We start from the raw sequence: 272288 nt of genomic DNA, 5'->3' as shown, positions 1-272288 counted from the left end.
CTGAGTAATTTTTACTGAAGTAATTTAGCCTGAATACCTTGCTCAAACATACTACATACTGTGGGATTCAGATCTGTGATCTTGGAGTCCAGACATGGTGGCTCGAACCACTACGCCACCTGCTGCTTTGCATTTTGTGATGTAACTCAAGATTCATTTCCCTGAACTACAAATATGATGCCTTTTTTCTTATTAACTGGCAGAAAGGAAATGACAAACACAGGGAAGAGGTTCATTATTCTTTCCCTTCAGGTTTCAGATCTGTAATTCTAATCTTCCTTGACCTCCGTTTTGTCACCTTTATCTAGCAAAAAGGAAGACAGGTCCCTTCTTAGCCCTTGCCAATGTAATCTTTGTGAAAACCTGCAGTCCATGATTACTCAATTATTTTTGTAAGAGATTAGCCCATTATTTCATTTTCCCCTTTGGCCATCGTTTGTGATAACCTTGGTAATTTTGTAATTATGAAACAATGCCAGCCTTTAAATTATAAGCGCAGTTATAACAATAGGGCGGGAGTTTAGGCTTAAAGGGCGGGGAGATTAGAGAGAAGGTCTCCCCAGTTTTAATTAATTATGCCAAACAAATAGTTCAATGGCATTTAATGGTTGGGAGGGATTAAGATGGACTGTTACCTCTCAATGGGGTGGAGTGTTTTAGCAGAAAGAATACCATCTGCGGTATGTTGCTTTGCTCGTTTGAAAGCAGAAATAAAGTTAGGTCTCTTCGGGTTTAGTCCAGAGAGAGCTCTAAATCTGACACATAGTGAAGTACAATTAAAAAGAAAAGTATTTCTTTCAAGGCAGGGTGAATGGGGAATTCTTATGGGATTGTTTTTTGGAGTTTATTAACCAAAAGCGTAAAATTGGCTTCCATGTTTTGCTTTTAATGTTGACAAAGGTATCTTACACATTCGTGGTTTTCAGATGTCTTGTGAAGCCATGATGGAGATTAAGCAGTATGGGAATAAGTACTCATACAAATAAAATTGTTCTGTTATACCCTATATGATCCATGACTCATAAACCAGAGGGTTATTCAAGTTGACCATGCAAGAAGTTTTCAATCTGCAACACTGTTCTGCAGCTGCAGCTACTGAATTCTGGTCACATCATGTGATCATTAGTTGTAATGGCATCTTGTCCTCTTGAATATAATGCACAAACTGTATTTCTTTAAGATGTACATTGCTTTGGATAAAGCATCTGCTAAATGAATAAATGTAAATGAATATAAAAAATTGCAAATTTCATTGAGAAACACAACACTGCACTATCCAAATGATTTTGTGGACCCCAGCATTGAGAAGGTGCCCAGTGAGAACTATCATGGCATGAACTGGAGGTTCTGAGCTGAGGTTTACAAATAAACAACTTTACACTTGGCTTTACCCAGTAAAAACAAAAAAGAAGAAAAAATAGATCTATGCGATGAAATTTAAGTTTCTTCCCACATTTGGCATAGTAGGTTTCAAAAGTAAATATTGCCAAGCTTGTTTTTATGTCTTATGAAGACTCAAATCTTTCCTGTGTTAATGGGTTGTGCCATTCCTTGAATAATGTGCCAAATGTAGTCTGTTATACAATAGGTCCACATAGTTCCAGATACTGAGGTAGAAATTGACCCAGTTATACACACAATATAAATACGAGTATCATTATATCTAACAACATCTCATGATTTAGGGATCAAAACAGGGAATACCAGAATGGCAGTTAAGTTTTCCTAGAATATACATTATCGTGAGTATAATGCAGTTTACTTGTTTATCAGAATTTACAAGTCAAAAAGTGATTAATGTATCACCAAGTAGTACTCTTTTGTTTACCATGTGTTCAAGCAAAAGAATGTAGAATCTGTGGAGATGGAGGTACAGCAGGTCAAGTAGTTCCTGAGCTGCTTGGTGGGTTTGCATGTTCTCTTTGTGTTTACACCTCATAGACATGCACAGGAAAAGGCAATGGTGATGGTAAATAACTTTTGTTCCCTCCTGTACCCAGAAATCCAAGTGGGTTGTTTTGAGTTGGATTTGACTTCATAGTGCTTCCTTCTATCCACAGAATTTATAAGACAAGGATTATTACCAGTGAAGCTGCAGGTTCTGTTTTCATATTTTTACCTCAAGAAAGTTTAGAACACCCTAATAAAATGTAGAGAAATTGACTTCTTGAAAGTTTGCTTCACAAATACAATTTTTAGAATTCTTCAAAATGCAAGTACTGTACCTTGTTTTCATTCTGCTGTGTAAGCAGAACACATAGAACTCTGTGAAGTAGCTTCTTTATACATTTCCAAGAGCCGACTCCAACACTTCATAGGAAATTAAATCCTGTGAATATGAACTATGAAAAGAACTGTATTTAAAGAATTCAAACTTGTGTGTATGGGAGTATGCGTGTGCTGGCATCATTAGCATTGGTGTAGACAACCAGAGTACCAGTAGAGGGCAATCTAACACAGGAACTACTAGGTGGACACTGGTGGACAGGGCCCCCTATGTGGCAATTAAGATCATCAGTGTCTATACAGAGGGTGGCCTGAAGGGCCAATTTGATGTGCATTAATAATGCATTCATCACACACACATAGTCCCCTAACCATCGAATGTGTAATCTATCCGTCCCTGTGCCTCTATCGATTGAGCAAAATGGTCCAAAGAGACAGAAAGGAAGGGGGACAAAAAAGAAAAGATGAAATCTAAATGAAATATTCCTCTCTTTCAAAAGGAATAGTGTAATTTATACCCCAAGCTACTCTGTCCCCCACAAAGTGCTGGCCAATCTCTTGGCAGATGTAATGACCACTGCACTGCAGGGAAAGAACGTTAAGGGGTCACTCAAGGTTGCAGTGGAAGGATGGCAGTACAGGTAATTGGCTGGCTAATGAGTTGCATGGGCAGGCCTTACGCCGAGGAGGGCGTGCAAGGGGTGGGTCAAGCACCGGGTTGAATCTGGTGCCAGGCTCTTCTTTCCTGTGCCTCCTACAAGCCTCATTCTACATTTAGAGCGCAGTCACTATTCTTGCAAATGGATGGCACATGTACTGTATGTACATAGGCAGGCATAAATGAAACAAATGTGTGCTCTCACATGTGCCCAGCAGTTTTCATTTTAAGGGGATTCACAAGATGAGTTTGCATAATTACCTAATGTGATAAATTCTTCCCCAGTGTTCCTTGTGTGACTGTGCCTTTTTGTTTTTCTCTTTCTGGGGGTATCTTTAAACTCCCAGGGTCTCCAACAGTCTTCCTAAACTTAATCCTCATCCCAACACTGGAATTTCATTGTGGTCTTACTGCTGCTGATTCAACCAGCCAGTTGTTTTTGTTCATGGAACCATTGATAAATCGCTTGTATTTAATGTTTAAAATTCTTTGAAGTTTAAGCAGAATTAACATTTTTCATGCTGGGTATGTCATTTATGCTTTTTAACAGAATATGTAACCTTTAGGTTATGTAACTTGCTGAAAGCCCACATGATTTGTCATAACATTGTGTGTATATAAATATATATATAGTCTCAGGTGCTTTTCTCAATATACAGTACAGCTATAGGTATACACAGTCATAGCTAAACAATAATATGATTATGCTCTGAGGTTTGCTTGCTTACCTAATAATAATTTGTAATTATCCATCAAAAAACAATGAGTTTGGAAATACAAAGTGTTTTATCTTTTTTTTTTTGGTACAGGAAGGCTGAAAAGATCCATAGAATGGGTTAACTTAACAAGGTTAGCATTCAAGTCACATCGAAGTGAATAGTGTTAACTGCATAAGACAAAGGCTGATTTTTGGTTGTTTTCAGTTGAATTTCATTCCTAAATGCCACTGTACTTTGAATTAACCCGGTTCACTGGATTTCAATGTGACTTTTGAACAGGTCGTTTTCTTTTCACTTTGTTTGAAAATACATGAGTAAAAATAATTTTTTCTTACTGATGATTGTTTCTTCTTAGCGTAACTAGCAAATGATGAAGCACAAAAGTTTGCCATCACAGTATTGATGTAAGTTGCTGTCAGTTTCTTCAGGTTCCTTGAGGGGGTGCTGTTCATCCTCTTCTTCCTCCCTCTACAATTGTTCCTGTTACACCCATTCTTTTGCACAACTAGACTGTTAAAAAGTCTCTTGTTTTATTGTGGGTACAGGTCTTGGCTCTTACACATCCTCATAAAAATAATGCATAAATGAGTGAAATCTTTATCATCGAGGTCATTCTGATTCAACATTGGCTAATCATATTTAACAGGACCATCACTGAGAAGGCCCAAGAGTCCACTTTTGTAATGTCTTAACTGTGATTTACAAATACACTCTAGACTGTAAGTATCAAAAATGTGCTTTTCTATTTTAATATGGGCTTTATATTTGTTTTATCCCTAATATTAATTGTTTTGATATTATTTTATATCCGGTTTGCTGTTCTGTTTAAAAGACAGGTAATTGTACTAATATTAGTTGCTGTAAAAAATGCTTTTCTGAGCATAAAATTGATTTGTCATGCACGTCATCTGTTTGTTTCTAATATCACATAAGCAATCATGCACACGTGAAAGATGAAAGCACTTCTTTAAGCTATGATTCACACGAATTTGTATGCAATATGACTTTTTCTGATCATTGCATTATTTGTTTTGTTCCTTTGCAATGGAAGTTGCTTTTAAAAAAAGTTAAGGCTGCTTTGAAAAAAGTGACACAAAATGTGAGCTTATCTGTAACATTTTGCTGTTGGCTAGTGAAGTAGAATGTGATTCATTCGCAACAAGACAAATGCTCATATACTTTCCTCCCTTGCTTGTATGAAAGCCTACATGAACCTGAGATAATTAGTCAGCCAGGTTCATAATGCAGTATAAGAATAACTGAGTTGATAAAGACAGAGCAGAGTGCATTACCTGGACTCACTAATGCCTTAATGCGGTACACGTAGGTTATGGTGGGAGTGCACTTTTGCTACATGGAAAATGCATGGAATAAATCAGGGTCCATTTCCATAATTCACTGCTAATGGGACCATTTTGTGTCAGTAATTGTCATCCACTGGGGTGCTTTCATCCCACTAGTTTGCATTCTCTCAATGGCAGGGGGTTTGTCTGAAACATCTACAACGTGTCCCGTCTGTGCCAAATCAAAGTGGAACCAGGGAAGAGAGTAGAAACGAGGGGTTTTCGGGGTGTGTTTGGAGGGACGGTAGAGTTAATATTCACTAGAGATTGCCGTTGAGCACACAGTCTGCCCAGAGAGTTTGTGACATGTCTGAGCAACCAGCAGGGGGCATGAAACAAGATGGAAAAATGACTAACGATCAAAGCTTGGATGAGCTCCTGCAGTCTCTGTGAGGCTAACAAAAGCTGTTGCAAAACATTTCAGTTGACTGACAGCAACTTTTTCCAAACTGTCAGTTACTCACTTTTGATACTGCCTGCTACTTTAAGCACATCAGGTTCACGGAATCCGATGTAACCCCAGTTAGCTGATTTAGTTAATGGAATGAAGTAACCCCACATAGATATTGACTGCTACTGACACCTGAATCAACTATGGAATTTCAAGAACTAGAAAACACTGCAAGGTGTATGGATAAAACTACAAAGACAGTAACGATACATGGTATACACATTTACATCTGTGTAATATTAGCCATACTGGTTTAAAATATACCATAATTTTGATTCATATTCTACTGCTTAATTAAATAGTTGTCATGAATCACCGCATGCTTTCCCGATGAGTTTTGCTTTGATTTAACCTGCATGTCATTAAGATATGAAGCTACACAAGTGATACCAGATAAAAATGGCTTTAAACTAAAAGAGAAGCATGAAGAAGCAAAACAGTCTTAACATCAAAGTTACCATGTTTTCAGGGTAAGGCATTTAGCCACTGCTTGCTTTGGAAGGGGTTGCCAGTGGACAAGTCTGCAGATGTGGTGATGCAAGGCGCTTAATCTGTGTAGCAACCGGAAGAGTCCTCAATGTGACAGGAGGCACAAGGTTGCACACTTTGCCTTTGGAGGGGCTTGTAGGCACATTGATTTCTCATTAAGCTGACAAGCTCGCTTTTGCTTCCCGGTGAGCCATCATTTGATGTATTTCACTGCTAAGCAATTAATCAAGAGAAGGGATGTTGCAGCTCAATGATGGTCTAAAGTAGCTAATTGAAATGGAACCATCTCGGAAAAGAGCGGTTGTGTGCAAAGCTGAGCATGTTTAGTTGTTTAACATTTTCCTCTGCGTTTTCCCTTTTTACACCTGAAAAATGTAAAATTTGGTTCTACATTTATTTTTGTGTTATGTCCTTCATTTGTCATTGTCACTCTGTTCCAAGTTTATCAACTGAGCCGACACACTAATGGGATGTGTGCGCTTCAGAGGAGCTCTGCCAAGCCAAATTATCCACCTTCTCTCACTGTTACCACCACAGGAGGGAACTCGGCTTTTTCTACACCTCTGGCCAGCATGACGGCCGCGTAAGTACTGTATAATATGCATCTGCACATGCTTTCTGCATTGAAATCCCCCAATGCAGAAGAAAAATAAACTACGGTGATAATGAAATGCCCCATGTCACAGAGCAATTTTTTGAGGCTGGCTTGAGAGGGATATTATTTAGGCTTAATATCTTTGACAAACACGAAATTATTTATGACTGTTTTCCCTAACACTCCTCTGTTTAGTAACTGTTTGGCCTCCATTCGCATTAAAGGCCTGTCTTGTCTAATGGTTTATTCAGTGAAATCAGCATTGGCAGAATTACAGTCATACATATTTAATAGTCGCTATTGTTAATGCCAAACTGAAAAAAGATGGCTGACCCTTCTGATAAGGCCTGAAATGATCTGTGTTGAACTGCATAAAGTCACACAAGGGCTGTTGTTGCAGAGCTTACTGGTGTTGTTAGCCACTGAAAGGCCATTTTAAATGAAAGAAACATGGAAGTCATCTCTACTTAATACACTGCACAATCAGCTTACTCGCAGGATGTAAGTGGATTTAAAAAGCACCAACAGTTCAAGGTTGACCGGGGGAAGCAAAGAGAGTGTCATTTGAAATTTCCTCAAAATCGAATCAAGATTCACTTCAATCAAGCGCAGTTGTACCAAGAGGTTTTAATTTGGTTACATGCAGTTAGTGAAAGTTTGCAATGCTCCAGCACTCTGTGTTTCCATGGAGACCTTGTGAAGCGGCACATGCAGTAAGTGAGTTGCTATTGAGGTTTGCTCTCCCAGAGCCCCCCTTCAAAGGGAAGGCTATGCTACAGGTGTGTATGGAACGCAACTGAAAGAGCTGAAAACATTCCATGTACAATCAGGTTATATTTTCATGGCTTTGTTAGGTGTTTTTTGAACTTCTCTTTTTCTGTCCTTGCCTTGCTGTAATTATTCTGTTCCCGCTGGATGTTTTTTTCAAATCTTGGGAAGGCACGGAGATGAGTTTTCTCAAAGGGTGTTTCTAATGAAAAGTTTTTTTTTTTTTTTTTTTAACTTAAAATGCTCCCACTTTCTGCAGAGCACATCTTTGAAGCCTCAGGATCCAGGCTGCAGGCATAAGCAGGTGTTCCTGTGACGTCTGCTGCATGTTTAATTCTGTAACTCTCATTCTGGTGAGACGACACCATAGAAACTGCACGAATCACTGTATTCTTTATACTGATGTCCCACTACCAGACAACCACGGTGAAGGAGGTGACACTAAAATAGTCATGTGTGATCTGGCCCAATGCACATCAACTCTTGCAAACATAAATGTGTGAAGCCTAGAAAAATACTAGGATATTTAATAATAATCAGGAATATTTTGCAAGATCAAGAGACTAATAGCTGCAGAGGTTTGAAATTACAGTGTAAGAGTTTGCATTTCATGTCATTAAATAAGTGGAAATATAGGTCTGTTATTCTGTTATTTTTATCATACCACTACCAGTGTGCACAACATTTTAGTGCAAATTTATCCTTGTTTATCATTATTATTATTATTATTATTATTATTATTATTATTATTATTTTCAGAAAAGTACCAAGGAGTACTTCTGATTTTTCTTATGCGTCATTAAATTCTAAAAAAAAAATCAATATGGCACAGTAAAGGTGCACAGTATCTTCCAGAATCTGCATCTCAGTAATTCAGACTATAATTGTTACAGCTGAATGTATTTTATAATTGCAGCTAATTGGGTGGCAACAAAAACACTTTGGAATTTATAGCTGTTGACTCGGCCCAGAGAACAAGTGGTAAAACAATGGCAGCATTAGCACTTTCTTGACACTGGAAACCAAAACCATGACACAGACAGTTCTTGTTTCCGTGGCACCAGGCCTTCTTGTCCCACCTTCACAAGTTGGCAATTATGGCTAACAGCAGTGCAGGAGACCCAGGGCTGTCTGGGGGCTACCGATTCAATTCCAAAGACGTCCCATATAAACTCCTACCTGTGAAGGCTATAGAGAGCGTAGTAGTTAATGACACATACCTGTGAACTGAAATTTCCCTGTTCAAGTCCAAGGAGGAGCTTTGCTGTTTCACTCTTGATCAATTGATTTAACTTGCAATGTTCCTTAGAAATAACTAACAGTGTAAACAGTTAATGCTCTGTGTTTCTTTGGATAATACAGGTGGTCTAGACAACAAATAATAATAAAAGCTTTGTGCTCATACTGTTCTCCAAGAGCAGGTGGGTTATACTCACACTAACCTGGGGCACTGTGTCATCTGCAAGGTCAAATGAAATGAGAACTGCTTCTTCCTGGGTTGTAGGTAATGGCATGCAGATAGGCCTGCAGCGCTAATGTCACACATGCTACTGTGTGCAATTTCTTTGAGCCTCGAGATGTATATGTGCCGTGATCAAGGCTGCCACACCATTTTTTTATTCTCCGAAGCTGCTTAAAATACAGCTGGAAATAAAATGTGCAATCTGCTTTCCTTATAAAACTTTCTGTGGTGATGCTAATGAGGATGATAACAATAGCAGTATTGCTTCTTTTCTACTTAAACACCTGAAATGATCCTTTGCGAGAATCATTGTTCTGTGAGAGGGCTTCTAGCTTGGAATCGATAAAAGGTTGTCAAAATGATGGCAAAAATATTGCCCAGGTCACTCAATGTAATGATCGATGGCAGCGAGGTGTTGAAACTCGTCAGAGGTAAGGGAAATCTTTACGATGGTTAATGCAGTTTTAAATCAGTGTCTGGGATGAGAAAAGGCTTTCCAACAAAGCCCTGTCCTTCACTCCTCTGTGGAAAACCACATTTTCTAGAAATAAGGAAAAGGTCTTCAGTATCACAGCAGATTTGCATGTTCAGTCACTTACTGAAAGTAAACTAGTGCAAAGGCTATTCAAAATGAAAACCTGTTGTTTTAGTCTGTCTTAGGCTAGCAAACACAATTGGATTAAAGATCACTCTCAAAATATTAGGCATTTTAAAGAGATTAAGACAAATCCAATAATGTGTACTTTATGAAATGAATGTAATCTTCACAAACACCTAAAAATACATAGTTCAAATTAATCAGCTTCATAGCACTATGGAATTCAAAAATGTACTTGTATCTTGAAAAAATATTTCTGTTAAACTTTACTATATGTGGATATATTTTTTGACAGAAAAAACAGCTGTTCAGTGTCTGTTCAAGTGTATCTTGTAAGCAGTAGCTCTATTTTTTGGTTATGACCTATCCCAATGAGTTATAAGTATTAGAAATAATTCAGTGCAATGCGGGCAAAAGGTGAAACTGTTTTCCTCTAGTTGCTCACATGAGGATGATACCTGGGTTCTTAGAGCTGAGAGCAATAAGCTGCGTTGCGTCTGGCTCGGTCAGAGGGGTCGATGAATGATTTGTGTCGTGGAGCCTGGATCGATGTTAAGCGCATAAACGTGACTTTCAGAGCACGGAGCCTTGTTCAAATCGAGTTTTGTCGGGGATAACTTGCTTCCTGGAGGAGTTTGTGGCTTGCTCAGCCTTGTTGATTTGCAGCATTATTGGTGGAAATGTGAAGAGGTTAGCCCACTGAGGGAGTAATGCATCATCATGCGACCAACGTGGTTTTCCCTGCATTCCAGGCTTCAGGAACACCTTGACAATGAGTCTTCATCCTGGAGGAGAACATCAGCTCTGCCACTCTCAACTTGGTAGATTCCTCTGCTGAGAGACTCCTGTCACGGGACCCTGACTTAGTTTCCATGGGGACCCAGAGCAGGCGGCATACTGAGAGGTAAACATATTGCGTGATGGAGAGGCAGTTGTCACTGTCTCCTGAGCATTTGCCACAGCCAGAGGTCGTTCCCCCTGTTTCAAAATGTCCAAACACATCTATGTCTTCTGCTCAAGCAGAGGGGAAGGATATATCCCCCAATCTTGGTAGGCCTCATGTAAGTTCTGAAATGAAAGGGATAAAAGCAGTGACATTTTGAGGGGTGGGACCTGGATGATAGAGAAAAGGAGAGCTGCAGCTATGCACTTCTGAGACTAGCACTTGCTTATACAAATTGCTAATGTTTGAGTTTGGAGTTGGTAGAAAACATTGTAAGAAAAATAGGGCCCTTCTATAAAGTTTCATCAGTGAAACCAGGTGCTACAGCTCACATAGTAAAAAATGTTTACCTCTTTGTACAGTGGAGTTCCTTGGTGTGTCCTGCAATGTTTGCTCAAGGTCACAAATGCCTAATTTTTACTATTTTGGCATGGCATTCTTGAGCGTTTTTCAGTGCCACTGTATTTAACCTGCTGCACAGAAAGAAGTGGACAACAGATGAAAGAAGAGTGACATGCTTGGCAGGCAGCAATAAATTAGGCCCACATATGTTTCGGAGGCTGCAGTGGATCCTTAAAATACTACTGGGTTCTATAACAATCAAATTAAAATACATAAGAAATTTTCTAGTATTATACCAAATCTGAAATAAAGATGTTATATGTAATAAAGAGTTCTGAAGTCTTTAATATTGTTATCGGTGGCAGCTGACAGCGTAGTGGTTAGAGCTGCTGCCTTTGGATCTGAAAGTTGCTGAATATCACCTACTGCTATAGTACCCTTGATCAAGGTACTTAACCCAAATTTCTCCCGTAAAAAATATGGAGCAATGATGGAACAGAAACTCAGGCTTTCAGTAACATCTTTCAGTAATGTTAGGTGTGCTCTCCCATCATTGCTCGAAAATATTACATACATCAGGGAGTTTCAAACAGCCAAGCCCTTTATTCTTTATTTCACTATAAGTTTAGCCTGTCTTTTGTTCTTCAAGTAAAAATTAGCTAGCTGGCTGTATACATGGGTAAATAGTTGCAAGTAGCTTAGCGTTGTAAGTTGTTTGGGAGAAAAGCAAAAGCTAAATGAATAAATGTAAAACCAGGAAAATCAACAAGTTAGCGTAACTGTCTTTCCAAATGATAGGCCTAACGAACACTAGACGGGAGACTGTCTTCCTTTCCACTGTGTGTTTTTGGGTGTGTCTACTTGTGCGTGGTTACGCTGACTGCAAACTTAGATCATTGAAGTGTGACAGTTATAATGTAGAGCTGATAATACCCCTATGATTAGCCCTGTTCTCCAGACCAACAACAGGCACAAACAAAAGACTTGAGCAGAAATTAACAGTCCTGTGAAAAACATTTACTGAAATGTTAAATTACCCAGAGTCCTCATAATTCATTTTATTGACACCAACCCAGCAAGGGCTGAGATGGCTGAGATGATTTTGTTTGCAATATTTAGAGACAATGGGTGACAGATGTTTTGTTAAATATTGTAAGGGATTCTAAACATGAGTGTGAGCTGTATGTAGAATAATGAAAATACAATAAAATGATCCAGGGACACTAATAGGAAGAGGGAGGAAAAACAATTAACCTTAATAACATGTCTAGTTATAATTTTATTCACACCCTAACAGACCAGTCAATAACTATACACTTACTCATAAAGGCTCATGAATTTATTATTATTTCAATAAGCAATGAGGAGAATATTAGTAGATCTAGCAATCAGTGTGCAACATTTCCTTTTCAGCAGCCTGAAGCGATGGTTTGCTAATTCTAATTCTGTGTCCTTGCGGCATCATGTCGCCGGCAAGATTTCACTCAGAAATGCTTCAATATTCATTTGTTGACTTTGCTGAAGAAATATTTGCTGCTTGGAACCTAATTGAATTTGATGTCAAACACTACACTGTAATGTATGCTCATTAGCTTTTATTTGCAATATTCATAAGGTTGTGTGCTCATGCAGGTATAGCTTACCCTCCAAGTGACTTTGACATGCTGGTCTGACGACAAAGATTGTGATAAATCACTTGGACCACATGATCCTCATCCGTTCCTTTGGTACGAAATATAGGGTGTTTTGCTTATATTGATTGTCTCATTAGGCTTATTAAGCATCTTGGCCTTCAGGCTCTAGTAGGCACAAATGTGACCTTGACTCTGTGGTCTACAAGCCCCAGCATCCATGCCCTGTTGTGAATCTGTGGAAACTTGATAAAAGTTGTTCCATTCAAATCAATGGAGATTGGCTATTATATAAGCTCAGGCAGGCTGGGCAATCAATACTTAATTCAACCCTCAAAAGCAGATATCGTCGAACAGCCCCAAAGATCCGTATACATGGGAAAAAAGGATAACCCTTTTGGCTCCTTCGTAGTTCTTATATGCTGGAACATTTTTTGGAAGGAGGGCAAATGGCCACAATTAATGGCACTCAATGCAGCAAAGCCCTGGGCAAACAATCTGATTCTAAAGATTTAATTGAGTCTCCGAGGACTATGATGCCTTGCAATTTATTTATTTATTTCTGTTTTGAAATGTAAACACTAGATAAAAAAGCAGAAGGGAGTCATTTTTCTTATCTGGGAGCATAGCTTTTTAGAAGTGCTTAGGTGTCCATATTTTTTGGTCTAAATGTTCTGATGAATTTTGAATATTGACGCGGTGTAGATTGATAAGCAATATCCTTTGCATTGCTGATCTCCCTATATCTTGCATTGTCTACATGTCTCATGCCACAATCTGGCTCACAGTTTGAAAGGTAGTGAAGGGCATTCACGGTTTCACAAAGCACAAAACCTGGATATGAATTTAGGTGAATTGCTTCATTAATGGCTGACAGAAATGGAGAGTGATTTTATCCATCCATGGTCACTCCTCACCTGAGTTTAGCACTCGCCTCTCTGTATTTAAATGCCTATAAAATGGCAAATCAACCTGTGAAAACGCAGACAAGGTCCTGCAGCACTACACTTAAGTTTAAAAACCAGTGATAAATGGGAGCATGATTGCTGAAATCACCTCTTCTATTACTGTCCTGGGAAAGCGTAGTCTTGCATTTCATTGATCGGCTGACAATTAAGAATTGTGACATTCATTTTCTGGAAGATTATAGAGCCATCAGCATGTGTCCTCAATTGACAATAAAAAACTCCACTAAGTGAAGGGAGGGTATGAATGGTGCACTACTGTCTAGGTAAATGTGAAATTTCTGCTGGGGACAGTCTACTGAGAACCTGTCCATGAAGCTGAACCACATGCTTCGGGCAACAATGGATCACTAATAGAAGCAAGTCTGTCCTCTCGACTGACATCTGTAAGCTACAACATTAACTGAGCCTGGATTTTTCAAATTACATTTCATTCCCAAAGAGCAATCTGCAACCTGACAAGGAAGGCTGCTTAGATTTTTCTTCTTCGAAAAGTTTCCTTACTGTCCATCTATGGTAATTGCCAGGTGAAGGAGAGCATATCTGAGTTCTGAGTGGATGTGCAGTGACAGGAGGGAAGGATTGTGCTGCACATGGAGAAGAATGCATGCATTCTCCACCTTTCATTTGTTCACTTGACTGTGGCAGGATCCAGTCACTTCAACTCTATTCTGTTGTTCTGTTGTTCTCAGATCTGTCATCACATCTGGAGAAAAGAAGGGCTTTACAGGGCACACATTCAACATCCCATTTGTTGTAGTGATTAACAGGGTGACTCACACACTGTTTTGGGAGCTGTCGAGAGTGGGTGAACTGGGAGAGACAGGTGATGTTTCTTCCTGGTGCCATATGGAAACCTTCTCCAGTAAGTTGGCATGGTTGCAGCAATGACACATTAAAAAATTTTAGGTGTAGGACATAGTTGCAATGCAGTAACATGAGACAGTAAAGATAGACAGTATTGTTATTGATAATGTGTGGATGGTGTTAATGAAATGAAGAGCAGCAACAGTATTGGCAGTAGTCCTGGATGAGTCACTTTTTTTTTTACCTGAAAAACAACTGCTATATGATTTCTTTCTGTTCTGTTTGTCCATCAGGGTTTGTCAGAAGTGAAACGTTAAGAGTCTGAACAATTGTTTGAACAGCAGCTGTTCTGCATGCATTTTGTACAACCTCAGTGACCCATCTGATACTGTTGTGGATTTATTGCATTTGAGCAACAAAAAAATTAAGACATTAAATATCATTGCAGGAAAACACAGTGTAATGAACGTAAGAAACACATTTTCCTCTGAAACACACAATGTGCAAATGAAGTCTTTCAAAAAGTATTTGTAGTGTTCATCAAGTTTTACACTAATTAGCACTAATTATTGCTGTGATGTTTTCCTTCTGAAAAACGCAATGTTTCCTAGCAAAGTGGTCACACTTGCTCATTTACATTTCTTTATATGTCCCTTACTGGGCATTTTTCGTCGTCATCATCACCATCAGTTCACTAACTAAATATTATGTGTATTCCTTAAAAACTTAGGATGTCCACACCCTTGACCTGCTAGCAAAGTTATACAACATTTTACACAGAATATCAAGTAATACCTGTACATTAAACATTCTTTTTTATCACTGCAGACACATTTTTTTTCCTTTCTTCTTTCAACACCACTTTTTTTGTAAACCCAAGTGTGTTATTTGAAAACTACTTATTTCATGGTGTTAATTATATGAAGGTATAGTACAGTGCTGCTATAGAGATTGTAGAATTCTGACATTATTGTAAGATACACATTTTTGAGCTGTGAATATTAAGTGGCAGATGGTAAAAATACCATTGCTAGTGTTAGGCTGTGAAATTACTAGGCAGTTTAACAATTTTCACTATTATATGACCAACACGGTGGTGTTAAGAACACAGGTTTGTTCACAAATCCTGCACTGTTTATTTTTTGTTGTCGCTGTATGTCATATATAACCAGGGTAAAGCTGGTAAAAGTCAGCATCTCTTGGGTTTTGAAGGCTTTTTATGTAATGAGAAAGATCTAAGCCTCAACAAATAGCAATATCATCTTGCTTTTGGGATTCGAGTAAATTGCATCTCCGTGTAAGTATACAAGGCAAGAAATATTCCACAGGGAGGTCAAGCCATGGTTGATGTGTTATGACAGGTGAACATCAGGTTTAATTAACTTTTTTATTTACCAAGAGTAAAGGTGAGGATTTATGTCTCAATTATTGAGGCAGAACCTTGCAGAGCGAATTATGCTATGCAACTTCAGGGAATACAACTTCCAAAAGGTGTTTTGCAGCATGAACATCCAACAAATGAAGTATAAAATTGTATCTTGGAAGCCTGTTGGGATGGCTGTTGAAACAACAGTATGGCCAAGGTGTCGCAACACAGTATTATAACTTTTTATCCGCAGCTAAAATACACTTTGTCAGTACAGAAGTGAGACAGATGCTGCAAAGAAGCATTATTTCTGTCAAACTGTATTTCTAAAGTTTAATGGACAAGAAACCAAAGAAATAGATGATATTTCTCTTGCTTTCCCCAAACTCATTTGAAGTTTGCTGTATTTTAAAGTGAAATTTCCACAAACTTTTAGCTTTGCTTGCTACAGTGGACCCTTTGTCACATAAACAAAAAATGTTTCTATATTGTTTTTAAAGCAAAAGCTTGTAATTTATTTTTGTCAGATGCAGAATGCAGAGGAGACATTTATCTTCAGAAGAGGAGGAGAACTGTCTCCAACAGTTCTCTAAAAGTAATGCTTTACTCTGGTTCATATGGCAAGATTTATTAATGAAACCAGGGTGAAGAAATATCATTTAAAACTCTGTTGGTTACATAAACAGAAAAGGAATGGCCTAGCATAGCCTTCGATATCTATTGGATTTCCTTGCTACATGGGTATGCTGACAAAAAATCTAATTTTAATTGGTGCAGCCTATATGTGGCATTATTTGTTTATTCTTTAATGTAGATCTCCACTGAATGTTTGTCTGGCATGGTTCTGGGCAAGTTCTCTACTGTTTAATGGTTTGAATTTATAATGAATATTTGGCTGAATATTTGTAAAGTCACCTTTTTTAGTGTCGTCACTGAGTTAGTTTAAAATCCCACAACCCAAGTTCTCATCACTAAAAATATTAGAAGCTAAAACGATTAATTTGGTGACTGATTTAATATAGAATGGGAGTCTGATTTGTTGCTGTGAAATACTGCTGAACATCACATTGTTTCTCTGAAAAACATGTTGCTTTTTAGTTTCTGTGTTCCATTCACAATAAATGAACATTTCACAATACACCCTCCCTTTGCTCACACCACCCTAAATAAATGGAGACATTCCCTCACAGCATGCACTTTCCTGTAGAAAATAATCTGTCATCTAGTAAGAAATGAATTATAGGCACATGAGAAATTACACGTCAGCCCATGACTTTCTCGACTCTTGTATTGTTGGAAGCTTTTTTTTTAGTTACTCAGGCCAAATATGAGATTGTTACTAGTGCAGTGGCATCAGCGAGACACTTAAACTTAGTAAAATCTCTAAAATCCCTGTCCACCAAGGAAGCCTGAATGGTTCTAAAGTTCAATTTACATGTCTGCTGTCTCCATGTGTGCACTTTGATATTTAGCAGCTGACATACTGTATTTAAATTAATATCATCTAAAATACTTTCTTGTACTGTTTTCGTTTTACCCATTTTTAACTCGGGAATCCATTTAATTGATTGAATTGATTTATGAGTCGTAAGAATTTAACGAACCTACAGGTAAAAACTGAGGAGAAGCAGACTGCACTGAGACAATAATTGATCATTAGCTCTCCATATTGTAAATGCAGAAAGCTAGAGCTTGTCTCCCATAATGGATGAGTTAAATTGCAGCCACAAAAAAAAAAAAATCTAATCAAAAAAGCTATAACTGGGAGGTTTTAGGCAACATGATATTAAATACTAGATGAGCGGCTTTCAGGCTTGTGTTTCATGCATGAGTTCACATGGGGCAAGGCTCAACTGTTAGAGTAAATTTAGAAAATGTTGAACCCCTGCTCAACTTTTACATAAGAGGGGGAACGGTTTAATACCCATCTACCGGCAGTGAGTCTTGTCCCTAAAAATATGGTGGTCTCCTCTAAACAGCAAGGTCAGAAGGTTATTTCTTGGAGAACATTCTTGCACGCTGTAGGTTGATGTTTCCAGTGCTCTGACATATCTGCAAAGATGAACTCACCTGGCTGGGAACTAAAAACCATTTTTCCCATCTTCCCATCTCTTCTCAGCCCAGCGTTCCCTGACATGAATACAGGAATAGGGGATTGGGGTATCATTGGGGGGGTCACACAATATTACTTTGTTATCTTTGCATTTGTATAGATCCATTCCCAACCTGTTTACTCATGTTTACTTAACATAACAACGTACTGACATACAAGTCATATTATTAATAACAGCAGTGATACACAGTTAAAAACAAGCTAAACAAAAGCATTAACATAACAGACTGAATCTTTAGATCCATTTGGTCTCTGATTCACTTTAGTGTTTCTTTTTTCTAAAAAGCCAATTTCACATGCAGCTATTTTAAACTTCATAATTACTGGAAGCCAGGATCTGCCAAGGTCTGGGTTCTGCAGTGCCAACCAGCACTTGACACCTTCATTTCTCCTTCAAGATAAATTGTATGCTCTTAGGGCTTCTTTAAGAAGCTCGTAATGCCTTCATTGGAGTACTTCGCTGTCCTAAAATGCATTCCATGGCTGTGCTCGGTGTCATATCGGAGACCTGCTGATGTATACAGTCACCTGAACCTCCACCTGAGCCATCGTTAGGGAAGGACATTAGAGTACATGAGGGCAGCGCCCAACCAGTGTGTGCTCTCTTGCTCTCTCGGTCTCTCTCTCTTTCTCTGTCTCTCTCTGTCCTCACGACTAAAATCTTTCACTCGCCAATAGGAGAGGGTCTGTTTCCCAGGAAACCCATCTCGCTCCTTTATTTAGGCGAGATGGGTCTAGAGATATCCTTAAATTGAAACTGCCTTTCACTCTCTAATGAGCATTGACAGTGCCTAATAAAACACTCACTGCCCCAGGCAGCCGTTCTGACAACTGTTAAATATGTGAATGGAGAAGGGCATGGCGTAAGTGAAAGACTGGCAATACCTTGAGATAGACATCTTTATACTGTTTTTATGAGTGTAATGAGAATGATTCTGAAGTGAAGGACCAAGAATTGTCTTCCAAATAATATTCCAGCAAAATTCTGATGAATTCAATAGAACTGAAATGTATCCACACAACTCAGATTCCCATGCAGCCTCCCTAGCTAACAGAAAATCCTGTACAATAAATTTAACCTTGGCATAAGTGTGAATGAAGGGATTGGTCCATTGTGAAATTTGAAATCCCTTGACCACATATGTGGTGATACTTAATATTCTCTCCATCCTCACCACTCTGTGAAATGGGCGTTCACACTCAAACGTTCTTGAGCAGTTGCCGTGGGCCCCATCATCGAGGATGGGGAGCAGTTGCCTCCTGCTCAGAGGTGTGAAAAATGATTTGTCATGCAGCTGAATGAGAGAGCAAGCATTTTTTAATGGCATGGCAGCTTTTTTTACATGTGCAACTGACTCATAGATAAATGTATTGATGAGCCATTCATCAGCCTGGTGGTAAAAACAAAATGCATGGAAAGTTCATCTCAGCTAGCATCCAAATTAAGGTTTCTTCTAATGGGAGAAGTTAGAAATTGAACTCTGTTAATATGTATAAAAAACTGATAGGAAAGTCTAAAGTTTATTAATTTAATTTGTCAATTTGTTTATTTACAGTTCTTAATTTGCATTAGAGTTTGCAAAGCAGTTAATTTACATCCGTAGTTTCAGGGTGTCACGCCCACACCCTCGAGCCGATGCGGAACACCTGGGACGCGGCACAGACTGGGACATAAAAGGATGCGTCAGACCGCCAGCTGATGCGGAACCTTGTTCAGCCTTGTTGTTAGCGATCTCCTAGCCTCTTGCTCCCTGACTCCTTCCCCGCTCCCGTCCCTTGCTCCTACGTTCCTGTACCTTCCTATGACCATTGACCTTTTGCTTGACGTTTGTACTGACCTTGCCTTTTGGATTCTCATTGTAACGACGTTCGCGCCTCGAAGACCAATTGCTTGTACCTTGACCTCCGCTCTTGGATTTCCCTGAATAAACCACGTATTCCGCTCTGCACTTGGGTCCGCCGCTTCCTTCCGGAACCAACCATGACACAGGGCAGATACAGCCAACAAATTACAAGATATATATTTATCCCAGACATACAGAATGGTAAACAGATACTCTTACAAGTGAAATAAACAATAAAAAGAAGCATATCCACTTCTCAGAATAAATATCTAAGCGTGATTGAGAGAATTTTTAATTGAGCATAATACATGTATTTTGTTTTTTAATGGGGGGGCGTCGTGGCGCAGTGGGTTGGACCGGGTCCTGCTCTCTGGTGGGTCTGGGGTTTGAATCCTGCTTGGGGTGCCTTGCGACAGACTGGCGTCTCATCCTGGGTGCGTCCCCTCACCCTCCAGCCTTACACCCTGAGCTGCCGGGTTAGGCTCCGGTTCCCTGTGACCCCGTATGGGACAAGCGGTTCAGAAAGTGTGTGTGTGTGTGTGTGTGTGTGTGTGTGTGTGTGTGTGTGTGTGTGTGTGTTTTTTTCAATGACTGAGGACAGGGTTGACGGGGAAAATTAAACGACACCTGGATCCCTTGTTAATGTTTGAAAAAAGGCTTCCTCCTGCAGTCCTTAATGAATTACCTTTTTTTATTCTAGAGAGAGCAGACTGAATCAGTGACCAGGTTGATTTAATATCTTACGTAAATGTCAGTGCTCTGGAAAAAACTGTTTGTGTAAATGTGCTGCATGCAAAAAGGTAATATTTATCTACAAATCAGTTTTAGTCTTTCATTAAATGTAAAGTAATTTAGGAAAGCAAGCTACTGCAGGATCATTCCTAGTTTTACTTAGCATCCCGTGTTCCTGTATCTACAGAGTTTGTTACTTGTAAAATAATTTTTTTTCAAGTCCACTTTAATTGCAGTGAAGGTATATGATAGATTTGAAATTGTTGAATCCTGAGAAAGGACAGGGAAGACAACAACATGTTGAGTTGCATGTCTAATGGCAGCACTGGACATTGGAGAACAAATACACAGGCTTTTCTCCCACTGGGATGTTGGCTGAGTACGTTACCATAGATCAATTAATAATCTCCTTCTTGCTGTATTTGGCATTATATTAACGTAAACTGTGCAATCCGAAGATGAGCGCTTCATGTTTCTAATGGAGTTGACAAGATGACTCCCATTACAATTATTAGCACACATGTTGGCAATGCCACAAAATGAGGAATTTCTTCTCCATTGTGAACTGTTTGCGAGATAGACAAGAGAAGCTGTTCATTAAACTGTCCTCCACACAGGTGCTTTATGGCCCACAGTGCTGTCTTTCTACATTATAAGTAAACAGCTTCCAGCCTCTTTGACACACACTGAGATACTCCCACCTGCATGTGTTACAGTGTTTTCTGAAAATAGTCAGGAGAAGATGAGGAGTACAAGAGGGAACTTGTGCAACACATGCGGTCATGAATGCCCTTTTAATTCAGTCCATGAAAAGGACAGCGAGATGGTGTCTTGTAAAACCCGTCGTAAGAGTGGAGGCCTTGACCACACAGACAAGAAGGCCCAATAGATGGTCCCAGAGCATACATTCAAGTCATTAATGGCTGACTTTTCTGAGAGCGCTTTACGTGCACTTTGCGAAACAAATAGCTTGCCGAAGCCAACATGGTAATAAAATAGTAGGTTACCGGGATTAGGTAAAAAAAATCTAAATACTCGGAAGACTCACGTGATTTAAAGTTCAAAGAATGGAAGATAAAATTTAAGGGTGAAGATATACTGATGTGCCTGTGATGCAGATGCTAAATAATCATGGTTAAATACCTTGAAAGATGTGGTATTTCAGAAGAATGTAACCTTAAGTCTAGTTCCTCAGACATCGGTCTACCTGCTACCTGCTTCACACTTCATGTGACTTGATGGAACAGCTGGTTTTGTTCTGTGTGCATAAGTCTGTCTCAGCAGTTCCTTGTGAAAAAATTGGGCTCGTTGTTAGTAGAGTAATTGAATTTGTGCAGTAACACAAGGGATTTAGTTTTCTCTCCCAGCTGAGAACGACCTTGTTCCAGGTACCTTATAAACTGTCGTTTGACGTAGAGGTGTAAGAGAGGTGTGCCTCCTGCTTTCTGGTATGGTCAGGAACTTGATGGCATCATTGCCAGCCCCTCTGGTTGCTAATGTTCTAAGACAAAATAAACAGATAAATATTTTCTTTAAAGTGTGATGTTGTTAAGCCTTCGTGTGTTTAAGGATGATATGATGCCTAAAATGGAAGCAAGAGTTTAACAAAGGAAAAATGGGAATAGGGAGATTCAAAGTAAAACAGAACACAAACAGAGCAGAAACAAGCAGAAACTTTTTTCCTACATTACAAGTACCAGCCTTTTCTTTTTAAGATACAGATATTGACACCCACTTAATCACTAAAGGTCCTAAATAACAAAATTGAATTCTTCTTTTGCTGAAATGTAGTATATTTACACACACAGATACACACACACACACACACACACACGCACACTGCCTACAACCGCTTGTCCCAGCAGGGTCGCAGCGAGCCGGAAGCTAACCCGACAATACAGGGCGCAAGGCTGGAGGGGGAGGGGACACACCCAGGACAGGATGCCAGTCCATTGCAAGGCACCCCAAACAGGACTCAAACCCCAGACCCACTACAGAGCAGGCCACAGCAAACCTGCTGTGCCACCGCACCCCCATAGTATGTTTAGTTTCTCCTAAACGTGCAGTGAAAGTATTTGTCACGTGTCCATGAAGTCAGTAGGAAAGGGCCGATGTTGCAGGAGCTCGTGCTGTTTGCTCTGCCAGATTGGTTTGACCTCACTGACAGAGGTGTGAGTGGATTCCCTTTGTTCACAGCCCATCGCCCAGTTCTCTCTCTGATTATGAAGCAGAAATACCACCGCGTGAGTGAACGCCGGCATCCTGCCGAGAGAAAAGTCAGATTCACCCGTTCTGCTACATTGTCTCTGACATTTACTTCGTGCCACCGTGTTTTCACTTCGCTGAGTGCTGAATACCTGTCCTGTACCCATGAATCATATGCTGAACAGCTGTATGGCTGCTGCTCAGAACACTCACTTATTACTTGGGTCCAAAAACACAGCTATATATTTTAGTATTGATAATTGTAATAATGGTGGGGGGTGCGGTCGCGCAGCGGGTTTGGCCTGTACCTGCTCTCTGGTGGGTCTGGGGTTCCAGTCCTGCTTGGGGTGCCTTGCGACGGACTGAGGTCCCGTCCTGGGTGTGTCCCCTCCCCCTCCAGCCCTATGCCCTGTATTGCCGGATTTGGCTCCAGCTCGCTGCAACCCCGCTCAGGACAAGCGATTTCAGACAATATGTGTGTGTGTGTGTGTGTGTGTGTGTGTGTGTGTGTGTGTAATTGTCATAATGATATTCATTACCTCATAGATGGAGGTGTGCCTGCTCAGGTCCCAGGAGAAAACCTGCTTTGTTGCCGTTGAGCACAGTGTGTCACCCCAATTGCCTTAGTAAAAGAGGAGCAACTGTTAGTGACTTAAAATGACTCCCTTTACAAAGGAAATTGTAGTGTGCACTTTTTGTCAGCTAAATCTGTGTCAGTGTGGCAACAAGCAGAAAAGATTATTCCATCATTACAGAAAATGAAAAATCTCCCAGCATGCATCAGTCAGAGTAATTAGAAGGGCTGTATCAAAGACCTGACCTTTGTATTACTGCTGCCAACATGAGCATGATTCTCTGAAACACTGGAAATCTGTGTTGACAGTTCACACTTTCAGTGACCACATGATTCCATTGTCCTGCGGGCTTAACATTAGTAACATTTGTAGTATTTTTTTATGCTCATTAATGAGACGTGAGCAGTAGAAAGTAGAATAATGTGTCCTCAGGACAGATTATTCCTTGGAGTATTTTATGATGCTGTTGTAGTGGAATCCACCACAGTATGATTAATGGTGTAGAGTAGCGGTAGCATTACTGAGTCTTCTGCAGGTGAGGATCTTTCTAGTTGGAAGGACTCAATAAATGTAATCCTGGGGTGGTATCCATACAACTACTCTGGTTGTCCAACTCACACACAATCTCTTATGGATTTTACGAATAGTACCTGACCCCCCCTCCCCATCCGTATACCACGGCAAAGAGAGCATCATGCTGAAGGGGTCACAACAGTAGGTGAACAGTCTGCGAAGAGCCAGAAGGTTGGGGTGGTTGGGTGTGGGGGTTTACTGCAAGAGTGCATTATGGGGTTACCAAAAAGATGATGGGGCACAGCTGGGAGCTGAATTTGTAGATAATACCCTTTACTGTCTCATCAGAAGGAAGAGGTGAGCTGCACTCCTACATCTGAGTCTGGATTGAGGCTTGAGATGGGAAGCCCAAATGGAAGCGGCTGATTGGCTGCAGATACTTGCTGGGAAGGGTACCAATAGAGTTGGCATTACTGAGGACTTACCACGGGGTCTAGAGAAACCCAGTGACAGTGAAACCAAAATGGTCCCCCTGCTGATATTGCTCCTCAATCCCCCCTGATTAGGTATGAAAAGAACAGACAAGCAAGACCATGCTGTATATTTTTATACTTGGCTGTTATTACAAATTTGATTACTTCAGGACCACAGCTACCTTGTCAGGCACTGTTAGAGCAGCTTTTCTGTATTTCAACAGAAAGACACTACTTATTTGTCCTTTTAGTTGAATATCTGAAAGCTACTTTTCCGATGTGTTCATAGAGATAACGGGTGTAGTTGAAATCACATTAAACAGTTGGTCTTTTCTTAGAAGGACAAAATGTCACAACCCACTCTGCTCATTGTAAGTAGTAGCTATATGGTTGTTAGATGCAATTACTCTGAAAGGATTGAGCAGGGAAGAAAGGCACCGATTGCCATTTGCTCGTCTGTAGCAGCAGGCCTGAGTTACGCCCTGAGATGCATGTGCCTGCCCCCCACTGGTGCTGGACATATTTCTGAAGATGGATGTACGACAGCATTCCGTTTCACTCACGCCTGCCTGTGGTTTTCAAAAAGGCATGAAGTGCTTTACGACAGCTGGCGGCAAGCTTCCCGATAAAAACATAACTCAGACCCAAATTGCATCCGTGGGGACTTGCACCATGACTGCAGAGTGGTTGATTTGCAGTTCTGCGTGAGAATTACAACACGCCTGGGAGCTGTGGTCTACAAGCCACTGTCAGTCATACAGAGAGGAGTGTCCTCATCCTGTGGCCCTAATGGATTCGCACAGCACGATGGGGGTGACTGCTGTACGTTGCTACTCGGTATGTCTTGTATGGCCGTGGTACTAAAGGTTTCAGAACACACTCAGTTCCATTGCTGGGTCTCCTGACAGCCGGTTTTTCACTTATTAGTCCACAATTATTAATACCAAATACCATTTTGATTGGTCTGGATTTTCATTTATCCCATCTGTGACAACTGGTCCAGGTCGATGACGTTCGGTCCAACACGATGAACTGAGACCCTGTCTGGAAATTGCACTAAGTCGCTGTGCGAGAGAGACTGAGATGCACTGCATTGTAGGAATCACGTAATCCAGGCTTTCAGTTGTGTTCTGGCACTCTTCTGTCTTGCTTGCGCACACACAGGTTTCTCTCTCCATCCTCTGTTTTCCACCATTGTGCTTTAATTTTCTATTCATTTACTTAAATGTGATTAACAGGTTTTGTCTTCCTCAAGCCAGTCCACGCACAGTAGCATCATAAGCTAACTTTATGAAATCATTGTTTTATCTATGGGGGCGCGGTGGTGCAGTGGGTTGGACCGGGTCCTGCTCTCCAGTGGGTCTGGGGTTCAAGTCCCGCTTGGGGTGCCTTGCGATGGATTGGCGTCCCGTCCTGGGTGTGTCCCCCCCCCTCCGGCCCTATGCCCTGTGTTGCCGGGTAGACTCCGGCTCCCCGCAACCCTGTGTGGGGTGAGCGGTTCAGAGAATGTGTGTGTGTGTGTGTGTTTTATCTATAATATTTCTTTTGTTATTCATTCTGTTCAACATGTTGAACACCTTCTTCTGTGCAACATTGTACATCATCTATGGTGATTTTGGGGTGAAACTGGGATGGGATTGGAACGAATTGGAATTTTTCACTTAGCAAATGATGGAGTAAGAAACGTAATGACCTGGATTTTTGATATTCACTGCATTTTTAGGAATGAATTAAGACTGGATAACAGAGAGAAGTTTATATTTAATTAGTTTGTATTTAATTTCCATTTTTTGAGGAGGCATAGGTACAATCCCATAAAGTAGTTTAAAACTCACAGGCAGCCAAAACTGAGTTATTGGGAGCTCTCTTGAAATAGTGTTTCTATTTTACCCTTTTTCCTTTCCTGTCGTATTGTACCCTTTACAAGGCCCTATCAGAGAAAAGAACAAAGACTGATGAAGATCATAAAGTGAAATGCACAGTTTGCCTCCAGTGTAAACAATAAAATGCATCATATTTGTAGAACTTGCCTTTAATTGTGAGTTACATGTAGGATTTGTTGTCTTTAGGTTTCTTTAGAACTCAATTATCAGATGACAGAATGGTGAAAGTTGCCAGCTGTGACTCCAGTGTGAACCTGGCAAACAGCTCAGGCTGTGGGGAGATAGCTGTCAATCAGGCAGCTAAAGAAACCACTGACTCACTGCATGTCTCCTCCCTTCACGTTGTTAAACACAACGCAACGGGGTTTGAGGTGCTAATTGGTCTGCTGTAGCTTTAAACACCCACACGTTTTCATAGGCACAAGCTCCATCCCTGCTCCACGCGTTTACTTATTTATGGATTTGTTTGTTTGTTTAAGTGAATCACAGCGGTTGGCCGCTCTTCAAAGGGAAGATTTGGAAAGAGGAATTGAACCAAATCAGGAACCCAGTGCTTCAACACAGGAAGTGACTCGCCTTCTACAAGGCAGCGTCAGCATTTAGCGTTTGAATGGACACGGACGGTGTCAGAACCAACGTGGTTTATGTTCCAAGTTCCATTCACAGAACATGAGCGCTGTTCGTCACAAGCACACATCACGTTTTTCTACCAGCAGAGGAGCTCAAGCTACGGTGTACCATTATTGTGTTTTTGCTAGACTGATACTCTCTTAGAGTTGGAATTTTACCAAGACTTAACCCAATAAGGACTTAATTTGTAATTTTTGAGATGTAAAACCCAAGAATGAATGTCCATGCAGTTTTTGTACAATGTACGCATAAGTGCACAATTTTTGGAGTCATGTTTCCAACCTAGAGGAGGACTTCATCCCATGCATTGCTCTCCCTTGGACTGACCTTGGTGTCCAGTGGGGTATTAGAAACAGTGTCAAGTGGGCAACTGTTGTCGGGTACTACTCAGGTCATTTAAACAAGGGAATGCAGTGCCCTGTGACTGCAGAATAGTGGAGTGGTTAACACACTGGCTTTATGACCAGAACATTGCAGATTCACATCCTACTGCAGCTGTTGTACCCTGATGCACAGGGTTGAGTTTGTTTGATATGTTTTTTATTTAAGGAAAGGATAAAATCTGAAACATATGTGAACTTGAGTGATCAATCCATATGAGAAAATATGAGTATGAGATGATCAACAGCTAGAAGGTCTGTTAACATTAATACTTGGTGTGCGACAACACACTTTAATTCCCGCTGTGCTTTTTCAGAAAGTTCCAGCTGTCTTCTAGCAGAGGAGAGGAGAAGGCAAGTTTCCAGAGGCTGAGCAGCTCCCATCTGCGTAGTAATGCCTTTGTAATGAAGGTTTCCCAGGGGAACCACAGGGGTCACACTGAGCCCCTCACTTCCCCCAAAGAATCTTTTTTTATTTTTCTTCCATTCCTATGTCAAGATCTCAATGGAGATGAACTTTAATCAAGACAGCTATAGGTCCGCTTAGTCATCTGTTTAATGGGATGCAGACAGGACGAACAGTGCGTCTGCTCTCCGTCTGAGCAGAATTGCCATTGCATTACCGCAGGTGCAAATTACATTTGTGCGCAAATGTCAGACACACCTAAACTTCAACTGCACCTTGATTAAAAAGAAATAATGCTGAGAACTCAGCCCCATTATAGATAGTGTAGATCACTGAACTCCCACCAAAATCCAGTCAGCAGTCTGTAATGGTAAATAATGCAGACCCCTGTTGTGTGCGCATCAAATGAAAGGAGGTTTTCTGTCTCCCTCTTGTCAGGGGGCAAATCTGCAATTACTCTGCCTGATGGAGTGCAAATTGTGAAAATGTTGAAAGGCGTATATGAGGTTTCGCTTGGGTGTGAGTCTTACGTAGGACGAAAACAACAGGCAGGTCTGGTTGTGCTTGTCTGCGGAATAAGCCTTTATCTAAAGAATAAGCCCCTGCATTGTTGTATGCCGTATGTTTTATTTGGGAAGAGGTCTGGGTCCGCCGAGATCTGGACAAGTGGACTTTTCTTAAACATGGTGTGTATTTAACATGAGAACTACACTGGTCTGAATTATAGAAAAGTGACAAACGAAAAAGCTCCATTAGTTCTCTGCACAATTGCAACAAACAAAACATTGGGGTTGAAAACAGCAATTCCACTAGATACAATTTCAGTGAAGGGTAACTGGTATAATTTACCCTGCATCATTTCAGAGGACTTTTGGTCATTTAACAATCCCTCATGAGCAATTCATAGATCCTTCCAAGTGAACTGGAATCCCGTTCATGGTGTATCCTGACTCACGTAGTGGCCAGTGTTTGCCAGATAGGTTCCCGACCACCGCGACCTTGATCTGGCGAAGAGGTTAAGGACAGTGAATGAGAGAGTGGGTGAGATTCATGCAAGGCTGTGGGTGTGAACATGAGCCATTCGTTCCACTGCCCCACTAGTCTTCCTCTGCAACTCAATGAAACACATCATTTAACTTCTTCTAGCTGATATCTCATGCAAATACACACGCACACACACACACACACACACACACACATTTTCCGAACCGCTTGTCCCATACGGGGTCGCGGGGAACCGGAGCCTAACCCGGCAACAAAGGGCGTAAGGCTGGAGGGGGAGGGGACACACCCAGGACGGGACGCCAGTCCGTCGCAAGGCACCCCAAGCGGGACTCGAACCCCAGACCCACTGGAGAGCAGGACCCAGTCCAACCCACTGCACCACCACACCCCCGTTCTCATGCAAATATACTTAAAAAAATATATATATATTTTTTTTTTAACATGGCGTAGTGTAACCCATTGTACTCCTGGAACTGCTTTTTATCTCATTAAGAGGGCTGAAAATTCTTCATTGTACCTTTGGTAGCCTGTTGCAGTCAGACAGAGCACAGCAGGTTTATGGGATTGCATTGTGGCGCTTATGAGGAGCACATTCATGGACAAAGGCCCTGCTTTGCACCAGATGCTGTAATGACGATCCGACGCTTTGTGTATCCTGTCAAACAGAACGCTTGGCACCAGATAAAACGGAATGTGGAATCAGCCGGGAAAGACACGCACACACTCTGCATCAGCCAGGCCTTTGATATGAGCCATTTGCAGTTGTCCACTGGGAATGTGGTAAAAAGGAAGCTTCCCCCACACTGCTCTCCACCTCATCCTCCTCAGACCAGCAGTCCGCGAGGGATGCGCTGTAGCTGCCAGGTGCCCATGTGAGGGACGAGCCAGGGATTGGTTCGGAGACTGAGACGGATGAGTGGCTGCAGGTAAGACGTCCAGGATCCTGGCTAAATGCCCAACCCTGTTTCTAAGAGTTATCAGCAAGGTACATTCATACCATACCCTCTGAAAAGAATGCACATTATGATCTGATGCTTTGTAATTGTTTACATAGAGCCACACATGCACATAGAAGAGCGGGCAGCATGGTGGCACAGCGAGGAGTGCTGCTGTCTCACAACACCTGAGTGGTGCGAGAGAACGTTGATTTGATCCCTTCTCAGTCTGTGTGGAGTTTGCATGTTCTCCCCGTGTCTATGTGGGTTTCCTCCCACAGTCCAAAGACATGCTGTTCAGGTTCACCCATAGTGTGTGTGAGTGACAGAGAGAGTGTGTTCCACTGATTTATGGATGAGTGACCCAGTGTAAGTAGTGTATCTAGCAGTGTAAGTCACCTTGGCGAATAAGGTGTGTGCGCTAGTAACACCACGTAGTATCCGTTGTAAGTTGCTTTTGTCACGTTCTCCGCATCTGGCACATCCGCGACACCTGCCGTTCCCTGATGGGAACGACTATAAAGAGGGAAGCCGAGGAAGCCCAGATGCGGAACCTTGTTTTGCCTCCTAGTTTCCCTGCGAACCGTACTGCTGAGAGACCCATTCCGAATTTGACCCTTTGCCTGTTTCTTCCTGACCACGTTCTTTGCCTAGCCCTTTCTACGACATTTGCTGATCGCCTGACCCTCGCCTGCCCTGACCATGTTCTTTGCCTAGCCCTTTCTACGACGTTTGCTGATCGCCTGACCCTCGCCTGCCCCACGACTATGATTATGGATTCTGATTTGGCTTCCGTGCACGTCGATCCGAACTCTCTGCACTTGAGTCCGTCCGCGCTACGCGCAACCGTGACAGAAGATTCCGCCTGCTACCAGGACTCAGCAGAGTATGCGCACCTGCGTGCAGCGCTCACCAAGCAAGGCGAGTTTTTGGGAACGCATTCCCAGTCATTGCAGCGCATACAAGAAAAGGTCGACGGATTAATCCAGGTCCTCCAAACCGCAGGTATTCTCAACCCCGCCTTCCAGGGTGCACCCGCGACTCCTGCGGAGCCTGTCCCGCCCACACCCCCCGAGGCTTCGGGGACGGTCACAAGGATCGCGACCCCAGAGAGGTATGACGGTTCGCCCGATCAATGTCAGGACTTTCTGATGCAGTGCGAGTTGGTTTTTGAATGTTCTCCGCGCATGTATCAGACGGACGCAGCAAAGATCGCTTTTGTCCTGTCGTTATGAACCGGTCCAGCCCGGGCGTGGGCTTCCGCTGGGTGGCGCACTCGCCCCAGAACTACCTATGACATTTTCCATGAAAAGTTCGAAGCGGTTTTTGACCACCCGCACGCGGGACGCGCAGCGGGTAATTATCTCATGCGTCTCACCCAGGGGAGTAGAAGCGTGGCTGAGTACGCTCTTGAGTTCAGACCCCTTGCGGCCAAGAGTGGCTGGAACTCCCCTGCCCTCCTCACCTGCTTCTTCGAAGGGCTGAATCCCCAGATCCAGGACGAGCTCACATATAGGGGTGAGGAGGGGGACTTCGACCAGTTTGTGGAGACAGCCATCGCCATCGACAATCTTGGCCGAAGTCGCCAACCCCTGGGGACCAGCCCAGCGGAAGACCGGCTCAAGAAAGAGGAAAGGAGACGGCGCCAGGTGGGGAGACTGTGTCTCTATTGTGGGTCCCTGGAGCATCTCCGTGCGGCGTGCCCCGAGCGACCACCTCAGGGGACCTCCGCAGAAACGAAGCCGAGCCCAGGGGAGCACCGGGGACAGCTACGTCTGCCGGTGAGTCTTTCCTGGGGGGCCAGCCGGGTGCAGACGAACGCCCTCATAGATTCCGGAGCCGCGGGCTGTTTCATGGATGTTGGCTTTGCCCAAGCGCACCATGTCCCTATTAAAACATGTGAGGTCACCCTGAGTGTGAAAGCCCTGGATGGTCAACCCTTGGGTGATGGGGTGGTTGATTCCCGGACGGCACCTCTCGTGCTCGAAACTAGCGCGTGTCACCACGAGAAACTCACCTTCTTTCTGATCCGAGCTCCAGACACCCCTGTCATTTTAGGTTACCCCTGGTTGGCACGACATGACCCCGTCTTTCGGTGGAGTACCAAGGAGCTGGTTTCTTGGGGAGGATCCTGTCGCGCATCCTGCCTCACGCTTCCTTGCCGGGCCACGTCGGTGGAAGGGGTAGAGGGCCTTCCCCCGCCGGTCATACCCCCGGACTATGAGGATCTACGAGAGGTCTTCAGCAAGGTCCGCGCCGCCGAACTGCCCCCTCACCGGTCCTGGGACTGTGCTATCGACCTCTTGCCAGGTACCACACCACCTCGGGGCTGGGTGTATCCCCTGTCGTTACCTGAACAACGGGCCATGCAGGAGTACATCAGGGAGGCCCTCGAAGTGGGCCTGATCCTGCCATCAACATCACCAGCCGCGGCGGGGTTCTTCTTTATCAGTAAGAAGGACGGGGGACTGAGGCCGTGCATAGATTACCGAGGGTTGAACGCCATAACAGTCAAGTACCCGCACCCCTTACCGTTGATTACCTCGGCGCTGGAGGGGATCCATGGATCAACCTGGTTCTCAAAATTAGACCTCCGCAGTGCATATAACCTCATCCGGATCCGTGAGGGGGATGAATGGAAGATGGCCTTCTCCACTTCACTAGGTCACTACGAGTACAGGGTCATGCCTTTTGGCCTAGCTAATGCCCCCTCAGTTTTCCAAGCCTTTCTCAACCATGTGTTGGGCGATTTCCTGCATCACTGTGTCATCGTCTACCTAGACGATATACTTATCTATTCGAAGACCCGAGAGCAGCATATCCCACAGGTCCGGGCGGTCCTCAGGCGACTCCTGCAACATCGATTGTATGTGAAGGCAGAGAAGTGAGTTCCACCAACGCCAAATCTCCTTCCTGGGCTACATCCTGAGCCAGGAGGGAGTTTCCATGGACCCCAGGAAGGTGGGTGCAGTGACCTCCTGGCCTCGACCTACCATGGTAAGGGCGCTCCAGCGTTTCCTTGGGTTCGCCAATTTCTATCGGCGGTTCATACGTAATTTTAGCACAGTCGCCGCACCCCTTACCGCGTTAACTGCAAGCAAGGACCGAAGACTCCCTTGGGGGGCGGAGGCGGAAAAGGCTTTCCAGGAGTTAAAAACACGGTTCACCTCTGCCCCAGTGCTGAAACAGCGGGACCCTTCCTTGCCGTTTGTGGTGGAGGTCGACGCCTCCTCGGTAGGGGTGGGTGCAGTCCTGTCGCAGCGGCAAGGGGACCCTCCCAAGTTGTATCCCTGTGCCTTCTTCTCCAGGAAGATGACCCCTGCCGAACGGAATTATGACATTGGGAACCGGGAACTCCTTGCTATCAAGCTCGCGCTTGAGGAGTGGCGTCACTGGCTAGAGGGTGCAGTCAATCCCTTCGTGGTACTCACAGACCACCGAAATCTGGAGTACCTAGAGACCGCAAAACGGTTGAACTCCCGCCAGGCCCGATGGGCCCTGTTCTTCACTCGTTTCCGCTTTACTGTTTCCAATCGACCAGGTTCCAAGAATGGGAAGGCGGATGCTTTATCGCGGGTTCATGACCCAGAACCACTGCCCCCCAACCCAGAGGAGATCCTACCCCAGGGATGCGTGGTGGTCCCAGTCCAGTGGCAACTCCTCCAGGACATCCAAGAAGCCCAGGACAGCGAGCCAGAACCGCCCGGGAGGCCAACTGATCGTGCGTATGTCCCCAGTTCCTTCCGCGGAACGGTGCTGAAATGGGCCCATGAGGCTCCGGAGGCCGGGCATCCCGGGATCCGACGTACCTTCTCCCTGGTCCAAGGACGGTTCTGGTGGCCTTCACTGTCCGATGACGTCAGGGACTTCGTCCAGGCCTGTGCCACCTGCGCTCAGACCAGGACTGTCCCCGAAAAGGCAGCGGGTCTCCTACAACCCTTGCCTACGCCGACCCGACCCTGGACCCATGTGGCGCTGGATTTCCTAGTGGACCTACCGGTCTCAGAGGGTAAGACCGTGATCCTCTCCGTCATAGATCGTTTCTCCAAGGCTTGCAAACTGGTGCCTACCGCTCTCGAGGTATCGGAGATTCTGTTCGAACAAGTATTTAGACTCTACGGACTCCCCGAAGACATTGTGTCCGATAGAGGGCCCCAGTTCACCTCTCGGGTATGGAAGGCCTTTTGGGGCCGGCTCGGAGTAACGGTCAGCCTTACATCGGGATACCACCCGCAAGCCAACGGCCATGTAGAACGCTTGCAACAGGATTTTGCACGGTTTCTCCGAGCCTACTGCTCCCAAAAACCCCATCACTGGGCACGCTACCTGGCCTGGGCAGAGTATGCCCACAACTCTGCGCCTCATACATCCACAGGTATGTCGCCCTTTCAGTGTGTGCTAGGCTACCAACCTGTCCTGTTTCCTAGCGAGACCTCTCCAAGTCCTGTCCAGGCTGTGGAGACATGGCACCACGAGAGCATCCGCGTCTGGAGGACGGTCCGGGCCCACCTGCTCCGCAGTGGGGAACGCCACAAATGTCAGGCGGACTGACACCGGCGCACCCTTTCGTTCTTGTCCGGACAAAGAGTTTGGCTCTCCACCCGAGACCTTCACCTGAAGACCCCCTCCAAGAAACTCGGGTCCCGCTACATCGGCCCCTTCAAGGTAGTACGTCGTGTTACGCCGGTTACTTACCGCCTTCAATTGCCTCCTGACCTCCGAGTGCACCCAACGTTCCATGCACCCATCAGCCACCGGTAGAAACCACGCCACCGTCGACACTACCCCTCGCAGGGGACGATGTCTACACAGTCCGAGCCCTGCTGAACTCTTGCCGACGGAGAAGTCGACTGCAATATCTGGTGGATTGGGAGGGGTACGGTCCGGAGGAGCGTTCCTGGGTGGCTGCTTCGGACATCCTGGACCCCGACCTGGTGGCCGCTTTCCATAGGGACCATCCCGAGTGCCCGGCTCCGCGCCCCTGGGGGCGTCCCCCTTCCCGGCCCAGGGCGTCCGGAGCCGCCCGTGGAGGGGGGGGTACTGTCACGTTCTCCGCATCTGGCACATCCGCGACACCTGCCGTTCCCTGATGGGAACGACTATAAAGAGGGAAGCCGAGGAAGCCCAGATGCGGAACCTTGTTTTGCCTCCTAGTTTCCCTGCGAACCGTATTACTGAGAGACCCATTCCGAATTTGACCCTTTGCCTGTTTCTTCCTGACCACGTTCTTTGCCTAGCCCTTTCCACGACATTTGCTGATCGCCTGACCCTCGCCTGCCCCACGATTACGATTATGGATTCTGATTCGGCTTCCGTGCACGTCGATCCGAACTCTCTGCACTTGAGTCCGTCTGCGCTACGCGCAACCGTGACAGCTTTAGAGAAAAGTGTCTGCTAAGTGAATAAATGTAAGAGTGAGTAAAGGTAAATGTATTCATTTATACTGACACAAATTTCTGCAAAAATACTCTTTAATTGCAGTGAGATCATATATTAATTACATTAAATTAAAAAATGTTAAGAATTCATTAGCTGAGACAGAAAAAACTGTAAATATGTGATATTACATTGTAATTACACGATAAGAGGAATGCTGTTTTTTTTTTCTCTTAAACCAGCTGTGCATTCAAGTCAGACAAGCTGACCACATAATTGTAACCTCTCAGAATTCCAAGAAAGAAATGAACACTAAATGAGTACAGACCAAATTAACCTAATTTACTCCCACCGCTGATAACAAGTGAGAAAGTCAGATCTCTGTGAAGGAAACAGATGATTTATAACCCTCTTGTAGCTCCCGTCTCCTTCCCCTATCCATGAAGGAGTGAACAACTTGTCAGCAAAATAATAAGGTGGCTCTGCATGGATGCTGTAGATAGCAGGAAGGCATGTCATCAACGCAGTGGGGGAAATCTGGAAGTGTTTGTGTCACTGGTCAGTATAGGTTCACCGTTGTATGTATCTATGGTAGAGAGACTGTTACGCCCTCCACCACACTCCAGCTGAACGCATCCGATCTGAATCAGCTGAGTTGAGTATAAAGGACACCACACCACTGCTCACAGGTTGCGGAATCTCAATGAAACAACTGTCCCCTTGTGTTCACAACTTGACTCATTCTACTCCTCATCTCATGTTTGCTACCACTTCACCCTCACCCTTCTTTCTTGCCCCTGCTCCAGACACCCTCGGTTTTGACCACTGCTTTAAACTTTCACGACGAACAAGGATTTACGCCAAGAATGACGTTTACTGCTCGATTACTTGAAGCACACCTGACCCCGACCACGATTCCCGTTTCTGGCGCTTCGGTTTATGACCCACAATCCCACACTTGGATCCACTTGTCTCCTGGTTAAGTGGTCGCAACAGAGACACTTGAAAGGGGGTCCTTGAGGTGTTTCTGTATTTTATTATATTTCAAAACTTTTCTCAAAATGAGTAATTTTGTCTGTTTTTTTTAACTCTGTTAATTTAAACCATCATCATGCGTCTAAATGATCTAGCTGTGCTTCAAGCTTAGGGGAATGTGATACCTGTCTCTCTACTGCATCAGTGTAGTAGGTATCCTAAGCTTTAGGAACAATGTTTTTGCCTAGAATTATGAGCAAAGGTGAAGATTCATGGCCCAAGGTTCAAAGTAACTGATCTACTTGTAATATTCATAATTTAACTATTCAAAACACTAGATAGAGAAACTCTGCCAATGAATGTGTGTCCACAATAATCAGGAAATTGTGCCAGGAATAGGAGGATGAGGGACTTAGAAATACAAGCCTTGGAAGATTAACATGACTTGTAAAACCGTGTGTCATTTATATGTCCTTTTGAAATTACCATGTGGCTGTAATACACAAATTTATTTTGTGCTTTATTATGTAACCCCAGGGTCACATTTTCAAAGCAGGCATTTTGATTATATGTTGTCATATGGATATATAACTGTGATCCTATAATAGACAAGGCCAACAAGCTCTGAGAGTTAATACAATAAACTATACAAGAGTTACTGCATCTGCTTCGCATGACAATTAACTAAGAACTGACTTGCAATGGCTTCTAGCCAATTAAAATTTTCCTTAAAGGTTTAATGAGTAGCAGTAAATTTTAGATCCATCTTTTTGACACGTTTTAATTAGTTATAATTACACACAGAATGACCTGTTTCCTGTCTCAGTGATTTACAATTAAAGTCTCATGATTTATGGGCATTGAAATATAGAGCGTCAGAGCAAATACTTGATCAAGAATAGATTTAGAAATTATTATATATTTTATGTACATAGTTTTGTACAGTACAAATACCCATTATACCTATGCCTGTCTTTTATCCCCGGTCAGAAGAGGCATACTGCATAAAGTGGTTAGTCTCCTCAGCCAGCAAGAATTTCACCTGTCTGTAAAAACGAACAGCTCTAGTGAGAAGTTTATCAGATAAAGTTAGAATAACTTTTTAGCTTCTGCAACTGAACACATATGTATGACTACTAAGAAGAACAGCCCTTTGGCTGAAGAATAAACAGCAAACAATTGTCTACTTTGAGCAGCCGAGGCATAACTAAGGGGAAATGTTAAAATACACAAAAAAAAGCAAAAGAGCTGTCAAACACTGCTGTCCCCTGCTGACTGTCTGCCCTACTACCTGTGGTATTCCCTTTTTCCACAAACAGTCTATTTTCCAAATATATTCTGACAGTTCCTATTGTTTGTTGGTATTCTTCCTGTAAATACGCTGTTATTTTCTGGCCGTGAAAATAATTGTCTACATTTCTGAACCAATAGCCATGGCATCACTTATCCTAGACAGCAGTTTACAATGCTTCTGTGGGCAACTTCATATTTCCTAACTTCTAAAAAAGCTCTTATAATACAGTGTTCACTAGTTTTGTAGAATTTTCAGTTCAGTGAACTTTGGAGAAGTTTTGTCATTTTTTTAAACACATTTCAAGTAGTCTGAGACTGTGCCTCTCACTTTGATTTCATAACATATTCATCCTGAAAACCACCCTTATTCTTAGAGCAACATTTCCGACTTAATAAATGAAATTGTGTCAGCGACAAAATGACTTTCTGGGGGGTGGTGTCAGAAATATCCGGCTGCCAGTAGGATTTTCTGCTCAGTCGAGCTGCTATTACTTATATCTGGGGAGACGCTTTGTGTAATCGGCTGCCGAATCCCACTTCCTGACCAGTATGCAAAATACACCCAGAATGTAATTAGAGTCCTCTTCTCAATCTCCAGGGGAGTAACGCTGACACAGGTAAAATGACTCTGCAAAAAAAAAAAAAAGACTTTAGCTAAAAACTCTCAGCTACTCCTATCTGAGGCCAGGCCCCATATTCATACCTCCTTTGCTGCCCCCCCCCAAGCCAGTGCCATGCAGGCAGTCAGGTCCACTGCAGCAAACTCAGTGAGAGTCCATCAGCTCAGTGGCAGATGATGGATGCTCATCCCTGTCTTCCATGTTTCTGCAGTTTTGAGAGAAGCAGTGGAGGAGGGACTGCCATTCCAGGATAGAGTTGCCATCGATCCGCTGTGTACGATGCCACCTGTTCTGGCTTCAACTTTGCGTCTCACTTGATGTGGATACCCCACAGGAGCCCTTCAGCACAGCACCGAAGGGGTACAGTTCAGACATGGCCTGGTTATGGTATTCACAAGCTGAAAATGACCCTAACAGTACAGAAGAATATTGTACTGACAGAGAAGTGGTTGAAATAAACATCAGTTATTTAAAATTGAGAGAATGTTGAACTAGATAGCATGGATCGTCTACCAAGAGTCACTCCCACCTTTCTCTACCCTGGAATTCTGAGAATGCTTGTTTATATTTACGCATTTAGCTGATGGTTTCTCCAGTGCGACTTGCAATGTTAAACTACATACAATTATTTACCCGTTTAAACAGCTGGGTAAATTTTACCAGAGCAATTTTAGGGTAAGTGCCTTGCTCAAGGGTAGTACAGCAATAGGTGTGATTCAAACATGCTGCACCCCACAACCTCACTCCAAACGCAAGCACCTGGCCATAATCAGCAGGGTAGGGTATAAAGGGTGCCACTCTATCACTTCCAGGTAGCGGAATCTCTTTGAGACAACTGCCCCCCCTTACGTTCTCAACCGCCCACTTCGCCTTCCTTGACCTTCGCCTTGCATCTTCCTTTCTCGTTCCCCTGCCTAACTCCTCGTCCCCAAGTCCTGATTCCCATGGCTTTGACCGTCGCCTCGCCTCTTCAGCTATGACCTCGGATCATCTTTTGGTACAACAGCCACGCCTTGATCCTGGAATCTTGCCTGTCCCTGACCACGAGACTGGCTTCACCCCTTCACTGTTATAATAAACTATCCCCCGTTTGGGTCTTAAACTCCTGTGTCCTGCCTGCATGTGTCACACATGCAGCCATTGGAACCAAAGATGGCAGTTGTAGCCACTATGCTGCCAGCTGCCCCCAACCTGGCCTGGATTCTCATGAGGCCAAAGCCACTCTAGTACTGGTCAGTCTTGATACTGTTAGTCTTCACACTCGGAATAGGGAAATTAAATTCAACCCTCCTCCAGTTACAGCTCAGGCATACATAAAAAGTTGTTGAAAAGCCATAAATTGGCTGCTGCCACACTGATAATACTGTACAGCTGATGGGAAGGCGGGAGAGAGCAGAAATCCAAGGTGTGTGTTGTTCTGTCTGCCCACGGGGATGACATTGCTTCTGTTCTGTTTTTTTGACTCCCACCCTCCCTGGAACTCCATTATGTCAGCACTTCAAGGGTCAGCATGAAGATGAAGAGCCAAGTTATTGTTTTTTCCTCTCTCAGACTGTCAGCCATCTAAGCCACATGCACTTCTTGGCAGCAGATAAAATTGTACTGTGATAGGAAAAAATAAAAATCTACAATGTACTGCAAAAAGGGAGATGGTAGCAGTTTCCAGTTTCAGATGAGGGTCAGAAAACAATTTATTTTCCCTTTGGGTCATGACTGATTGGAGCAAAAACTTTCGGTGTGTTTATGCGTGAGCAAATGTTTCTATATGTGAGTGTTCATGTGTACCTCTGTTCGAATGTAATACTTTTAATGTAGTGGTGTAGCGTAGACATTAATCTGAACTCATATTTCTTGTTTTGATTCATTTAGGTTTTTTTCTGTTAGCAAAGAGAAGGAAGTATTGGCTCTCTGAAACTGCCATCATATTTATCTGTCCCTCCCGTTTACCAGTGTGTGGAGTGTATGTTGAATAGCGATCAGAGCACAGAGCACCAAGTGTGAAACAGTCCTGAAGAGTAACCCTCGAGCCGAGGCATGACGAAGCCTGATGAGTCCACAAATGAGAGTTTAGAGAAGACGAACGACTGTGGTAACGTTAACTTAGTCGCAATGAAAGGAAGACTTGTAACTTAAGCGGCCGCCCTTGACCTGCTAAGTGGGCAGGCTGGACCTCACTGGGCTTCACTGACAGGTTGTATTAAGCAACTGCCCTGTAGTCCTGCAGCTCTATGTTAACCCCATTCGTAGTGGGTTCTTGAGCAATTCTTCTCCAGCTCACAAGGACTGTCATGGCTTTCTCCCTTTAGCGGTATATACCATGATGCCTTGATAATGACAAGTCATAAACAGATTGACTGCCCTTGGTCTGCTTCAAGGGCATTCCCCCTTGATGCTATTGGTGGGCCCCATTGTGGAGCATGGTTGTGTGTGACCAGATGAGTCTGAAAACTTTCACCAAAAGGCTTGTGTAGGAGGCTGCATTTGAAAGGATGTGCATCAGCAACAGACCAGAAAGGAAATGATAAGCCCCACAGAGAGGTGAGCCAACAGAGGAAGCAGGTGGGGCTGCTGACCTCAGGGACATGATACACGGGCTGGGGATAGCCCAAGAGAAAAGTCTCACTAAGCCAGTGCATCAGGCAAACATGGACCACCAGATAGCTAAAATTAAAGCTAGACGAGGACAAGTCCCCTGGCCTAACTAGGAGACCTTTCTTCTCAAACACCTGCCCTCACTTTCCAACACGTGGCATTTTTAGGAATTCAACACAGGGTCCTCGCAGTATAGCGCACATCGGATAGGAAACTAAATGTCATTTACACCAGAGAGCTGATCTGCTGTTCATCTGGGTGCCTCTTGTGTTCTTTGCAGTGCAGGGCTAGCCACTTTACACAGCACTTAACATTCCAGGAAGATGAAATAAATTACAAATGAAAAGCACAAAAAATGCAATGTCAAGAACTTCACTGATAAAATGTGTCACTGTACTGTTACACAATTAAATGTTTAATTATAGTTTTGCAATGTGCTTATTTGCTATGTCCTCACAGCAGGATACATGGGGCCTTGAAATTTCCATTGCTTTGTAAGTGACGTTACAGAGCCTTGTAACTCTTGATGGAGCGCTCTCTTCCTGTCACATGACCGATGGGGCATGTTGGAGCACCGCTGTCCATCCCGAGGCGCTCTCTATTAGCCATCTCCGCATGACATTTGCATCCCTCTGTTACCCCTTGAGATGTAAGTCCGTCTTCATGTGATGTCACACCTGAACCCCCCCTCACTCCCCCAGTCGCTGCGCGATCCAACCTCTGACCTGCCCAAATGACGCTGATCCTAATATAGATATTGTTTTATTCCAGTGATGCACTTGTCAAGTGTACTCTGCCTTCAGGCATTCCTTTCTACAGAAGAGGAAGCAATTGAAATTCAAAAGCCTTCTGTCTAAAAAAAAAGAAGAGAAAAAGGCATGAAGCGAGCATGTAATTGTAAAAAATGCCCAGCGGGGGTACTGTCACTGAAGGGGAGATTGGGCCAGACATTTAGTTATTCCTTTTTGCTACAGTTTTCACCCTGAAAATGGGAAAGTCATAGCGCAGGAATGTTCCGTTCCCATCGATGAAGAAACAGGCATAGTGCCATCAGGTCACACAAGTCCCCTAGGGTGTCCTTTCTAGAGTGCAATGTGGATGGTCATCGTAGGGCAGTCTGTCTGTTGGAGCAACATTAAGGCTTCTGATGTGTACTTGTAACTTGCTGCTCCAGTACTCCGGAATATCTTTACTGGAGTACTCCTCAGTCAGCTCCTTAACCTGAATTGCTCCAGTCAAACATCCAATGGGGCTAGTAGCTTAAAATCAGTGCGTTTCTCACCACCCACTTTTATGAGAAGATTCAGGCGCACAAGTCACAAGTGAAATAGCCAGAGAGTTTAATATTGGACCGCTGCTTGACAGAGGAATTTGCCATTTATTGGTCAGTTTGCCCGAACCTGCAGGAGGTCATTATTTTAAGACCCCGGTCTGAGGTACGGTCCATCTACTCCATTTGCCGTATGACAAGGTACAGCAATATCTGCCGGAGAGCAGCGTGACACAGTGACCGTGCTGTAACGGGTCTCAAGCTCCCTCATATACCGTGGAGATGTATGGCTGAACTCTGGGGAGCCTGAAGAACATTGGTCATTTACAGTAAATTTGAGCCAACTTTATGAGTTTTTAGTATGGGATTTTTTATAGGCAGTAAAGATGAAATTGCCTCAGGTTGCTATTGTACTTCACATGACCTCCGAGTGGGTGTTGATCCCTCTTCAGTGGTCAAAGTGCGACTCTGCCCATTTATTAACTTTAACAACATTATATAATTCCATCCATAATGAGTTATAGTGAAGGCAAGGCAGAGAAGAAAATGTGTGACATAACAAATGACTGATCAATGTGCCCAGAGAGTGAACTAGAAATGAGGGTTGTGGTTTAATTGATTCCAGTTGGAAAGACAGAGAACTCCTGAGGGTTCAAGTGTGTCGAGGATATAGAAGCTTTGCATGTTTTTCTTATGTTAAATTTAATTTTCTCTGCTATTTCAGCATATCATACACCTGGCAAGATCAGTTGACAGTTTGAGTCCTTCAGCCCTCTTTATTTCCATCATGACATGTTCAGTCTTGTGTTCCATTTCACCTTCTTTCTACAACAAAGAGGCAGTATGTGGCATATTGGTTGAAACTTCGGCCCTTTGAGTCAGAGGTCACAGGTTGAATCCTATCTTTAGCAGGATGCTTTTGCTTTAGCAGACTTAAGCAAGGTACTTGCCTTAAATTGTTGTAGTGGAAGTTACCCAGCTCTGTAAGTGAGTAAAACATTGTAAGTTGCTTTGGAGAAAAGTATCTGCAAAATCAATAAATATCATTAGCCATATTTCCTTAGCAAATGACCTAAGGACCCCACCACAGCTCTGTGTCCCTGCTTTTTTGCCTCCGACCTCCACCAGCTCACCCTGTAGTCTGCCTAAGGCCACCTGTCACACTGCACTTCACCCCACGCTGAATGCAGCAGTGAGGCCAACACACAACACGTTATCTCGTTCCAGTCTTGAGCCGGTTATGTGGCACCAGTTGCATGATTCTGCTCAGCTGTGTTTGGAGCCTGGACTCTTCTCACTGTCATACATGCATTGTCAGGGTAGAACCTATCCTGGGAGCAAAGGGTGCGAGGCTATCACACACACTAAGAACAACTGAGAGTTGCCAGTCCACCTGAAACAGCCTTTGGACTGTGGGGGAAACATGAGAGAACGTGCAAACTGTCCACAGTCCGATCAACATTCAGATGTGTATCTGAACCCACAATCCTGGAGCTATGTCACAGGAGAACTACCTACAGTAAATATCGTACAGAACTCTGCACTTGAAGGTTACTCAACAATATTCTTGATTCTTGTGACACATTGGAGGTTTTGATCAAATAGTGCTGTCCAGACTGTCCAGCAACCTGTGATCTGCAGAACCTTCCACGAATGTGATTTAATTTGCATATTTATTGCAGTTTGGCTTATTATACGTCATTCAACGACAAGAGTTACCCGAAAGAAAGAGACGACACTGTCATTGCCTTTTCACATGGCGTTTTTACTGTGCCCAGTTGCATATTCTGAACATGGAGTCCCTCACAAATATTATTATGGATGCTTTACGTCACACAAGGTATGCTTGTTTTGTATGTGTTGGTTTAAAGAGGTAGCTTTACTCCCAGCATGCCTCTGGGCCAGCAACTTACCCAGACTGAGTCATGACCTCATCCTGTTTGTAAATGGCCATAAGATAGGCCCCAACTAGTTGCTTTTTTTTTTTGAGACAAAACTTTTACCGCAAACACTGCCATGTTCCTCCCAGCCATGCTTCCATTGCGCTTATTTTTAAAACTAAAGGCTAAAATCAGTGCAGCAGGTATTTTTGTTACTTCTGATACTTATTTTTGTTACCACCAAATTTAAAGAGAATGGCTGGTGGCAGAAGCCGAATGCACAGGAAACAGAAAGCTCCCACACACTTTGTAAAGCACTTTTTATTCATGTTCAGGACCATCGTTCAATTCACTGCAGTTGTTCCGTCTTCAGGACAATTTTCACGTGATTTTACAAGTGCTGCTGCTCGCAGGCCATGCACAGTTGGGTCTATATTAGTACATTTATGAATTTAGCCAAAGCTTTTCTCTAAAGCGATTTAAAATGTTGAGCTACTTACAAGTATATATCCGTTTATAGAGCTGGGCAATTGTTACCGGAGCAAATTAGGGTAAAAACTCTGATAAACAGTACTGTAGCAGAAGGTGAGATTAAAACCCAAGTCCGAAGGCACTGGTTGTGACTACAGCGCTTCCCATTACCCCTGTTCTGTAAGACTCAACTCGTCTCACTGCCTCATTTGTGGTGCTCCAGTGTTCACATTCCATTTCTTTTTGCAGACCATGGTGAACATTTATGCAAATCCAACATGTGAGCTATGTCTGTCTCACAGTGCCTGGGTGGTGCGAGAGAACGTGGGTTTGATCCCTGCTCAGTCTGTGTGGAGTTTGCGTGTTCTCCCTGTATCTGCATGGGTTTTCTCCCGGTGCTCCTGTTTCCTCCCACAGTCCAAAGACATGTTGTTCAGGTTCCCCCACAGTGTGTGAATGACAGAGAGATTGTGTTTCACTGATGTATGGATGAGTGACCCATTATAAGTAGTGTATCTAGCGCTGTAAGTCACCTTGGTGAATAAGGTTTGTGGGCTAGTAACCCTACATAGTATCCATTGTAAGTTGCTTTGGAGGAAAGTGTCTGCTAAGTGAATAAATGTAAATGTAAATGTGTTGCCAAAGCAAGATGAGTCAGCATCTCATTACTTGGATTGTTCTAGACGTCAGAGATTTTCAGCTGGAAAAAAGCTGCGAAAATTATTGTAGATTGTAGCTCATGCCTCACAAAAGAAGTGCTCGATTGCGGTAATAAATGGGTCACAGCTCACATGAGACAGTGTCAGCGCTGTGCCTTGAACTCTTGGGGATCACCTTGAGAATCGTCTCCGTCGATATTTGATTAAAGGCAGCAGGCTGACACGGACTGCCTTCTCGCTCGCAGGGACAATTTGAAGGTTTAAGGGCATTGATTGAAGCCCTGTCTGAAAGAAAACAAGTCGGCAGATATTTCTTTCGATTGCAGGCCGCCCTGTAAGTTGTTCTCGCCCAGGCGCCCCAACTCAGGTTGCGTGGGCCACGCTTATCGCCGTGCCGACAGGCTGCGTGGAATCGATTGAGACCGCACTATGGTTTCGCTTGCATCCTTCAGCTGCTTTGGTGAAGCACTCAGGAATCCAGCGGTTATTACTTACCCTCCTTAGGTTGAGGGCTGAGGGGGCCGTGCGTCCAAAACACTGACCATTAGGTGCCTTAAAGGGGAACATGCTGCGAAATTCCACTTTTTTCTCTCAACGTGTTACACGAGAATTGAATATTCTGTCTTTTAATTTCTTTTTAATGTAATGGAAGCACTTCACAACAAACGCATTTTTCAGTGCAGTGTTGCAGTTCTGTGAAATTGTTACATTTACATTGACATTTATTCATTTGGCTGATGCTTTTTTCCAAAGTGATGTACATCTCTGAGAACAGCACAACAGCTCATTACACCAGCAGAAGGAGAGTTCTGGAGGCAAACACCTGATTCCTGAGTACAGTCATTTTATATTGTACCACTGTATGAATCGGTGTACATTACACTAGCTGCATATAGGTTTTTTTAAATATTAAACAGATAACATAATACATTTTAGTGAGCACATGAGATCAGGTGAGAAGTGATTCCAAAAGAGATGAGTTTTGAGCTCCTGTTCAATGTTGAGAGAGATTCAGCAGTTCTGAGCGAGAGAGGGAGGTCGTTCCACCACACTGGAGGCAGAACCAAGAGCCTCTGGGTTTTTGATTTTGGACCTACATAAATGGGGAAAAATATAGAGGATGTTTTAGAATAAATCTATCAGTTCAGTCTTGTTAATGGCAACCAGTCATACTTGTGTGAGTTTTTTACTTTTTCGTCATTTGCAATATCACCATTTCTAATATCGTAGAACCTTTCATTTCCTTTATTATTTCATAATTGAGCCCTGTTAACTGCTGCAGTGTGACACCTAAAATTGCATTGATTAATAGCTTTTTCCTGTTGATGTTTAAAAGTCAGCACCTCTGGGGGTGCATGCATTATTAAAATGACCTCCTTCTATTCAAGCAGACATCATTTCATGAAAAATTGTGAACCTTCTTTGTAAAATGCTTATGTATTCATATATCAAGTTCCATTTCCACTTCAAAGAATTTGTATAATGAACAAAGATTTTGCTTTGGGTCTTCTCCTGATGATATGGGGATAAAATCAAAGTCTTATGCATATTTTTCCACGCAGTTTAACTCAAATACAAGCCATTATTCTAAGTCGATACCCTTAATATAGCCTAATGCAGAGGTCCATTAAAAATGGTTAGATCAGATATCGATTTTGTTGTTTTCATTTACATGCTGGTCAGGGATGAGGGGTCATGAATAAAACACACATAAAAGATGTGACATTACATTCTCCCCGGACATTGCACGATATGTAATATTTCTAATGCACCATGCTGTACTGTAAGTCGATACAGAACAGTAAGTGAGCAGTGCTGACTTGTAGATCTGACCTGAAACTGGCTGTGATCAGAGCAGGAAACTTGTACCTTAAGTTGCATTTTGCTGACAAAAAAGAACAGCAGAGAAATTCAGCTGACAGCCTCGTCACTCAAAGTCATCAGTCATCCCTGGCCAGTGAAGGTGAAGAGGCATGTTTGAAACTCCCTCCCCAAGCTGCCTCGCTCCTCCACCTCTCTCCACAGATCCCTTGAGGGGGCACACTGGGATTATGCAGAGCCATTGCCTTACAGCCAAAGGAAATGGGTTCAAACCCCCACCTGCTGCAGCACCCTTGATCAAGGTACTTATTGTGAATTAAAGTATTACAAATTACCCAGCTGTATAAATGGGTAAATCAGTGCAAGTAGCTCAGCGTAAAAACCTAACGCTGTGAAGTTGCTTTGGAGAGAAGTGTCAGATGAAATGAGAAAATAAATAATAATGATTAACTGGGTAAGTGCATCATGAATTGTTTTGAAAACAGTTTTCCCCGTATTACTTTCTTAGCCGTCAAACTGCTCAGAGGCCCTGATGGGTGGAGAAGGGAGAGGCGCTGTTCGGATGGACCCATTCCCGAGCTGATGCCAAACCGTGACGCAGCCCACGCATCAAATGCGCTTCGTTGCAGGATGGGCAGCATTTATATTCTTTGTGTGGAGTCTTTTCAGCATGAGGCGGGGCGACAGCGCACGGTGATGGGGGTCAGTCAATTTCACACGGTCGGCTCTGTTGTAATGGCTCCCATTGGCGGAGCAGCCTGTTGTGCGACAGCCATTTTCCGTGGACGACATTAAGGAAACCTGGGGGCTGACAAGGTTAATGGTACTGCGGACGCCGTTAGTTGCTTCACGCTGCCAAACTTACGCTCTGCCACCCTTGCTGAGGGTCGTCCAGAGAATTCTTGGCTTTAATGTTGTTATTTCTCCAGGGAAAAAAAAAAAAAAACGCGTGCATTGCATCATGAGCCTAGTGGAAGGTGCCACAGCAGGCTGCTGACTGGCTCTACTTAAAGCATTTTGATTTCAGTGTAACAAGCTGATATGATTACTAGTGAATGAGGACTGCTAATGGTGTCGTGTCAGCAGGATCATCTGCCTGTGTCCTATGTTACATTAGAATTCATCTTCAGCATAAGATGATTTTGTACATAAACGTTTGTGTATCTCAAAAGAAAAGAATTAGTAGTAAGGTGATCAGGAATCATTGATATTCTGAGTTTTATGCAGCTCCTCGTGTGATGAACGTCGGTTCATGTGGTGGAAACTAGCAAACTAACTGTACTTAAGAATCACACGTCTGCAACTATGTCTCTTTCTCCTATTGTAATGAACACATTGTGTTTTCTGTGAGATGTACATTGCTTTGGAGAAAAGTATCTGCTAAATGAACAAATGTACATGTAAATACACAATACTTTCAAGTAGCACTCTGTAGAATATATGTTTGTGTGTATATATGTGTGTATGTACGTTCAATCTTACAAATCACCTATAGTAAGCATATACTCTTTTTCATAGGTGGATGTCGTAAGGAAGCGCTATCCTGAGGTTATCCTCCTTAGTTATGAATTTGCAACCCCAGGTTATAAGGTTGTGTCCTTAACCGCAATATTACCTGCTGCCCCAGGAGCTGGATGGAAAAGCTCATTGAAAGAGGATATCGCATGCCTTCCATATTATGTGAAAAGCATAACGTGAAGGCACAGGCGCCTGTTCTGTTTGCTCTGAATGGAGCTGACAGTGGCAAATTGATTATTCCAATCTTCATGAAGCGAAAGTCGTGCACGGCCGTCGACGGCAGAACAAACTACTTCATCATCGGCTCTTCGGAGTCATATTTTATGGCGTCTTCAGCAACACAAACATAGCGACAAATCACCTGCTCAAAGTGGGAATATGACCTACAGCGCTGCACCAGCAGGCATCATCTCGTGTGCTGGCAGTGTAGTCGGGCTGCAGCTCGACGGGATTTGATTTATAATGTTTCAATGGGGCCTTTTTAAAACGCATTTTAGAGAACCGCTAGCAGTTGTTTGAGTGGATGCACAAGAGTAAACAGTCTTGTCATGTATTCATTTTTTTTAAACAGAAAGGGATAATTATAATTATTCCACTCCGTTGTATTCAGAGTAACAAGAGACGTCCATTGGGTGCGTCACAGCAATGTTATAGTACAGCCCCAGCGTCTCAATTATTATTATTCTGACGCTGTTCGAATGCTTTTATAAAAGAAAAATGCACTTCTGTCCGTTCATTCATCTGACTGTTATGTTGGAGGTGTTTGCACAAAACACGTAGCTCAAGGGTACCTCTCACTGTGGGGTCATCTGGTGGTGAAAACGTGTGAACATCAGCGTGAACAATGGGAGTCCATCGTTGGGACTGGAACTGTGTTTGTCCTTCACCTCGCTCTCATATCCTGGGCTTGTTTGACCACCAAGCCGCTGAGGTTCTGTAAGCAGGTGAAAAGGTTAAACTCAGCAAAGGAGACTCCGATGACCGCTGTGAGCATCAGAACCAAAGAAGCAGACGGATGTGTTTTTGTAGGCAGCCAGGGAGCAGCTCTCTCCTCTTTTCTGGGAGGTCTTGCAGAAGTCCTCATGAAAAAGATCACGGACATCGGTCACCTTCTGTTGCTTTGGCTTCCAGTTGAACTGAATCAGAAATCATTGCACATGTGACAAAGCCACGGCGCACAGTAGTGCTGCTGCAGTGCATGTAGCTGCTACAGCTTGCCGGAGTCGTCGTGTGCGCTGTGAAACATGGTAGTCCTTGTCAGATTTTACACTGACCTGCTAATTCACGTCAAACGCTCACTCTTAGTGTCTTATCTTTCTTTTGCATGATACACTTGCCATGGAAAGAGGATAAACTAATGTAAATATTTTTTTTTCCTTGTTTTATGAATTCTGAGAAGAAACATACAAGCAGTCCCCGGGTTACGAACGTCCGACTTACGTACAACTCGTAGTTACGACCCACCCCCTTACTGACCAGAACTTAATTTTTTTTCTCACCCTTAAACAACAATCAAATAAAAACTTAATAATTAAGCTAAAAATTTGAGTTACATAGACCGATTCGTATAGGGGGCGTCGTGGTGCAGGGGGTTTGGCTGGGTCTTGCTCTCTGGCAGGTCTGGGGTTCGAGTCCCACTTGGGGTGCCTTGTGATGGACTGGCATCCTGTCCTGGGTGTGTCCCCTCCCCCTCCAGCCTTATGCCCTGTGTTGCCAGGTTAGGCTCTGGTTTGCTGCGACCCCGCTTGGGATGAGCGGTTTCAGCCATCAAAACACTGAGCATCTACAGCGGTTCGCTTGTGCGTGAGCCCGAGGCAGGACAGACTTGGTTCTTTTCAGCCGAACCACGTTGCTGTTAACAGTGTTTTGTGTGTTACTGTATTTGGCTTTAATTTTTTGTTTTTATCTTCCTAACCATGGCACCAAAGCGTAAATGTGATGCAAGTGATGGTGATGGATCAAAGAAAAGTGAAAAGATCACGATTCAAACTAAATTGGAAATAATAAAGTGATCGGAAAAGGGTGAAACGCCAACAAACAGTGGAAAAGCGAACATTAAAGTTTCTTTAATGTTTTGTATGCGCACACACACAAACACTCTCTCTCTCTATTATAAATACTGTGGTTACATTTATTATTATTATTACATACACACACACACACGCAGTGTCAACAACTGCTTGTCCTGAGTGGGATCGCAGCGAACTGCAGCCAAGCCTGGCTACACAGGGCGCAAGGCTGGAGGGGGAGGGGACACACCCAGGACAGGAAGCCAGTCCATCACAAGGCACCTCAAGCAGGATTCAAACCCCAGACCCACCACAGAGCAGGCCCCAGGCAAACCTGCTGCGCAACCCTCTACATCATTACATTGCATTATTATTATTATTATTATTATTATTATTATTACTGTATTGTTATATTAAAGATGTTTTAGTGTGTCTGGAAGTGTTTCTTTAATGTTTTTATGCAATGAAAGGTACACGATTTACGATATAATAAGACAAACATTTGACTTACTGACGTTAGATACTCACTGTACCTAACTGTTACGACTTCTATCAAAATCCAACTTAAAGACAGACTGAGGACATGGAACCCGTTCGTAACCCAGGGACTGCCTGTACTGAAAGGAAGGAACATTTAGCTCATCTCTTCTCAGAAATTCATGTGCTCATTTTTTTCTTTTTTAAATATTCAAATTGATTTTTTTTCAGAAACTGAATGGATTTTCTCTGTTTTTCTGCAGACGGACAGGGGTGAGGACAGTAGGTGTTGACAACATGTGAGAGTTCGCAGCCTCACGTGCGAATGGGAGCGTGTTGTAAGCCCAGTGCGCATGTCCTGTGGCGGCTGGCGTTCAGGCAGCTGGTGGGTGGACAGCAACGCACATTTGAGCTTTTCTGCAACAGGCTTTTTTAAAACCCTAACACAATATGCCCTCCCCTCCCTCGCCTCTCGTGCCGTTACCGTGGAGCTATGCTGTTGCGTTACGCGCGCATGTTGCTCCAGGAAGTCTTGCCAGGATGGTAGTGGAACACCTGACCAAAAGGTCCAAGGTGTGTCACTTTCCTGGGACTCTGATTTTGAGCTCTTGAGAGAAGCTCTTAACCTGGGCGGCTTTATGAATCGTTCAGCTCGACAAATGAATCAAGTGTGAAACTGTAGGCTGCGCGTCGTTTTAATAGAGCAAACACTCTTCAGCATTGACAATAATAAACAATCACTGCGCTGCACGTGTTCCTCTGACAGGCCTGCCGAACCTCCAGGAGCGTAATCATGAGGACGGAGTGAGACAGCACTGGATCGCAACTAAATCATTTCACATTTCAAAGTAGTTTTGGATGTGGGCGAGACATGGCCGGCGAACAGCTGATGATGCCATGGAACAGTCTCGCACACAGATGGTGAGCTCATGTAAAACGTCGCTCCATTCCAAACGCTAAACTTACATATGAGAACTCTCTGCAGATCGTGCCAGTCTTCTGGGGCCAAGCTCCTGCAAGCCTTCGTGCCCATCTATACTCTCGCCCACACAGAAGAAACACTTTGGCACGGAAAGGAAATTGTATGGATAACTGTTTGCATGTCTCACAATAGAAGACATTATTTCAGAGTTCGAGCAAGGTGTGTGTGTATCTACATTGAAACGTATGTACTATAGGCCTCACAGAATGTCTCCATGCTGCAGATCGTGATTTTTCCAGCAACATAAGTCCAAGAAATACATCCAAATTCCTGCTTTTCCTGGGTCTCAGGAGGGCACGGAAACTTTTTCAAACCAGGGCATCCCTAATGTTTCACCGAGTTCAGCACTGCATTTCCTCCTTGCTACTTGTTTTCCAGTGGCATCACGGTGCTGCCACTGTTCTCATCACTGGGTGCTGGGTGACGCTGTTAAAAAACAAAACCTCATTTTCTTTTTTAAACGCTGCCGATCTAATTCATCTTCCACAAATTCCACCTTTGCCTGTGCTGAACCTAACGAAATTCAACTTCTTCGCTGCCGGTGATAGATGATGCGGGGTCTCCGTAGGAGATCACACTGCAATAATGTGGAACGCTACGCTTGCGGACGCTACATAACGACACATATTACGTCCCGCAGGTCTTGCTGGATGTACAGTGACCGATCACATTTGGCACACATCTGTGAAACGATGGTAAAAGAGGGAAAATAACAAACTGCAGTCGAGATTTATGTTCTGGGTTCACTTCATAGCACCATCAGCTCCTTTTTTCCTCCAGGTTGAGGAGTCACCACAGACGAGCATTTGACACAGTTTTGTTTTAATTCAGTCGTAAACTCAGTATTGACTCACATTCATTTATTTAGCTGATGATTGCTTCCAAAGCAGCTTACAACAGTTTACCTGTTTATACACCTAGGTTACTTTTACTTGAGTAATTCAGGGTGAGTGTCATGCTTCAGAGTATTGTGGCAGGAGGGGGATTTGAACCAGCAGCCTCCAATTTCAGAGGCAGTGGCTGCAACCCCAGTACCACATGCTGCCCAACTTAATTATATTTGTGAACTTTTTGGGGTGTATATATCTACAGCATTTCGCTTTAGTGTGCACGTTGTGGTGATTACAGATGTTCAAATAATTTATAGCACCATCTATTGGTAATATTTAGAACTGAAGTCGAGGCCAGGAAAGGATACTAAGTACAGTACAGTATAATGCAGTACAGTACAGTACGCTGTGTCCCTTGGGGACAGTAGCTAAAAATAAACCGCTGACACATGTTGGAAGAATGAGTACATATTTTATTTCTGAAAGTACACTCATATTTTAAGGTACATTCATACTGCATTTTTCTTCCCGAGTTTGCTAGACAAGTTTTCCTGACAATATTTTGCCATTTCTGCAAAGCTCAGAGGCTGAATTTCCGAATGTAGGCATGCATGTTTTTTCCCTCATTAATCTTATATTCTGTCATTCTGTCGTCTTATTAAAAAGAAAACACTTCAAAGGCCATCTGCAGTGTTTCAGCCCAGATCAACAGTAAGCCCATCATAACAAATCAAAGTCAAGTGTGATCACCTTTTCTTCTCCATGAAGCTACGTGTGTAGCTTAAAGATGCAGCACAGAAATGCTGAGTAACGTGTTTTTGCTGGAAAAGCATCACTACACGGTCTTAGGAAAACTGCGAGAGTTTCTGCGTATCCAACATGAACTGGTTCACAGTAGATGTAACCCTCAGCATTGATTTTTCGCTCATGACTCTATTGTTTTACACCACCGTCATGGTATACATGTCCATGTGTAGCCCGGCAGCGTAACATGTTCAGTATTGCTGAAAACTAAGCATACTTTTAAGTATTGTTATTAAACCATGTCACATTTAATGAATGCAGTCTTTGAGGCACTTAAAAAGATGCACTGAGATGATAAAAATGCAGACCAGAATATTCCAAAATACAGAAGAGCATTCGTTAAAAGTGAATTACAGTACATGATGCATGAAGTGATTTGCCATTTTCTTGCTTTGCCTCTCCCCGAGAAACTGTTTAACGACACATGCTATAATATGTCAAATATACGGCCTTTGTGAAGCGCTTCTTATCAAGCAATATAGAGCCCATCTGTTTAATTGCACTACTTAACCACATAGCCAGAAATGGATATCACGTTTTCAGACATTCATATCTTTCTTTGGTTGTAGCTGATGTCGTTATCTAAAATGATTTATGTAGCTGCAAGTTGGCGCTTTATTCATTTGCAGTGAGGATCCAATAAATTCATCCAAAAATCTAGAAACTGAAGAGCATCCTTTTTCTTGTTAAGTAATGGTTCCTTACCCCTAAATACCCCGTGCTTTACTGTTACTGTCAGAGAAGCACGCACTGCTGCCCGACATTGGCTTCATCACTGAGGACACTGCTGCAGTAATTGGTTAACCAATGTGTGCGTGCTTGTGTTTGGTCACTGTTTCCCACTGGTTTGTGCTCAGAGTTTTTGAACAGCGCTGTCTGTCAGTGGTTCACCAACAGTGGGTGTGTCCCAGTGCTGCTTGTCATTGGTTGATCGACTGGGGTGTGGCCCAGTGTTGTTCATGATTGGTTGGTCATCATTGGGGTGTGTCACAGTGATATCTGTCATTGGTTGATTGACAATGGCACTTGTGCCAGCACCATCTGTCACTGATCAATGTACCATGGTAATGGAATTTGTCGGAGAAGAGAAATCTTTCTGAGGTTTTTGTCAGAAGTGACTTAGGGATTCTTTGTTCTGACTTTCCGGAACAGATGTCATTGTTTCTTTGCTATTTCCGTACATTAGAATGTCTGAAATGTCCAAACATGCAATTGGATATTTTTTTATTATTATTTCACACTTTACACAATGTTCACATGAACTAACAACATTTGTTTGGAGGATTTCCTTCATAAAATTATTATTATTATTATTATTATTATTATTACGTTGTATTATCCTACATCCTTAGAAAAATACAGCAACTCGATCACCTGAATGACACAGAATGGCATTCAGTGACATCACTGCTTTTTATTTTACTTTCTTTCTACTTTCCTAGAGGTAGTAATACTGTTAGGGTTACACACTGCAGTAGCTCTGTGGTGACTCCTCGTGCGTGTTTCCCATCACTGGCCGCTCACCGAGAACCACTTGTTCGTCCCGTTCACTTTTGTCCTCTTCCCCGGCAGAGCCCCGCGTTCACGAGCTGCACCGCGCGGCTTTCCTGCCGCGAGCGCGAGAGCCTGCGGGTTGTTGAGTCGGTCACACGTGCTTCGCAACGTCCGAAACGCGGGATCGTGCGGGGGGGGGGGAGGGGGCTGGGTTGCCTGGGCAGGGGGGCGGCGGAGAACGCGCGCGCGCGCGCGCGTCCGAGAAAGAGGGGAGGAGGATGACGCCTCCTTCCGCGCGTGGCAATGCACTCGAGGAGGGTCTCTCGTGCTCCCGAGTCGCTCCGCGAGAGCCCCCCGTGCGCGAGTCGCTGGGGATAGAGGGGTGCGAGCTGCTGCGCTGCGGGGCCGATGCGTGACTTCCGGCCGGACCGTCGTCGGGGCGTCGGTGGAGAGAGCGGGAGTCGCGCGACTGCAGCCGGAGCGCGACATGCCTGTGAGCCGTGGCTGTGAGTATCTCCTGCTCGCGCTGCCCGTCCCGCGACCCTCCGCGAGAAGAGCGTGAATGATGAGTGAGGGCGATCGTGGTCGTGGTCGCGCCCGCTGTGCCTCTCATAGTCGTCCTAGAGCATCGGATCTTTCGGCATCTTCTCCTCCTCCCGCTGTGGCCGGGCAGTCAGTGTGTCTCCGCTCCGTCCGTCCGTCCGTCCGCCTGCCCGCCGCGTCTCTCCTCTTGCGTTTCAGTGCGTCTCGCGTGTAGCTCAGCTCTCGCTGCGTTTCCTCAGTTCATCCTCCTGACTGTCCTCCCGTCTTCGGCCGCGTGCTGCTGCGATGACATCGGGAGCATGTGGATTCTCGGAACACCTGTGTGCGTGTCTGTGTCTGTGTGAGTGAAAGAAAGAGCTCTGCCGGGAGGCGCGTTCGTGATTTTTTTTTAAATTTATTTATTTATTTATTTATTTATTTATGTTGGTTTGTTTTCCTGTCCAGGTGAAAGTTTGCCAGGAGTTCTCGTGGAAGGCAGCTCGCGTGCCTCGTGCAGCAATTCGTGAGGAATTAAAACGCGTGGGAAGGAGGAAAAAGGGGGGATAAAAGGAAAGGGAAAAAAAACCCACGGGTGTTCATCGGAACCCCTGCGCTCCGGTCCACGATGAAACGGCGCCAGAAGCGCGTGCTGCAGATGGCCTTCCTCTTCACCGTGGCCCTCGTGTTCCTTCCCAACGTGGGTCTGTGGTCCCTCTACAAGGAGAGACACCTGATGAAGACGCAGGACGCGGCCCAGGTACGTGTCCAGGGCAAGAGCTCTCAAACTGCTTCTTTCTTTGCCACTTGGCTGCAAAAGCCACAGTCTACTTCTGCGAAGCGCATATGCTGCAGAGGATGGAGCGCGAACCAAAGTCTGAATGGTGCGAAACCCACATTGATTCGGGTGCTTGTCTGCGGTTCTCGGGTCACCCTTTGTACTCTGGTGTTTTCTTCACATTAGTTCTTGTTTTTATTCCCCACAAGTGGCATTGTCTCTCATTTCCGTGGGATATGTTGCTGTCTTAATAAATCAGAGTCTTTCACTCTGCCTGCTGTATTAGAGACGGAGCACAGTAATACACAGAGCTGCACAGCATATGTACAGAATTAATGTTACATTCCTGTGTTCCTGTCACCAACCTGTCACTGCGCTACACTGAAATATAGCTACTATGGCAGCAATCGACTGTCAGGCATTATTTCTCCAATACATGGATATGACCCGGTGCATTGTCTTATTTTTGATAGGCATATTGCAATATGATGACTACATCTTTAGTCTTTTGACAGGTTAACAGTGCACAGGACTGACTGGCAATATAGTGCATCGTACAAAACCCAGCAAAGCCTAGTAAATCAGTTTATATGAATCATGCATTAACTCTACGGTTATTGCCCAGTGATGCAAAACCCAGTGATTAAGGATATCATTACATGTTTTACTTTCCCTGTCCAAACAGTGTAAATTTCCAAGAGCCCTCCTGAACCAAGTTATCGGTAACAGCAATTTCAAATTGATCACTTGAGGTCAACAGCCATTTTTTGTCAGTCACACAAATAAAAGAAAGGGAATATTGAGTGTCACAGTAGTTATATGTCATTTTGCTTATGTTGGAACTGACTTTGAAAGTCAGGTGGTCTGTTTCGGTAGATCATTACTTGTTCTGTTATTTCTGTTCCAGTGGAGACTGATAGAAGAGTTAAGACTGAGTTTTCTTCCACTTTGCTAATAAGCTTTCCTCTGGTATGCAAGTAGAAAGTAAAATAATTTTGCACACTTCTCCTTGCAGAACGCAGGCTTGTTGGAATCCTATTTTAGGGTTTAGCGTTGGATTCGGTTCATGCTCCAGTTGTAGCGGACGGCAGTGTGTGCCGTCCCTCTGCGTACAGACTGGACATTCCTAGGAAAGGTGACACGAGATGGACATCAGTCGCCAGTCCAGGTGGTGCAAAGCACACGCTGCACCTGAGCACGATTGTAAAAAACTGTAAGTCCTGTGTCTCTAAATGGGTTTCAGAGTGCTGCAAATCACGTCTCAGGACATCTAGAGAACCAGCTATGGTTTTCCACCATCACCAGGATCTCACTTATTGGAACACCTGTAATATCAGGAGACGTGTTATATCTGCTTCAGGAACACGGATGCCAACAGTACTGGAAGCGTAAGTGAAAAATGTGCAGCGGTGCATTAGTTATGCTTGCAGAATAGCATTGTGGCTGCATAGCACTGAACCACAGGTACCAGGCTATACTTTGAAAAATTCTCGAAAGCTTTTATCAAATTGCTGGAGCGTGGTGTCTGGGCAGAGTCGAGCTTGACAGGCGAAGGCATTTATCTTTCATGCAAAGAGGTCAGTGAAGAGACCCTAATGATGGAATACAGCTTTTAAAATGATAAATGGTATGAGTGGTCACAGTTCTTGTTATTCCCGCTCAGTCCTCTTGATCAGTTACTCTGTGTTCCTTCCCTGCCTCCCCTCATGTGAACATTTATGTGGCGCTGATGTGAGAGCGGGTAGCAGATCCACAGAGAAGCGAACACCAAGGGTACAAGTTAAAGGCACGCGTTTGGGAATCCGCTCATCCTGGCATCATCCCAGCCTGGCAAAAGTCAAAACAGCTTCTAGAACATCCCTGTCCTTCTCCATGGGACTCGCAAGCTTTGTGGTCGTAGGTGTGCGCGCGACGACTCTTCGCAGTATGAAGTTATCCAGCCGTTTTGTTGCCACGGCGCTCGGAGTATGTTTACCTTTCTGTACAATACGGCGGTAATTTATCCATCGCAGCTCTGGCTCATTGACCCTGCGTCCTGTTCCCAGTGTCCTACTGTTGTGTTTCTCTCCGGTTCTGCTCACGGACCGTTTCTAGAGACTTTCCTCATTATGTTTTGCGAGGTTACGGGATCATCGGAGACAATAGCTTTAATTATTCTTTTGTTTGTTTTTATGGGTCTGCACAGGTTTGGGGTGTGTGTGTGTGTGTGTGTGTGTGTGTGTGTGTGTGTGTGTGTACGTACGTACGTGTATTCTGCACTGCTACGGTTTCGTAGGAAAGGTTTAGTGGGAAAAGCACATGCAATTGATATGAAACATTTATAAAGCATAAACATGAGATTTTTCCGAGCAGAAACCACTCTACTCTTGCAGATGGAAGTACGAGTATCCTTTCTTTATATGGTCTAATAACCTTTCACTTGATTCATGGCTTTAGCAGCTCATTAATCAAATTAGTTTAAACTAATAAGACTTTTATGATTGTTGTAAATGTAGCCCTTTTGGCAGAGGGAAGAAGGAAACTACATATCTTCCTGGATCTGGTGCTGTATTTGAATGGCAATGAAACATTAATGTATGCAATGCAAGCATATTTATGGCCTTCATGAATATGTATTTAAATATTCTCAAACGGAACTGTTGGCATGAATATATTAAAGAGAGAGAGGAGACCTTCAACGGAGCTATAGGACCACCACAGGAAGGGCTGCCTGCTGCTCCGCACTGACCAAATGCACAGAGTGCGCAGCGGACCTGCAGCCCGAGTGGCTCCGAAACGGTCACACGCCAATCCCTCGGTGACAAGGAGACGGCACCGAAATCCGTGTTGCGATGGGCTTCGGGCCCCGCCGAGCCTGGTTGTGAATTGTTGAAATACACTTTGGGTGACAACATCGCTGTGTGAAACAAAAGTACAATATTGTCTTTGGTAATGAGAGAATTTGCGATGCCTCATCCCAGCCAGTGACCGCGATAGGCCGTCACTCAGTAGTTGTACCACAGCGAGCGGCTCGATAGGGCGTCCCGCAGCGGCTGTACCACGGTGAGCAGCTTTGCCAGCTTCCGCTGCAGGGTTCTTGTCTCGATTCCCAGTAATTGTTCCGCCTCCCTTTCTTGTGGATAATTGCATGGGTCTGCTCATTGTTACCTTATCGCTGCAGGTCCTGTGAGCACCACGGCCCATTTGTGCTGTGCTCTCAGCGCTCTGTCCTCCCCCCACCCCCCCGCGCCAGGCGACCATCGACCACCCTCGGCCGGCGTGGCGAACCGCCCGGCCCTGTCCCCGAAACGCCGCGTGATCGCACCCTGGCTTCGTCCTTGCCAGACGCCGACAGCGGCCTGTGGAGATCAGCAGATGGCCCATCGTCCCGAAAAATGTGCTCGGCTGCCAACGGTTTCATTTCGCCTCGCAGGCTATAGAGGTGGGACACTAAAGGGGCCGTCGGGCACCACGCTGAGCTTGACAGCCAGGCTGCGGCTCGATGGCACTTAGCGGTGTCGTGTGTTCCAAATTATTCAGCCTGGAAGCCGCTCGGGTCAGAAGCTGACGTATCCTTCGCGCTGAGGTCGCGCTGTGCGCGTGGCGAGCGATGTTACAAACAGGCCGCCGAGGTAGCTGTGCGAAAGTCTCGAGTGGAAATGTTTCCATCAGTGATGAGTCCTTGAGGCTTTAACCGAGCAACACTTTTGCTGTATATGTGATGCATCGCAGACTTGGAGCGATCAAAAAAGAAAGGCTCTGTCTCCGGTAGAAGAGGAATAGAACCATCTTGGATGACATTAAGCCCCGTGAAGTCACATGTACCGTAGCAGCAGGTAGCGTGACAGTTTAGGGCTTAATTTGCAGGGCCCTGCGGCTGTACCCTTGCGATAGGCACATGAGCTGAATTGGCCCACTGAAAATATTCCCGTCAAAAGGTAACATTCTGAGTCGTTTTGGAGCTAAGCACCAGAATTATATTACAAGTCCTTTCCTCCAGGCGTCGGTTTTGTCCATTAAAGGATCAGAGTATTTAACCTGGGATTGTAGTCGTGGGCGCTTGCGACCCCCTCGCAGGAGTGCATTTGGAACAAGCAGCCGTCCCAGCACAGCACCAAGACGCAAAGAGTTACCGCAGTTTCAGGTGCGAGCGTCACTCCCCGGCGTGTCGGCTCCGCTGATGGCTCTGATTTCATCTGTTTGCTCGAGTCTTTTTTCGTTTCTCTTCAGATCTCGGGCAGGATCAAGGAGACGGCTCACGCGGGCTACCCTCCGTTCCGCGCTTCTGCGGCCGTGTCTTTGTGGCCGTTGGAGTGGATGCGGTCCAGGTGAAGACGCCCGGCCGGGCAAAGGCGCGATGGCGAGACGGCCGCCCCGTCCATCGTAGGGTCCGGGAGTCTCCAGAAGTCTCAGATCACAGTTACGCCACCTGGTCGCGTGTGGTTCCCTACATGCGTCCTCGGTTTTCCTTTTATACTTTTTTTCCACTTCCATCAAATGAAAATCAGATGTTCGCAGCAGGAGCCCTGGAAACTGGCTTGGTCATATCTCCTCATGAGCAGCAGCAAAAAAAAAAGAAGAAAAAAAAACATCAAGAAGAACGAAAACACAGACGGGCCTGCATTTTGAGAGCAGCAGGGGGGGTTTCTGCTTCAGCACTTCAAAAGATGCAGGTCCTCTTTGAGCAGTCCTGCCTCTCTCCTGGTGTTTTCGGGACCCGATTCACTGTTCTTCTGGGCAGAAAATCCGAAGGGTTACCCAAGCTTTCAGATCGGCGCAGATTGGGGTTTTGCAGTAAGAGAAATGAAAGGTAATGAAAACACATGGCATGTAGCAATGTGCTGAGCAAACTCTCAAACTTTGTGCACTGTTTTTTTTTTTTTTTTAAAATTCGGGCTATAAAGAGCTTCAGAAGACGCGTTTCCTCGCCGTGTTACACAGACACCAAGCATAAATGACAGGGATCGCAGGGAAATAGCAGGGCGCGGAGGGTTTGTTCTCACTCGAGCTCATTTCTGGGGGCTGGAGGCTGAGGGAGGTTTGAGGAATCTCAAGGAACTCCAATTGTGGCCACATTGGAGAACGCGGTAAAACTGCACCTCCTAAGTGCGCACCTTTTCTAAAGGCATCAGCTATAGTAAGTGATGTGCTCTGGTTTTGTAGATATGAAACCAGTTTTTTTTTTTAATTATTTTTCAGCTTCTTTCACAAGCATTATTCTCATCTAATATCTTTTCTCCCATCTGAACTTTACTGGGAGGAAACCGACATTTCCGTGAAATTGGAACACATGAGAAAGTGTTTTTGTTTTCATTTGCCGGAAAAGACAGCGCAGGCAGGCAGGCAGGCAAGCAGAGTAATTGCGACGCGCCCGCGTGTCGTGCAGCAGCAATACATCATTGTTGTAGATATTTAAGACCGAGGATGCGGGAATCAATGAACGAAGCACCATATTATTCGAAGCAAATTACAGTGCAGAAGTGAACAGAATTTCCCTCTCGCAGAGCAGAAGGAATCGGCTGTCAGTGAGGTCCACGGAGAGAGGGGCGGGTAAAGAAGCTATTTCCTCAATGGGTCTTGTTGGACATGTCACTAGGTGTAAAGGGGCTATTTTGTGAGACAACTTAGTTTGACACAAGGGTGAGCTTCAATTCTTCCCTGTAATAGGTTTTGGGCGCGTAACAATTGCATAGCGGCTGTGTCATTTGCTAAAAAATAGCTATTTTATAACTCAAGTACTTGTTCCATCGCAGGTAAATTTCCCTTTTTACAGCCGAGGCCCATTTCAATATTTCTCCTCGCAAGGCGTCAGCTGAGACTTGCGCGCGATGCTGTAATTAGACACGGCGTTCCTTGTAGCGGGTCTCCAAAAAAAAACACTTTCAATCAATGTAAACAGTTTGTTTATGACACAAATTAGGCCTGTTTTGTAATCATGACTCGTTATCAACTCAGAGCAATCACTGAAGCGCATTCTGTCGCGAGCATAAATCCATTCGTGTCTTCTGCGTGTCACCAGCAGTAAGCGCTCGCCACGGCATGGCCTTCGCTTCGTCCCCGTACAAAGACACACGCGTCCTCCTATGGGGAGCAACGTCTCGACTTGATTTACTTGCGTGTCACACCGAAAGGGCCGGGATGGACGACTTGGACGGCTCGGCTTGTCCCGCGGGACGAAAATGCTTCCGGAACCGTTGTGTCCCCGTTTCCTTTTTATTAACGCCGCTGCTACTGAGGTGACGGCAGTAAAGTGTCAGATAGGTGACGGCAGTACATGGGAGGAAACTGTGCTGGCGATTGGTCCACACGACGTACTGAGATAAGCCCTTATAACAAGGGCTACCTCGCCGTCGCCAGCCTTTGTGGCCCCGTTTTCACTCCTGTTGACACGCTGACGGTTTGGGAACATCCCTGAAGCCTTGAATGGCTGTGACCGACACATCTGAAGCCACAGAGAGGTCTTATGATGGCCTCGGACAACTGTTGAGGACTGCAGTCTTTCAGGCTTTTTTCACTTCAGTCCCCGTATACAATTGCTTGTCCAAGCAGTCCATCCATCCTCTTTCGGTGCTGTGTCCTGGTGCCTCAACTTAAAAGGAAATGATGTAGGGTAGCGAACACCTTGGACAGAGTGTCCATCCATTGCAGGACACTCTCACAGTCACAGTCAGAGTTACGTTTGACTAGGCCAAGAAAAGCCCAAGCGCCAGCAGAAAGACAGCAGTATGTACATCTGTTCCGTCTTCTTTTCTCGTACATTTACTATACGTTTCCTCCATCTATGCATTGTGCATCTGATAAAAACATGAAGTGCACAGCACAAAGAATATGAAATGTGAAATGAAATCAGAGCTGCTCCAATCCCCCCCCCCCCCCCCCCCCCACAACCACACACACCTCCCACGCACCATACAGACGTATCAGTAGCTGTTGCAGACTTATCTGCTTTGTGTCAACCTGAAATGCTTATCTGATAGATGAAGTCTGGTTCATTGTCAGGAGCATGATTATCCACCATGTATGTAATAACCTCTGGGTAGGACTCGATGGGTGGGTCCCATTGATTGACTTTGAAGACATCGAACTTGTATCCAACAATGTCACTTGTCGCGATTAGTCCAAAGTAGTACCGTCTGAAATTCTGCCCATGAGAACCATTAATTTTCCTTGAGTGCGTGGTGTCACTAAAGTTCCTATTGTTGCAGATACATTTGTTTAGAAGATAGGGTCAGTTTGGCAATGAATGAGGCTTTTTATGATGCAATTTATACTTCAGTCTTTTTAAAATGAGGTTGTAGCAGATGAGGGCAAAACACGTCCATTTGGTTTATTTGTTTGCGTGCGTGGAATATGGTGCGGTAAGAGCGGTAGCCCGTGAGCACTGACCGATAGAAGTCCCTGCTCCAAACTGCTGTCACTTGAAGTTACTCAAAACAAAGTGGCAGCCACGTCAAACACTATCAGTAGGCTCTAGGATCACGGCTTCCCTTCCGGTTTCGATGGCTGGTCCATCGGCTGTTGTCATGGATATGAACTGGTTCGCTCTTCGCCTTTTGACAACCTCCTCATGTTAAAGACAACTGGAGCGACTGGACAGCGGCCGAAGCTCGAGGTGGCCGCACTAAATGCCTTTCAAGAACCTATTAGATGCTTTAAAGTGCAGCAGTTGGGTAGCAGTCTGTCCACAGAGCGTGCAGTCATGGTCATGTGACGTGTGCAGTCACGTGGACCGTACGCTTTCACCTGTATATGAGCTTCCCTTAGTTGATTGATGCAGACGTAGGACACGGTACACTAAAGCTGTTCAGTCACTCAGTTTATCCTTTGTGCATTATTACTTTCCACTTCTGTTTGGTGTACCGGTGTGTGGTATCCTTCGCATAACACAAGAATAAGAGACACATACTGTTTTTGCGTTTACATTTATTCATTTAGGTGATGCTTTTCTTCAAAGCAACTTACAATATTAAGGTTACAGTTATTTGCCCCTTTAAGCAGATGGGGAATTTCACTGGAGCAATTTAGGGTAAGTACCTTGCTCAAGGGTACTACAGCTGGAGGTGGGGATTGAACCTGTGACCGTGGAATCCAAAGCCAGCAGCTGTAACGACTACACCACCAGCGTACGAGCTCCAGCGTGTTGATGATCCCAAGACTGCGTCACCTGAAGTTTTACTGCAACAGAAATGCAGCCAGTGCCCATTAGTGAAGTGAGAATGAGTTTATTGATCTCCCGCACTGTTAGATAGCTCACACTGTATTATTTCTGTAAAGGTCACATGATTTGCTTTAGCCAAGTGCACATGCACTGATTAAAAGTTGCAGTAAACAAGTGTAGCTGACCCTCTCATAAGGAGAACTCCTTGATGGTCATTAGGACATTTGTGAGCCATTTAGTGTATTATCTCATTTAATTAGAAGTCCCCAGAACATTTGGGTGCAGTAATGAGAAAATAAACTGAGGCTGACGGAGATGAATGAGTTTCCCTGTCTTGTCAATGGATCATTATTCACAGTCCTCCTTTTTTTTCTCCTCCATTTTTTTTTTTTTACTTTGTCTCTAAAAAAAGAGTTGGCGAGAAAGAGGATCAGTTTGATTGAGCTGAAGGATATTTGTTTTCCCGTGAGTTTGTCTAATAATGAGGAGGTTTGAGGCCGTAGCGCTGAACTCGCTATCTGTGTGGAGATCTGCGTGAAAATCCATTTAGCTCCCCTGCACTCTCTGTGTTAGGTCCTTTCCCCGTTGAGGGGACGCTGCTCGTTCATTCGGGTGAGCGATGACTTCTCTAAAACTTTGAGAATGCTGAGATTTTTGTGAGTGTGGGAGAAAAAAGAATGCCTTTGAACTCCAATTATGTTTATGTTTGTGTGTGTTACATATCCAGAGTCACGCAGGAGCCCCATTACAACCCCTGAGCAGGTTTCCAGCCTTGAACCGTATGGCCCCATTTTACGGCCATAGATGTAAAGCCTCCAGTACGTCCAGGGGTTGCCCCCTTTGGGAACGTGACTGAAAAGCCTGACTTCTTCAAGGGTTTCCTTTAACCTTCTCAACACCAAGAGTAGCTACTTTGGATCTCCTGAGCTCCATGCTTTTTCATCAAGTGCGAGCAGCACGGCTCTCTGTAGTAACTTGGTTTCAGCCTCCTCTCTCTGTGCTCCATCATTTCAGTCTTTCGTCTGGAGTCATTCAGAAGGAGATTTTCCAGGGAGCTTGAGACCTCCTCAGCTGGCTCTCTCTGCCTTGAGAAGAGGCTTTGAGGTGCTCATCACAGCACAATGCTTGGTATGGATGTCACTAGCGCTGAGCCAGCGCACATCGTACGCTGACTGGCATGGCCTTCCTGCACAAAGTGTGAGACCAAGCTGACGGGTAAATACCCAGGAGAAATTATTCTAAAATCAAGTTTTGACAGTGAATTGGCAAGCGCTGTGCTGGCGTGATGGAAATGAAACTTCACGCTGCAGAATCCATCCATGTGTCAGACAGGTTTTCGGAGGAAAAAAGCATCTCTGTGAACACATTAATAAACCCTGAAACACACAAGGTTGTTTTCGAAACGGGCGACTTAATTGAAAACACGGCAAACAAAGACGCAAACCACCACCCTCGTTGACAAGAGGCCTTTGCGTCTGCTATATAGGCCATTAAAAGACAGGCTTCTTTATTCTCCACCTCATCAGCCTCTGCTTTGGGGTTATTTATGGCATCTTGTCTGTTCCTACCGCTGGCCCCTAATTACAGTTTGCTATTAAGATTAATGTGGGACTTCGTCCGCCCGCATCTGCCAGGTTTGCCTCTGATGGATGGGGGTAGAGGGTAGGCGGCTTTCGAGATCCTGCAGGCAAGCGGACGGATTGATCAGCACAGAGGGAGGAACAACAGCTCCACTTTCTGTTTACCACCAGGGTCTCACACCCCAGAAGGGTGCAGGGCAGCTAGGAACAGCCTGTTGTTCTGCTCTGCCATTCTTTGGCCTCCTCAGTCTTTCTCTTTGGACCTTTTCCATTGCCACACTGCTGCTGTGTACTAAAAGGCAGCTTTTTTCACCCTTTTTTAATAGAGGGGTCATTTTACTGGAGCAGTTTTATACTAAGTAATTTGCTCAAATCGGGAATGCAGTGGTGCAGCGGATTTGGCCAGGTCCTGCTCTCTGGTGGGTCTGGGGTTCGAGTCACACTTGGGGTGCCTTGCGACAGACTGGCATCCTGTCCAGGGTGTCCCCCCTCCAGCCTTACACCCTGTGTTGCCAGGTTAGATTCTGGCTTACCACAACCCTGCTTGGGGTTAGCAGCTTCAGGTAATGTGTGTGTGTGTGTGTGTGTGTGTGTAATTTGCTCAAGGGTACTACAGCAGGCGGTGAGACTCAAACCTGTTACTACTGGGTCCAAAGACAACAGTGCTTACCACTACACCACCAGCTATATTATTGTCTGTCTGTCTCTCCATCACACATAACTGAGTGGACTGGATCTCTCCCTCCTGCTTTAGATATCGATCTTCACGTGTTTCTCCTTTGTGAAGGTGGAATTTAATTGGACGCAGTCGAAGGCGTCGTGACTCTGCCACTGGATTTGGATCTCTGCACAACCGTTTCCATTCCATTTTTGTGCCGTTTCAATCGGCTGTTGGAAGCAGGAAGCCAAGGCAACGCGGGCGCGCTGTCCTCAACAGCTACTTGAGGCAGGAGGACGCAGACCCCGTCTTCACTGGTGCGGGGGTCTCCTTGCGGCGAGAGCCGGTGGAATAGCTCCAGGGCAGGCCTTCCGGTTTAGCCGCCTGTAGCGCTCATATCGACACGCTGTTTTCACCTGTGTGTGTGCCCAGAATCATGACTACATCTGATATTAATTGAAACCCCCCATCACCACGGCTCCCCCGCTACGCGAGAATCCTTTTGTTATCACGCATTTCCTCGCATTGGGCGCACAGTCAGCAGAGTAAACGCGGTATGGGTCGGAACACCCGGGTCTGTGAATATCATTCAGTGCTACGTGCGCCGCACCCCATCCTTAGAGACGGGGGGGGGGGGGTGAGGGGGAACGAAGCGCTTTTCAGGTGTCGGTTAAGGTGCCGTATCCGATGAGAACACCTGTCCGTTGTTCCAGGGCATCCTGTTCAGCTTCGATTTGAGTCAATCGACAGACAGCGCCTGTTGCTGATAAACAGCCTGTGTCTATATACCTACAGCTAGTGTGTCCAGCCTAGTGTGTCACTCATGGTTTTACATTTATTGCTCTTCCTCCTGTTTTTCTCTTTGATATTGTTACTGTAAAAGGCCGCTAGTTCGTATTTAGCAATGCGGTACAGACACACACACACGTCCATCCAGCACAGGCGGATGGATCAATAGGTAAGTGTCTGTATGCTGTACACACGTATTCTTTACGCACCTGCATTTGCATACTGCTGCAGTGTGAACTTGAGCACTGTTTACAACACGGAGAGCTCAGCAAATTCCGTTTTCACCTTCTGCCGTTTGGTAAACAATGGAGCCACTGAGGACATGGACCGACCGTGATGGGTGTCCAGTCGTAGAGCTCCATCCCGGGCCCGGGGACTCTTCGGCCACTTTCCGGGAGGTAGGAGCCGCTGGTCTGAGTGCCAGCGCTTATCAACAACCGACACCATTAGTTCCCCAGCAACAGCACTGGTTTATATTTATCTGACATTGTTGTCCAAAGCGATTTATAGTGTTAATCTACCTACGCTTATTTAGCCATTTATACAGCTGGGTAATGTTACTGCAGTAGCTTAGGGTAAGTACCTCTGTCTAGGGTACAACAGCCAGAGGTGAGATTCAAGCCTGGAACCTTTGGGTCTAAAGACAGCAGCTCTAACCAGTATGCTACTAGCTGTGGGGTTTCTCACTCTGTGTGGTGAGCATGTCACCGCAGACGCGGCGGAAAACGCACGCACGCACGCACGCACGCAGGCTGACGCATTGATTTCGGGATCCGAACTGAAAATGTTCCACGTGGTTCTGAGAACCGCCCCCACACATCGCTTCGTCCCAGGTGGGTACATAAAAAACAGACCCTTGCCCTGCCATACTTGCTTTAGCTCTCTTCCAGGTGAGGCCTCCTCACAAGTACGTTAACTTGGGCTGCGTTAAAATTTACCTTCCTCACGCAGGGATCACGTGTGTAATTACCGCGCAGCAGCACTGTTATTTTTGTACCTTCTCAGCTGTTGACAAAATGTGAGCAAACAGATGGCTTTTGACAAACATTTTTAATTTCTCATTTTGCCCAGCAGATACACAGACTGCGCTTTTCCGTGTTTACAGTCAACGTGCAACATGACTAATGCGCACGCCGACAACAAGGAGATCGACGCCTTCTTACGGGCAAAACGGTGTTTGGGGTTTCCACGCTGCCATTTTCAGCGACTGGGCAGCTCATATGAGGCAGGTCCAGTGCAGTAGTACTAGTGTTGTTTACGGCTGTGTTTTAAATTCCTACGGTAAAGCGTCCCAGAGAGCTGTTGTGGGCTCTCACAGGTATTATGTCTCATGACTTTCCAGCAAAGCGCACAGCTGAATAGTCACTACAAGTGTACTTTCACTCGTTGTGAGTGACACACAGCAGTAAGAAGCAGCACTCAGGTTCCAGTTCCTTAAGCCCACGGTGAATCGGGGTCCGTGGCCGATAAACCGACGTCGTCTCCCTTTGCTCGGGACAGCTGGTAGCGTAGCGGACGGAGCTGCTGCCTTTGTGCCAAAAGGTTGCTGTTTCAAATCCCGCCTCTAAGCAGTAGTATCCTTGCACAAGGTTCTAAATTGTTCCAGTGGAATTGCCTTGCTGTGTAAATGGGTGAATGATTGTTAGCGACTTAACACAGTAAGTTGTTTTGGAGAAAAGCATCAGCTAAACCAGTAAATATAAACAGCTGAGGTTTTTGTGCTAGAGTGACAGGTTCTGATCACTCCTCTGTGGGCCAGAGGGAGACGCGCTATGGCTGCAGTCGCCAGGACGGAAATCTAAGACTGAGGGAGGAAGGGGCACAAGGGGTCCTCTTTCCCACACCCCTCTGATGGCTTCTCTCGTCTCCAGGCTCCACCCCCCCGCGACTCTGACCGCCAGGCCGGCGCACGCCACGCACCAGGCTGCGTCTCCACCGCATGATGTCACTGGCGGCGCCTGTATCTGCCAGGCGTGACCCAGATTTGGTCCGCCGCTCCCGTTTCTCCTCACGTGCCGTCCGCAGCGGCTCTCGGGCGGTTGTTCTTCCTAATGTCTCGCGGCATCTGCGCTCCCCTGAGCACGGGCTCATTTACTTTAAAAATGCCTCCTCTAAACAGAGAGCGACTCAAATAGATAGCAGAGCTGAGCGCTTCCTCACTGCACACTCATATTAATCAGTCCACATTAGGGTCTTTAGTGTGCTTAAGTGTAATAATTGCCCTGTGTATTTATTTGTTGTCAAATTAGGCTGCTCCTAAGCGGCTGGGAGAGCCGAGACGTCCCGCTCCTTTAATTAGCCGCCGAGTTTGTGATCTTCAGCAGGCTCCTCGGCGAAGGACGGCATCCGCAAAACAATCTCACTTCATCGTTTGAAGCGGGCCGCCGGCCGGGAGGAGATGCCGAATGTCCCTCGCAGGCCACGCGCAACACAATGTGAGCTCATAAACCACGGGGGGCACAGGAGCGGCAGCATCTCCGGCTGAAATATGACATCGTTGAAGGACCGGTGCTTTTCACCGAACAGCGACACGGTGATTCATGGAGACGGCCGGCAACTGAGTGTCAGACCCTCGATTTTTGTTAATGTTCAACGTTATTTTACTAGATAGCTTTGGAGGGTTGCTGTTGGATCGAGACCAGAGAGTAATTTAACCCTCTAGTGGAACGTCCTGCTGCCTGATTTGGATCGCAACCTGCGTTCCTATAGGTTCTGTTCATGCATTTCACCGCGATCGCGCCCTGCGCACCGGCCTTGACTGACTCAACCACGGATGTGCGGACACCTCTTTACCAGCGGCTGCGCTCCAATAACCCACGGGCTGAACTAGCGCAGGTCAACTGAGCGCACCAACTCCCCCCTCCCCACCCCCAAATTTAAAAACAGCTACTATACCTCTGCAGCACTTATGTGATTAGCGCTTCCACCAGTACGGATAAATAGGAACGTTGGTTTTGTGGATGACACCAGGAGTCACGGGCAGCACAGTGTGCTTCAACAAAAGAATTTCCTTTTGAGAATTATGAAATGAATAATTAAGCATGTGCTCTCTGCCATCGTGCTGGGAAAGTAATGTGGCTCTGTAAATGTCGAGCTTATTGATCAACAGACGGCATTTTAATTAATATTGTTTACTTGCAGCATGTTTAGAGATGGTCGCCTCTGAATGAAATTAGAATAGAGACGGGAGCAAAATGGGGTGCGGTGCAGCGCGAGGTGGAGAGGGGGCCGAGGCTGGGGGAGGCAGTTCCAGCTCTGGTGCTGCGTCCTCTCTCGTGTTTGTCTAACGCTCTTGTGAGATGCGACGCCTCTTCTCATTCAGGCCTCGTGGAGGAAAGATCCCCAATTAGGGATAATAATTTGTAAATAAGCCCAGCAGAAGAGGTGCCACAGCTAGACAGACGTGGGTGCGGTCGCAATACGGAGCTCGACGCCATCAGAGGCGACCGACGCGAAATCCTTCTCAGCGTTTTCCAGTTGCCCTTGAATCGAGTGCTCTGATGTCTCTGGTAAAGCACTCTTACACATGTAAAAAGAAATGTGGGGATGGCAATTCTGCAGGGGATTTCATTCATGCTGACTTATTTAGAAAAAGAAGTAATAACCTTGAAAGCGAAAAATAAAACCCCGGATTTTTTTTTGTACCGAAAGGCCGAGCGAAGTGCCATTAATCACCGAGGACGTGCGGCTTCGAGCATTGTTAGTTCCTCAGCGCGGTTTATTAGAGGAGATAACGGACGACGGACGAGAGGTGTGCGATGCGCCGTCTTCCTCGGGCGCTGTTGCTCTGAAGGGCAGCGAAAGGCCCGGCGCATGGACAGCGCCCCCTAGGGGGAGTAGGAGCCCTCATCGGGGGCCACATTTCACGGAGAGAAGAAACGATTTACTAGGCAGCTACAGAATGTAACATGACGCATGCAGGCACGGTGTGCGCTGAGACACTGCACCGTGACACCAAAGGGGCCCATTGGCTTGGAAACGGTCGCTCCGCCGCATTTCCTCTTGGATCCAACGTCAGCAACATTTACGCATTTTTTTGTCTGTTTTTCGTTTTCTGTTCATTTCAGCTTTGCTCGGACCTCCGAGCGCTCTAAGTAGCCATGACACGTTCATACGCTCGGAAGTCACAATTAAGGGCGAGTCCCACATTGATCTGATTGAATCGGAACTCTTATCGGCGACGATGTCGGGCCGCCTCACGTTCCTCGCGCGGCACCGTTATTTTCCCGAACAAATCGCTTTCCACAATCTATTTTTACATCCTAAACTTTTCATATTCTGACAGTCGTCTGCGTTTGTCAAGCAGATTAAACTTGCCTTTCAGGACCGAATAGACGTCTTCTCTGATTATCACTCTGGTGAGATGACGAATTTGATAATTAAATCCTAGGCAGATGTTCGTGTTTGGGAATAAAGTGTCGGTCCCTTCCTATGTCTTTATCTACACCGAAGAACAAAAGACCCGACACATATGTTCACCCACACCTGCAGCTTCCCATGGAAACGAGTAAAATATGGTCTCCTATTGCTCATGGAGTTTCATCTTGAATCTGTTCAATTAAAAGAGAAACATTTCCCCCCTTTTTTGTCATTCGCCTGTTTCCATGCCCAGGTTGTATTTTTGTGCTTTACTAAAGGTCATCAGCCAAGTTTGCTTTGCCTCTCGGCGCTAACGCTCTCTGCCGGACCTTTCCGCTGTCTGCTCTCTGAGTTTAGGTCAGTATGAAGTTGTCCAGGTGACTTAATGTCTGTCGCGTCGCTCTCGCTGTGTGTCAGGGTCAAAACTCCTGATGGTTCACAGAGTGCGTTACGGTCTGACTTTTGTGTTCCTCTGTTTGTACTGCTGTGTGATGGCTCATGTCTGACAGACCTAGAGGGTATTTCTCATGAAGAGAGAGCACACGGCATGTGGCCCAACGTTCAGAGACCCAGACTCCTGACTGTTGAGCCCCTGTTCAAAGGAGTTTAACCTATTTTAGCATAGGAGAAATCATCAGTCAAAAAGGTTATTTGTAACGCTTCAACATCATGATTTTTGCTGAACTATGAATGATTGTTATTATTATGAATAATTTAAAAACAGCTGAACTCATAAAACAATGAAATGAGGGACTTGAAAATGCTATAAGTTGTGCACCTTGGCGCATTGACTTGCGAGCTGAGAGGCTGGAGTGCGGAGCTTCGGGGACGAGAGGCTGCGTTGAGGGGCTTTGGCCACACCGCAGTCTTTGAAGCATCAGCGGAGCGAGAGGCGTTCAGTGCACTTTGTTGACAGTGTCAGTAGTGGAGAGGTGGGTATTCAGTGTACTTCTGAGACAAAGATGTCTCTTGGAAACCCGCCTTTGATCGGTGTTTAATAACCCTCATCTGACAGGAACAAAGCCGGCACGTCCCTCGCGTTGCAGCTTCGCCATTGCATCATCTCCCCACTCTTCGACAGGAATCTTTTCCTCATTAACGCTGCACTTGTTTGTTTTTGTTTTGCTTGTGGGCGGAACGCGAGGGTGCTGGTTGCCGACATCCATGTGCAACAGCTGCATCTAGGTGAGGTGAGAGACACCCTCACCTGTCCCCGGGAACACGTGGAAACAGGTAGCAAGGTGTAAGGAGAACACATCTCTGCATGGAGAGAAACCCGGAATTGAAATGCCGGGCTGTGGTCAGACCGTATCTGTTCTCAGGCTAATCCCACACCTTAACTCCTCAACATCGTGGGACCCGGAAAGCCTTGGCGCAAGTAGCGGTCAGAAATCAGTGTTGTGGATATGAATATTAGACTTAAATTGATCTGCAGTGGATCGGTGTCCCAACCAGAGTGTACAGTACTCCTAGTCTGGCACCCAGGGATTCCGGGATAGGCTCCAGGCCACTGCAACCCTGATAACAATAAGTGGTTTATATCTGTTCATTTAGCTGTCACTTTTCTACATAACAACTTACAATGTTAAGGTTACAGTTATTACAAGCTTGCAATTATTTACCCATTTATACAGCTGGATAATTTTTACTGGAGGAATTTAGGGGAAGGTCCTTACTCAAGGGTACTGGATCTGGAGGTGGGAGGGGGGAACCCGTGATTTTTGGGTATATATACAGTAGTTGTAACCACTACGCTACCAGCTGTGGTTAAGCACAGTAACTCACTGACTGCATTTGTTATGTCCTTGACTTCTGAAACACTTGTGCTTCTGCCACTTTTAGCTGGTTCAGGATTTCCTCCAGGAAGTCAGCATATGATCTGCATTTAGATGCTCAACTTTTTCAGTTTGTTTCCTGTGACATCTTAGCGAAGGGCCTGATCTTTCGCTGTGGTCACCGTGAGGTCAATGTGAACCACAGTCAGGTGTGTGGGGTTTGGTGCTTTTTTCTCTGCGGTGATGTTAGGGAATTATGGCAAAGTTTCATATGTGACTAGATCCACAGCATTAGAATATTTAACACACACACACACACACACACACACACACACACACACACACACACACACACACACACACACACACACACACTTACTTACTTACTTTCAGAACCGCTTGTCCCATACGGGGTCACAGGGAACCGGAGCCTAACCCGGCAACACAGGGCGTAAGGCCGGAGGGGGAGGGGACACACCCAGGACGGGACGCCAGTCCGTCACAAGGCACCCCAAGCAGGACTCGAACCCCAGACCCACCGGAGAACAGGACCGTGGCCCAACCCACTGCGCCACCGCACCCCCAGAATATTTAACAATTAGGTCATTTGAAAGTACTGTTTGTAAGTAAAAATGTCCTTCTTTTGATTCATATATTAAGGGATTGGAAAAAATAGTGTGCAAACTAATTAGCTTTTAGCTTTAATAAATCAAAGGATTTATTGAATGTTTTTTTTGGAAGGGGAAATTCAACAATTGCTCAGCTTCACGGCTGTTCACAGAAGTGCTGCTGTACTGGGCTGTTACCAGATTCATTGTTTTTACACACAGTAAGAGTCCATTGTGATTCTCTCCAAATGTACCAGTTTACACACCTGGGAATTGCCCTGGTTAAGGTAAGGGCCTTGCTTGGGCACCCTGCAACAAGGGTCTTCCTCAGACTCAAACCAGTGGCCTTCACGTAAGAGGCCTGGTCTTCAGCTCCTCTGCTGTTACGCAGTGTCACCATTTTAAACAATTCATTTCTTTATACTGGCCTGAGACTGAGACTGCACATGCGCTCATGTTCATAGCCTTACTCTTGCCATGGCATGGCGATGCACAAGGGTTCCATAGGGCAGATCAGCCCTGGAAGCAGTGACGAGTACATGGATGCCATCAATAAGCAAACAGACCTCGTAGCAGACAGATGCTGGTGGAATCTCAGTTTGTACCCCCCCCTTCTCTCATAATCTGCCACTGATTGTGCGACTGCGGCAAAATGAAGGAACCGTGGGCCACAAAGCACCACACACATGCAACTCTAGGCGATGTGTTCAGCCGCAAGGCAAAGGTCTTTCCATTCTTTTGTATTTCTTCAAAGAAATGTATTAAGAAATTTTTAAAACTGCAGTGAAGAAGAGAAGCTGCAGCCAAGTTCCTTGGGACTTTCTGCTGCGCTCAAGTAGTCTGGACCCAGCAAAGGGTCTGTGAGGCATTTAGCACTAATAAGCAGGTGCTTCAAAAAGCAGATGAGACAGGAATCCAGGAGAACAACAATTGAAGTTTTAATTTCGGCAGAAAGGTCTTCAGTGGATCCCTCTGGAGGGAAATGAATGGATTTCGAAGGAGGAATTAAGCTTAAAAGCTTGCAAATTAATCAAATTACAGGCACATTGCGACCGGCGGTAATATTAGGGGGAGCACAGGAGCCGGGCTGACTCAAGGTGCGCAGCGCTTACAGCAGTCAGGTGTTTAATTTATCTCCTTGTGGAGTCAGGGTCTGGGCGCGAGGGCTTGCACTCTGTCGCCTGTGGGGGGGTTGACTCGGAAATCGGTCTCTGCAGCACACCTCGACCGACACGGCCCCTGCAGGAATCCCACAAACCCTTCAAACACACACACACACAGCAGAGCCTGGTGTAGCTGTGCCTCTACCCCCAGAGGAAGTCCACTACCCTGCCACCACCACCTCCATGCCCTGCCGCACCCACTGAGCCTGCCTCAGTCTCAGCATAGATTATTGTATGCAAATCCTTGCATGAAACGTGCATTTTGAGCCGTTCTCACATTTACATAGGGCTTTTGACAACAGCAGGCAAACAGGAAGCAGAAAACACGTCTGTTTGTAGCCTTCTGTCTGCTAGTGATGTTAGGATCGATAGATGTCAGGCATCGCTTTGCTTCTTGTGGTCCTCATTAATATTTACTAACTTCTTCCGTAGGGTGGCCCCAAACACGCTGGGCCTCACACCCAACTGTGTCACTTCACTCGGTCGTGAGCTCACAGTTAAGAGTGTCACATTGGCAGGCCTGGGCACTGCTGCTTCAGATGAATGTGCCGCACACACTCCAGGTGGCTTTGTCTTGCACCCACGTTCGCCGATTCGTCCTCCACAGCCATAAGCAGAGTGCTGGCTGAAGATGTCCTCTCGCTCAGGGAGAGACGCCGCTCCAGGAAATACAGTACGCTTGTGTGTAAACATTAAAATGATTTTTTTGTTACTGTGTTTGGACATTTGTTACTTAACAGTGTGTTTAAACGAGGGGAAGTGTGTTTCCTGATCGGTGCGTGAGGTGCGTTAAACAGCTGTGTGTTGTCTCAGGCGTGAAATGTAAGCAGGACTCGGGGGGAGGAAGCGTTCGCAGCTCAGAGGGCGGACGCGATAAGGGCACCATCGCACATTTTTCAGCTTGTTGTCGACTGGCAGTGCCGTGCCTGACTTGCCACCCGTGCCGCGAAATGTGTCCGCGTGGGCGGTTGTGTTCGGCGCAAGCGCACCTTCGTTAGCTGGCCTACCATTCGCGCGCCAGCGGGAATGCAGATTCAGAGCGGGGCTTGTGACCACAAGGCTCGAGTTGAGATCCACAGGGGGGTCCCGCTGTTTTCTCCTGCTAACAGGAAGGCGTCAGAGCCGAACCGAAGTGGAAAACGTCCCGATATGTAATGGGTTTGCTCCTCCACGCACTCTCAACAATATTTTTTCCGACACCAAATAAAACATTTCATAGTGTCGTATCCCGGGTCCACATTCTACGCGTCTACTTCTTTGTGTCTGTCCGAAGAAAATCTCCCCTCTGAATCACCACTGCTGAGGGGATGAAGCTGAGGGAATGGACCTTAAGCAGGGCATGCTGGGTAGATTTAGGCTCGGTAATACACTGACAGGGATGGCTGCCGCAGTGGCTTTGCCGCACTTTGATAAACAAACATCTCTGGAGGCGAAATGAAATGCTGAGAAAATCTACTGGTGCCTGTGCTGACACGGGGAGCCTTGGCAGGGGTCCGTGTTGACTGAGGGGCCCGAACTGGGCCAAGAACGCTCTGGCTCCAGAATATTCGCAGCTGGCTCGATGGAGACGCCGGACAGAAGTGTGCTTTTCTGGAATCGACGGGAACCCGACTCGGGCGCGTCGCCCACGCGGGTGTCATGGCGTCCTCTCGCTTGAAGCCAGGTCAACGCCGGCATCTCCATGGCTGCATGAGAATTGTTCCGGGTTCCGTTCTAGAAGCAACTTTTAACATCCCGATTTGACTGACTTCACTTTTTTTTTGTTTGTTTGTTTGTTGTTTCAATATGCTTAAGGAATGAGAAATTAGCATAAGTCTGCTGTGCACTCTGAGCTATGACAGCTGCTGTGGAAACTGCTTGGGTTCATTAGCCTGAATTTGTATGTCTCTGGGCCATGTTTGTGTGTGTTTCCATGAGCATTTGTGTGTGTGTGTGTGTGTGTGTGTGTGTGTGTGTGTGTGTGTGTGTGTATGTTATATGGTGGGTGGCTGGGGTTAAACCTATTTTAAACAAAAAGACCACGATGCCTCCGCACGTTCTGCAGCCGGAACAAAAACAGCACTATTGCTAAGAGGCACCGCTGCCGCTAAGGCAAGCTGGCCTCCGTTAGCGTCCAAGGGGAGCTTCAACCTACTTGTGTCGCCAAGGCAGTTCTACTCGTCATCAGAGCACATTTTACACCAGCATCATAGTGCCCTTCTCATCTTAAGTGACATCTGTACAACTGCTTTACATATTAGCCTGACACTGAAGAGAACAGACTGTTAGCCCTCCAAGGACTGTGAATATGTTTTACGATCTTTGGAACCACATGTTCTACCTTAAGGACTGTACTGTTGTGGCAACATGTGATGTGAACGACTCCCTACTTTTGTCTCCCCAAATACAAATCCTGAGAATTGTCGAGGTCGGCCCATACCGTGCACACGGTACTCGTGATGCCACTTGTCCCGAGCGGCGTATCATCGCTGCGTATAAAACTGAGAGCAGAATACTGAGGTTTTTGTGTCTCGCAACAGTGGTGTGTTATGCTTTGAATCACCTTAATAATATGGAGATGCTATGAAGAGCTTGGCTGAGTAACACTGTAGATACTAAATGTCAGAATCACTCTATTATCCATGTTTATGAGTCAGAGTTGAGCACTAGGGGGAACAGAGCAGGATTTTTTATTACAAGAATTAGTAGTTTTCTCTTAAATGACACTTATTACATTCCCTGCATGTTGCACAAGGAAACAAAAAGAGTAAATGAATGAAGATCTGAAAACCGCTGGTTTGTACAAACACATAGCAAACTCACCGTTTGTTTTTAACTCCAGGCCCTACAAACGCTGAAGCCAAAGGTTTTGAATGATACAAAGTCATGTTCGTGTTTATTCATGTGATCAGTATTTATAATAAATAGTTAATGAGACAGTCAGCTTTAGGTGGGGCACTTTTTTTTCAATTTTTTTCATAATTCTGCTTTCATATTTAGCTGATTTTGCTATTATTGCTCTATTTCAGTATTTCTGACTGGCAAAAATGCTACCTAGTTACATGTTTACTTTTTACAGGTCCAATATTTATAGTATTGATTATAGAGGCAACTGGAAATTGTATCTCGTTGGACCAGTATCAGTAGGAATGGAACAGAACTTGGACAGGTTGAAGATCTGCTCATGACAGCACACTTCTTGACTTTTTAGCTTTGCCATTTAAAATGGAAGAAAAAAAATTCAAAGGCATCCAGTCTTTGTGGAGGAGGGTTGTATTTCATTGGGCACAAACAGGACTCCTTTCCCAAGTCATATTTTCAGAGATTTTGACAAGGTTTTATGCTTCCTCTGCAATGGGCTGGTATACCGATATTTTCAGGATAGGCTCTAAGCTGCCGTGGCCCTTCGTTGGGCAGGTGGTTATTGATAACGGAATGATGAAACACATCCTCCTCTCAGACTCCTTCTAAATAATGTAAGTAAATAAAATGTTTGCCCTGGGAAGTTAATTGGACCAACCAGAGGTATAGTGCAAAGGACAGAAGTGTTAAAGATCAATATTACTTCTTGATTAGGAAATGTATTTTTCATTATTTTGCTTGTGCATGAGCAGAAGAGCATGTCAAAGAGTCCCTGTGGTTCTTTCAAGGGCTGCTCTACTGCCAGTGAGGATCCCAACAGAAGTTGTTTGGTTTTGCATTGCCAGACTTATATAGAGTTGGGCCTGCAGAAGAAGCACTGCATCAGGAGTGAGGGAGGGATGGAAGGAAATAGAGAGGGAAGGAGAGATAGAGAGAGAGAGAGAAATCAAGTAACTTATCCCTTGAATTGGTCATTATGACTGGTCTTGAGATGACATGCTGGAGGAAAAGCAAAAAGTCAGAGGAGGACTGAGTTCATTTCAAGATCCCATCGATGAGACAGCCCAACAGACCAGCTCTTCCAGTTCTCACAACAAAGCCATCTGTGGCATTGGACCTGTTCTGCTCAGCGGTCCCAACTACATCTTTGGTTCTCCTGCTTACCTGCCTTACCTTCGCAGTGTCTTGTGCCTGGCTGGGCTGGACTGCCATGCTGTATCGGCTTTGTTTTCCCGTCGCTCTTGCTTCCTGTCTTCAAAAGTCTGTAAGAAGATGTCCTGAAATACTGGATATGTTCTGCTTCACCTTGGACTCCATCCATCCATCCATCTTCCTCCGCTTATCCGGGACCGGGTCGCGGGGGCAGTAGTCCAAGCAGAGCCCCCCAGACTTCCCTCTCTCCGCACACCTCCTCCAGCTCCTCTGGGGGAACCCCAAGGCGTTCCCAGGCCTACTGAGAGACATAGTCTCTCCAACGTGTCCTGGGTCTGCCCCGAGGCCTCCTCCCAGTGGGACATGCCCGGAACACCTCCCCAGGGAGGCGTCCAGGAGGCATCCGGAACAGGTGTCCGAGCCACCTCAACTGGCTCCTCTCGATGCGGAGGAGCAGCGGCTCTACTCCGAGCTCCTCCCGGGTGACTGTGCTCTTCACCCTATCCCTAAGGGTGCGCCCAGCCACTCCGCGGAGGAAACTCATTTCTGCCGCTTGTATCCGGAAAGAATCCTCTCATTCTTTCGGTCATGATCCAAAGTTCATGATCATAGGTGAGGGTAGGAACGTAGATCGACCAGTAAATTGAGAGCTTCACCTTATGACTCAGCTCCTTCTTCACCACAACAGACCGGTACAATGACCGCATTACTGCAGACGCCACACCGATCCGTCTGTCAACCTGGGACTCTTGGGTGGAAAAGGTCAGAGCCATAGCCTAATTCAACATGAGATGTCCTGTAGTGCCCTGCAGTGGTGCCTGTTGGAGAAGACCACCCTACTGTTGACCAGGCCCCCATCAATTCTGCCTGTAAGAACTCAGCACAGGAAAGGTGCTGTCTGGTAAAGCAAGCTGGGGAACCTAAAGGGCTCAAAGACACCATCTCTCTCTGGCCTCCGAACACTTTGTCTGCATTATGGCACACCTTGCTCACACTAGACCCATTAGGGGATATTTTTGGGGTTCTGCTCAACATGGTGTTTCATTTGTCCAAATGCAGTGTGCTTGTCCCGGTGAACCTCCCACTTCTCCCTGCGCTTGACTCGAGTCGAATGGTCATTACGCTTCATACACCAGCTTTTCCTGCCCTGCTCAAGGCACGGCCTGCACCGGATCCACATACCAAATTGCTGTTGATTATTGTGTTTGTCCTCCCCTCACGCCAGTGAAAAAAGACTCTGCGAATGCGTACAAACCCCCACCTGACAGACAGATGGTTTGTACGCAGGGTTCACCATGGATGCTCAAACATGGCAAATGTGGAAGCACATAATGCCGTGAAAGCCTGCAGGCTAATTGGATTATTGCTATAATTATCGTACTCTGTAGCAGTGGTTCACAAAATGAGGTCTGCAGCCCAGTGGTGGTCCGTGGTGCCTTTCTAGTGGCTCTCAAGCCGTTAGAAGGCAGTTACAGAGGCAACAACCTTATGTGTTGCATCTAGATGTAGAGGTTGTGCCTGAATAAAAGTACTTTCATCATTGGGTGTTTTGTCATCTGTCTCGATTGATTTTGTGAATTTATGTTGTTTGTTTTAATATTTTTGAGGGTTGAAGTCGTTTTTAATGTTTTTGAGTGTCTTTGGAGGACACGTGGTCATACAGTGGCTTGTTCAAGTCCTGGGAGCTTCTTGGTTTTACGAAGTCTGCTTGGATAAGTCTGCAGTACTTTTCTTTTTTAAGATTTGAAAGATTTACTTCAACTATAGAAAAGTAGCTCCAAAGTTTTGACCCTCATCGTATGTGAATATATCCTCTCCTCTGTCCAGTAACAATATATGAACTGCTGTATATTGTATAATATTCTCTCTTCTGGTTACCTGGCTTGAAGAAAGGACTCTGTTTCCCTCCAGGTGTCTGTCAGTGTGTTAGTTTACGCTGTTACACATGAGTGTTTCCATTGGGAATTTCCACATGAATTCATTACTCCGGCATGAATACATGTGACAGTATTTACACTCGACTTGGTTACAGAAAATCATCTGTATTTGACTGTACAGGACGGTTCCGAGGCCATCTGAGGTCAACCAGAGTTCTTTAAAATTAAAAATGATGTGACTATAAAACAATTGATGGAGACATATGAAGACACAGAGGGAAGAGCGATCAATGTCCACTTCTTAAGGAATATTTGTCATCGGCACCCCGTAGTTAATTAACGCTGGAATAAATTGGAAAACGATTGTCGAAGTCCGTGTATTTAGGAGGCAGTGTAAATATATCCCAAGATGAAAGAACGACCAGAGTCCACAGGGTGAAAACAAAGTGACTGGTTTATTGGTGTTTTCGGTATAGTGAACAGTCGCGAGTGAAGTTGTTTTGTTGCGATCAGACGATTTTGATGTAGCAGCCAGTTTGAATGAAGCCAAAGACACCAGTACCTGGGATGAAGAGGATTAAGTTGTCAGAGTTACTTGATGATGGTCTGACACTCATTTCTGCAGCTTTGCCATAAAGTTTTTGCACGATCATGACTCACTGTGGGTTAGAAAATTGAAAAGTATTTTTCTTGGAATGAATGTCTGTGGGCCTTGATTGTTCCCACTCCCATCTTCATATACGTAATGTGCTTTATTCATTTTAAAGACTCCAAATAGTGTGAGAGTTTACAATACGTGTGTAGGCCTCTGTTGCTATGGGGTGTGTGTGTGTGTGTGCGCGTGCGCGTACGTGTATGGAGTGTTAACGTCACCTAGGGAAAAGGTGTTTTTGTACTCCATAATATGACTGTACTCAGCACCTCCACTTAAGCCCACCTCTTATTTATAGACACATAGTGCATTATTAAATGCCTTCCTCAGTATTATGACAGCAGTGCCTTTTGACACGCTGATGACGGGAACCCTGTTTGCCCCCTCCTCTCTCTCCCAGGGCTATCCTTTGGGCCTAAGCGACGGACCCCTGTACACCTGGACCGACGGCCTGCGGAGGCGGGACTGGCACGACAACGAGAGCATCCGCAGGGACGAGCTGCGCATCGGTACGACATCTCAGCTGCGAACGAAACATCGCGTGACACGCCAGCCAGGAATGCGCCGGGCTCTTTCCGACACTTTGGAAATTCGACTTTAAAAGAACACCGTGCTTTTTCAATGACACCCTTTACTTTTATACATTCCTCTGCAGTGGTGTGATGTTCTGGAAAGTTGCCACAGCAGTGAATTTTACACGTCTAAGAGCCCTCTAAGGATTTTCCTGATCAATTTGAATTTAGTGTCTATTAGTAAGCCTTTTACACGGAATATCTACTTTCAGAGGTATTGCTTGCACAGAGGCAGCTGAGAAAAACTGCACACGGAGGCAAAGTTTAAATACGTTATTATGGGGTACTTCTGGCAAGTATTACTTATTCATAGCCAAATTATGATAATTTATTAGGATTTCATTTAAGGTGCTCATTCATTAGGAAAGGTCACTGACAGACAGCGACAGGCTAATAGTCTCCATACATCTGGCGGAAAAAAGGTTTAAGGAAGTTGTTATTGGGCCAAAATGAAACCGGTTCCTGCACACTCGGGGTATATGTTTTAGATAGAAACGCAGGGTGCAGAGGAAACATGGTATATGCTGTACGGATTACCGTATGAATCCTCCGCCTCTGTGTCGCTCCGGTTACCTTAGCAACTCCATTTGAAACCTGCTTTAGCTCCACTTCCGTCAGCTTCCTATGTGAGCCCTTTAGGCTGAACCGCTGTGACATTTGAGCCCATCGTATTGTGAAGGATCTTTCGGCACATCTCGGTTCACAGTGCGAGCGGCACCTCATTAGCCAGGCAGTCGCTCAAGTGGAAATGGAGGGAAAGGAGCCAAGGGCCAATTTGCACCGACGCTACATGTGTAACTATGTACGTACATTGATACGCTGAAATCAATATCACTATCGGTAGGTGAGAGGGGCACACCTTCAGCAGAAGAACTGAGCAAAGAATGTAAGACCTCGATAGTGTGTGAAATGAGAGTCATCCGTGAAGGCACCATCACATCAGGGTTGGAGTGAAAGTGCTGCAGGAGCTCAGCAGGCAAAGGAGGGTGGTGTGTCACCCCCTGATCGCCACCGCAGTGGAAGCGTTACCGCATCGCGAGATCCAAACCGCAGATGAGCTGTTGTGCTCTCGCCGTGCCTGAATATTTTCTCAATCATAATTTGGTATTATTATTAGTTCTTGTGTTTGTCCCAGTATTAATTCTTTTTTTCCTGCCTGCACTGGAGTAGCACAGGGCTGGGTAATTACTGTAGGGTGGGAATAAACAGCTTTGGCGGAGTCACTGGCAAGGAGACAGGAAACGCACTGCACGAGCCATGGGGAATTAATCAGCTTGCTTATTAATAATAATAATACTAATAATGATGATAATGATAATAAAACCGAAGAGGGAGATTTTTGGCACATCGTTCAGTTAGCACGCACATTGCGTGGGCCCTCCAAGGGCTCGACAAGCGGAAGCCCCGTTTTATTCACAGGTGACACAAGTCAGTGTGCGTCTGTTCCCTCCGCACCCCTCGGTGCCTCTGCCATCCACATGCTGTGCCCAGGATCTGTAGCTGCTTCCTGTAACCCTTTCGCTGTTCCACTGTGGAGGAGAAGGAAGGAAAGAAGGAAGGATTTGGCGCTATTGCTCCGTATCTCTCTCTGTTGTCCTTCGGCGTTGGTCATATTCCAGCTTCATTTTAAACCGTACCAGAAAGGAGGCGCCCTGTTTAGAAAGTCACGGTTTTCACGGGGATCGTCGCGCGATTCCAACAAACGCTGTCACAGAGAATTAACCGTGCGTTTGTGAAGGACGGCCTGTTTCCACGGATAACCGCAGTCACGGTGCGCGTTTGTTTTCGCGCTGATAAGTGCATTGCGAGCTGCGTAGCAGGACGGTTATTTTTATTGCGACGCCGCGCCGTGTGTTTCTCTCCAACGCGCCTCTAATTCACTGCAGCATTTATTATTTGGCAACAAATGGGTGACGAAAACAAAGATCTGCTCCCGTTCCGTTGCTCTTTTCGGCGCCTGCCGCATTTGCCGAGCTAATTAAAGTGGACAAGGGGAAAACGGTGCATTTCGTCGGACGCTCAGTCGCGTTTGTAGGGCCCTGAACGCCAAGGTGATGGCGCCCACCATGAGCTTCGAGCTGTAGATGTCATGACCCGCCCGTCGCATGGAAAACCGCTGCTCAGCTCTCGCTGGCTGCGAGTTCCCGGACCCCCGGGGGGAGGATTTACGGTGGGCTGGTAGCTGAGGGACGACGGGTTCCCAGAGCGAGCAGCCCTCACCAGCAGGGGACGCTCGCTCCGAAACTCCTCAGTTTCACTCCTTCGCCCTTTTGTGGTGTCGCCACTCTGACCTGTCTGTCCCCCCAGGGAAGGTGTGTGTGCGTAACAGCATCGTGTCCCCCGGCAGGCAAGGGCGAGCGGGGCAAGCCGTACCCGCTGGCCGAAGACGAGTGCGACGACTCCGTGTACAAGGAGAACGGCTTCAACATCTACGTGAGCAACAACATCGCCTTGGACCGCTCGCTGCCGGACATCCGCCACCCCCTGTGAGTTCACACACGAAAAAACACACACGCACAAAGCCCAGACCACATGAACCGAAACACACAAAACACTCGCTTCCGTGTGTGGCACAATGGCACAGCGAGTAGTACTGCTGTCTCAGTGCCTTGGTGGTGCGAGAGGATGTGGGTTTGATCTCCGCTCAGTCTGTGTGGAGTTTACATGTTCTCTTCATGTCTCTGTGGGTTTCCTCCCACCCTCCAAAGACATGCTGTTCAGGTTCACCCATAGTGTGTGAGTGACAAAGAGAGAGTGTGTTCCACTGATGTATGGATGAGTGACCCAGTGTAAGTAGAGTATCTAGCAGTGTAAGTCACTGCAGTGAATAAGGTGTGTGGACTGATAACACTACATGGAGTTAATTGGAAGTTGCTTTGGAGAAAAGCATCTGATAAATAAATAAATGTAAAAGACAAAACAGAAATAAGGACACTGATGTGTGTATACATGGATGGCAAATTGAGATGCAGCAACACACACAGAGCAGAATGATCAGATGAAGATCTGGGTGAGATGGTGCGATGGACTTGTCCTACACAGAGTGCGCAAGTAAAGTTGTCTTCTATACAAGCTTGCACTTGGCAGCAAGGTGTGTTCAGCAGTGAGGAAAGCGAAGGGTTCGTGTGTTTTTTGTAGAAACGAAGGCGTGTTCACGGTTAGGGATATTATAAAGCGGCCCTTTCACGGATTGCTGCCTAATTATTGTGGCCCGAGACAGCTGTGGAGCGCGAGAGCTGAGAGCAGCACGCCATGAGGTCCTCGCAGGAGGACGCCTTCACTCCATGGGTCACAGCAACCGGCGGCGCTGCGGAAACGCTTGCCCTCTTTCTCCCAGGCTGTCGGTAACAAAAAGAACTCCGGGGAGACTCGTAGCGCTCACTTCACGTGGAGCCAGACATGCAAGACGGGACTCGGATCATGCGTTCGACAGTCAAAAAACAAGACTCTCCCCGGCACCGTAGCGCCACACAGAAGGCCCTTTGGTTGGATCTTTGAAAATATTTAGAGTACTTATTTCCATTAATTCCTACTTGTCCAATGCCTTTGACGAAGGCGGCTTTCAGTGTGAGATACACTACACCAAGCTGCGTTCAATGTCAGTCTCTCACACGCACACAGAGCTGTCGATCTAAAGCCAACAGAAAATCTGAAACGTGTATTTGGACTGTGGCAGAAAACCAAAGCATCCAGAGAAACACATACAAACATGGGCAGAGCATCCACACAAAGACATAGCCCATTCCATTCCAGGACTGGAACCTGTGTTTGAACCCACAGCCCTTCAGCTGTGAGGCACCAGCGCTTCCTGCTGTGCCCCATAACAAGGAAGGTTTTTACCATGGCTAGCAGAGTAATACCTGTATGTTTTCTGAGACAGCTGGTGTGTTAGAAAGAGCAGACTGATGGGAGTGTGGGGTTGGTTCTGTGTCAAACAGTGTTCTGCTGCAGACACTGTTCACTGCACTCTGTTGTGAGACAGGTACTTTGAGTATACCCTGTTCTGTACACTGCTCCATGGTACTCTGCACTGCTCTTTACTGCTAATGTGGACAATTAGAGCCACCATAAGTCTGCTTTAGCACAGACCAATGATGTTACTGCAACAGTGCCACAAGACACACACCCCCACCCACATGGTACAAGCACAGGTAAGAGAAACACTGACTTAACACTGTCACATAGCTCCTCTTCAGGGCATCACCTTTCATTACTTTCTTTTCCAGCACCTGGCCAAAGGGTGGTGAGAGTGTAGGAGTAAACACTGGGGGGGTGTTCAGTGGATCACCAAGCTGCTTCAGGTGTTAGCATAGCCCACACATCATTTGAGAACAAATCCTGGCCTTTATTACTTAGAGCTGAGCATTTACTCCTTTACATTACTCTGTTAATGTAACTACAGTTATTTACCATTTATATAGTGTAATTTTACTGGAGTAGATTAGTACCTTACTAAAGGGTCCTACAGCCAGAGGTGGGATTTGAACCTGTGACCTTTAGGCCCAAAGACAGCAACACTGACCACTACGCTACCAGCTGCCCCTTTTTGAGCGCAAAACTTGACGTGGCACCGGCGTGCCGTGGCTCCGTGGCGCACGAGCCTGTTTGACACCGTCACACAATTACTATGCAAATGGACGTCTATTTTTCCTCTCGTCTGTTTCCCGCTGGTGAATTATGCTGCAGGAGAATGTGTGGGTCCGACATCTCTTTTACGGCCTGGCGAACCTCCAGCTCAGAAGAACACACGCACACACACACACACACACGGATGTGGTAACTGTGCCTTTTTTTACCTTTATTTTCTTCTGTAAATAAAACATAAATACAGGAAGGCTTTCAAAAAATAATTGTTCTAAAGAGAGCGATAAATTAGGACGACCTGTCAAATTTGTCATCGAGGCGAACAATGTAAAGTCAGGTGAGGCTGTGAGCTCCTCGTCATTGTCGTCCATTTTCATTGGCGTCACAGCGCAATTAACACGCACGTGTTTTTACCGTGATTTACCGTGAGTGCAAAAGGTGCACTGGTGCTTCGAACGCTGACGACTGACATATGTTAGGGCTCCGTGTGCAGCGTGATGAACAGGGTGGCTCCGCTGGCACGCGGGAAGATGCCGTGACATGTTTGGCAGCAGGCTGTCCCTTCAAAGGACAAAGGGGGCAGGGCAGCACACTGCACGACCATCATAAATCATCACCCTGCAAATGCGTTCTGTATATTCAGTCCGTTGTTCATACTCATAACCCTTTCCCCATTAACCTGTAGCGCAGCCGTTCTCTCCCGAGCGCACGTATCGCACCTAGTCGTCTTTCACACGCCGCCGTGAAGGCATCTCCTTCCTCCAGCTGCGACTCCCTCGCTGCTCCGGTCCAACTGTCCTCCTCCTTGTCCTCAGCTGCAGGCACAAGCTCTACCTGGAGAAGCTGCCCAACACCAGCATCATCATTCCCTTCCACAACGAGGGCTGGTCCTCCCTGCTGAGGACCATACACAGCATCGCCAACCGCACCCCCGACCGCCTCGTTGCCGAGATCATCCTGGTGGACGACTTCAGCGACCGAGGTAGGTGTCCGTGCCCCCTCCCTCCCCCTCCTCCTCAGCTCAACGGCTTGCTTTGTGTCTGAAACACGGGCCATTTATTCCCTTCTGCACTGCGGGGGCGATGCTTGGCAGGTGGAGTGAGGGGGAGGGGGAGAGGGAGGGGGAGAGGGTCGCACGGCCTCCTCCCCACTCCTTTTAGATGCTTCTCACCTGTGCCGCTCGAGGTGCTCCGTGATCCAGCATTGGGCTCGCTCCCCCGTGGCCTCCTGCGGAACACCGTCCTGCCATGTTACGCTTGGGGTGGGAGCGCGCGCCGGAGCGTGTCGGTCAATGAGCGGCAGCGCTCGACCGATCCACGGGCCCTCGACCCCCTCCCCGCTAAACCCGACCTGCCAGAGCTGTTGTAAAACGCATCACTTTTGTACTGCGTTGTGATTAGCGACCGGTCTTTCTCCGAAACCCCTTCTCCCAAACTTGGCTGCAGACCAGCTCCATGCATTTTGGGAATTCTGGGAAGGGGATCGCAGGGCACCGCGTGGCCTCACTGCCGTTTCGCGGGAGGTCGGGAAGCACCGTGAGCCGAGCGCTAGTGAAGAACTACCGGGCGCTAAGGAAGCGGTCGGAACCTGGTGCCGGAGCGCGAGAGAGAGGTGCGGAGGTGCGCACCCCGCGTCGGCAGTGCCTTGTCAGCACGGGCCGCCAGATGGTCACAGCTGTCGCAGTTTGTTCCGAAGCGCGCGTGTCTGTGTGTGTTCCATTTTTTCGGCATGTGGTGCCAGAGCCTCTGGCTGCCTTTCCTAGAAGGCTTGTGGATCTTGTGCTCTATTTTTAAACGAGGAGTCAGTGGGTCACCTGGGCCACAGCTGCAGTGGACAGCAGGGCTGCGGGGGCATCTGAGAACTTCTCCGTTTGGTTGAAAGTGACCCCCTGTGGACACAATCGGCACATTCGGTACCTGGGGGGTATTGAAACGTCTCGTGCCCGTCGTGCCTCACGCCGGAGAGACCGTTGCGTGCAGCCGAACAGAACCTCGGCTTCATCTCTCCTTAGTGCCTTAAGACTGCGGTTCATAGCAGGTGATGCTCAGCGGTTCTTCCTTCAGTTACTCTGCTAGATGGTAAAAGTACCATGACGATGTTCCCGTTCACCAGTAGAGCTGTGCTTTGTCCTGCATTACTGCTCGGTCACTTCTCTACCGCGCTGTGGCTTTTCCAGCACAGACAAAGAGCTTCTTCTCCGAATGTCCCCGGTACAAGTCGGTTTCCCGTATTCTTTGGATCCCTTTGTTTAGAGTAAAACAGAGTGAGTTCTGGCAAGTGTGGCAGCATGCGCACCCCGGACTGCGTGCGAAGACATCGGTGAGCTGGAGGTCACGTAGACGCCGGCCCCTGGAGGAGTGTGGCGCTGTGCAGAGACACGCTGCTTTTTTACCACCTCGCGTGTGATTCACACCGGTGGGCCGCAATTACACTGTTTTCACATCCTTCTGACTTTATTTCAGTAAAGCCGTGGGTTACTGTTGTCATTTAATTCCACTTACTCAAAGAATGGTGTACGATCGTGCTTCGCGTGCGGCCTGTGTCATCTCGGCTGTTTTTCTGCTTTGTTCATTTCAGCGCAGTGAAAAATCGACATGCTGCCTGGTTCAAATATAAGAGCTGTTTTAGAGATTATATTCTCAGTTATTTGCAACGGTGGTCCCTGGACGTGCTATAAAAGTGAAATGTGCTATTAGAGCCATGAGCTGCAGAATTAAAGAGGAGGACGCATGAGGCGTTTGGGGAAAACAGCAGCACAAAATACGTCAATGGTTTGCTCAGGGAGCCTGGACGAGGGCCCCGAACCCGGAGCTTTTCCGCTCTCACCTCCCTCAGACAGGTCCGTTCGGCACGACATCCATCTATTCCTCACCTCCTCCCCAGGCGGATTATGCACGACGGCTCTCATTACCTAAGAGTGCCGGTGGAGGCAGATTGACGGGACAATATTTCTCATTGAGGAGAAGCAGCGAAAGCTCCAAAATGCAATGCAAAGGCGAGACGTGTGAGCAAGAGTTTGAGGTGGGCTTCATATCGGAGGAGGGATTATTGGATCGGCTCTTCGCAAGGAATCCTCATTAAATGGAATAACCATGAAGTGAATTATATTTACTCGCTCCGATAAATATGCTAATGGAACTTTATTTTTATCCGTATGTAAATGTGATTAGAGGCTATTTCCTGCATGTATGCTGCATGTTTGCACCCACGGTAAGAACAGGGTAGAGAAGAGCAGTGAGAGGACACCATATGGAGAGTGACGGCTGAAGGCGAGTCACAGCTCGGTGCTTCATGGCATCTTGGATGGTTTCCTTACACCTTCTGCACGGTTTACACCTATCAGCAGAATACTTTTCTTTTAAAATGACATTGTAAAAATGCAGTGGAAAAACTCCGTAGGTCATTACCTTGGTGTCAAAGTTCACAGCGCTGCTCACGCACTTTTTGGTCGTAGTGAATCTGTCTGGCTAGGAAACCTGAAGCGAGCGAGACGCCATGTGCGGGAAACGCATGTTCAGGCCTAGGCGTTCAGACCAGTAGTGAAGTTGTGCTGTACGTGCCCCCCCCCATCCCTTCCCCTCACCCGATGCAGCCCGATTTGACCTGGTCGAAGCCCCCCTGTGGCTCCAGCCCGACGCCTTCGCCCATAACCCTCGGCTCCTACCGAGCGCCAGTCAGCCAGCAGCACTTTGCCCCCTGTGGCTCCGACAAGCCGTTCGCTGACACCCTCTCTCTCCTCGCACCCCTGCCGTGCCCCCCACTGCAGTCCCCATAATGAGCTTTGAGCAGGCCTTCCTTCAGCTGGATGTGCCGTGTCGTGCGGTGCCCCCGAAATGAAACCCGCTCTGCATATTTTAACACCTTGCAGATGCCCTGGTCCTGGGGCTCGAACCCAGCGCTCGTGCAGCCCAGACCAAACCCAATAGGCAGCGGAAGGAGAATCTGAGCAGGAAGTGCCTGGTGAGGCACGACTGTAGTGGGCGCAATCACCTTTGGGCTGCAATACACCAGGGTTGGTGCTCAGAGAGAAACTGGTAAATCAGTGTTTTTCTGCACTTTGGTCACCCTGTGTGCTTTCCTTGCTTTTCTTATTAATACTTGCATTGCTGGGAAATGCGGGCAAATGGCTGATTCCCAGGATTCAGCAGCAAACGCGAGCGGCTTTAAGCCACGACTTTAAACGAACAAACACAACGAGAAGTAGATCGGAAAAAATAAAGAGAACGTAACATAGAAAAGGTCTTTTAATATGTCATCATGTGCCACGCAGCACAGAACAGGTTTATGTACTGTGGTGCAGCCAAGAGCACTGTGGTAAGACGGTGCGGAAATCGTGGAAGAGCGCGTGTAAGTGTGCGTCTTCATCGAGGTCTCCGGTTGTGCCTGCGGGACTAAGTAGAGTGAACTGTACTTTGGACCTTTTAAATTGTGCGTTCGTAACCAGGGATCGAAGGGCTGCGCTAAATCTTCTGCAGTGACTAGGGTGGCTGGAGCACTAATGGAAATGACGGCGGACGAGAAATCCATCACTTAACCACCTGTGTGCTGCAGGAGGACTTGAGACCTAATGAAGCCGGAGATCAGGATTAAGTGTCGATGATCCGTTTCTTCCGTTCGTCACACCTGCTTCCTGTGCCTTTTTTAGCCGAGCTTAATTCCGGGTCACAGACACAGCAAAACCAATTTTTCACTTGCAGATACAGTTTGTTTCTTTGTGTGTGTGTGTGTGTGGCTGTGTGTGTGGCTGTGTGCGCCAATCACCTGCCAGTCTTGCTGCCCTTGAATCTCCAAGCTCCGCTTTGCCTGCCTGTTTTCCGCGTGATGTGTGATTAATAACCTGAGTGTAACCATCAGGCGCATCTGCAGCCGTGCTGTAAATCACATTAAGGTACCGCGCTTCGGATGCACGTGGCCGGGTCTGCCGGGGCTGCCAGAGCCATCATCGCGTGCACAAAGACTCGCGGCGGCTCAGCGGCAGCTTAAGCCGCTATTCAGCAAGAGGCTTTATGGAGGCAGTATTAAAAACAGTAGATAACTAATTAAATTAGAAGTGAAGTAAAAACGATGGTTTTGTGCGTTCAGCGGAACGTCGGAAAGCGTTGAACGGAGGAATCTCGACCGAAGTGCGACACACGGCCGTTGCAGATGCGCTCTTGGTTCTTCCGGGAAACATACTGCCACGCAGCACACCCCGTCACGCCCCGCAGGGACGCTTTCCAGTCCCGTGCGAAGAATTGCCACTGACTTTATCCTCCGCATTCAGGGAGCAGGGATTCGCCCGCATTTGACCGGCCGCGACGGTTCGCATTTAGAGGCGCGCCGCCGACTCGCCGTCCCGCCCGCTAATGAAGCCGTCTCGGCGGGCGCGTTTCCGCCGCTCTCGGGCACCGGCTGCAGATAGGATTGATTAGAGCTGGCAAAAGAGACAGTGATGTACTCTTTGTCACCGCTGCCGTCGTCGGGGGAACTCAAAGCAAAATCAATCCCACCCCCAGCCCCTCGCACCCCTCACCCAGCCCTCAAAGGGCTCCCGTCCGCCGGCCTGTCAATAGTGGAAAGAGCCTGACCTTTCTATTAAACCTTCGCCGGCCTCCTTTCCACAGCCTGTCAAGCAGACTTCACTTATCACCTGTGAAAGCGCTCTCCCGTGATTGCCAGCGCCCACCCTCCCCCCACCCGCCCTTCGCCCCCCTGCTCCTGCTGTCTCCCGCAGCAACCGAGCCTGCCGAACCCTTGGCGCATGCCTCTTTGACCAGTGTGTGAGAAACTTCCGGACAGGCTGTCGCAGGTTCAAGTCCCGCCTTACCAAAGGCTCAATGCAAAGGGCAATAGAGGACCGTTGGGCTTGTCGCTCTCGTTTTTTCTGCCCTGCCTATGGTCAGTGAATTTCTCTCGTCCTCGTACCTTTCTTTTCCGCGTCCGTGTGGTGCACAGGGGTGCCACGCACTCAGGCTGAAGGAACGCATATATATTTGAAACAATTATGAGGATGACCTCAGACAAAAACATTAACATAAAATGGTTTATTTAAATCTTTTTTCCCTGTCGTTCCTGCCGGATTCTCAACTTCTAAGTGACTGTTTGACATGCGCCGTCGTCCACGAGGGACGTTCTCGGAAGACAGGGTGTCGAGGTCATCGGCAATGGAGATGAGAAGTTCGTGTCCCGCAGATCTGCGGAGCTGCCTGGTTTTCGCTCCCTGAGCCGAGCGACTACGTCAAGGGTGTTATTTGAATGATAATTAAAACGCCTCGTCTCTCCCTCGTTTTTAATTACTTGTTAATTGAAAGGAGTGTAAAGCGTGCCAGAGCGGAGCCTGCAGGTAGCCATCGGTCCTCTTCCTCCAACCCACTTGGAAACACAGATGGTCATGTGGCTACGCTGAAGTGGGCAACTGCAAGGACAAGAACACACTCTTGTGCGCTGCATACAGACACACACACACAGAGTACACATATACATTCACGTATGCACAACGGCATAAAAAAGGTACATAAATAAAGTCTGATTCGGCACAAGCACAGTGTACTTTTGCACAAAAACGCGGCCAAACGCTCCAAAAATCACACTCCCCACACACCTGCACGCGCACACAAGCAGAGGCCCATGTGCCAGTTCGCTGCGGTGCCAGTTATCCTCATTAAAGCCCATCCCACGGCGCTCCTCCAGCACATCATCCGTGTGAGACGTGCGCCGATGAGCGTGTGCCATTGGCAGCCTGAGCCCAGTTCCCCGGGGAACGAGAGTTTATCTCCCCCTTCCAGCTTGACCACCCCATGCATCAAAGCCCCCCCGCTCTGCGTTGCGCGCCGCCGTCAGCACGGCGCACGGACCCTCGGGTTGACCGTCACGCTCCAAAGGACCTCCCTCTGGCCTCAGTCACGCCGGATTGGCGGCTAAGATCGGGGGACCTTCCGCCGGCCCTTTTGCTTTGTGCCGCTCCTTCGCTGTGTCGAGTGGATTGATATTCTTATGTGAAAGTGATTAGTCAACACAGACACTTGCTTGGAACTGCGTGTTACTGTGTCCCCGACCAAGGTTCATACCTGAGCGGTTCGGTGGGCTTCGCTTCAGTCTGTCCACGACACTGCGGAGGATCCATCGAGGACTCATCCGCATGAAGCCAGCCTTCACGGTGTCAATCTCGCCGCCCTTCTATGTTCCCCCATTTTGACCGTGGCAGAACTCCCCCGTCTACGCTCATGTCCACAGACATCTGCGCTACTGCTCATCCCCGCGTCTGGGCGTCACATGTCAGTCAGATCACAGCAGACTACCATGATTTCAGACCCTTAACTCGAGCCCCGAGGAACATTCCTCTACATGTCCATCTTCCGTCCCCAGGCAGTCCAAAGGTCTCGTGACTATTCTTCCGTTGTTGAATGCTTTCAAGAACATCCTGCGTTATGTCCTCCAAATGAGTTTTTTATCTTCTAGTCGCTCGTTGTTTTTTGCCTCACGATCCGTCTGGCTTTTTGGGTTTCAAGCAGGAGGTGTCAGAAAAGTTACCTCAGGGGTAACTGGCTTGTGGCAGCCAAGTGTTCATAGCGATGTCGCTTTTCCATCCTCGACGTTGGCTCTTCCTATCATTGTGAAGCAGAATTTATCGAGTGCTGGAATGTTCATCCACTTTAGTCCGTCGTGAGACAGGTTAGTTTTACCCTACTGACGATGTGTTGCTGCAATAGTAATTTTCCGCAAGGAGGAAGAGCCAAAAACGACAGCTCTTTCCAGGACATTATGCAGTTGTGAGAGTGCATTGAAAAAGGCTTTTTTTTTTACTGATCATTTTTTACCAGGATATTATGCAGAAGTGTGATTAACTCAAAATCGCCCTCCAGAAGAGCACAGAGCCACCAGGACTGTGGTATTTGAGAACTTTAGTGTGATCTGGTTGGCTGACTCTCGGAGAACTGTGCCTTCAACAGCTTCGTTGGCTTTATGGCTCTGAGAAAAGCCACGTTGGAGTGTTTGCAGCGATACTGCGAGAATCTGTTAATGTTTTTTAACTTAAACGTGGCATTCGGAGGTGCAAAAATGAAAAAGTGGCAGGCTTTTCTGGATTTTATCAGTTTAATAGGAGTTTCATAGTATTATTGCTAGGATGCCGACGACGATCGAGTGCCCGCAGGTACTAGGAGACTTAGCTCTCCAGGTGGTACAGGAGGAATTTGGTCATCCGATCTCAAGGTGTGTTTTGTGTAAAATACATTTAGCTAATGAAGACTCCAACCTTTACTGTCTGACTTAGTGCACATGGCCACTTGATCCATGAGAAGATGCACCGCACATATGTCAAATATCCCATGGCAGTGGATCGATACGGTTCTTCCTTCACCCTCCTGTGGGGAAAATACACGTGCACAAATATTTTAGCTTGTCTAGGGAGATTTGTTTTTTGTTTTACCGGCTGCATTTCAAAATCGATATCTGACCACTTGCAGCTCCTCCAGCTTCTCAGGTTTGCATTAAGTCATTCCTTGATCAGAGGGGCTTGCTTTTATTTATGAAGTTGAACACTTCCTAGGACCAGAACCAGAATAAATCCCTTGTTGCCCATAAATTACCAGGGCCTCTGCAATATGCTTTGATTGTCCCGAGAGCCAGGCTCTCTGACCAGCCAGGAGGGTTTGGAGGAGGCCTCTGCTTTGACAGGAAGAACACACACAAGATTTAATGAGGCTCGGTACAATTTATAGCAGTCATTTACTCCAGCCATTTTCGAGTGCTGCACTTGTTCAGTTTGTGGGCTCAAATAAATTCTAGTGTAAATTAATTTTTGTCACTCTCTCTTTTGTCTGCTGATGGTAACTGAACTAGAGGTAGGAGCATGTTGGCGCTTGTAGATACACCGCGATGCTGAATTTCGTTGAGTCCGTCGGTCACTTGTTCGGTCCACAGGACTAGTTTAGCATAACTCGATAATTATTGCCTTGACTAACTACTGCAATCCACCGGCTTTGATTGCTGTTTATTGTGATGTGTTGTGACCATCACCAGTGTGTGGTGGTGGAGATATTCTCAGGCCACAACCTGTGAACTCTTAATTTTTGTAGGTTTCTGCGAACTACTTACCATGAATTGTTTACACAGTTTTACTCTGGGGAAAACAGCGTAAATTGCTCTGCACACAGGTGCTTGCTAAGCACATTGGCACTAAGTACGATGGTGTAAGAGTACGAGGGGATCTCAGACGCCAGTTGAGTTTTGAAACTGTGTTTTGTTCACAAGGCCTCTCAACATGGGCACTACATGGACTCAACATGAGCCGCCCAACGCAAATATGCGGCATGTAATTTGTTGTCAAAATCATCAACAGCTAATGAAACAGATACCATGATCATGTACCATGCTGGCGTGACGCTGGAGAAACATGCTTTGATCAGCCTTAGTAATCTCAATTATTCATCGCAATAAACGGCAGCGTTGGCAGTTTTGAAAAAAAGGCCGCTTGCGCTTCACCGTTGCCATGTGTTCCAGTGCGGTAAAATTCACCGTGATTGTTTTTGCAGACTCCACAGCTCTCTGTGAAGCAGTGAGGCCGAACTCGTGATCTCTTCGGCTAAAGCAATGGGACACTTTTAATGAGGACCCGTAGCCGATACCGTGGGGTGAGTCATGCACTACGGCTCCATTCATTCTGCAACGGGGCTCCGGCGATCAGATAGCGCCACGCAACCAGACTCAGACTCCGAGGAACCGTGCCGGTGCCACTGTAGAAACCTCCTGGGGAGATACATCTGTTTTATCTCGGAACGAGGATCAATTATGTGAAACGACGACAAGCTGGAAGGAGCCCTTCCGCAATTATCATATCGCTCCTGCGTATCGATTCCCTTGAACGAACAGCTCCAACACAAAAAGCACCTTTTATCTCTCACCCAGGCTCTTCTTTATCTGGTGAGGAACTGGTAGAAATTGTTCACAATTCAGAACAATTGTGCAGCTGTTCAATTCACCACTTTATTGTTCCTGGAAAATAGAATGGCTTTTTACTTGAGGAAGCGACATGCCAAAGTGCCCGAGTGCTAATTTCCAATTATAGATGTTCTCTACGAACACAATGGCTCGGATCGGTGCAGTGTCCCCATGGAGGAAGTTCTCCGGCAACCTTCCACCGGGGGTCCAGCAGCAGAGCATCTGCAGGTGTCCCACGTTCAGGTGGGCATATTCAGCAGCATGCACTTGAAGGAATTACCGACTGAGGAATACAAAGCCTTGAGGCAGTTCACCTGTTGCCCATCGTCCTTCCACAGTGGAGGGGACAGGTGAACATCGCATTTCCACAGAAACTGCACAAACACATACAAACAAGGCAGCGCAGGCGTGTGTTTGGAACTGCAGCTTAATTTTGAGGCCCGATAAACAAAAGCTGTTGCGTGAGTGAAGAAAAGGGAAAAACTGCTCTTCCGTTTGTTGTTTTTCGTCATGGAAACGCACATTGTCAGCGGGCGTCTTGCGTTGCACTTGATCCCAGGAGCGGGAGTGTGCATCTTGCTGCCTCATGAGGACGGAGCTCAGTCACACGATCGGTGGTTCTGTGACGAAGATCTGATTGCAGGCAGCATCTGCCTTGTCCTAAAACAAGAGCACAATGGTCCATCGGCAGGGAGTGGACAGGCCTGCTTAGCGATACCCCAAAGCGCCTCAAGCAGCAGGGACGGTCAGCTTCGCTCCTTGTACACAGCGCATAATCGCTCCTGTGACTCCTCCACCTGCGTCAAGATAGTCCGACGTAGTTCAGCGTAGTCCATCTACCTCCCTCAGAGCCGATGCAGCCCTGCTCATTTGTCTGTGTGGGTTTTGTTCTCGTTTCGGAATCTCGGAAAGCAGCGGAGGATGTAGATGTGCTGCGTTTCATCCTGAGGCATGTGCAGGGCTCGAGGCTTGGGGGTTTTCATACATGCCATCAAAGGTTATTTTTTTAATTTCTCAAATCCTGTAACCCGTCGGCCTTTTATTTAAGGTAAGAAACTCCCTCTTCGCCTCTGCGGCTGAGGGCAAAGTGGTTATTTTTGGGGTTTTGTAACCTTACAATGATGTGAAACAGTAGCCGGAATAAAGACTAATAGACATAGTTCTCAACATGTAGCCAGGATCACAAACATACAAGAGTTTTAAAAGTATAAAATGTTACACTACAACGAAAAAAGGGAACGCTCTTGTCATTGTCTTTCCGAAAATGCAAGTTGATCTAACTTTGCTCTCTCCTCTCATCATTTATTTATGATGTATGTATTCCGCCTCTCCTATAGCTATCTCTGAGGGCTCGAGTGAAAATGAAATATCAGCCCTGCTACATGCAATCGCCTGCGTGTTCCGTGGACTCTCTCTCTCCGATGAGGATCGTGCCGAATATTGTGTTGTTTTTTTTTTCCTGCATTAGTAAATGTCTCCATTAGAGCAGCTTGAATGAATTATAAATAAGGAATTGTTGCTCGGCGCAGTACAAACATAATATCTTTGAGAATATCAGAAGAGATGACATCGAATGACTTTCCTTAGTAACACTGAGAAAGGAGATTTGTTTGAGTCCACAGAATCTGTCTTGTCTACAGGAGCAAAGTATCGTTGCCGTGATTTTTCGTGCGTCTTATAACTTTGGCAGTCGTGTGACTGGAGTGACTCCGAAGCAGCGGACAGACAAATTAGGGCAGCAAAGGTGCTCTGTTGGGTCCGCTCTTATTTCTTCGAGTACCTATAATGTCAGAATAAAGTGTCTAATTATGTCTCGGTTGACTTGCAGAAAAGACGAGCGCAGAAAAGCACAGTAATACAGGTTTATGTATGATTTATACAGAGAATTAGTTTCCAAATCCTATAAAATAGGAAATAAAGGAGCTTTAACAAGGGTTCTTGAGCAATGGAGGAGGCAGTAGTGTCCTTTACACCAATCTAAATGAGCAAAGATGTAAATGAGCTCACAAAGGGCAGGTTGAAAGCAATCAGGTTGTAATATGTGAATAAAGCACCTCTTTCTCAATCTGGACATTTGTAAGACACACATATACACACACATGGATTGGTGTGTGTGTAGATGGGGGATGTGGACAAACCGATGTGTGGAGTCACCGAGTCTCTCTGACCCTTCCGTGGGAATCTGGCACCACCCTTTGAAGAAACCCTTGTTTTGTGGCCCTTTCCAAGCCTAGCGAGCAGAAGGAAGTTGTAAGACAGTCCTCACCACGAGAGGAGAATGATGCATCATTGAAATGGTACCTTGTAACCATGTCTGAACTGTGCCTTCTCACAACATGAAGGGACCCGGGCCATTGCCAGAAAATGCAGCTTTTCGAGATGGAAAGAGGTCCTTTGGGTTCCAACACATGAACGGTGACCTGAAAGAGGTGTGACTCCACTACCCAGAAGCCCCCTGCTTGTGCTCCTTACTCCACCGCATCCATGTATGGTAATGGCCAAGCCTGGGCCATGGGAGGTTTGTACCTAGCAACTCTGCACACAACTGGTGCAGTGTCTATCCCTGTGGAGATGGCTTCTGAACCATACATGGCAACGTGAGACCCAACAGCTCAACTACCATCGTACACCTCACTTTTAAATGTACGCAGGTCTCGGTGGTTTGTTTGCAGGCCTTTCGACGGGCCATCATAAGCACAGACCTTAACGCAAACTGTGCATGAGAAGATGAGTCCCAAAGAGATACCTTTGTATTTCAGATGCCAGTTGAGGTGATTTAGATGTCCATGTTATAAAAAAGTGTGTAAGTGTGTGTGTGTGTGTGTGTGTGTGTGTGTGTGTGTGTGTGTGTCATACAGAACTTCTCTCGACTTTCCTTTAATTACCCACCACCTGTAGATTGTCGGTTATTTCAGATTTATTCATGAACATGTTTGTGCTTTTTTTGTCTCTCAGAGGATAAATTAACATGTTTATTTATACAAAACTGCGTTTGAGTAACATCACAGCGATTCAGAAAATGAAACACTCACTGGGTTGTTTCTTTTGAAGATAAGCTGTCCAGATCTCAACGTGCGCTTCTGTGAAAAGGACACAGTTCTCCGAGACTTTATTTTTGTGCCAAACTGCTGTGGCAGTTACCATTCCAGTCTTGTATGTAAAATGAATTTATCTGTTAAAAGGAAAAGCATATAATTCCAAATAACAAGGAGGTGGTAATATGCCTGTAGCAAACACACAAATAAAAATGCTAATTACTTTGACAAGCAACGGTATGGAAGCTGAGCGACGTGGCATCCAATTAAAAGAGAATTCTTTGTTTGGTAGGAAAGCATATTTTTTTGCAAGCGAAATCTCTTGCTCATTATTGGAAGAATTAGCCTGGCAAGTGTTTAAATAAGGTGCTGTAAGCATCGCGAGGGTTGGCTGAATCCGCGTAGACAAGCATCATAATGCAGCGTCCATCGTGTGTTCTTTCACGTGCACTTGGGCGTCGGGTGAAGGAGTGCTACCAGGGCCACCGCCGCCCCTGAACTTGTCTACTTATCACATCCCTTTTGTGGCGAAGACCCAGGAGTGGAAACGACACAGTGTATGCTGTGTGTAGACAATATGCTATAGAGACCTTGCGGTGATAACATCATGGCACATGCAGGGGTTCCTCGGCAAGGCGGTGATGGGAAGGGAAAAGAGATGAGATGAGCTTTAATGTGGGATTTGCAGCCCCGAAGCTCCCCATCAGCGGTGCCCAGGGGACACCCCACCCTACCCCTCCAGGGTTTGGAACACCCCCTCCCCACCTTCCACTGCTTATCTTTTCCAGGATTCATGCGGTGAGCAGTGGTACACGCCCTTCCCGCTGATGTTGCCTCCAAGCCTCGGTCATCTCACCTCAAAGTTTTCCCTGCGGTGGGAAAACTTGTGCTTTGGGGGAAGAGGGTGGGTGGGTGAGTTGTCTCCTTGACGAGTGAACGCAGTCGAACATTTAGAAAGCATGCTTTGTACTTGAGGTTTCCTACATGCGATCACAGCGGTCGAAGCGCATCTCCCTTCTGCGAAATTACAGGGCTGCTGTTTGGGGGCCGGGGGGGTCCCGCTATGAATCTCACACAAACCTGTTTTTTTGTCTTAACGTGGGGAAGGATGTGCCGCCCCTTCCACCAGACATCTGCGAATGATGCACACCACTTATACTATCCGACACATGTAATATTTGCTGGAACTTGGGCACGCTGCCTCCGAATTTGATTTCTCTCTCCCTCCCTCAACCTGCTCTCTCTCTCTTTCTGGCTGTTTCTCTCTCGCTCTTTCTCCTGCTCTCTCTTTCTGTTTCTCTCCCTTTTTCTCTCTTTCTCTCTCCCTCTCACTCTTTCTGTCTGTTTCTCTCGCATTCTCTCTGTCTCTTTCTCTCTCTCCCTGGCTGAATTTCTACTCGAAGATGTTTGGCCAACAAGGAAGAGCGTTTGCTTCAATTCGCTTTGGAAGCAGATCTCCGTCCGTTCCAATGCACATTTTCCTGTTTCTCGCTCACTTTAAAGTAGGCCTCGGAATTGCCCTTTCTAATTATCTGCTGGATGACGATCGACAATGATTACGCTAATGGTGGTCATCATTAGCATAAGGCATGCACATATTAGGCGATGAGGCCACAACCGCACACTTCTCCATCACGGCACCACGTGCACAGAACACATGGTAAGCGCTCGTTTTCACCTCGGGGAAAGAAATGCTAATGAGCAGCCCCGAATTTCGCCCCAACGTACTCGTCTATGTGCTGTTGCACTGTCACCTGCTGCTTTTAGCTGCACGGTCGAAGCCGGTAGCAGGGACCGCCTGACCCAACCCTTAATATTGGCCCCAGAGAGCTGGCTCGAACCTCAGAGGATGAACTGCGCACCAGCACCCTTTGCAGTCCAGGTGCTGGCAGCTCAGTGTCTCAGCAAGTTTTTCTGGATCATCGGTGGTACCGCTGACATCTGCCAGGGAACGGGGCGCCTGGAGGAGTGTGAGAACGAGCACCGGGGGTCCATAAACTGTCTGATTTGCGGTGATTCAACCGGCTGTGGTGGCGGAGGGCAGACTGAATTTTTTTCCCTCTCTTCTCCTTTTTCTGGTCATCGTACCTCTAAGGACACACTGTTTTTCTGGTGACTTTTCGCTCCCCAAACTCCTCCAAACTTGCCATTGCTGAGGCATTAGACTCGCAGCTGGAGATCCATGTTTGGAATACGAGTCTTGTTCTTTCGCAGCCGACTGTATTTCACCTTGTTCTTCTGAAGTCCATGTCGCTCCCTGCTCTAGGCACCAGCCTGCGTGTGAGGCTCGCTCTTCTGAGAGTCGAGTCAGCGAAAATATTTGCGCTCGCCTCGTCGATGATGAGACCGGCTTGATCTCATTACGGAGATGATGGCCTAAATCTAGATTGCTGCATTGCAAAAGCTGCACATTTTTCCACCTGGCGTTGTGAAATATACATGTCCTACCAGGTTTAATGTGGCATCGCTAATGCGACACGAAGCCAGATGGCATTTAACAGAGCTGGCCGGAGGAACGGCAGAGCCCCCCCACTTCCAACCCCAAGCTGCCCCCCTCCCATCCCAGCCCGTCGTATTTAATAGCAGACAGGCTTCGTGACAGTTCAAATTAGTCGTCTCGGATGTTGAAAGTTTTATACGGGCTCTGCTTCGGAGTCAGGCGTCTCATGGATCATCTTGGGCAAATGCAGCAGGAAATGAGGTCATGGCTGGGGAAGGGGAACCTCCATCTGCACTGCCGGGGGGTGAAAGTGGAGAAAAATAAGGTGAAGCACACGCGCAAAATGAATTTCATCAAAGCTTTGGCGTGGAACTGAATGTAAAAGCGAACGTAAGTGCAATATTGGCATTTACGAGGAGTCTTTGCTGCTGTTCAGCATTTCTGTACATGGGTGCAAAAGGAGAGCTTGATCGATAGCTCCAGTTTTTTTTTATTAAAACCGACGATAGCTCCACCACAGCCGTACTTCCTTGTTCATTATTTAAACATACCTCATTTAAGGTCTGACGGCCTCAGTTAAATTGGGGCTGTTTGATTTCAAAGCGATGTGTCGAGAGGCTCGAGGCTACTTTTAAATGAGACTTTCGATATATACCTCAAGAGGTCAGAAGGAGTCACGTGATCACGCAGCCGAACATACACCTCTCCGGCCTCCTCCTGCACAGTGGACACCACTGCCGTCTACATGTTTCTCTCCTTACGCAGGAGAGGGGAGGATTTGTACACGTGACCAGCAGGCTGGTGGTGCAAGATGGTTCTTGCTGTAGGATGTGTGGAGCAACAGTAGAGCTCTGCAAATGTATTCAAGTCTCTTCTAGATATTAGTGTGTGCCACACTACATAATAATCAAGTTGTGTTTCATGGTAGCGGCGCGCAAGGTCCACGTGGGCACAGCTAGGAAGTAAAGGGCCTGGCTGGACATCGTCTGGAGGCTGGTTTGGTGAGCAGCTCCATGGATGCTGTTCCTCATATTCTTCGCCGCACGAGTCCTAATGGCAGCCGAGGTTTATGGAAGGCCTCGAACACATATCGCGACTCACGGTTCATATCCCACTGCGCCCCTGAGTTCCATCCGGGGACTGGGTCCTCTAGCCCCTCAGCTTCGCTGAAGCAGCCAAGAGCACCTGCTCTCTGCCTCGGGGAATCCGGTGATTGATGGACGCGCTCGGCTGGCGATTATTCCGTCGAGTGATGGAGGACGGAGGCTCCGGGTATCTGCGTGATCACTGCGCACAGTCCTTCAAGCACAGCAAGGTCACACTTACAGTTTGCCCGAAAACAAAAGGGACCCTTTGGCTTCTCCCTCACCTTCCGGCTCTGTCGCTCTCCCTCTTCGCGCCGCCCATCCTCAGGGCTCCGTACTCTTTAATTCCTCAAAAGAACTATGGGTATTAAGACAAATCATAGGGAAGCTGCGGTTATGCGGGAAGCCCTCCATCAATGTCAGCAATTTCTGCAGTCTTCTTGTGGTGAAAGCGTAGCTGTTCACCTTGAGCCCAGCCCACTGGAATGCTGGGAGCCACGGTAATGGTAATGTCCTCTCTTGCTTCCTTCATGCAAACGGAATATAGAACCATCTGTAAATTTGCTGAATTGCTGCCATGAGAAGGGCTCCATAATAAATATGTTTGTCTGACTCTGGGCCCTTAGAATACAAAGTCAGTGTGACATCAGAGTGTGACTGCGAAGGTATTATGTGAAGATGAAGACTTTCAATTAATTAAAAGGTGTTTAGCTTCCAAAACCGCATGTATTGACACTACAATATACTGTATAAAATGCTGCCCGCTCCTAAGCGAGCTTTTAATTCATTTTTCCCCCATGAGAGTATTTATAATGACAACGCACCGGTATTTATTTAAAATCCTGCAGGCAGACGGCATCTGGGTGACAGCGTTAACTCGGCCAGCCAGCCACTGGGTTTGATTAGATGAGTGTTCCCGCCTTGGCACCGGGAGAGAATTTCACCATTGTCATTTCGATTTCTCCCATTACTATCATTCACAAATAATTCTTCTCGACTACCTGCGTTGCCATGGCAGTGCATTATTCAGAGACTATATGCATTTTAGGGTCTAATAATAAGTCTCATGGTTTCTGACATGCGGAGCAATTAAAAGTGGTGCAGGGTGATTTTCAATACTTTAATCTTGAATTCATCTCGTGAGTTGCCTTTTGTTTCAATGATGCATTCAGTGTGCAACAATGTGCGGGATTAACCAAGACGATTCTTACATGTAAATGTGCTTGTAGGTTCATATAGGAGGAGCTCATTGGTAATACGTTGTGACGTGCAAGTTTATTTGTTTGCTCGAATTATTTAATTTCGTTAACGGGCGCACTGCAGAGCAGCTGCAATAGGCAGAATTAGCAGTATGTGGTCTGTGGCAGGAAGAGGTCAGACTGATAGCTGTCGCAGCGAAACAGAAAAATGAAATGAAAAGAAACGAGTCCCATTTAAAAGAAACATGTCGTGCGCTGCAGTTTGTTTGCGCGAGTGAGCTGTGCACGAAAAACAGATGCCGCTGTTTTGATGTCACATTGCTCTTAGCCATGTTTTAAGCCTGTTTGTAAATGTACGGTGATTTGTGCAGTTCCCTGTTTTTTGCAGGCAGCTAATTCCAGCAACACGACGCTCTCGGTGAGAAAGCTGTTTAACCGAATCTGCATTTGTCTAAAGGGAACCACATGGCTGTAATCTCATCGACACTCACAGGGGGCACCGTCACGTACAGTACACCCCTTGTGTGTCTGAAGGGATCTTCACTCCATGCGTTAATCTTGGGAACTTACATTTACTCATTTATCTGACACTTTTCTCCAAAGCAACAATGTTACTGGAGGGGTATGTGGTGCATTTGGCCTGTGTGGTGGTCTGGGGTTCAAGCCCCACAGCAGGCTGGTGTCCCATTCAGGGTGGGTCCTGGTGGGTCCCCTCCCAGTCCTGTAGGCTCCAGCTTGCTGTAACCCCACTAGAGCAAGCAGTTGTACAAATTGCATTGTAAGCAATGTTAATGTACCTACAATTATTTTTGCAGCTGGGTAATTTATTTTTTTTTTTTTTTTTTTTTTAACTGGAGCAGTTTTTAGGGTTAGTTCCTTGCTCAAGGGTAGTGCAACTAGCAGTGAAATTTGAACCTGTGACCTTGGCATCCAAAGGCAGTAGCTCTAACCACTACACTACCAGCCATCCCCATCCTATACCTCAGTGCTACTCCCATACCCATACTCCTGTTATCCTGCCTATCTCCCATATACACTAACGGTGACCCTTGTTGCCTATTTCTTTTTTCTGTTTTCTGAACTCATCAGGACTTTTGGACTGGAATGGAGGCCTCAGTCAACACTTTCCTTTTCAAATTAATTTTCTGGCAAAGTTGATATGACTCGCCTCGCTGTCCTCGCTTACGAAGTGCGTACTGCAGACACATCTCGCGTGGTTCTTGTGAAGCGCAGGTACCAGCCTGAGTTGCACTGCCAGCGTGGCTGTGTTCCGGGGTCTGCTCCCCTTCCCTGCCCGTCTAACTTGCAGCATATGCTCATTAATCGAGGAACGAGGGAGGCAGGAGCAGGGCTGAAGGAGAATGAGAATGAGCTGCTCTCCCTCTCCTCTAAACCTGCACACCTCCCCCCGGGCTGGAGCAGCACGGTGGAAGTGGGGGTCCAGGCCCCTCTGGAGGGCTGTGCACCCACAATGGGCTCATCCAGCTGTGCTTCTCTAAAGGGGCTGGAACAAAAAAGAAAACCGTAAATGTGGTAAATGTGTGTAAATACAGTTTCTTTGTTTGCACTGCAGCTCTTATTTTCTGGCCCCTACTTCTCAGAAGACTGAGCTGAACTGTGACTCAGGGTTTTAATTTTTCCTCCAGCTCATTTTGTAAAGGCGTTCTAACTGTAGGAGCTGTATGTTGAGAGGATAAAAGCACAATACATAATTAACCCCCGGCAACGATCACCTGTCTCCCTCATTCTCTCGATTCTGTCGACTCACGTGTCGCCTGGCATTGAGGGTTATTTAATACATATCGCATTTTCTCCTTAAAGAGTTGTGCATTTTTTCAGGCCTTCCAGTTATCACGTTTGGTGCCGACGAAAGCGTGGTTCTGTCCTCTGATTTATAGAGGTAAATTATAGAGGCTCTTCGTAGTGCTGGTGAACGCTGTTGTTTGTCATTTACGCTGGATTAGCAATTCTTGTTTTTTCTTATTCACGCAGCATTATGAGTCTGGCAGACAGTGACATTTATTGTGAACAAAAGTTAAATACACACACACACATTTTCAGAACCGCTTGTCCCTTACGGGGTCACGGGGAACCGGAGCCTACCCGGCAACACAGGGCGTAAGGCCGGAGGGGGAAGGGGACACACCCAGGACGGGACGCCAGTCCGTCACAAGGCACCCCAAGCGGGATTCGAACCCCAGACCCACCGGAGAGCAGGACTGCGGTCCAACCCACTGCGCCACCGCACCCCCTCAAAAGTTAAATATATTTTTATTTATTAATTTATTTTCGAAACCTGCCCCGGAGTTTTGGCAGTCAAGAATTTCCCAGCTGGAACCAAGGGAATCATAGTGTCGTTTATCTTTTTATTTATTTATTTTTTTTTACCCCTCTCATCAAGAGATTGGAGTTGACTGTGGATTTAGCTGCTTGCATCTTGAGTCTAATTGAATTTTGATTGCCTTCAAGTTCATAGTGTCAGGATTAGTAATGGGTGAAACACTAGATATCAAGAGGGAGTTTGCAAGAAATTAACCTCTTATCTTCAGTTGCACTAAGCGATGATAATACCATGGGGAAATGGTACAGAGGGCAACGCGCCGCGCGCTCAGGAAATTCACACGTGTGTGTTTGTAGTGTGCTTTACCAGCACGTCAGAAACCGCAAGCGGTGCAAACAGATGTAGCTGGACAGCGGTGTCTTTCTCTGCTCGGAGATCGTCTTCCTCTGCACCAGAAAGCTGAAAAGACGCATTTGAGTTGCTTCCCGGTTGCTTTCGCTTGACGCGATGCACTCGGCTTATGTAACTCCCCTTTGTACCGAAGCGCTTTATGTTAAGTACCTTTTCCGAGGGTTCAACAGAAATTCCGCTTACCGAGCGCTGCAGATCTGCGGTCACAAGTCCAGGTGTTTAATGTGGTCACGCCGGGCTCCAGGGCCATCTTTTCGTCCACTTTTTACGCCTTTAGGCCCCCACGTGGGGGATTCTGTTCATGTCGCCGTTTTCTGGTGTCCTGCAGGTATTTCAGTGGCTTCCCCTTCTGTGTCAGTGAAACACCCCCAAACACCCTCCCCCGCCCAGCTAATACGCCATGTAATGTGTAATGCCGTCGGCGAGCGAGTGGGGTAAATCCGCAAGCCCATTGCCGCTTTCACGGACGGTCGCTCGCTGCCACAGCCACCCTAATCACGGAGCATGTAAGATATGCAAAGCTGGGATACAACCCTTTGACACACAATCTCTCTGTATTAAGTGCAGAAGGGGGTGTGTGCAAAACATGGCAGGTGTTTGGTAGGCAAAGTAAATAATTAAATGGATGAATAAGTAAGAGCAAGTTGGATATAAACACCAGGAAGGATTATCTGTGTGTCTGAGTGTGTGTCTGCATGCGGGATGGTGTGACATTTATGTTGCCTTTGCTTTCATTCTTGGGAATCGTTGTTATTTCAAACAGATGCGCGAGATCCCTTTGTGCGTCTCACCTCGGATGGTGGCGTTTCGCCGGGAGATCATTCGCCATGGTAACAGTTGCTGAGAAATGACCGGTGGGAGGTGAGCTAAAGGGCAGCAATTAAAATTTACACAAGGATTACCCAGCAAGGTGCGTATTACATGGCTTTGCCCCGGAGACCACGGCCACAGGCAGGAATTACTGTACGTCTGCGACGGCCCTCCTGCAGCGTGTCGGTGACATCATGCATTTCCGCAAACAAAACATGACTGTTTTTTGCAGAGAATCTAAGGGCACTTACATCTGACAGTTTAAGGCATTTATGAGGTGCCACTGTCACAGTGCAATAACTCACGGCAGCAGAAATGGGTCACGCATGCCTTCATAGGTTTATTAGATGAATTCAGCCAACACATGTCTGTGCCTCACGGCTCTCTCCTTGGGCCCGACGATATTTCTACAAACAACTTACGAAGGTGATGAGAAACACAGGATATTTTCCCTCTTTGAAAACATGAACAGCACTTAAGCTCCACACCTCATTTATTACAAGATGTGCAAGGCTGCAGCTGTATTTTTTCTAATTATTTAATGTGAAGCACATAGAAAATGTGTATGAAAAAGATTATTTTAGTCATACTGGGCTTTGAGGCAGAGCCACTCATGTGCCTAACAAAGATATGTCCTATTGAGCATGATTTGCCTTGTTACCGTGCAAGAGAATCAAAATTAAAAAGAGCATTTAGGTAGGTAATGCATACTAATAAAACTTAACTGTCTCTCCACACTCCTGAGTGCTCTACTCTGAGATATGGTTTCCATGGCAGCCTCCCCTGAAGTCAGACTTCAGCAGCGGGCGCAGAGCAGGCAACCCTGAGCATCCTTTGTTTGGAGGTTGGTGTTTACATTTTGCATGCCGTACCTCTCAGCTTTATTTAAGCGACGGTGCTGGCTGCAAACGAGAGCTGTTCTGCACTTCCTCTCCTGCGAAGCGGGCTCGGCAGTACAGCGGTCGCCAGAGAACCTGCTGGCAGGAGAAGTTGCGGATCAAGAGGGGGTCGGTCGGGCAGCCGGAGCGGGTAGTTAGGGCAAAGCCAGCTTGTGATCGCTGGAGCGTCGAGGAAAAGGGGGCGGCGACCCTTCCGGTCTTTACTGCCGCTCGTGGGATCGGTGGCTGGTGTCGGCCCTCGGGATGTCACTCGTGTGGATTCGATAAGGACCGTTCTACAGCGAGGGCCATTAATTCGACTGGTTAATTCGTCTTAAAAGCCTGCTTATCACAGCAAGGATTTATCACCCCCGTCACCCACCGAGCCCCGCCCACCACTCAGATTTTCCAGCGTGATTGATAGGTGATTAAAGGCTGTTGATTAATAGCCAAATTTCTTTTGCTGAGTAACTGAGAAGAAAACTGTGCTGTGAAGGACAATGCTCTCTAGAACAACATTTCTCTTTTCCCTCCCTCTAGACCTGTAGGATGAGGGACGAGAAGCTGGAAGGGCTGCAGGAAAGCAGTGAGATGTCACAGGTGCTCATTCGCTGTTGTGCGTCCCCACTGTAGTGTTTAAATAGCATACCAAATAGTGCATATCTTGCGAGGTGATTGCTTTGCAAATATTTAGTCTCTAAAGGGACATTTACATACAGGTCTGCTGAAATATGCATGTCTGTCTGCCTGGGGATTCACCGAAATGACACATTTAGAGGGTTACATTACTGTACCGTGTTCCTCGTTCTGTAATACACAAATGAGCTGTTGTTAATTTGCCTTCCCATCTTGGCAGCGGCTCATGACGAATGATGTTTTATGATTTTGTACTTTTGTTCTTGGCCGAGTGTAGCGTTCATGATTTTGATTATTGTTTTTTTGTGCGGGAAAAATACAGTTTTGCAATTATGAAAAGGTTTCAAATTCGAGACCTGTGAGGTCAGTCGAAGGGGGGTTGGAGGGTTAGCTCTTCTCAGAACATCAGCCTGCACGTTTTTTTTAAACACTGGGCCTGAATCAACACTCCCAGTTCGAGCCAAGCGAAACGCTGAGCGGAGAGAAACCACAGCATGTCACTTTTTTTGCCACTGTCAACCTTTCCGCTGGGGAAGAGTCGGCGTTCGATCTGTGGTGCGGAGCAATTTAGCAGAGCTGAGGCCAGCCAGGCCACCAGTGGGCTGGAAAAAGCAGTTAACTGCTGAATGATGGAGCTGAGCTAGAAAGGAAAAGGAGAAAGAGGAAGAGAGGAAACGGAGAGAGCGCTGAAAACAATGCCAGGGGCTGCTCAGCGCCGCCGGGGCCCCTCTGAAATTTCCCTCCTTGGTAATTAGGTGGCTGGGTCAACCAGCGCTGGGGATTGTATCGCCCACGGGGTCACACTGATCCTCAAGGCCAAGGAGCGTATGTATTTGTGTGTCTGTGTGTGTGTGTGTGTGTGTTTCGATCCGATAGGTCGTGACAGGAGAGCCACAACATCGGGTCATGCAGCTTTTTCAACATTCGTTCTTCTTTTTCTTCCCGTCGCTGCTTTCTGTTGGGTCATCCCGACACCTTGCTGGTTCTGATCACAGAGAGCATCCATACAACAGAGGTACGCTTCTTTTTCCACACTAGACATGGTGTTCAACCAGGGCAAAGGAGAACCTGGGGGCTCGGAGCTCAGAAATTCACACACAGAAAGACGCGGTTAGTCAAAAACAAATATGGACTCAGACAGATGGAGACATATGCACACACACGCACGCACGCACGCACGCACGCACGCACACACACTGACTCATACAGATAATGCAATGTGATCATTACTTTATATTAGTGGAGTGTGAGGTCAGTGCTGCTGGGCTGTTGTGATTTGAGGAGACCATGATAATGGATGAAATAAGGATCGCGAGCGTGTCTACGCACTCATTCTCCCCTCTTGCGGGTTGTGGGACAGCATAACATCCATCTGACAGTAGGTGCATGGCTCATTTTCCGCCGAGGACGAGTAGCTCTCCACGCTGACTCCCCCGTCAGCCCGGGGTTGCAGAGAACACCGATCCAGGTGGCTGCATTTCCCAGAAGCCCCGCACCACCCCCGCTGCATCCGCAGCCATCACCCCACGCACACAAGGACCCGCAAGGTCGCCCACAGATACGCTGTCAACAGGCGGTCCTTCCCACGTGTCAATCGCCCTGCCAGTTCCAGGGATCTAGACAAATGTCAGAGAGGAGCCATCGCCGGAATCCGAACGCATCTCGAAACCTTCGTTCGGGATCTTGACTCACGGAGAAGGAAGCACTAACAAAAAATAAATGACTTCAAATATGAGGTCAACAGCACCAATCTTTTAGCACCTGATGGTTATCTCCAAATCTCATTACCACAGAGACGGAGACAGAATGCTTCCACTCCTTGGCCAGCTGCCGCCGCACGGTACCACACCGGCCAATAATCAGAGGTTTCTGGGGCACCATCTGTTCACGAGCCAATCGCGGCACTTGTTTTTTTACCCAACTTATGCGGGAAAGTTTTCCGAGGGCCATGCATCACAAGCAGCGGCTGAAAATTACAGTGTTAATCGCGGCAGGGTAACTGCGTCCGCGCACTGCATAATTTGGTTAATCGTCAGAGCCAAATGATGTATCGCGTGTGCAAGTCAGCTCCATATGTTTACATGTGTCTGGGTGGCAGGTGGTTGCCTTTGTAAATGTCAGTAGCGTGCGCATTTTGGATAATTAGATTGTGATGCACTTTGTTTTGCTGCTGAGTTAAAACTGTAGGCTTAGCACATTTCACAGTACTTAATAAGCTTTGAGGTGTTCAGCTCCGTATTGCAGCTAAAATGTGTTTTTCAGTGTGGTTCTCAGCAATTTTGAATGATGAATCTTTATTGATTTATCAGAATCCTTAAAAAACCTTTTAGCCACAGTAAAACACATTTATTAATGCAGGATGTGTAAGCTGTGATTCTGTGGAAAGTTATGTTATATTACCTCTTTTTCATCTGTTTTCAAGAGCGGAGCTTAAAAAACGAAAAAAAATGCGGCGTAACAGTTTTAATAACCTCGTTGTGGTTTAGTGTGTTAAAATCAATAATTATTCATGTAGGAAAAGGCCTTTGTGACTTTTTTCCTCTAGCGATATTGACTCCTAGCTAATTGCACCCAAGCACGTAACTTTTTTGTACTTTTCTCTTTATCCATCAGAATCGGTGCTTCCCTCCGGATGTCCCGTGTCTCATTGTCTCGGCTACAAGGGGGGTCTCCTCTACCCGTTTCATTTAGGAGCTGGTGAAGTGAACAAATGCACACGGGTCCTGAGGAGATGTTTCTTCGTCCCTTACAGACACTGATCAAAACCAGCTTTGGGAATTAATGTGGCTTGTTTTCAGTGTGATGCATCAGTGGTTGTTCCTGCGTGTTTTTCGCTCTTATATTTACCTTGAGAAATACACTGCACTCACCGAGTGACCGCAAACCGGCCCGCTGCCCCTTCTCACCTTCTCACTGTAAGCCTCTTGTTTCAAGCAGGACTTTTGAATATGAATGTTTCAGTAGTGTGAGTGACAGAGAGAGTGTGTTCCACTATGTATGGATGAGTGACCCAGTGTAAGTAGTATATCTAGCGGTGTAAGTCACCGCGGTGAATAAGGTGTGGGGTCTGATAACACTACACAGAGTTTGTTGGAAATGTGATGAAACCTGAGTACTTCGGAGTGGTTTTTGGCGTTGATGTCAAGCATATTGATGTTATGTACGTGTGTATTTACTTCTTCAGCTGTCTAGCTGATGCAAAGTTTAGGTGACGTCCACACGTAAGTGTCAGCGCTTGTTTTCAGCAGTGTTTCCAAGTGTGCCGCGTGCCGCTCGTGAGACGGCTTCGAAGCATTTGGGCTGCCGTTAAGCATCTATACTGAGCTCATCCTCAACGCTAGCAGCCACCGCTGGCTTCTCTTACGGTCACTTGTGAAATAATGAGGTAAGTGTGTGTCATGCCATCGTTCGCATATCAGTCGCGGAACTGGAGACGCTGTATCCGTACCTAGGAGGACATAATCGAAGTGACCCGCATTCCTTGTACGGGGCGCCCGGCCTGAGCGCGAGCGCGCAGCGTGCCGGAGGAAGGGATGTGCCTACAGCTGCTCGCTCTTGAGGGGAAGGAAGGAAGCGGCTGCGCAATCGCAGCTGTTTGATTTGCATTACCCTCGCTAGTGCGGAGGCGCCTTTTGTGCTGGGGAGCTACTTTCGCTGCTCACCTCTCCGCAGACTCCTCTCCTGCCGAGGCCCCCCCTTGAGATTAAATATGTACATCCTCGAGGATCTGAGGGGAGCTGGAAAGCAGTGTGGAGAATGAACAAAAATAGACAGGGAGGCAGAATGCAAAACAGGGGCCCTGCGGGGTATCGCTTGGAACGCAGCTACATGGTAACTAGATTTACTCATGGTAATTAGGCTTCTGACTCGCTGGGAACGACAGCTTCTCCAAGAGATGCAAAAGCCCGCGAGATGGTGTCAGTTCCTTCGAGCTGTAATCCTGCAGAAGCGGAGAGGCCGTTTCCAAATTTGAGCGGGAGCGGCGGAGTTTTCCGTCGCGCGCCGGGGTCTCGCAGACGGAGGAAGGGCGTGCGTCGGGGCCCGTGTGTGTCGGCTGCCGTTGGCAAAGCCCTCCCGCGTCCCCGCGCTGAAGAGAGAGTCATCCTCTTGTCTGTGTTTGTGAGGAGTGCTAGAACCCCGCTGTCCTAACAAGGGCATTTTTGTCCAGTCTTCCCTGTCAGATCTAACCAGGGGTGTTTGACAACCCGTGCTTTTTCCGAGCTCAAAGAGACAAACGGGATCTGAGGGAAATGGGCGAGCGAGGAAGCTGCTCCGGCTTAAATGTGCTTTTTCTCGCTGTGCGACACTGCTGCGTGACACATCTGCCTTCCGCTCGTCGGATGCTGTCGAACATCCCAATAACGTTTTAATTTCATGAATGTTGCGCGTGCAACATCACACCAGATTTTCTAAAATAAAACCACATATCTGTTTCCCTAGAAACTGTTGCAATGCACCGTTTCGCATGAATGTACCGCAGTGTTTGTACTCAGTCGCTAAAAGAAATCATTACTCTTTCCTCCTTGCAACAAACAGCAGCTATTGTGTATCCTCAAATAATTGATTAAACTTCCAAGGCTCCCAAGATACCAGTTGTAATTTAGCTACATAATACCAGCACAGTGAAAGAAAATCATGCGTGTTTGTTAAGGAATAATGTTGGAGTCTGAATCCGATGGAGAAAACATTGAGAATGACCCACAGGGATATCGTGTTCTTGTTCCACAAAACCGTAGACTTCATTGTCAGTCTTTAATGGCGGGGAAAGGGCGAATTCGCGTGCAACGAAGAAAAAACAAAACAAATCGGAGATCCTAATGGCGGTTTTCAAATTTAATGGCTTCTAAATTAAAATGTAAAGGGAAGCAATTTGGTGTTGCGTTGCATTTCTTATGGCGGCAGGGTGAGGTTTGAAATGCGTGTTTCATAGTTACGTAGAGTTGTCAGTCCCCGGCGAATGGTGTTGCAACAAAATATTTCAAGTGAAGTAAGCAGGCGGCAGCTGGGCGCCAGTCAGGCGCCTCGGAATCCTTTCATTTGCGCAAGTCTTGTTTAGCCCCGGAAAGAATACGTTTTCATCTGGCAACAGGATGCCCGAGATCAACAAAAGCCAAACGTGCGTGATGGAGCGCATCTCAGTCACCCATAAATCCTGTTTAGAGAGCGAACGTGTCTGTCGCCTGTGTAAATATTTATTGTTTGATAGATTGCTCTCATTAATGCGAGTCGCCTGCCGCCCCTGAGTAACGGCCTTTGATGCCGTTTCGCCGTGTTGTTTAATCACAAGAAGCGCAAAGCGTTTGCCTACATGTCCCATGGTAATAGAGCCCAAATTGATGTTTTAACACCGGGAGGAATGCCGGGGTGTGCGAAAGCCGCGGGAGAGACACCCCTTCCCTTCTGGAACCCCTTCCCCTTCTGGAAGAGGGAAGATCAAACGGCAAGCGTGACGGGACTCCATTTATTGAGTCCAGCGGCTCTGCCCGGAGGGGCGCCTTTCCTCCTGTGGCCACGGATCGCTAACGCTTCCCGTTACTGGGATGAAAATGAGCTGGGGGGCTCAAGGTCCTGGGGCAGCGGGGACAGGGGCACTGGAGCGAAGGCTTGACGGGGATCTTATTGTCACCGGTGCAGTCGCAGTTCATCTTTGAGCCAATAACTTGAGTGAGCACTCGAGTTCTCGAGAAGCCGTTAAACTATGTGCCGACATCCCAGAGCTCCTGCGAGACGCATGTACCCTCTCCCTCACACACACACACACACACACACACACACAGAGGCAGCTCATGCACATTTAGCTCCATTTGAGGCTTCTAGAGCTGTAAATAGCGGAGTCAGTAAAGCTGTCATTTCCTGGGAAACCACTTAGATTGAGTCCCTCGGATGTGGCGTCCGCCGCAGAGCTCATTAACAAGGCGGCTGCGTTGGGGAGGGAACATCTCATTCGGGCTTCGTTCAGTGAGGCTGCACTTTGGCCTAGCGCCGCTTTCCGTGACCTTGGAATGAACTAGGATTGCCAGAGCCAAGAAGTGTCGCGGCAGTCGGACTGCCACTCTCAGATGCAGAGCGAGTCGTTTCCAGCTAGCGTGAGGTGTCTGTGTGCGTAGTGGGTTCCGAGTCGGTGTGGCCCAGGCTTTCTGGGACTTCAGTTCCTGCTAAGCAGCTCAGTTCCGCACGGCTGCACACCCGTGCACCAGGTACCGGGCCATCCTGCCGCATTCCGGTGCCTTAGCCGCTGCCGTAAGGACAACAAAGGAGGCGGCTGTGATGTCGAGAAGATGGCACGAGGAGCACTGTAGACACACGCTAGGTTATCATGCACAGCGCATACGTACTGCATACTTTCTAGAGGTCATTTCAAAAACACCTGAGTACACTCTGCGCATAAGAAGCTCACAATCATTTGTTGACTTTTTTTTGCTCTTCTATACATTTTGAGGCCACCACTAAATAAAGTAAGGAAAAGAGAGAATACTGGATGTATTGGAAGTGCGAGAGGTATATAAAGTATTCAACAGTCGGCTCCGCGAAGCATATAACGTCCTACTTTGAGGAGAGAACGCCAACTGTATGCTGGAATTCCAGGCCTTTGGCTTGTCTTTCATCTTCTTTGCTGTCATAGACAAAGACGTGGCTAGACACCCTGACAAACACACACTGGCACACTCGCGCACACACAAACGCCGAGGGTACCGGTCCCCAGACATCTCGGCGCAATACAGATGGGCTGGAGCCGGCCTCTGGAGAGTTGGAGGAACGAGCTCCAATTCCAAGGAAGTGGGTAAAGGAGTGCCAAAGAGAGGCACAGAACCCAGAAGAAATGTTATGCATATTCTTTCACTCCTCGGAAATCCTCGAGGGGCCCACGCCCCCCCCCTCCCACCCGCGTCCCCAGAGCGCGTTCTGCATCCCTCCGGAAAACGGCACCGCGCTGCCTCTGAGCAAATTAGCCAAGCGCCATGACCGTCCATCCACCTATACTGGGGGACGGGGGTCCGCGGGGTGACAGGAGACGGATGTGTGTGCCACTAACACGTCACCAAGTCGCGAGCCTTCGGGTCCCATGCGAGCGGCAAATTAAATTCCCGTTTCACCCAAGATTGTCACGATGTATGTGTGTTATGTACAAACACAAGCTGTGCAGAGAAATCCTTGAGAATCCCTTCATCAGAATGACCTCGAAACTACTCCGAGGAGAAAGGTCGCAGTACTTTACCATGTCTTTACCGTTAACATATTCATACCAACTCCTACAAGTTAGAGGTCCATCACTGTACTGTCTCCTTTGAAGTGAAAAAGAAAAATGGTCCTTGGTTTTTCTCAAAGATTTTGTGATGTGTTTGTTTGGTACCCGTGTGATCGATGACGTTGGCGTGTGCTGATGATGAACTCTCGTGGGCCCCTTCCCTGGAAAAAGAAGGTGAATTCTCCGAGGTTCATTACATGCGTTCGGCTTTGACGGCCTCTATGCCAGAAACCAGTCGGATGATGAGACGAAGCCAAGGGCCGCGTGGGAAACAGAAGGGAAGTTGATTTAACAAGTGCCCTCATTTGCCGATGCGTGGACGGAGACATGCTGCAGCACCCAAATTGCTTTTGCCTTCAGCTTTATATCAGTAAATCGCATCACAATATTTGGTCGTTGGCCCAAAACAAAAAAAAATTAGCGCGCACCCTTTTTCCTGCAGCATCTTGTCTGATCCGCTTGCGGTGATTTCGTACCGCAAACAGAAGTGCGGTAAAGAACGGAGACAACAGCAGCACAATCTGTTCGTGCGTCGAGAGAATTACCCCCGCTGCGTCTACCGGGTGTCACCCTGCAAGGCGCACCTTCCGTTTACTGCGTAACAGGGCGCGTCCGCACGCGAGTGAACACCTGTCCCCTTTATGACAAAAGACAGACGTTAAGATAGGAATTGGGTCTCCTCCTCGGAGCGAGCGTCCTCTCGAAAACAGCTTGGTGCGGACGAGCTCCGTTCGCCATCAGTAATGGAAGCTCGTTCGTCAGAATCGCAGGTGCCGCATCTCCTCTTCCCGCTCTCAGATGGAATTGGTTTTTTTCACCGGAGGCCTCGGTGCCGAGTGCCAGACGCCCACCGGGATGCCGGCGCTTTAATATCGCGCGGCTCCCTTAATAAGCCGAAGCAGCAGCTGTTCGTCTACCTGACGTGAGCGGCGTGGAAGGGCAAGCAGCACAACGGAAACGGATAACCTCGTTCGTTGGCCCTTCGCCGCCGCCTCAGATTCCCCGCATCTCTTCCCTGCTGTCTCTCCGGGACGTCTATCGCCCTCCATGAGAAGGCTCCTGAATTGTTTTGCGGCAGATGTTATTTGCAGTTACTGTAATGCGGAAGTCTGTGGCTCCCGGGGGCCCGTGTCAAATACTTCGCTGGGCTCCCAGCGCCGAGCCCCACGGTGTCCACATAATCCCCTTTTATTTCCCAGTATGCTCCATGTCACATTCACTCAAATTAAATGTCACATGTCATACATTTGCCTCATTTTAGTCTTTCTGCAGAAAGCTTCGGCCTACAGGGTAAGAGTGTGTTTGTGTTTTGCCGCAACCCATCGTAAATCAGTTCATGTTCTTGAACAAACAATATTCTGCAGTGTCCTTCTGTAAGGACAGTATGGTCAGAAGACTAGGTGGGAGGATTAAATTATGGCCAACCCTCCTTTTGCTGTTTACTCCTCGGTGATTATTACCTTCGGTCTTTGTCCGTCATTGACACGTTGCGCGTATGTGCTGCACTTGGTGATCTTTGTGTTCCAGATCCCCCGGGAGGCCGCGCAACAGCCGCTATTAAAGGAATAGAAATGAGGCCTTCAGAGGAATCGTCTTGCGAACCGGCTGCGCTCGACAACGCGGTGCAGCTTCCTGTTTCTGCCTAGCAGATCGTTACTTATTCATTGGAAAGGCGTCCTTGTCCAGGGTGACCTCAAGGAGGCACAGTAACGCAAGCAAAATACAGAGGAACATTCACGTCGAACGGTGTAACGTGGAAGGTCAGCGAGCGCAGGCGGAGGAGATGTTCTCCACAGCTGGTTCGCAGCTCACTTGTGCTAGTGCTCACCTTTAGCTGACACTTACAGCGTCGGTCTGCCTACGGTTATTTACTCATTTACGCAGCTGAGTAAATTGTACTGGAGCAATGCAGGGTGGGTACCTTGATCAAGGGTGCTACACCAGCAGGAGACATCTGAACCCACTGCTTCTGAGGTCAAAGCGCACAGCTCTAACCACTGCGCTCTCTGCTGCCCATCAGCGCAGTGATTCCCTGCTTTAGAAAAAAAAAAAAAACACTTGAGACATAAGATATAATTCGTAGCTCATCCGAGAGTGCCGGGCAGAAGCCCGGATGTGGGGAAGGAGAGGAACGCGATCGGCGCAGAGGAGGAGGACGGCTGTACGCCAAGGGTGCGCTGTGGAGTATGAACAGGACAAACGCAGTGGGAATTTACTGTGCTTTTAATTCCGCCGTGAAACACGTTTGAAATCACAGCAGCGACAGAAGAAACGTCTCTGCACGAGTGAAGCCGTTGTGAAATATTTAAGCCATTGACAGATTTCAGAGCCCATTACTTTCGCACTTCATTGTGGATTGCCATAATAGAATTTACACACTGCAGCAGCGACTGGTAAATGGTGTCTTCAAGCTTGAGCGGACAAGTTAGACAAGTACTCTTCGCCAGTCATAAGTCATTTAGTGATTGAGCTGACATCCGCATTGCTCCGTTGTGTTCACGGGGAAGCGCCTGTTTGTCCCCTTTACAGCAGAACAACGGCGCGTATGTTTTATTTATAAAGAGTTTATACAAATTTTATCAGACGTTTGGCGCTGCGAGACAACTGGTATCCATCCTCTTTTGAACCGCGACGCTCTCTATCGATTGTGTGGCCGCACTAAGCCGGAGCGGGAACGTGACGTGTCCTTTCAGGCTCGTCGAGATTGCAGGGCTGCGCTCCGAAGGATTACATTTATAAAAAGTTCATTTTCCGTCTTTGCGGAATGCCATGCCCGTGTTATTGCACGTTTGGCGGGATGCAATTAAATAGTTTCAAGTCACAGAGACGAGAGTGCATCGAAGAGTGCGGCCTCAGCTTCCGTCGCTTTGCGCTGAAAATGCATATTAAACGATGCGAGGCTTGTTAAAATGCATGCGGTTTCCGTTGCCTGGACATTTCATTTTTTATTATTGTTATTGTTATTATCATTCCGTTCACACTAAAGGTTACTGCTCGGATCACGCTGATGTCTGCTTTCGCGAAAAGCCTACAGGCTTTCCATCTAGATTTATTGCGCTGATGGAAATAATTTGTCTGCGTTGATTTACACACTTCCGTTGGCAAGCTTCGCCCGGCAGAATTATGTTTTTTTTGCAATGATGATCAGAAGCTCAGAGGCGTTTGCTCGACGTGTGGGAAGGAAGCATCGCAAAATTTCCTCTGTTAAAATGGAAGGAATGCTTCAGACCTGCGTGATGTTTCACTTTTCTCCTAGCGAATCTGTTCAGTGCTCTGATTGGACTGGGAGGCAGTAAATTCCCTACACGAGTCCACGGGGTGGCGTGGTGATTAAGGACACATTTTTGCAAGGGCTGGTAGTGTAGTGGTGAGAGCTGCTCCCTTTAGCCCTAAAGGGTGCCGGTTCAAATCCTGGCTGTGGTACCCTTGAGCAAGGTGCTTACCTAAAATTCAGTAAAAATCACTCCAGCTTTATAAACAAGTGAAAATGGAGAGTTGCAAGTTGCTTTGGAGGAAAGTGTCCGATTAATGTAACGTGATGTTTCAGTGAAGCTGTGTTTTGTCTTTGATAAAAGTGTCAGCGAAGCAACAATGTAATGTGAAAAACATGGGGCGGAAGGGAAGAAACTGACTGTACGTGTCCGCGTGTCTCCGGAGCGACGTCTCAGGGTGGGGCTGTGGTCCACGGTGAACAATGCAAATATACGAAAGGCAGGCCCACGCACGCATCGACCGCCGCTGCGCACGCGTAGCTGACGGTGTAGCCAGCAGAGCACCGGACGGTACGGTGAGAATGTTTCACGGTGTTGAATAAATGAATTTTCATGTTGCTCCGCATGTCATTATGGCTGGCCTTAGCACAGCCGTGTCAATAATTGATCAGTGTTCCAGCTGACCCGCTGCCCTTCTTTTGTGTGACTTCAGCGCTTTCTCACGCATCGGCATCCAGGAGCTACTTAGTTATGCAGCTTTATTTAACTGCCAATTGTTTGCTTACTTGCGGATTCCCCCCCCCCCCACACACACACACACAGTCATGTAGATTATAAAAGATTCACAGCGTTATCGTTACGGGTGCTTCAAATCAGACTAAGTAAATCTCGACAAGTGATCGCATCACACGGGCCACATTAAGTATCTGAAAGAGGTACTTTTACTATATAAAAAACACAACTAAATAATAAATGTTACTAAATAAAATTTGAATATGTTGAGAGGATGCCTGCAGTGGCCCAGCTGGGTTCGTGTGCATGTGTGTGTTCATGCGCCCCTGTTTTTGAATCTGTGTAAAGAGCGTGCCCAAGGAAAACAGGGAATGGAACCGTATTGAGAAACATTGTGTCATTAATGGTGTTCCTAGATGTGTCGTGTGTTCCGTGTGGTGTCTCCAAAGGGGAGATGGGTCCCTGAACCACCCGCACCCCATTCGCACGTAACCCTCGGAGGGACACACTCTTGACGAGGAGACGCCATGGCAAAGTCACCCGTTTCCCATCTCCATGAGTCCCGTTGGGTTTGGAAAGTCCACCCTGAGTCGTCCCTCAGGCTGTTGTTACCAGCAACGTGATAGTGAAGGGTGTGTCTGTCCGTGTGTGTGTGTGCGTGTGCGTGTCTGCGCGTGAGATGTGTTTTTCTACAGGCTGATGCAGTGTTTAGCGGTGAAAAGTTCACAAGCAAGGACGCAGAGCTCTTTGGTATCTAGGCTGCCCTTGTCTGATTTATTCATCTCCCCTCCCTGCGCTCGAGCTCTACTTTAGCGCACGGCTCACAAAGGAAATGCGCCGAAAGAGACGACGGCTCCGGAACATAAGACAGCATGTCTAATCAGTGCAAAATTTTTAAATGCATTATTATTTAAATCATCCTTTTGCCTCACAGGAAAAGTAATCTGTAAACTTGTGAGAAACGACTCGAGATTGTAATCGCTGTTACACTGATGAAAAGCAGCAATTTTGCAGAGTTCTCTCATACCTTATTGATCAGCGCTGCTAAACTTTCTTTCTGTTCCAGTGCCGCGTTCGCTAGGGGTCGACCGGCAGGCCCCCCCAAACGGCAAAAGGTGGCATCCTTCATAGGGGGGATCGCACGCCACCCCTCCACGTCGTGCCCTGAAAAAAAGGTGTCGCTTTCCGCATAAAGGTTGCGCCGCAAACCCTGAGAAAGGAGTCCGGGCAGCGCTTCCCAAGTATAAAAGGAAGCTCCCCCTGAGCCGCACCGTGGAACATTCCTGAAGAAAACACAGGCCAACAAAAAAAGTGCACAGGGTGCCAGGGGTGGGAAACCAAATCCTTTTTTGAAGCCGCAGGCCGTACGGGGAACGAACAAAACCCTTCCGCATGGGGTTCAGCGGGAAACGGGTTGTGACTCACACATTCTGGGGCTGCCTGGGGTGTCGAACGGTAGCACACCTCTCCACTGAGTGCTGTCTTTATTGTTAGTTCTATTAATAGCAATCATACTGTCATCATTGATCACACATTTATATAGTATCTGTCCAGCGTCCCGGGCCTTACGGAGAAGTGCTGAGATTCCCTGACTTTGCATATGCTGTAACTCTTTCCTCTCCGGCTGCCGTGAATTAGCAGGGTAAAAGGTACCGTAGTGGTTAGAGCCTTCAACTTGCCCTTAAAAGTCCTGGCTCCTGCTGTAGTACCCTTGAGCAAGGTATTTATCCTGAACTGATACAGAAAAAATTACCCTGCTGTGTCAACGGGTAAATCACTGTAAGTAGGTTAGTGTACAAATCTGCCTTGGAGAAAAGAGTCAGGTATAGTACAAAAATAAATAGTCATTTCCCGGGCGGACTGGGGGCTCCGCCAGTGGGCATGTGGACCTATTGCAGGTAGAGGACTCATTTCAGAAGACTGACTTTCTACACAGGTAACACGGGTGTGACAGATGTAGACGGGACAGGTGTGGTATGAGGGATGCTATCAGTTGGTCTCTACTACTGTTTACTGTATGGCGTCTCCTGCCCCCACTTCGCTCCCAGCACCTTGTAGATGTTAACCATGATGCACTTTGTGTACATTATTATTATTAATGCTTCTTCCCAACACAGCTGATCTTGGGGAGAAAAGTATTTGAAAAGCCGTTTTAGATTAAAGCATCCGCCAAACAAATAACTCGCGTCTACACACAGTCTGACACGTGCAAGTATGTAGGAAACATCCGTGATGGCGCTTCACACGAAAGCAAAGATGCACCAATTCACCCAGCAGAATCACGTCACGAGCCAATTTGGGCCTATTTGAAGGAATAAAGTTGCGGAGGCTAAATCGACGTGAGATCTGAACACGGGGGCCGAACACGTTCAGCGAGTTGTTCTCTGCTGGAAGCCATCCACTGCTAAGTGTGTGATAAATATCATTTGAAGCTGCAGTAATGGCGAGATATGATTCACAGTGGGGGCTTAATCCAGCCAACGCAGCATCAAACGCATCCCATCTGCAGTGTGGAATTACATCCAGGGTCAGGGGTTAATTAGAGGGAAGAATGCTCCGATTTAATTTGTCTCGTGCGGAAATGGAAACCTTTTATGGTGTGTGACTTGCCTTCAGGTAGCGCAGCAAGATGCGTGACTCTCCGTGTTGAGAAAGTCGGCACCTCTTTTCCACAGAAGCTCGCACAAGTGCTAGTGGGTCATTTGGGGTCTCGTTACCACGCTCGGCACCCCACGTGGTCTCAAAGTCGCGAGGGGGCCCCCGGGTGCCGATGACGGAGTCGAGGAGATGGTGGTTCACACAGCGAGTTCACGTCACCACTGGGCTTCGACCGCAGAACCGCTAACGCTTCTCCGGTCGTGGACAGGTGTTTACTCGCTGTCAGTTGATCCACCAGCATGACCATCGGTAAGGGCAGGAAACACCCCAGTGTGGGCCCCCTCGCACCTCCCTCACCTGACACCCAGCGCTACTGGGGCCTTCCGCTCCATTCATTTTCTATAAATGTAGCAAGACTCATAGGCTAAACAAAGGGGAGCGGGTGGAGGGAGGGGGGCCCTTTCCAGGGTTCGGTCAACGTTTAGCTTCCTCCCCTAATACTTGTCTGTAACTCCATGGAGTAACACTGCCAACACTTTTGTGGTGTGTTTGCTGTATCATGGTTGTGATCTGTGTGAAATTTTTCTGCATTTTATTTGTTCTTAAGCTTTTCATTGCCTTAAGCTGAGCTGTACTATATACCACGCTATACAGTATACACCCTACATACGTACTATATCTACCCATTATACCACCCTATACAGATACTATATACACCCTATATACCGCACTGTAACTTGCTTTTACATAAGGGTGCCAGATGATAGATACACAGGCTACACAGGACAGTAACCTTCACAAGTCCTTGTTTGTGGCAGCATTACTGACAAGATGAAGAACAAATACAATTTCAGATTTTTTTATTTATCTCAATGCACGGGATACAACTGATATCCATCCATCAAATAAAGAGAGAAGAATGGCCGCACGGCGACCCGCAACGTTGCGGAACCCAGGTCCGTCCCCCAGCGCCAGACCTCTTTTCCATTTCCCAAATTTTGCTTTGGTCTAAAAATCTGCCAGGGCTGTGAGCGCCTGGCGATCAATCATGTTGGTGAGGGGGGCGCCCCCCAGGGGCGTTTCCTGATGGGGGGCGTGGAACAGTGGATAGAAAACAATCCATTTCCTACCACCCGCACGCTCCTTACTCCAAGACTGCTCCGCTGTGAACCGCATTGGGTCATTGCTTGTTCCCCCGTCACCATGTACTCATCTCACTTGCTCGCCGCACGAACCCTTAACAATGACACACACACGCACACATCCAGCAGCACTGCGCTCGCCTTAATGGAAATAAAAGCGAGTAATTGCCAGCACTCATGTTTTGAATCCCGCGCATACGCTCCAGTAGGTGTGTTAGTCAGCCAATTACGATGTCCTCGCTGCGCTATGTCTGGCTGCTCTTGTTCCAGGGCCCCGATCCGTTTCAACTGAAACACCCTTACATCGCAGCACAAAGAACCAACGGGCTCTCCGTGCTTTTAATGGTTACGTGCGTCACCTTACGTATTAAGACACCTTGTTTCTAAACTTGTTACTACAGCACTTTGTAATCACATGAAAGCAATGATGCCCCGAGTCACACTTACATAGATGCGGCGACGAAGGCATCTGAGATAATTATGCTCCTCTCAAAAGAAAACCCTCCTTAAACGAAATAACAGAAACCATGTTATTACGCATAGTTATTTCCACGGTTTTCAGGACACTGGAACACAAATAGCCCGAATTAAATCTGCCGAAAGCAAAGGCAGAAATAAAACAGGAGGCCGTAATGGTACTCGGGGAAAGTGGTGTGGATAACAAACATTTTCTCCCCAAACGGCAATTAATACAATTAGCCGTCTGGCTACACTGTGTGCATCATTAGGACCACTAAACACTGGCAAACAAGAGAAAGCATCGCTTGCCGAACTTTATTCCCTTCCATCGTGATGTCGTGCACGAGCATGGGGTTTGCAGCAAAAGAGATCTTCAGTCTCATGTTCTTATCGTCTGGTTTGAAGGCAAGTCTCAGTCTGGGGAGGAAACCAGAGCACCTTTTGTTAAATACATGTCAGCAAGTGCAATACATTTATCATTGTATATGCCATGGAAATATAAATTCATTGTACCCTCTTGTCCAAGGCAGCGGCACAGTGGGGAGGAGCCATCCCAGAAGGAGAGGGCATGAGACGGGGTACATCATGAATGGGACACAAGTCTATCACACAGCAGTCACAATCTCACACACACAAACTGCAGTTTAGAGTCACTCATTCTCCTGAAACACATTTTTCAATTGTGTGAAGAAACCAGGGCACCTGGAAGACTCCCACACGAACACAGCGGGAACACGCGAACTCCACACAAACTGAGCCGGATTTGAACCCGTGTCCAAAGCCACAGCTCAGGAGAGGCGAGGCACCGGTGTTACCCGCTGCACCACCGTGCTGCCTCCCTGAAAAACATATTAAATATATTTTTTTGAATAAAAGTAGAAATGCTGCAAAATATCAACACGAATGTGATCTCGCACTTTGAAAAGAAAGGTTTGCAAGCACAGACACGCATGTGTATGAATACACGGGCACAGCGGTCAGGACATCTGTATTCAGCCAAGTTTAATTTTACAGAAGATTACACAGTCTGAGAGCTTGTGTAATGTAGCGGGAAGAGTCTGGAGGCCCGTCGTGACCCGAGCGCTTGTTCCAGGGCGTCCTCGTGAAGCGGATGAGAGGGCTCCAGTAAAACCGTTATACGGCAAGCTGCTGCACCCTGGCAGGGCCTCGGAGGCTCGCAAGAATCCGGCCCAGCTCCTTTCGCCGCTACGAAATCCGCGTTGATGAGGGAACCCGGCAGACCTTGACACGCTTGTGATAGTGGCATTGCGCGGGGCGATTTAATGGCGCCTGTTACCAGCTTTGTTTTGAAAAGTTTAATTTTATGTGCCGCTGGCTGCCCACCCGGCAGATGAGTCAGGCAGCAGGAAGGTAATAAAGCTATTCTCCCCGCGGTTGTGGCCGTTACCCACGATGCATTGCACACCTGCTGCGAAGCCACCGTCTCTGGGGGACCGTGCAGAGCAAAGCAGGGTGTTCCCATCAGCAGCCTGCTGAGCGTTTTGATGACATCACATGGTGGGTGATTCAGTGCGACCTAAATTTGTGGCAGGAGTGCGATAACTGTGCGCCATGCGGCGGTTCTCCGGGCCAGTCGTTAACTCGGGCTGTTTTCGTACGACAGTTTTGAGATGTGCTACACAAAGAAGGTCACTTCGTAGCGAACCGCAACAGCGAATGGTGAGAGCTTTCGTCTTTGCGGGGCACCGATCCAACCGTCTCCCCGTGGCCCGTGAAAACCATCCGAGTCGCGCGCAAGAAACGGTCACCGACCCCGCGGTGGATCAAGGTTAGCCGTCGCTTACGGCAGGAGGAAACAGGTGTGCAGCATAACGAGCGAGGTGCGAATCTTAAGCGCAGAGTCTCCGGCCGACCGGCAGGCGGCGCAGCCCCAAGGTACAGTACATCCGCAATTAAATGAGAATTCCCTCACTCCTTCTTAAACACACATGTTCATGTATTCATCTTTTTTTTTGTGTTCGGTAACCAGATGCAGAGTGTCGGTTTGTTTCGGGGGGGGGTGCGTATGTGGCCGTCGCAGTGAATCTAGATATTTCCGGCGCTTACCTTTCTGTCTGGTTTCAACCCATTGTGCTCTGTATGTTCCTCCTCCGTGCGCCAGGTGCCAGTCCCCTGTGGGGGTGTCAGGTCTGATGGCCCGTGTTTGGCTGCAGAGGCATGCGGCATGGCCTCAGATTGGGGAGAAGAGCTGGAGGGGGAGTTAGTTTATCTGGAGGTTGCACCACAGTCGCCGTGAAGGAGAGCATGGCGTGGACTGCCTCCCTCGCACGGCGCGTCCCTTCCTGTCCTGCCGTGACGTCTGAAGCCTCGACCTTTACAATGACAATCCCCCCGTGTGCCGTAAGAGAGGAGCATTCTGGGTTTTTTAATGACTTCCCCTGCAGTTTCGACCCACACGCCCATAGAGGGAGCCCTGTGAAGCAGCCCCGTTGCTCCTGTGTTAACGAGGTGGCGGTTGCCTCGGCGACATTCTGCTGTACCGCAGCGACACACACAGTAGATGGGTTCACTCGCCCACGTGATCAGACTTAGACAGATGAGCGCGTGGCCTTCAGGCCTTCAGCCGCAGAAAAATCAGGAGCGTCTCGACTCGCTCAGTACTGTGTAACTCACTGTGCCCTGGTTCATAAACTTATACCCTTCATTTCTCTCCCCCATTATGTTAGAACTGATATTTTCAAGGTTTTCATCACTTTTGTTCCTCCGTGATGAAGATCACTTGCATGTGATTGCTCAGCATCTGAGGAGATAGGTCCACGTGTGTGAAACTAGTTTAAAATCCAGTGAAATAGGTAGATATGTTTTGACACCAAAACCTTGCACTGCACAAGTGATCAGTAATGATGGATGAATTGATCAGTCAGATGGATTGATGGATATTTTGGTCAATCAGTCGGATGGATGAATGAATCATTGATCAGTTGGTTTGATGGATGGATGGATGGATGGATGGATATTTCTTCAACAAGGATCTGACATGGAGGTTGAGGACATGAATCATAAGTAAGAAATGAGAAGCGATGAAACACAACTTCAGGAGAACTTTGAAAGCTGCAGATCACACTCACTATTAAGTCTGCAAAGAGAAAGCATACTGCTGAAAAAAATGTGGCAAATTTCAGTATTAAACTGGAATAAAACTAATTTGGAATGATTTGAAATTTTGGGCATTTTTCAGTTGTGCTCTTTAAAGTGTAAAATATATTGAAAGTGGATTAACATATCTATCTGCATGTTTCAGAGTGCTATAAATTCAGCTTCAGAATGAAATGAAGGGCAGCTCAGTGGCTTATCTGGGCAGTTCTGCTGTTAATGGAAGGAGGAGTCCGGTGTCATGGCATCAGAGAGCGAGCTAGTGGCCGTCACATGGCCCCTGCCTTTTTTGAGGCATCTCAGTGAACTGCAGATGAGAGCTTGACCAGAACAGGCTCTTCCTCTTCCCACCTCATGTACTTTGTGGACCCGTTCCCCAAATCATGCGCACAAAAGCTAATGGGTGCTGTCACTCATCACGGATGAGCTGAAGGCTAACACGGGTGGTCTCACGTCAACAGATCTGCTTTTTCCGTTCCCTTCTGCTGCCATCTTAGACAGATTTTCGGATGACGGCGGCCCTTTGCCCTCCAGTTCAAGAGACCTCCCCGAAACGCGGCCTCAACTGGCGGCACTCTGCGAGTGGGGCGACTGAGGCCAAGCAGATGGTGAAACAGTGAAGCACGTGGAGGAGCGACCAGCTCTCACAGTCACTCGTACAGAACCCGGCAGCCTCCAGATTGCGCACACAGTAAGCAGTGCACACACCCTGGGGCTAATGCTGGTCGCTGCTGTGTGGTACACTAGCAAACAGGAGTCAGTCTACCTGTTGGTACAGGAATATCACAAAGGAGGATTCCTGTCCTGAATGGCACTATCAGATCTATAATATTAAAACCTGAAAACTAAAGGGTGATTTTTTTAAAAAAAGTTACATCATCATTCAAACTCCATTATTATATTGACTGGTATAAATGATATTAGTAGCTTAATCCAGTGCAAGGTCACGATGGTCTGGAGCCTAATCCAGAAGCACAGGGTGCAAGGCAGGCACACCTTGAATGGGATGCCAGACCATTGTAGGGCAAACACACACACACACACACCGAGAACGATTCGGAATCACCAATTCAGTTGCAACACATCTCTTGACCATGGGAAGAAACCAGAGTACCCAGACAAAACCTCACGCAAACACCGGGGGTGCATGTAGACTCCCCTCAGACTGGTCTGCATTTGATCCCACTCGATCGGAACCCACAGTACAGGAGCAATGAGGCACCAGCGCTACCCGCTGTGCCACCATGCTGCCTTGCAGAGAAATATGTTACCCTGAGAACATATGCAGCATCAGAGCTGTTCCAGGTGTCTTTCTGGAGACGGGCGAATAAGCCTGCATCCCCCATGGAGCATGTTTGCCCCTGGGTGGACATAATTGGGCGTGACATCAGCATTGTTGTGCGCACATTCCCAATCAGTTCCTATTGTCAGCACTTCATTAGTTTTCCTCCCTAAAACAACTGTATTAAATGACTGCGTGAGCCCATCCGATTTTCCGATGCCACTAATTAAAGCCCTTGTTATCTCACGCACGGGAAAACGGGCGCCCGTCGCTTGCCGTTGCGTCGCCGGATTTCCACGGCCCCGCACCGACCCCACAATCACGACACGACTCTCTATCCACTAATTAAGGAGATCTTGTTTCCCAGCAGACAAGGGACGCTCCGCTCATTGCCGTTCCTGCCGCGGGGAAGCTCCCCAAATCCGCGCCCTTGAATCACAATGAGCAGACGCACTTGCAGCCCGTTTTGATTGCGAATGAATGACAGTGGCGGAGATCGGCTCTGGCAGCGGCGGTGATTGAAGAGGCGAACCGGACAGTGGCTGTTAGTGAACAACACGTCTCCTAAACGCTCTTTAGGGCGAAGCTCACAGGAACAGGACACACCACGTGCTGTGCATCTGAGATGCTCGTTGAGTCCAAGTTTCCTTCAAGCCATTTCTGTGCCACGTGTGAGCAAGTTCTGGAAAGCCCAACCACACGTTGTTGGTGCTGGAAGGAAACGTCAGTGAAACGTGATGAAACACCTTACATGGGTGGCTAAGCACAATGCTAATACATCGTAGGACAATACACTGTGGCATTTGGAACACATGTAAACGTCGAGGATTCGCAGCAGAGAATTGCTTTTGGAAGTAGAACTGGTTTTCCTTTTGGATGATTATGGTTTTTGTTCTTCTTCTTGAAATTATTGAATGCTTGGCAGCGGCTTTTATTCCAAGACACTTGTGAAATGAGTTAGAGTTTTAAATGGTTGGGTGAGCAGAGTGCAGCTGCAGCCTTGGGTTGCATCGCGGTTATGCGGTTTACCTGCGGAATCTGGTACTCAGCTGTTGGTCTTTGATGGTCTCAGCTTTGGCGTTCAATGTCTGCGCTCGCTTCTGGACGGTGTCACCCCCTGCTGTCACAGTAAGACAACGAAAGCCACGTTCCACTGAGTCACCTCAAAAATGTGTGTGTGTCAGCACCACCGCTGTACAATCGTGTGTACGTTTGGTTCTCCTTCTCCATGCGAGTGTGTCTGATGAGCTGCTCTCGAAAAGCTTGCGACAACAAGTTCGCATAAAAGCAGTGTTGTCTTGTAAGTACGTGTGTAGAATACAACGTTGGCCTTCGGTGCGCCTTAACTTCGTAATCTTGGGATTGCCTTCCTCACTGTTCATCTAACAAAGCATTTCCGCATTCCCTTTTTTTTTACATTTACATGTCCGAGAATCTCCTAAAAACATGAATCCATGTTTGTTACTGTGCCAAATGTACAGGTGTGTTGGAAAAGCTGGTTTCCATGGTCTTTATTTGGGAACTCTTAGGCTGGGTGAGGTGTCTGCGAGAAGGGTAAGAAGATAGTGTTAGATAGGGCTTACATAAGGGGAGTCATGGCAACTAGGTGTTTGTTAGCAATAACTAGGTGTGTGTGTTAGGGTGGTATAGGACTTGATGTGTGTGCAATGGTGTTTCACATATCCCGTTCTGTAAGTGTGTGTCATGTTCTATATACTGTACGTGTGTGTCCGCTGTCTTCCCAGAAATTAGAATGCAGAGATGTGATTAATCATGTTTGAAAATATGAGCTCAAGTATTCCATTAAATGCACATCCACAAGAAGCTGTTTAATGTATCAAGTGTCTGTATGTCAGCGCAATAGTATAAACACAGAACTGGGATGATGGCAGCGCTGAGATCAGCGGTTGTTCACGGTAAAGGACGTTGCTGGTAGACACGGTTGCGCAGCACATCCCTTGAAGGTGGATTGGAGGTGATTAATCTTACCTGGGGGTGTTCTCTTGGAGACACGTGGGGGATGCGGCCTTTTGGCCAATCACAGCTGATTAACCAGACTAATTAAATGGCTTTCACTCTTAATTAAAGCAACATAATTAATGCTCCATCAGTGGGAAGACGGTGTCCTGTACCCTTTGGGCATGTCTAACAGAAGAGATGTGCACCCACCGATACGGTACGCTGAGGGGGGTACAGGTGTAACGTCATAAACTCAGCATGGCATACCAGAGATCACTCCACACCGTCCTTGACTCCGCATCCTCCAGGTACAGAGGGGGTCATTAACGTCTCAGAGGATCGGCCTTGATTAATGGTTGCTTCTCCCAGACGACGGGCGAGGTCAACCATGAGGAGTAATTATGAAAGCAGAGAAAGCCCCCAGTTTTGTCACTCCCGGTAGGGCGCTGTCGCTCCGCACGCATTTCGTCCCAGCTCTCAGATAGGGTTGATGAACCCTCTCAGAACCATCCTCACTGCAGGACCTGGAGAGCAGCAAAATGCAACAGGCTGCATGTGGGGGAAGACAGCTGGGTATCTGAGGAAAGGCTCTCTCATCACCTGCTGGATGCTTGGACTGCAGGGGGCTCACAACAGGCCCATTCGTGTGTCCATCAAGGTGGTCCACAGTCTGTGGTGAGGTTTCCACTTTCAAGTAACAAACTTTCATTGATACAAACTTTTTAAAAAGTATTTCGTTTTTATTTTTTCCAGGAATGATGCCTGCCAGAACAATTCAAATTGCACACCAAGGCATCAGCCGGTGCGCTGACATCTGGAGATTGCAAATTAGCCCCGGTTTAAGTTTTTTGAAAGAGTGGAGAAGGTGAAAAGAAGAAAACGTAATGTGAACAAGCTGTAGATTGAGGGGGTCTCAGAGTTACATACGGCCCACGGTTTCATCTAATTTAAGCCTCAAATAATTTGTAAAATGATCAGTATATTCTATATTTACCATAAGTACTATGTTTTATAGTACTTACTATAAGTACTACCAGTTTTGAGTTGTCACTGAAACGCCACCTTTCACTCGTCCTCCACCTCCATGTAATGCCTTTGCGTCCAGGTGGATTCTCAGTTGTCTGTGTTTCAAGGTAAATAACATACTACCTATATACAGTATATATTTTTTTTTTCAAATTTCTCATAGTTATGATTTTATTTCTTCTTTTTATGCTTGTGTTTGAGCACCAGTTTGAGTTGCGCACCAACTCCCTGCCGTAGCTCTTGGCCAGGGTTCTTTATTGGGCCTTCTTATTTACACCCTGTCGGATATACTCTTGCCGAGAGACTCAGACCACCTTAAACACCAACTGTTGTGTTCTCACTGATTTAGGTATGTGCACGAGCCATCCCGGCTCACGAGAGGGAGGCGCTGTCTTCCCCTTTGCTGTCCACAATCTGCTGAATGGGAGAGTCAGTCTGTTGTGCAACTCTGTTCACGTTTAAGAACGGGTTGTTGGCATTACATTTTCTCATTTAGGTGACACTTTTCTTCAGATCAACTTAGTGTTAAGCTACTTACAAGTATGTACCTATTATACAGCTGGGTAATTTTAAGTTAAGTTTCAAGTTTCTTGTCATAGATCCAAGTACCATGTACATGTATCATGAAAATTTTCCTGAATGCTTCTCCACAGACTATAGGGAAGGACAATAGAAATACTGCACAAACAAAACAGTGTCAATGACAGTAAATAACAGTAGCAGCAATGACAATAAATAATGGTAACAGTAGTAATAATAATGCCCCTTGCCAGTCAGAGAATGAGTAATTCAGGGTAAGTACCTTGCCCAAGGGTACTATAGTAGCAGGTGAGGTTTGAACCAGCAACCTTTGGATGCAAAGGCAGTAACTCAAACCACTCGCCCGCTTGTCCACAAAAGAAGGTTTGACCAACAGAGATACACATACAGACACCCGATTTTCTCACTTACTCCAGTACCACTCTTTTAGCCCACATCAATTACACGGGTATCTGTATATAAAAATCTATGTAAATAATAAAAATGTTTATAAAAATAAATCGAATTGTATAGAACCGATGACAAACCCTTCACCTGCTCTGCTTCACACTCAACTTGCAAACCTTTTGAGTAATGGACCAACACGCAGTCCCAGTTAAGTTTGTAAGTCAGGCAGCAGCTGTGCTATAGGTTGGTTGCATTGTTCCTTAACTTAGAAAACCGACTTTGGAAAGAAGAGCGCTATACAGGTGGTCCCCGATTTCCGATGATTTTTTGTGTTGACTTCACGATGATGAGCTGGCAATAGACATTCAGTAGAAAGCATATTTTGAATTTTCATTTTTTTACCGGGCAAGCGATACTCAGAGCAATACTTTCTCGATGCTGGGCAGCAGCAGTGATCCGGATCTCCCATTCTGTCACGTAGAGGTGTGTATTAAATGCATTTTCGACTTACGATATTTTCAAGTTATAATGGGTTTCGGGGAACGTAACCCCATCGTAAATCGGGGACCACCTGTGCGTGTCAGAATTCTGCCATCTTAAAGACTGCTCTTCAGCTCTTGTTGAGCACTTCCCTAATTGGACCCCACTTGGACCTTCGCGAAAACTAGAAAGGCCTTGCTCTCACACGTCCACGTTACTCATCGCGGCTTCCATTCTGCCTTCGTTTTAACAAGGCTCTTCTTCTTTGCGTGAATGAGAAGAGTAGCGTAACAGACACGAGTGCTGTTCGTGGCCGATATTCTCCACTGTGATTTTGGCGTCACGGTTGGCAAGCGCTATGAGAGGTGCCCCTCCGCCACCTTCCCACACCTGTTCTCCGCTATTCTCTGATCCCCGTCGAGCGGGCGGCATCGCCCCTGCGCTGGCAGCAACCCACCCCTAATTGTCTGCATCATGGCCCCTTCCTCAGAGCATTGCTCTGCATGACAGATGCTGCCGTTATAACAGAAAGCTGTCATTGATCGCGGAAAGCAATTACCAGGACACATCAATCCCACGGGCAGCCAGTTGACTATTTGTCCACGGGTAATTAACGATTGCCCGCTAATAGCAAGGCGTGTGATGGCAGGGAAATTAATCCAGGACGGTGTGTCGAAGATTTAAGGGCTCCTGGAACGCTTCTGAGCGTCAACTCCTTTCTCTACTTTTAATTAGCGAAGCCGAACAGATTGTTCAGGTCCAGATTTATACGAGGTAATCTAACAATCTTTATTCAGTTGATCAAGTCCCGAACCACGGTGGTGGATGTGGTCAGATGAACCACAGACGGTCCCTGCCATTCTCTGCCATCGGATGCCGCAGCACAGTTTGCTAAGTGTTCATTGTGGGGAAAAAGGGTCTTTTCTGGTGTTGTTTACAAGGAAAGTGTAAGTTTTCTGAATACGTGATGGTGGAACAAATTCGAGGGATCTTAATGACAGCCTGGTCTTCTTCAGAAATCCCCTACAGGCTACAGTAAGGACCAAGCCCACTTGTGGGAAACAGGGTCCAGAATCCCAAAAACAAACAGTCTACAACCCAGAGACACGTTTGTAGGTCTTGGCGCAGCCGCTCGGATCTTTTTTTCAGCTCTTCTTCTCCGCTCTCATTCTAGTAGACAGATTTCAACAGGGAAACCTTGCTTCGCTCTACAGCCGCAATAAAAATCAATATATTAAATTAGTATTTGCCAGTTTTACCTTATTGTCTCCGTTTTTATTACAGCGGATCATGTTTTGTTGTCTTTTCGGTTCAGTTTCCTCACAGCCCCAAAAAAAAAGTGTTCTGTGCGTCTGAAGAGATCGTGTGAATATAAAACCCTTTTTAGGTCTTGGTCTGTGTATTCTTATTATAAATCAAACACAGAATTGTCTTTGTTTGAATAAACCAACAAAGAGGTTGCTCAGACACATCAATCACCACCTTATCCAGTTGTTATTTTTATTTTCTTTTCCTCGCCCACAAGTGTATTGGCTCTTTTTATCCCTCCGGGGCTTTGGGCTCGGGGCTTTTTCAGTACAGGCTCCATCCATGTAATCGAATGTCACGAGGAATCAAGATCTGCAAACTGATAAAGTGCAATGATTGCACTATGAATAGTTCTATAATGGTTCAGCGCGGTAAATATATTCCCGTGTTTGAGTGCATAATCTCCTGCCAGGGCCGGCAAAAGAGCCGCGGCTGATTCAATTTGGACCGCGAGCTTTTAAAGCCTGCATATTGCGTGCCTTTGTGTGCAGTAATGAGTGTTGAGAATTCACAAGTTTGTGTGAAATGAGCTTACTCTCAGTCGGAGAGCGAGGGATGGGGACAGCATATACATTCCCGCAAAAAAAACAAAAGTGTCTCGGAAATAGCTGCGATCGCATTGTTATATTTGCTTTGTTGGAGCTAATTCCAGCAGTATGACACGTAAACGGGTAAAATACCGGTTGAATAAAACACTTTCTGGAACAAGACAGATAAATAGCCTCACTGTGTCATTTCAGTTCAGCGGCTTCGCTTTTCGCCGAGATCTGTCGGTTCCTTGGATCATCGCTCATTGCCAGGCAATAGTTTGTTGCCAGGTGAAGGTATAATTAGTGCGCAGATGGTAATTCGCACCTGACAGGCTGCCTTTGCAAAAAAATATGCTGAGCAACTCGACAACAGACAGAAAGGTCTCTCGTGGCCCGGCTCTTTAAAGGTGACCCCCGACCGTTGGGGGCACGGTACGGCGACGCCGATTGGCCGCTTCCGCCCAAACCGTCCACAAAAAAAATGGGGGGAAAATTAAGATCGACGGGGTCTGTCGCTCTCCAGAGAAGAAGTAAATCGTCATCGATTCTTAACATTCCGGGGCTCAGTTGTCCCTATTGATTACACTTAAGAATTCATGTTTGGTGCCCCTGATTGCTGCCCTCCCATGACAGCAACCGGCACTTGAGTCGCAGGAGCGGTGCCGGTTCGCAGAGACGTCAAGGCCTTCCTTCCGAAAGCCTGCTTCTTCACGCGGCGAGGCGGTTAACGCCCCGGACCCCTGCTGTCAACGTTCCGCGCGCATCGCTGCAACCCCCTCGGTCGCGGACCTGTGACTGAAAATAAGAGCCGTTTGATTGTTTAAGTTTGACCAGCCAAAGCTCGGAGGAGTTTCAAGTGAACCGGTTTGAGAAATGCACAAAAGCATCGTCTCAAGCGCACAGCCGCCCGTGTCTTGTTTCGTTCGGCTGTATAATGAGGCAACGGAGCAGAGCCGGTTCCACCGCGTCGGCCAGATCAGAGGAGGGATTTCTTTAGTCCTCCGTGGCTCGTAGATCCGGGGTGCAAATCGCAGCGCCGGCGCAGGCAGTCTTTTTATATCCCAGCTACCGGTCCGCTGTCTGCGGCCGAGCACAATCGCATGTTAGCTCATGAGCACAAAGCCTGCAGTCTGTCGGGTGTTCCACGTGACCGATAGACATCTGGGCTTTTCTGAGAGATGTCGGCCGCCGGTGCTGTTTTGACCAAAATAGACGTATATTATAGCTTGTGCAGCATATAATTTGCACGTAGATTCAGCTTAGAGTGCAGCTCTACCCATTTATACAGCAGGATGGTTTAATGAAGAAGCTCGGGCGCATTTTGGTCATAGAGGTCCTGATGTCTCCCTACCGAGACGCCATGGTGTGTCTCTGCGAGGTGCACCCTTTCACACGGAAGCCCGGCTCTTGAAGCACAATGCGAGCAGCCGCTCTGGTTAGAGGAGATGTGCTCTTTTTTTTATTAACGCATCAACTTGTTTCTGAGTCAAGCTTACTTTGTTATTGCCCCAACCGCCAACCCACAGCCCCATGCAGTGAATGTTTAGATCTAACCAAGAACACCAACCATTTCGCTCCACGATTAATAATTTATTGAATATTTTGTGATATGTATATTTTTTTGAGTCAAGTCTCCTCTTGATGTTTTAATGAGCTGTACTTTTTCTCACTAATCCCACTTCCAAGGCTGGGAATTGGCTTCAAAATATTTCTAACTGGCTAAGAAGAACAGATTTGTTCTTTAAGATCTGTATCTCATGCTTTGTGTGATTTATCCTGGTATGCTGCTGCCATTTTGCCTCGGATCAACAATTATTTTCACAGGCTGAGAATCTGTAGTCCCACCACGTGAAGTTGACTGCAGTTCGGCAAAACGCGGATCTTAGCGATCACTTTTTTCTTCCTTTGAAAACAAAGAGGATGGGACATGTTCGGCGGGATACAGACAACACGAGTAAACACATCTCTTTCTTTGGAAATTCCTCTACTACCACGTAGTCCAAGACTGATGCAACATGACGTTAATAATAACATAATCTAATTCCCTGCGCAGCGCACACTGAGAATGTATTCCTCGATGAGGAACCCGAGACTGTCATTATAACACCCATTCATAATAACTGTTCCACATTAAACCAGCTTTCTGTGGAATAATACGAGGAATAATCTTGTGTTCGCAGAAGGTAATCAAAGAATAAATGTCAAAGCAGAAATAACTGCAAACAGTCTGAAATATCTGTTGGCTGGAATCTGTAAAAATTACCGGAATATTATTGAGTACAGGCAACGTTTCTCAAAACACAGTCCCATTATCCAAATGTATATAATGTAGAATTATATATGCAAAATGTAATTACATTAATTCATTAGTGTCCCTTGAAACCATAACCAGAAATAATCTATCTGAAGGGAAAATGTATCCGTGCAGGAACCTGTCGGTGCCTCCGGTTTCTCTAGACCAGAGAATAGTTGCTTTTTCACTCTGTTGACTTGGATCTGTTGATTGATTTTGTTTAAGACCATTGTCTGTTTCTGTCTTCTCAGGGGAGCATCTCTGTGTCGGTTTCCCTCCGTAGCGGATAGCCCGGCTTTCATAGCCGTCGTTCTCGAGATCTTACGCTACACAGGTCCGTGGGCCCCTTCATCTCCGCCTGGCGGCTCGGGGACGGGTCTCAGTCCGAACGCGACAACGTGACGAGGCAGAATCACGGCGCAGCCCACCGAGAGACCGCGGGCAAAGCGAAAATTAGTAAAGTCGGCAGACAAGTCCTTCCTACAGCCCCCTGCTCGTACATAATACCATAGCAGGGGCTTTGTGACACAACAGAGGCTTGAGTAGTGTAAGCATGTCAGCGGTCAACAGTTTTATTAATAGCAGCCAATGTGTTTTGGACTGCGGTAAATCACACTGCAACCTGCACCAATGTCAGCTTCAGTTTATGAAGGGTAAAACTGCATTTCTGCCTTATCCCGAGGGCAACAGAAATGAGATTCTAAGCTATTAAATTAAAAGTATTGATGTCTTGGAGTGTTTTTTTTTTTTTGCCATGGCTCGTACTTGTGTTATACAAGCAGAACACCTGCCCTTGTCTGACATAATGTCTGTCTGCTGGCAGTACACAGCTCAAGGGCTTTCCATGTGACCTGCTGAATGGGGACCAGTGCCTCAATAAACATCATGGTACTTTCCCTCTGGGCCACAAAGAGCCACTCTCCACGATCGTTGTGTAACCTTGGATACACATGCTTGCGCAATCATTACCGCAGCTCCATGGTCTAATCCCCGTAGCCAGACCTCGACACGAACTGTGAACGGATTTTTTTGTGCGTGGAAGCTCCGTCGTGTTCGTTCCCCCGAAGAGGGCCGCGGTCCTCCGCGAGGCCGTAAAGCCGTCAGCAGGAATGAGTTAGTGGTGCATGCGGGCTCTTTAAGTTGCCGTAAAGCAGCGCAGTTCGGACAGCATCCTGTGTGCTTTCCATCACTCGCCCTTTCTAAAAAAAACTAAGCCCTTATGAGTGACTGCAGCAACTCGACCCCTCCACTTTTGGCCCCCCCAGTAAGATGCCCAGGGAGTACTTTTGCGTAAAGGAGCCCCTGAATCCCTCCTTTCCTCCAATGCCACAATGGAAGTATTTCCCAACGGGGGTACGGTGGTCAAGGCACCAGAACTGTGACTGAAAAGTTGTCATTTCATGTCCTAGTGCTGTGACCAATATTCTATTACTGAACAAGGTACCTTGAATAGATTAAGCAGAAATATTCTTTCCTATGAATGGATAGTGTATGAAAAATTATAAATCACTCCACGGCAAAATTGTGATCTCAAGGGTTTATATACGAGGTTATAATTTTGTTTAAATAAGTGTCATTTCTTTAATATGTAGTGTTTTGTCTTTCCCTGCTTCTCCTGGTACTTCCATCAATGGAGTTTGGTTTCTGCGGTAATATTTTTTGATGGAGAAGGTACCGAGAGTGTCGGAATAGGGCTGCGTTAGCAGTTTTCCTCTTCAAAGGAAACTCTGTTTTTGTACATCAGGGAAGTGGATGAAGGAGCTGTTTATCTGTAGAACTTTACACACTGAACACTGCTGGTTACAGAGGAAATGTTTGCCCATAGGATGGTATACATCCTTTACATTTCAATTTGATTAAATTAACTTCTTGCTGTTGTTGAGCACCTTTAGAGCAAGGCAAACTGGCAGCAAAAAGTAAAACCACCTCTATAATGAAAAGCTGTTTTTCATCTGTGCTGCAAACACTTACAATACAATAAAATTCAATGCACACATTAAGCCTTTATTTACCATAATCTTGTTGTGCAGTCAGTCAACTCATCACAGACCTTCACGCATTGTAGACAAACAGATCACATTCCTCTCGCCTGCTCTGGAGTCACACAAACCTCATTCTTTTTGCTGTACGATTCAGTCCGAAGGCACTTGCGCCATATGGACCGAGTGCGGTCCTACAGCGGATCGCACCACTGTCGGGATTGGAGCAAGTACGGCGAAGACCTCCCATGGATTCTGAACCATTCTATTAGCAGTGGCATGAGGGCATAATTCATGGAAAGTCGGGTGGAGGAGGGACAGATGTTGAAGATTCCTCTTAGTCGTAGAGCAGGACTGTCGGCCGTGCGGACATCACTGCTTCCGCCAAATCCGAGACATCAGTTAGCCACTTGCGCTAAATGCATCCCCGTTTCTCAGCAGTGAATAGCTTCGCACGGTGCCAAAATCTCGGCTTTGACGATAGGATTAATTTGAGGATCCTGTCAACAGCTAAAAATAGACCCATCTCGTGCTATTTGTCCTCTAGGGGACTCAAATGATGCTTTTAGACTGCAAGCTTTATGGGTGCATTGATCGACCATTAGATTTCTGCCCTCTCACATTGTTTTTTAATTATGTCATAATTGCTCATAAAACAGGTTTGCTGCCCACAGGTGGCAGACGCAACCCCGCTAGGACTGGAAATAGGGTTTCCGCTTGCGTTCTTGTCCAACGTGAACCGTGGGAGGGACCGGGTGCTGCGTTGCCGAGGACTTTGCTCTCAAGGGGTCTGTTTGGCAGAAATCCTCTCAGACGAAGGATTGCATTTTTGCTGGGTTACATTGTAGAACCAGGGGAAGGTGGTGGGGAGGGCAATGGGGAGTTTCCAACATGTCTCTTCCTGCTGATCTCCTTCCAGCAGAGTCCGACAAGGACTGGCACCCGAACAAAAGTACGCCGTCTGCTCTGGACAGCGGAGACACTTCTCAGATGGCGAAGGTCACATGTTGATCACCTGGCGTTCTTGTGGCTCTGGCTCGGTGCCCGGCGATGACCTGTATCCACCTGTTTTGTGCTGCACTTGGCACGCTCTCACCCTGACAAATGGTGAAGAACTTCACAGTTTTGTGAACTTTCTAATTCTTTTGTTTATTTCATTTTATCGGTTGGCCACAGGATGCTTCTCGCTAGAACTTCAGGTGCAGTTGCGTGGAGTGTGTTGACCAGTATGTTTTCAGGACTGAAGAAGCCTCCGGGAAACTGCTGCGCTTGAACTCGGTTAACGGGGCGTGTGCCTAAATTTTAAAAATGTTACATTATTACATATTACATTTTTACAGTTCAAATAATCAAGTTTCACTTGCAAAGGGGTGGGGAATTGAATGAACAACAAAGCGGAGATTCGAGGCTCATCGCTTACGCGGCTGGCCTCGTCCCATTTTGCTTAGACCTGACTCAAAGCCAGGCTAAATAATCGCAGGGAAAAAAGTAGGTTTAAAAAGCCATGCAGAAGAAAAATGTCTCTGTGTGGTGAGAAGCCGTCTGCCCGGACTGTACGTGAGGACACTGCAGGAACATATATATTCCTCCCCATCACCACCCGAGACTTCTCCTGGACTATCTCCAAAGAAGCATATTCTGCTAGATCTATTCCCATTAATCATATTTTTACTGCTTAAAATAAAACTCCAGGCATTAATGTTTCCTAGCGGTGACACATCTCCTGTGTTTCACAGGTGTAGTAAAAATAACATTCGTGGAACATTTTTTTTTTCCTCCCCCTTTCTTGATTTTGCCAGTCTGCCTCACTATGTGGTTTTAAAACCATGTCGATCAACAGTGTTTCTCCAACGGCTTGCTTTTTTCGATAATTAGTTCTCACACTTAATACAGGTGTAACCACACGAGAGACAATGTAAATGTTTTGAACTCAGATGCCTGTGTTTGCTATAGCGTTTCATCCTCAGGCAGACAACTACAAACAGACAGTTAGTAGGATGAATGGTACTTGTTAATGGGCTTCATTTTAACAGCAGTCCTGAGTTGAGTTCAGTCTTCTGTGACATTTCTATTGACGAACAATTCTACATTTTTAAAATTAAAAATCTTAAAGCCACTCTTACAAATGGCTTTTTTTATTCGCTGATCTGTGAGCAAGCCAGGGCCTGAGATGCATCCTCCAACGGGTATTTTTTCTTTGTAGACGCTAGCAGTTTTTTCTCATTATTTTTGAGATTGTGAATGCGTTTTCCATCTACTTGTGCGTCGCTCCAGCAGCAGAAGGAAGCCAAAATCGGGATGACACGATGAATATCTCCCCTTTAATATTTGAACAGTGCCGAAAAGGTCAGGCTCCTCGGATGCGGGCTGCGCGTGCGGGGAAACGTCCCCCGCCGCATCGGCCGTGTTTAAAGCCACCTTTTCGCAATCTGACGGGACTGTGGGAGATCGAGAGAGTTCTTCCAGCTTTGCTCTCCGTGTGTCTGTTTTTGCTTGTTCCGCACCGCATGTGCTGCTGCTCCCGATCTGCACGTTACCACCACAGCAAAGCTTATATTACTCATTGATAGGTTTTTAACTTATGAACTGCCTTTTCGGAAGGTTGATATGCGAGAGAGAGGTATTTCTAAAACATGTCTTAATATTGTATGTCTTCATACTTCAAAAGTGTTGCTTTCTTTCGTTTGTCGTCACTTTCAATACTTTAATCACAGCACTGTCCAAGTGCAAAACAAGGATTTGTGCCGGTAACTACAATGTTGTCTCAGTTAGGCTGCGGTCCGTTTGTTTCACTGTACCGTCCTCTAACTCCAAAACTAAACACGTATGCATAGTCGAGATTTATGAGGACTGCATAGCCTGTTCTGTTTCGATCCTTGCTCCGTTCATGTGTCATGCTTGGATGTAAGCGGTGCTCCAGGAAAAGAACATTTGAATGTTCACACTCGAATGCGATTGTGCTGCTGTGCAAGGGCTCTGCAAAGGGATTTCATTAGCAATGGCTCACTTTCTGTTCATGTAGTTTAAATTTGGGGTTCTCTTCCATATGTATCTTCGTGCCTGGAGCACCTTTAGTCACAAAAGTTGGGGAGGGGTACTGAAACGGCTGAACAGTGAAATGACTGGGGGTGGGTAAATGAAATAGTCACCTTTACACAGAATGCAGAGAGTGTGCAATTGAAAAAAAAAAAAACTAAAAAACCCTTTAAAAAAGAAAAAAAAAGTGCACGGTGCACCTTTCAACCCAAACGGTTAACTCACTTATTAGAACAATCCATGCTACTCCTACTTTTAACATTTTGGTACATTGTTATTGGGGGGTGCAGTGGCACAGTGGGTTGGACCAGGTCCTCCTCTCCAGTGGGTCTGGGGTTTGAGTCCCTCTTGGGGTGCCTTGCGGCGGACTGGCGTCCCATCCTGGGTGTGTCCCCTCCCCCTCCGGCCTTACGCCCTGTGTTACCGGGTTAGGCTCCGGTTCCCCGCGACCCCGTATGGGACAAGCGGTTCAGAAGGTGTGTGTGTGTACATTGTTATTAAAAAGAGTCGTCTTCTTGTAATATACAATTTGAAGTTCTTATTGTACGCTGCTGTTAATTCTCTTGAGGAATATAAAATAAAGGGTAGTTGTGAGGTCCCATGGCTGCGGTGGACAGGAGCTCTTCAAATGTCTGTCGTAGACATGAAATTATTCCTCAGTTTTATATGTCCTGACACTTCAAGTGTTGTGTTTTCTTTCACTCCTAGTGTTCTCTGTGGCTGCAGAGCTTCTAAGCATGTTTAAATGCTGCAGTGGTAGCATCCTCTGCATGCAGAAATGTTATAATAGATTTTCCACAAATAAAAATGGTCTTCATAGGCTCTCTTCAGGGCCCGCAAATGATTTTCACTTATGGGCATAGATAATTTAACAGCAATGTCGTCAGCTACTTTAACTGTCAGCCTGATGGTGGGGGAAAAATATTATAAATGCCTGGTATTTTCGCAGAAATTACCCGCAAAGTGCTCTTATTTTTATTCCTTTTCTTCACAAGTAATCTTAACATCTTTCACTTTGTGCTTGGGATCGATTTAGGTTCTCTGATGACAATCATGACGGAGAGGGAATTCATTGAAACTGTACGTCCCAGATTACTTTTAGCGCAGCAATAAAGAGAAAACGAACTATTAACTGGCCATACTGGACTCTGGGCTTTCACGGTATTTAATATTTAATGGAAAAAATACATCAAAAGTTGTTTGAATTATTGTCTTAAGTGTGCACTATAAAAAGAATTAATTAGAATAAATTAAAACAAGCCTCAGATCTGATAATCTTTTAAAAATGTTTACTTATGACACTTTTTTAAAAAAGTGTTTTTGTGTGGTTTTTTCACATTAACATTCTGCTGTTTAAATGACTCGCCGCTTGATTGCTGGTCATTAAACAGGAAAATCTATTGCTTGTAAAAGTCTTTTAACGGATGCTGTGTCATTATTTAATTATTACATGGTAAATGTGTACTGCGCTGTTCTAAGAAGACATACAGACCGATTCTGTAATAAAATGACTTGTCATTATAGCTTCCTTGATAATTCCCCTGAAGGTGAAGTGGAAGATGATTAAATATTGGCTGCATACTGTAGAATATATGTAATTCCCACAAGTGCGTGTGTCAGAGTGAGGATACTGAAGTGTGACATGAAATAAATGAGTTTTGAGGATTGCATGGGTGTTATGACTCTTTTTGAGCAGCACTCTGTTGTCTGACAGACAGAAGAAACGACTTTGACTTCATCCTCATCTGCGGCTGTACCGCTACATCAATGCTGAGGTCGTGCAGATTAAAACTTGCGCGTGCGGTCGGATCTGTCGCGATCGGCACGTGGCCAAAGAAAGTGCCGACGATGTGCTCGCGCGGGCATCTCAGCACACTTCTGAAGGTCCCTCTTTTAAGTGACCTGAAGTATGGTTCACCGGAGGTGAATTACCTGTAGCTTCTGGCCTTATTCTGGGCTTTCGGTGCCGCGATCGATTTAAATCGCCAAGGACCTCTCTCTCAGCACAAACAACGTGTGCTTATTGTGTGTGTGTGTGTCTCAGTTTTGAAGTTTTTGCACCTCTCCCATTCTTTTCCTGCTGGTTTCTTCTCTTCATTCATCTCCCATTGAGCCACATGAGATTAGCGGCTGGGGCGGCACAGGAACTGCCAGTGTCGTTTTTCCTGTGATCTCCAGATCTGTCTCTGCAGCGACGCCTTCGCTGAATTCCAAACCACGAATCTAAACAGGCGCAGACATAAATGGAGGGTGACACCGTAGTTAGGACGCGTGCGGCTGTCTGCTCTGTCTGCACTCATTTCATCCTTCACTGAGGTATGTTTGTGTTTTTTTTTTTTTTTGCCAATACCGTGGTGACAGATGTGATGTGGCCTGGGTCAGACAGAGCTTTTCTTATGCAGGGGATGATGGGACAAGAAGCGGTCCGTTCAAAGGCCACCGCGCACCCTGATCCTGGGAAGTCGGGCTCTCCTGCACCACTTGAAAGTCGTAGCGAAGGATTTTCCCGAATTTGAAAGAACCTCTGAAGCCGGCAGGGGTATATTTCTAATCTCTTTCACCTGACTTTGGCTCTTGTGAGCGTCTCTATCTCAAAGCTGCTCCCAGTCTGTCTGCGGGAGATAGTGCTTTCTGTCCCCACCCTAATGGCTGTCACTAAAATGACGCGATCCAACAACAAACGCATATTTATGACTGACATGTGTCCTTCAGCTCATCTTTTAATGTTACACGCCATGTGTCAAACCATACTTCTTACATGTCCATTTGTTACGACAGATTGTGGACCATTTTCTGAGACCCGGAATATTCAGCGTTACGATAATATTCGTTTTAGTTAATTGCGATATAACTTGAGAGTGTGGGGTCAGATTTCTTTTAAAGAGCATTTACAATGTTAGCACAGACATGCACAAGGAGAGGTAAACATCAACAAATATCGGTTGTCCTTGGCTAATACGAACACCTTTGTTGCGTTAATTACAGTAAGAAACATACCTTCCTGTGAAAGATTTCTTCAGGGATCATTATTTTTGACAATGACTGAAAGCATCTGTAATTTTCCACTGGAAAAATTTTCATTCGGTTGAAATTCTAATAAGTCCCTTCCTTGGGAAAATTCTATTTATCTGATGATTGTTATACTTCGGAAATTTGAACAGATGAGTGTAGCAGAAGTTGTGTAGCCTCAGCTTTTACACTGACACAGTCTCACTAGTTCCTCCTCTCTCATTAATTCAACCCCTGTATGTCCACCTCCGTCATTCACTGAGCTCTATTAATTCCACCTGTTGCACTGACACATCTCCTGTATCTCTCTTTGGGGCAGCAGGGGGCGTAGTGGTTAGAGTTGCTGCCCTTACTTACTCTGAATTAATACAGTAAAATTTACCTAACCACATAAATAGGAAAATAGTTCTAATTAGCTTAACATTCTAAGTCCATCTGGAGAAAACTCAGGTCAGTAAATAAATGTAAAATAAATAAATGCCTCCTGTGGAGATCACAAGTGCTGTCAGCGCTGGCTCAAAGAGCGCTTTAAACTCACCTCTTGGTCGTAAGTAATACTTAAGAGGCTATTTACATGGTGACTGATTGGAGAAGTGAGGTCTTAAGGAATAAATGAATTTGGATTAAAATTAAGGAACTTTTCATTTTTATTTAACCAGCAAGTTTGGTGTTTAACTAAAGATTAGAAATGTACTGTTAGGTTTAATGATAGTACAAAAAAATGCAATCAAAAAGATGAATTTTATGGCAACTTTGGCTGTGGTCCTGCTTTGTTTTCAGATTAGCTGGAGGCGAGAGAGAGACCATGGTAGTGCACATTGCTTTTATTATATTGTCTTGAAAGTGTTCAATACGCCAAAAAGCTTTTCAAAAAGTGTTTAGCCCAATTCATTTGCATCCTTAACTTTTTTGGTCTTGTTATGCCTACCTCATCTCCCCTTTGTCTCTCCTCTTTCTAACACAGGATATATTGTTTGGGGCTCAAGTTACCCTCTGTGTGAGTTTTTGTCAGCGTGAAGATGGTCTCTTTTCCCCGACTTCCCTTAAGTACTGTGGCTGTTTGTGTGTAACGTACCCTAGATGGTTCAGTCGCTGTCAAGCACCATCAATGGAACAGCACTTGATTTCCCAGAACTTTGAGGATTTGTGTCTGCAATTAATAATGGTGAAAGAGTCCTGGAAAAGCACATCAGGTACAAACAGGTCAGAAAAAATAGCGGTACAGTGCAGTGTTCCTGCAGCACTATGGTTAAACCGCTTACCTCTGCAGCCACAGTTAGAATGAATCATTTTCCTGTTTATTCTGTCAGTTCATTCAAATGAAGCCTAATTAAACCCAATGAGTCATTACAGGTTTTTTCCTTTTCCCAGGGTCCTTTGGTTGTTGTGCATCAACAGAAATTGGTGCAATGCTTGTAAAGCTGTTGGCTCTGATTGGCGAGGACAGGGCTGTGATGCGGCAACCGCGGAACTTGACTTGTAACCAAACGCTTCTCGGTTCACGTCCCAGGAATCGCTGTGGCACTGTTTGAGAAAGGTACTTAACCAGTTTCACATTAATTTTAAAAAAATCTCTTACCGTGAACAGATTTTAAAAATGTGAAACATTATGAGCGACGTCAATACCGATGAGTGTAATTTTTATTATACTGTATGTACACTTATCCTGTGAATCCCTGTAAGAACTTTGTCTTTAAAGGAATAAAGAGGTTGTTCCTCTGCGACCAGCCGGCAGCCAGCGTTGGTTGTGCAGGAACGATCATAAAGGAACAGTCTGTGAAGGAAAAGGCCTCAGGGGATCCGCCACCGAGACATCAGAGCTGGGGACGCGGTTGGCCTCTGGCGCGAGCCGCCCCGTCCAGGGCACACACAATACCTGCCTTTTCACTAACTGTTTATTTGTTGCTTTCAGTTTGCCGTGGGGCTTTCTTAAGGTCTGGCATGAATCGGACACATGATTTATCGCCTCGTTTAATCCAGCACACAGAGGACACGGCCGTATGTATTTTCCCTCCAAAATTCCAGACGCACGTGTTTTTTTTTTTTTTCTGTTGTTGTTGTTTGTTTAGTTTTTTTGGCCTCAAACTTTTTCCCAGTGACAGAGATCGATCTCTCGTGCTCTGCGCTCTGGCGGACACTTTCTATCTGTCCACGCACACCCAGAGGCCTGTCACATCCGGAAGACTCCAGCTGTCACTCCCGCCAGACCTGCATGTTCGTGTCGACTGGCCGCTACATGTATATAAAAGAGAGGATCCGCTTCTCGAAAAAGGCCCAGGCGAAGCACACAGAATTGCGAGTGCAAGAGCAGCGGCTTCCAGTGACAGAACGCACTGGGTCTCCAGCACCACAAATTTTGATGCGGGCCCCATCATGGAGATGTTTCACCAGAGGCAAATCAATGGAGGAACGCGATGTTGTTTAGTGCTAATAGCTGCAAGCGGTGACATATTTAATTCAGTCTCCTGCTGCCATTTTTATTTTTGTGCTTTGATATGGCACCGCTTCAGCTGCTACTGTTTGCATTACATTATTTTGCTGTATGGTGGCTTACAGGGCTCTTTGATCCAAAGCAATTCCCAGAGCTTGCAGTTTAGCACTTATCCTTTTAGAGTGCCGGGTGTTATTTTTCTGAAGGAGTTCAGGTGATGTGCTTTTCTTAAAGGGCCAAAAGCAGGGGCCCCACTGCATTCTCGGCTTTAACCGTGTTCCTGGCTACTGTCCTTGCAATAAGAGCTGTGCTAAAGGAATGGCAGTTTACTGTGCTCGTGCGAAGATGACCGTCACACAGGTTTGGAAGGGAGACGAATGTAGGAGAATGCATCGTTTCCAGACTCCAGCTCGGAGCTCTTACTGCAGGGAGCTCGAGACGCCCAGTTTGGCAGTGCAACTTTGGGATGGACACTCACCGCCCATTATCACCCCATGTGTGATGTCACATGCGGAGCTTGTCATCCCGCACTAATCCCTATCACATTACCCCTTTCTTTCTACCTCCCAGGACCGCAGTAATGTCTTTCTGCGACCCCTGACCTTTGCAGGTTCCCCCAGGACTAGAAGAGGATTTTTACTCAGCTGGCTCCATGATCAGTGGTAATCCTGGGTAGCCTAGAGTTAATGTGGTCGAGATGGTCGGGGACAAATGGCTACACCGTGTGCAGGGGAGCGATAGGGTCCCTGCAGGTATTAGAGGCTGGATTAGGGTGCTTTGGGTCCTGGAACAGAGTACGTGAAACTCGCAGGAATGAGCCAACTCTGCGTGCAAAGATAAGTTTCCGTTGCATTGAAAGACCTGCGCTGCCTCGCCGCTCGCACGCTGGAGCTTTTTGAATTTTCTCCGTACGCTCTACAGAATGGAAAAGTGCAGATAAAAAGAGAACTTATTCTCTGTTTTCTTGCGTACTCATAAATATATCTCTTCCTGCGATGTTTTTGGCTTTTTATTTGTCCATTGGCTTTTCCGATGCTTCCCGCAAGAAACTCCGGTCACCTCTTGATGTCCCCTGCATGGGCTATTTTAATATTCCGGAAGCAGAGGCCAATTTGACAATTCAATTAACCGTTAACTACGGGGAAATCTTAAGGGACATTAAACATTAATGCACTCAGATTGGCCCGAGAGAGACGGGAACAGCGCAGTACTAGATTAACTCATTGCCGGCGACAATTCCTCTCAGTCATGCTGGAGACAAAGGCCTGAAAATTAGCTCAGGTTTCACTGGAAGCAAAGATACCGATTGATTTCCTTTTCTCCGCAGATGTCGTAATCCAGCCTGTGTTACGTCGCCCATATCCGCGGCGGTAATTTGCGCGCACCGAAGTTGCCAGGGTAGGATTGAGACCTTAGCGGGTGCTGGCGCGCAGATCCTGCTGCACGAGTTAACTATGTGTTTTTTTTTTTTTTTTGAAGAACATCTGAAGGCCCCACTGGAGCGCTACTTGAAAGCTTTTCCAAAGGTGAGGATCGTCAGGACGAGGAAGCGGGAGGGCCTCATCCGCACACGCCTCCTGGGAGCACGCATGGCCCGAGGGGAGGTGCTCACCTTCCTGGACTCGCACTGTGAGGCCAACGTCAACTGGCTGCCCCCTCTGCTCGGTAAGCGCGGCCGCCGGTGAGCCTTCGCCCTGCGCTCTTGTTATGTGCAAAACGCGTGTGTGTTTGCGTGCGAGGAATTGTGGCTTTGTGCCACGCAATGGGCTGACGGCTAACCTGAGGTGTGCCCGGTCTGCAGAGGCACTTGGATGGTTTGCGGATGGAAACTCACCTGCGCAGATAAGCGTCAACTCTCAGTCTTGCATCAGTTTGGCTCTGATTTCTCCCACATGTCCCTAACTGATCCTTGTCGCGTGCTGCTCTGCGGCATCAGGGTTCTTCGCTACGACATGGTCCGGCGAGCATTGCCTCCCCTCAGCGTGGGGATCGTGGCTGGTCAGGGCAGGGGAGGCGACTCGGAAACCTAAAGCAACGCTCGCACGACGCCCTCCTTGTTTTTCGCAGGCCTGAAAAATTAGCCCCGGTAAGGTGTCTAATTGGCCAGAGTATGTCGTGTTTCGAAGCAAGACTCTCATTTTCATTTATTTTTCTGGAGGGACACGCATAAATCCTGCACAGATCTGCGGCGCATTCGGGACGGACCAGAACATCTCCCAGGAGGAATCGGTCAGCTGCTCGAGCTGCTCCCAGGCGCGCGCTCATTTCACAATTTCGTACGGCCGTGCGCCGTGGAGACGAAGAGAGCGACTCTCCGCTCCTCTCCAGTGAACCGCAGCCTTGCGCTCGTCCCCAGCAGAACAGAAAACACCGAACCGAAACAAGAAAAGAAAAACAGGGGAAATTAGCATTTTCCTGCAGGGGTACAATTACAAGCCCAGCAAGTTTCGGCGTTGCATTAAAATCCTCAGCGATTCCGATCTCCGTTTTTCCCTTCTAGCCGTACACCTCATGCAGGCAAATTTGTGTGATCTATTAAAGCCATTTCTGAACGTAATGGTCTCTTAGGTGGTTCCATTTCCACTAGATTTAGTGTGCTGTTTTGCATTTTGATTTTGCATGAAATTACCCCGTCTGCCTTTTGTTTTTAGCGCAGTCGAGTCGACGCAAGGGGCTGCCGTAGGTACGCCAGCTTGGGCTACTTAGCACCAGTGCAGGAAATGGGGGAAAAAAACAATAGACGTTCTGCTCCAGTAAGCACGGCTCATGAATATTTTGGTGCCTCGGCCGCACAAACACTGTTTAAAATCAACAGTCTCCGGATATCGGTGAGAGCCGCGAGAACTCCTTCGGCTCCGGGCTCTTGCGTTTGGGCCGCATTAGAGCAGGATGCCCAAGGCACCGGGTGCGACAACCAAATTCCACGGGTTCAAATCCACAGGTTTAAATCTACCTTCATGCAAACCACTTGGGTCAGACCTTCCTTTGCAGAAATCCAGATCTAAATGACATGGAGCCAGCGAGTGTGTGTTTACAGCGTGTGTTTGTCTAGCGCTGTAAGTCACCGTGGTGTCAGCTGAACACGACGCAGTGTTCATCGGCAGCCCCTTTGGAGAAATGTGTGTGCTAAACAAATGAATGCAATGAACTCATGTGCCATGTCTTCATCTCCAGTTGGGGAAGCACCTCTGTTAAAGCGTCTACAGACAGGGCAGCTGGTAAGACGCTGGATCCCAGAAAGAGAGCATCCTCTCCTTGCTCCAGCATAATGTCCTCCTTCCTGGGGGGCCCATAGCTCCCCGCTGACTGTCGGCTCCCCTGCTCCCTCCAGCGCAGCTTGAATTGATTCTGTCTGAAAAGTGTCATATACTGCCTGCTCTTCAGCGCTGCCCTCTTCTCTCTCCCCCTCCTGGTCTCCGGCTGAATCAGGAGCGATACCCGCCCAGCCACCCTCTCCATGTCTCTGAGGTCCAGCAGGCAAATCGTGCAAAAGAGGAGGGGGAGGAGGGGGGTGGGAAGAGGTGACAGATCTGGGACAGCTTAGCGGCACTGAGTGACAAAGACACAGACGGTGGGGGTTTGATCAGCCCCGATGGGGCAAACCTACTTTGAAGCGCTGTAATCGTTCCTAATGGCTGACCAGCTGCACTGGGTCCACTTCCTGAGCACAGCTGCCTTTCGGCATGCGGAAAAGAGGGGGTGCGGTAGGTTCTTGAGACGCTCTCGTGAATATTAACGTGTGTTCCACCCCCATCCCCCCATCCATTCAGACCAGATTGCCCAGAACCCCAGGACCATCGTGTGCCCCATGATCGACGTCATCGACCACAACCACTTTGGCTACGAGGCCCAGGCGGGCGACGCCATGCGCGGGGCCTTCGACTGGGAGATGTACTACAAGCGCATCCCCATCCCACCGGAGCTGCAGGGCCCAGACCCCAGTGAGCCCTACCCGTGAGTACCCCACGATGCGATCGGCAACGAGAGCTCCTTGTCCACTCCCCTTTAGCGGCCACTTAGCTCAGGCTCATCTGCGAGCGCCGTCCCGCTCGCTTTGTCGACGCAGAATACTAAACATCACGTCTCACACCTGCTCTTATTTATCTCATTTGCATTTTCGCTGTGAATTTGCCACCTTGCCCTGGATTTTCATCCTGAGTGTTTGCGCGTTAGGAAAGCTGGCGCCACCCGGCACCATCGCTCCGCACATCACAGGTTAACGCGAGATGAGGCTCGTCCTGCCGACCGGCCACCCGTCGACACCGTCTTCCCACAATGCCAAGCCTTCCGTCAGAGGCCGTGACTTTTTCCCGAAGCCATTCAGGACACGTACACAATGAGCGCGATGCCTCTTCACTGCCCACTCCGTTTCCCTAATAGTGACAGTTTTTTCTCTTTTTTTTGTCTGCGGGTCGGAGAGGAGAAATCACCACAGTCACAGGGGACCGCTTTACAAAATCAATAGAGAGAGCCATTTTCCTCATGCGGCATGATACCCACTGCGTCCGGAAGGACATTTTTCATCGAGGCAGCATCTCTGTGGAAGATGAGGAATAATTAGGGGACCGCTTAGATTTAAAGGACCAGCGCCTGCCCTGGTTTCCCCGGGATCTTTCTGTTCCGTCCTCACAACCCCTGTAGTGAATCACTGTGGTTGTGAGCGTGAAGAGGGGGGTCAGTGAGTCAGTGCTCTGGTCGGCGCATCTCTGGCCAGACCACGTTTACGCGGCACAGACGCACTCCCTGTGCTCAGCCCACCATATCGTCGTCCTCCACCCGGTGCTCGAGTAGCACCACCGCACCTGGCCAGGTGACCAGGTGACCGAGGGCTGCCCCCCTTCCCTAAAACCCTGCAGTATGACCTCCGGTGAGCACACATCGCCCGTAAGCCAGGTGTCCGCAGCACTGAAGGGTGCATGAGCTTTTCGCTGGCAGGCTTCTGACGGCAAGATCCACTACCTCGAATTTTGATCTTTAAACATGCTAGAAATTCTAGTTGCGTGTGCCGCGGGCTCCAGATGATGGTGTGAAATTAAGGCACTTGTGAGGAAACTGCCCATGCAGACGAGTCGAACAAGGTGTTTCGGCGCGGCGCTTACCACGCTACCTGCCTACGTTATTATACGTGGAATGCGTCGGGTAAAGAAGCCTTAATATAGATCTCAGTGCGTGTTACGAGATGAAAGGGGCTCCTCTGTTTGGATCAGAGCTCATTTGTGGAACGACTTCTTCTTTGGGAAGGGGCAGGGCTTCGCAGGAGCACCGGAGGGGGGCGAGGGGGCTAATGAAATGGAGACCACGAGGGCTGAGGAAGAACACACTCCGCTACAGGCGGGAGGCCCTAATGAAATCGCTCTCCCAGGTCCATCTGCATCGCCGTGGAGATGCCAAACATGCTGAGCCGCTGCCAGGGCCATCGCCGAGTTCACATCGCCCCCTGCTGGTCAAAAGTCAGCAACCCCTCGAGGAGAAGGACTCGGAGCGACAAGCAGAGAGAGGGTTCAGTCTAAATCCGCTTCTTATTTGTCTTGCATTCGTCTGGGAACAATCCGTGCAGGGGTTACAGCATCGGTTTGTTGTTTTTTTAATGCTAATCCTCATTTTTTAACTCGTAATTTGTACGCTTTCATGTTACTCTTGCCCTTCGGTTCACTTTACAGCATCACGAGAACACCCACTGATGTGAGTTTCTCCCCAGGCGGCGGTATAATGCCAAATGATGATAAACGTCGACCTGGGAGACAAGGCGCTCCAAACGGGAGAGCGATTCTCCTTTATTCCCTGCCGTTTGCGTGGGGTTCCCAGTTGGAGCCAGGCCTCGAGCTCATTAATGCGGCATCCTCTATCGATTGTTCCAGTGCGTCGGTTTGCTAGCAGCACAGCCGCTTCTTTCCGTGTCCAAATAACTGAGTGTGAAAACCTTGAACTGAACCTGCCTATGATAATAATGTAATAACAAAGCGAATTAGAAAGAATGTTTTTGAGAAGTTCAAAAAATGGTTTCTTTAAGTAACAGAGATGCATTTCATTTAGGGCAACATTTTGCAGCTTTTCGTGCCCTGCTGTTGCTACCATTTCCCTCGATTACGTGGAAGTCCACCGCTGTTTAGTCCTGAGGGTTTTCATCACCACACCGTCTGCTTTTCCAGTGCGTTCCCAGGCGCTGCAGCCAGGCCGCTCTCCTCAACATTTACTTTACATTTATTCATTTAACAGACGCTTTTCTCCAAAGCAACTTCCAGTAAACACTATGTTGTAGCATCAGATGTGGGAGGAAACCAGAGCATCCAGCGGAAACCCACACGGACGCAAGGAAAACAGGCAAACTCTACACAGACTGAGTAGGGATTGAACCCATGTCCTCTGGCACCACCCAGACACTGGGAGACAGCAAGAGTACTCGATATGCCACCGCGGACAATGTAAATGTTGCGACAAAGCACAAAGAAGTAATAGAACCCGGGCGCAATGATCCGCGTGGACAAGGGAGGCTGGAGCCACGGTCCTCTGTGGGCCAAGTTAATGAGCCGCTTTTTCATGCGCCCACATGTTTCTCAGAGAGAACAGATGTACGGCACAGGCAGTAAAGGCCGACACAGACATGTAGACAAACTGCGAAGCGCTCAGCTGAGGACGAATGCGGACGACCGGAGTTTGTGGTCGGACTCGAGGGGGAAACGGTGTTAGTCTGCAGAAATCATCCGTCAGCCGTTTATTGTCTTTACTAGAGTTCTCCGTTAGCCTGCAGCATTAAGCAGAGTATCAAGAAGTGCGTCATGAAGCGGACACGCATTGCACAGCGCCGTCTGGGATCTGCTGTCAAACTGTATCCATGGGCTGAACCGCAGCCGTCTACCGACGACGGGAGGAGTCTCGCCGTGGCCTGGCGTGTTGTGTGTGCCCATGATGTCTTCAAGCTTTGTTCTCAAAAGTCTGCCCTGGTGTGTCCCAGTGACAGTGACGTCACTGAGGTCGAGTGGCATAGCCCCTACGAGTTAAGGTATTTGCTCGTTAAATGCATTTTGCTTGTTTTGTTATTATCATTAACAGCAGCAGAGACTTTGTCTGAACCACATATCCCACACGGGGTCGCGGGGAGCCGGAGCCTAACCCGGCAACACAGGGCGTAAGGCCGGAGGGGGAGGGGACACACCCAGGACGGGACGCCAGTCCGTCGCAAGGCACCCCAAGCGGGACTCGAACCCCAGGCCCACTAGAGAGCAGGACCCGGTCCAGCCCGCTGCGCCACCACGCCCCCCACAGTGGAGACATCATTATTAATATTATAGTTTACAGTTGTTAAATCCTTTGGCAGTACAAGTGTGTCAAAGTTTGTCATGTTAATAAAGTACGTTAAAATTAAATCGAAAATTGAGCAGACAGAGAGACAGATGGAGAGGGAGACTAAGAGACAGAGAGACAAAGAGACACAGAAAGAGACAAAGAGAGAGAGGGAGACAGAGCTCATTCCAGAGCGCGCTGCAGGCTCTGTGGACAGACTGGCCCGGTTGTGCGGCTCAGCGACTCGGAACAGAACCATTTGTCTCAACGGGGTCCAGCCGGAGACCCGGGTGTTCTCCGGGCACCTGCCTCGACGCCCCAGCCGGCTCCGGCTCGGCGCAGCCGCATCGATGCCGGCGTTAATTAAACAACTGATGCGCGGACCGCGGGCCGCTTGTAAAATATCCTATTCGGTTTGCTCGGTCCTTTGAGCGGGACGTAACGCGTACGGCGCCGGCACTGCCGAGGTAATCATTTCCAATCTCCTCCGTCTCCTGAGCCGCTTCTCACACGCTCCGCGGTTCTCTGCTCTGGGATGACGGCCCATTTGTCGGACCGCCTCGAGTTTCCTTGAGAGACGGGCGCCGGCCGACGAAATGAATTATTTCATTCTTGGTGTGTCATTTCAGACGGCCTTTCTCTGGAGGTCGCCTGCCGACTTCCCCGCAAATACACGTGAACGAGCGGAGTCCCTGCACCGCTGCGGAAATAATGAACACTGTGGGGTGCGGCGTGTCTCTGGCGCCTCTTGCTATTGCCTGGCCGGAGCGCGATGAACATCACATCCCACAGTTGCGGTTTCACACCAGCAATGAGGAGACGTAATGGATCCACCGCCCCCAATACCTCGTACCGGGACCCGATTGCTACGCCCCAGCCGGACTGCCGCACCACTCCACCTCTGCCCCCTCTGGGTCCCGCTCACGAAATTGAATGAAAATTCAAAGGCTCCCAGTTCTGGCCCCAGTGTAGTGGACTGAGCTCCCTTTCTCACTCAGAACTGCTGAATCCATCTCAGCATTTAAGGAGAATCGCAAAAAAACGCCTCTTTCACACTCACGTCTCTCCCGATCTCCCATCTGCTCCACTAAACATCCACACACATGCTTTCTGAACCGCTCGTCGCATACGGGGTCGCGGGGAACCGGAGCCCAACCCGGCAACTCAGGGCGCAAGGCTGGAGGGAGCACACCCGGGACAGGATGCCAGTCTGTCGCAAGGCACCCCAAGTGGAACTCGAACCCCAGACCCACCGGAGAGCAGGACCCGGTCCAACCCGCTGCGCCACCGCACCCCCTTACTAAACATCCATATTATGTGTAAAAACTCTCCCTATCAATCCTAGAAACAGCTATTCCTGTATGTGTGGTTTTAGAAAGCAGCGCTATGGAGTGACTCTGCTTTCAGAATCGTCTCTCCACCTCTGTCTCTCAGTCTCCTGCTGAAATATCCTTTCGTTTACTCTGAGCTGTGCGTCGCTTTCGAAGGAGGCGTTGGCCAAAGTAGAAACTGTGATCGCGGTGTTCGCTCGTACCGCTGGTACACTTGAGCCGGCCATCCAGGGCCAGAAGGCTACGTTCTCCTACGCGGAGAAATTTTGGAAACGATGATGTAAATAGTCGCGGAGGACGGGGACGAGCCCCGGGAGCGGGTGCACGTCACAGCCGGCGAAGCGTGTTTAGCGCAAGGCTGAGCCCGCCCGCCGCGTCGATACCGTGAGCCACAAATCCATTGCTAAACCGCTGGCTAATTACAGCCATCGGTTCTCATCCGAGACCAATTTGTTGTTTCGGGGCTTATTTATCCGCCGCCCCAGAACGCCCTGCAGGGGATGCGGAGCGACGTGCCTGGGTCAGCGCATTAACCGGCATTTGTCCTTGTGTGAGCGTGTGCGTGCGGCGCAGTGTGTCCGTGCGTGTGCGTCTGGGGGTGGGTCTGCGAGTCACCATCTCGCCAGCGAAGAGCTGCCTCCCCCTATTACCTTCCTTAATTGAGTCAGCAGCTATATTTCAGCGCTTTATTAGATCGGAGGGAAGCAGGCCAGAGAGGATTACCGCAGAGCAAATTGATTTTGTTGCCCTCTGCTCTTCCCGTTTGCTGTCCTTTTCCAGCATGATTACCCTGGGCTTCGGGGGTGGGCCGGGGGTGGGCCGGGGGGGGGTCCACCGGACACCGCAGCCCATCGAGCTCCCTGCCCCTCGTCGCGGCGCCAGCTACTCCGGGGCGCGACTCGGCCCTCGCTCGCCGATCTCCGACCTTCCTGTTGTCTTCATCCCAAGGAGAGGGGCTCGGGTTTCACCGGTTTCTTTTACTGGTTCGCGGGGAGCCCTGTCTCAGCTTCCCGGGGGGAGTGCGAGTTAGTCATCGCCCGGATGAGTGAGCCCAAGGAGCTCCCCGCATCGCTTGTGGGCTGTACCCACGCGGGGCTCGCCGGGAGGCGTTCGCAGCCTCTCTTCCTTCGTTAAAAAGCGCCGATTTCATTCCGCGCTCTTGTTAATTAATAGATTCCAAGAAGGGGGCAAACCGCAGGGCTTGGAGAGCTCAGTTAGAGACCCTGGAGTGACGCGCTGAGCCTCGTGCTTTGCCTCAATCGCTTAAGCGGGAAATTCTCGACAGAAAAAATGTGCTGGAAAACTGCAGCCCCCTCCAACAAAAAATGTAAGTTATGTTGCTTTGGGTGAAAGCATCTGGCGAGTAACTATAAATAAATGTAAATAAAAAATGCCCTAATGAGACATTATTCCTTTATCCATACCGTAACATCTCCGTTTGTCCACCTCCCTTTTTGTCCCCGTTGATACATGCTCTCGTGGCGTGATGAATAAAACACCCCTGTGCTCCGAGGATGTCGCCGTAAATGTGACGTCCAAATATATCACGCTTGCGCTAATGGAACGAGTCCATGAGGCGAATAAACGAGCGCTGCGGCCCGGGTTTGCGCCTCCCGCGGCTCTAATTGGGTTGAAGGATGGGACGCGTCGCACCCGAACACGACTCCGGCAGCTGGGAAAATGGCCCGACTCTCGGTCCCGCTTTCTGGCCCGTGCCTCCCGGGCGCCCGGCCGAGCCGTCCTGGGGTCACCGAGCTCTTCAAACGGCCCCGAACTTTCAGCGTGAGCTGGGCTGGAGCGCAGCAATCTTTCACGCTGCTCTAATGGAGACTTTCAGTACAAAGGCGCTATATAGTCTGTGCTATTTTTACCTTCAGTCATTTACCTGCTGCTTTTCTCCAAAATGACTTAATGTCATTCTGCTTACAATTATTTACCCATTTATATAGCTGGGTAATTTTACGGTAATTACCTTGCTCAAGGTGAGATTCAAACCTGCGACCTTTGGGCAGCAGCCTTAACCACTATGCTAGCAGCTGTCCCTGCCAGGTGCTATATGAACATGACACTGTGTGTAATGTGTGTGGGAAAAAGGAGGTGCTGGTGGTATATGGAGCAGAAACGTGTCGATGGAGTACAATACGTGGACTGTAAGTGAGGACGGCGGGAGTCGTCATGGAGACGGGCAGCACCACCTCTGTCAGCTCTGTCTCCCCCCCAATGGTGCCGGTTGATGTGAAAACCCAAACTGGTAGCTCACGTTCCGTAGTGCTGAGGGCTCTGGGTTTGGGCACAAGAGGTCAGTGCACTGCTCAGAGCTACAGGAAGTCCAGGTCCAGGTTGTCCCCCCAGTCCGTTTCAGTGGATGTGCCTGCGGTCAGTACATTCACACGTCTCCCACGACCCCCCCCCCCTCCCCCCGCCAGACTCTTAGCAGCTCGGCCGCAGTTACTGTCTGGTTCTCACCGGCATGATCTTCGTTTGTGAGACAGACTAAGCTGGACACAATCCAGCAGCGCAGACAAATGGAGAAATAACGCTGGACTCTAACTAGATATAAGTGCACGGAGAACAGGTTTATCGGAGTTTGGGCCGAAGTAAATATATAAACATTGCGGATGTGCTCGTTATAATTCCCACTGAGGTCCTTGTCCTTTGCTTCCTGATGAGACCGCATGTGGCGCCATTTAAAGGTGAAAGCGAAGAGAATCGGAGCGGCACGGAGCCCAGCTGCGGGCGAGAGGGGATCCGTTGGGGTTTGACCAGGCCTCGGTAGCGCCTCGCACGGCCATTGCCCATTAAAGGGGCCTTGGATTCACGGGCCTAGGAAGACACAGTGCTGTCGAAAAGCATCTCCTTCCATGTTGGGAGCATATTCCTTCGTTTTTTAACATGACTGCGGTTGGAAAAGGAAGAGAGGAGGTACGGTGAAAACCGCGGTAACGTACCATCTGATAACGGGAAATCGGATGTAACGCCGTTGGCTCCTGTCCTCGTTAATGTCATTCGTATTATTATTATTCTGTTTTTATTATTTGTAGTTATGTTATATTTCTCACATGCACATTTTGTTTGTAATAGTTTAATTCTTATTAGTCTAATTTCCACACAGTGAGAAGTGCTGTTTTCTATTAACCCCTTAATGAATTACACCGCTGAATGTTTTGGACCCACTTATGGCGGAGTTTCGCTGTCAATACTGTATAGTTGTGTGTGTGTGTGTGTGTGTGTGTGTGTGTGTGTGTTTCCGCATACCAATTCTGTGATCTTCCCTCACCTGCAATGACAGCACTTAAAGCATTTCACTTTTGAAAAAAAGCATGTTGAGGAACCCCCTCTTTGGGTTCAAAGACTCCAGCATGGCAGGACTCGAAACTGGTGTCACCTTCTCGCTCATCTTCTCCTTCCAGAAGACGGAGCCTTTGATATGTTATTCATAACAAGTAACTGATCGCATAAACAATCTAAACAGAGTTCAAAGCGCCCGATGATTTCAACACAGCGCTTCTGCCAGTTCATCCGTGACCCCTGATGCCGAAAGACTCTCGGCACTTTTATTTCCGCATGATGGGGGCATGCGACCGAGGTGCGTCCATGGGGGGCGTCTCCCGCTGTGGCTCTGCGGCTCAACGCTGAGCTCCGACCCCATCCTCCACCCAACCGCAGGTCACCGGTGATGGCGGGAGGCCTCTTTGCTGTCAACCGGGAGTGGTTCTGGGAGCTGGGCGGCTACGACACAGGGCTGGAGATCTGGGGAGGAGAGCAGTACGAGATCTCCTTCAAGGTGAGTGGACCTGCCTTGTCCTCAAGCCACCTGCGCCGTCACCGTTACTGAGCCGGTGGGCGATGGACTGGAGCGTACACCCTTGCTGACATTCGACGAGTTTAACCGCATCATTTCTCCCGTTCTTTCCATTCGCTTTACTTCACAGGGCTTTTCTGTGTTTGACTTCTTTCTCCTGGCTTTCAGTTTGGTGGCTTTGGCACAATTCTCCTGTTGGATGTTGGCGTACAGTTGTCTGCTAGAGCCAGTGGCGCTCGGGTTAAGCTTCATTTCAGAATTAATTAGATTGGCCGGCGCTTCGATCGGCCCGATCTCGGGGCCGATTCTTTTTATTACCTGGATAAATCCGAGGCGATGGATGTGAAGAAGGTGTCTGTTTATTGTGTCTGGCAATCCTGCCACCCCCTCCAGTTTCATTACATTCCCCCTCTGTCATTGCGCCCGCGATTGAAGCATGTGGCGTTCGGTGTCGCTCAGCTGCCATGGCAACAACAGAAACAGTCCTCAACACTAATTGCCTCCGTCCGGATGGCTATTTTTCTTTTTTTTTTCACTTTTAGTCAGTTGTCTTTTTTCTTAAGGGATCATACTGATATCTCAGTAGATCTGATTCCACTTATGGATTTTTGGATCCACGAAAATATGGAGATGATAATATTAAAGACAAGAGGAGGCCTTTTCATCCATCCTGCCCCTCGTTATGGTTAGATGTGTGTAATCAATGCAGATTCTATCGTTCGTTTGTGCTGCCCACTGTTGTCTGGTACCTTGACATCACTGTTCCATCAGATGGCGGCTGGAGGCGGAGCCAAGGCGTGCTTCCGCGAGCCCGCTCCACAGGAGGCTCCGCCCTGAGCTCAGCGTCGTCGGCTGGACTCTGCTGCTTGGAGCTCGCTAGGGGACAGCACCGAGCGATCGTACACTCGGCCCGTCGCTCATACATCAGCTGGAGTCCATCAGCATCTCCGCCTGCTGCATCCAGGACCTCAGAGGGTTCTTGCGTTCGATTCGGACTTTTATTCCCTCCGTTCTCAATAACACCCCATCCTGGAAAAACCGCAGAGGAGAGCAGGTCACGCAGCAGTCTGCGGCAGACATCAGAAAGGGTGTGGGCGACGGGAGCAGCATCCTGGGCTCACTGAGCGCCAATGAGAAGTTTGTCTGAGCCTGCTAGCGTGGAGCGTGACGGAGCGGCGCAGTCTTCGGGTTAACAGTCACGGTGATGAGTTAAAAGCAGCCGAGTTGTTAACAGCAGGTCCAGAGACTAATGTGTCTCGCTGTCGGTGGCACACCCCCCTTCGGCCCCCGCTCATTAGCGGCATATAACCTGTAGAAGCCAAACCCGGGAGAGCTCCGCTGGTATGGCACCCATCTGGTGAGAGAGGAGAAGTAGTGTGTCAACGGGCCAGCAGGGAGTGTAGCGGTGAACACGACCACCACATGCATCATTTGCTACTGCGTGTAACTGTCTGCAGGCATGTAGGACAGGGCTGTACACGGGTTGTGTCATTGCTCATGGAGTCTGCACACTTCGGATTGGGGTTTTGTCATTGTCTTTCTACATTCAAAGGTAAAAAATGGCCTTTAAAAATGACACTAGTAGAGTTCTGATGGTCCTCAAGGCATGACCATTGTGGTTCGAAGATCTTGACTTCGCAAGCAGTTTTATTTCATTTTATTTCTTTGCCCTTAGAGGCATTTCTATGTCATATTTGGGTCCAAACCATGTTCCAAACTTGTTCGCTAAGCATGGGTTCGATTGACTTGTTTTCACTGATTTCTTTTCTCTTTACTGTTGTGTTTTATTGCATTGAACGTTGAGTTAATGCATGAACATTATGCATCACTTGCATGGATGTTTTGTTTGTGGATGTTTGTCTGGACAGTATGTAACCGGAGCAAGTAGACGGTATTATACAGTAATTAATGAAGGGAAAGTTCCTCGTGTTACGAAAACTGACTGAACTGTGTGTGTTTTTATAGGATTTTGTAGTATTTTACCATAAATGGATATCAGTTTCGGGGCTCAGGAATGTATAAAAAAAAATTTTTACAGTAGGAACTAAATTATGAGAATTGAACTTGTGGAGGGTTTTTCACGTTACCTTTGTAAGGAGAAGACTGTTGTCTGTAAGGGAAATTTATGACAATTGTGCTGCTGTGTGATAAATGTAGCACTACAGTTATTATGGCGGCTATATAGTAACGGTCGGAGAGGCTCTATCACTCTCAGGGCTCCCGTATCATTACTGGCCCTGCGATTGCTATCGTGACAGACGGCTGTGAATGTACCCCCCAGGTGTGGATGTGCGGAGGCAGCATGTACGACGTGCCGTGTTCCCGCGTGGGCCACATCTACAGGAAGTACGTCCCCTACAAGGTGCCCTCCGGGACGAGCCTGGCCAGAGTGAGTGTTTGCCGCGGGGGGGCAAGGGGGAGGCGCAGGCTGTCCCGCTCCGACAAGGAGAGCCACGCGCGTTCGAAAACAAACACTGCGAGACCCGCACAGGGATCTCTTTGCTCTCATTTTCACGCTCCACTTTCAAAGCTGAAAAGTTAAAAAACAATTGAGTGCAAAAGTAGGTTAAATAAATATCAGTGTTATTTTTGGCGAGCTCGCGCCGGGGGCTGGGCGCCACGTTCGCAGAAGCGCTCGTTCGACGCGGGTTCCGCCATGTCCGAAATGTGTCTCCCTGTCCCGCCCTGCCCCCGCGCCACCTCACACCCCGACTTGCCGCTGCAGAACCTGAAGCGGGTTGCGGAGACCTGGATGGACGAGTTCGCCGAGTTCATCTACCAGCGGCGACCCGAGTACCGGCACCTCTCCACGGGGGACCTGAGCGCTCAGAAGGCCCTGCGCAAGCGCCTCAAGTGCAAGGACTTCAAGTGGTACATGAGCACCGTGGCCTGGGACCTGCCCAAGTACTACCCCCCCGTGGAGCCCCCTCCCGCAGCGTGGGGAGAGGTGAGGTGTCCTGGCTGGGCGGGTGGGCTTCGTCCCAGGGGCAGCCCTTTGGCCGCAGGGGGTTGTCCCTGAAGGTAACGGGCAGGTGGGACCGCAGGGCAGCAATTACCATTCAGCTTGGTATTGAGGAAAGCGCCGCGAAGCGGTGCCACGATCTCTGATGCGTAATGCGGAGCCTCGGCGCGGGGGAATTTAATGCAGATTACAGAGCGCCTCGCTGAAGCACCGCAGAACAGGATTAGGGCGGAAAGGCAATATTGCCCGTTCGGAAAGGTGAGCAGAACCGCGGCCGGATGAGCGCTGACATTTTGCCGAATGCGAGTCGGGATGTCAGAGAGGCGTTGCGCACGTTGCCCCCGTACGCCGTTAGTGGCATTTCGCGCTTATTAATCCCTTTTAGCGGCCCTCTGCCTTCCATCTGCCTGCGCTCTTCTCGTTCCGTCCTTTCCTTTCCTTCTCCGCTCCCAGCGATTCTCATTCTGTGGCTCCAGCACAAACAGTAAGGACAGCGACGTTGTTTACGCTGTCCCTCCCTGCGCGCAGGTATGTCTGCATCATCCTCCAGAGCCGTGCCTGTCGGGTACCGCGCTTCTGCACGGCTCTTACACGCCGTCGCTTTAATTGTGTCACGCCGCCAGAGGCCCGCATGTCGCTCGCGATAAGAGCAGGTGCCAAACAAGCGCGTGGCAACGTGACGGTTCGTCAGCGGGGGAGTCGGAGAACACACCTGGACGGGCGAGAGCTGAACGGGACCTGTGCTGCAGCTGTTCCCCCCCCATCGTCCACCGGTTCTTGTCCTCCATCCTGGTTCGCCGCAGAAACGGAGAAAATTTGTCCCGCATGAACCGGTGCCTCTTCCACCCGAACACCTGGCCGAGACAGCGGAGCGGAATCTCACGTGGCACCATATTTATTGCACCGCAGCTCGTCTGCAGCACGCAGAGCCGGCATTCATAAGAACAATAGAGGCGTCGCGGTGCGAGCCATCTATTTATAGGGGCCCCGTTCTGCAAGGCTGAGAGCCACAAGCATGCAGTACCCACTTATCACGTCTGTTTGCATTCAGAGACAAAATTGATAGTCAAAGTGGAATGGAGAGTGTATATCTTAAAGCTCCGCCGGGGGGAAATTTATGCACGGTAAATTTGTCTCTCTTCCTGGCCAATGATTGTAATTTCACTGTCAGGCTGACAGCTTCATATCTTGACTTCCTCTCTCCCGGCCCGTCACCCTGTCACCGGACCTGATGTATGCGACAATAAAGAGTCCCTCATCGGGCATTCAGCGGAGGAGCGGTCCGGCGGGGGGGGCGGCGCCAGGGACGCCGGGTACAAGTACATAAATAAGGCCTCGGCACGTCCCGGCAGTCTCGCTCACCCTTTTATTCCCGGTCGGCCTTTCGCATTCCAAGCGGAGCCGAGTGACTCCGTTCCCGCCCTGACCCTCCGCGGTCTCCCTCTCTGGGGGCATCTTAACAGTAAACGCTCAGTGCAGAGACTCTTATTTGTCTTCTGTACCTCCAGATCATACGATGCTGGTAGCGCGGTCAGCGTGCGCATGGGTTCGGAGATGAATCCTGTTTGCTCTGCATCGAGCTGGAACAAACACTCACTTGGTTTATTGCGCTCGCCTCCCTGTCTGGATCCTACACGGCTCAGTTTTATTTTGTTGCCTCTTTCCTGGAGGAAGGAAAAGCTGAAAATGTAAAGTAGAACCGCGCCCTGTGTTTTGGCCTTTTAAAGGAGGCAAATTCAGGCAACGCGACAACGGAGCAGCAGCTCGCAGTGTCAGGGAGCCCTGGGAAAATGTCCATCGCTTGTCCTCGATATGTCCTCAGCCATGGGCGGCGGCGAGAGCAGCGGGGCCTGCGCGGTTGCGGCCATAATGCGCGCAGTTTTAAATGCGGTTCTGCTCAGGCAGACGCGGGCAGAAGATCTGGACTGAATTAAAACAAAGGCGACGCGCCGACGCCTCGTTTTCTTTTCGTCGTATCCTTCGTGCTCCTACGACAGGAAGGTGTTTTGCGCGGCAGCGATACGAGCCAAGTTTTATTTCGGAGGCAGGCGTTGAATTACTGATGAGGAACAGCGCTTTGTAAGGCAGCACACGCCAGGTATTGGCCGTTTCCTGCCAGAAGCTGCAGTCGAAGGCCGAGGTTAATTGTGCCGAAACCAAGACCGTAATTAACGGCACTTTAATTGAGGCGTCACCTGGATATTTCACGTTTTAAATTTTAGAGCTGGTGGCGTCTCGCAGCATTAGGATTCAGCACCAGAGGTAACCGTGCCTGATGGAGGATGAGAGACGGTGAGGGGGAGCCGCGGCGCGCGGGCGGGAACGTTTCCCCACGGGGTCGCGACCCCGAGAACGGGTGCTGACCTCGGGCTCGAAGCCGAGGCCTCCCGGTGTGCCGGCCCGCCGCGGACGGAATGCATGATCGGCGCCCTCCTGCCGAGCCTCGCGCTGACGGACCCCGCGCTCGGAGCGAAGGCCTCGTGCGTTATTGAGCGCCGTGACCGCGGCCGAGCGGAGGCAACGGCTCGAACGCAGCCGGTCAGATCAAGAGGGCGGCCGAGCGCTCATCCGCCACCGACAGGAGGAAAATCGGAGGAGTTCCAGCAGCACAGAACAGTGACCGTGGTTTGACCGAGTCTCCACGCGTGTGCCACCCGTTTGTGTGCAGATCAGGAACGGTGCGTCGGGCCTCTGTGTCGACAGCAAACACGGCGCCACGGGGACCGAGCTGCGGCTGGACACCTGTCTGAAGGAGGGCGCCGAGAGAACGTGGGCACACGAGCAGGTACCTCCGCTTCCGAGCGCGACCTCCCGCGCGGGCAGTGAGCGCCATGCGATTCCACAAAATAAGTTTCATTCCATTCGATTCCATCAGTATTTATGAATCCGTTTTTTTCGAGGCTCCATCTCATTCGCTAACAGTGCCACGTTCGGTTCGCTCGGGGACAGAATGTGTTCAGCATTAAACCGTGTTTCCTTCACTGTTACAACTTCAGCTTCAAACTGCAAGCGCCAGATGAGCTAAGTAGCAGTACTCAGTACTCACTGTTACCCAGTACTCAGCATTTAGAGGCGTGCTAAGAGTAGAGCTCTGATGAGTTTAGCTGGTAGCCTACGTGTGTTTATCTTTAGCTGGAACATTGCGGTAATGTCAGTCTATAGATGGAGTAGTGTGTGTTCAGTGTTCTCTGGTAACCTCAGTACTTTACTGTGAGAACTTGTAGAAACACGTACAGTAGAAAACCGCGACTCAGCGTGTCACACGACTGTTCAACAGTGGAGCGCAGAGCACCGAACCGACAGTTGACTTCCTTCTGGTTCCTCATCGGCTCGCGGTTCGCGGTATTTTCCCTACACTGGACTTTTACTACTTTACTAGTGGATTAGCACCTGTTATTGGGACTGTGGTATAACGCTCGATTATACTGCGTCACGGACGACGGCCCCAGCGGTTCCTTTGTTTTGCAGCACAAAATGTTATTGTTAATTGTCTTGGCGGCAGCGTTTATGGCCAAAAACGTCATTGGCCGTAGTTATAGTGTGTTATAACAGGCAGAACTGACCAACTTTATTCAAATTTCGCATTTTTGCAGGTTTTAAACTAACTGCTGGTTTGCCAGGGATCTGGTGCGTTTAAAATCAGCCGCAGAGCACAAGAATGGAGATATACCGCTTTTCCCATAACTATCGGTCGCTTAGCATCACGACCCGCAGCCTTTTGCGTTCGAGTGCGTTTCAGTGTGACTCCACCAGGAGGCGCCACTCAGCGGACCTGCAGAGTCTTGCTCTCTCACGTGCACCGGACACCCAGCTTGGCCTGCGGCAGCGGCGCGGGAAACGCGGCCTCTCAAACCGAAGCACGTCGGCAGGGTCAGCGGTAGCTCAAGGTGCGTTTTGGCTCTCTCTGGCCACCAGATCTTCACGTTCGGCTGGAGAGAGGACATCCGCCCGGGAGATCCGCTGCACACCAGGAAGTTCTGCTTCGACGCCATCTCCCAGAGCAGCGCCGTGACGCTCTTTGACTGCCACGGCATGAAGGGCAACCAGTACTGGAGCTACAGGAGGGTAAGGGGCAGCACCCAGGACCCCACCTTGAGGAACAGGAGCAGCCAATCACATGACAGGAACACGGCCTTTGCCGCCCCGTGACTTGGGCTCGGCCAATCACAGGAGTCCCACATGCCTGTGTATCCCAGAGGGGGCGAGCGCAACCAGGCGCACATGTCCTGGGGCATTACGAATATTTACAGCTCCTTTGTGGCCCCTTCTCCCACATCACAATGCTGTGTTTCATTCTGTGTCAACGGTTCGAGTGCCAAAAGCCCCTCCCACACCACGTAGCGCAAGGAGCTTCGCAGAGGCCCTTCACACTGCCAGGTCCATGGGGAGTCGCTGTGCGATAAGGCTGCGGGGGGATTAGTGTGTTGTTGCCGCTGCAGTGACCGTGTTTTCCATTTCCCCGGGCTGCAGGATCAGTCCCTGTACCACCTGGTGAGCGGCAGCTGCATGGACTGCAGTCCCCGCGATAAGAGGATTTTCACGAGCAGGTGTGACCCTGAGTCGGAGACGCAGCGCTGGCTCTTCCAGCACGTCAACGCCACCGTCCTGGACAAGTTCAACAGCTCCTAGGGTTGGCCCATGCTGCAGAGCACCGGCGGAGCCCTGGGCCCTGGGCCCTTTCCTCGGACTCCCAGCAACGCGGAGGGAACCGAGCCGGAGAGGCTCGAGCGAAGGCCGGCAAACGGGGCGATGCACGCCGCACGACTGGATCGACATGCCTTGCTGGTCAAGGGGAACCGAGCAGCAACTCGAGCGCTTTCTTCTGGGTTGCCGGCGGGTCAGAGTGCGGGATCCGACCCTTCGACTGTCCTCTGGAGAGGACGTGAGCTGCCACGGGTGAAGGAATACAGCAGGAGCGTAGCTAACTTAGAGCCCTTGTGATTTATTCTACTCTTCAGCGACTTGCCTCTGAGCCCCCCAGCTGCACTTTTATATTGCCATTTATTTATCTATTTACTTGTACATTTATTTATTTAAATTATTTTAATTTTAGTCCTTTTTAAGAAATTACTTGTAGGACAACATTCATTGTGAGGTTCAGTAAAAGGGTTGGCTGAAAATGGGAAGGAAACATTTATTTCTTAATTTACACATAAATTTACACAGAATGAACAATGTTTTATAATTTTATTTTTTCTTAAGCAAAAAAAAAAAATGTCACATGAATTAAACGTACTGTAATACACGGGGAGCCGTGGTTTATTTCAGCATGCCTACGGGAGTCGAACCAACTTTCTTTCGAGGCTCAGAAAGAAATCTTTGCACTCGGAGCTCCATCATTTACTGTCGGAAGGAACTGATGAATAAATATTTCGCTCCTTTAGAACCGCAGAATCCGCGCGGCTTCACGCCCCCTCTCGGTCGGGTTTGTGTACTGCAGGGGTGCAAAATAGAGCGACTTCACTGAAGGTTTTTTCCCCAAAAATGTGGGAAAATATCAAACAAACATCACCTAATCATAGCCTAGACTGATTTTAACACTCACGATATGGATCAACATCCACAGTGCGGGTCTCCGACTGCTCTGACACATGAACCAAAATGTTACCCATGTCTAAACACCAAAGGTGTCTCCTTGGAGACGTGGAGTCACAAATAACGTTACAGCAGATTTTAAGTTAACTTTTTTCTGCTCGTCTGTCAGCGGTTTCACTATGGATATATGGATATGAAGTATTGATCCTAAATTCCATTTCAACGTTCCTCTCGTAATTGTGACATATCAACACTAGATGGAAGCATTAACAAAGTTTCGGGTCCTTTCCTTGGACTGCTGGCTCTGTTTAGGGTTGCGGGGGTTCGGAGCCTACCCAGGAAGCCTGGGGGGAGGGGTGCACCCTGGACGGGACACCAGTCCATCGCATCATTGGAATAACACTCACAGTGAACCTTTCTGCATGTCTCAGTAACAGTGACACTGTCCCTCATGTAAAAAAATGCAAATGAGACAGGATCTAGTTTTTAAGTATGAGTATTATAAGGTGTTAAACAATTACTCGATGTGATTATTCTCAGTGTGGACCATGTGCGCGGTATCAGCTGTGCTGTCGTGGGTGCTGTTTGCTCACGGTGGTCCCTCCTCACCCAGGTCCTTCTTGGGTCACTGCGCCCATGAGGGCGTGTGGGAGCCGGGCAGCGGCCGAGGTCCATGCGTCTCATGGCGGGACAATGTGGACAGCTTGACAAGTGTGGTTTTGAGGGCCAGCTGCCCATGCCGAGATTCAACAAGGGCCGCGTTAACTAACGCCCAAGACACACCTGGAAAGTCAACAAAGCTTTAAGATGCAGGATCCTTTAACTTTGTCCACAGTTCTGGTCTCTAGCACGGCCATACCATGGTATACACACACACACACACACACACACACACACACACACACACACACACACACAAAACACCTGTTGTGGAAACTGAAAGAGATAAAAAGAAGGGGCGGGGCTTTCACTGAATTCTGGTTTGGTTTTTAATTTCATGTTTAACACAGAGCAGCAGGTGGCGTAGCGGTTAGCGCCACCACGTCGCGTTTGAGGGACCTGGGTTTGAATCCCACCCCCTGCTGCAGTACCCTAGATCAAGGTACTTTCCCTGAACTGATACAGTAAAAGTTACCCTGCTGTGTGACTGTAGTAGATGAGGGTACAGCGAACACTGTGGGTCACTTTGGAGAAAAGTTGCGTCCGGCGATTAAATTCCCTTTTCTCTCAGATCATGTTAAAAAAAAACATGAAAACGTCCCGATTCTGATGTATCCGAGCGGGTATCAATCGAATGTACCAGAAGAGCAGGCGGTAAACTGGCCGTCATCAGCAGGGTGACGGGTGGATGAGCGGCGCTGAAACACGTGGACCGGCGCTGCTCTGTACCGTACTTTCACACTCCATCCCCCCCCCTCCACCCCCCTTTTACCTCGATCAGAAAACCGCGTTTTACACCGTTTCGCAGCGACTCGGAAGGGCGCAACCCGGTACTTTTGAAGGAACCTTTAGCCGGCTTACCAGCTGTGAGGCAGTTCCACGTTTGACGGTGTAAAACGTGGTAAAAGAGTCGGCGGCGACTCGGGGTTTTGCGGCTCTTGCGCAATTTAGAGGCGTCATCGCAGCCTGTGAATGAAGGAGCGGCGAGACACGTCCTGCGAGTTCTTCTCCACCTCCGTCCACATCCACACCCCCATCTTCACCTCGACCTCCAGCTGCCATCGCACCGGAGCGCTCCGGAGGAAGGAGAGGGGTTCGAGGCGCTGCGCACGGACGGACGGGTTGGGGAAAGGTTGGGGACGGGTTCGGACGGGCGCTACAGCGGATCATTGGAACGGAACGAACGGAACGGGACGGGTCCCTGAACGGTCCCCTGGGGAACACCGCGCACAATGCGCCTCAAGGTGGGCTTCATCCTGCGCAGCCTGCTGGTCATCGGCACCTTCCTGGGCCTCGTGGTGATCTGGTCCTCCCTGTCCCCGTCCCCGAACGAGGAAAGACCCTTCGCTCAGGTGGTACGTACCCTGTCCTGTCCTGTCCGACTCGCGTGACGCTGTTCGAGGCGCGACGCCTCCCCAGCTCCGGTACTAAAGACGAAGTGGCCCCGATCAGATGCCCGCTGGTCGTCAAGGAGACGGACGGGCCAGTAAGACGCCAAATGTGTACCAGTCGCGGGAAAAAAGCTGCGAACGAAAGTTGATGTGATGGGTTGAGGAGCTGAGGCGGTGCGAACACCTGATGGTTCTGCTGAACTGCAGGGATGTAAAGCAGAGAAAAACGCAGTAAATTTTGCCCCCCTTGGCTTGTTTCCGCCCTGAGCTGTCAGCTGCTCCGATGAACTCCTTTTCATTGTGTGGATCATTTAGACCCAAGAGCACAAGAAACACATGGGGACATTAAATGTGTTTTATTTGTAAACCTGTCACTCACACATTCTGCCAGTTGGAAAGAACCCCCACTTGACAATGTGTGGCTCTTTTCACAAATATATTACAGATATTTGTTCACCCTGAGGACCAGTGCTGTAATGTCACTACAGGTGGGAGGGGGATAGAGTGGTCAGAGTCACTGTCTTTGGGTCCAAAGGCCATGGGTTTGATTCCCACCTCCAGCTGTAGTAGCCTTGAGCGCAAAGTACCTACCCTAAACTACTGCAGTATAATTACCCAGGTGTGCAAATAGGTAAATAACTGTAAGTCACTTTGGAGAAAAGCATCAGCGAGATGAATGAACGTAAACTGATGATGGTACACAGCAACACCAACCTGCTTTTGCTCCTGTGAGCTGAATCAGAACTTTTAAACCCAAATGAAATGTTTTTAATTTAATTGCAGCTTGGATGTAAATTATACTGAATTACTGACGAAAGTGTCATTCATCCAATTTCCCAGTAACAGAACGGCTGTGGGTTTAGAGCAGCTGCGGTTGGCAGTAGTTTAATTAGGCTTTAATGACATGCTAGTTTGGCTGAGACATTTTTCTTTACTCTTTCATGGGTAAATAAGCGCGCAGTCACTCGCGGACGTTTATGTGCTCGTTTGTGTGCGATTCCATGCTGCGTTTGTTAAGTCGTCGCTCGCGTCCTTTGCAGAGAGGCAGGGATGCCGACGAGCCGCCGAAGGTCGAGAACGGCGCCGAGGGACGCCTCAAGCCCGTCGTCCCGTGGCCCCGCGTGGAAGGCGTGGAGGTGAACCTGGACGCCGTCCGGCGCAAGGACAAGGCCCAGGATAACGGTCCCCTGGGCGGCGCACCCAAGGAGCAGAACGCCATACAGCAGCAGTACGTCACGTTCAGACCGCACACGCACCGCTACTCGGACCCCGTCCTGAAGCGTGGGGTGCTGGGAAATTTCGAGGCCAAGGAGCCGGAGCCTCCCGGCGTCCCCGACGGACCTGGGGAGGGGGCCAAACCCTTCGTCCCGGGGCCCGAGTACAAGGAGGCGGTCCAAGCCAGCATCAAGGAGTTCGGCTTCAACATGGTGGCGAGCGACATGATCTCCCTGGACCGCAGCATTAACGATCTGCGCCACCAAGAGTGAGTGTCCCTACCCTGTAGTCCCCCGTCCTCCCCACCGGAGACACCTTCCTGTCTTCGGAGCTTAGCTTATCCCGCTGCGGCGCACTGCGGCTGAGGGGCCACGCTTTGACACACCTCTGTGTGACGTGCGTCACAAAGTAACACAGACAATGCAGATCAGCTGAACACCAAATTGTCCTAAAGCGGAATCACTGCTTCGGCTCGTGGCCCAGTTTGGCGTGGTTCAGTTGCGCGTAAATGCCGAGAAACCAGCCGTTCCAGTTGTGAGAGCTGTTCCCGTCGGCAGGAAATTGTGCAACTGTGTCTCCTCACTTCTTGCGTGGCGGCTTTGCCTGCAGGAGCCGCGGAGCAAAGTAGTTAAGGCACCTGCTCCGAGAGCCTGTAAGACACGCGTGGATGCGGCTCTTCTGTGCGGTCACAGTGTCTTTGACGGTCGATCGCTTGACATTCCCGAGTCGTGCTGTGCAGTGGAAACGTGCCTGTCTTCATTTGTGTCTCGCTTGGACATCACAGTGCGTCCAGGTGTCTGGAGCAAGGCGCCAGGTGACACTCTGTGTGTGTGGGGGGGGGGGCAGCGTGCGGGACCCTGCACTGAACTGCCCCCATCAGAGGGATACAGGACAGATGCTCTCAGGCCTTTGATAGATGCAGGATTTCACACAGATCTGGTCCTTAATAATTAGCAGCAGCCTGGCGGGGGGGAGGTGTGTCTGGCGTGCGACCGCTCTTCAGCTTTCAGCAACAAGAATAAAAAGTCTCATTTCCATGGATTGAGTCAGTCTGCGTATCGTATAAGAAAACTACATCTCTTTCTTAAGTAACAGACATCCTGCTCGCTCAGGGATCGTCGGTCAGGACCACTTTGTCCTCCACAGTGCTGTCCGCTGACATGAGGTCCCCGGTTTGAAGCGGGCCCTTTGGCCACGTGGCCCGTCTCCAGGCCCGAGGAACGCCAGGCTGGCAGTGCGGGCGTGGAAATTCCACGGAACTCGTTTTTTTGTTTGACGTTGTGGGTGTGGATGGGAGACGGAATGGGGATGTGGCGAAAGGACGTTGGCCGGCCGCGGAGCACGAGGGCACGGGAGCGTGCCTTGAGCTAACAACACGCCGGCGCGCCGCGGAGAGGCACGGACACGACTTTGGCCGCACTGCTGCTCCACATCAGAAGGTGGCGATATAGATCCACGGTGGTCCGAGGGCCGAGCTCGGCGCAGCTTTCGGTTTAGCTTCTGCCACTGCTTTCATGAAACATAAATCAGCTCGTGAAAGTGGAAGAGGGGCGAGAGCGGGCGGAGGATCAATCGCTCATGTGCCTTGGATCCTCGAGCCCTGGGTGCGAAATACAACACAGTTAACAGTTAACCAAACACAGAGCAAACAGCTCTCTATAAGAACCGGTTTGGTGCCTTGGGAGTTCACCACCACCCACCTTCCTGGTTCATAGACAGCGATGATGCAGAGAAATGATAAAAAATTAGACCAGATGAACCTGAAAGGCCGGATAGTGTGAATTGAGGGTTCTGAAATGCTGGGACAGGGTTGGGCACCAGCAGGTAGAGTGGGGCAGGGAGGCCTTGCTGCGTCAGGTACGGCGGGATGGGCTCACGGAGAGCCGGGGAGAGATGCAGAATCAGGTTCGAGCTGCTGGGGAGAGCAGAGGCTCCATTGATGCGTTAAAAGTCGTCACACTTGGGCCCGACGTAATGTTTGCAAAATATATCCTTTGTTTGCTAAATAATAAGACCTGTGCACTTCAACAGAAAAGTAATGAGGCCATGAGGGAAACAGTTCATTGGCCGGATCTATGCATCTCATTAATTTATCAGACACGTACACTGATTTATCCATTCACAGAGCTGGGTAATTTTTAGCATATCAGTTCAGAATAAATACCTTGATTCCAGATGCTACAGCAGGAGATGGGATTGAAACCTACAACCTAGGTCCAAAGGCAGCAGCAGTGCTAACCATTATGCCACCTGCTGTCCCATCCACAAGACAAATAAATTCTGTCAGAAAAAACTAACATGGACCCCCCCCCCCCCCCCCCCCCCCCTTTACTAGGTGCAAGTATTGGCATTACGATGAGAACCTGCTGACCTCCAGCATCATTATCGTATTCCACAACGAAGGCTGGTCCACACTGATGAGGACGGTGCACAGCGTCATCAAGAGGACACCCAGGAAGTACCTGGCCGAAATCGTCATGATCGATGACTTCAGTAATAAAGGTAGCGTGTGCTTGTAGGTGTGCGGAAGCGTGGCTCATGTGCGTGTTGTGAGTCAGCGCGTCGGACATCTCTGCTCCACAGAGCACCTGAAGGAACGTTTGGAGGAGTACATCAAGAGGTGGAACGGCCTGGTGAAGCTCTTCCGCAACAAGAGGAGAGAGGGTCTCATCCAGGCCAGAAGCATCGGGGCCCACAAAGCCACCTTGGGCCAGGTCTGTGTGTGTGTGTGTGTGTGTGTGTGTGTGTGTGTGTGAAGGTGATGGTCTCGGTCGCTGGAATACTGAGCTGTCTGACATGTGCTCCACAGGTACTGATCTACCTGGACGCCCACTGCGAGGTCGGACCGAATTGGTACGCCCCCCTGGTGGCTCCCATATCCAAGGACAGGTAAAGCGCAAGCTGCAAATGTGGAGTATGCTCTCCACGGGCAAATCGAACTACAGTTTGTGATGTTGATACCATTGTATGGAAAAGCGGTTAAGGTTCCCCCCTCTAATCCAGAGGCAACGAGACTGATACTTTTTTGCCATGAACCTCTCCTGAGATCAAAAAGTGTGTAGAAGGGACAGTAATGACAAGGGAAGTGATGATTTCTGTTTGGAGAACAGTTGATGTGACGCGCGCTAAAGAACGGTGCTCTTCTGTGTTTGTCCAATGTTGCAGAACCGTGTGCACAGTTCCTTTGATAGATTACATAGACGGCAATGTGTATACCATAGAGCCGCAACAGGGGGGCGATGAGGACGGCTTTGCCCGAGGTGCCTGGGACTGGAGTATGTTGTGGAAGAGAGTGCCTTTAAACGACCAGGAGAAGGCTAAGAGGGCGCATAGGACTGAACCCTATCGGTAAATGTCTAATACCCCCCTTGTAGGGCCCCACTAAGACACTCTTTGTTTCTTCCTTTCTGTTTTTTTCCTGTTTGTTTGTCACGTACGTTTTTTGGTGTTCTATCTGTGTGTGTGTGTGTGTGTGTGTGTGTGTGTGTGTGTGTGTACATGACACATGGATCGCCCATCAACTTCCTGCCCCCACACACTAACGACACCAGAACGGTGTGTACAGTGCCGCTCATTGACTCCATCAACGGTCGGACGTACACCATCGAACCGCAGGGTGGGGGCGACTCGGACGGCTTTGCCCGAGGAGCGTGGGACTGGAGCATGCTGTGGAAGCGGATCCCCCTCACAGACAGGGAGAAGCAGCGGCGCCAAACCAAAACAGAGCCATATCGGTAATTCGCCAGCAGCCACAAGGGCGGCGGCCTGATTTCGACTGACCCCAGTAGGAGCGCGTCCACTTTTGCAGTGTGACTTCCAGACCTGTGATGAATGTCCTTGTTGCGTCATGTCAGCAGCCTGGTGTTTCGGGGAAGGGCAGAGTGGGGAGGTCCCCACTGCCCCTGCCTGACACCACCATCTTCTTCAATCCCATGAGGTCACTGAGAGTTGACCCGCACTGTCTGTGTGTGAACTGAACTGTGTGTCGCCGTCTTTGGACACGTCCTCCCTGTACCCCCCAGTCCTGGGTCCGAAAGTGTGTGGAGGTGTGTTCTGAGCCCCGCATGTCTTGTAGATCTCCTGCCATGGCTGGGGGGCTCTTTGCCATAGAGAGAGACTTCTTCTTCGAGCTCGGCCTCTACGACCCCGGCCTGCAGATTTGGGGAGGAGAGAACTTTGAGATTTCCTACAAGGTGGGCGGCGTCCGCCATTCAGTCCCAGTCAAGATAAGCCTGACTGCGGGGGGGCTGTTTTTGTAATGTAAATTAAACAGAAGACTTTTGTTGCATTTCAGGTGAGTAAAAAAACTTATATTCCATTTGAAAAAGGAAAATTTGTTGTGTATATCTGTGCATAGGGACAGCTGGTAGCATAGTGCTTAGAGCTGCTCTCTTTGGACCCAAAAGTCACAGGTTTGAATCCCACCTCCAGCTGTAGTACCCTTGAACAAGGTATTTAGCCTAAGTTGCTCCAGTAAAATTACCCAACTATAAAAAGTAAGTTATTTTTTGAAACGACAAATTGTATAAAACCTCCATATGACTCTGGTGAAAAGGCAGTGAAGTTATGATATTCTGCAAAATGATACTGCGTGACTGATTAGATGATTTTCTTTAAGTACAGAAATTGAACTTTTACTTCCCTGTCCTCTGAGAGTAACAAACGCATCATTTGAATGTTTTGCAGCTCTGTGTGTGTGTGTGTGTGTGTGTGTGTGTGTGTGTATTGGCAATCTCTGACTCTCCATGTGTGAAACAGTAAATGCTAGCTGTAGAATCTGATTGGCTGTTTGTATGAACTGTGTGGAATCTGATCGACTGTTTTTGTGTAAACTGATTGGCTGTTTTTATGTAGACGCTGATGTTCTTATAGACTCTGATTGGTTGCGTGTATGGATCATGTGGAACTTGATTGGCTGTGAAGACTGGCTCTGTGTGTATGCGCTCCTGATGTTTGGATGGTCTCTGACTAGGTGTGCAGTATCCGATATTTATGCAGACGCTCACTGCCGGACTGCGAGGTTCCATTCTGCCCGTAACAGCTTGTTTAACCCCTTACGCACCAGTCGACATGCGCCCCCCTCCTTTCTGTGTCACACAGATCTGGCAGTGCGGGGGCCAGCTGCTTTTCGTACCCTGTTCCCGTGTCGGACACATCTACCGTTTGCACGGCTGGCAAGGGAACCCGCCACCGGCCCACGTGGGCTCGTCCCCCACACTGAAGGTCGGTGCCCCCGGCGTCCTTGGAGTCCATGCTCTACGTCCATTCTCCTGCATTCCTACCCGGTTAAACCAGTCATTTCAAATTCCCACATTCGCGTCACTCATTTCGTGATGAGCTGCACACCTTTCTTCCAGCAGGCTCAGCACCAAATATGGATTCAAGTGTAACATCATTTTTCATTGTTAATCAAAGTGTATTACAGGGGCTGACATTAAGGTCGCCTTCTGATTGAGGCACTTTGAAGGACGTCGTTTTTCAGATTCTGCTTCACACAGCAAAAAAAGTGCTAAGACTCAGTCAGTTCCTGTCTCCCACCCCCCATCAGAACTACGTGCGCGTCGTGGAGGTCTGGTGGGACGAGTACAAAGATTACTTCTACGCGAGCCGTCCGGAGACGCAGACGCTGGCCTATGGAGACATCGGCGAACTCAAGAAGTTTCGTGAGGAGCACCGGTGCAAGAGCTTTAAGTGGTTCATGGAGGAGATCGCCTATGACATACCATGGCACTACCCACTGCCTGCCAAGAACCTGGTCTGGGGAGAGGTACAGTACCATACTGTACCATACCGTACCGCATGCCTGCCTGTACCCAGTAGTGTAAGGATTTGCAGTCATAACTAGAAGGTTCCCTGTCTAGTGCTGGCTGACCAAATGGTAATGATGGTAAAAAATATATAGTCACTGAAAATGTGAAACTCTTCTTTGATCTCATGAACAAAATAACATTAACATAAAAGTGTCAGTCGTGATCGAAACCGTGATTTTTCTCATGCAGATTCGAGGATATGAAACCAATCACTGCATCGACAGCATGGGTCACACCAACGGAGGGAACGTGGAGACCGGACCTTGCCACAGAATGGGAGGAAACCAGGTGCGTTCCTAAGGAAACCTCCTCATCGTTCCATTGCGGAGATCTTCTGTGTTTTCGTGTCCAAGCGGTCAGTTTCCAGGATTCAAGCGTGTGACTCAATTCCGATGGTCACTGTGGATCGTCGGTCTTTCAGCTTTTCAGGATCAACGAAGCCAACCAGCTCATGCAGTATGACCAGTGTCTGACCAAAGCGGCCGACAGCTCGTCCATCTTCGTAACGCACTGCAAGCAGAACGAGATGATGGAATGGAAATACTTTAAGGTCATCTGTCATGCTTTTCCCTATCAAAACCGATAATAGGTACAGGTCACATTGACAATATATACAAGGCCAAGGAGGGCTACGGGCTAAGCATTCTGGGATGGTATGGTCTTCTGACCTGTTGAAAATGCAGTTTTATTTCATCGGTTGTTGTGACATCTTCAGTTCTGAGAGTGTATGAGGAGAAGTGAGTAACCTTTCAACATCCACAGTGGAGTAGCACTCAACTGTTACATTTACGTTTATTTACTTACCGGATGCTTTTCTCCAAAGTGACTTCCAGTGAACTCTGTGTAGTGTTATCAGCCCACACACCTTATTCACTGAGGTAACTTACACTGTTAGATACACACTACTTACAATGGGGTCACTCGCCCATGCATCGGTACTATATAGTACCATACAGTAGCATTACTGTATAGTAGCATGTTGCCTGCTGAAGTCATTAATTAATGCAGTTTTCAATCTCGGACAGGAGCTCTACCGGTTCGCGCACCTTCCAACCGGCAAGTGTCTGGATCGGTCCGACGTCCTGCACAAGGTGTTCATCTCTCCGTGCGACAAGAACAAGAGCACACAGAAGTGGGAGATGAACATTCTGGCTGCTGTGTAGAAGAGCAGGACACATGGAGCACAAGACCCTGTCCCCTTTTGGAGGCAACAGCAGCTGTAACTGGACACATATACAGGTCAAATTTTGGGGTTCTGATCAGGGGTCTAAAACAATTATGAGGGTAACTGCAGGAAGCAGGGAAGAGACAGTTCTTCATGATCAGAAGCCCACAGCCACTTCATGTGAAGAGCAATACCACGTGACCAGTTCCCCTTCCCAGCCTTCCTTAGTATAGGTTTGAGTTTTATGTAAAGAGTTCATGATTATTTAAATGTTTACTTTCTCCATACAGTCTGACACTGGACATTAAGGCCTTAAGCTTAAAGATTGCTATGTGTTGCTGTATTTTGGGGTTTTGTAAGTGTATATATAGAGAAGCATGAAATGCATTTTTTAAATATTCCTTGGTTTGGGGGACAATAAAGAATGCTTTTAATATAAAAAGCATCTTTTGAGTACATTTATCTACAGTGTCAATTGACATAAAAACTCCCTTCTTGGAACACCAGTGCTACCAAATAATTGAAATAAAGCACATAATATACAAAAATTTTTATTATAAAAATGTTGCATCTACACACAGAACAAAAAAAAGTCAAGCTCCGAGTTAAGTAAAAATAAAAATCAAACTTTTGATACTACATAACATTGTTTCCTTATACTTAAAACGGCAGCGGGAACATAAAAGAACCACCACTGTTCAAAAACGTAAAGCAGTGCTTTGAGGACCAGCTACTAAAATTTACAAAACAGCACATGAACCCAATATGTATTACAGCTATACACATTTCTGTACATGTTCTGAAAACCCAAATGCTAAACAATACATTGCATTTTAAAGTTCACATTGTTTTGTAAATACTGCTCAAGTTTCCAGGCCTAATCGTCCTCATCATCGTCATCATCCTCCTCTTCCTCATCATCTTCCTCCTCCTCATCATCGTCATCATCCATCGGCTCAGCCTTCTTGGCCCCAGCTGGCCGACCGGGGCCCCCCTTCTTGCCGGCGTCCCCCGACTTGGCACGGTACGCAGCCACATCCTGCGGGCGAAGACATCGCATCAGTGGGCGTCACCGTCAGCTGTGCGTTCAAAACACGGCGGCAGGTCGGGACGTACCTTCTCATACTTCTCCTTCAGCTTCGCCGCCTTCTGTTCGTAGGGCGCCTTTTCCTTGGCGCTCTGCTTGGCCCACATCTCGCCCAGCTTTTTCGCGATGTCTCCGATGGAGATGCCCGGGTTATCGTTCTTCACCTTGGGACGGTGCTCGGAGCAGAAGACGAAGAACGCGGACCTGCATCATACAACAAGGTGGGGGCAGAAGACAAAGTTTGACACCCTGCCCGTCCACATTCCACCATTCTTGGCTCTGCGGGGCAGGCGCAGTACTCACGGCGGACGCTTGGGGGCGTTGGGATCCTTCTTCCGCTTGCTGCCCTTTGCCCCCTTGGGGGGAACGTAGGTCTTCATCTCGCGCTCGTAGCGCGCCTTGTCGGTCTTCGCCATCTCCTCAAACTTGCTCTTCTCCTTGGCCGACATGGTCCGCCATCGCTCCGAGCACTTCTTCGAGAACTCGGCGAAGTTCACGGCGGTGCCCGGGTGCTTCTTCTTGTGCTCCTCCCGGCACGTCTGCACGAAGAAGGCGTAGGAGGACGTCTTTCCCCTCGGCTTGTTCGGATCTTTGCCCATGGCGGTAATCTGAGTTGCCAAACAAGAAGAGCGATTTGTTTAAAACCAAAACAAAAAACAAAAAAAAGAAAAAAAAATCTTGAGGCGAACAGAGCCGAGTGCAGCGCTGCTGCGCGAGCCTGTCACGCGTCACTCTGCGCTGTTTGTTTTCTTGTTTGTTAATCCAGAACAATGAGCAGAGCCGCCATCTTGTTCCCGCCTAAAATGCGTCCTCGTGACGCGCCCACATTCACCTCACCCTTTAGCTTCCACTAAAACTCGAAATTCCTCACTTTCTAAATACCAAGTCGGTTTAAAAAAAACGTATAATGTTTATGTACACAAAGTCTGAAATAGGCTATTCAAGCCCCAGTTGTTGACATTCGCCCCGCAATAATCATAAACGTGTTACTAAAGACTATCACAGAAACTCGAAATAAGCAAGTAAGTCTGTTTCTCTAGGATCACTTAAAGTGACGGTAGGTAATATGACTTTAACAGAGTATGTTTACCTCTAATTAACTCGCCGAGCTACAGAAATCAGAAATGTAATTTAAAAAAAAAAAAAAAATTCAATAATTTCCTACACAAAAACAACCCACAAGTTGGCGTTACACTAATGATCTTTCACCCCAACAAACATAACTTACGCACATAATGCCAAGAAAACCCGAGTTACACAACAGCTAAGGGCTACTACTCACCTCGTACTTTGTCGTAGAGTGCACTCCTCAACTTCTTCACACACTTTTTTCAGTAGCGCACCGCACACAAACTTGATTAAATGCTCTTCGAGCTCCTCCCTCGCGCCGCGCCGTTGGCCGCCAGATACGTTCAAATTTGAATCCTAAGGCGGGCCCTAGGAGCTCGCGCTGCCCTGCCACTGGTCGGATTCGCTTTCTTTTCCTGCCTCGAGCTTTACGCATGTCAGTCAAACAGCTTCGCGTGCGGTGGAGCGGATCACAGAGCGCAGGCGATTGGTTAAGACGGGGATTTAAAACCGACGGCGCCAAATAGGTTTTGCACGAACCTTCTTGTGGAGCGGAGCGATGTGGTTGGACGGGCGGACTCGCGCACTGTTTTGAATCTCAAGCTTTGAGGAGGGAAACAAAGTAGAGGGAACAAAGGAGTTTCTAATGAAACTAGACACTGCGATGCGGAAGACTCAAGTGTGGCTGAGCTCAGCTGTGTACGGCTACAAAAAAATGTAGTGCTTTTCTTCACGAGAGAGAAATTCTGAAATGCACTCCTGTTTTGATGGCAAGTTGCAAAAAAACCCCACACTAATCACGTGTTGTCACAAGAATGCATGATCTTCGCATTGCAAGATTTCGAGGTGATAAGTGTGGGACTGTAAAACGCTGTAAGGTACCTCCTCCTGAACTTCTATAATGAAGTAAGGTTACAATGAAGATATTGATTTTAATGCCTGTGAGTGTCCTGTTGGGAGCAACTTAAAGCTTGTTTTTTTTTTTTTTTTTTTTTCCTTTACAATGCAACCATTTCAAACCAATGCAGTTGTTTAGTGGCCATTGCTTTCGGATTTTAAGATAAAAGTGATATTATCTATTATCCAAAGCAGCCTAGAAGGGTTTACGAGCTGCTTAACGTCTGCTGTATGAAAGACGAATTGAATGAAATATGAATTCCACGTGCAGTTTGATGAACAACACTCGAGACCCACGTAGCGGGAAAGGATCTGGAAAACAGCATCGTCGCGTGCGCAGGCACGCAGGCTCAGCGCGCGAGCGGGACAAAGTGGGTCACGTGGGCGTGGACCCGCGCGCTGCAGGAGGGCGGCTGTCAGCTGGCGTGTCGCGCGCAGCTGTGTTTTGACGTTCGGCCGTTTTTCTCTTTCTTGCGAGGGAAGCAAATTGAAACATTTTAGTCAAACATGTTAATTTTCTGGGTCCTTTCGATACAGGCTTCTTGCAAGAGCAAACGCCAGAGTGATTTTCACGGAAAACCTGCGCTGAACTGAAGGTTCCCTTTTATCCAACTTCTGTGTAACACGATGTGGAAATGAATGGAGAAGTACATTTAACGCACAAAAATCCTCTGCTTCGAAGGTACATTTTAAGTCAAAACTAATGAATGGAAAGGAGAAACTGTATGCAAATGAATGCTGTTTGAATTACTATTGAAATGAGTGCGTGATAAAAGTAATTTATACCGGAAAACCCATATAGAAGTGTCCTACGCACGTTTATTTTTATTCATTTAGCTGTACTCATTAAACAGCTGGAGTACTTTGGGGTAAGTACCTTGTTCAAGGGTACTCGAACCTGCTACCTTTGGGTCCAAAAGGAGCACCGCTAACCACTACAGTACCAGCTGTCCCGCTTCACGTGGGCTCTGTTTCCCACACACGTGTCACAGTAGCGGACACCCGATGCTCGAGCTCGTCTGTCGCCCCGCCTCCTCCGTGCGCATGTATCGGTCCCGCGGAGCCCATCAGAGTCTCAAGGGCCCGAACGGCACACCAGCAGCACAGAGGCCTGCGAGGAGCCACGGCACGAGATCTTGGCGCTCACGTGACGCCCCCATCTGTCAGGCCGGCCGCTGACGTCATCGCACCCGCACCGATTTGCGTGGGTGGCAGCGGGAGGATGTGTGCGTCTCATCCACATGGGGACTAGAAAAGGGTTCAGTCCGGTGTCAATGTGGTCCTTAGGCAGTCGCGTGAAGGCGTCTGTAGCAAGGTTGTTAATTTTTTTAGTTGATCTAATTCGGTGCCTTAAATTCAAACTTTCCTGCACTTGTTTCCCGTTTTACTCTGTGGTCGTTTCTTATGCCCAACTGCCCAAGTACAGTATTATCTAACTGTGCTGTCACATCTCCCTTTGTTTGTTTCTTTAGTCGTTATGTTTCCTTCAATGTGAAAAGGTGTGATGCTATGGAGCACAAGTCCATTTAATGTTTGCTGCACTCTTCTCCTCTGCTGGAGGTCTCCTTGGATCCAGGTAATCTCATAAGACACCTTGGCTGCTGTCATTCCCAGTGCTGTTTGTGACCCCATCTGACCTCGTCTTTTGGAAACTGCCGTGGCTACGCTGATTTAACTCAATTAGTGAACTGCTGTGTTTGGAAAAAAAATCTCAGATGAATGAGGGACACAAAGGGGAAATCAAGTGAGTTGAAGCAACCAGAGTTAAAGTGAATGTGCGTGTGTGTTTTTGCAATGCCATCTGTCTCTGCAGGTATGGACTGGACCTGGACTTCTGCCCAGCCCATCTGTGCTTCTCCCCCAGAGAGAACCTCTGGCCTGCAGGGCCAAACCCTTAAAGGTCCTACTGCTGTAAAACTCTGCTGGTTCCACTCAATCTGAACATTTGAGATTTTTTTTTTTTTTTTTTTTAAATATTTATTTCTCTCAAAACAATCATTAGAGTTATTAAATTCCACACCATGTGCATTTGAACACATCTGCACTGGATGTCAGCACAGTTTAACTGGGACCTGCAAGGTGACGCACCTCCCTCGGCCACTAGTGTCAGCGTTCCATCCACAGCTCTCTGGGTGCATAAACCCGCAGGACTCAGTTTAGTCCCCGAGTCATTTCAGAAGATGAGTGAACCCCTCCCTTCCCCTCCCCTCCCCCGAGCCGTTGATGGAAATGGAAAGGAGCAACCGTCACCTCCCTGGTGTGGGCCAATTGTAGTGCAAAGTCATGTGGCTGAAGCTCCTTTGCATACTGTAAGGCTCCAGCTGTTCACCAAGAATAGAGAGAAGGGGCTGGGGTGCGAATGTGACAATTTTTTTGAGGGCCTTCAGTCTCAACCCTTCGCTCGGAACAAAATATAGGCGATCCCTCGCTATTGCGTGCTAAGATCCAATCCGTGTAATTTTTACTGTGAAATCACACGGCAGTCCTGTGAGCGGAGGCCTTACCTTTGTGCCTTACCTTGCTCACTTGAATAGTTTCATTTTAAATGGGAAAGGATTCCGAAGGCCATAAAACAAGAAAAAATATTGAAAGCACGAGCAAACTTAAATCTGTACTTAGAAGTACTGATTTGTGTAGTTGCTTATATTGCGGCTCCCTTGTGGTGGGCGGGGCATCTCAGTGCAGGGGTGGAGCCACCACAAAGTTGACTTTTTTTTTTTTTAAACTTTTGTTCGTACTTTAGACTGAAAGGGCACTTTTCTTCCTCAGCTTTATCACCAGCAGCACAAGATGTTAATCGGATTCGGAAGGCGATGCCCATCGGGTGGTGCCACTTGCTCTCGGGCAGCTCCAGGTTCAACGGGTGATCTGTGACGCGCTGCTCTTTCAGCATCTACAAACTCGCATGACATGAAACCGATACGACTTCATGTGCCAACGGAAACACAAGGAGCTGCAGACAGTTACTTGGTTTCGTATCCTGTCGTGTTGCAAAGCACAGAGGCCCAGCAGCGTTCGAGCGCCGTCTGCCGCCCCTTTATTTAACAGGCCGGACACACACACACACACACACACACACACACACACACACACACACACACACACACACAGACAGAGCAAACACTCATAACAGGCGGACCAGGAACATTTCACCTGATTCACACACACACACTTACATTCAGGTACACGAAATTACTGCGTTTAAATCAACAAGTCAAATATTTACGTGCAATATGAACGACACTAATACATCCCACTTAGTACAAAGGAATGTAATGTTGAAGTACAGAGGTCTACACGTTTAAATGTTGACATTCATAAATTTTGGTCATGAATTCTCTGAATTCTAATCTTTCCTTTTCAAAAATGGTGTCTTAAATAGGAAAAAAGGAAATGACAATTCTTTAACATACATCACTCAAAATAAATCTGTGGATGTTAATGTTAAATACCTTTTTGTGGTTACTGTGCTTTTTTCTGCCAAGGTGTGTGTGCAGGTGCTACAATTATGAAAATGACTGTCTACCTTTATGTCAAGATGCACTACATCTTGCTGGAATTCCTAAACATTGTGCACATCTGTTTGAATATAGTAAGAATGAAGCTGCTGTTCTGGCATCAAGGTCAGAATTCATTCATTAATTATTGTAAGTTCATATGTTTAAACTTTGATTCCAAAGAACAAGATGTTCTTTTAAAATCAGAGGTGTCTTATAAACATGTAACTACTTTTGTTTCAGAAGGGGATTAAGTGTTCAATAATGACAGATGCCATTGCATCCAGCTAGCGGGAGGAAAGATGCGCTTCGTCCATGCTTGCCAAAGTCTTCGGAGGATGTTTTGCCTCCCACCGCTGAAGCCGGGCCTCGCCTGCAGAGATCCCCCCAAGGCCTTTTTGACACGGGATCACGAAAGACACTCTTGGTCCGAAGAAAACGTCACTGAACCAAAACACAAAAGAGCTCCTCTTAGGGATCAGAGCCAATGCAACTGAAACGGTTAATAATTTCCAGTGTTAACATTAAAAAGGGGGACAGCAGGTGGCATAGTCGTCGGAACCTCCACCCTGCAACCGCCCGACCTTGGTTTGAATCCCACGTCCTGCTGTTGTGCCCTTGATCGAGGTATTTACCCTGAATTAATACAGTAAGGATACCCTGCTGTATAACTGGGTAAATGAATAGTAATAATAATAAGCATCATCATATAAAGTAAAATATTCTCCACAATAAACTTTGGCATTGGACAAATGATGGCTGACCTTCTGCAACCATCCCCTCCCCTCTCCTGCTCACCCCCACAAACATGGAGTTGTGTTATATTTACACGAGCCCTGGCGAAGGGGTGCAGGTTGCCACAGTGCTACTTGTGTTCTCCAGCTGCCCTGTGCTGGTTGCCCCCCCCCACCTTCCCACCCTGCGCAACCCTTGGCGCCCGCCAGACCCCCCCCCCCCCCCCAAAGCTGCCCCCAAGCCGCCCTCCAGACAGCCTCCAGCCCATCACATAGAAGTCTTATGTCCCCTTTTGGCATGAAGGGCTCAAGCAGAAGAGTTACCTCGGACAGCAAAGCAGCTCGCGGAAGTTGCAGTAACACACCGTGTCGCACCGGTCCCCCCCCCAGAAGTGGCCGTGCAGTGACTCGATGGGGCTCAGGTCCCCCACCCCAGCCAAGCTGTGACAGTCCCGCTCTTTCAGCATCTTCTTGTTGCAGGACCACATGTTTGAGGGAATAGCGTTGCAGGCCAGAAGTCCAAGCAGCAGGAGGATGACGGAGAGCTTGGAGACGTTCATCATCTCTGGCGGAAGGAGACCGCAAGTTGAGCCTGGAGCTCAAGTGACACCAGTGTGAGACCAGTAAGAGACCAGTGAAAGATCAGTGAATCCAGTATGAGATCAGTGTGATACCCATCATCTGTCAAGAGGGTTCATTCAATAAATTCTCTTTTTGATCGCAAATACCTGCGGATGCAATGACGTCACTGCAAGATCTGATTAACTGATCAAATCTGCATCCAAATAATCAATTAAAAAAAAAAAAATCACTTTAATGCCAGTGTGCGCGCGCGAATCGACACTGAACCGCACGTGGTCTCTGCTCTTAACAGGACCCGCTACTGCACTGACCGCCCTCCACTTTTAAAATCAATACACGTTAAAAATTTAATAATTTACTTCGCAGTGTTTTAAAACATGCAGATCAGATCGCAGTGTGGATGGACCTTACCTGTGGCGCGCGCTCCTGGGCCGCGGCTGCAGGTTCTGGCTGCATTTCTCGCGCTCGGTGCTTTTACGCAGCTCGTGCACAAGAGACCCTTTGTCCACCCCCCCCCCCCCGCATTCTGGGTCGTGCGTCGTGGGGTGAGCGCGCGCTGACCAGCCGCAGGGCGCGCGCCGCGCGAACAACGGCCGCACACATTCGATTCGGCTCGAGAGGGCGGCGGGGACGCGCGTCAAACCCGCAAACCGCGAGACCGCACGACTTCGGCCGTAATTTAGTTTCGCACGTAAAAATAAAAACAGAGCGTTTCTTTCTAGTTAAATGTCCACGAAAGTTAAAAATAACGTATCTGACGTGGTCTTAAATGTATTAAATGAGGAGATGATTAACGTCGATTGCGAGAAAATTATGAATCGATATTTCACTGTCACCTTAGAGGTCAGTTACACTGCAATCCTCCCTCCCTCAGCACACAATGATACAGTGTATCACAAACACGCACACAGATACCAGTCCGCTGAAACGCACGTCTTTGGACTGTGGGAGGGAACCGGAGCACCCGGAGTCAACCACGGGAGAACAAGCGAACTCCACACAGACCGAGCAGAGGCACATTCGGACCCACGTTTCAGAGTCCCTGTGTGTTCATTTATTTGTTTACCGCACTTTTAAATTTACCGGACTCTTCCCTCCAAAGCACAAAAATGTCAAGTTTGTACACTAATCACCACACTACAGTCACAGTGTTTTTACTCTATTTTACGACCTTACCATTTGCAAGGGAACGGCTCTGTACCCCAGTACCCCACCTCCTGGCCCAAATTAATTTATTTCCATTAACTGGCTTCAGTCCCTTATGGCTCATCTACGACTTTAGCTCGGGGATTTGAACCAACGACCTACTACTGGTCACAGTGCTGGAAAACAAAAGCGCCAGCTAAGTAAATAAACGCAAGTATAGAGATACCCACCGACGCTAAGCTGCGTACTGCGAGTGGACACGCCCCCTCCTCGTTCCAGGTGGGAGATACCTCGCGCGGGGGGGTGGGGGGGTAGAAAGTGCTCAATCCGTTCTGCCCCGAAGCCTCTCATTGGACAGCTGCGGATACCGGAAGTGACGTATTACAATCGGCGGGACTTTGCCCCACTGGCGGCTACTGCAGAAAAGTCACGTGCAGTTAATTGGCTTTGTTATTAATACAATGGAACGCAGTTTCCATGTAATATAAAATGAAATAAGTAATGTTTTCAACATAGTAATTACTAAATACCCGTAGTGTGTAAGAAGAGAGAGACGCGGTCGGCTAGCAGTGTGAGGGAGGAAGCCGAACCGGCCCCTGATTTCGATATGAATATAAATAGTGTTTAATCACGAGGCGAGGGGCGTCGTGAACTTAGCGACACGTAACAGTTTCTGTGAAAATGGAAACGTGGCGTCTCGGAGCTCCTGTTTCCAGAGGTCAGAGTGTGCGGAGCACAGCTGTAATGAGCGCGGAAATCTTCTCTAAATTCTGTCTTTTTGGAAAACATTGTGGAAACGTTTTCAAGCGTCGTACACGAGTGACAGCGCAGACACCGCGAGGCACGTTTCGTCTCCACTGACGTGTGTGAGTGAGTGAGTGAGTGAGTGAGAGAGAGAGAGAGAGAGAGAGAGAGAGAGAGAGAGCGCGAGAAAGCGAGAGAGAGAAATGCTGCCACCTGCTGCCGGTTCAGAGAACGACACGCAGACTTGCTGCAGTGACACGGGTTGCTGCAGTTCAGGGACAAGAGTGACGCAGAAAAGCAGAAGTGCAATGATCATAACGGCAGGAAAGAAAAGTTCTGTGCTGGTTAAAGGTCATGTTAATTGCACTTTCATCTTTTTTTTTTTCTTGTGTGGCAGTAAATACACATTAATATTAATTTGCATTTACACGACACTCAGCCCTGCACACAAAATTCATGATTGTCTTTTTTTGTAAAAATTGATACAAAGTAATATTGTTATTATTTGCTAAATCACAATATTTCTTCACATTTATATATTTTCTGTTCATAGAATAGAAGATTTTTTTTGGTACAGTAAAGTGAACGTATCAGTGTAGACAATTTAGAAATTAAATTGTTCAAATTTAGTTAAACAATTTGGAACAAAACTGGTGTTTATGTATCCTGATTTTTGGCAAAGTGTAAATAGGGTAAATGAGCATAGATCTGATATGAAGGAGCAGCAAAGACACTGACAAAATATATGAGGGTACCACTTCTAATTTGTGACGTTTTTCAAAAGACAAATTTCCATGACGTTCTCTACTTCCTGCAGACAGCCTGTAAATGCATGAATAAATAAGATCAGATTATTAAAAAACAATAATGTAACAAACAAACTTATGCCATGTAACTGTTTCTTGTTCCAGAAATTATGAAGAATCGTCACATGAAGGTGATCGAGGTCATACTTGCATGAAGCCAGAAGCAGGATTTTAATGTGGTAAAATAAAAATGATTAATTAAAAGTAGTTAAAAATAAATCAGGAAATGGCTATTTTGGCTAAAAATGTTCTGTGCACAGTGCTACAAACACAATTAAATGAAGAGGAGGATTAGGGTGAGATGATGCTTTCAAACTGGACCTGGATCAGACTGTGGGATGACCTCACTTCTCATGAGACTATGGAGCAGCCAGCGGACATCAGGACCGGTGTTTTATCGGGTCGAGTTTGCTCAAAGAACAGGAACCCCAGCAGGTGCCGTGTGGGTCGGATGCGTTCGTGGATTTCTGAGCTCTGTCCGGATTCTTCTGTTTCTCCTGGGAGGGCAGGGGGAGGCCTGGCAGTCCGACGTAACCGTTTCCTGCGGTGCAGCTGAGAGTATATGTACAATTATGAGTATCGCTGATGTAAAACAGCAGACCGGGCTGAGCCCCATGTGCAAGGCATGATCAAACGCTGGGAGAAAGCGAGCGCAAGGCTGATTAAGTCCTGCCATTCCGGGTGCGACATGTCACAGTACTGAGGGGTTGAGTGGCAGCGCTCAGGTCCAGTGGGTGGACCTTTCCTCCCCAAGGCTGCAGTGAGTGATGGGTGCGGGGTTCGAGTCGCTGATGGGTGTCCTTGAGAAACACATAATCACAACTGGGAGCAGAGAAATTTTTATTTCACTTATTTCACAAAGGTCAAAATCCAGCATATTTCACCTACCTTACTTTATAACAAAAGACTGCACTATGCACCTTCCCTGGCTGATTTTTTCTTTACATTTTTGCTAGTAAATCTGTTTAATTGGAAATTTTTTGACTGAATAATTTAGAACACATTGAATACTTTGTAGAAGTATAGTAAATCTGATCCTTATTTTACTGACATGATCTGTATATTATAATAATGGCTTCTGATTTTAAGTAAAACCTGGTTAAAGAGTGGGCTTCCTGCCAAGCACTGTACGTGCTGCATGTACCATCTGGGCAGTTAACTCGACGTGATATTACAGTAGTACCACTAGAGGGGGCTGTTGTGCACTGTTATTGCGCAGCTCCTCTCCAGTGCTACAATGTAACAAATGCATACATTTATACAGTGTAAAAGAGTAATATATATGCATGCCATTTAAGTGTAAATAATAGTGACAATAATAGTGATAATTGTAATTCATTTAGCTGTGTCTTTTCTCCAAAGTAACTTAAAATGTGACATATGTACAATAAGTTTGCAGTTCTTTAGACATCTGGGGTAAGTTTCACTGCATCAATTCTGTATAACTACCTTGATCAAGGTACTACAGGAGGATTGGGCTTTGAACCCAGGACCTTCGATGGCACAGCTGTGTTTTATAAATCTCTTATTTAGCAGGAAAAATGGTAATAGTGCATAACAATATGTAGAAATACTTTAATATGTTTCCTGTAGAATTTGTTTACCTGATGTTTGATGCAGAAATTGTTGCAGTACAAGAGGGTGTGAAAAATGCATCATGGAACATGAATTATCCTTCATCTGCAACTTGTGATCACAGTCCAGATACGTTTGTGGATTTTCCAGAAATATGTAGTGTTTTGCTGGCATTTTGTCTGTCGCACGTCTGTCGTGATGTCACATTGGACCCATCACCCCACCTTGTGTACATGTGAAAAAGGTCAGTTCCCATTTCCTCGGGTTCTTCTATGGAGAAGCAGGAGCCTGGCAGCGTCTCTGCACAGAGTCTTTGTTCCTGGATCCAAGGCCATATAAAATTGATGTGCTGGAGTCTCCCTGGGTCGTTCCGCATCTCACTGGGTCGGCCGGGGTTTATTGGGCTCGTGGAGAGCTGTGTCAGCACGGAGCCTCGATTAACGTCAGCTTTCTGTATGGCTTTCATCTGGAGACATCGCTTCTTTCTCATATCGCACCCGATCGCGCAAAATAACACTGACGTGACAGAAACCCCAAAGCCTTGAACCGTAAAATACTTTTCCTCTTGTGCTTGTTCTCTTCCCATAGTGCATCCGTGGCCTGTTTCCGCAACAGTTCGGATTTACTTTGGGGTGTTAATCCTCAGAATATTGAATAACCCTCAAAGCCACAGTTCTGACGAAAAAAGAAAAATATTATTTTGTTCTGCACGCAATAAACATTTAGCGCATGGAGGAAATAAAAACAGCATTTCAGGAATGACTGCTGTGCTTTTCTGGAAATTGATTGTGTCTCTTGTGTTTTTTGACCGCAGGAGAATCCAGGACCAGGAGAAGAGAGAAAATGGCCAAATAGAGAGACAGCAGTGAGTACCAGACACACAGTGAAAACTTAAATTCGGTTCAGTTCATTTTCTTTTTATTTAGTGCTTTTCTCAACACTGGAGCACATACAGAGATACACAAGTGATAAGAAAAGAAAACACTGATCACAAGTAAGCCATCTGGCAACTGAGGTGAAGAAAACACAAAACTCCCAGACCAAGTAAATAGGAGTGAAATAAGCCTCTCGGGGTCTGAGGACTGGCGGCAAAGTAGACTGTCGATCTGAAAAGAACTCATTTACACACATGTGGTTCCTGAGTTTTTTCGTAGCAAACAACAAACATCCAGGGGCTTTTGACCACTTATCAAGGTGTGTGTTCATAATGGTCGATATAGAAGCATCTGGCTTAATGAGGTGCTTCAGATAACTAGTGATGGTGTTAATTACAGTAGCAACCAGTACATGAGCAGACCTTCTCCGTTCTCTTAAGGCTTATGGAGGCCTTTAACACGGAGACAAAGATGTTGTGTTTATTAATTATGTATAATGTATTGACTTTTGTACTGAGCGGTATGAGCAGTAATACCCGTAGCGGTGTGGGCCAGCTGAAGTGTGATTGATCGTCTGCGCCAACACTGCAGCACAAGGTGCGCGGAGAGCGCAGGAAGCTGCCGCCTGACATGTACTACTCTCAGCGCTTTGAAATCGGGGCCATAAAACCAGTCCTGCTGAAATGGAAAGCCGGGTTGTGGCTCGAACTGTGGGGCAAGGGGCCGCTGGGGTGGTGCAGGGTGGAAGCACTGTAATGTAAGAACCCGTCGCTGACGCGGTATCTCAACCTCCGGGGGTGGGGTGGGGGGGTCCTTTACAAGCGAGCCTTAGCCACGGACTTCCTCTCGTTATTCCACCCGTGGCCCCGGAGACGTCTCCCCACCTGCGCGACACCCATTTCCCCGCTGTCGCCTGCCACTCACGTGGCAAACAATGAAGATATTTGTAAGCAAAATCATAAACTATGTAGCTCTGATAGCTGGGACAGTTTTGTTGTTTTTGGAGTAATTGCTGATACAGACGTTTTGGAGATAACATAGTAACACAGCTGTTGGAGACGTGGTAATCTAGTCGTCTTCACTTTTCAGGACATGAATCTTGGGGGCAGGGGAAACACATGGAGACACGAAGCAAGGACAACAGTCCTATTTTGTTGCGTTTGTCAGCACCCGAAGGTTTGATCTGTAATGTTTAGTCCTTAAAAAACAGATATGTCTCTCATGAGGGAACCCTGTCCCATGTCCCATGTGGCGCCATCCTGCCGATGTCTATGATTGGCTACTCTGATGGGTGATCCATGACGGCTTCGTGCGATCGGTGATTCGATGCTGCGGACAGTGATTGGCTGTTGTGACTTGTCATTGCCTAATATGGCCTGTGATTGGCTGCTGTGATTTGTGATGCTGCATGGAGGAGGAGCCAAAGCTGCATGACAGTAAACAGTCCTGCTGTTTATCTTTATGGTGGTTTTCTTTTAATGCACTGTGGTCGTATATATGGTGCCGGAGGGTTTTCACAAAAGCACAGCTCTCGATTTTCTTCTAAAATGAGATATTCAGACTAAAAGGGAAACAAGATGCAGAAATAAAACGTTCTTCTAGTCCACAACTAAAGCTTAAATCTATTAAAACCTTGTTTTGTCATCTCATTAGAGTGGAGCGATGCAGTGCATGCTGGGGGATTTGGCGGGGTGGCACATGGTGGTTATGCGGTCGGAGGCCCGGCTGAGAGGGCACAGCAGACAGCAGGCGAAGTCCCAGGCACTGGTTCTTGATTTCATTCCATCGTGCCACAGCCTGGTCTGCTCCACCACCTTGGGGGGCGGAGACTTTCGAAACACCCTCTCGTGCTGTGCTTTCGTTGGCCGAGACGCGACACACATCGTGGCGACACGGGGAGTCGGCCAATCCGAAGGAGGCGTAAGCTGAATGTCGCCCAGCTGGTGGCCTCACGAGCCAATGCGAGGTGATGTGATTGCACACACCTAGGGCATGATGGGAGGGTTTGGGTTTCATTAACAGACACGGCTCTCCGAGGTGCTCGGCCCGAAGCGGAGCGTTTCCGACGCAACCCACACGTAACCGTAACCGCGCTCACCGCTCATGCTTTTCACTGCAGGAACCTCCAGCTTCGTGTTCCAGGGAGACATTGGAGGATTAGGATGAGAAAGAGGATGAGGATGAGGATGAGGATGTGTGTTCCTGTGAAGCCTCTCATATTTTCTGTCCTTTCAGTCACACATACAGATTTAATAACCTGGTTTTGAGATTTCTTCGTACCTCATGTATTTAAATCAGAAAATGAGTTTTATTTATGCTACAAAGGTGTGTTAGTATTGAAAAATGCACCTCTATGTTGAAGGATGTGAACACACACTCAGAGGAGGAGCAAAGAGGGAACATGGACCTGTAGCACAGAGCACAGAAAATTTGAATTATGTGACAAAACAAGATGACATGGGGTTAGTGTAAAAATATGGTACACTATATTGTAAAGACATTGCTTCTGATATATTTGAACTGTAGGCAGACAGTTATGGCACTTTTATTTAAATAGATCCATATAAACAGAACATTGACTGTAGATCTCAGCTGCATGTGTCAATCCCACAGCTGTTTTCTTTATAATAAATATTTACAATTACAAGTGGGATATTTGTCTTTATTTATTGTACTGAATTTGCGTTTTGAAAGTAACATTTTTTCTAATTTATGAAAGAGTAAATTTTACAGTGATTAAATGTTGTGACCTGTAACATTTTAATTCTTTAATTTTCGTGTCACAACTGGTGCAGGGATCCTAATTTCCCGTAAGTAAACCTCATTATGTGATTTTTACCAGACACGCCATTATTTATTCGTGTTGTGTGTCGTGATGATTGCAATAAATATACAGTGTAGGTCCATCTGTGGTGGGAAACACATCTTTACACAAGATTGAGGGTTTGCACAAGTTTTACTGCAAATTCTGGGATTTATGGACATATTTAATTTACACAAATAGATATTTGTTAGTCATGTTATTAATATATGTTGATCTTTTTAATTTGAAAAGGTTTACTTTATGAATAAACAGCCCTGAATATTTCAGTTTAATAAAAGCTCAGTGTTCTCAATACAGATGAAAATAACATCAAACGTCACCATTTATTTGCAGTGAGACAAATTAAAGCAATTTATATTTATGTGTGTATTTTATTATTATTTATTTACGTATGAGTTACGTTAATAGAGCAAAGAGTAATGTACAGCTGAACTTCTGTTTTCCTGTGATACTTCGGTAATATCGTGAAGCTGCAAATAAATTACTTCTTTTTTTAAAAAAAAAAACCTTATGACAAAGGAAAGCCTTTCTGTTCACCTCTGCGATGGCAGGACTCTTTCGTCTTGCTTCCTGAGGAGAAGCTGATCTGCAAAGAGCTGGATGAGGAAGGAAAGCCAGAATCCTGGGCTGCCTGCAGCAGGCAAATGTTTACATGTTTGTTAGTTAACAGCAGAGATTTGCTCTCCAACATGTGAGGCCCTAAGAGACGTGCGACACAGTGGCGTCGAGACAGAGCTGCACCACCGAGTCCTAAGTGACCAGGTCTGATGAACAAGTTTTACACACAGATGAGCATGGGCAAAGTGTTGTGGCCTGTGAGGAACCCCCAGTCTGAAAGCAAAAGGCCAGAAGAGGGGCACGCACGCACGCACACATACACGCACACACACAGAGTTTCCTCCTAAGTGTCCAGCGCAGGGGGGCGCGGTGGCGCAGTGGGTTGGACCGGGTCCTGCTTTCCAGTGGGTCTGGGGTTCGAGTCCCGCTTGGGGTGCCTTGCGACGGACTGGCGTCCCGTCCTGGGTGTGTCCCCTCCCCCTCCGGCCTTACGCCCTGTGTTACCGGGTAGGCTCCGGTTCCCCGTGACCCCGTATGGGACAAGCGGTTCTGAAAATGTGTGTGTGTGTCCAGCGCAGACTGTGACAGTGATGCAGGTGGAAGAGGCCAGGTACTGACCGGTACTGTCACTGTTTGTATGTGGACAACTGGCTATTGCTCTTCCCCGCAGTGGCATTCGAACCCTGCTCAGCGATTTTCTTCGCGCTTCAAGGGTACCTTCGTTTTAAAATGAAAAAAAGACAGCGGTATACGTTGTAAAATATGGACCAGATTGACAGTGTGTAGAATTGCGTGTGAGTCACGGCGCATCCGTTGCATGTAACTGTATCGTATGAAGAGACTGTTCTGTTTGTAATTCTCTCTCCCGAATACCAGACCTATTGTATCATGGAGCATCGGCACAGACATGGATTGACTTGTGCCTGTCATATCTGCCGCTGCTTTGTTCCAGGGGTGAATGCTGCTGGTGTGTGCGCTGCCCAAGTCCAGCCCTCGTGGACACACATGGCAGAAGCCACGAGGTGGTTCTCCTTCGGTTCCCTGCAGCGCTAGAGCTGGTTTCCGCTCATTTCCTTTATGTAACCGGCCCATCTGCTTCTTCTAACAACATCCGTATCGAAAAAGCGTTGTCTTCCGTGTGACGTCTGAAGTTCAGAGCGTTTACCATTCCGAGCCTTCGATGGGATCTTGATTTATACCCTTACATTGTGTGTTTGCTGTCATCCCGGATGGGAGCAGTAGACAATCGACGGACTATGAGGTAGGAGGGAGGAATAGAGAAGCATGATTTTTAAAGACCCTGAATGTGACATTAAGTGCTGTTTTCTTTCGAGGGATTGCGATGGGGCTTTGAGTATCGAAGGTGCAGTAGCACAGGAGGGGATGCGGTCAGTCAATAGCAGAACCTCGGTATACTCTCGCTCCTGGATTAACGTAGTAGCGTTGCAGAGGTGGCACAGAGCTACAAAGGGACCTGGTGATCGTGAGTCAGCGCACAGCTGAAATGGGCGGTTTTAATCTAAGTGCAAAAATCAGAACGCTGCACATTTGCTGTAAATGAAAAGAAAAAAAAAAACGGATTTCACCTCAGCATGTGGTTTTGAAGGTGTCCAGATAAGAAAGTAATGAACATGTCTCATGAACCATACACTAATGACTTTACTGTGATATCCCTTACTACAATGGATCTGCAGATATCTTTCCTTGTTCCTTAAGCATGTTTTTGCGACATCATATTAAGTGGCCTCGGGTTCGGACTGGGTGATTTTACACTGGGCCTCATCTGCTACAGACTGTGGAAGAAACACTGCGATTGATGCTTGTTTGGTAGAGTGTATGTTTGTGGCGTGTATAACACCCCTCGTCTCCATCACACGTGGAGTTTCTTGTAGGAAGCTCCATGCAAGTGTCACAGTAAACTTTTACCACACTTAGCCGACACATATCGGTGTCAACTCTGAATATACTTCATAATCCATCTCGGAGTGGACAATAGCTCTCCCCTGTACCCTGACATGTCCATGCAGTGATGGATTACAGGTAGGAATATAATTCTGTTCAGCACTGACCGCTGACAGACTTCCGAGATGTCAGGTGTGCGCGCAGGTATGAACATTTTTGAAGTAGCTCAGATGATGAACATGCAGAATTATCACTGGACATCTACCACAGAAATGGAAAACCTCTGGAGATTCCTAAACCAGAGCCAAGAAACTCCCAAATCGCTTTATAATAGAAGGATATTATTCATCCAGTAAATTTAGATTCACTTTAAACTTATTTTGTCCAAAATCCCGATTCAGTCCAGCAGGCGCGCAGTTTGTGTTTGACTTTCATTTAGTCACGAAGTGCGTCTTTCTTTTTCTTTCTTTCTTTCTTTCTTTTTCTTTCTTTCTTTCTTTGTCTTCCTTCCTTCCTACGGGTTACACATGGACACATGAGAACTGTATCTTTAACACCAAGTGTCGATACACACCGCCTCCTACCTGGATATGAAAGACAACTAATGTAATTTCTTATTTAAATGTGGGGGGATCATTTATTTGTTTTCCTTTATTTTTACCCTTATTTCGTACTTTCTAGTTTTGTTTCAATCTGCTAAGAAAATGCAGTTTAGGACTATAATTATTGACAGTGTTTCTGCCTTTTCGTTTTAACTGCAGTGTTGTTAAATTAAGAAATGAATCGCTACTTTTGCTTAATTTAATGTTTTATATTTTCCTACTGTTTTTCTGTCGCAGAAGTGCGTAAAAGTAAGTGTAAAAATGAGTACGAATGTAATTTAATTTGTGTACATGAATAAATACTCTGGGGACTCAAAATGTGATCTGAGTAATAATACTGTTTCCCACTTCTCTTTTTATACTCTTTTATAAGCACAGACAGTCCTGTTGTCATGATGTGGCCCGGAATAATAATAATAATAATAATAATAATAATAATAATAATAATAATAATAATATCTTCCCATTGATCTGCACTTAGTAGTACATACATTAATAATAATTAATTAAATTATTAATTATGGTAGTTTTTTTTAAACTTGTTAAACAGTTCATAGCGCGTCGAATTTTCCTTTAGTTACATAAATATTGTCATTTACAGTTCAAAATTTAAGATGGAAAAAGAACAGCTTCTACTACTTTGTTATATGAAAATGATTCTGTGATCACGAGACTTTCCGTACCGACGACTGAATGTCGTCAGACAAATGATTCAGTATCTCTAGCTGTTGATTAAAGTGATTTAATTTCAAACGTGTTCAGTCATTCTTAGGGAAAAGCCACTTCTGAGCTAAGAACGTGTCGGAAGTATATATTTATATTTCATAAATATCCGTAGGGCTCTTTTGATTGAACCTTCCTCACAGTTTAGTTCATCGTGATACAAATTGGTATGTAGACTAGTTGATATCTCCTCCTTCTCAATCTCGTCCTTTTTTAAAACACTTGTATGTTCGCACAAAATTCACAGCTAATTCTATCACATGTGTATTAACTGCCCACATGGTTTATGTGGCCAATGACAAGTGTTACACAGCAATAGAAACAGGTCACACACACTCAGAGTCACCATCCGAGATTTAATGTGAGAACGTGAACACCTTAGTGGGATTAAAAAGGGCTGTTTAGTGTTAATATTCTCCAGAAATTCTTACCGATTCAATTAATGTGAAGGAATTCCGTCGACCAATAACCAGAGAACGAGCGCAAGTCACACACATTCTATTAATAAATGTATTAATTATAGCCTATGTCTGTTGGAAAAGCTAAAAGAAGGTTTATGATATAAATATTTGATCTAATTCTATAATTCTTGTTGGCTGTCCAGGGCTCCACTCGCTATTATGAAATATGGTTATGGATTGTTTTTAATGGACTCCTTGTATTGCACAGGGCTCTCCTGTTATTTTAATGTAAGCTGTATTTAAATATGCTTTCACAAAATTAAATAATTTATTTAATTTGAACGAAGAGAATATAAATGGGAACCTTGGGCTATTTCGCGGGCTTTTAAATGTTTATCCAAATAATCCTTCCATAATTACCCACATTGCTTTGAACCAGACCATCCAGGCCCGTTTAAAGGCCTCTGCAAGGCTGCACGGTGCGCTAAATGGGCAGTTTCAACATAAGTGCTGTTTATAATATATGACTCTCTTATATTTATCACTTTATTTTTTACAAAAACACACTACTGCTCCCGCTTTTCTCCATCCCACTTAAACGAATGGCTGCAAACGAGTAGAATGTGGCTGGGGGTCATCAGTGTCAGTGCACAGCGTTTAACTAAAAAAACACAAATATTAGGTTTAATAGAAGCGCACATCGCGTCCATCCAGCTCCAGGAGACGTGTCCTGCCACCACACTGGGGACGATTTATAAGGCAGAGTCAAATATATTGTTGCAGATATCTGGGGGAAAAAATGAGATTCTCTTGCAGTCTGATTTGACAATAAGTCTGCAAAGGTATCCCCAGTGTGTGTGTGTGTGTGTGTGTGTGTGTGTCCAAAACAGTGAAAGGAGCGATTCCCTAAATGCTGCGACCTGAGATTCCTACAAAACCCCAAAAAGGGTAGGAAGGAAACAAATGTTTGGTGGCAAAACGCAAATGTTATGTTCAGATAATTCCTTTATTGAGCTGAACGGCTCTTTCTTTCTCCAGGTCCATGACACAGTTAGCAGTTCAGCTCCACCATTCCTCCAGTGTGAGTCAGCGTGCGCCACATACCGAGTGTGTGTGTGTGTGTGTGTGTGTGTGTGTGTGTCGTTGACGAACTGCTGTTTCACTAAAAGCTGGACTGCATATCTCTGGCTGCATTAAGATGAAAGGTACTTATCTTGGCCTCCTCCCTTGTATAAATACAACTGCAATTTTGCAAGCATACACACAAACACACGCGCACACACACTGCACACGTTGCAGTCTGCGCTGCACAAGAAAACAATTTTTTTTTTTTCATGCTGAAGAAGTTGCTTTGTTTTTAACACCTCCCTTCTGTGTGTCCAGCTTTTGATCGCGTGATGATTGTTGAGCTGTATTTGAAATAACGGGACACCTTTCTGCTCTGTTACTCTGCCGGGGGTCCGAAATGCACCGATTTATTTTTTAGGGGCCTTTGCTTTGTCGCGCGCTGCCTGCCCGCTTTGGATTTACGCCCCTTTTCCCATCTGAAGGGTTTGATCGTTTATCGGGGACCAAAGAGGACGGTCCCCTCCCGCTTTCCTGGACAAATTGGGTGTCGGCGGAGTCGCCGCGAAATGACCACGTGGGAGGTCCGTCTCGCGTCGGAGCGACGCCGCAGGCGCGAGACCACGGCGAGGCGCGGAGGGGATGCGAATAAAGAAGGAAAAGATACGAAACGCTCTATTTTCTCTTTGTCGGTAACTGGTCCATATAGTGAGCAGTTCTATCAATTAATAGCAAATTATGTGTTTTCAGCTGGTGCGTCTTATGCGCTCTGTGATGCGCGTGTATGATTCTCTTCTGTAACCATTTAAATTTGTTCCGTTTTACCGATCCCCTTCGTTTCTGGTCTTCGAATGTTGCCTTCTGTAAGCCACTTATTTCGTTTAATTTTGTCCCTCAAGCGTGCTCGCGTCCAAAGTATTTTTAGTTTATACGCACAACATTTTTTTGTAAATTCTATCGTACCAAAGGCCCGTTATTTCTAATATTGTGTTAAAGCACTAAGAGCCTCACTAATTTTATATATATATATATATATATATATATATATTTATACACACACACACACACACATTAAACACACCTTATAGATTAAATATGGCTGTAAGCTTCTCTTCGTTAAAATACTGGAAGCATCTAACTGCACTGAGTGTGAGATGTTCAGGAAAAATATCCCCTTACCTGATAATGTTGTGAAGGCAGGAGTGGAAGGCAGGAGTGTTGAATCCACAGGAGAGTCTCCTGGACAGGACCTTCACTGATAAACAGTGAGCTCTGAAAGCTGGGGCTTAGACCTGGTGCTGGTTCTGGTGCTGGTGTTGGTGCTGGCGTTGGTGCTGGTGTTGAGTCCCAGTGCCTCCTCGGGGTTTGAGGCCGGTTTGGAGGCTCAGGGAGTTTTCTGGTCAGAAACTCAATCTCGCATACAGTAGCGGCTCCATCTGGGAAGTGTCACTACTGACAGCACCGTGGGGCACAGCACACACACACACACACACATACACACACTCACAGACACAGTCAGATACACAGACTCACAAAACAAGCTGGGCAATTTGTCAGAGAGCTCCACATTCTGATTGTCTCCTTTATATCTCATTTTGTATGAACTAGACAAAAGAAGCAGACGGAGACTCTGAGAGCCTCTGAAGCAGAGATGTGCTTTATGTCATCTCTGAGGCCTGAGTGTGTGTGTGTGTGTGTGTGTGTGTGTGTGTGTGTGTGAGAGAGAGAGAGCAGTGTCAAGGATCTTTAGTGGACACCACATACTCACCTCCTACCAAAGAAAGAAACTGGAAATAATGGGAATATTCTACCAATGAAAATAGCTATGTTATATTTATCAAGATTACACTAAGTACTAGTACACTTTTTACCTACCATTAAAAAAATTATTACACAAACCAACATTTTATGAGTAATATATAAGCCAATACAAATTTTATCCCAGTTAATATTACATTAAACACGTTAAACCAATTGATAGTACACCAGCCAGTACCCGATGAACAGGAATTACAGAAATGAATAAAAACAGACACAATTTAAATACTGGAGATGTGGGCTAATAAATAAAATTCCTAAACTAAGCTGTAGGCCTGTGTTTAAACTTAACATTTACTGAACATTTTTAACAGTACAAAAGTTGTATCTGAATGTTTTAGGTCGCCAGGATTTAATTATAACAAATCATTTTACCAGTGTACATTTGAACAATGTTCTAAACGTTTGCAGCAGTGAGTGGGAAGTGTTTTGAAGGACATTTTATTGCCCCAAAATAACCACGGAGGCAGCATTACATGGTTTAAATAAAGCTACACGCAAAGTCATATTTTAATTCATAGGAGAGAACGGGACCCTAAATAAAAGACGAAATAAACTGGTATTATAATAATAATAATAATAATAATAATAATACGTGTACATTAATGTACAGGTTCTTGCTTTCAGTAACTTAAGTTAAATGTATGTTTTAGCCCCGGTGACTTGGTTAAAACTTTAATACACATATAAAATTGGTGTATATTTCGAGCTTCGGTGGAATAACGTGGTGTGTGTGTGTGTCTGCTGAATAATGAATTACACACAAACAATTAATCGTGATGGAAAAGGGGTACCCTGCAAACATATATCTCACTCACTGCATCGGTGAGCCTCTAGATGACTGACCAGGACTCAGGAGTACCTTCTTCATCTTCTTGCTGAGGAGTGCGTGGTGCGCACCTTCCTCTGGGCTTTCCAGTCGCTACTGTGTTTTACACTTTGGAAAACGTGCAAACGTCCGCTGTTTACCCACATTTTACCAGTAATCACGTTCATCCATTGCGGTTGTGCAGGTGAAGCACATTTGATTTGGTTTATTTCGCTCATTCAAACTCTTTAGTTTCATCTTCCAGTGAGATATGATAGATTATAAATGCGTACGAACGGAATGAATATTACGGGCCGCGATCAAAAGGTGATCTTAAAAATAAAAGAAGAGCATTAAAACAAGACAATTGTGCAATTAGTGAAATGGCTACAATGTGGACTTATTTCAAAGGATTGCGAGAATGAATGAAACAAACAGTAAGAAACAGACACGAGTCGTTCTTTGCGCGAGGTTTGAGGAGAGACACACGATCTTTTACTCACAGACAACCACACGTCTGTGCCCCCCCCCCCCCCCCCCCCACATACAGTTTTTCTTTTTTTATATAAAACTGCCCTTATAGCCCGTGCAAATTCTGAAAGCCATTGATTGATTTCTTAGGTAAATTGCTATAATGAGGCCAGTAAGAACAAAATAAAAAAATAAAGTGAAGCAACCATAAAAAGAGCCGGGTGCCCACATCAGATTTTGGGATTATGGGATGGAATCGCACGAAGGTCCAACGGAGGAGCCCGATGGCTCTCGGCCGTCTGATGTGACGCAAACAAACATGTCTAGAGACCCTCTGAGCGCAAAGGAAGGAGTCTGAGGAGGAGGAGGGCTCTGCCTGCTAATCGTTCGCAGATGTCGAAATACAGAAGGAAAAAAAAACTGAAAAAATAAAAAGGACGCGTATTCTAGAGTCTATTTCCATATAGCATATGTTAGTGATACACACAGAATTTGGATTGCATGTCTCTCCAAGATAAAAGAGCACACTTGTGTGGCGGCAGCTGTGTTCAAATCAAAAATGGAAATATATAAATATTTTATATGCCAACATTATCCGTTATTGTTGCGTGAGTGTGGAGTTGGAACAAATATTAGTTGTTTTACAGTTAATAAAAACGAGCAGTCGGCACATCAGTCGTTCAATAAATGCTGGCGCGGAACTTCAGTATGCAGCGCGCGGCATGTATGTGATGCATTACATATTACACACGTACTGTATACGTATTTAATATTAAATATGTGGCCACAGCTACAGTGTACATGCAATATGTGTTGATCGTAACCGTGTTAAATATGAGGGTTGCTGCAACAAGAGCGGGTCACGACGGGGTCACAGGATTATCTTGCGCTCCATCACAGAGAGAGAAGCTCTGATTTGATCTCACACTTCGTCTGGAGACAGGCAACAAATTATCGATCTGTCTAATTATTAGCGCGCGCCATCTAATACGGGATAACAACCTATTCATTGGCGCGATTGCGTTGCATCCAGATCTTCCGCATCTTAAACGTCCCTTATCTTTCCACGAAGTATATTGATGTACGCGGCTGGAGATGTGGGCCCAACCGCGGGCCTTCAGTGAGTGGAGGAGTCCACGTTTCCGGAAACGCTCCTCAAACACACCGGCAGCCGCTCGCTGCACGTGCGACTGTTGCGTGCTGGCGATGTGGCCCATGTGCCATGTGTCACGGAACGTGGTGGCGCTTTCCTTTCCTTTTTATTACGCGTCGGTTTCGAACGGACTCGGCTGCCCTGTGTCGGGGCTGGACTTCTGTAAACGTGTGATGAAGTGGAAGGAGCGCCAGTCCCGGGTGTTTGACCCCTAACTACACGGCCACTCAGATTGTACGCGCGCGCTCAAGAAATAGTATATTACTAGGTAATATATATAGAAACGGACTCCACATAAATGCACACTCGCGCAATTATTCTTTCGTTTTACCTTTACTAATAGGCCCAGGAGTTTTCCTTGATTATATCGCTATTTGCGGAACAAAAACAAAAGGTTTGCACAGGATTCCATCGCCACAAAGTCCGTTTTTGATAAGCCATGTGAATCAGGGTACAAGTCCTGGACATTGGTGGTAAACTGGACTGGGGGAACATCTGATTGTCTTTGATTTACATTACACATATATTATATATATATAAACACATACACACAGACACGCACATATATATAGAGAGAGTATAATTACAGTGCACGTATTTTAGGAATTAGATTCGAATTAAGACAACTAAGGACTAACATTTCTAAATTTTTTACAACTATTTTTACCTAATGACTACTAAGCACGCAGCTCTATGTAACAGTCGGAGGATACAGTGAACACTGTACTGTAGGGGAAATAAGAGATACTTGGATATTATTATAATAGAGCAGCTCGCTAGTGTGCTCACATTTTACCTGCGTTTCATGTACTCTGTCTCCGACTGACGCGCACCGTCCCCGGGATAAAAACTGCAGCAAAAACGTGCGAAAATGAATTCTGGCGCGTGCTCGAGACAATGAGATGAAACGTGTCCAGGGTGACCCCTGACACCCCCGGATGGTCTCTCGGCATCTCCCCGCCACAAAGTGTTGTACACAAAAAGTGAGTCATCCTATTAGGATTGAAGTATTACTGCTGCACGGTGTATATTGGTGCATATTTTGTAAGAAATTGCACTGCACATTTTTTTTTCAGTAAAGTTCATGTTATCATGTTTACTATATTGTTACTGCGGTAATTTTGTGAATTACCGTAACATATCTGTAACGTTCATATAGCGAACTGCTTATGTGCGTTTTTTCACTTCACGCGCTGCATCACCCGCCCCCGCACCCCTTACCATATATGTCTCCACTTCACTGTATTTACTGTAGTAGGAAAAATCAGAATCAAGTATATCTGAGTTTACCTGCATACTTACTTTACTAGGCATTAATGTGCTGCTTAATTTAACAATACCAGTTATTTAAGTGCTGAAATAAATGTGTAGAGGGCATTGATTGTGGGCAAGAAAAAGAGAAAGAAATGTCCTCAATGTGTCACCAGGCCTGTGAAGTGCAAGTATTGCGATTATTTAAAAAAGAAAAACAGTAGCATTTTTTCTTCTTTTAATTTTTAGAGTTATAATGCACATAATGTGAGGTTATGTGTGCACGAAAGCCTGTGTGTGTTTATTCATTTTGGGATGTTCAGGATCGACGCGACGGTGGTCTGATAGGACACTATCCATCAGAGCTCCTCCATCCCATATCTCCATCCGTCTCCTGCTTCCCAGAGATGTGCTTTTAACGTCACCATCCACATTTTATCTACATTTTCTCCGGCTCCACGCTGTCTGCCCCCCCACACACCACCATTGCGTCGGGTGGGGTCGTGGACGGGGGCGCTTTCGGGATTTAATACCTGTTTTCATCGTGCATTTAATTTATTTCTTATTAAACATCTGGTGCTGAGACTAATGTTTCGGGTTTTAAAAATGAAAAAGGAATAAATAAAAATTAACTTTTGTTTCTTCATCAGTTCATTTTGTTCGGGTAAATATACTGACTGCAGAAGCCCCCCCATCAACCAAGAGTTATTTAATTTGCATCAAATAACGGATGAAATGGCATATAAACTGTTTCCCATATTTTCAATATTTTTTTCTACAAAAAATGTAGAATTTACGTTCGACATTGAGCACAAGCGCAAACCTAAGTGAGCCGCAGCAGAGTGTTAAATACAGCGACAGCGTGTTTCGGAACCTGGTTTGCTTTGTTGCGCAAGGATGTTTTTTGCGAATTGTGACCGATTCGTGTTCGTAGGCCGCAACATCACGACACACACCAATAATAGTCGTAACAGTTCACTCTCCAAGAAAGGATTAGGACGTCGTGATGTAAATTTGAAAAAAAAAAAAAAAAAAAAAAAAAAAAAAAAAAAACCACAATATGCACTGTAGTTGCCTAGAAAAGATTACGTAATTATTTAATAAAATAAAGAAAATATAAATCACCACACTCAGCTTATTTCGATGTCGCTGCAAAACAGGCCTGAATTATTAGTTAGACAATAAGATGAGTGGAGAAGTGATGTTTATTATTATTCTATTGTTTCTGAAACGTTATATTATGGCAGTATAATAAAAATCCTGCAAAGTTCCAGTTTCCCCAGATGGGCTCTTTCTCCTTAAGGCAATACAGACTACACGACCTCCTAAGTGTCGTGTCTCCACGAGCTTTTTCGCGCGTGGGAATACCCCTGTACCGCCCGGTGGCTGTCAGGGCTCCGTGGCCCCGTGTCCTCGCATATCGCGCGCCAGGTCGCCTGAACGACCGCCACCACTGCCGATACTTTAATTTCGTGACCTGAGGAAGGACTGAGCTTCGGCTTCCAGGATGGATATCCTGGTGTGTAATTCGCATGGGCTTTACACTAATCACTTAACAGTGAAAAATAAATTATGAAAGGCAAAAATGCAACTTAAGAATCCGACACATACTTTTAAATAATGATTAAAAGCGTTAAAATTAACAGCAGACAACAGGAGCATTAAATTAAAATAGAGTTAATTATTTTCCAAAAAATTACGTACTCTTCGTTTTATAAATATAGGAAACACGGGAAGTATATTTGTTTAGAAACAAACAGTGGTTTATTGAAGTAATTACATTGTTTACATCTCCAATATTATTTAATTTCCATGGAAGTGGACGGAGGTGACCGTGAGGGGACCGAACAGGCTACTAACAGACGACCATAAACATGACAGCACAACACAACACTTCACTTCATTAAACAGATTAAACATGATTCTTCAACTGGATCCATATATCTGATTTTCTCCATTAATATTAATACCCAATGACACATTGAATGGGGGGGGGGTGAGAACTTGCACTTCACATACACCTTGGCGACCAGCATTTTTGCTGGACACACACTTTGACAAGGAAACACGCTCGCACAAATGACACAGAGAGACAAAAAAAGTACGCAATCCCTTACCAAAGGGGTCTTCTCCTCTTTACAAAAAATTGGAATGGTTTTCTTCAGATATCCACTCTCCATTTCGGGAAATTGCACATAAATATTCCATTAAATAATGCAGGAGTACAAATGAGAAGGAGGAGTCAAGGAGACGTTGTTGTTGTTGTTTCCTTTTCTTTTCAAGTCTGTTGGAAGATGGGGGTTGAGGGGGGGGGGGGGTCTCTATATCTCACTGCTTCAGCTCGAGAGCCCAGACATGCTGTGGCCACCCCGTCCTCCCTTTGCTTTTCTTGTCATTGCTGCTCCCGGAACTTTTTAAAACTTCATTCTGTGGAAGAAAAAAAATTAATAAAAATAAAACAGCAATAATGATAATAATGAGTAAGAGCCCCCCCCCCCCCCCCCCCCCCCCCCCCCCTTTCTCCTCTCTATTAAGTTTTCTGGTCCGAAATGGCCTGCGGTACAGTAACGCTTTGATTGAATAACCCCTTTATTTGCGCAAAAAATAAACAGTTCTGATGATGGCGCCAGTCTTTAGTACTTTAATATCTGGAACGAATTACTGTCTTTAAATGCACCGTTTTCTCCGCAGCATCTAAGGCACGAACTCAACGACGCTTCTTCTATTAACACAAGTTGATCGTTCATTTTTTTTTTTTTTAATTATTTTTTTGGATCACACATTTGTGAGCCGTATGTGCGCGCAGCACGAGGCGCATTAATAAGAACTACAAGTACTGCGGTAAAAATGAAGCGGATTTCTCGCTCACCACTTCTTTCTTCCTCCTGTCCTCCTTGTTCTCCGTCTTCTTGAACTCTGCCTTGAAGGCCTCGGTCTCCCCGTTCTGCTCGTCCTTGTCCAGGATGTCCATGAGGTAGGCGATGTAGCTGGTGGCCAGGCGCAGGGTCTTGATCTTGGACAGCTTGGTGTCCGCGGGCACGTTCGGGATGCACTCGCGCAGCTCCGCGAAGGCGCTGTTGATGCTCTGAGTCCTGCGCCTCTCCTTCCTGTTGGCCGTGGGTCTCCGTTTCACGGGACGGGCTGCGATCCCCACGGCGCCGGCCCCAGGCACCCCCCCGTAGTGCGTGTGCTCGAGTCCCGGCGCGCCGTTCGCGTACTCGGGGCTGTACGCCGGTGCCATGCTGTAGTCGGGGGGGGACATTTCTGGGTGGCTGATGAGCCACCCATGGAAGTAGGGGTTCTCTTCGTGGCAGCGGGTGGCTGCGAACGAGTAGCCGTCGTGATGCACCACGGGATGGTGTGGAAACCCACCGACCAGACTCATAGTGAGCAGAATGGGTGTGTGTCCCGAGCAGAGCCGCTGCGTGTCCTTTCAGTTCGTTTGCGCCCTTTCCAGATGTTTCAGGCACAAGAAGAAGAGGCCACACGCAACACAGTCATTGGAGCTCTTGTCACTTGCGGTCACTTGGAAAGGACAACCATGTTAGTTATATCCAGTGAAACAACTACAGCAGTGCACCTGGCTCAGTATCATCCGCTCCTCCAGCAACTTTTCTCTCCTGACTGCCCTGGCTGGCCTGGAAATAGCCTTAACAGGAGCGTTGTTTGCAACCACGAGCCCTAGAACATCTGACACGGCCAGCTACTTACACGCAGCTTCTCCATTGTCCGGTTCTGGGGTGAAAAAGTTCCTGCAGCTTTAGTGAGGACATGTTGTTGGGTCTCCGAGGAAAGCAGAGCTCAGGCTGGGCTTGAGTTGACTTGTGCTGCAGATGCGGGAGCGCGAACCGAGCCCAGAAGCCACAGCTGTGTGAAGCAGAGCGAAGTTTCCACCGCTTTCCCCAAATCCTGGAGTGCGGGATCGCGCACGGATTCATTCGCCGCTCAGTCGCGCGCACGGCTCCTCCGCTCGATCTCCATGTCACGGTTTCATCTTCCGAGCTGCTCGCCTTCATATATGTCGTCAAGAGCGCTGGGAGCCAATAAGAGGCCGCGGTAGGAGGGCCGCGCGCTGCTCCCCAGCATTGGCTGCCTTCGCCTCTTTATTGAACTCATTAAGATCGCGAAAATATATCCAACGCTATCTAATTGGTGCAATTATAATAATATCGGCAAAAAAGTAAATGACGCATTAGTACTTATTTGTGGACTGCCCGTGGCGTCCGGGAAAAGTTGAAATGTTGCGCAGAGCTAAAGGCGCAGAGCATAGATACTAGTAACTAGTGTTCTTGTCGAAAAGAGGAATTCTCCACGGCATTATTATAATCTTTAATGTTTTTATTCCCTCTTTAAATTATTGTACGGTTACCGAATGTAAACACCGTGCGGGGTGTGTAATCCACATGATTCACGGAGGGAATCGCGCGCTTCTCTGGAGTCCGCGGTGTCTGTCTGTGTGTGTGTGTGTGTGTGTGTGTGTGTGTGTGTGTATTATTATCCACGACTCGGACTGTGAATATTAATATTATTAAACCAACAGGGATAACAGTGTAGTTCAGGTATCATTTGAACAACTTCTGTCACAGCCTCTTCATGCGAATGGAGCGCGAAAATAGGTATATTTACATACATTAATTTTAGTCCCATTCCTTAGTAAATAAAAAACGTTTAATTTACCTTCATTCTGCAGAACGATTTGTTGTGGTGTGTGCCAGGTTAAAATGTAGGATTAATTGCAGGCCCACATTGACCGCACCGGCATATATTATATATAAAAAAACTGAACAAAGAAAAACGAAAAACAATGTGTCAGATAAGTTTATAAATTAAGAACATTGCAATGAACCCGTATTGTGTGATAAAATTAAACCACAGGCCGCGAAATCTAAGACATTTCTGCTGCGTCGAGTATTAATATGTGTTGTTTCGAGCACCAGCAGCACGAGACTGAAGACCATGAGTAAAAAGTAATGCCTGTACAGTAGTATAAACGCACCAAAATGGGGTATTGTTACTACTACCATTCGATACAGATTTTAAAATTTGGATTGTTTTTCATCGTTCATCGAAAGACAGCGCGGATACTGTTATTATTCTACACAACAACAGGTTAAGACATCCGTGTGTAACAATCTGTTTTCAAAACAATTTATTTATGAGCAAAAACAGCAGCCGTCGACATACAGGCCCATGATTGATACTGAAATACAATTCATACTTTGTAACTTAACGGCAGACTTAAAATTAGAAAATTTTTAATTATTATTATTGTCTTTTTTTGAAGCTGTAGACCGAGCCCATTAATACATAGATCCTTTTACTTTAAATTTACAGTAATTTGCCTAATACAGTAATGGCCCTTATACTTAGTAAAAAAAGGAAGGGAATGCGCTGTTGGTAACCGACAAATTACCCACCAATTACCAACAAATTCTCTTAATACTTTTCCCAAAGAATCTACATAATAAGCTACTCATCTATCATTTGCATATAATCAATATTTCTACGAGTTCTTTTTTTGTTGTTGTAAAGTAGTGGAATTGAAGACACCCGAAAGCTACATGTTTACAATTTATAGTGCAAAATAACACATGTTATTAAATAAGAGTCTGATACATCTACTCGACACCCACATTGCGCTCTGTGAGAAGTATAGTTTATATGTGCAAAATGTGATATCGTGCAGTGTAAATATCAACACAGCTGGCAACTAAAACTTGGCCACTATTTCTAAGCCGTAATTGTATTTCTGGCGGACTGAAAAAGAATAAACGTGTACATTTATTTGTATGAAACATCAATAAACATGAAGGGAACAACTAAATTCTTTAAGTAGCCCTGAAAAGTGAGAGAAGAGCCCAACTGAGGGCGCAGTTAAAGACTGAAAAGTGACTGCGGAGTAACTGGTTATAGCCGAAAAAGGCTATGAATGAATGAATGAATGAATGAATATTTTTCACTGCGGATCATCCCAGTGTGAACTCCTTCTGCGGTCCTTGAACATCCAGCTCTGCTCTTTTTGTTCTTACTTCTGGGTTTGACCTTTCACTACATACCATCATCTAGTACTAACAGCTCGTGTTCATATATAACGCACTTCAATTCATCTTTATTTAATCTGCTGCTTGTTTATTGGCTCATACTATGTGTTTATACAGGGTCGTCGCATAGTTCTCACAATTATGTTCATATAGAAACCATGATCATACTGCAAAAAATAATTACAAAAGAAGTATCAAAATTAAAATGTACCATTTTTTTTAAATGTTTTTTTTTTCCGCCTACAAGCCAGGTTTTTCAACGTGTTTAAATGTTAGTATGAATGATAATTTATTTGACCGTGTTAAATATTAAATATACTGGTGTTCATGAAATTAGGCACGAGTAAAATTATTAAGCCAAGCCGTCCTATAATATTTATACACGACTCTTAAAATAGATTTAAAGCCAAAATATCTGGTCACATAAATAATAATATAACGGTGCGTGTACGTGTGCGGGTGTGCGCGCCCGCGCGTCCGCGCGTCCGCGTGCGTGTGTAAAAATGCACAAATCCGCCTATGAGGCCACATGATTTATATTTGTTTAAGTGTAATTCGTGTCCTGAATGGAGGTTCTCCGAGTCTCCAGTTAATGACACATAATCAGGCTGAGGGTCACCTGGTCAGACCTGGTCACACTCCCCTGCGAGACCCCCCCCTTCTGCCTCTGATCTCCTTTCAAACTGCATTTCATACAAATAAATAAAGTTACGCAGAGCCAAATATTTGAGCGTGAGAGAAGTGTTTGATAAACGTGATATAGATTCGGCGGAATCCAATCCTGAAGGGGGTGGGGGTTTGGGTGTGTGTGTGTGTGTGTGTGTGAGTGTGAGTGTGTGGAGGGGGGGGGAAGGGGGGTCATCAAGTTAATCATAGAAGATTTAAGGCCAACAGAGTATGTCTGAGTGCACCTATGAGTGAAGCTAAATTGCAACAAAAATGTAACGCCAACAATATAGGAGACATGGGACCATCAGAAAAATAATCTCAAAGTTAGTTTTCGATGTAAAGGTCGACACATAATCTGTCCATAAAACAGTGTAACCACTGGCTGTGTCTTTGGTATCGACCGTCTCCAGCGGATACACACAGATCTATATTATGGTATGTAAATTCATGTAATCCATTTGAATTTGTTCATAAACATATGTATATAGAGCATATAGTGTATGTGTGTATATACTGGCAATGATAAATACATTTAAAAGACATTTCATGCAGAGGTTTACTTCATTTTGTGTCATTGTTGAAATTATTGCCTAGGCCCCTAAAGTTTTTTTTTTTTTTTTTTTTCCCAAATATGGAAAATATGAGAATCCAAATACATAAACACTATAACCAAAACTTTTTCGTAACAGATGTACGGGTATTAAAAATTAGAAGTTAAGATCTGCCCTAATGTCATTCTATTTTTTTTTAACTGAAACGCCATAAAGGTAGAATGATCATTGAATCACAAAAAATCAAATAAACTGATGTGGCGATTTTGCGACGCACGATGAACCGTAACAGAGATCAAACAATGATTTCCCTGTACTGCTTCTTTCCGAAGTCGCGCTCCATAGATCCGCACTCACGCCTTTCCTTTCTGCGCGAGACGCGTCGGGACGCACGAGACAAGCGCGGGGTTCGCGTCGCGCGCCCGCTGCCCCGTCGGCCCGTTAATTCCTTCTCATTCATTGCTGTATTGAACCGGAGCGGCCGACATTGCTGCAACAGTGTGATGTATCAAAACAGATAGATTTTAATGACTTTTAAAATGCTGAAACAAAAAGTACCACTCACCTGTATTTATCAGTTTTGTGCGCGAACGTGCTTTGAAATGTAGGAAGAGTCTGATGGGGGAAAAATGAAAAATATGATGTCAGTATGAGCATGTGGACAACACAAGTGCAGTTGTAACTGCAGGAGTAGTAGCACCAGAATGCCACTTGATTGCTTTATATTCCTGTGATGTGATATAATAAACACTTGAGACGGTGCCAGTGCAGCTTTGGGGACCCACATGGCCTTGTGTTTCTCTGCTTCTTCTAAATGTGCACTTGCTTTACTTATTTCATTTGGATAATTCTAGTAACCACTGACCTGAAAGCAGACAGCAAAAAGCCAACAAGAAACTAACAACAAAATTCACTTTGTGATTCTGAAACCAATTTATGATTTAAAACATTATTAAATAAAATTCTTTTTTTCCTGTTGCTTTTATTATCTTTGGATTCATTGTTTTGTTATTATCCTTGTACGGAAGACAAACTGCGAGTGATAAGATGAAAATGTTCATTGCATTTCCAGCAGCGAACAAGAGCCCTTTCAGTGTTGATGAACGGTTGAAGCGCGTGTCATTTTTATTTTCAATACAATTTATGCTCAGTTTTCTCACCACTGAACTCCAGTGTTGTGTGAATAATGAAAATAAGCAACTCTTCCTCGAACAGAGTTAAGGAAAAATGTTCTGTTGGCTTCAGAAAACTTCCTGCTTGATTAAATTCACCCCCCTGGGCCACCCCCCCCAACTAACCCTTTCCTGCACAGCCTCACATGGTTCTACTAAGCGCCAAGCTGTGCCTTTCTTCCTGCGCGAACAAGCGCTTTTTCGTCTCCTGACATGGCGAGAGAGGGCTCCGTTAATTGATCAAACGTGGACGGCGAATTAACCGAAGCGCTGATCCTGAAATGAGGCCTTGTGTTTCCCCGAAGGCCCTCATCGCTCTACTACTCCATCATCTTCCCCCATTTTCGCAGCCCTCGCCGCTCATCCTGCTGTTCCTTTGCTGTCCTGCTCCGTGCACTTGCGCCGGTGCTTTCCCTGCCCCCTATTCCATCACCTCCTTATTTCCGCATCTCTCTCTTCATTCATAACTGTAATCATCCTTCAGCATCACTTACTCGGCTCCTGTCTTTTAGCACCTGCTTCTCCCATCACCTAATCTCTCAGCTCTGCGTCACACTCCTCCCCTTCGTGATTTGACTCACTTCCCATTTCCCAGTGTTCCCTCTCAAGCACTTTCTCCTGTGCTCGTCCGTGACTGGGAGTTCCAGTCCAGTCCAGTACAGTTGTGTAGGGAAAGGGAAGCGCAGAGGCTGCTGGTCCCACAGAGCTGAACTGGTGTCGTCTTCCTGCTTCTCGAAGGCCGGAATGAGGCTTCTTTCCCATCTCGTCCTCCTCACGCTTTGACATGTTCCATGTTTACCGTGTTAATCTCCGCGCCTCCCTGTTGGCCTTGCTAGTACGGGGTAGCAGGTACCGTAGTGGTTACAGCACAGCTGAAGGTCCCTGGTTCGAATCCCACCCCCTGAGCGAGGTACTTACACTGAATTGCACCTGTCAAAATTACCCAGCTGTTGAAAATGCGGAAAAATCTAAGTATCTTAACATTGCAAGTTTGGAGAAACGTGCATCTGCCAAATGAAAATGTTTTGCCGTTTCCCATCAGCATAACAGTGTTCTCACCACATTGTTTGGAAACGAAGGCCTTTTGCCAGCTCAGGTGTGTTGTCACGCAGGCGAGTGCAAGTGTCCCGTCACCAGAGGAAAAAGGTGACATGTTTCCTTTCTAGAATATGAATACAGCAGCGTGCATCGCTCACGCTGACGGCATATTTATGACCCTACCCTTAGCCAACAAGAATGTCGCGGTTAATCGAGTGCACAGATTAAGGGACACCCTCATGGTGCCAGACCATCATGATCAGCCATCCTGCAGCACATACCGGGGTACAGTACATGCTTATTTTAGCCCCTGCAGATGTGCTTAGTGAATTCATTCAGTCAGGGTTAGCTGCATGAATCAGCCGCTAATCTTGAAAAATTTGATCACAAAACCTTTCATTCTGTATGCAGCTACCAGTGTGACGTATGCTGGTTTAAACAGTCACATCAGACAAAATTACTGCGCTTTGAGAATCGCACGTCTGCTTCTATATCTCTGCGAATGTGGCCGAAATGCGCTTTTGTTTTCTCTTTGCTTTGGAGGAACGCTTCTGCTAAGTGGCTAAACGTAAATCTAGGGGTGTCACTCTGGACCGGAGACAGGTAAACGCACTGCAGTGTCCACCCAGCTGCGAGTGCTGTGACACTGCAGGCGGCGACATTGCACAGGCACAAATAAGCACTTACGCGATTGTGTGTCACACACACATCATCCACAGCGACATGATGGAGCATTATGATGTCAAGTCCCCCCCCCAGTCATGCCAGTGCCGGCAATGCCAAGCCGAACCTCGCTCATTTCCTCTTGCTCTGGGTTCTGCACCTGTTCCTACAGTCATCTCGAACCTGCAGCACAGCAACATCACACTGATGGGAGACCCAAGGTTGCCCACCCGCGTGTCTGACCCCTTCCAGCATTACTAGGGCTTCCAGCACCTTCAGCCGAGTCCATCTGGCAGTGCTCTTGCTATTCAAAGAAAAGCAAGTTTTTTTGAGATGGAAAACATTACTGCGTTCAGCTTGAGTAGAAATCCTCGATATCACGGCGTAATTGCTAATAAATTATTGTTTTCCTTGGGAGTGCGCGAGGCCCTCTTTCTTTCCCTCCGAAGGTCTGACGCTCCTTGTTTTCATATATATCGAGGTATTCTCGTGCTTTTTACCTTCTCTGAGATATACAGAGAATAACCGATGGCTTTGTTACAGGGATCAATGATTTAGTGAACTCCGGATCGGCGTCTGCTGTATCTCCTGCTCCCGTCGGCCTGGAGGCACTTCGACTGCCAGTTATTTCTCGGCTGCTTTGTTCTGCTGATTATCTCGTTCGTGTTTCGTGTTAACTTCACTCAGGGCGGTGCACTATCACTTTAGCTTCGATTCTGAGGGTAATCCTGACATTTTGTCCACCTCTGCACCCCCACAAATCATTTACAGTCAAGGGAGAACACGCTCTGCACGCTCACGTTCATGTGAAAAAGGCAATGAAGCTACGTGGAGGTGAACCCCGGTGAACCCCGGTGAACCCCGGTGCACGCCGAACCGCAAACGTCCCGGAAGATTACCACCTAGCTATTAGGTGAGATGCTGAGCTGGCGGTCGACGGCGGCTAAATCGCGGCGAGCAGCGTATTTCACGTGCGTGCCCTCCTGCGGCCCATTATCCCCAACAATGTAATCCTCACACACAAACCACACTGTGCTAATTTATGGCTCCCTGATAGATTTATGCCACTCTCCCCATTAGCGTGTACTTTACCTTCGGCCTGTTATATAATGGTGTTAGAGAGATTTAGGGAAAGGATAACAAGCAATAAATTCACCGTCCTCTGTCATGAGAACTGTCCTGCAGGCGAAGCTGCCGCTCTCGTTCTCATTGGCGAGAAGAAAAAAATATGTACGTAGGTCTCCTGGACCTTTGGACGTAGAGGTTTTGAGGATGAGGGCTATATTATTTATCTGTGCGCTGCTTTCACGAGTGATTGAGAAAGGTGGAGAAACAGCTGGAATAACGACCGCAGGTTTGCAGCTGGAAGTACGAAAAGCAAGGCCAGGACCGGGACCAAGGACCAAAGACCAGAACCAAGGACCAGGACCAAAGATCAGGACCAAGGACCAAGGACCAGGCCCAAACGAAGGGCTAGTCGACGTGCACAGCTTTGCCTTGTAAATAGACAAAAACGGCATCTCCAGTGACCTGGAATTCCAGAGCTGTTTTGGATCATTTTTAGAACTATGTGTGTGTGTGTGTGTGTGTGTGTGTGTGTGTGTGTGTGTGTGTAGAGTGTTTCCACAATCACTGGCCAGCGACAGTGCTATTGTTGATAGATGCAATGTTAGTCTTTTCAGCAGCTTTTTATGGAGCCAAATCAAGTGAGACACCTCAGGCATCTGAAATGTTTTGACGTTTCTAAGAGCGAAGCGCCGCTGTGTTGCAGCGCAGTCGGACCACGTGTAAGGTCAGTTTTCATTACGTGTGTTTCCTTGTTTTGCTGTTTATTTCAGCTCGGAGTAAGAAGATATGATTTTGTAAATTGTGGCGTGAGAGACACTTCCACTGTGGACCGCGGACGTTCGTACAATTTACTGACAGTGCACTGCAAGGCCTTCCATATTTCAAAATGTTTTCCTGTGTTTGTATGAACAGTTTTTCATATTTATTTTTAAACGGGTGACCGTTTTAAGTATTTGTGACACTGCAGTGAATTTGCCGCACAGTGAGCATATGGTTTCTAGAAGAAATTACGGAGACATGAGTGCACGAGTGTATTTTCTTCACAGTGTGATTAAAGGCATATAATGCACGAGCTAAGATGAAAAAGAGTAAAAGTGAGGGCAGGATGGCGCAGCATGTGGCATAACGGTTAGAGCTGTTGCCTTTTATTCTGAAAGACCTAGGGGTTGAATCCTTGCTTCTGCTATAGTGCCCTTCAGCAAGATACTTTACCCTGAGCTCCTAATTGTAACCCTAATCCTAAACAGTAATTACATAGATAGATAGATAGATAGAAGCTTTACTGAACCCAATGGAAACTGCACAGTGCTAAAATTTAAAAAATGGTAAATTAATAAATTATATTAGGAACCGATTCTGTTGGTACTGGGTAAAGCACAGAGGCTGTTTTATTAAGGCCCAGTATAACTTAAATGCAGAAACCAAAAAGTCAGTTGTTAAGCTGTGCCACGTAATAGGAATCAGGCTTTTGTCATCTTATGTGACCGAAACCGTGGGGTTCCCTCATGTCCCGAATGATGCAGCTGTTCCACTGAGTTAAAAGCTGTTTCGGATTTACGACGTATACGGTGTGTCACATGTTCCATACATCGCGTGCTATTAGACACGCAGCTGTATGTACAGATATCAGAAGCATCTGTGATCTGTCTGTTCCCTGAGTGCAGGGCAGAGTGGCTCTTGGGATGGAGGGAGACGGAGGGATGCAGGTCAGGTTGCCATGGTTACTTGTTTGAATGAAATCAAGGTGGGACGTGACTATTATGGGCATCTCTTGTGACGAGGAGGTGGAGCTAGGATGACATTTACAAGGCAAATTGCTTGTTATTAAGCGTAATTCTTTCTCTTTTTAGGTTTGCCAAAGAAGGTGTCTGAAAGTGGTTTGGTAAACAGCTTTTTTTCAAAAAACTCAGCTATTTTTCACAATTTCCATTCATTAAAAATTCACTTGGTCTCAAATGATTACTTATCAAAACTTGGTGATCCTACATGCTTTTTTCAACCTAAACACACACACACACACACACATTTTCTGAACCGCTTGTCCCATACGGGGTCGTGGGGAACCGGAGCCTACCCGGCAACTCAGGGCTTAAGGTAGGAGGGGGAGGGGACACACCCAGGACGGGACGCCAATCCGTCTCAAGGCACCCCAAGCGGGACTCGAACCCCAGACCCACTAGAGAGCAGGACCCGGTCCAACCCACTGCACCACCGTGCCCCCTTCAACCTAAACATTTATGAAGATATTGATAATATGACCAGTAACAATATTTGTATTATTTTTTCATTTTGAGGTTTAATGTACTGTTTTTGACTAAAATTGCAGCATTTATGAAAAGTGCAGTCATTTGGTTGTTCAGATAATTTATCCAAAGAAACGTTGAGAATTTTTAACAGCTGTTTAGATTTAATGCCTTATTAATATCTTAGAGTCAATACCATGGTTTTGCACCTGCAAGCTCAGTTCCTGGTCCAGTTCCTGGTAACAATAAACATCTAAATATTGGAAGAAAAGGTCCACCACAATGCAGGAATTTGCTTTTACCCCCATAGTCATCGACCCAGTTTCCACGGCCAGATGTGTTCCTTTGTTTGCGATTGGACAGCAGCCCTACTTACGACTTCGATCCTGTTGCTAGTGGAAGAACCCCTGTGGAAAACCTGGCCCCAGTTGCCCCGATGTGCGCATGGCACTGTAATTCCCCAGGGCCCTCGTGGCGGAGCAGCGCGTGTCTCACCCCCCGGTGGGCCCGTCCCGTTCAAATAAACGTCGGCTGTAAATATGACTGAAAAAGGTAACAAGGTGGATGGAGAGGGAGACGTCCGATTTCTCCTTCATCAATCCCATGCGTACACGCCGTCAAATAAACACTAAAACAATTTACCGCGAATGTACACAATGGAAGTGCCAACGTTAACACTTCTTAGTGCTGGATGGCTGCCAGATCATTTTTCAGGGCAATATTTAATGCGAACTAAAATGTCCTTTCCATTTGAAGTGTTGAGAATAACTCGCTTTCCTATATTTGGCCACAGCCTTAAGCCCGAGGCCTATAGTCAGTTGTCTGTGATGTTCTCTTTATTCCAGGCATGATAAATGGCCTTCATTTGTTTAAGTGCAGGTGGCAGTTTTAGTGTTCTTTCTATAAATTTAGCATAACTTCTATTGGCAGACAGAATGGAGCACGGAGGAAACAAATTACACTTTGCCGTTTATTTCCCGTATTTAATTGAGCGAATATGTCAGAATTTGGATGGGCGCGACACTCTGAACAAGCGCCCGCTCCAACTCCTGTAATGGGAGTGATGGCGATGTGCCAGCAAGCCCCCCTAAGGTTGCTCTCTTTTCTTTCTTTCTTATTGTATCGCTGGACAAAACGCCACACTCAAGGGCGAAATGATCTGATTTTCCATACTGAATCAGGCACCGCCGCGAAGGCGGTCGTTTCCCAGTCGTGTCACGGCGGTAATAATTGCCTCGGTGGTAATTTAGCAAGAACGAGCTTATTGAGCTTGGCACATGTTTGGCGAAACCAGACTGTTTTCTCTGCTCCTCGTAACGCTGCAGAAAGACATCCAACTATTCCTCAGTTTCTCCAAATGATTTACATTAAAAATTAGTTTCAAGATGTTCAATACTTAATAATGTATAATTACACAGACCCCTTTTAAAGCCGTCATGTTTATTCCTCTAAAAGGTTTAAATAACTGTGGTGAAGCTGGTTACACGAGAACTCTAGATACTGGCATGACTACAGAAGGAACTCAACTACGGGCCAGAACGGTCCTCAACATTTTGTTTTATCGTTTCGCATTGAAGTGCATGGACTCTGGCTCTTAGGAAGCGCGCATATTTGCGACGACATCCAAGAAATGTGCTGTGGCAGAAAATAGCCTGTTCCGGTTCCCAGATAATATTTTCTCAGGATATGTAACTGAAACAAGTGTCATGACTGTTTGACAGCGGTATTACAGAAAGATATCCATCGGAGGACGAGGCCGTTCCACGGAGAGCGTTTTCTGCGGTGTGCGAATACTGCGCATTTTTTACAGGCCCTCCAACCCTCTCCTGGAATGGGGCCTAAAAGCCATGCTGGAGTGTTAAGGGGCTGAGATCACCCCTTAATGTGAACTCTGAAATGGAAAAAAAACCCAAAAACATATTTCATGAGGATGTCATTTTTCGAGGGGGCCGTTATGGTTGTAGCTACTAACAATGCATGTTTACCTTACACGGATGAGCGAGCGCGGTACGCGGGCCGAGGAGTGCCGCGACTCGCGGCGAGAGCGGAGTGCTTTGCCACCGGAGGCACTTGTGAACATCATCGTTTCCCAGACTTTGGCTGCCGAGACACGGCTCTCGGCGCAGAATCGAAACCCTCAACTCGGGACTCCAAACTCAAGACTGTAGTTTAGCGCGTGGTTCTGGTACTTCGTGAACTGCCCGTCACAACTGGAGCGAAGCATGACGTGAGAATAGCGTTACAGTGCGACGACTGTTATTTGTAGCGTTAGAGTTACAAGCATGCTGTTTGCGCGGGCTTTGGTGGGAAACATATTTTCTTTAAGATTTCCTGCATGTGGTGGAGACTGTTGGGCTGAGCACAGTAAATGGCTTCTTCAAACAAATGGATTTAGCCGCAAGCTTTTTCATTTCGTCCGTTCGGTCCCGAAAAAAAATACCTCGGTTGCGAGCCACAACAAAAAACCAGCACTTTTATTGGCTCAAACATGAGGAACCTTGAAAAGAAATGTGACTGAGCCTTTAAAGCGAAAGCCGTACCTTTTCTCAAGCCACCTCAGCCGACCGCCGAGACATTAGTGCTTAAGCTTTGAAGGGTCTGACTTTACGTGGTCTTTGCAAACGGCACGATCGCTAACACCAGAAACATAGCGGTCAGCAGAGGGGACTGGTTCATGCTGTCTGTACCGGAGACTTTTGGCCCGCAGTGAAATGGAACACTCCTAAATTCTGCAGACTTTTCTTGGACTGTTGCAATGCGCAGTGACGAGCACAGATTTGGGCCTAAACCACTGAGAGACTGACACTAATGCTGATGACAGAACGATGCTGCTCGAGTTGTGTTTGACTTGCCGAAGCATTCCCATGTATCTCCTCTACTCATTTCTCTGCACTGGCTTCCTATAGCTGGTCGGATCAAATTTAAGACCCTGGTTATGGCCTACAAATGCATCAATAGAACTGCTCCTAGCTATTTACTAGACTTGATCAACCACCACACCCCAACCAGACTGCTACGCTCATCTATTTCTGCTCGCTTGGTGGTCCCGCGCACGAGAGGTAAAGCAAAGAGGTTCTTGGTTCTGGCTCCGTTGTGGTGGAATGACCTTCCCCTCTCACTCGGAACTGCTGAAACTCTGTCCACATTCAAAAGGGTCTGAAAACTTACCTCTTCCAGACTCACTTCACCCCATGATCTCTTAAGCTCATGTAAGGTGTAAATGTTCATGCACCATAACCTTATGATCATGCTCGGATAAGCCTTTACACAGCCACTATTCTTGCATTGTACGTATCTCAAAAAAAAAATAGTAGGAAGGTGATCAGGATTAGTCTATTCTGAGTTTTATGCAGCTACTCGTATGATGAACACTGGTGCATATAGTGGAAAGGAACAAACTAGGTTTACTTAAGAATCACACGTCTGCAACTATTTCTCTCTTCCTCCTAATGTAATGTACACATTGTATTCTCCGAGATGTACATCGCTTTGGAGAAAAGCGTCTGCTAAATGAATACACGTAAATGTAAATGTAATGCTAATGCTCTTCAGATATTGGCCTTAACAGAGTTGGACACGGCCCGTCAAATTTGACCTTCAGTCATGACTCTCCAGCATGAAGTCAACAGGGCAGCAGGGGGCGCAGTGGTTGTGGATGTTTAGTAACAGGTTTGAGCCCCTGAGCTCCACATACATGGCGCTTTAGCTAAGGTTTTTGACTTCAACATTTCCCTCAACCAAAAAACAGTCCGTCTCTGTGAGCTGCCAGGGAAAGACGGATGCATCACCCCTTCATGACACCAGCGTCACCGATGGGAAGTCCTGAGTCCTGGTACCGGGATGTGATACTCAGCACAGTAGCTGCGCCGGTCTCGATGGCGCCATCGCTCTGACAAAGCTAGCTGGGTGTCGTCGAGAACACGGAATGCCGAGAAGGAGAGGACAGATTGTTTGGACAATAAGGGCTGGAAGGGAGTGGAGGTGCAGGGTGTCATAACACAAAGGAGAATATTTCAAACGAGCAAACTCTGGGAGACTCCTCTGGTTCGCTCGAGTCAAAAAGCTACACGCCGGAGCTCGGAAAACCTCGGGTTTCCACACAGCAGATTCTGTGCGATTTTACTTATTTATGTATTTATTACTCTACATTTATATTTTCTGATTTAGCACTTTTCTCCAAAATGGCGTACAGCTCAGAGCAACAAAAGTGCATCAAAGAAAGAGCTTTAGATGTAGACACAGGATGTTGAAAGCACAGCTTGTTCATCTGAGATTTTCAAAAGGGGTCCCTTCAATAAAGTGACTCCAACACATGACAAATTATCGAAGTGCAATGTTTTGTGAGGTATTCTTATGATATGTTTGATTTGTTATGCTTTTTTTAGGAACGTAAGTCTTTTTTTGTATTTTCTTACGCGTTCCAAAATTCAAACACTTGCAGTGTTTACATCCATAACCTTTTTCCAGGATTTCATCCAAAAGCAGATCCAGAGGGTCACCTATGCCTGTGACGCTAAAGACATACTTTTTGTTTGCAAAAGACCTTTAAAAAGGTTCAGGATGTTGAACTGTAAGGACAACATCAAGATGCAGTATTTTCATGGATGTCATCACAGAAGAAAGTTCGAGGGGAAAAAAAAAACAACGGTTGTCCCTGAAATTAAATATTTTCCTTGGTTTTTATTTAAACATAAAATCTGATTTAATCAAAACAAAGCAAAACTGTTACATTATATCATTAAATGAAAGCAGATCACTGTGTTATTTCAGGCCAAAATGCACTTTAATGGTACAAAGCCCAAGAAAAAAACGACTTTGAGGTTGCGGAGAGGCGACCACAATAGTCCAAACAAAGAGATGAAATAAATCCCCACATGTTCTGATGTCTCCTTAAATATTTTAATTATTTATCATCACACATTGAAATAATAAACTGTTTCTCTCTTAATTATGAAATTGTTAAAAACTGAGCCAGATTTTGTTGATTTTATTATTTTTTATTTATTTTAGCAGTATCATTGTTTTCTGTTCTAACACAGAAAGTATTTTCCCATATTAAGCTGAGCTGTTATGTATTACACTGTAATACGTGCAGTACATGCTGCTTATTCAGCTTTTAATGTTTTTCACAAAACAGAGAGGACATGTAGGTATGTCCCCGGAACATAAACACCCAAACACTTAGCCAAGCACCCTGGCAGCATAAACACACAGCTTTGAGAGAGAACTTTGTCAGCACAGCAGGTAGCACAGTGGTTACAGCTGTCCCCTTACAGTCAAAGGACCTGGGTTTGAATTCCTGCTTTAGTTCCCTTGATCAAGGTATTTACCATGGATTGATAAAGTAAAAATCACCCAGAAGCTGATAAGTAACTTTTGGTAGCTTCATATGCAAACGTAACATTGAAATTCACCTAGAAAAAGGTTTAAGATGAATGTACATGTCACTGTGCTACATGTCTTATTGCTGACAGCCACAGCCTATAATGAACTAATAGGCCATATCATAGTATCAGACTGGGTCCGTGTGCCCCAAGAACTTTACCGTGTTTGTTAAACCTGTAGCATGGGTGACAGCGGCCATGAGGAAGTGTGTACACCTGGTCTATGCAACTTGTATCCACATTGAGGGATTTTGTTGCTCCAGTTGCACCGAAAGTCACCCAGTTCAACTGAAGTCTTGATCTGAACCCTTGCAGGTATAAGGAGAGCTGTGCTTTCAAGATCATGAGTTGAACTAACCCCAAGACACACTGTACCCCGGATATACACTTCATCTGAAAGGGGCCTGAAGGTGTGTGTCCTGGTGTCATTCACATGATGGGTCAAGGGCAGGAAAAGGAAGGAGACTGAAATACTGTGAAAAATACAAGGGCAGTGAAAACAAAAGCACACAAAAAAGTTATATATTCTGAATATCTGTGGTACAATTAAAACAAAACACAAAGCAAAGGATTTCGACATGTGTGTTTTTTCTTATAATATTATTTCTTCAGCTGTTGCTGTGGGTAAGAGATATAGAGGGAAACCACAGAGAACAAAACTTGGACGTCTGGCCACATTTCTGGGCAGTATCAAAAGTGGGCTCCCCGTGTCAGGTGACTGCATAGCAGAGGAAATCACTGTCAGTCATATTACTTTCAGTAAGCATGAAATAAACATGTTTGGCGTGATGGAGCCAATAGTTGTGCTGCGCTAGATGAACGTTGCATACAGTCGCCGTTAACTCAACAGTCCGCCTCATAGCCACAGCTCGGCACATTGGAGCCTTTTATTAATCACACATGTTGCAGGAAAACGTTCAGGTGTTTGTACTTGAATGCAGTTTTGTTTTTATTCCCTTCTTTCGCCTGCCATTTAAGACACGCCTTCTTCAAAGAGTCCAGGAGTGGATTTTGCACAGTGAGAATCCAGTTAAGTTTCACTGAAGCATGAGAAACACATATATTAGTGATACTTTATAGCAAAACATTGACTCTGTGTGTTCATTAACATGCTAGCTTGTACTTTCAATAAAAGTCAAACGGTGAAATTGCTCGGTATTTTACTTTTGTTTCAGTTATATAAATTTCAGTACATTTTCAGTATATTGAAGTGCTTGTTTTTAAATGAAGAAAATATTTGCTCCTTGCAAAGGGCAAATAATTATAAATTATATATATGCTGTAAATAGTTTTAATGCAGAGCAGCCGACACTTAATTTGTCATAACATTATATGCAGCAAATTGTTCTCATGAAAGATGGTGCTGTGTTTGATTTTGTTTTGCCTGCACATCTAAATCAAATCACAGCGTAGCCTTTACTGATGATAGCCACAAATCTGGCTAACAAATATTGTTTATCTTTCCATTTAGGTTCAGGAAACAGTTTTTTTTTAATTCAGAGAAATAAATGTGCATAATTCTGCAGATAGTGAGGGTCAGTCTGTACAATAAACAAAAGTTAGCACTGCCAAGCAGACACCGCAGCCTTTTAATTTTTTTTCCAGTCCTTAAATGAAAAGTCATTTTTAATTGGATCATTGGACTTCTGGCACACGCAGACAGTATTACAGGCCAATTCTTACTCCTGCATGTATATATAAAAAAATCCTCCTTTAATCCTTAACATGGATCAGTGTCTTGTAAGGCAATTCACAAGTGTCTTGGACTAGACTTTTACAGTTTTTTTGTGTCTCCCAACAACGCCTTTGGCTTTCACAGGGAAGTAATTTCTTCACTTTCTGCATTCTGACAGGTGTTATTTCATTATTTAACTGGCGCTTTCATCTGAAGCACTTTATATATTTAACCATTCCAGGTGGACATTTCAGTAAAGTAAGTGAACAGTAAGTGATCTCTTTCCTTATGCAAATTATTAGTTTATTAATTATGGCAAAATATTTCTCCTGGAATTGCAAATAACTGGCTGGTCCATACGGTAGAATTCTGACATTGAACCTAAATGTTGGTTGAAAGACTATACTGGACTTCCAGAAGAACAAGAGAACCTTCATAATGTGTATACACACCTGTAACAGCACTAATAAAAAAATTTTACAGTATTACAAATGCGGTGTGGTGCTTTTCACTTCCTGAAACGGGCTGAAGCTCAATTCTAAAAAAGACCATGGCAAAATCATGCCAGATCAGCTATATAAGTTATGCCAGTCAATTTTTTTTATTTGTTGCTTTGTGTTGTTTTTTTAGTGACTTTATGCATGTTTTCTAGGTCTTCAGTTTCTGTGTTACAAGTACATAGTCAGTTATATATAGGTGCATTCCTTGTGTATGTTCATTGCGAAGGAGAGGAAAAAAATCAACTCATATGATCTGTTCCGGTCTTGGTCAGAGGATGGGAAAATGCCCTGACTATATCCTCAAACACACTGTCAGTCCGAGACAAACTATTTCCTTTATGCCTCTCCTTTTTTCAGCTGCCAGGACCCGAGATTCCACACTGTGCAATTTTACTTACAGTCATTTTACAAGAATCATCTGCTCCAACAGGGGAAAAAAACACTTTTCTGGAAGCTTCTCAAACATCTCTAAACCCCAAATGAGTAAAATGAATAAACAGATTAAAAATGTAATGCGCTCACCGGAAATTAACGTGACATTCATTTATTTAACAATTTCGACGATAACATAAATGTATTGCTCTTTAAAAATAAAGTGAATTATGACACCTAAATAATCACCCTACAGGACATGCTGAGGATGCGCAGCCTTGCGACTGTTTCCTTGGTGTGTGTTTTTGCATATACGTATGTATCTGTCTCTCTGGCTGCTCGTACACGTGTGTCCGTGTATACGTCTACCTGCCTGCTTGTGTGTGCATGCGTGTCTACCTGCCTGTCTATGTGTCCTGCAGCGCTCCCAGCAGGCAGTGCGGTTGCGGCTGCGTTGCCTTCTCCATGTTCCTTGCCCCACTGGCTCCAGGCCCAGTCCCACTCCCTTGCATGTACTGGAGTTAAACAGAGTTACACACAACGCAGTAAAGCTTTTTTTATGATACTTTATTTCTAATGACTTATTTGGCTAGTTTACTGAGAATTAGTCGGGGTGGAGGCAGGAGAAGGAGGAAATGAATTTGCCCAAGCACAGATGTTTTTTAAAGGAAGGGCTGCATGACAAATGTTCACTTCCCCGGGGCTCCAAGGTTTAATGTAACAAATTGGAAAGTAGCACCAGGATACCTAGTTTGTGGCAGCATTACATCTATGATCCTAAGAAACGTCATAAATACGTGACTTTAAAGCTGACTTTAAACTTTTACATCCCCCCTCAGATGTTGTCCCCACTGAGGCCACGTCGGGGGCCCTTCCGACAGGGTTGTCCGCCGGCCGTGTGTTTGCCAGCCCCTGCGCTGTATGGGACACACTCAGTTTGGACTCTCATTCCTTGGAGCGACCATTCCCTGACTTGAACCTTGGCTGCTGGTGGAGATAGCCCTGAATTAGTCCTCTGTTAGGGGCCTACATCAGCCTCAGATGAGCCCTGAAGAAGCTTCATGTTAGTTAGCCTCCAGTTAGCCCTGAGTTACCTATGAGTTGGCCCACTGTTCACCCCGAATAAGCACTGTTCTAGCTCTAAATTAGCCCTGAAATAGTTAGCTCTTCTGTTTTCCCTCCGTTAGCTTTTTACTCTGATTTACCACTGTATTAGTCCTATGTTAGCATCCAGTTAGCCCCAATTTAGCCACAAAATAGCTTGCTGCTTACCCTGATTTATCACTCTGTTATCCGTATGTTAGCACTGGGTTACCTCTCCGTTACCCATAAGTTCGCTTTGATTCAGGCATGAGCTAGCCTGCTGTTTACCCTGATTTACCACTCTTTTAGTCCTAAATTAGCCCTGAAGTAGCTCTGTGTTAGCTCTTAGGCTGTGGATTAGCCTTCTGTTTTCCCGCATTAGTCTTAAGTTAGCCATGAGTTTCTTCTCTGTCTACCATGACTCGGCACTGTTAGCTGCTGCTAGCACTGGGTTAGCGCACAGTTAGCACTGCGTTAGCTGTGACCTAGCCTACTGTTTACCCTGATTTACCACTCTTTTAGCCCTAAATTAGCACTGAAGTAGCTCTCTTAGCTCTTAGTTTCTCTTCCATCTAGCCTGACTTGCTACTCTATTAGCTGCTGTTAGCACTGCATTACCCCTTGTTTACCTTGATTTAGTGCTGAGTTTGCTATCAGATGGTTCTCTTTCCACCCCAAGTTAGCACTCTGATAGCCTTATTTTTGCTGTTTTGGATCTATTTTACCTTGAATTAGCTCACTGTTAGCCATGTTTGCCATATGTAAACCCTGAGCTAGCCCTGCATTAGCCTTGAATTAGCTTGTGTTAGCCCTGAATTAGCGGTGAGTTGGTTGTCTGATAGCCTTGTGTTTACCATGCTCTTGGGGTCGTGCCTAGTGCTTTTAGCCCTCTCCTTCTGTTTCTCATTTCGTTTAATGATAGAGGCCCTTGGTGTTCCTTTACATGAAAAAAGTCTAACGTTTTTTTCTTTTTCTTTGCCCTACTATGTGCCTTCCTATATATGGCAAAACAGGATACTGTGCAGGGTAAATATTTGTTTACATCAAAACACTTTTCTGTAGTTTTCTCTTTGCCCATGCAGAGGTCTCTCTGGTCTAAGCAACTCGAAAGCAGGAAATAAAAAGCAGGGTGTTGTAAAAATGCTGAAGAAGCCAATAGCAGATGTTAAAGGTTCACCGAATGCAGGGAACTTCAAGCATGGGTTTATCATCCTTCCCCTAAATCAGAGCGAAGTCCTTCCTCGTTTTTATGCGTGTTGGTTGTTGTTCTACGCAGAAGTGAATGCGGTAAGATAAGGAACGGTGCGAGAAAGTGCTGCTCTCACAGGTTGGACTGCATGAAAACGGGTGACGCTTTTACGGCACTCTTTACAAAACGGGCATCATCGTAGTATCAAGGCGCTTCACGCTGCTGACAGATCACCCTCCGGAGGTCAGGGAGCGCTCGTCTCCGTCATGCACCGCTGCTCAGGAAGACACTCTGATATCTGCCTTGATATGAGTCTCTGTGTGAAGCTTATCTCTGCGCAGGCCCAACCGCAGCCCCGGGCTTTATCCCAGGCGCTCGGCTGCTTCGAAGCAGTTTCCTGGACCACTGAGCGGGAGAGGAAGCAGATCAGGACAGTTGTCGTGTAGGCGCTGTACTGCACAGCACCACTTTTAATATGTCATACCGAGTTTTCATCCATTAAAAGAATCTCCTCTCACTTGTGTTTTCAGTTTGGTGCAAATGCCCAATGACAGCTGAGCCACCTTGTGTCAGGTTGGTGGCGCTGAAACAGAATGCTTATTTAACAGACAGGATTTCTGGATGCAGGCCACTGACACAGCTTCCTCTTTGTTTATGTACATTAGCAGCATGTGTTTGGGCCAGCGGATCCCGCTGCTGGCAGGCTGTCCGAGGCTGTCGCCTCTTCGGACCTCTGGGGTGCATGCTGGGATTGTTTATAGTCCCCTGCCGTTCGGCAGTCCGGCCCGGCCGTATTGTAAACACATAAATCCGCCTTCAAAGGAGGCGACTGAGGCTAAGTGGAGGCAGAGAAGGATGGGAGAGGGGAGGAAGGCCCATTTCCTCGGTAGACACGGAGCTGTGACAAGGGGCATCCTGGATGCGTCATCTGCAACGGGAACCAGTGGCAAAATGTCTCTCCCAACGTTTGTATTTCAGTCCAAAGGGGAGACTGAGGTGTGCAGGTAGAGGTATATCCTCATGCTACAATACGAACAGTTTTATGGAGTGTTTTGGGTGGCACAGGTAAATATGGTAAACACCCACACACACTTTCAGAACCGCTTGTCCCATACGGGGTCGCGGGGAACCGGAGCCTACCCGGCAACACAGGGCATAAGGTCAGAGGGGGAAGGGGACACACCCAGGACGGGACACCAGTCCGCCGCAAGGCACCCCAAGCAGGACTTGAACCCCAGACCCACCGGAGAGCAGGACTGCAGTCCAAACCACTGCGCCACCGCACCCCCAAATATGGTACATTTGTAAATAATCAAGGTGTTTTCAAACACACATCAGGATGCAGCGACACAGGCATCAAAAAAGAGTCAGGGTGTTTTAATGAGGTACAATCACAAGGTTGCGTGAGGTCCACACGTGTGTGTATGTGTGTAGTCAGAGACATATTAAGAAATATATAACCAATTGTATTCATAGCAATGGATTTGCCAATACAGCGTTTTTTTTCTTCCTAAGGCAAAAAGCGTTTTGAATGACGTATTTAAATTTGCAAGCACTTGGAAGTAGAATAATGGGGGTCACGTTGGGTTAGAAGCTAAGTGTTTCAATTAGGAATTCCTCCTACTCTTTAAAAGCTCCTTTAAACCTCTCTACTTATAATCCCAGACACACATGCGAGCGCATACATGTGCATTGAGTCAAATACGCTGTAGTCAAGACATAGTCTAAACAGCATGCAAGAATGAAAAATACTATTAAATCTTATTAATGTTGGAGATGTGAAAGATGAGCCGGGTGAGATGCACGTAGCTGCTGCATTAGAGTTGCTCATTTACTACTGTATGAAATATATAAGGAAAAGTAAAATGACTGATGAGATGCCATTCAGCAAGAGGCATAACCAAGTTTAAAACACCCATCCACTGCAGTGCAATAATAGTGATTATTCTCTGAGCAAACTCAGGTCTGAAATGGATTACATCACTTCCATCTAACATGATCAAAGCCAGGCGGAGTATGTCCTTGAAAGATATGCCAGAGTAGTCCCCCAGAGCACAGAGCTCTTTGTGCGTGTGTTTGCGCGTGTGTGTGCGTGGCCTCAGTCACTGCAGTGTGGCTGTGATATATAAGCCGCAACAGGGCTTTGCAAATTCACAGTAGATGAGTTCAACCTGCTGCTGGTGCACTCTTTGCATCCAGTACCCCCCTGGGTGGGGGGGGGGTCGCTCATTAGCACGGACTGCAGATAGAGTTCACGTGTGGCAGAAATGTTTGAAAGACATCAGAGCAAAGCCTTGGAGTGGATAGTTCTCCATGAAGGGACCCGTACACTTACCATTTAAGATAAGCTCAGATGTGTGCCAGTCAGAAGCTTGTAAATTGTAGGGGGTTTACTTTGTGTCTAGTAAAACTTTTGAGCGGGACTATGATTGGACTCCTCAGCGCACATTGCTTTTTCGGGAAGCCGTGCTACCGTTGGCGAGGGCCTTAAACCAGCACATCAGTAAACCGGACGGTGCGGTGCTGCCTCGGAAGGTCACGCGCAGTTCCCAGCTTCCATGTGTGTGAGTCAGTGTGTAATCAGTGCAGCGCCTGGGATAGAAAGGGATGCATCATCATTAACGGGGCTTACTGACTGGGGTGGACGGCGCTGGGGTATAAACAGTCCGAATTACAGTGGTAATTAGCCAGCGCCACTGTCAGCCCCTTGCAGGCAGACCCAAAATAGAAAGATGGAGGATATCTGCAGGTCGAGGCCTCCTTTCTCAGCTCGGACAGGAAGTGGGGCTCTACAGCAAACTAGGATCACCGTGGCTCCAAGCCATCGACGTGGTCTTATGGTGGATCTGTATTTGCAATGTCTCCCATCACCTAGACACACTTTTAACCAAGTGCACAGGATGCCTTTAAACAGCCCAACATAATCTGTAAGAATGCCTGTGCGTGTCCTTCCAATGATGGGTGTCAAGCTGCTGTCAAAGCATGAGCCGGCGATTGTTCTCAATCACCGCGCTGTTTCTCAGACTGAGACCGAACTCGGCAATCTTGCGGCAACACGTTCAAATTGGGCTTGAAGTCGGGATTCTTCCAGCACTGTGGCACGCTCTCAACTCGCCTCCGACGTGTGAATGGCTTCCAGATGCTTACCTTTGCTCAAGATCTTAAGAACCCGGAAGGTTAGGAATGGGACCCTCATTATGCTTCAGTGTTGCCATGGCATCCCTCACTGAGAAAATCAGAGGTCAATGATCAGATAGGTACCTTCACAGCACCTCGCCCTTGACAACAATTATAACATCATTTGGAACTATGAAAACAAGGGATGAAACACAATGTGTGAGAACAAAAAGTTACCTGTTGAGTCGATTATTCATTTTATCATGAACTTAGAACATAACACCCGCCTTCTCAGATCCTCTTTCAGCTAGTCTGAAAGGATCTTTGCGGGAGCTTTTAACTCAAAAATATTCTTTCTTTTCTGCTGTAAGGTCACTGTAAACATTGCCACATGCATTATTTGAACAGTTTTATATCCATTCAAGCTGGCTTACTGTATGAGTTGACTTTTGTAACAGATAGAATCATCTAGACTGGGGTCAAAGGTTCCTTATGATCTCTTCCTCAAAAGGGAGATGATTTAAGGATGTCTATTGATCACTAGTAGGGCTGATGCTTTTTGCGAAGGTCACGTTTACCAGTGGATCGAGTGCACATGGTCGACAACTCCGTGCCTTTGCTGTGAAATGGTCCCAGCATTCGTGTTTATAGACCCCTCAAATGGTGACGATCATCATTTGTATCTTTCTCTTCATCTGCATTACTTCATTATAGATCTTATAGTTGACCTAGAGAAAATATTCCTGAGATGGATCAATCGAGTGGAGCGCATGTAGCCGTGCATTTGCGAGTGACGGACGCACCGAAGGGCTACACGGAGAACGGCAAGCCTTAGGTCACCATTCACATGCCAAGAACCGGGGGCGGACTGAGGATCGAGATGTGTTTTGATGCTCTGCTATCTTCAACAAACGAGGACATCCCTCAGCTGGCCTCTAACAGCAAAACACTGCCCTGGCGCAGATAGCGAAACCCAAAGTCTACCGTAGCTTTTCATAAACACTGCACCGGTACCTGTCAAGAGCAGGCCCATCATTTTTCCTGTGAGCTCCCCATAGTTTACACAACGCAATTCTTACATTATTCAAACATTTGCTTTCAATAAACACACAGGGATATGTAGAGACCTGAGGAGATTTATTTATAATTTGTCACCTGATATTTATGAGACCTTTTTGGGTTTAGAGCACTCTCCGGGACGTGGCGAACGCGGCAGGGCGCTTAAGTGTGCCGCCTCCCCGTTTCATGTGCCGCCGATAAAGTGCGAGAAGCGCAAAAGTTGTGAAATCCCTCGGCAGTGTCCCAAAATTAAAATAAGTTTGAAAGGAAGTGCACTGAGAAGCACTTATCTGTGTTTAATATTTTTTCAGCTTAATCTACAGATGCCTAAACATCTCGATGATAAAAAGTGCTCAGCGGACAGATTACAAAATAATTAGCGCAAAGTTTTCTCAAGAATGTAAACTCGGCAGTAGTCACAGTGGCGTTTTTGTGTTTATCCTTGAACAGCTGTAAAGTGCTTGCTCTCTTGCCAAATGTAAGCAGCTGTTTGTCACGTTCCTTTTAATAAAATAGCCTCTTTGAAGGAAAATCCACTTCATCCCCAATAACAGCGTCTCTTTTCTCCCTCATGCTCACAAAGAACAGTAACTCGACTGACAGCTGACAGCATTAACGTTTAGTTTTTGGGAGTTCATAAATTAACACGCTCCAATAACGTAATAAGCATGGTTTTAGGAGCAGAACATTTTGGCTCCGTGTGTCCATTCAGACCAAGGATGCCCACTGTTCCACATGCATCAGATATGGCATGGAAACAAGGAGGCATGTCTAGGGATATGGACGTTGGCGCCGTACCGATACAGCACACCCCTCTTTGATGTGACCATCCGATGGGTAAAATACTAATTTGTCCCCACAATGAATTCGCTGCTTGCTCTGGAAGAGCTGACGCTTCCCCCTCAGAGCCGCTTGCGCTGTCCTGTTTCGCTGCGGCCCACGTCTCTCCGCAGTGCAGTTGGACATAAGCTTACAGCATTCTTCTCATAGTGCTTTTACGAGCCGAACGGCTGGAGTTTAACTCTCTCGCGACGAGAGAAAAACCACCGGAGAAAGGAGCAGCGAGCAGCATGAGGCATTCTGTTGCTGTGGCTACAGGAATGGCGGTTTTTGCCGGCGCCAACGGAGGAACCGGTTCTCCAAGCCTCGGGTTCTGGGCCTGGCGCTGCCGCTGGCGATGAACTGCTCGCCGAGGTCAGCGTGGAGCCAGTGTGCCGGCCATCGCTCAGCTCTTATCACAGCCTGTCTGACAGTTCAGAAGCGCAGCTGGGGGGGTGGGGCAGGGATGGGCCCCTGGAGGGGGGAAGCAGGCCCCTGTGAATGCTGCGGTCGGGCCCCCCCCCCCCCTCCACACACCCCATTGCGCTGCCGGGCGAGTTATGGTCGTCCCGGTCTCCTGATAAGGCCGTCGGGGTCTCACCGAGACGGCCTGCGTCATAATTTAGGTCAGAGGAGAGATAAGCAGACGAGTCCCTAAATCAGCTCGAGGCGTACGTCTCCCCCGTCCCTGGTGTTTACACCCCGTGTTGAGTGGTGAGAAACGGGCGCCGATTGCTGATCTTTACCCCGTTCGATTTGTTCGGCCAACTCGAAGAGGGCCACGAGCAGCGAGAGAGACCGGGCTCCTGGGCCAGCGAACGCGGCTCTCTCGCTCGGCACGGGAGGCTTGCCCTGGTGGTCTCCGAGTCATTTTCAAAAATGTACATTCTTCAAACAAATCCAATTACTGTCTGACCCCTGATAATTCTGTGCCACCATAACTAATTACCGCTCATGTCCACAGTGGGCATCTTAAATGGTTCTTTGGGGGAGGGGTGCTCGAGGCGGGGGCTGCGTGAATCAGTGGCCTTTAGGAGAAGAATAAGTGGCTTGTTTAAACTGTGGACGTTCTGTGGAGGGCTGTGTACGGCCCCCACAATCGCAGGGGTTGTCCTCCGGACTGCCCGGGCCGGACCCTGTGTAGATAGACAGGCAATGACTTATCATTAGTGCAGTGAGAGTGGGCATTGTGCGGCCGTTTGGTTTCGCTCCGACCCCCGCCTGGAGAGAGTGACTCAGAGAGAGGATCTCGACGCAATCCAACATCTCCTCCCCAGCCCACATTATTCCCGTCCCCGTGCTAGCTGGGCGCTGGATTCCCATATGGGATCGAGACAGCTCAACATTCTTCTGCGGAGAGCGCTATCTTTAGGCTTCCTCTCTGCGCACGCTGTTTGTGAACATGCTTTGGCCGATGGGGCTGACAGTACGCGAACGTGTGACCCGTATTTGAGGACAGGAATGTCGTGTTGGGGCCGTTCTTGATGTCTTCGTTTAAGACTCAAGTGAGTAACAGCTGGTTGGCCATTAACTGATGTGAAAGTGAAGATGCCCTGGTCACAACAAGGGAGATCTGTTGGAAGCGACATCCTGTCCATTGTGTTGGACCACTCCAAAAGCGACTCTTACGGACGGGAGGGGTGCTGTCTTGGATGGAGCGTTAAACCTCAGTCATGTTTATGTTTTTATTCTTCTGCGTGTTGCACTTAAGACCGAACGTCAGTTTCCCCGGAGTCCACGTTGGGCAAAACTGAGCCATTCAAACATAAGGGAGTTATGGGGAGTGGTTGGCGGTAAGAAGCTTGTCGCCGTGGTGACCATTCCTTTCTCTGAGGTATGTTCTGGATTAGTGCGACACATACCAGCTCCACAGCGTCTATAAATAAACAGAGAGCACTGTACTCATATAAGGAGCTGGGAACAGCAGCGCACTTTCCACCTGCGTCACTGCGGCCTCGCCGGGCCTTCCGTCTGCACTTCATCTGTGAGCTAATATTCAGACTTTATACCCATTATACCACTGTCCTGTACCCATCTAGGGCATCTACAGATGAAAAAAGTTCACTAGTCATCCTTCCACAGAAAGTGAAAAATAAATTCAGGCTATTTTATGTTACGTACTTATTCAAACATTTCAATGCGGTAAATTGCATCAGTCAGAACGGCACATAGCTTTTATGCATCCCCCGCACTCAACTAGTGTATTTCACCCTGCTGACACACACCGTATGTGTGAATAATCACATTGCTAGGAGGTAACTGTCCGACATTGCATAAACACACGCGCGCGCCGCTGCCACGGCTCTCACGCAGCACACACCCAAACAATGACGCGACAAAGGCACTCTGTGGTGCCAGGCTGATAAATGGTTCCCATGCTGTCAATCACGAGGGAGAAGTGCGGGCTAGACGGAGGAAAGTGAGCGAGACAAACAGGATCAGGCTGAAGGCTTTTGTGCTCCACCACCCCCCGGGTGAACCCTCTTCTCTGGGACAATGCGGCCTCAGCATCAGATAACGGGGGGCCACTAGCTTACAGAAGTGTTAAGGATGAGGAGAGCGGCAGGATGGGGGTGGGAGGTACTGAAGACTGAGCGGCCCACAGTGCAGTGGAGCCTTCGCTGTGGAACAGGTCACTACATTGCCACCAGTCAAGCACTCAGGAGATGAAGTGTAAAACTGTAAAAAACAACACAAAACACTGTATGCATAGACAGTTGACATGAATATCAGTTCAATTCAATTTATTTTTGAAGAGCGCTCTTCTCATACAGTGACACAGAGCGCTGAACAGAGGAACGAGACAGACAGACCAATAAATAAGACAAATAGAGAGTTGGCTATACGTCAAATTACTACGGTATACATGCAGTTATTAAAGCTGTAAGTAAACCTACTGGCCACGGAAGAAAGGGACAAAAACTCATAAACACACGGCAAGGGAGGAAAAAACCTCTGGGGGTCCAAGAGCCAGCGACTGCCAACCCCTCCTGGGCATTCTAGATTTAAAAAGACTTTTAAGTCAATTTACAACTAATAATAACATTGTAACTTAGTGCCAATAACTTGATGTCCCAGTTCACATAGGCACATCTCATCCATCATGGCACGCAGTCATCAACTTCAGTCAATATGGGGTGCTGGTGTCACGGCCGGCCAGCCTCCTCTGGTCTCATCATAGGGAAGCAATGCTCAGCAAGAAAGAAATGGTTAGTAACTGATGACTTAATGAGATTACAGAGTTTTACACAAAGAAAACACAGCAAACAGGAATTACACTGGTTACTGATATCCCACAGAAATCATGTAAGTCTTAAGCCTGGATTTAAAGGCTGAGACAAATGGGGCATTCCTGACAGGCAGACTATTTAGGAAAAGGCTTTGATTAAAGTTTAGGTACTCTATAGCTAAAGGCATGCCCTCCTACTGAGATCTTATCAATCACAGGCACTTTATAGTAACCCGCATCCAATGAACGAAGGCACCGTCTTGGAATATAAGAATCAATGTCACGAAGGTACGCTGGACCAATGCCATTTACTGTCCTAAAAGGTCAGAAGTAAGTTTTTATAATCAACTCTAAATGTAACCAGAAGCCAATGCAGCAATTTCAGTACTCTGAGAAAAAGACAATCCAGATTATCTATTATTATGTATACTATATACACACACACATCCATTGACTGAAGCAGCTCATGGCAAGCTGGAGCCTAACCAGGCACCACAAAGCGCAAGGCTAGAGGACACACCCAGGAGAGGATGCCAGTCCGTCCCAAGGCACCCCAAGCAGGACTTGAACCCCAGACCCACCAGAGAGCAGACACAGGCCAGACCTGCCATGCCACCACAACCCCCTACCTCTATCATATAGGCATATATTATATAGGCATCATACAAAGCATATAGGGACAGCTAGCAATGTAGCAGTTAGAGCTGTTGTCTTTGAACCCAAAAAAGGCTGCTGGTTCAAATCCTACCTCCAGCTATAGTACCTTTGAACAAAGTACTTATCCTAAAATTGATCCAGTAAAATTACCCAGCTGTATAAATGGCTAAATAATTGTAAATCGCTTTGGAGAAAAGTGGTAGCTAAATGAATAAATTTATTTCTATACTTTATTCATGCCTGTTACTTCTCAGATCTCCTTTGAGAATATAACAAGAGTTGTGTATTCAAATTACTTTTCAGCATAGACAAAGGCATGAGTAAAAATACGTCAGGGACCCAATAAAAATAACATCTACATTAACATGTAAAGCAGTTATTTATTATATTTCCTTCAGACTTTCTTCCTTCATGGTTACCCGGTCACTTTAATGTCGTACTTTTATATTGCATGTGTCTGAATGAGCGTCCGACGCATCACGTTCCCCCTATGTGGAAGCGTACTATGCTCAGCCATCGAATTTATCTGATCTTATCTGGACCCATTCGCTCCGTTCCTGTGACTTGTGTGATGCAGAGTTTGTCAGTCGGTTCCCTTCCGTGCCTTTAGGTCTCCTGTGCAGTGAAGAAGTTTCCCTCGATTCCTGCAGTCTGTCCACTGTGAGATATTGTCTGAATATTGCGTATGTCTTCTACCCCTTCTAGGCCTTCTTCTTCTACCCCTTCTCGCCCTTCTTCCTCTACCCCTTCCTGCCCTTCTTCTTCGTCCTTCTCTCCTGCCTTGCAAAGCCAGGAGCAAAACTCATCTGCTCATCTTCTGCTATCCCCATAATGTGGCTGCAGTTCTCGCTTCTCCTGTCTGCTGCTGTCTTGACGTAGAGGGCGGATTTTGGAAAACCTATTCTTTTAACTACCTCCTCATTTCTTACTCGCTCAGTCCGTGGTATTTTTAACATCCTTCTATAGGCCCACAGTTGAGAAGAGGATATTCTTCTTTCATCGTCTTTATGGATAAACCATGATTCACAGCCGTAGGAGAAGCTCAGCCAAACCTGTCATTGCAGTATTCGTCATCTCGACATGTCTAATTTGCAGCAACATAAAGTCTTTTTCACATGATTAAACTTTGTTGGGGATGTTTTTGAGACAGTCTCCCTCATAGAACTGCCATCTTCAGTAATTTAATCTCCCGAGAATTTATATTTTCAATTTTCTGTCCTTTGCTTGCATTTTTGTTTTTGTTTTCTTTGTGTTTAATTTTGTTCCAAATTTCAATAACTTGGAGTTCTTTGGCCAATGTACCTATCGACAATTTATTTTAATTCCTTTGTGTTTTAAATCCGATTGATTCATTATGCCTTCGACATGGCTATTAAAGAGAATGGATGATAAGGGGCACCCCTGATGGACACCTTTTTCTAATTTCACAGTAGTCAGTTCTACTAGGACCAAAGCATGCATTTGTCTTTTGTTCAGTATATAATTTTTTTATTAAATTGGAATCTTGCCTGTCAATTCCACGTTGACTCAGTTCCTTGAACAGCAGTGTATGATTAGCTCTATTGAAAGCTTTTCATTCTCTACAGACCTCCTTATCTGGATCAGTGAAAATAATAGAAAACCAATGGATGAATTATTTTTTAAATTTGCTTATTTAGTCTGCTATAACATCTGGCTAAATATAACCTATTTATTTCCGTATTTCCATTGTTGCAGAGTAACACATTGTGTCTTGCGGTGCTGAAAAACACCCACGCCGGGACAGACGATCTAGTCCGATGACGACTCCGTTTTGGCCTCCCTTACTGACACCTCACTTTGCCTGGGTCACGAGCTAAAAAAAAAATGCGTCTGAAAACTCAACTAATAGCTTAAAGCTGTTGATACTTTGACTTCAGAGTAGAAGGACGCAGATTCTTTGGAGTCTGCCAGTAGGAGACTTATTGCTATTAGTGAAATTACACTTGCACAATTGCGGTGCTGCCAACTTCCCTGTATGTCATTTGAAGCCGTCCTGAAGTATCTGCGGGGACAAGAATATATTTGTGCGAAAAAGGGGTCGGGTTTCCTTTGATATGATATTGTACGGTGGAACATGTGGAACACCCAAGTTTAATAGCTGTTTTCCAGAGCTCACATAAATATGGATTGTTAGATTTTTATAGCCATGAGTAGAAATGAAGGCACCTGATAATCACTGTGGAAACTGGCGCCAGTGGACAAAACAATTATGAAGGAAGCAGGCAAAAAATACACCACGAAAAATTCAGTGGGAGGATAATGCGATTTGAATTGTATATTCAGCTACAGAAAAGCAAAGAATAACTTAATGTCAGGATTTAATCAAATCCTTTTCCAAAAGATACGTTACTGTACTGCCGATGTTTGTCTTTCAGCGTAAAACTGAGATTGTGCCTCAGTAAGGGAGGCGATGCACGAACAGACAAGTGCAGTCGACGCGAATGCAACAGCATATGTCATTCTTGACCGGCTGCCACAGAGACGTGGGAGTCTCAGACAGACGAGTCCGAGAACGGACCCCCTCCCAACTCCCGTTTCCAGTTGGAGTCGCCGTGGTGTTGCAACAGGACCTCCCACCCTCCGGGAGTCCGCCGACCACCACTGCCAAAAAGCATTTTACTCCCAAACAGCATCATTAGTCTTATGGGGGCAGAGTCTTCCGAAATGTCGAGTTTGAAATTTTCGGATGATGCAAATTACTCCGTTGGCATTTTCTTCAACGGAACGACTTCATTCTGAACTGCATTTGACAAGAAGTTGCACGCTGAAGGGTCACATACTTAAGAGCATGTCCACATCCTCTGGTTCACTTCAGTGTGTGGAAATGTGCTCTTGTCTTTAATCTGAATGCAACTTCTTATCTGACTTTTCTCAGAATGGCCAAAATGGCCTGGGGACCCAGACTATATTTCCAGCAAAATGAGCTCATGCATCGGTACTCATTTATCTAATAATTTTTGAGATATTTGAAATGATTACATTTTAAAAAGGGGGGTGTGATAATAATCTTCCCTATAAATGCAGGCAAAAGAAAAAGGAAACTTGCACACCAGTGTACCTGATTTGACTGCTGCTCACGTCATTTCCTGTAGCTGTAGAAATCGGTGCTCTGCTGTACACATAGAGATGGGCTAAGTGTGAAAAAAATGCTCAAATTCTTAGACTCGAGCTCGAGGCCGAAAGCGCAAATCCAGCCCACTTCACTCGTGTCAACAAAGGGAGACACGAGGGCATGGTGTGTGTCGCAGCGGAGTGAAACTTTCATCTGAGGGGAGGTCAAGCGAGTCGTGCTTTTCGTTGTGTCGCACTAAATAATATCATGGACAAGCCGTAAAAAACTGAACTGCGCCGCCCTCTCAGCCAGTGGCCGGCAGAGGGCCGTGATTTAGGGCTCCGCTGTCCCTGTTTTCAATCCCCGAGACCTCTTCCTGCGGAAATGTAATCACAGGAGGCAGGCGGTGCTGGGCCGAGCTGCGGGACTCTGCGTCAACCTGAAAGGAGCCAATAAAATGGATTTTATGGAGAGGCGTCTGACCCGGGCCTTCATCTTTCAATTGGAGGAGACGGAGCGCCGGATTCAAGCGCGGCGTTATTGTCTGTGTCAGAGAGGTGCGGGTCACAGCTCGGGTGCCAGAGTGCGCATACGAGCACCTCTTTCTGAGTCTAACAGGGTGTGTTTGGCTGGGAAATCCACCTTTTTCCCGCCTTTGAGCTCACCCCAGGACCCAACAGCAGATTGTAATGTGACTTACAGTATGCTGAGCTGAACCTCACACGTTTAGGAGTCTCTTTTGTTTGGCTTTGGTACAATTTTCAATAATCACACTTTCATTGCCGAGGCCTTTCAGACAGTCACGGGATTGGAAAACTGTGCTTATCTCGGCGCAACGGCTTTCGTTTGGTCCGGTATGCGCGCTTGTTAATGCTGGAGGCATTTGTTAAGCTATGATGTAATTTTTGTTGGCCTCTTTTCCAGTTAAAATACCCTGTTTTTGCAAGTATTGACAAGTTGTAGCAAGTGACTATAAGTTAAATGGTGAAGGGGTAGAAATATGACTAACCTTTTAATTCCAGCTCTCCACACACCTTCATTCCCACATATCAGTTACTGATATAAAACATCATAACTCAAAAAAATTCTAAAAAAAAAAAACAATCTGCCCACAGCGGCTGATTTTTAAGTAAACACGATGGAATTACAACTGGAAATGTAAGCTCACCAAGCCTCATTTTCCAGTTGTTGAATTAGTTTGTTATATTTATTTGGTGCTTTTTGTTGTGGCCAATCTGTGAAAAACGTCGGTCAGGAGAGGACCGAGAGCAATGTGCCACTCGGTGTGTCCACGGCAATTCCTTTAGTCTATTTTATGCGGTCTGCACTCCACCTCGTATATATGTCAGACATTTCATCAGGGGCACCCTCTCTGGGGGGGCCAGGGACGGATCGCGACGCCAGCCACGGCCCCCCCAGGAAACACTCCCCATTAGTGTCGACCATTACTGCTCATTTGCATGGCGACTGCAGAAGGTCACAATTATAACTTTTAATTGGAACAAATTTTCTCCTCTATGGGTATTTGTCAACATGTTTGGACTCGGTTGGCCTTCGGCCAGGTAAAATGTGCGCTGCAAATGGCTGTGATGACACATGAGTCGCTGCACGCCTAAAAAAAGAATTTAAGAATCGTGGGTTTTTTACGGTAGAAGAAAAGATCTTTGAGGTTTTTTTAACAATCAGTAGAAAGTGGTTCAACTGATTTATTCCAGAAATATCTCCAGTGCTGCTGTCTGATCTGAGCAACGTGGCCAAACAATGTTTGGTTTGAGGAAAGGAGATTTATTGGTTGATGAAACTGTATCGAGCCAGCCGTTTCCGTACACTAAGTGGAGACTGACACAAATACTTGCGTCCATTAAAAAATAAAAAAAAACCTTCTGACGGATAGCAGCTCAAACAAGAAGTGAAACGGCAAGACTTAAGCCACAATGCCGTTTTCCTGACAGAACACTGTAGGGTCGCAGGAGTGAGCGTTGGCTAAGTTTAAAACTATATCACTCACCGTTTGACTGAAAATGCACTTTATGGCGAGGGCAGCAAGCCTCCCTCCCACTCCTCCATCCCCATCATATTAAAAAAAACACGTTACATGACAAATATAAAAGTGTAATGTGTTGCAACATTTTTCCACAAACCCCATTGTGCTGGAAGTGAGACATTTAAAATATGTTCTGGAATTACTGGTTTACCTTGAATTTTTTCCGTTTCAGAGCCGTCCATAACCTGCAGGACCTCCCACCTCAACTGCACGGTGAGAGGCGGCAGTACCTTGGACCAAGGTGTTGAGCTGACCTCCCATCTGCTGCCCACATGTACGAAAGCCTGTGAACCCTTTCAAAAGAGATCTGGGGTAATCCCCCTCCAAACGAAACCATTTCTTCCACTTTCTCAAAAAAAGTCGGTGTGCTTATGCTAAATCGTAACTTTTTTCATAATAAATTGACCACAGCTACATGTACCGTAACTTAGAAACTACACGTGAAACCAGTTACAAATGACAAACATGGACTAATGCCTCCACCAATCACAGAAAGCCAGTTAACCTTTGGGTTCCCAAAGAACTCAAGACTATGGCGGCATTGTCTGTTTTTTTCCTCCTGTAAATGGAAATTATAACATTGTTAAATAATATTAAAACTTTATTAAATCATTGGAAAGTACATATAATATGCAACGATATCCATCTATGTAGGGACAAGATTTTTTATGTATTATTATTCTGAGATACTAAGGCACACTTGAATTATCTCTGTCAGAAATGAAAACAATACATTAAATCATTTTAGGAAGTTAATTGTCGCTGTTCTTCACGAAGGCTAGCTACTGGTTAAAATAACATGTCAATGCACGATGGAGCTTTATTGAGTACAAAGGGTATGACATCAAAGCAAAACAAACCAAAAACAGCAAAACAGGACATCTTTCTCCGAAAGTGAAAATGCTACTTCTGAGGATCGGCACAGAGGCGTCGCTGTTTTATCATTGAGAAAACAAGTGTGCAACAACAGATAAAACACGTATATTCCGAGACGCTTCACTTTTTCCACTGGGAAGCACAGTGTGTGCATTTGTGTTTGACCGTGATATGTCGTCACATAGGAAGTTTTCTAATTATTGGGGGAATAAAATGCTTGACATCACTGTGGCCTTGAATGCAAACTTATCGTTTTTTTTCCCGGTTCTGGCTGCATCACTTCCTGTGGTGGTCATATGTCGATGGTATTCTTTGGCAGTCACAAGCTTCATGAAGTCACAGCTCCGGTTGCTCTCTTCATTGCGAGTCCGTTTCCCTCATTTTTATTAAAAATGATATCAACCACAGGAGCTGCAGTTTGGAAGTAAAGCATAAGAAATTGCAATTGCACTTAGTAATTAAGTTTAAAAAAAATTGGACTGTTACACGCTTGCATTTTCTCCGAACGTTTATTGATAAATGGGACAGATAGCCGCCAGACCTCTTCCAAAGCACCCGAGGTGACAAGCGTGTCACATGGCACATTGCTGCTCGGCACTTTGTTCACGTGCGGCCACCTGGACTCCAGGTGCACTGGGGCTTAGCGACTGAGAGCGGAGCAAAGTGGCTCCCCCTTCCCACGCCCAAGGACATGTCTCCTGCCGCCAAGTCTGAGTGAAAGGGGGGCAGCAAATGGCACTCATTGTGCCCTAGAGCTAGGAACCAACGATGACTTATCAGTGTTGCGTTTGTCACAACAGCGACTGCTGGCCCACACACACGTAGCAGATTTGTCCTCCTTACCAAAATGAGACTTCCCATGTTATGATTTACAAGCGGAACGCAACGATCCAGCAACTGGGTGTGATTCACAGTTTTCACCTCCCCAGGGACTGAAGCAGCTGGACCAGCTGATGAAGAAGCTGAGGTGTCTCTAACATAAAGGCCATTAGCCTATCTTTACCTATCTCTCGATCTCCACCCATCTTCCCCTGAGCCCTCCACATTCGCGCCCCTCTCAGATACAGGTTTCATGCGTTGCTCAGATGCTTTTCCCTTTGTCCTCTCGCATTTGTTTCCCTCTAGCCATCAGCCCTCTGCGCGCTACCTGACTTTATTTTCCGTAATTTGGTGGTCACCCTGGGGCCGGCTTTCTTCTCCGTGAATTATGGCTAATGGAGCTCTTGGCAGGCAGACCCTTGTAAGCGCGTGCCAGGTCGACCGACGATGACTTCGATCCCGAGTACATGCATAAGGCAGTGAAATGTACCTTGTCCTCCCTTTGTGTTCTTTAAATGGGATTATGCTTTCGGCATGACGGTCGCTGCCGCGTCGCACCCTAACCTGGTCTCATATCCCGTCGCAGAGCCGGTCCTGTGCCGACATGACCTTGTTTGACCATTGACCGTTTGGATTTCAGAGGATTTCAGGGAACTCTATTGTCCCAGAGCTTCCAAAGGAGTGAATTCTTGCATCGCAACCACAATGTTAAGCAGATGGGGTTGGAAAACAATACCCCGTGGACTAAATTAACATGCCTTGGCCTGCAAATGTCCCACGTGAAACAGGAGAAGAATTAAAATAAAAAGTATGGCACAGTTTTTTCTGTGATCTCCCACAAATACCCTTAATACGCTAAGCTGACCACATTGTGATGCTTTTGCATGTTTTAAATAAAGTGTATTTCCAAAAGATAGCAGCTAAAGGGGGGGAAAGGAGAAGAGAGCAAAGGTAAATAAATGGCAGCATGCTTATATGAGCCATCGTTCTCGGTGAAAGAATACGACCATTGTGGGAACGTTCGGCACAGCACCGCAGGATCCTGGCCAAAATTGATTATCAGCTGGGAACTCTGACTTAATCAGCAAAACTAAATGAGCAGCTTTATTAAATATTCCAGGGACAATATGGTTTTTATAATGGGGTTGTTTACTTGTGCAGTGGCTGAAGAATGAGGTAAACATTACCATCTCCCAAAAGCCATCAACGTTTATTCCCCTTCGCTTGATGGGAACAAATGTGAAAAAAATGCTAAATTGTGAAAGATGTGTCTTTGTGACTGTGTGTGTGCGTGTGTGTACGTGTGTGTGCGTGTGCGCGCACGTCTAATCACTCAAGTTATTTATACCTATCACAAAGTAGGAGAGCTTTTTTGGTCATCTTAAAATAGATCTCGGTAAGTCCCATAATTATTCAGCACAGGAGGTATCGTTTGACAAGGCACAAGGCAGAGGTCAAAGGTCAGGCCCTGTCTGGCCTTGCCTCCTTAGACTCAGACACCACTGCAGTGTTGGCCTATGTTGAGCGCCCCCTCGGCCTCCTTCTTAACACACTGAGGATGTAAACAATAACAACAAAACTGATCCCCTCCCCCTGCTCTTCACACCAGAATCCCTTCGCTCACTGAAAAAAGCATATATTTAATTTATACTGGTTTTTACAAAATGACCCTCCTCCATGTGAAGCTTGTCTGTGTTATAGTTTCCCCCCTCTGTGGTTGATGGGTAATTGTGATAAAGCACTTTTGGCCACAAGCAAATTGAGTCGCTGGAGCCCAATCCGTCCCCATTACACCCCCGCCCCCCTGGCCCCAGTAATTGATCATTTGTCTGCCCATGTCTCTCCGGCTACTTCTGGATTAGTCAAACTCGTGTTTCTTTTTTTAACCACCGAGAAACGTGAACAAGACAGTGGCGTTCAACTCCAGAATCGCAGGAGCCAAGTGTCCCTTGTTTCTGAGAGATGCTCATCGCGGGTACATTCAGCAGCAAACAGCCAGAAGGTGATAACAACCGGTGGAAACAACTGGAACGAGTGGATTTAAACCAAAACGACACCTCATGTCCGGTGTCGTGGTGGTTAAAAACTGCAAGCGGAGCTACTCGAAGGGCACCCGTAATCACATTACCTAAGAATAAATATGGTTGCATGCCTGTTACTTGATTTATGAAGGCACATAATTTTCTGTTGTAGCTGTTATTACTATGGAAATCATGATGGATGCAAGTCATAACACTGAGTTCAGCATGCGCTGAAATCAAGGTTTCAGAACGGTGTAAATATCGCGGCGTCGGAGTGGTGTCCATCACTGTCATTACATGCACTTTTATTATAACAAACTGCCTGCGAACATATGTTACCCAGTATGCCTCTTGTCTCGGGTGACCTCTGACCTCAGACAGCCTTGAAGAAGATAGCGTAGGTCACGGAAGCCCGGTGTCTGGGGAATGCAGGTGAAAGGGGTTTTAACCTGTCATCACGCAGCCCCTCCACCCCGCCACCCCATCGCGGTACACACACACACACACGCACACACGCACACACACACACAGAGCCCATACAGTGGAAGTTCCACCAGCCAGCGTCATGCAGCTCCCAGTCTCCACAAAGGAATGTTAAGATGCATCATTTGTATCTGTCAGGGATTTTTTTTAAGGGTAAAATCGGCAAGACTGGGGAAGTTTATGTCAGCCACCCCCCCCCACACCCACATGCTTTTATCGACTCGGCTTTCCCACGGTGTGGCATGCCAGAAGCCCGCAGTCTAACACAGAAGCCTGCCATACATTTATTTTCCCATTTTTTTTCCTCAGGCCAGAAGGTGGTGCATTAGTTAAGGAGCTGCACTGAACTTTTCATTATACAGTTGTCCATATTGAGCTCTATTAACTGAAGCCTAGAAGGATAAAGAGGGAAACAGAGATGGGGCACAAATCACAATAAAGAGCAGCGCAGCAACATGAACATGCTGCAAGATGCTCAGCATTAATGACAAAGAAAAACCACGTTTCTTAACAGGTGTTGCATAACTGCTAACCTCCGATGAGGGGGCGTTATAATCGTCACCTTCATTGTTGCTCTCACTTTTATATTGTCATATACTTTTACACCGCTGAAATACAGCGTGTAACTGAGTGAAAAAAATCCAATTTTGAGCAAGTTCACTAGACATGGTGGCGAAAGGTTGCACGTGGGCCGAGTCCGACGCTGATGCCCGGAAACAAGCGTCCGTACAAATGGTCGATTAAAAGACGGATCGGAGACGAGTGTGTGGGTGGTAGCGTGTGTGTTGGTTTTATATTATTTTTTTTGGAACGCGGAATTTAGCAACAAAAATTGTAATTTCTGTGCTCGGTGTTGAGAATCGGAGAGATTCTGGGAAAATAGGAAGGGTTGGCAGCTGCGGTGTTGGACTCAGATTGCTGAACAGACCCTGATAATTGCTTTGCATAAAGATCATAAAGATCTCTGCTAAGCTGAATCATGTGAACAATTAACGTAGGTTAGAGAGGGGGCGGCAGCTAGTCTTTGCGCTACAGTCAAAAGTTTCATATCTCTACATGAAATATGACCGACACCGTAGTACATCCCACAACATGCCAAGATTGTAATATTGACCTGTAGATGTCTACCTGTTCCCATACTGGAATAAATTAATTTCTGGCAGGAATTCTCTGAAAAATATCGAAAAGTGGAAGAGATTAAAGAAAAGTTCACAGTGAAACAAAACACAAGAGACACAAGATTAGAGTCAATGCAACTGAAGCAGTCAATAGTATTCAGTTGTAACATTAAAAAGGGGCAGCAGGTGGCGTAGCAGTTAGAACCACCACCTTATACCTGATGGACCCGGGTTTGAATATCACTTCCTGCTAGAGTACCCTTGATCAAGGTACTTATCGAGTCAGTCCTGGGCTCACAGTGACCACGCGTGTGGTTTTCATGGCAAGGGAGGAACGGAAGTGCTTTGCTCTTGCCTTCACAGGAATACCCTGCCGTATGGGTAAATCAGGGTAAATGGTGTGAAAAAGGCCTCAGCTCAATAAATAATAATAATGTGTGTGATCTGTCAGTTTGTTTTAGTAAAACTTTTTTCTACAGTTTGAAACAAAGTACACGTGAAAACTTCGGAGATTGTTGAAATATGGAACAGCTATAAACTCTAACAAATATTTCCATAAAAAGCCTTTCGCTGTAATTATTCTGACAAATTTGAAGGTTTGTAAAACGACTGAATGTGTAATGTAAATTACAACTGCCTGTTATGACTTTCCTTCTTATTGGAAAATTCCTGACAATCATGAGACGTATATTTTTCCTTTTGTCTCGAAAATTTTTAAAAAAATTACTCATTCTTCATTCCTCCAGCTCCATGTTGGCACACACACACACATGTTTTCGGTCCTACGCTGTATATTGTTCTTGCAGATATGGCGCGCAGAGCTGGAGAAAGTGGTCTGCATTTATGGGGACGCAGATGCCTGCATATCTCAACAGGGCATCAGATAATCAGCAGAGTTTTGTGCTCCAGATAGAACACATTTTACAGCCTTTTACAAGCCCTAAATTACAGGCACAAGTCTCTGTTAGAGCGCATTTAACGTCCGCTAACGTTAACACCTTTTTCGGGGGCTAAAGTTTGAGATTAGCAAACAATTAACATTCCTCTGCATGTTTTATTGATGCTATTGTGATGAAGGCCTGCAGGTCCTGGGTGACTCTTCAGAGAGCTGGGGGTAAATTTATTGCGTGGGCCGAGGGGAGTAAATCGCCGAGGTTCCGTGGCAGGAACGGCCGTTGCAGATAAGGCGCCGTGACCCCGCGGCACGGCCAGGGCTCCGTGCCCATCCAGGCCACTGCCCGTCGCTTTGAAGTGGGCTTGATTTAGGGTAGGTGAGCGTCCTGCGAATAGCAGCGCTGATCCCGATGCGTAACCGGAGACGAGTCGCTGTCCCGGCCCAGGCCTTGATCCCAGTTCACATCACCAATTAACACACACTCAGCTGACAGACAGACAGACCTGAAGGACTTTTCGCCCTTCTACCCTTTGCCCCTCCAGTGTTTGATACCCCCCAATGTAAAGCAGCCCACAATGTGCCTTACAAAGGACATCTTTCATCGCTGCAGTGGACATTTTACTGGTTTACATCTTATATTTTACCATGATTGATAATGTCGCCGTTTCGATCCCTTGTGACGGTGTGTAATCGAAGATGAATACCCTGTAAGGCTTTTTCGTTGGCACAAAGCTAGCTGGGATGCCTGCTGAACGGTTTGGCTGGTTTGTCTGAGATCGACTAAATAAATATGACTAAATAAGAACGATTGAAATGAAAGAGTGAAAGCAATTCAGGTAAATTCACCCTTGTCCGTTATTTACCTGTTTGTCCCTGTAACATCCAAATCTTAATTTGCGCAAAGAGGCTCACGATCCATACGTTATTTGGAGGTAGAACGAGAGCATTCTGACTCCACAGTTGACCTCTTGATGCTGCCGGAGAGCATCTCGAACCATCAGAAATAACTTCTGTGCTGTAAAAAGTCACTATTCCCCAGCAGCGATATGGGAAGCCCATTTATTCACCAGCGTTCCTGTCCAGCCTGCTTTTGGCTTCCACAGCCTATTGTTCTGTAATTATTTTGTTCAATAAAATAACCAAATTACGATGACACTTTTGATGCACGGGGTCTGTAATCCCCCCCAAACTCGGAAATACGCTCCCAATAATGACCCATTGGCCTGTCATGGCAATTTAAGCCGATCGTTATTAATAAAATTGGTTGTAATGGTGGGAAAACATAAACTCGGTGTGACCGGATGATCACAGAGGGAGTCCATGGAGACATTTCCAGGAAGATGAAGTGTGACTTGAAAATAACACGCACGCTCACCCCTGTTTTCTTTTGTGTGCCTGGCAGAACGCGGTGCCAAATGAGCACATGGTGCGGTCGCTCTTTATTGCTCTATTCCAAATGTGTTCATGACACCTTGTCACCAGTTGGGTGCCTTTCGAAAGGATCCGGGAAGCCAAACGTATTGCTCTGTAGTAGTATGAGCCGCTATCGTCCACCGTATTTCATGGTGAAATACTCCCGGTTAAAAAAGGGAATGAATTCTGTCTGCAGTGAATTAAGCCGTACAATAAAAATGTGCATTCTGATCAAGACATCTGGCAAAGTGGAGGCGTTTTTTTTGAGTCCAGTGCAGAACTGTCTCTGGATCTGGATGCGGATGAACAGCATTCAGTCTGTCAAAGGTAGGAAGAAGTCCCTCAGTCTAAATGATCCAGTAAGGCCTGGTCAAAATACATCTGTGGCTGGGCAGCCCAAGGGCTGCTGGGCTTTTATAGGTAGGATTTATCAACATGCTGCGGGCAGCACAGCCTCGGATTTTGAAAGCTGCCAAAGCCCGGATCCCTACAGAAGGCCTCTGTACCGCACCTGTGTGGAAATGGAAGCACGTTCACTGTACGCGTGGTACAGCAGAGCAACTCGCGGTAGGGACCTGCCGACATGCTGGGCCAAGGGTCCGGTGCCCCAGCCCCCTTCACTCTCCACCATCACACAAATGGCTCTTTTCTACTTTTCATGGGAAAGTTGGGCTGCGACAGCAGGACACTCATTTGAGGGGGTGGAAGCAAAGCCGGAAGGGCTATGAAACTTAGAGTGCAGCATTTCCGTAATTTTTCCCTCCGCTTGACAGCACGACTTCCATGGTTGTCGAACCTGGGTGTGGAGCTCTTTGCCGAACATCGCAAACAGGGATTCAGACTGTTTATTATCTCTACTACTATGTGAAGCCCCCTAAGATATGAGCCCTATCTTCCTCCCACCTTTCTACTTTCCGCAAATGATGTTTCTGCCCATAATTAACTGTGATCAATTACACTGTAGTTACACATCAAATGTCACATAAATCAGAAAAAAAAATCCCCCGTCACATTTAAAAAGACATAATTTTGAAATGAACGAGGGAGGCTGCTCACTGATTAATGTGAAACCGTGGGGGTGCACATCAAAGTGCTCGGTGCTGTTAGCATTTCAGAATTGAATGTGATTTATACAATAAGAAGAAAAATATCACTTTTCACAGTTTCTCAAAGGTGATCTTATGTTCCTGGAAAGAAGAGGTCCCAGTAGGCAGCAACGAAGGAAGTGAGACAACGGATCATTGTTTTAACCACTGGTTGCTTTTACATGTACTAGCCCATAAAAAGCGTTTTTAAATGGATTAAATGTAGCTTTTTTTGGAAAGCTGAACCTGTGTTTTGCACTTAGAGGGAGGACTCAGGGGGCCTGACACAGCATCCAAACCTTCAATGGACGAACGGAGCGAATAACTTCCTAGATGTTGCTAATATGCAAATCAGAGAAGACAACTGATTTGCATTATATTCAAATTTTTTCCAGTAACATCAACACTCCTCCGTACCGTTTGGTGCAACTACTTGGGCTGTTTTGTGTGTTATGTAAGGATTGCGAGGACTTTCAGCCCCCGTTGCACCCCCAGCAGCCCGGACACTGCCCTCGCCCTGCTGATAGGCCTGAAATGGAAAGGATTTTGCCCAGATTGCAGATTAAACGTGAGGGCGGCAATTAACCCTGAAGTGGAGATAATTTCGCTCTGCCGAGGCTCCTGTTGCTTTTAGTCCTTCTGGAAAATGTGGATTTTTCGATGACAGCCGTTTGGAGGTGTCACTGCGGAGCCAGAGTGAATTAAAGAGCCGCACGAGACAGTCTAAACAAGCAATCTGGCCCATTATCAACGGCCTGACAGCATAATAGAGTTAAAGAGGCCGGGGATCCCGAGGAGTGACAAAAGACCCACATCTATCAGGGCCCTTTTCATCCGGTGACTTCCTTTTTTTGTAAACTTCCTCTTAGTTCAGAAGCCATTTAAAAGCGGATGGCGACGACGCCAAATGTGTGCGTTCAGGCATATTTGTCAATAACGGTAAAGTAACGCTTTGGTCACGACCGGACGAGCTACTTTAATTTTATCTTTGAATCAATTCCCGCAAAAAAACATTTCCAAAGGTTTAAAGAGTGTTTTTTTGTTATTTTAAGCGTAAAAACCTGAGAACCGTCGGCCTGATCCTTCACTTTTGCTTGTGCAACGCGGAATAGAAAAGGTTATGATTTCGAAGAGCGCGGAAGGCCACGAGTGCTTCGCCATTCCTCACGCTGGGCAGAATGCAGCTTCCGCCTCGACGCACACACGCGTGTGGTAAACGCGAAGTAGCAGCGAGCCGGTCCATTTCCCTCCGCAGGTGGGAAGAGCCGGCCGGAGCGTTGCACCCCCGACCGATGCTCAGTGGTACCTCCTGCCGAGAGCGCGGGGCCTCGACGACGGAGCAGCTGGACTCTGTCACTGGTGTCGCGGGACATTCTTGTTAGTGTAGTGTAACCTCTTGTGCACTCGCAGAGATAACAGTGGCACCGAGCGCTGCTCTAATCTCCTACCAGGCTCTGTGCTTTACAGCGGCCCCAGATCTCCGGGGTTAAATTATTCCAAACACCAGGGCCGGGTGGCGGGGGAGGGGGGGGTGTGTAGGGGTCGGGCCGCAAGTAGCGCTGACCTCACCGAGCCGAGAGCGCCACGTTATTTATTGCGGCCTTTGTGACGTTCCCGGCGAGCCTCGCGGCACAACGACACACACCCTTATTCATCATCTCCTCCGGACTCGACTGCTATCTCTGCACCAAACACACGTCTCTTCCCTTTAAAAATGGCTCCTTCCTCCGATTCCCCCCCCCCCCCCCCAGTCGCCCTCGGTTGCAATTCTTATTGATCATGATTTATTTTTAGCGGGCACACTGCTGATATATGTTACTCTTTTCTCTCATTAGTTTGGCTGGGAGGGACGACGTGTCCCGCAGGATGACAGTCCTGCTCTCCTCGAACCGCCGTTAATTAAACGCAGCGCAGGCCGTGCCGAGTCCCTCGCAGCAGGAAATAGTTTTACTGAGAGAAACAAATAGTGCTATTAATCTTAAAATAAGGACATAGTTATTGCTACTGATTAAACAGAATGTTCAGGTTCTCTGTGTGTGTGTGTGTGTGTGTGTGTGTGTGTGTGTGTGTGTGTGTGTGTGTGTTTGTGTGTGTGAGATCTGGTGGCAGCCAGTAGCATATTGGTTATTTATTTAGTTATTTAATTGTTACTTTTCTTTTTACTTTACTCTTACTTAGTGTTAACCTACTTGATATTGTTTACCCATTTATAAAGCTGGGTAATTTTTTTCCGTTAAATTGTTTGTTAATTGGATCAATTCAGGGTAACTTCATGGGCAGCATGGTGGCGCAGCGAGTATCACTGCTGTCTCACAGCGCCTGAGTGGTGCGAGAGAACTGTCTGTGTGGAGTTTGCATGTTCTCCCTATGTCTGTGTGGGTTTCCTCTGGGTGCTCTGGTTTCCTCCCACAGTCTGAAGACATGCTGTTCAGGTTTACCCATAGTGTGTGAGTGACACAGAGAGAGTGTGTTCCACTGATGTATGGATGAGTGACCCAGTGTAAGTAATGTATCTAGCAGTGTAAGTCACCTTGGTGAATGAGGTGTGTGGACTCATAACACTACATAGAGTTCATTGGAAGTCACTTTGGAGAAAAGTGTCTGCCAAGTGAATAAATGTTAATACTGTGCTCTAGGGTACTACAGTAGGAGGTCAGGCTTGAACCTGGGATGTTGGGGCTTGAACTATCAACTTGCAATTGGATGGTCCTTGGTTCAAGTTCCGCTTCCTGATGTAGTACTCATGAGCAAGGTACTTACCTTGAACTTCTAGATTAAAAACTATGCTGAAATATAAATGGAAACCCAATTTATGCATCTTAGTGTATATTTTGTTGATTTTGAGAAAAGCTTCAAATAATAATAATAATAATAATAATAATAATCATAGGAGGGTGTGGTGGGTTTGGCTTGTGTCTGCTGTGTGGCGCCTTGCAGCAGACTGGGGTCCCATCCAGGATGTGTCCCCTCCACCTTCGGCCCTGCGCCCTGTGTTGCCAGGCTAGGCTCCGGCTCGCCATGACCCTGCTTGGGACAAGCGGATGTAGACAGTGGATAATAATAAATTATATTTACATTTATTTATTTAGCAGACACTTTTCTCCAAAGCGGCACGCGGCACACACACACACACACACACACACACACACACACACACACACACACACACACACGCCACACACACGCACACACGCACACACGCCACACACACGCACACACACACACACACACACACACACACACACACACCATTACAAGGCACCCCATGCGGGACTTGAACCCCAGACCCACCAGAGAACAGAACCCAGCCAAGCCTGCTGCGCCACTGCATCCCCCACTCAAATCGATGTACATCTCGATAAATTAATTATTAAATAAATTATTATTCATATAGAATGATCATTTACAAAAGGCTGGCACAATATCGGGGAAGCAGGTCATGTTCCAATCCTGTGTCGGCAGTACCCATCCTGTCTGGGACGGACCGCTGCGCCGCCTTATGCGAGGGAGTGTTTGGGGGGGTTAGGACATATGTACTCCAGATGCCCACAAGTGAAGGTGCACATGAAGAGCTGCAACTCTGACAGTAACTCTGGGACAGCAACCCTCGAACCCAGAGGGGTCCGCTCCTCGTCATCCTCGTCCGCTACGCGATCTCAAAATTAGACCCCTTTGGAACCAGTGGCCATAAAACGTCTGGGAACGCAGAGTGCCCACCTTTCATCCCCCCACATAAGAAATAAAAATCAAGCTTAAAAACACTGGCACACCTGACCAGTCCCCCCCATCACAGAAATAAGGAAGGGGAAGAACAAACCTGCAAATGGAAACCATATTTAAGCCATATTTAATACCTCTTGCCTTTCTTTTCAGATAGAGCCCTGTTGCTGTGGCAACCAAAGAGTTTCACATTATAATCGCATCAGGGTTCTTTTTGTGTGCATTTCCCTTGATGATGGGAATAAATCATTTTTTGGCTTGGCTCTACCAGGCAGGTGATCAATCTCCGTGTCCCAGGGACCCTGCGGTACGGATGGAATCCGGGGTCAGGACGCTGCCTGTCCCTGACAGCTCAATTGCCGTGTTCGGGCCCAGCGTTTGAACCCGGCCGCGACGGGCTCTGCGGGTGCGACCTGAGGGATTTACGGGAGACTCCTGTGTGACTGGAAGGAGATAAAAGTCATTTGACACAGACTAAACGTTTGACGTGTCTTAGCGGTGGCCGTGGGAAAGAGGGAAAGCCGAGTGGCATCACTACATATTGACACACCCGAACGTCCCAGCCTGTGTGTTGGGGAAATTAATTAATAACAGCACATTAATATTCGGTGGGAAGGGGGTGTCAATCGAAAATGAAACCAGATAATTACCCGCATGGTTACCACGTTCTGTTTTAGCTCAAAACGCTCCCAAGCAAATGTCTGCAAGTGCCTGAAAGTGAATCACACACACGCAAGCACACACACACTTACACTTTCATCTTGCTGCCACCACTGTACATCATCCAGGACATCACTGGGCCATCTTATTAAACAGGTGATTTAGGTGCTTCCTGCAGATTTATTGTTTCCCCAATCAGAACAGCGCATAGGCGGCACCCCTACCCCACCCCCAGACTCTTCCAGTCCTGGAGGCCAAGAGAGCGGAGTCTGCCACCCCCAGGAGGCTAAATGGGCGGAGTCAAACACGACAGCCCATCAGCCTGTTCCCTGCAGGGAACGAATTTCTATTCTCCATCATTGTTTTATCACTGCATAACTGCAGACATTTTCACACGTGGAGCACAGTGGCAACTGCATATCACTTTATCAGCAAATTATTCACGGATTGTCCTGCGTGTCCTGGTGATGTGCTCAATGATAACTCCTCAGTCAGTCGAATCGTGCAGTTTATTCGCAGCTGTAGAGAAGATGTTGAGATGTTCCTGCTTGATGGAGCGCTTGTTTATATTCACTTAGCAGTAGCGCAGAATAATGATTGGGAGGCACTGGCAGTATTACTAACGTCTTTTCTCCTGACCGCAGGTATTCACGTGTCTGTGGAGAGGAGCATGTGGACGGCTGTCGAGACAAACTAGAAGAGCAGCATCCTTTGCCTTCGCTCTGATATATGGTTTTCTCTGCAGGTCGGTTATTGCGTTTTAAACAAGAACAATCTCCGAGATGGCAATACATGGGCACGAGTACCTGGCCGGCACGAAAGCAGCAGCGTGACCTCAACAGTGCGACTGGCGCCGTGCCCTGCTTCGTATTAATGCTCTCCTCGTGTAAATATTTCCCTAGTTACAGGCCTCTGTTGATGGCACTAAATTTTTCCATATTTACATTGCATTCAAAATATTCAATGGGTGCAATTCTGAATTAGACGCGAGCTCTGGCTAAAGCTGCGCATCATTCATAAAAAGAACAAATAAAGTTGGACAAAATAACACTCGTAATCCCTTTTTTGTATATTCAGCCATTAAAATTATCTCATTTTTAAGCAATAGTCAAATAAAAGCATTCAGTGGAATGCAGATAAGGCTGGTCCTCCTTGCAGCACCATATATTTCATATTTTGTTATGCTTTTATAATAATTCAGACCACACGGTCTGGTCGCTCACAGTGATATACTGTAAATTAGCTCAGTATTAATTTTTTTCATAATAATGGCATCACTTATGCTTTTGATGCCTTGTGTGAAAAATCCAAATGACATTTTATCTGGTAATCTGCTTATCAACAATATTTTTATGTAAATAACCTAAAAATATGTGCAAAATGTGATGATGTAGAAGAGTGTGTAGGACAGCAAGTGGAATACTGGTTAGAGCTGCTGTCTTGCATGCAGTGGGTTAGGGTTTGAATCCCACCTCTTGCTCTAGAACTCAGTGATAAAGGTACTCACCCTGAGTGAATACAGTGCTACTTACCCTGCTCTATAAATGGTTTAAAAAAAAGACTAAGCTGATAAACCTTGTAAATTGCTTTGGAGGAAAGTGTCACATAAATAAGTAAATGTATGAATAATTTCTGTTGTTTTATTAGGACTCGTATGGAAGCCAGGAGTAAAGCAGCAGGTGATGGCTGCAGACACAGTTAGCGGCCATGGGAAGGTGGTCCCGGCAGCTTTATGGCAACGTTTTTCCACTGTGTAAAAAGGGAGACCTGGGTGGGTGGGTGTGGGGGGGTGAGCGTTCCCGTGATGGAGCTCCTCTCTGTGCAGCAAGGGGTTAGTGGGAGATGTCCCCCCCAGTCCCGTGCACTGTGCAGCAGGCTTCCTGTCGTGTTTTCTGTAGCCCGACACCACTGACAGCCACTACACAGGCCAGCCCCCCCCCCCCCCCCCGTTCACCCCACCCCACCCTCCTGGCTATTAATAATCACCATGGGCTGCCACTCTGATGGACCTTGCCAAACCAGCTGGATCCACTGCAAACCTACGGAGAAATGAGGACAAAATGAGATTGATTATCGAGCGTTTTGCCACAGCGAACGTTCACTGTTCGCTCCCAATGGAACAAATACTGTAAGTCACTTTTGGTTAGGCTGATGATCCCCTGCAGGGTGGCTTCAAACAAGTCCTGGGCCACCGTGCGATTGGACCCTCTTAGGTGAGCTGAATCAACAGGCCTCTTGCTATAAAGTGAAGGACAGCAGAAAGAAAGAGGGTTTGGTCTGGTCTGGTCTGATCTGATCTAGTGTGGTTTGGTTGTTTTCGCTGGTCTGCGCACAATACAGTCTGGTCCAATTTGGTTCAGTTCAGGTTCTGGGACCAAATCTAGCCTTGAAGTCTCATTATCTACACCTGTTTTGTTATTTAAAATATCTACACTTCAGGGTGGCGCAGTAGTGCAGTACATAGCGCTGGTGCCTCACACATCCTGGGCTGTGCACCTGTGCGTAGGGTTCAATCTGGCTAAGTCTTTGTGGAGTTTGTGTGTTTTCCAGGAGCTCTGGTTTCCTCCCACAGTCCAAAGAGGTGTTTCAGGTGAGTTGGTGACACTAAATTACCCTTGGTGTGTGTGTGTGTGTGTGTGTGAGTGTGAGCGTGTGAGCGTGTGAGTGAGCATGAATGTGTGTGTGATTGCCCTGTGATGGACTGCTGTCCCCTCGGGGGGTGTATCCTGCCTTATATGCTTGCGCATCCGGGATAGGCTCTGGACCACCATGACCCTCCACTGGTCAAGCCGAACTAATCAATGGATGAATAAATAATTACACCTCAACGAAATGATCTTGAAATATGGAAAAGTGCACTTTGGACTCTTTGCCCTCTTTGTTGGTTTAATTCTATTTAGATCTGGCCACTGGGGAATGTTAAAAATACCCACTTGTTGAGCACAGTTGTATCGGTCCACTGAAGCGACGTGCGGATCCAGAGCGTCCGCAGACCGATGACCTGGAAAACAGTGGCAACTTTTATACTTCGTGTCATTACGGCCCGGTGCATGTTAATGTGGCCCATAATCCTGTTTCTCAGCGCAAAGCCCCCCACCCCTGACCTCTTCCAAGAAACCACGGTGTACATGGACAACAATTACCAGGCCAAATCCAGTTAACCCTTTTTGCGGAAAGCAAACCGATAGCCGATGGCTAGGCGGAATCACGCTGGGGATCGAACTAAACGGATCAGCGAGAAGCCAGCCAGGGTTCTGGCGAGCGTCAGCCCGTCCGTGTCCGCCCGGCCGCGCTTTGGTCTCCGCGCAGCTCCGAGGACGATTGTTTTCCCCGTGTGCGCGCGGCAGGCCGTCTGCAGAGCTCGCCTGACTGGAAATCTGGTTAGAGTGACAGGGGGAGAAGCTGAGCAGTGGTTCTGATTTAATTAGCCGCGACAATCAGCCCCTCGCTCTCTGATTTATTGTTTCCTGTTACCCTGCGCCGCGGCAGATACAGTACGGTCGGGTTCATAGCCACCAAACAGTCCCCTTATCAACAGCAGCGCACCAGCAGGTCACAGCTAACCGTATTTATTTAAACATGGAGAGCGTTTCCTCCAGCAATTAGGAAATCCTAAATAGCCCCTTGGCCCAAGTCCCACCACTCGGAGGGATGTTTCGAAGAAGGCACGGATGCCGAGTGTTCTCGGGACACAAGAAAATCGTTTATTTCCAGCGAAGGGGGAAGAGGAAGCCGTGAATGGGCCTTTCATTCGTGCCACACACGCTCCGCCGCCTCGGCGACATGAAAGCGGCCTGCCGGCGACGCGGGCCCTGCGGGCGGCTGCCGTCTGCGACCCCAGTGTGCGGCACCGCGGAACAGAGCCGGCTCCTCGGCGCTACAGATGGGTTTCGCATCTCGCACGTACGTGCCCGGAGAAAAGAGGAGGGAGAAACCGAAACCGCACAACTGCCGGGCTTCGCTCTCACGCCTCCGTGCGCAATTTTCGGCCAACTCCTCGCAACGAACACACAGAAGGGGCACCACCCCGCTTTGGTGGCCCACAAATCATCCTGCGGTCGTGTGTTTCTACTGGGGAGCCGGCCGAGCCTCTGAGCGATTCCGGCAAACGCCGCTGCTCTTGGCAAGCGGCTCCGCGGGGGAATCTGCCAAACCACGTGCGTAAATACACAATACGAGGCGCTCACGGGGAAAGGGCCTCAGCCGCCACATTTCGTTTTCAGACAGCGGCATAACAGTGACATAATCAGCAGATCGCAGGTGTTTCATTTCAATATCCATCAGGCTGCGTTCTCTTGTTGGACGGTATATTCCCATGTGTGTAATATCTGCGTCATTAACAGGTGTATTATGATTTAATTTGAGATCCAGTTAAAAAGCAGAACATATCCTTGTTTTACCCCTTCCATTTTTTCATTTAGCTGATGCATTTCTCCAAAGCAACTTATAGTGTTAAGGTTACAATTATTGCACTTACAAGCATTTACCCATTTATACAGCTGGGTAATTGTACTGGAGCAATTTAGGGTAAGTACTTTGCTCAAGGGTACTACAGCCAGAGGGGGGATCAAACCTGCAACTTGTGGAGCTAAAGGCAGTAGCTGTAACGACTACACTACCAGGTGTCCCTAGGTTTGGGTGCCCATCCCACTTGTTGAAAAGTGTAAAATAATACATTCTTACATCGTTTTCCTATCATTATAATTTTGTGAGTTAATATTCCTCATCATTGGCCTGTTTGCTAACAACAGTCAGTGTAGTTGTACTTTTACTGTGCTTTTACTGTATTTTTACAGCTGTTTTCAGATTGCACAAGTATTTTCCGTTTGCATGACCTGGCCGGGTAAAGCGCAGATGAGTGATCTCTAGTTACACTGCGATGCGTTCGATGTTGCTCGCTGGTGTTGTGGCGCACGGATCGCGGACAGTCAGGCCACCTGAGCTCTGCCCTGTTTCACTCGCACGGAAAATACAAACGAGACGTAAGGAGATAAGAACATGAAGGTGCCAGAAACCGGTCGTAAGGCGCCTGGCGGTTTGCGTAAACCCATAATCACGTTAGCGCCCAGAAAACAGACAAACGGTGAAGATATGGAGGGAGCTGGTGTGACACGCTGCTGGGGGCGGGGGGGTGTCCACTACAATGAACACAGAGGTTGTTAGCCTGTCAGGATAGGAACACACACACACACACACACACACACACACACACACCCTGGGGGTGGGCCTGCTGTCCCCCCCCCCCCCCCCCCCGCAGTTTGGATGTTAATGGCTCCTCCCCTTGCTCATCTCACTCGTCTGCCAGCTGGCGAGGTCCGGCACTAAAAGCAGCAATTCTGGTGATTTAGGGCACCTAAAACCAGGCCCGCTGCGTAAAGCCGTAATCGCATTAGCTGCCAGAAAACAGACCCCTGGTCCTAATGGCCCGTGGAAGCAGGGGGACTTGGTGGGACTTGGACCAGTGGACAGCGCCTGTTCAAAGATTGGAGTGTGGATCCTTTGCTGGACACTGAGGTGTATCAGCGGTGGTTTGAATGACAGGACCCCCCCCCCGACATGACATAGAGCAGTATGTGTCCTATCACTTGTATTAGCATAATAGGTCATAACAATACAAATGCACTAAAATTACAGCTTTTCCTGTTTCTTGACAATTTAACTTCAAACTATTACCACAATCTTGTAACCACCAGTTCCAGCAGTGCAAATCAATTAATGTCCAAACCTTACATGTGATATGCAGACTTTGTTACTGAGACATCAGTCAATCATACACAAACTTAGATCAGAATAAAAAAGCTGATTTAAATATGAAGGCTGTTTAATGAGTAAACAAAACCACACCCGCACACTGAAACCGCTGGTCCCGAGCAGGGTTGCGGCAAGCCAGAGCCCAACCCAGCAACGAGGGGCATGAGGCTGGAGGGGAGGGGCACACCCAGGACGGGACACCAGTCCATCACATGGCACCCCAAGCAGGACTCAAACCCCAGACCCACCCGAGAGTAGGACCCGGCCAAGCCTGCTGCGGCACCACACCCCCCTTAAATAAAGCCTCCATAATTTAAATAAATAAACTCTAAATATGTCTCTCAAGAAAAACTTAAGGCAGCATTTTAACATGTCTTTTTTCTTATACGCTTATCCCCCATTACCAGGTTCTAATTTGTTCTTGAAAAAGGACCAAACACTGTACTGAAAAACTGGATAATTAAATTACTTATTCCTTTATTTCTCATGGGGAAAACTTCCAATTCGTTGTAAGCGCATCCTAAGTTCACCCCAAAAATCACCCAAAGCGACACTTAATATCATAAGGAAAAAGTTGTGCAACACATTAAAATAGAATGAGTAACAATAACATTATACGTTCAGCCTTTCATGCCAGCGTTTTTAACTTTTTCATGGCTTGCTGTCAGAAAATAATTTAAAAAATTTCATTTTTTTATTCCATTGCATCTGCACATATGACTATATATTATATGACATACAGGTAGCAGAAATGACTACATATTAAATGCTTTTTCATCTTTCTAAATCCAACATTTTATTGTCTTCGTCTGAAATACAGATAAGAACAATGAATTTTCTTTTTATTTCATTATATTTTTATGTTTAACTTATTTTCCACTCTCTATAAATTCAGAAATTACTCCAAAAAACATTTGTCATTTTACAGATGCTATTTTTTAAGGTTTACTGGGTCTTTAGGGTAATTCATCCTATTTTCTGAAATTTAATGTAGGGTCATGTACTGTATATATGGAAAATAATGATTTTGTAGAATAAATTTACTATGATAGTGTTTGTGAACTGGCTTAAGGAAGACAAAGACTGTACTTCACATTTAATTCACATATAATTCACCCCCAGAAACACATTTAAGCCAGCCTGTACAGTATCAGACCACAGCTGAGAGCGTGGGTACATGTTTCCCACAATGCAGTGCGTCTCGCAGCTTCTCTCACGCATCTGCTTGGCACACTTTTCAGATGTGATGTCAATTTATTCCACTGGACTAAATGTAGCTGGCCCAGAGCCAATATCGCAGACTGAATATGTAAAAATCCAGACCAAGTGATGATAAGTGGTATTAATAATTGCAGACCGGATAGGCCAAAAACAAAATATCACGAGACTAAATAATGTGAAATGAGTGTATTTCAAAATAACAATAATATGAGCAAATGACTAATACTCTATACCAGTATTATATCTAGTGATGATTTCTCTTATTAGCATCTGACCTTAACTTTTAATCTCCTCATCAATAGCATGTCAACAGAAATTTACATCATGCAGCCTGAGTAAAAATGATGTCTCCATGTTCAAAATGATCTGCGCTAACATCAGTATGTGTAACCCATAGGATCATTAGAGCACTTTGCCAGTGCTGATGCTGACCCTTCACGTTCAGGCTGAAAAAAACAGTATTTCAGCAAAACTGATTTGAAACCCAGGCTTTCGTTACAGATGTTATGAAAATGGCTTGGCAGTATACATCGGGGCAGAAAGTTAGGGCAGCGGAACAATTAAGGAACCTCATGAAACCTGAGTGTGCACTCGGATTTGCAGTAAGACGCTACAGTGCTCTTTGCTGGGATCCAGATTGAATGAGGATTTAAATGGTGCCAGCCTAAAAGCTTCTAATGGTATGATGTGCTTTCCATAGCTCCTTTGACTGGAAAGTCATACCTTTTATGAAGCCGGTTTGTGTGGTTAAAACAAAAAAATCTTTACAGTGCAACACATTGTTGTTTTATCAAATAATGATGAAAAATTATTGTACCCAATATAGAGAAGATCAGAACTGTGCTCAGTACATGGAATGAGCAGACATCAGGTTCACCCATAATGTGTGAGTGACAGAGAGAGTGTGTGTGTTCCACTGATGTATGGATGAGTGACCCAGTGTAAGTAGTGTATCTAGCAGTGTAAGTCACCGCGGTGAATAAGGTGTGTGGGCTAACACTACATAGTGTTCATTGGATGTCGCTTGGGAGAAAAGCGTCTGCTAAATAAATAAATGTAAATTTAAATTTTGACATGTTTGTAATGCACCTGTTCAACAGGTAACTGTTGGCTCTTCTAGCATCACTGGTTGTGTATCAACATGAAAAGCCAAACAGCTTTGATTTTTAAATGATTTGATTTTTTTTTAGGTGACCCCTTTGAGATGACCTACAATGGGAGGTTTAGATATTGTGGTCACTTCAGATATCAACAGTTTTTTACCATTTATACAGCTGGGTAATTTTTACTGTATCAGTTAATGGTATATACCTTTGTTAGAAAGGTGAATAAAATTGAGTAATGATCACACACACAGTCTAGGTGATTCGCTCTTTATATTTTGTTGTGTGTGTTTGTTCTCATTGGTCCAGCGCATATTTTCATCGACATCAGACATTATGATTAATATAATCTCAACAAGTACCGCAAATGTCAAATCTCAACAGTACGTCATGGCTGTAAATCATTTTAATAGACTGGACTGTTTTATCACTGGGAGGAACGAGGACTTCATGTATAAAAACATGCAGAGCCACATCACCGAAAGCATACGCTTCCTACTCATGGCGTAGGCCACTCTGCCTTGTAATTAACGCTAATCCTCTTGGGGAGACATGGCTTCCTTTGCCTGTTTAAGCCCCCCTGTCGCTGCTGCCCCCCACACACACCCCAGTAATGGGGAGAGCAGTGTAACTGCAGACCGCAGAGGCAAACCGGAGAGGTGAAACCAGAATCTCGAGCCCTGAGCACATAAAGAGCTACAGGAAATTAGCACCACGTACAGTCCGTACAAAGAGGCGGTGGGGGAGCCCTTGGGCGGGGCGTGCAGTGGTGGGGAGAGCAGGGCACAAGTATGATTAAGAGTTTTCAAGGTATTTTGTAACTGCGGCACGATAACTCGTCTCTGTCTCATCCCCATGCCTTTGCCCTCTTAACACGGTGACATTTTCTGGGTTAGGTTTCCTGACCCTTCCCCCCCGCCGAGTCTCGACGCTTCCGTTTAGCTAGTTCCGCGTACTCTAAGCACAAGGTATCCTCTGTGTTCTGGGTCATCGCAGCTATAACTGCGGCTCATTTCGCCAGCAAGGGTTTACGCCGAGATTTCGGAAGGGCGTTCCACATCAGACGGAAGGAGAAATGCAGCCGAGACAAATCCGCTCAGCCTTTTCCTCTGCCGCCGAAACAAAATCAAGGTGCCCTGGCTGCAAACACCGAAGAGGCTGAATGGATTTTATGTTAACTAATGAGGTGTGAAGCATTTCCCCGAGTGTGTGGTACAGCCCATAAACCAGGAACACGGAACAGCCCTTTCCACCGGGAGTAACTCGGCCAGTCGCTCTTCTAGCCGAAACGAGTAAACATTAAACAAACCGCAGATCCGCAAATTGTTTGGAAATTGATTTTTTTTCGCCCGAGAATTTGTTACGTTACATTGGGGTTGCAGCAAAGAGGCGCGGGCAAGTGTCCTCCGTGTCTTCAATTGCTGGCGCATTTCAACGAGCGAGTCCGCTCAGATGTCCCCAAGAAAGCCCAATGGCCATTTTCTCAGGAGTGCCAATCGTAACCTTTTTCAGCAGTGGGGATTTATTGTTTTTATGGCGTGCAACCTGGCCTCTGCCAATTTTTTTTTCCACAAACATGAGGCCCCCTTTGCAATGTGACCGTTAGCTGGAAGTCATTAACATCAGGGCCTCCATTGTAAGACCACACTGATGTTTCGACTCCTGGCGACAGCAGCGAAACTCGCGAGGCCACTCGGCCTAAATGAAGGAAACTCTCGGTCTGCTCGTAGGGCACTTCTGATCCGAAATCGCTGCCTGACACCATTTGAACTCAGCCCATTTGTGGTAACACGCTCTAGCGAAAGAGATGCATTAAAAAAGTCGCAGTCATGGAAATCCGTATCCGCTACCATGTGAGAAGATCTCTACAAACTTCCTGTGTGCAGTGGCTCTTGGGTGACGTAGTTCAAGTGCACCTTTTAGGTGTCTCTTTTGAAAGTCACATTTTGCATCCCTCAGATTGAGACGTAAATTATATAGCATTTATGTTTCTGTTTTGCCTTCTTTAAAGGCTTACTTCTGGGTATTACTATTTGATCCAGGCAGGAAGCAATATGCTGTATTGTTCTCAATTCAGACAGGGCTTGGGCTCTCGCTCTCCTCCAACATCCTTGCTCTTCCTGTATGCAGCGGCCGCTCTTGCCCCCTTCCCCATGCAATCTGACAGCTGCCACCTGTGCGAGCCCGAGGTACGAGAGGTTGCAACTCCCATACGGGAGGGGCAGCCTGGCACCGCGGTGGCCGCTGGGGACTGACCATGCTGTATCTGACAGGCTCTGGGCTGTGGTCTGGCTCCTGTCAAAGTGTCAAAGCGCTCTCCTTCCTCCGCCCATGAAGTCATCCCTTCTCTGCCATACGGACAGCTGTACACAATCCCATTGTTTTTGGGTGGGGGGTGGAGGGGCTGGGGGTTGAAACAGTTCCTCTGCCAGATCTCTCTTCCAGCTTTGATGTTTTTTTGTCTGGGGGCACGGAGCAACACAAGCCAATACTTTCGGTTTCAGCGCGTGCAAGTTTTCGTCTTTTTCTTTAATGTGAAACGTAATACGCATCCATTCACAACAGCGTGTGGAAAAAGGATCGCGGAAGCAGGATTTACAATGCTTACAGTCACCCTCGGGGAGGAGGCCATTATCTCTGTCTCACTAGCAATGCTGAAATGTATTCCCAGCTACTAACTGGCCCTGGCGATTCCATAAAAACGCCACAGCCCCCTGCGACTGTTGGTGGTCTCTCTCAGGCAACAGCCCCTAACTGGGGAAAGGGCTTTTTGATTGGGTTTGCACTCAAAGGCCATCTACCCGGCAGAAACTTCAAACGGCAGGTACGGCGTCCTCTCGCCAGTCCCCCCCCCCCCCAGCCTACATCTGGTCAGGCTGTAAAACTGTGGCCACGGCAATTGGAGAATGATGGATTTTATGCGCAGGCCTCGATCAGTACCGCCGCTTCCATGTCGGACGACTTATCCAGCGCAACAAGTAAAGGAATCGCCTTTACCTCGTTGTTTTCATTAAAGGAGACTTATTTTTCCATCTCTTTAGTTATTGATTTTCCGAAAGTTAAACTCGTATCAGTTTTCTTCTAACACGCTTTTGGCGACTGGTATAACCTGTGTTACAGGTGAGGCTTTCTTTTCCCTGAATTGTACACTGTTCAAAGAACGGGGCAGTTCTTTTGCAAGTGATATATGTAGAATATTTTTAAAATATATTTTTGAAAAATATGCTCCCTATTCTTCATCTTGATGGGAAATCCCTATGCGTGTACACCCTATTACAGAGTGTACTTCGAGGTCCTTGTATTTTTCAACATTTGAAGGAACACGATATAAAAAGCAAACCCATGTAAGTGCTGTCGTTATTGCCATAAAAGCTGTGAATGAATGAAAAATTGCTTTATATTGTCAGTTTTTAGAAACTTAGAAACTCCAAGTGACGTTTTGGGTGACATTTCTCTACAAGACACTTTTGGTGTTTTCTGATATGTTGCTGAAACCAGTTTGCCTGTATTCCTCACCTGTTTACAGAGAGGTATTGTGTGCACCGTGTTCTCCGTGTAAAAAGGGAGTAGGGTAGAACACACCAGTTGGGGGCAAAATTGTTTAGGAGCACAGGGGGCAACAGGCTCAGACAGAGGGCACAGACGTGGGCAGCAGCCGCCCTGAAGAGACGGGGGAACTCGTGACTGAGTAGAGACCAGAGTTCAGGACCGTAGACCCATCGGTTCACGTTCCACTGCAGCACAACTTCTGTAATGTGGCCCCACCTGAGGGGTTGGGGGGGTGTTGAGTCTGAAAAACCATACTAGACATAGACTGGACATGGACTATGTCCTTACTTGTGCAAACACAGTGTTTCATTCAGCATATATGGGCCGTTTGGATGGAATTTGTACAATTGTATATGTTGGCTAATATGTATAAATCTGTTGTTGTTACTTTCATTATTATCACTATGAATTCTTCATCATCATCATCATCATCATCATCACCATCATCATCATCATCGCTGTGTGCTCTTTAAGGGATGTGGATAGCGCCACCTGGTGGTAAAACCAGTGGTCCTGAACCCACCACCGTCTGATCTTGCAGATTTAGACCCTGATAAACGGGTCTCTAATGAACCACGTTTAATGACATAGTTCCAGTGCGAAAGTGGCAAGAAATTTAAACATGTCATACCTTAGAATTAATCATATATTACTGCTGCAGTTTGGACACTGCGTTATTTCAGGAAATTCTCTTAACTCACCTGAAAGGGGAAGCAAACGCGTACAGTTCTGCGCTAAGACACATTTACCGGTCCTGGTACACTTTACTCTGGTAATACAACAGTGAGAGCTGCAGGGATCGAGAGCTGCGACGTGATGTGAGAAAACGATCGATCCGACCGCAAGGGCACGATCTCCGCGCGCAGAACCAAGGGCTGAACTAAAGGTCCCGAAGGAGCTCCGAGGCGCTACTGGGTCGCAGATTATTAATGAATCAATCGGGTTATTGCGGTTTTTATTCTCCGAGCTCTGCCTTGTGTCACAATGTGTTTTTCCTCATGTTTATGGGTGACATAATCGAACTGGAATCTACACAATTTGTATTGTGCTTTACAATAATAGCAGCTGTTCAGTGATTTGCAGTGGAATAACCCGACAGACCGACCGACTTCTTGTATCTCCTCTGCTCATTTGCAAAGAGATGCTCTGATATATTTGTGAGCAACATTTAATGTATCATGTACTATACATGAAAATATTTGAAACCAAAGTTAATTAAGTAAATATAATTTTAAATGTGTAATGAAGAATAAGTCTCACCTGTGCGATACTTAAAAATAGTTATGTTAGGAATAAGTCTATTACAACGATATATGCATATATTTTAATTATGTACATTATTTGGTAGCGACTTCAGCCAGTGTGTGTGTGTGTGTGTGTGTGTGAAGTACATTTTTTTCTTATTATCCTGTGTACATTTCAAAAGAAAATTATCATAGTTTTAATAATATATTCTCAGAATCTGGGAATTATATCACAAATGTCAGTCGTACTTTTTACTTCTCCGTCAGTGTATCGTTTCGCAGCGGTCATTTTAAGGTGTTCTTATGTAATTAATGTCCGTTTGGGTCCTGGGGGGTTGCGGGGGGGGGGGGGGGGGGTCTGTGAAGGGAGGTCTATTTATCATCATTTATTGTGCGACATTATACATGTAGGGTCCTGATTAGCGCTGTGTAAACAGAGTCTGGGGGAAGACCCATCATCATCGCCATAATCATCATCACCATAATCATCATCACAGCGCTGAGAACGGCCTGATGAGGAGCGTTAATGACCGCCTGCTAATGACCGCCTGTTAATGACCGCTAATGGAGCACTCAGCTCTTATCCCCTCATAACGCGCAGGTTTTTATATAAAGACAAGAATAACAATTATAATAATTAATAAATATAATAATAATGATGTAACGATAAAAATATGACAATAAAAATGAATAGACCTCACCAATGAAAATAATAATCACAGCAATGATAATAATCAAAAACAATTATAACATTTATTGAAATAATAATTTGATTTATATGTTTCATTTGTTCTTATCTGTGCGTATTAATGTTTAATTAAAGTAGTGTTCTGTGTAAGACATACGATGTAAGGCACTATTATTATTATTATTATTATTGTTGTTATTATTATTTTTATTATTATTATTATTATTATTATTATTATTATTATTATTTTACATCAGATTTGAGCACTGTCTATCCAAATCATCAAAAAATAACATCGAAAGGTTTCACACTGATAAAGATACAGCAGTCAAATCATTTGTAATCATAAAAAATATCCGAGTAATATTTAGTCTCATCTCCGTATAAAAGCATACATACATAAATACCTAAATGTGATAAAGAAATTCAGAAAAGACAATCAACGGCGAATTAACGCAAAACATAAAAAGTAATTCCTAAATTCTGCAGATCATATCGAACACGATACGATTTTGTCGATTATTAGTAAGAAATTATTATTATTGCTGTTGTTGTTGTTTTGTTGTAGTTTTTTTGCTCTTATTTCACCTTTTTAAGAACACATTTTATATTTAACCTTCTTATCAATCTTGATATTTCATTGCTGTTATACTGCATTATGCTACCTTTATAGATTTATGTTGAATTTAATTTTTCCGTTCTTCTCCTTACCCTGTAATTGTGTGCTCCGCTTTTCGCTTTTCAGAGGTTTTATTCAATTTGAGCGGCGCGCGGTGACGTGGCGAGGGGGGGAGGGGGGGACGCGCGAGGACAACAGTCCCCCGGCTCGCGGCAGCTGTCCCTCCGCGCGCATCACCGCAAAATGCTCGTCGGTAAAACGACGGCGACGCCGCGGATGACACAGTAATTCACCTTCTTCACACACGGAGCCCACGACGGCGGGTCGACGGTGGGGGGGCTGCGTGGGAGTGGACGGAGGACCTGTTCTTTGTCACGGTGCTGTGGGGGATGGGGGTGGGTGGGAAGCGCCCCTGCCCAGCCCTCTCGGGTCAGGGCCGAAAGACACCGATACCGCCTTTGCAATGGGCTCGAAGAGGACCTGAAAGAGAGCAGTTCGCCTTTTTTATTCACCAGGTGGTCGTATGCGTGTGTGCAGATTATTAATAATCTTTTTGACTTTTGACATCCCGCCAAAAAGACAGGTAGAGCAGTGGGAATCATGCGGCCCCTGATTTTTTTTGACCAGTACCATGAGACGACTGAACCCAGGCCATGGGGGCTGGGATCGGAACACCGTCCTCCACACCTTGAGCTTCGATACGTGCACAAGTGTTAATGTAAAGGCGCGCGCTTTACGAACACACCTCCCGCTTTTACAATGTAGTAATGTGCGAAGTCGCGCGGGAGCGACGCCAATTAGCGGGAAACGCGAAAATCGCGCGAGTTCGAGGCGCGCCCACGAGGGGAAATGACTACGTAATGGGACCATCAATCACGCGCCTCGGGCCGCCACACGCGAGGGTGTCCGTGGTCGGGCGCGTGACACCGGGGCCTGCGCCGTTAACGGACGCAAGCGGGGAAACGCACGCTCCATTAACAGTGACGGCGAGAGGGGGTCGCGCGGACGCGGGGGCGCGCGCTTCATTTAGAGCGAAAGCTTGTTGCAGACGTTCCATTTCCTCACTACACACGCTTTGAAAAAACGTTTTTTAACCTTTATTCTTTTCGGTGCTTTAGCTTTTCTCCAAAGCTACGTGCACCTCGGATAAACAGCCGCCCCTGGACAGCAGAGGGAGAGCTTTGATGCTGGATTTTGAAAGCTCACCTTGTTGGGCTGGTAGCAACCAGCATGTTGTTGGTTCGCATCCCTCAGGTGGCGACTTACAGAAGTGACATTGAAATGGCAGATGTGCAGGTAATCGTAGCAGATGGTTTGCTGCTAACCTTTGCAAATGTGGGAGATCAGGAGAGACATGGCTCCTTTTCAGCTGAGGGATGCGACTCGCCAGTGGGATCCCAACCCAAATTGTGTCTGGCTTTATAATGAACAGTGTGGTCAAGGAAAAGTCAACAGTGATTCACTCTATTATAAATATGCTGAAATGTTTCCGTGTTTGTGTAGTGTCTGCGCGTCGCTTGGGTGTGTGTGCGGTATTTTTGTTTTCACCAAAGACAACACTGCTCACTCTGCAACCCAAACGCATAATGCGGCCTTTTGTTAGACCGAGACTCGCAAGTGGAGAAAACAATCGAAGAGGGAAAGACAAAACACACACCCACCCCCCGGGTCGAGCCGTCCGTGCTTCTCAGACCGCTCTCGCCCCTCAGAGATCAAACGGTTTGACATTGGCGAAATGCGCGCGGCCAGCGGAGGGCCCTGATTGGTGCGCCGGGGCGCGGCCGGGGAATGTTATGACCGGGTAATTACGAGTCAGAGACAGATGCATTATCCAGACTCAGCGTTGGAGCCACTGGATATTATTTTAGCCGGAGGGGCAGAGGAACTGCGGCCTTCCCCTGGAGAGGGCTGCTCGGGCACTGGCTCGGCCCCGAACCCTGGGCCCTCGCTCAGCGCTGGGATCTGCTGCTAAACGGGCCCGGTCGGGGACGTCGGCATCATTCGCGGAGG

At 46.6% G+C, this 272288-nt stretch overlaps 5 protein-coding genes and 1 long non-coding RNA gene across 11 annotated transcripts in view; 2 read left to right on the top strand and 4 right to left on the bottom strand.

Annotated features, from left to right (window-relative positions):
* The first annotated feature begins 54339 nt into the window (after positions 1-54339).
* galntl6 (polypeptide N-acetylgalactosaminyltransferase like 6) lies at positions 54340-167984 on the top strand. Its single transcript, XM_018735934.2, has 13 exons — positions 54340-54634; positions 55116-55407; positions 81417-81525; positions 83936-84074; positions 86988-87154; positions 149108-149293; positions 151399-151582; positions 159907-160024; positions 162324-162431; positions 162768-162989; positions 165673-165789; positions 166920-167069; positions 167475-167984. Exons 2-13 carry the CDS (start codon positions 55276-55278, stop codon positions 167631-167633), a joined length of 1791 nt encoding a protein of 596 aa, XP_018591450.2. The 5' UTR covers positions 54340-54634; positions 55116-55275; the 3' UTR covers positions 167634-167984.
* Positions 167985-170148: 2164 nt separating this feature from the next.
* galnt7 (UDP-N-acetyl-alpha-D-galactosamine: polypeptide N-acetylgalactosaminyltransferase 7) lies at positions 170149-179221 on the top strand. Of its 2 annotated transcripts, none has more exons than XM_029258944.1 (12): positions 170149-170554; positions 171631-172073; positions 174141-174307; positions 174389-174519; positions 174615-174694; positions 174971-175153; positions 175881-175998; positions 176906-177028; positions 177354-177572; positions 177805-177903; positions 178037-178165; positions 178641-179221. In XM_029258944.1, the coding sequence occupies exons 1-12, from the start codon at positions 170432-170434 to the stop codon at positions 178776-178778; spliced, it is 1953 nt and encodes a 650-aa protein (XP_029114777.1). In that variant the 5' UTR covers positions 170149-170431; the 3' UTR covers positions 178779-179221. The 2 variants fall into 2 exon arrangements, with proteins under 2 accessions (XP_029114777.1, XP_029114776.1); XM_029258943.1 differs by lacking the exon at positions 174971-175153 and adding an exon at positions 175357-175539 and having other exon boundaries at positions 170152-170554.
* A 413-nt stretch (positions 179222-179634) lies between these two features.
* Positions 179635-181240, bottom strand: hmgb2a (high mobility group box 2a). Its single transcript, XM_018735985.1, has 4 exons — positions 181150-181240; positions 180171-180475; positions 179897-180071; positions 179635-179819 (listed from the first exon to the last, which is right to left on the bottom strand). Exons 2-4 carry the CDS (start codon positions 180464-180466, stop codon positions 179658-179660), a joined length of 633 nt encoding a protein of 210 aa, XP_018591501.1. The 5' UTR covers positions 180467-180475; positions 181150-181240; the 3' UTR covers positions 179635-179657.
* A 3877-nt stretch (positions 181241-185117) lies between these two features.
* Positions 185118-188058, bottom strand: LOC108924438 (scrapie-responsive protein 1-like). Of its 4 annotated transcripts, none has more exons than XM_018735768.1 (3): positions 188022-188058; positions 186388-186628; positions 185118-185773 (listed from the first exon to the last, which is right to left on the bottom strand). In XM_018735768.1, exons 2-3 carry the CDS (start codon positions 186624-186626, stop codon positions 185617-185619), a joined length of 396 nt encoding a protein of 131 aa, XP_018591284.1. In that variant the 5' UTR covers positions 186627-186628; positions 188022-188058; the 3' UTR covers positions 185118-185616. The 4 variants fall into 4 exon arrangements, with proteins under 4 accessions (XP_018591284.1, XP_029114965.1, XP_029114967.1 ...); XM_029259132.1 differs by lacking the exon at positions 188022-188058 and adding an exon at positions 187822-187978; XM_029259134.1 differs by lacking the exon at positions 188022-188058 and adding an exon at positions 187057-187606 and having other exon boundaries at positions 186388-186655.
* Positions 188059-207139: 19081 nt separating this feature from the next.
* Positions 207140-209370, bottom strand: hand2 (heart and neural crest derivatives expressed 2). Of its 2 annotated transcripts, XM_018735766.2 has the most exons (3): positions 209079-209370; positions 208237-208892; positions 207140-207794 (listed from the first exon to the last, which is right to left on the bottom strand). In XM_018735766.2, the coding sequence occupies exons 2-3, from the start codon at positions 208750-208752 to the stop codon at positions 207696-207698; spliced, it is 615 nt and encodes a 204-aa protein (XP_018591282.1). In that variant the 5' UTR covers positions 208753-208892; positions 209079-209370; the 3' UTR covers positions 207140-207695. The 2 variants fall into 2 exon arrangements, with proteins under 2 accessions (XP_018591282.1, XP_018591281.1); XM_018735765.2 differs by having other exon boundaries at positions 208237-209370.
* Positions 209371-258092: 48722 nt separating this feature from the next.
* The window catches only part of LOC108924456 (uncharacterized), a 19773-nt gene continuing 5577 nt past the window's right edge, over positions 258093-272288 (bottom strand). The window contains exons 2-3 of the long non-coding RNA XR_001965295.2: positions 259037-259104; positions 258093-258142 (exon numbers count right to left, since the gene is read on the bottom strand). This is a non-coding gene — a long non-coding RNA (uncharacterized LOC108924456). The remainder of the gene's footprint in view (positions 258143-259036; positions 259105-272288) is intronic.

The sequence above is a fragment of the Scleropages formosus genome, chromosome 16 (assembly GCF_900964775.1).
Source record: "Scleropages formosus chromosome 16, fSclFor1.1, whole genome shotgun sequence".
Taxonomy (NCBI): Eukaryota; Metazoa; Chordata; class Actinopteri; order Osteoglossiformes; family Osteoglossidae; genus Scleropages; species Scleropages formosus.
The sequence above is the reverse complement of the archived record's forward strand: the minus strand, read 5'-3'. Positions and strand labels throughout refer to the sequence as shown.

What these genes read in the sequence shown, in the direction of transcription:
- galntl6 (XM_018735934.2), top strand. Translation starts at nt 55,276, where the DNA reads ATGAAACGGCGCCAGAAGCGCGTGCTGCAGATGGCCTTCCTCTTCACC. An exon ending in CCGGACATCCGCCACCCCCT is followed by an intron (nt 84,075 to 86,987) that starts GTGAGTTCACAC and finishes CCTTGTCCTCAG; the next exon opens with CTGCAGGCACAAGCTCTACC. An exon ending in AGTACGAGATCTCCTTCAAG is followed by an intron (nt 160,025 to 162,323) that starts GTGAGTGGACCT and finishes TGTACCCCCCAG; the next exon opens with GTGTGGATGTGCGGAGGCAG.
- galnt7 (XM_029258944.1), top strand. Translation starts at nt 170,432, where the DNA reads ATGCGCCTCAAGGTGGGCTTCATCCTGCGCAGCCTGCTGGTCATCGGC. An exon ending in CGATGACTTCAGTAATAAAG is followed by an intron (nt 174,308 to 174,388) that starts GTAGCGTGTGCT and finishes TCTGCTCCACAG; the next exon opens with AGCACCTGAAGGAACGTTTG. An exon ending in ACTTTGAGATTTCCTACAAG is followed by an intron (nt 175,999 to 176,905) that starts GTGGGCGGCGTC and finishes TGTGTCACACAG; the next exon opens with ATCTGGCAGTGCGGGGGCCA.
- hmgb2a (XM_018735985.1), bottom strand. Translation starts at nt 180,466, where the DNA reads ATGGGCAAAGATCCGAACAAGCCGAGGGGAAAGACGTCCTCCTACGCC. An exon ending in AACGCCCCCAAGCGTCCGCC is followed by an intron (nt 180,072 to 180,170) that starts GTGAGTACTGCG and finishes TGTATGATGCAG; the next exon opens with GTCCGCGTTCTTCGTCTTCT. An exon ending in TGAAGGAGAAGTATGAGAAG is followed by an intron (nt 179,820 to 179,896) that starts GTACGTCCCGAC and finishes CTTCGCCCGCAG; the next exon opens with GATGTGGCTGCGTACCGTGC.
- LOC108924438 (XM_029259132.1), bottom strand. Translation starts at nt 187,915, where the DNA reads ATGAGCCATAAGGGACTGAAGCCAGTTAATGGAAATAAATTAATTTGG. An exon ending in GAGCCGTTCCCTTGCAAATG is followed by an intron (nt 186,629 to 187,821) that starts GTAAGGTCGTAA and finishes TCCTTCCGCCAG; the next exon opens with AGATGATGAACGTCTCCAAG. An exon ending in GAGCTGCTTTGCTGTCCGAG is followed by an intron (nt 185,774 to 186,387) that starts GTAACTCTTCTG and finishes GTTTTGGTTCAG; the next exon opens with TGACGTTTTCTTCGGACCAA.
- hand2 (XM_018735765.2), bottom strand. Translation starts at nt 208,752, where the DNA reads ATGAGTCTGGTCGGTGGGTTTCCACACCATCCCGTGGTGCATCACGAC. An exon ending in ACAGGAGGAAGAAAGAAGTG is followed by an intron (nt 207,795 to 208,236) that starts GTGAGCGAGAAA and finishes TTTCTTCCACAG; the next exon opens with AATGAAGTTTTAAAAAGTTC.